The following is a 247,102-nucleotide window of genomic DNA, read 5'->3' as shown; positions in this document are numbered from 1 at the left end:
GGGCTGCTGGGACAGTGTTGCTCAGACCTGAGCTCTGGAAAGAGGGAGAGCAGGGTCCGAAAGGGGGCTAATCCAACACCCCTGGTTAGACTGTATGGTGTTTCCTGGTGTTCTTGGGGCCCTCTTGCACCCACCGCCAGGGGAGTGCGGCCCTGGAGAGGGTCTCAGGAAGGAGCAGCTTGGAGCGTCTTTCATGGTAGGGTGGCCAGCAGGGGGCAGCACTCCACCAGTCCCGGAAGCCGCGCAGGGGGCCAACACTCCGTGACCTCTGCGGGGAGCACTGCGCTGAAGCTGCAGGGACGCCTGTCCTCCAAAAGCTGGACTTCAGGACCACCCAGGGCAGGCAGACCCACCTCAAAGGAACCCTGTCCTGCCTCTGGGGCAGCAGACCCGGCTCAGAGCACAGCCTGCCCTCTCCCCCGAGCTCCTTCCTGCCGGGAGGAACAAAGTTGTCCCTGCAGCTCCGGCTCGCCCGTGGCCTCCTACCTGCACCGGAGCCTCAGGTGATCTTAAGAGGGTCGGGGGCACCCGCAGCATGGCACCGTTCAGGTCCCTGACGTCGGCGGGGACCGAGAGCTGCAGGGAGCGCGTGGCCGCAAGGCGGCGCCCGAGCCTGGGAGACCCGAGTGCTTGGGGCTCAGGGAGGTCATGGTGACAGCTGTGAACAATGAAATTATTGTATGAGAAAATAATCCATTTTTAATAAAAAAGAAAGAAAAAATTAAAATACTACAATTATTGATAAAATCATTAATAAGAATGGCCAAAGTTATTGTAGGTAAGAGCAGGAGAAAGTTTTCTCTAACAGAATTGTTATTCAAATAAAATGTTTTTACACTAATATTTATAGAAAAAAGACTGGAAAAGTATTAAAAAATGAGATTATTACACTCGCAGGAAGATGGGTGTAACTAGAGACTATCATGTTAAGCGAAACAAGCCAGGCTGCAGAAAGACAGATGCCCAGTGCTTTCTTTCATGTGAGGAATCTACATTTAAATTTATATAAACATATAGTTCATAGAAATCGTAGCAGGTCTAGCAGTAATAGTGAAGGGAGAGACCTGGGGGCCGAGGATGACACTAGAGAGGGTAAGGGGACCTATGTGGCCTTGGCATACCATGTGCGCAGGGATACACCCCTTCCTCCACCTCCAGCATCAAGCAGAACTCATTTGTGCCCACAACATCTACATCCAAGGTCCATGTGACTTCACAGGGTCTTGCAGGGGACCCAAGGTGGGCTTTGCTTCTATGCAAGATGGTTTCCCAGGAAAAGGCAAATCTTTTTCTGAGTTAGAATTAAGTTATAAACACAGACTACCTGGAGCCTTGACAGTCAATGTATGTAGTTTAAAAAAAAAAAAGCAGAAGGAATATTTAGGGGGGAGGGGGGAGTCAGTGGAGGAGGAGGATGATAAAAACAATGTATAACTACAGATGTATAAAAATGTCACAATGAAGCTCATTACTTTGTAGGCTAATCATACTAATTTTAAAAGATACATATATATATGGCCCCAGCAGCAGAACAGACCAGCTTGTCCTTGGAAGGCCCCATCCTTGGCTCGGAGCATTCCCAGTTCTCAGAGCACAGAGACCCTGCAGTCTGCGGGTCCTGCCATCTCCACCCAGAAACCGCACCTGGACCAAGGCTCTTCCCTTCCTGCTCTGTAGGTTTCTTTCTGCCTCCTTAACTGGAGCAGGAAGTGACCATTCCCTGGGAGAGTCTGGCTTCCTGGGAAGAGGAGCAGCAGGAAGCTGGCTCCTGGCTGGGTCCTGAAGTCCTAGGTATTGGGAGCTCTTTTAGAGCAGCAGCTCAGACCTTCCACTTCCCTGCTTTGTGGGGGACACTTGCATGCTCTCCTTGGACTGACGTTTAGGACAGCCCAGGACACTGGCTGCTGTGTCCTCCAGCTCGGGGGCATCTGACATCTGATTGCAACTTTGCATCTTCCTAAGGCTTTGGAGATCAAGGGCTGCAGGTAGGACTGTGAGCCTCTCAGCACACATCTTTCTCATGAGGTCTTTGTTCTTACACCGCTTTCTTTTTGACTTCTTTCTATTCCTTATAACACCAGGAGACTAGATGAAGTCAGGGAGGCTGGGACAGTTCCCAGTCCACAGTCCATTAGGGACCCATAAAGATTGGTGACTGAGGTAAGCAGGCTGCCTGCCCTAGAGCTCTGGAGTGAGGGGTAGGGGTGACAAGTACCTGCTTCTCCATGAATGATGGTGATGGAGAGAAGGGCCAGGTTCCAGTCTTCACCTCCTGTGTGGAGATCTGCCTCTGCTGGGATTCTTGGCAGGGGGATTAGTCACCCACTGCCTGGGGACAACAGCCTTTGGCTCAGATGCAGCCCTGGCCCTGGCCCTGCAGGCTGGGTGCTGTGAAGCCACAGTGGACCATCTGCATGGGGATGGAGGTACCTGCTCCTTTGCCTCCAGCATCAGGCAGAGATCATGTGTGCATACAACATCCACATTCAGGGTCCATGTTTTTTACATGGTTTTACAGTATCCTGCAGGGATCCCAAGGTGAGGCTTTGCTGCATGCTAGAAGGTTTCCCCAGGGAAAGGCAAATATGACAATATGACTCTGGGGTAGGTTTAAGTTATGGACACAGACTACCTGGGCCTTGACATTCAGTATATGTAGTTCCAAAAGTTCTCTGGACTCAGGTTCCAGCCACAGCATGATTTCACATGAGCTTCCCTAGTCACACCCATCTTCCTCCTCCATACCTGGGGTTGTAAAGCCCAGCCTTCTCCGAAAGCCCCCCAATCACACCATCTGTACATGCCCCCATCTTTCCCTGGCATGCTGGAGAAGGCCCATGCCCCAAACCTGTCTCTCACATTCTGGAGGATGTCTGCATAGGCAGCCTCTGGAAAGCCTCTGGCCCCATCTCCATTCTCACCTGTGGCTTGCTTTGCAGGAAGCTGCCCTTCTGGGAGCTCAGAAGCCTGCAAAGCCGGGCTGGGACAGTGCTCAGTGACAAGTACTTGCCCAGGATCCCCAGTGATGCCAAAAACAAAGCAGGAAAAGCTTCCAAAGCCTGTGAATATTGAGTACTCTTCACCCACGTGGGTGTGTTCGGAAATGAGCCTTCCTCTCACGCTGCCCCAGCTTACACACTGACTCCAGCATCACTGGAGACCCCGAGAGTGCACCCATACACACCAGTGCAGCGTCTCAGCCTACTGGAGCTGAGAAAAGATAAATACTGGTTTTCAGTTTCCAGACTTGGGAATAGTTCTCACACAAATCAATAAATCACTCACATGACAGCTGTCATATTGGTTAATTCCTCACTCCTAAACTTTTTGGAAAAAAACTGGTGATTTCCCTAAGAAACTGTCATCTTTTTAAAAGGTGAGTTAAAAGTATTTTTATTTACTTATTTATCTATTTATTTGTTTGTGTGTGTGTGTGTGTGTACGTGTGTGTGTGTGTGTGTGTGTGTGTGTGTGTGTGTGTGTATGCACATGTGCATGTGTATGTGCACATGGGAGTACAGTAAGCATGGAGACCAGAAGGTTTCAGAAACCCCGGATCTAGAGTTGCAGGCAGTCGTGAGCCACCTGATCTGGGAAAACACCTTATTGTCAGGATGTTTAACTACCCCGGGGCACGTTGACACTCAGGAGACACAGGCACCAGGATGCAGCTGTAGCTTGCTTGGTCATCTCATATCAAACTCCCTGAAACTCTTCATGGTTCAATGATTTCGCGACTGTCTATTAAGACATTTTGTCATCTTTTAAAATGAAGCTTTGTGGCACAAATTGGGGTAAGGGCTTTACTATACCTTGTCGGGCTGTTTAATCAGGAATGGGGCTTGGGGTTGTCCTTTAGGACCTCCGTGCTGGCCACTTTCTATGTCAGCTTGACACAGGCTAGAGTCATTTTGGAAGAGGGAACCTCAGTTGAGAAAATGTCCCACCAGACTGGCCTGTGGACAAGGCTCTGGCGCATTTTCTTGATGGATGACTAATGTGGGTGGGGCCACCCTGACAGGTGGTTCCGGATGGAATAAGAAAGCAGACTGAGCAAGCCAGGAGGAGAAAGCCAGTAAGCAACGATCCTCCATAGCCTCTGCATCGGGTCCTGCCTCCAGGTTCCTGCCCTGACTTCCCCGGATGATGGACTACAGGTTGTAAGATGACCCCCTTCTCTCAGCTGCACCCCTTGTCTGTCTTCTAACAGGGAGGGTGGTCTGCTGGCAAGGCTATTCCCGTAGTGCTAACAGCAGAGAAGATGCTGCCTTCTTGCAGCCAAGGCACTAGGACTTCCTCAGTCCCCCACTTCCTGCTGCTTCTCCTCCTTGAGATGAACCATCCTTGTTCTGCCCAGGCTCTGCTGCGTCTCAGTCACGGGCAGTTCCGCAACAGCGCCACAGTGTTTCTTCCAGGAGCCTCAGCCTGAGGTTCCAGGGTCACTCGCTGGGGTTTTTGGAAGGACCATTGTGTATCTGTCCTTGTTGCTTTCATTGGCCTGTCATTTTGCTCCTGTGCTTGGTGATGTCAACAATGACATCACTGAGGCTGTAGACTTGGGCTCTCTCTCCGGGCTTCTTGTGACAGTGGGTGGTGACACTGTGGTGTTGGAGGCTGTGCTGCTGCTGTGGCTGGGACCCCAACTGAAGAGTTGGGAGTACGTGCCTTTCCAGGGAGACTGGCTACTCAAGGCGGTGGACAGCCACCTGTCCCCTCCTGCTCGGGAGATAGCTGTTTAGGTTCCCATTTGTTTCCCTGAACTTCCCTCACAGAACAGTCTTCTAAATCTATGGCAGGTTCACTCTGGAGTGCGTGATTGGGGAACCCCCTAGTCTTGCCCTTCAGTTTAACTTCCATGGGACAATGTAATGGTTTTGTAGTGTGGAATAATCTTTTTGTATGCTGTGAAGATTGGTTTAATAAAAAGCTGAATGGCCAATAGCTAGGCAGGATTTCCTGGCAGAGAGGACACTGGGAAGAAGAAAGTGGAGACGCTAAGTGATGCAGAGCAAGCAGGATAGGCAGTATGGAGATGAGGTAATAAATCCATGAGGCAGAAAGTAAATTAATAGAAATGGTTTGATTTAAGTGATAAGAGCTAGTTAGAAATAAGCCTAAGCTAAGGTCAAGCTGTCATAATTAATATAAGTCTCTGTGTCATTTTTTTTGTGAGCTGGCAGCCTGATTACATATGGCACCCAACATCCAGCCATACATATCCACATAGGTCTAAGAAAGCTTACAAAAAAAAAGTTCGAAACACGGAGTCAAATACAGCTTCCTGGTGACTTCGGTCTCTTGGGTAGGCTTAGTGGCATATAGAGACTCGGCTACTGGCTGTTGCCTGCGAGTTGGAGCCAGCCACCAGTGCTCTGCACTCAGCTGAGCTGCATGGCGGCTGACATAACAGTTTAAGATTTGTCTCGTGTGATCAGAGAATACTACAGATGCACAGTAAAGACAGATTCAGATGGAAAAAACGTCTAAACAGGTTAGTGTGTTTTTTTTTTTTTTTTTTTTTTTTTGGTTTTTCGAGACAGGGTTTCTCTGTGCAGCTTTGCGCCTTTCCTGGGACTCACTTGGTAGCCCAGGCTGGCCTCGAACTCACAGAGATCCGCCTGGCTCTGCCTCCCGAGTGCTGGGATTAAAGGCGTGCGCCACCACCGCCCGGCTAGTGTGTTTAAAAAATGTGCATAGGCTTAAAAAAGAAAAGGAAATGGTATAGACAGTCATAGAAAAATTAGTTTATAAATAATAAGATAAAGTCTTTAAAGAGAGAATAAAATAATATAAAAAGGATAAGCCACATAAGCTAGAAAATACACAAAGAGTCTGGATCCTATATGGAGTCTTACTGATTTTAAACTTTTGAATGCTATTGAACAAAGAAAGATACAGCTGCTGAGAGACACTGGATAGTGGAAGGGACTGCTGAATTAAACCAGCCTTGATACATATGTTAGGAATGCCTTAACTTTAAAATGGAAGTCAAAAAATGTATTGCTATGGGGAAGAGGTTATGCTTTTCTTTCCACAGAAAATGAAAGGTTGAATTTATTCATGGTTAAAGAGGACCAGGTTTGAATGGGGGAGACCCCGTAAAAGTCCTGGCTACAGACATAAACAAGTAAACCTAGAAAAACTACAAGACAGGTGATGTATATTTTACCTGCTTAAACATAAAACAAAATAAATCATCTTTGACTTGCTTGTGTACAACTCACAGTCCATACTTACGTTAATATAGATATGTATGTTACCTTTGAAAGTCTGTGTGTTTTCAGAGCAAGGGGACAAGATACCAATGAAAATCGGTGGCCTAGGTGATCCAGCCTTTCAGAGTGCCTCTGTTGTAGTTTCCTCAGAGTTCTGCATCTAGAACAGCTTCAAGGCTGCTGGCTGCGATAGTCCAGCCTCACAGACTATTCTAGCCAGGACTATAGATAAGCCTTGCACATTCCCATTGCAAAGAGACTGAACAACAAATATTATGACTAGTTTTCCCAGGACTTGACCATTATTTCAATTTTCTCAGGTTCCCTAAAGATGCTATCACCCACAGACAGACAACAGGAAGCAGTCTAGAGAACATGACACCCACATTCCCAAGAGGTGGGATGGGTGGTTTTTAGTTGTCTAGTGGGTTATGGATGTTTGTCATCATTTAAAGGGATTGGTTACAAATTGTTATTGGTCGTGGTCAGGGAGAAAGCTAAACAAAGGAGGTTAAATTCAAGGATCTCTTTCTGAAGGGAAAATGAGGAGATATAGTATAGAATGATGGGATAAAGGGTGGATAAAGGGAAATTGGTATGGATTTTTGTACTGACACAAATTTAAGGTTATTTTTGTTATATTGTATTATATGTTTCTATTTCTTGTTTAAGGCATTGTACCTATGCTCATTAAAAAATGTAATGTAAAGTTCTAGTCCTTGAAAGCTATTTAATATAATAAAGAAATACAGGTTAGTAGTTAGTCATCTATAACAATCAAATTTATAGTCCTGTTAGGTATACTTTCAAGGCCAATCAGAGACATATTTTAAATAGATAAATAGTCTTTAAATACTTCAGAGACCTACAGAATATGACATTTTAATGTTTTAATAACATAGGGCTTTTCATGACAGTGAGACATGTCTGCTCCTAGAAGCACCAATTTATTCCAAAAGAGGATGATGGGCATTGAAGAACCTCCATACAGAGTTTGCTTTTGTTTGTGGCAAAGTTAGCCACTGGGCAAGCAGACTACCCTTGTCTCAATTGCTGTCCAAATTGGACAAGCAGGACACAAAAGAAGGGAACTACTGAACTTTGCCAAGACAAGCTAGGGCAGTCCTTCAAAATTCCTGCTTCACAGAAGAGTCTGTCAGATATTCTAGGCCTGTAGGCTGAAGATGAATGCCAATATTACAGAGGAAACTGGGGTGACTGTTCAGACAGCTGTTTCTGTCATTTCTTTTAGTTTTGGAAGATGCTTACTCTGCACTTTCTGTTTACTCAGGTAATATTATATCCTTCTTGGGTCTTTGATGGGTTGAAGACTAGATAGTCATAGTTTTCCTTAGTCATGATAGAAAGTAAATTAGGTACAATTTGGACTCATTAAGAGAGGATAGATAATGGAGTATTTTCTCTAAATTTGCCAATTGTAAATGGACTAGATATTGTAAATTTAATTCTTACCTGATAATTGTTCTTACTGTATATAGTTTTACTGTGTTAGAGTTAAAACCTTTCCTTTTTGTTTAGAAAAATGGGGGAAATGATGTCCAGTCTTGGTGTGAGGGAAGATGCTAAAACATTTCTTTTTTTTTTTTAGACAAAAAGGGGGAAATGTGAAATAATCTTTTTGTACACTGAAGATGTGTCACTCTGATTGATTTAATCAAAAGCTGAACAGCCAATAGCTAGGCAGGATTTCTGGACAGAGAGGACGCTGGGAAGAAGAAGGTAGAGACACAGAGCAAGCAGAGTGGGCAGTATGAAGATGGAGTTTAAAAATCCATGAGGCAGAAAGTAAATTAATATAAATGGGTTAATTTAAGTTATAAGAGCTAGTTAGAAACAAGCCTGAGCTAAGCCTGTGTTTTCATAATTAGTATGTCTCCATGTCATGTGTGTGTGTGTGTGTGTGTGTGTGTGTGTGTGTGTGTGTGTGTGTGAGAATTGGTGGCCCAAAGAAAAGCCTTATTACAGTCTTGCTCTTTCTTCATAACCCTTCTTAAGCTCACCTCCCCTTGTCCTGCACTGCCCCAGGTTGGCCGCTGGCTGATGTGTCTCCCAGTTTCACTGATTTGTTTTGGGACAGGGTGTCAAACACATGCCCCTCTCCTGGGCTCATTTCTAGTGAGCCATCTGCCACAATAAGCCATAACCAGAATCATATGTGAAGAGTCTCTTCCTTAGAGATTCTGCCATGACCTTACTGCTTCTGTCCAGGCCCCTGCCCCACAGACCCCTCCTATCTGTCTGCCTGTCCTCCCAGCCTCTCCTTTTCTGAGCTTTCCTGACCTTCTGACCACACAGCTCTGCTCCTTTATTCTCTGAGGTTTTGAACTAGGCGGTATCTGTGTGAGCAGTCTGGTCCAAGTCTGTGCCTCCAGCAGGTTCTAGGTACTCTGGGCAAGAACTGCTTCCCTCTGAGAAAGAGTCTACATAACCCAGAGTGGCCTTGTACTCACTATGTAGACCAGGCCAGTACTGAACTTCTGATCCTGAGATCTGGGATTAGAGATGTGCACAGATATGCACTACCATGTTCAGTTTATGTGGTGCTGTGGGTAGAGCTGGGGGTTTGTGCATGCTAGGTGAGCACTCTACCAAATGATCTATGTTCCTGGCCCAAGAACTGCTGTCTTATTCCTTCAGACCCCCTCACACACAGCCCCAGGGAGTGTATAGACACTGGAGGGCAGAAGCCGTGTGGGCCTGAGGTCTTGAGCTTCCCTCCGGCCCTCTCCAAGCTACTTACATCATGTCTGACTATGGCAAGCCATCCCCAAATAACTGTAAATTTGATACTTTCAGGGTTGGGCTGGTGGAACAGAACACAACCCTGTCCCTGCAGACAGCCATGGTATAGATTCTCAAGCTGTGGGTCATAACCCCTTTGGGATCAAACAACCCTTTCACACCTAAGAACACTGGAAAACACAGATATTTACATTATGATTCATCACAATAGCAAAATTGCAGTTATGAAGTAGCAATGAAAATAATCTTATGATTGGGGTCAGCACACCATACGGGACTGTGTATTAAAGAATCACAGCATTAGGAAGGTTGAGAACCACTGGTATAAACAGAGCTACCCCCACATTGGCCTTCTGCTCACTTGCCACTTTGTCTTTATATATGGGAACACAATGATGCCAGCACTTTCCAGGCACCCTTTCTGGAAAATCTGGGCAGCCACCTAGCTATGTTCCCAGCCTGGGAAAAGGGCAAGAAACCCCACCTGGCTCATCTTACGCTCCTGCCATTTGGAAAGGATGGCTGCCTCTGCTTTGAAGGAAAGAGAGGGGTGTGTGTTGCGAGCAGCAGGGTAGGGCCTGAGTATTGCAGAATGAAGGTCTGGATAGGGTGCTCTGGGTAGGTGTGGGACTTCCAGGACTGCCCACAGTCAGTACCACACATATTTCCACAGGAAAAGTCCGAGTGCCCTAAAAGTCACACAAAATGCAACACCTTCTTGTCTGCTCTCGTCACCAGCACTTTTGGGGAATATTGTTTTCAGGTGTGTTACTTTTGTTTACATTGCATTTGTTTAACTCTGTGAAGCTGTGTTACTCTGCCTGTCTAAAATACCTGATGGGCTAATAAAGATCTGAACAGCCAATAGCGAGGCAGGAGAAAGGATGGGTGGGGCTGGCAGGCAGAGAGAATAAACAGAAGGAGAAATCTGGGAGAGGCGAGATCTAGGAGTGAGAGAAGGAGGGCATCAGGGGACAGCCACCCAGCTACACAGCCAGCAATGGAGTAAGAAAGAAAGGTATACAGAAATAGAGAAAGGGAAAAGCCCAGAGGCAAAAGACAGACAGGTTAATTTAAAGTTAAGAAAAGTTGGCAAGAAACAAGCCAAGCTAAGGCTGGGCATTTATAATTAAGACTAAGTCTCCATGTGTGATTTGTTTGGGAGCAGAGTGGCGGGCCCCCCAAAAGAACAAAACCAAACAACAAAGTACACGGGACACACCTTTACATCTTTCAGTCTGTTACCCAAAGGATGGTGGTCCAAGTCCTACAAGGTGGATGTCCTACTGGGGTTAAGGTGTGAGGGCTTGAAGGCAGAGAATGACTGTAAGCACAGTACTTGGGAGGTAAAAGCAGGAGGATCAGAAGTTCAAGGTCATCCCTGGCTACACAGTGAGTTTCTTGCTTCGCTTCAATTAGCTTTCTTTCTTTCTTTCTTTCTTTCTTTCTTTCTTTCTTTCTTTCTTTCTTTCTTTCTTTCTTTCTTTCTTTCTTTCTTTTTTTTTGTTTTTTGTTTTTTGAGATAGGGTTTCTCTGTGTAGCGTTGCACCTTTCCTGGAACTCACTTCGTAGCCCAGGCTGGCCTTAAACTCACAGAAATCCGCCTGGCTCTGCCTCCAGAGTGCTGGGATTAAAGGCGTGTGCCACCACCGCCCGGCTCAATTAACTTTCTTATACAGCCCAAACCCACCTGCCTGGGGATGCCACCACCCACAGTGGTCTGGACCTGCCTACACCAATTAGTAGTTTTGTTATTGTTGTTTTTAATGCCTTATAGACAAGGCCATGGGTCAATCTTTATTTATTTATTACAATTTTTAATTCATTTTAAATACCAACCACAGATCTCCCTCTCATTCCTCTCCAGCAGGTTAAGTTCTCCCATGTGGGAACAGCTAAGTCTGGTACATTCAGTTGAGGCAAGACCAAGTCCCTCCTCGCTTTATCAGGGGTGAGCAAGTTGTTCGAACATAGATTATGGGATCCAGAAAACTGGCTTATGCACCAGGGATAGACCCTGATCACACTGCCAGGGGCCCCTCAAACAGACCCAGGTACACAACTGTCTTCCATATGTAGAGGGTCTTGTCCGGTCCCATGCATGTTCCACAGCTGTTGGTCTAAAGTTCGTGAGTTCCTTTGAGCTTGGTTCAGTTGTCTCTGTAGATTTCCCCATCACAATCTTGACCCCCCCCTTGCTCATGTAATTCCTCTCTTTGACTGGAGTCCTGGAGCTCCGCCTGGGTGCTTGGTTGTGGATCTCTGCATCTGCTTCCATCAGTTTCTGGATGAAGGCTCTATGATGACAGTTAGGGTATTCACCAATCTGGTTACCAGGGTAGGCCAGTTCAGGCACCCTCACCACTGTTGCTAGTAGTCTAATCTGGGGTTGTCCTTGTGAATTCCTAGGAATTTCCCTAGCACCAGGTTTCTCTCTTACCCCATAATGTCTCCCTCTATCAAGATGTCTCTTTCATTGCTCTCCCACTCCATCCCTCCCCCAGCTCAACCATCCGGTTCCCTCATGTTCGCATCCCCCATCCCCTACTCTCCATTGCCCCACCTCACCTCCAGTTTGCTTGTAGAGATCTCATCTATTTCCCCTTCCCAGGGAGGCCCATGCATCCCTCTTAGGGTTTTCCTTGTTAGCTAGCTTCTCTGGAGTTGTGGGTTGTTGTCTGGTTATCCTTTGCTGTACATCTCGTATCCACGTATGAGTGAGTACATACCATGTTTGTCCTTCTGAGTCTGGGTTACCTCACTCAGGATGATATTTTTCTAGTTCCATTCATTTGCCTGCAAATTTCATGATGTCATTGTTTTTCTCTGCTGAGTAGTACTCCATTGTGTATATGTACCACATTTTCTTTATCCATTCTTCGGTTGAGGGTTGCTTTCAGGTTCCGGCTATTACAAATAATGCTGCTATGAACATAGTTGAGCATGTATCTTTGTGGTATGATTGAGCATTCCTTGGGTATATGCCCACGAGTGGTATCATTGGGTCTTGAGGTAGATCGATTCCCAATTTTCTGAGAAGCCACCATACTAACTTTCAAAGTGGCTCTGCAAGTTTGCACTCCCACCAGCAGGCCATGGGTCAGTCTTGTCTGAGCAATTCTTCCAGGTTTTTTCTTCTCAAGTGACTAAGTTTGTGTCAGGTTGACAGCTGAAGCTAACCATGACAGTGAGTATGAGGTCAACCCGAGATACATGAGCTCCCATTTCCAAAAGGCAAAACAAAAATAGAAAGTCTCCTTGGGATGGGGTACACTCAGCCTTGGGCTGATTGCTGTTCAAGTGCAGCCATGGTGCCTTTAATCTTTCCTCTTATGACACCTACCTATACAGAAAACCACTGACACTCTGACTCTTTGGAAGGGGCTTTAGAATCTGGATTCTTCACAGCTTCTCTTCCCTGGAATACTGACTTTCCTCTTGGCATCACACACTGGAAGGGGCACTTCCAGATGCTGCAAGTTCAGCTGTGACCCTCAAGCCTGCTCAATCCTGACAAGATGTGTGCATGCTGCTTTAAAAAAAAAAGGCAAATAAATAATACAACAAAACAAAAAAACCCTGAGATGTTTCCTTTCCCAAACAGCAGCTGCAGCTGAAGCCTCAGCATGGACACCAACACCACACCACCACCACCAGCAGCTGTAACACCAGCAACAGCTGCAGCATCAGAAACAGGCACAGCAGCAGCAGCAGCAGCAGCAGCAAAGGCCACAGCTCCACTAGCAGCAGCAGCAGCAGCAGCAGCAGCAGCAGCAGCAGCAGCAGCATCCCACCACCACCAGCCATAGCACCAGCAGCAGCAGCAGCAGCAGCTGCTTCAGCAGCTCCATAGGGATGATTTCTCAAGAGTCTACTGCTGTGTCTCTTGAATCTTACAGGCCACATGTACTTACTTCTTTTGTGAAAGATTCCTGCCTGAGCATCTCCCCCAGTGCCCTGTGAGGATGAGCTCATCCTTTGAACTTGGCAGGCAAGAAGCATTCCGATCTGGTTCAGCACAAGCACAGAAAGGTGATTGTTAAGCAGAAGTTATCCAGTCAGCAATCAGACAGAACCAGTCCTTTCTTCCCCAGAAGATCCCGGCCAACTTCGGGAGAAGTTACTGCTGGCAGGGTTTGCCTAGACCCACAGATCCTGGCTGCAATCAGAGGCTATGAGATCTGGTTAGCTTTGAGGGCCTCTATGGAGGAAAGGGGGACCCGGGAGAAGCAGGCTAACAAGAAAACAGAAATGTGGGTCAAAGGAAACCAAATCAGACAAGTTACTGGAACCCAGGGAATGGAAAAGTAGAGTTTGGAGGCGAGCAAGGCGCCCAGCAGCTGAGATGAGGGTGTGCCTGTCCTGATGTTATTAGGTGGGTGTGGGGACCAAGTAGATGACAGTGAAGGCCTTAGGCCAGTTCTACACAGGAACCAGAAGGTGAACAGCTGAGTAATTATGGAGCTGAATGCTCAGTGAAAGGGGCCTAGGGTTAAAAAAAAAAAATCACCCATTGAATTGAGTTGGAAAGCTGTCAAGAAGGCTTTTCCTGTACAGGTTTTGGTTGTTGCTATTGTTATTGTTTATTTGTTTTCCCAGTGGGGAAAATTCTTTTTTTTTTTTAAAGATTGCTTTATTTTTATGTGTATGAGTGTTTTGCCTGCATGTAATGTAAGTGCACTGCATGCATGCCTAGTTCCTGCAGAGGCCAGAAGAGGGCATCAGATCCCCAGAGCTGGAGGTACAGATGTTTGTGAGACACTACATGGGTGCTGGGAACAGAACCCAGGTCCTCCAGAAGAGCAAGAAGTGCTCTTAGTGGTGGAGCCTTCTCTCCATCACCCCAAATAAGTCTTCTGTAGGAAAGTAAAATCCTAACTTGCTTATTAAGAGATAATAAAAATAAATTTTAAAGTTTATTTTTATTTTAAATTATGTGTATGTCCACATTAGTGCAGTGCCTGTGGAGGCCAGAGGCATTGGTACCTGGGGCTGAAATTACCGGCAGTTCTGAGTCACCTAATATGGGTGCTGGGAGCCGAACTCAGGTCCTCTGCAAGAGCAGTATATGCCCTTAACCACTGATCCGTCTCTCCAGTCCCTCTCTGAGAGATTTTGAAGCCTGAGTGCATACCATGGATGACCCCCTTTAAACATGTCAAGATGATATGCATGATATACATGTAGACATTGACTGGAAATCACTGGTCTCGAGAGATTTCTGCGAGAAAATAAAGGCTCAGTTGAAGATGAGTTTTTACAAAAAGCCAGTGGGAAAACCCAGGGGTTTGTAGACACACTGAGCAGAAGTAGGAGCAGCTCCAAACATGAGATCAGAAAATCAGTCCACAAGAAACGGCAGCAGATTGCAGCATGCAAGAGTGCTGGGATTACTAAAGAGAAATGGCAACACAGAGAACCCACATCAGAAAAAAAACGAGAGAAACACCCACGACAAAACACACACATGTTCAAGCTCAACTGTAGCAACAACCAAGCTAAAAACAAGGACAGCAGATGCCACCCACCCCTGAAAACAAACTCAAGACCCAAACATACAAACATACATACTAAAAAAAGAAAAGCAAACTAAACTCATAATCTAGGCTTTTTAGTGCATACTTTTGCACCTGTGTTCCTCACCCACAGGAGCCCATTATGGTATGTACACCCCCTGTAGCATCTACCAACTAACTCCAGGTTTATCATGAGGGAGAGACAATGTCTAGAAGACCAAGGGATCTTTCTGTTATAATGATGCGGTACATGGAGGGATGGGGGATGTTAGAGCAGTAGGGTTTCTGGGTCAGCTGTCCCATGAGATCATAGGGTGGGAGGCAATCAGAATCAAAGTGGAAGAAAGACATGGAAAAGTATGTGTGTGTATGTTGGAGAGGTATGGGTGCACACATGTATGGCATGTGTGTGGAGATTAGCGGTCAGTCTCTGGTGTCGATCCTCAGATGTCTTCCACCTTTTGTTTGAGACTGGGTCTTCTATTGCCCAGCTGGTTTTTGGTCTTGGTTTGGTCCAGTATTTCCTCACTGTGCTCCCTTCCCTACATTTTGGAATGGTAATGTATATCATGGGCCATTATGTGTTGGAAGTATGTGATCTGCTTTTTGGTTTTGATTTTACAGGGGATTACAGTTGAGAGACTGCATGAATCTCAGAAGAGACTTTGAACTTTAGACTTTTAAACAAGTTCGTGACTGTTATAGATGATGGGGATTTTTGAAGTTGTCTTGAATGCATTTTTTTTTTGCATTGTGATTTGGCTACAAGCCTTTGGGGACCAGGGAGTGGAATGTGGTGTCTTGGAAGAAAATGGCCCCCAAAGGGAGTGGCATTATTGGGTGTTGTCCTTTATTTAAATTGTTGCTGCCTTTTAAGTCACGGCTGTCCAAGTCAGCAACTACAACTCTGCTGCTCCCACAGCGGTTAGGCCAGCTGCAGCCTGAGGGAGTTCAAAATCACTCAACGTGTTATCTCATCAACCCTGCTTTAAAAAAAATTTAAAAATGAATTTATTTTGTGACCCATTGAGTTTAATTAGTGCTGCTTCCCTGAGCACCAGTGGGTGATTTACTGGAGTGTGGAGAACTTGCCAGTGGCTGTGAAAATGACTCCCCTCCCCCAAGAGTCAGCTGCAGATTTCTTTGCATATATATATCTTTTATATACATATTTAAATTTCAAATAAGATGGTTATTAGTAAATGAAGTGAAATAAATTAAAGGAAAAATGAACTACATTGCCTTACTTATCTCTTATTTATTACATCCTGTGTGGTGGTATTGTGTTCCCCAAAATATTGTGTACCCTAATAAACTTATCTGGGGTCAGAGAACAGAACAGCCACTAGATACAGAGGCCAGAAAATGGTGGCACTCACGCCTTTAATCCTATCACTTGGAGGGCAGAGATCCATTCGGATCTCTGTGAGTTTAAAGCCACACTGGAAACAGCCAGGCATGGTGACTCATGCCTTTAATCCCAGGAAGTGAGCCTTTAATCCCAGGAAGTGATGACAGAAAGCAGAAAGGTATATAAGGCGTGAGGACCAGAAACTAGAAGGTTTTGGCAGGTTAAGCTTTTAGGCTTTTGAGCAACAGTTCAGCTGAGATCCATTTGGATGAGGACTCAGAAGCTTCCAGTCTGAGGAAACAGGATCAGCTGAGGAACTGGCAAGGTGAGGTGGCTGTGGCTTGTTCTGCTTCTCTGATCTTCTGGCATTCACCCCAATAACTGGCACTGGGTTTGTTTTTACTAATAAGAACTTTTAAGATTCGTGCTACAATCCTGTCTCCGGTACTCTGTTTCCCGTTCTGTGTATGCACATGCACGCACGCATTGTTGTGTGGTTCAAGTGTGTATAGTTGGAGGCCAACCTTAGGTATTCTCTTCCCCTTCCATCTTGCCCCACTGTTCAGCATCTCTTGCTCTCCACTGTGTAGCTGGTATGAGCTGCCAGGGATTTTCCTGTGTGTCTGTGTCCGCCCGGACAGCTACTTCTGTAGTCTAGCTGGAGAAGGCCTTGGCCGACTGGACAACATATTTGGGATTCACAAAGGGATGTCTTCCTGTAAATCTGGATGCCATCAAGTGTTGGGGGAATTAAATCTCGACTCTCCCCCAACCCCAGTGTGGTTTCTTGAGGAGCTTAATTCTCACTGGTTATGCTGAGCCAGGATTTGTCAGGATTTGGGCTGAAATCTCACATTTTCCATTCCTCCTTTCCCAGAGACCTGGGACTGGCATTACTTCTCCTGGGAGCGAGAAGAGAAGCAGATTCTTGGGAACACAAAAAAGAAAGAAAAGGAAAAGGAAAGAAAAAGGAAGTCCAACTTGGGGCCATTTTTCTAGTAGCTGTAGGAAAATGGAATATTTAAAAGAACACCGTTGGACGTGTTGGCCCATGCTTGCATACCTGCCATCCCAGCACTTGGAAGCACCTGCCTGTGACTGTGAACACATACGGGTGTGTATCGGGGTGCTTTTCCTTCATCCCCACCAAAGCCTGGAGCACTGTCCCTGAGCACCCCAGAAGTACCTCAACAACGCTTTGTGTAGGCCACCCGTCCATTGGGCACCCACACCTCCTGAAGATGTCACGCTGCAGTTATTGACTCTGAACTGTCCTTTCCCACCCAACTCTGTCCAAAGCCGAATCATTCTTCAAATCTGTAGGGCACCTTGGACTTCCAACATGCTTCTGCAAAGGATGCCAAAAGTGTAAGCTTAAATTTTTTGTTAGATTTTTGTTCAAGGAATTACAACCTTTAAAGAAAATTATAAAATTAAAAGTATGTAAATATATATGTATATACTTATGTATATACAGTCTAATATATGTATTTATAAATATCTACAAAATATATATATTTTAGACTACATTTGTATATAGTCTAAAAAGGAATGAACAAGCAGAAAATGTGACATCTCTCATACCATCATCTCCCTCCCCCAAAACTTCTTCCTTGGGGGAACCATTTTTTGGGATTTATTTATCATTTTATTTTTATTGATTTGTATTAGTTAGCATAGAACATAATCCCTTTTTATTTCTTGCTTTTATTATGGCTATAGCTAGGACTTCTGCCATTAATCTGAATAAAAGAGAGAATGGGGACTCTTGTCTTAGTCCAGATTTTTGAGGAGATGCTTTTAGTTTTTCTCTGTCACTTAGTGAAACGTTAGTGTCTTAGTCATTTCTCCGGTTGCTGTGGTAAAGTACCCTAACAAAAGCAATGTAAGGAAGGAGAGTTTATTTTGGGTGACAGTTAGAGGGTACCCACAGTCAGGAAGCAAAGAGCGGAGGTGGCTGGTGAGTCATTTTCTCATTATGTAGCGGAGGACCTAGTCCAGGGACTGCACTGCCCTCCTTTGTGACGGACCCTCCCCCCTCAATTAACCTGATCAAGATAATCCCTTACAGATGTGCCCAGAGGCTTGCCTCCTCAGTGACTGATACCAGATCCTGTGACAGCACACCCATGCCAGTTGCTATAGGCTTGTTGTATAGAGCCTTTGGAACGTTCAGGAATCCTAGGAACTTTTGCCATACAGGGGTGTTCAACCTTGTTGAAGGCATTTTGTGCATCTATTGAGATGATTGTGATTTCTGCCTGTGGGCTGTATTGCATTTATTAATTTGCATGTGTTGGACTATCCTTGCATCCCTGGAATGAGACCATGGTGTATGATCTTCGCAGTGTATTCTTGAATTCAGTTTGCAAGCATTTGTTGCAGATTTTGGCATCTGCATCCAGGGTCATGGTTTAATTTATTTTTTATTATGTTTTTAGACAGGGTCTCAATATGTAGCCCTGGTTGGCCTGGAACTTTTGTAGCCCAGGCTAGCCTTGAACTCACAGAGCTCTGCCTGCCTGTGCTGAGATTAAAGGTGTACAACACCACTCCTGGTCTCACAATTTTGTAAATGAAGGCTTTTCTCTGTCCTGCCCCATCCTGCAGCCGCTTCCAAATAATCACTCAGAGGCTTATATTAATTATAAATGCTTGACTGATAGCTCAGGCTTATTATTAACTATCTCTTACATTTAAATCAACCCATTCCTATTAATCTACTTATTACCACATGGTCCATGGCTTACCAGTCCTCCAGCATCCTGCTTCTTGGGTAGCTCTCAGCATCTATCCCGACCCCTCCCCTCTTCCTCTGAGTCCTAGTTTGATTCTTCCACCTAACCTTATCCTGTCTTGCCATAGGCCAAACATTTTTATTATCAACCAATGAGAGAAATACATATTCATAGGCTACAGAAAGACCATTCTGCAGCACAGTTTTATTAATTTTTGTTGTGTCTTTTTCTGGTTTGGGTGTTAAGATAATATTCACTTCACAGAATATCAGCTATGTTCCTTCCCCTTCCATCTTGTGGAGCAGTTGGAGGAGCATGGGTGTTATTAGCTCTATTTTCAAAGACGTGGTAGAATCCAGCAATGACTTCTTTAGGATTTTTGTTTTGAGTAGATGATTACTGCTTCTATCTTGTTGCTTTTTATGGGTCTGTTTAAGTTGCTTTTACCCTCTTGATTTACTTTTGCTGAGTTCCAGGTTAACTCAAGCCACTGTCCTTCAGACAGTCTGGGATTTTTCTGTAATTAACTTTTAGAGCTGTCTCCAACAGCTCTCCGCATTTCACTGGTATCTGTTGTAATGGCCTCTCTCTTGGTCTACTTTTTACTAATGGGTTCTCTCTCTCTCTCTCTCTCTCTCTCTCTCTCTCTCTCTCTCTCTCTCTCTCTGTTTGGCTAAGGTTTGTTCATCGTTTGGCTTTCTCAAAGGTTTGTTCATCTCTTTGTTCATTGACTCCTATCATCCTTTTAGTACCCTTTTAATTATTTGCTGCCCTGATTTTAATTATTTCTTCCTACTAGCTGCTCTGGGATTGTTATTGTCTCCTAAGACTTTGGGATGCATCATTAAGTTAGTTCTTTGAGCTCTCTGATCTTTTAATGTAAACACTTCAGAGCTATAATTTTTTTGACCATGTTTGCTGTGTCCTAGAAGTTGTGACAGGTTGTGCTTTCTATCATGATTTTGTCAGTGACTCACTGGTCATTCAGAGGGCACTGTTCAGTCTCGAGTGCTCATGCAGTTTCTGTGGTTTCTCTTGCTGTTTATTTTCTAGTTTTATGCCACTGTGATCTGATACAAGAACGCATTTTAGTTCTTTTGCATTTGTTAAGACTTCCTTCAGGTTCTAAAACATGACCCAGTTAGGGAAAATTCCACGGAGAATGTGTGTTCTGCAGCTATTGGGTGGCATGTTCTATAGCTGTCTGTTCAGCCTGTGTGATGCATGGTACTGTTTAACTCTGAAGTTTCCTCTTTTAAAGATTCATTTTCATTATTTTAAGTTATGAGTATGTGTGCTTGTATCTCTGTGGTTATGTGCACCTAAGTGCGGTTGCTCTCAGAGGCTAGCAGAGGGCGCACACTGAGGTAGAGGCCAGTGTGAGCCTCCTCACCTGGGTAGTAAATTGAACTTGGGTTCTCTGCAAGAGCCGAATGTGCTCTTGACCAGCAGTGCATCTCCTCAGCCCTACAGCTGAGGCTTCTTTGTTGATTTTTAGTTTGGGTGAACTATCTATGCTGGGAGTATGGGAGGCTCCATAGTTATGGGATTAGGAATTATCCCACATTTCTGTTCATTAGTGTTTGTTTTATGAAATGGGGAGCCTCAGGCTTCAGTATATATATGCCTATAATACTTTTATGTATGTATTTGGTGTATTGTTCTCTTTATTGAGATGTAGTGCTCTTCTTTACCTCTTCTGACTTGTTTTGGCTTGAAATCCTCTTTATCAGATATCCAAGGATGGTAGCATTCCAGAGAAGTTCTGAGGTGGAGAGAGGCCCTTCGATTGACTAGAAGGCGGGTGAGACAGGGTCTCACCCAGCCACAAGTCTATTCAGACGTGAAAGGCACAGCTCATCAGGGTGGACCCTGAGTCCTGAAGTGCTCCTGTTCACAGCATGTATGTATCTTGCCCTTCTGACCTGTGGACGGAGGTGGAAATAGCAAGCCTGACCAGAAAGGTGAGGTAAGCAGCAGCCTCCAGTGTACCCCTTCCTTCTGTTCCAGCTGGAATGCCAGGACCAGCTCCACTCCTCCAGCTGTTCTGATCTAAGGGAAGTGGGCTGCTGCTGGATCTTATCTGGGGCAACGCATAATGACTGTACCATGTATCCAGTTTTCCAGGCCACTACACACGCACCTGCTGCCACAGCCATGCTGGCGGCCTCACCTCAGTGGGGTAAGTCTGAGAGGGTGTCTGGCTGGCTTCCAGGCATCTTTTGTGTGTGTGTCACACCTTTCCTGAAGATGCTCTGACAACTTGTCCAGTAGGCAGTGTATTTTTCTGGCTTGAAACTAGAAAAAAGAGGAGGCTCAGGTCACACAGATACTAAGTGGGGAGGTGGGCATTTCCTTTTGTGGGAGTCGGACGTAGCTCAGTTGGTAGTGTTTGCCTAGCACTCATAAAGCCTTCAGTTTGATCCCCAGTACATGAACTGGGCGTGACAGTACAGGCTTGTAATCCTAGCATGGGGAGGTGGAAGCCAAAGAATAAGAAGTTCAAGGTCATCCTGGGCTGCACAGAGAGTCAAGGACAGCATGGACCACAAAACAAATGAAGCAAATAAAACCTAAAACAAGAGCCTTTTTCTTTTAAGTATTTTAAAGATTAAAAAAGTCAATTATGTGCGTATGTGGGTTTCTATGTGTGAGTTTGTATCTGTGAGTGCAGTATCCACAGAGGCCAGAAGAGGGCATCTGATCTCCGGGAGCTGGAGTTGGTTGTGAGTTACCAGACATGGGTGCTGGGATCGGAACTCTGGTCCTCTGCAAGAGCAGTGCACAATGTTCTTAACCACTGAGCCTTTTCTCCAGCCCCTGTTAGGAAATATTTTAAACAAATATTCAATGACTGTGGTACTGGATGCCTCTTTACCTAAAGAGCTCTATAAGACTCCAACATGAAGCCATTTTTGCATCAGATTTTCTTAAGGGAGAGTGAAATTCTAGCATGTGTAGCGGAGGCTCTGTCTTAGTTAGGGTTTCTATCCCTGTGATGAAACACTGTAACCAAGTGAGCTGGGGAGGAAAGGGTTTATTTGGCTTATACTTCTTTCTACAGCACTATTCACCATCAAAGGAAGTCAGGGAAAGAACTCAAGCAGGCCAGGAGCTGATGCAGAGGTCATGGAGGGGTGCTGCTTACTGGCTTGCTTCTCTTGACTTGCTCAGTCTGATTTCTTTTCTTTTTTTTTTGTTTTTTTGAGACAAGTTTTCTCTGTGTAGTTTTGGTGCCTGTCCTAGAGCTCGCTCTGTAGACCAGGCTGGCCTTGAACTCACAGAGATTCACCTGGCTCTACCTCCCCAGTGCTGGGATTAAAGGCGTGTGCCATCACCACCTGGCCAGTCTGGTTTCTTATAAGACTCTGGACCACTTGCCCAAAGAATGGCACCACCCACAATGGCCTGGGCCTTCCCCCATCAATCACCAATTAATAAATGCCTTATAGACCTGCCTAAAACCTGATCTTATGGAGGTTTATTCTTGGTTGAGCTTCCCTCCTCTCAGCTAACTTTAGCTTATGTCAAGTTGACATAAAAATATCCAGCTCAGGCTCTGAATCTCTTTCCTGAGGTCTCCTCCTCTTGAGGAGTGGCAACTATTTAATGATGGCGTTTATTTTTTCCATGCATGTGTCAACATCTATGTATGTGTATGTGTGTGTACATGTTTGTGTGTGTATGTATGACCATATGCATGGAGGTCAGAGGTCAGTGTCAGGTGTATATCTTGATTGCCCTAGACCATTGGTTCTCAACTTTCTAGTGCCATAACCCTTTAATACTGTGCTGTGCTGACCCCAACCATAAAATTATTTTTGTTGCTGCTTCATAACTGTAATTTTGCTACTGTTATGAATCATAATATAAATATTTTTGGACATAGAGGTTTGCCAAAGGGGTTGTGACCCACAGGTTGAGAATTACCTGCTAGATGGTCTCTCACTGAACTTGAGCTTACTGATTCAGGTGGGCTGGCTGGCTAGGGAATTCTAGGGACCTGCTTATATTCACCCCTACAGTGCTGGGATGCCAGACCTGTGTTAGCATATCCTGCTTTTCACTTCAGTGCTGGGGATCTCAACGCAAGGCCTCATTCTTAGATGGCAAGCACTTTACGGACTGAGCCATATTCCCGGCTCCAAGTGTTTGCATGTCTATTAAATATACGACTACACATGAAAAGCAGCACATGGGTTATTTTCCATGTCTCCAAATATTGAATAAATAGCATCAAACTTTGTGTTTATTCTGGTCTCTGCCCCAGTGATGTAGGTGGTGTCACCTTCAGCTTGCACCGAGCCACCAGCCTTTGACATGACTTGTCAGCTCTGACACGAGGTGGTCACCGGCTCGGGAAGGCTCCGTGTCTCACAGTTCTCTCTGTCTGCATGAGTCAACGCTCCAACTTTTTAGTTCTGAGTGTGGATGTTTAGGTCAATTTCCTCACTTCCGTGGATAATATTACAGGCTTTATTATTGGAAGCTGTCTTGGTCAAGAGTTGTTCCTGCCAAACCATTCTGTGTAATGGATAAACAGTGAGCACTATTTTCCATAGTGCAGAGGTGGGGTGGCTGGAGGGGGTGAAGCACACAGCTCCACCAGAAGTCCCATAGGACTCCACCGCTTGCCTTGCTCCCGAGGCTCTCTCTACCCGGCTTTCTCCTCGATGAAAGCACTCCCATTTGGCACAAAGAACTTTCCTGGTACTGAACCCAACAGGAAGTGGGTGTTTGGGCTTGGTGGAAGGCTGCTTCTCATGTTTGCCTGATATTTTCCACGAATCAAGGACTATGAAATAAAAACCTACAGCCATCTTTATCAGCAATGAGTTCTTTGGCTTCTGGTACAGCATTGATGTTCAGTCTCTCCACACCTCTGCCCCCTTTCTCTTCAAGTTTTTTTTTCCTGTCTTGTTTTTTTGAGACACAGTCTCACTAAATCAGCCCTGGCTGCCTTGGAACTCATTGTGTAGACCAGATTGGCCTTGAACTCACAGAGCTCCTTCTGCCTCTGCCTCCCGAGTGCTAGGATGCAAGGTGGGTGCCACCACACGCAGCTAAATTGTTTTTTTTTTCAAGGTCAACAAACCTTTAGTTAGACCAACTAAGAAACAAAGAAGTCTCAGGAGCAAAAAAGGATAACATTAATTATCATGGATGAATTATGAATAATTATACCCCAATAAACTGGATAACCTCAAAGACAAGGGCGGTTTTCTGACTTGGATCTTATCAAAATGGAATAAGGAGAAAGTCTTAACAGGTCAATGATTGTGAAAGAAGAGATTCAATCGCTAACAACAACACATCTTTCTTCAATGAAAACCCAAGGAGCTGATCAGTCAACTGGCCAGTTCTCCTGAACACTGAGAAGATAACAGCAGCTCTGTGAGTGGCTTCTCTCATGAGAAGCCCATACTCAACTCTGATGTGTTTGCTTCTTCCCCCAAGAGCTTCCCCCTCTGGTGGCACCCTTATTGAGTCGCTGTTAAAGTATCTTCTTAGTAAACCCCAACGGGGCTCCACACTGACGCAGATACCCAGGGACCTGACTTCACCTACACAGAGGTCTCAGCCACATGGGGCTGATTGATTTCTTTGGAATTTATCTAGATGACTCTGAGCCTTCAAGGACCCTCTGAGGATAACGTGGTTTACATCTGCAAATTGTTAAGATAGTTACATGTCCTTTTCAAACATGATGTCCAGTGTTTTCTGTAGAATTGTGGAAAGTCTGGAATTTTTGGCAGTGATAGAAATTTCTGTCTGTAGTATGAGCACAGTCATTGATGGTCATTTGCTATGTGTGTGGCAACTGGAGAGACTGATTTTAAATTTTACACATTTAAATGAGAAGAGACACATGCAGCCAGTGAGGTTGTATTGGGTAGTGTGGGTCTGAAGGTATTATGCCAGTACCTGCTGCCAGAACCTCCAGTCTTACATCAGATGAGTCCCCATTTAACGGTCTGCTCTGTTGTTCCAAGTGCAGTGTCGATGTTGCAAACTGAAGAGTTAGGTCCCTGCCTGTCCCAGACGCCGTTACATGAAGACTGTTTCCCAGTCGTCTGCTGGTCTGTTGCCTGCAGTCAGCAAAGCTTCGTGATTTGGTAGGTGTTGAAAATTAGGCATTGTTGGCCCAGCTGTCTATACCCTATTACTTACTGCCTAGCGCCCCCACCTCTGTTTGCTTGGTTCACAGCTCAAGCCCACAGTTCTAATTCTTCAACCCCGCTGCTCTGGGCAAGCTACACACGTGGCTGCTCCACTCTTTCCCCATCCCGTTAGCATCTGCATCCTCCTACATCTCTACACCCCAGCTTCATCCATACATGTCTACAGCTCTCTCTAAGAATGTGTGTGGATTCTCCCACATAACTACGCAACAGCGATGAAGACCATTAAATAGATGTTGAATCTCCAGACCTCATCTTAGCTTTGCCAATTGCTCCATTACGTTCCTTGAAAGACCCCCGAAGAGAGTCTTCCCTCTGGAGAGACCCTCGCCCAGAGATCACACCGAGACCACAAGTCAGATGCAAACAGCAAGAGGCTTTATTCCGGAACACGGGTACCCGGGGCGACACAGTCCCTCCAGAGACTGAAGAGACTGGCGCGCCGACGGGCTGGAGTGGAGGGTTTTTATAGGGTCGGGCAGCGGAAGGGCGGGTACAGAAGCAAGAAGCATGTTTTACAGGGTTCTGATTGGACGACTCATATGAGGCCATGTTTTACAGGGTTCTGATTGGACGACTCATATGAGGCCATGGTTTACAGGGTTCTGATTGGACGACTCATATGAGGCCATGGTTTACAGGGTTCTGATTGGACGACTCATATGAGGCCATGGTTTACAGGGTTCTGATTGGGCGATTCATATGAGGCCAGGTTCAAACTCAGGACAGCTCATGGTTTTTCCCTGAGCTCGACACGCCTGCTGACCTGGCTCCCATCCAGGGTACAAACTGTCCCTCCGACCCTCCAGTTCCCTGTTCTGGGGCCAGGTGGCCGACCGCAGACACCCCGCTCGTTCCTGCGCCCATGTCCTCCAACTGAACCCTCCCCGTACTCCTCAGGCCCTGCTCAAAATGGCGTCAGGCCAAGCAAGCATGCTGGGGCCCCTCAGCACCACCCCAGAAGAGTCCCGGGGTCCCGGCCTGCACCTCCCTGCAGGGCTCCCCAGTCCTCAGGCCGCGCCACCCCCACAGGGTCCCCAAGTCCCCAAGCTGCGCCACCCCGGGGTACCCGGGCCCCAGTCTGCACCGCCTGGAGGGTCCCCGGCCCTTGGCCTGCTCCACCACGCAGGGTCCCCGGCTCTCGGCCTGCTCCATCCCGCAGGGCCCCGGGCGCCCGGGTCGCGGCCCGCACCACCCTCGCCGGCGGCGGCACCGGGCGCTGGCGCCGGGCAGCGATGCCGATCGGGCTCGAGGACACAGCGGGCCCAGGCTGGGAGCCTGCGGTCTCCGCCCGCCGCGCTACGACGCGGGGCCCGGGCGCGCGGGCCGCTGCGGGGCGAGCATGGCGGGCGCGGGCGGCTGGCGCGGGGACGGGGATGCGGCCCGGCCTGCGCTGCCCGCGGCTCCGCTCCTGGCGGCCTTTCACCTTACAGTGTCACAGTCTTCCCTCTTTCCCACCACAGCACCTATGATCTTCCATAGCACCTATGATCTTCCATAGCACCTATGATCTTCCACAGCACCTATGATCTTTTTCTTTAATTTATTTAATTTTATTTTATATACATTGGCGTGAAGATGTCAGATCCCTTGGAACTGGAGTTACAGACAGTTGTGAGCTACCATGTAGTTGCTAGGAATTGAACCCAGGTCCTCTGGAAGAGCAGTCAGTGCTCTTAACCACTGAGCCACCTCTCCAGTCCCCAGCTCTTATGATCTTCACCGAGTGTTTGAAATCACAGGCTACTTTTCTCAGACAATCATATTTGTGATGACAATGTTCATAAGTGTAGAAATTGTTATACTGGATAGTTTTATGTTGACTTGACACAAGCTAAAGTCATCTGAGAAGAGGAAACCTCAAATAAGAAATGTCTCAAAAGGATTGGGCTGTTAGGGCATTTTTTAAATTATCGATTGATAGTGGTGTGCTCAACTCCATGTGGGTGGTGTCATCCTTGGGCAGGTGGTCCTGGGTTCTATAAGAAATCAGGCTGAACAAGCCATGAGGAGCAAGCCAGTAAGCAGCACTCCTCCGTGGTCTCTGTATCAGCTCCTGCCTCCAAGTTCCTGCCCTGCTTGAGTTCCTGTTCTGACTTCCTTTAATAGTAAACAGTGCTGTGGAAGTGTAAGCCAAATAAGCCCTTTTCTCCCCAACTTGCTTTGGTTACAGTGTTTCATTACAGCAGTAGTAACCCTAAATAGGGCAACCCACAAGGTATTTGACACAGTCAAGATAATGAGAGAAGTCCTTACAAGTTTGGTTGAAATGCAGGCTGTCCCAATGTTGTTTACTCTTTCAACCATTTTTCAGTCATTTGGCTTCTGCAATATTTTCTAGATGTTTTTCTTTCTGCCTTTGCTTCCCTCCCACCCCTACCCAGAGCTCAAAGGTTCTGAGTGAAGCCACGTTTTGTCTAGGGTGTGGATAACAGTATTCTCAAAGGCTTCCACCAAAGTGTAAATTAGTACAAAATCTGGAAAAAAATAGTCAACATTGATTGATGTTGAAAAGTGTGTGTCTTATGACACTGTGTTGTGTAATGTGGTAGCTGCTGGCCACATGTGGTTCTGGAGTCTGTGAAATGCATCTAGCAGGCACTGAAACACTGTAAATATAAAATACCCAGTGGACTGTGAGGATTTAATAGAAAATAATTAGACTGTCTCTTTTAAATTTGTTTTAAAATATTGAGTATATACTGAAATGATAAAGACTTGGCATATTCACTCAAATAAACAATTGTATTATATTTTCAGTTTTTAAAATATGGCTGGTATGTAATTTGTTAGGTTGTTGGTATAAACAAGCAGTGGGCAGTAGATGTACAATATAGGTACAAGAGGCCTTGGCTGATGCAGGGGAATTCCAGGGCTGGGAATCTTTCAGAACATTCTGAGGTTGAGGCAAGGGGGAGGTCTTTGTGGCACTCTACCGGCCAGTCTGTGGTTTTTGTCTGTCTTCCTGGATGGGAATGTCACTAAGGAATTCTCTGTGGTGGGGAGGGAGTTGTCTCAGAAGGGACTCAGCTAGGAGCCATTAGCCCTGATATTCCCCGCAGCTTGGGAACAAGGTGCTGACCTTGCAGAGGGGTCCTGAGCAGAGCACCCACCCTGCCACAGCTGCCTTTGGTGTCACACCTTCGAATCTGAGTATTCTATTTCTAGGTTCTAATTTGTCTCACTTCTTGCGAACGAATGTGAGAAATAATTGGTGGGATGCACTCAACCATTGTTGCCAAAGCCGAAGTGGAAGCTGGTGTGGATCTTGGTCATCCTCGTCTTCGGCTAGCTTCTCACTTGAAGCTGGCATCCTTGACTTGTCTAACAGCCTGATGGAGTGCTCAGATCCTTACCCCTGTAGGATCTGAGCTTTGTTCCTCAAGCCAGGGTGGCCTTTCTTGTCCATTTGCTATAGACCTGGAGCCACGAGGCTCCCTGTGTTGAAAGTGCCCCCTTCCCCCCTGGTACTCAGCAGGAGTACCCCACACTGCTCAGCAGCAGTACCCCACAGGTGCCCCAGTGTTTGGACTCCAGGTCTTACCAGAGCCTCTCCAGGTTCTCAACTTTTGACCTTGAACTCAGAGCTCTACCTCTGTCTTCCCTGGTTCTGAGGCCTCCACTGTGTCAGGCTCCAAGCCTTCATGCTGACGGTGTGGTAGTTTGAATACAACTGGCCCTCAAAAGCGCACAGGAAGTGTCACTATTAGGAGGTGTGGCTTTGTTGAAGTAGATATGGCCTTGTTGGAGGAAGTGTGTGAGGCGGTTTTAAGGTTTCCTATGCTCAAGATACCGTCCAGTGTCACGGTCCATTTCCTGTTGCTTGCCTATCAACATGTAGCAGCTCCTTCTCCAGCATTATGTCTGCCTGCATGCCATCATGCTCCCCACCATGATAATGAGTGAACCTCTGAAACTGTAAGCTGCCACCACAATGAAATGTTTCCTTTATAAGAGTTTCCCTGCTCATGGTGTCTCTGCACAGCAATAGAAACCCTAAGACAGACGGATTTCTCAGTCATCATAGATCACGCGAATGCAGTTCTTAAACTTCTGTCCAGAGGGAAGAAGACAATCCAGGATTTGGCATTAGGAAGGACTGTTTGTAGCAAACACATGCTTGTGGTGATATTTTATCTGTGCTGAAATGTGGTGATATTTTATTTGTATGTTAATAAATAAAGTTTGCCTGGAGATCGGAGGTCATAGCCAGCCATAAACAGAAGTCAGGCAGTGGTAGAACATGCCCTTAATCCAATCACAAGGCAGGCAGAGTCTCTGTGTGTTCAAGGACACAGCCAAACACGGTGACACACGCCTTTAATCCCAGTACCAACCACAGAGACCTGGAGGTCTGTATACACAGGCAGTGATGAGGAAGTGAGGTGGCTAGGCTAAGAGCCAATGAGAAGACAGAACAGCAAGGCAATAAAGGTGCAGGTTAGACAGGAAGAAGCTGGTTTGATTCTCTTGGGAAGCTATGGCAAGGTGGTGAGCTAAGGTTAGTTGGTGGCTATCACTCTGATCTTTACAGCTTTCACTCCTGTATTTGGCTGTGTGTTTCTTATTTAATAAAACTGTTTTGAAATTTGTCTACAATTGGCGCCCAACATGGGGCTTGAACAAATTTGTCTACACATGTCTGTTTGAAATTTATCCTTGTCTGATCTCTATATAGATGCAGATTTGCATGCATATAGATTCTGTCCCTTTGGAGAATTCTTGTACACAGGGATGAGGTTTGGAGAAGTAAAAACAGGTGAAGCATGGGTGCTGCTTAGGGTAATGCAACTATTCTACCTACCATCATATGGCTTCTGGTGGATGTGTATGCATCCCAGAGCACTCACGTGTTCCACAGAGCTGTAGAAAGCAGGGCAAACTCTAACTGTGGACATTAGTATACAATAAGGCAGCGACACCAAGTCAAGGATAATAAACATGCTAGGCTCGTGAAGGCTGTTGACAGCAGGGACAGTTGGGGTGATTGATGTCAGGTTCTCTCTACCTTATCTTAATTTTCTGTTTATCAGGAAATATTCAAAACTAAGTTTGGCTAATTCAAAGAGAAACAGAGCAAGTGAGGATTAATGTCTGTAAGCAGTCATGTGACTTAATTTGAGAGCAGCAGAAGAGAGGGGTCCTTTCTGGCAGTTGTGGACAAGCAGAGTGTGAACACACCAACATGCTTGTCAATGCAACAGTTTGACTCATGACTGACACAGACATGCAGCTTGCTCCACACTGTTATGGGATAATAGGGGTCCAGTCCTGTGATAGGATGCTCAGTAAACAGATGATTCTTCTAGTGAAGGCCAGGGATGGCATTCTCTGCTGCCATCCACCCTTTGGAATATTTGTTTATTTGCTTGAAGGGAATGGGGAAGTGGGAACTGAGATCTTATTTGCTGCCCGTGTTCTCTCTCTCTCTCTCTCTCTCTCTCTCTCTCTCTCTCTCTCTCTCTCTCCAATTGTGCACCATGTGGAGAGGCCAGAGGTCAACATAGGTGTCCTCTTTGATGACTCTCCGTCTTATTTTTAGAATTACATTATTACCTTTACAGGTGCATGTGTGCGCTTGACGGAGCCTGTGTGTGAAAACTGGAAGACAACTTTTGGGAGTCATTTCCTTTCCTCCACCCTGTGGGTCCTAGGAATCAAACCCAGACTGTCTGGTTTGGTGGCAAGTACCTTAATCCACTGAGCAGTCTCACTGGCTCATCCATGTTATTCTTTGGGACACGATCCCCTATTGAACTCAGCATTCACCAATTCAGCTAGGTAGGCTGGCCAGTGAGCTTCTAAATCTGTTTCTCCAGTACCTGGATTACAGACACATGCTGTGTCCAGATCTTATGTGGGTGCTGGGAATCCAAACCCAGGTCCATACTTGCATGAAGTACTTTGTGACCTCCCCCCCCCCCTTCTCCTGAGACAGAGTCTCACTATGTTGCCCTGGCTAGCCTGGAACTTACCTTGTAGACCAGGCTGGCCTAGAACTGGCAGAGATTCCCCCGTCTCCGCTGAGACTCAAGGCATACGCCACCACACCTGGTGGCCCCTAGTTCTTGAAAGGAAATCCTATCCTAGACATAGCCTTCATATTTATTGCCAGTTTCCTTGAACATTTGGAAATGAGATTCCTCATTTATGTCTAATTGCTCAACTGACATTGACTGAGCAGTAACTGTGATGGAATTTCTGGTGACTGGGCTGCACTGACGTCCTGCCAGATGTGCGACAGATAGCAGCGTCGGGCCCCAGCCTCCTCTGAATTCCCACTTCAGCACAAACAAGGCAACTCCTCTCTACCCTTTTCTTGCTCCTTCCTGGGAGGCAAGATGATGAGACCGCATCCACAGGATGGTTTGCTAATGGACACAGTTATTGCTAATTAGAAGAAATCTTCTTTTGCAGCAGCTTGAATGCATCCGGAGCTTTCGATGCAGCAGAGAGAGGGCTTCTACCTTATCTCTGATCCCCATGTGATCACAGCACTGAGCCAGACGAGACGCTAGACATGGCCGAGGACTGTTCCTTGTACCAGCTCTTGTCTGGAGGGAAGAAGACAGTCCAGGGTTTGACATTAGGAGGATTGTTTGCAGCAAACACGCCAGTTTGAAGTGAGAAAGAAAAACTTCTCTTGCTGGAGAGAGAACTGCAGCCTGCGCTACTCCCCTGCAAGGCGATTTGTCCCCTGGATGTTTGAGATCTGCAGTCTTTGCAGTCATCGGCAACCTGGGGAATGGAACACAGTGGAGCCCAGGCAGAAGCCAGTCTCCAAGATGATGGATCATGGAGTGGTTTAGCTCTGTCTTCTAGATGGACCACTCAGGATTTGCTTGAAATCCTTATCTACATGAAAGCATGGCTGGAAACATAAGACTATCATTAATTCCTGTTCATCTTTTTTAAAAAAGGGATTTTATTTCCAGTATATCTTTGTGTGTTTGACATGTGCCTGTGTGTGTGTGTGTGTGTGTGTGTGTGTGTGTGTGTGTGTGTGTGTGTGATATGTACACGTGCATACACATGCCCAAGGAGTCCAGAAGTGGGCGTCAGATCCCCTGGCAGTTGTGAACTGCCTGACATGGATGCTGAGAACTAAACTCTGGTCCTCTGCAAGAGCAGGAAGCCATCATTCTAGCCCCCAATCTTTTATAGCATTGATTGGTATCCTGTAAATAACATCAAGAATAAAGCTAAGCAAAAGCCCATAAACTGAGTCCTACAGAGTTGGGGTGGCAGCCACAGATGGGGGTGTCAATATGTTTGCATCTAAAAGACTGTGAAGGGGGGCAGAACAGACTGTGGTTCTCCCAGGGTGAAAATTTTGGGCAGGACTGAAGCATGAGTAATTGACAAGTCCCTCGTTTTATGACTTTCTCTATTAGAAGAAAGCACGTTTTCTGCCCTGTGGCACACACAGCTAACAATTCCCATGCTTTTAAAATCTTTTGCAAAGATGCAGATGGGTATGTGAGGGAAAACACCTTTTATGAGTTCCTCCTATTTTAATGTTTACAGTAAATTCCCCACTAAAGATGTGTTGGAAGTCCTGACTGCCTAGTTAATTGGGCAGCTTTCAAAGGAGCTTTGTTTGGCATTCTCTACTGACTAGCAAAGCCATGTGGACTGCTGCCATCACTCTACCAGAAGGCCATGAAGTGGCACTTGAGAAATGATGAAAAATGTTGCAATTTTGACTTCCAAATATTAAAATAACATGTCCCACCAAGCAGAGAAGATAGCACCCCTAATTCTGTGGCCATATGAATGTTGAGGGGACAAGAGAGGAGTCAGGTCACATGGGATGGAAGCACAAGGCTTCTTAGATGTGGTTAGCTTTGGCATGAGCTGTGGTGGTTTCAATGATCACGGTGCAATCGTCAAAATAAAAACCACATGTTTGGTGTATGCCAACCCTGCCTGTATATCGCATGTGGTGGTTTGAGGGAGAAATGTCCCTCATGGGCTCAGGGTTTGAACACTTGTCCCTAGCTGGTGGTGCTGTTTGGGGGAGTTTTGGAACCTTTGGGAAGTGGAGCCTTGCTAGAGGAAGTGCACCACTGGGGGCAGGCTTTGAGGTTTTGTAGCCTGGCCCCCACTTCCTGTTCCGGTGTGCAGAGGAAGTGTGATCTCTCTGCTTCCTCACTTTTAGCTAGCCCATGCTCCTGCGGCCTTCCCCACAGTGATGAACTGCACGGCCTCTGGAACTACAAGCCAAAATCAATTCTTTCTCTCCTATGCTGCTTTTTTATCTGGGTATTCTATCACAACAACAGAAAGTTTAGTGTATATTTTATTTATATGTATTATAGTATTCTCATTGTTTTATACCTGAGCACAAATACTTCAAAAGAGTGTGCTGGCTAATTTTTTGTCAACTTGACACAAGCTAGAGGCAATCTCAACTGAGCGCATGCTTCCATAGATTTGCCTGTAACAAGTCTATAGTGCATTTTCTTGATTAATGATTGATGTGAGAGGGCCCAGCATATAGGGTGCAGTGTCACCTCCGGGCAAGTATAAGGAAGCACTCTGAGCAAGCCAACTTCAGCAAGCCAGTAAGCAGCACTCCCCATGGCTTCTGCTTCAGTTCCTGCTCCCAGGTTCCTGTCCTGACTTCTTTTGATGATGGACTCTGATGAGGAAGGGTAAAATGAAATAAACCCTTTCCTCCCCAAGATGCTTTTGGCCATGGTGTTTTATCACAGCAAACTAAACCTTAACTAAGACAGGTTGAGATGGGATCTAGTGGTGAGCACCCATGGGACTCAGGCTCCTATTCAGTCAGCAGCTGGTCCACAGTCTCACTCCTGTCTTGATTCTTTGCTTGTTCAACTCGATGCATGGTGACACCACTCAGAGATTTAGAAGCGGTTTCAGGAGAAAGTTGAGAGGTCATACAAGCGGAATGTAAAATTTTAAAATTCTTTCTACCATACAGAAGACATTTTTTTCCATTTAAAAAAGATTTACTTCATTGCCTTTATGTTTATGCATATGTGTGTGTGTGTGTGTGTGTGTGTGTGTGTGTGTGTGTGTGTGTGTGTATGTGTGTGTGTATGAGTATGTGAGTGCAGTTCTCTCAGAGGACAGAAGAGGGCATTAGATCCCAGTAGAGCTGGAGTCATAGGGGCTTGTGGATCCCCTGACATGGGTGCTAAAAACTGAACTCAGATCCTCTGGAAGAGCAGCAGGAGATCTTAACTGCTGACCATCTCTCCTACCCCATTTTCCCAGTATAAGACAATTAGAATCAATGTTCGTGTAAGGAGTAAGATAGGATTCCAGCTTTTCTTTTTTTCCTTTCAAATTGCTAGTTAATTATCTCAGATTTTGTATTAAGGATGCAATTAAAAATGCATACATAACCCAAAGCTTTAAAGTGAATATTAATGAAAACCTGGAAAATATGGTGGCTTGGTTATGCTTACAGATGTTCTTATTCTGATTGCGATGAATTTAGGCCTACTGAAGTCATAAGAAATAAACCAAGGAGCTAGGAAAGACTGTCTCCCTCAATGCAAGCAGCTACATTGGGAGGGTTGGGGGAACAGCACCACTGGGACCGTGAGCAGAGAGAGGGTAACAACCGTGACATATTCTGTGATGGACATGGAGTCATGGCAGTGTTTCCTGGCCAGCTGCTCTGAGAGAACTCACTTCCTCTCTACCTCAGCAAGCAAACCAGTCTCACTGGTTATATTAGTTACTTTCCCTCTGAGGCCAAGTGTCTGGCAGGAGAAAGGTGAGGGAGAGTGGGTGCAGTCACAGCGGGAGCAATCCAGCATGGCGAGGAAGGCGTGCCCAGTGAACCCACAGTGCTAGGAATGTGGTGGCTACTGCCTGAACCCTCATCTCTGCCATTAGGCCCCGCCTTCTGAAGGTCTGGGAACCCTCCCAAACCTTGGAGTACCAGGTATTCAAATACAGAAGCCCAAGGGGATTATTTCAGACTCAAATCACAACACCAACACAGTATTTCTGTTCGTTTATTTTAGACAGGCGTTGACTATATAGCCCAGGCTAGTCATCAACTCACAGCAATCCTCCTGTCTGCCTCAGTATGTGTTTTTTGTCTGCATTTCTCTGTCTTCACTTTTTATTTTTCATTTACCAAGAATTCATTTTTAAATTTGGAAATTATTGCTAGAAATGAAGACCACTTTGAATCTTAGAGCTAAAGAAAGCTGATGTGGGATGGTCTATATGTCAAATGTGTTGCTGATTGGTCAATGAATAAATCACTGATTGGCAGTGGCTAGGCAGGAAGTATAGGCGGGACTAAGAGAGGAGAAGAGAGAGGACAAGAAGCTGGGTGAGGGAGACACTGCCAGCCGCCATCAGGACAAGGAAGATGTAAAGTACCGGTAAGCCACAAGCCATGTGGCAAGGTATAGATTAATAGAAATGGATTAATTTAAGCTGTAAGAACAGTTAGCAAGAAGCCTGCCATGGCCATACAGTTTGTAACCAATATAAGTCTCTGTGTTTACTTGATCGGGTTTGAGCGGCTTGGGACTGGCGGGTGAGAGAGATTTGCCCTGACTGTGGGCCAGGCAGAAAAACTCCAGCAACAGAAAGCAGTAAAGATTTTAGTGGATAGAAAATAATTTGAAGAAAAATGTATTTCAGTGTACAGAATGATAAGCTATTTTGTTTAAAGTATTTTACATTTATTTTGTGTTTGTGTGTGCATGTATGTGGGTGACTGTGTGCTTTAGTGTGCGTGTGGAGGTCAGAGGACAACTTTTAGGAGTGAGTTCTCTCCTTTTACTATGTGGGTTCCGGGACTTGAACTCATGTTGTCAGGCTTGGCAGCAAGCCCCTTTACCAGCAGAGCTATCTCGCAAGCCTGCTAGCTATTTTCTTATGACCCCAGGGTAAGTACTTGAAAAACGTGTACTTTCTTTTTATGACAAGCACACAAACAACAAGTCTGATAGCCGATTTTAGGTATTTATTATCATTATTTAAAAAAAAAAAAGCAACTTCCAGGGTATACCATTGTACAGGTTCAGCCCAGTCTCCTACAGCATGGTACAGTGATGGCAGATCTGTCATAACAACGACTCAGAGACGCTGAACATCCATAACTAAATTATCATAGAGAAAGAGAAGAGTTTAATGTTACGTGCATTCAGAAATCATATTCTAATTCTTTTAAACTGGTTCTCCAAGCATGATAATGTAGCCAGACTCAGATAACTAAGACGACAGCTGACCAGAACGCTCCCTTCCTCCTGGTGAGTATGGGCAAGCTTTCTATGGCTTGCAGACAAATTCCACCCATTTTACACAGCATTAATTCCTTCTGCTCCTGAACTGTCGGTCAGTATCTTACGGTTATTCTTTGATGGATCTTCCACCATTGTGTGCAGGTGGCAAGTGCAGATCATTTCTGCTCCTCCTAAGGGTTCTAGTGAGACCCCCACCCCCGGCTAGAGAGCCAAGACTTTCCATTAGTTTATGGGTAGCTTTGTCCCTGGTGCTGGGGAAAGACAGCTCTTCTGTCTCACAGAAGTGCGCGCCAAGCTCCAGGTAGGACCTTGTTGCGAGAGAGCGAACGAGCGAGCGTCAGCAGAGGGACTGACTGCAGTTCTCAGCAAGGCTGTCACTGATGTGTAAACAGGGCGTCGTCAGTTCAGTAACTATTTGTACAGTAAAGCAGTATGGTCATGGGGAACGAACAAGCACAGCTTGGTAGAGTGACCTGCCGTGAAATATCACTGGCTTTAATAATTTACTACAACTGTCCTTTTTATTCACACCTATAGGACGTGCTTCCATCTGTCACGTGGAATATGAATATATACAACAAAATTTGGCTTTTATATAAAAAAAAACTTCATAAGGACAATAACAAGGGGCCAAACAAATAACATGTGCAGTTTCCTAATTACAACCACCATCTCCTGTCTTGCAGGGAATGACACAGGACTGATGGACTTTGGAAACCAGGTAGACTTCTCCTGCCCAGAGTAGCCTACTATGAAAGGTAGTAACCTTGTTCAGTTTCTAGAAACTTCTAACCATAATTCTGAATGACCAGGGAAGACACACTGGGCCAAGTTCTAAGGTCAAACCTTGCAAATTCTTCTCAGAATCACCATGCATCAACATTCCTTATTCCTCAGACACTTCGCCACGGCCTCTTGGAAAACTGCCCAGGGCACAGGGTGGCCTGCTCTTGGGAGCCTGCCGCCTTCCCCGGAGCCCACTTTTGTTGAACAGCAACGCCAGCAGCTTGGTTCGGGCTTTCTTACGGTCACACAACTGTGTAGCCGTGGTGTGGGGTGGCCTGTTTTGCACCGCCAGCAGTCAAAACAGTGGCCTTGGGGGCTCATCGTCTGCAGCTGTGAGCCTCGGGAGCCCACTCTCCTAGGAATGGTCTTCTGAGGCCCAGCAATGTCACCACAGGTGGCTGAGACATTCTGGCCCTTGTTTAATGAGGGACTACACTAAAGAAGATTTGTTCTAAAAGTGAACAGCGCAGGGCACAGTAGGAGGGAGGGAGGGAGGTCGCTTTCCTAAGGCCTGAAAAGCAGGGAATGGCAACCACAGGGAGGAGGGTGAGGTCTGGGTACACTTGGAAAAGTGTCACTTCGGTGTTGGCACCGTAGATGGGACATCATGATCATGGACTTGGGCACTCCTAGGTCGATTTTCCCCAGACAGTACCTTTTATGCTGGTGGCTCCCCCATTCTCCTCTGCTTTTCTAAGGTATTGCAAATAGTGTTTCTATCATCTGTCAATTCTAACTGATGACTGACAGGTCATTAGAGCTGTGGTTGGAAGCACTGTGGGAAAATATCATTGGGCTAAACTGAGAAGTGGTGCTGAGACTGATTAATAATGTCTGCCTTGGGAACAAGAATTGGTGCCTATGGAATGCACCACACCCGATGCCTCTGTACTAAAGAAGCCGAAAGAATGAGGCTAACTTGAGTTCTTAAGGGATCTTTGTAGATCACAGCCCAATGCCCAAAAGCTTGTATTTATTTTATATCTTTTGTTCCAGGGAAGAGTTTAGAGTTTTAGGAGCCTGAGACAGGAATTTCAAGGCCCATGGAAAACTGAGGGAGGAAGCATGATTTTGGATGGGCTGTACACTGCCTTTGACAATGACCTCTGCTTTCACGGTTGGGTGACAATGTCCAGGGTTCATTTGAGGTTGTTAAAGACAGCTTCAGAATGATGTGGAGGAATGGGGTGGGAGTTTCAGGTAGAGCTTTTCTCTGTTACACACAGGGTGTATTTCCCCTTGCTTAACAACTGGTAATATTTGTGAGTAGATTGAAGGGCCACGGAGAAATACCTGCCTTTGGACACAATGGCCTGTTTCAGAGGGAATCAACTGGGGATAGTTTTCCTATCAAGTCAGGACTACTGTCTCTCAAATGGACTTGGAAATCTCTGGTGTACTGATGATGAAGGACCTTGTGATCTCATGTGGAAGGGACCATGTGATCAGCTCTGATCTATGCCAAAGCCAAACCTTGATGTTCAAGGTGAATCATTAGCAGGCTGCCTTTGACATGATAAGGTTTGGTGGTTTAGGGACTGTGCCTGGCTGAAGGCAGCCACCTCTAGAGTAACAGTTGGATGCTCCCATTGACACTCTCCATCAGTGCTAAGGACCGACTCCCCTAACTTCTCAGCATAGTAACACACCTTTCCTGTTGCAAACGCTGCTTCCCTCCTTCCTAGGTAATGGGGAGGTTTGGGAAGGAGAATAGAGCATGCATTCTTATATAAGACAACCTGCAGATCCCACTGGATACCTGCTTGATGTACCCTAGGGACACCACACCTTTCAGAGTTGCTGGGCAGTGCCCAGGTATAAGGATGGCCTGGTTCCCAGTTCAAGGGTCAGGAGTCAAGTCATGGAGGAAGGTGGCATTCAGAATCTCAGCCAGGTTAGTTCTTATCCAATGCTGCATTCCATTCTCAGAAATTACTTTCTTCCTGGTCTCCATGGGGCATGATCTGGTTGAGAGCATCTTGGCAGTGTAGCCATCTCTGGAACCTTCTTCTAGAGGTGAGAGGTCACAGGCTAGAAACGTGACTGCAATTGTCTCATTGTTTGCCTTCAGGCAGTCCAAATTTCCATTTCATTCTGCCCACCACGATTTGCTTTTAAATCGTGCCAAGTCAGTCACCGCTCACCACCTTGGGCTGGGAAGATCTTTCTGAGAGCAGAGGAGCCTCCTCCTGGAGTTTCTCAGGCAGCCCAGAGCACAGACTTTGGGTTCTAGACAGAAGGCCTTGGAGGAGGTCGGGAGGGAGGTGGTGCCCTGTTAGGGGGTGGGGCCTGAGGAGGAGGGGGGAGAGTGGATGGTGGGGAGGGGATTGGAGGAGTGGGGGCATTGGGGGCTGGGGGAGGGCAGTGGGGAGCAGGGGGTGGGGGCGTGTAGATAGGAGCAGGAGGTGGGGAGCTGGGGTGGTAGGTGTTGTTAAGGGGGTACTTGGCTGCCTGAGTATTCTTCACTCTGGTGAAGTTGATGCAGCGCCCCTGGAAGAGAATCAGAAGAGGACCATGAATGAACACCTTAAGACAGCAGGTGCTTGCCCGGAGGGCGGTGGTGGTGCAGCCGGGCGATGATGGCGCAGGCCTTTAATCCCAGCTCTGGGGGCGGGGGCAGAGGCAGGCGGATCTCTGTGAGTTCGAGGCCAGCCTGGGCTACAGAGTGAGTTCCAGGACAGGCTCCAAAGCTACACAGAGAAACCCTGTCTCGAAAAAACAAAACCAAACAAAACAAAAATCAGCAGGTGCTGAGCACAGTGGCCCTAGAAAGAATCTGTGAGGGACAAAAGACACACTGACGGGCTGCTGGGGACCTGGTGACCTGAATCCACATTGGCCACTGGTCTCTTTGAATCCATTTCCCTTCCTGGGATGGCTGGGTCAGATTGTCACAGTTTCCCTTACACAATCCATTTCACCTTCTTGGGTGGGGAGGGGGAAGATGGCTGACGCTAGCTGGACCATAACATTATGAAGGGCGTCATATTTACTCTTAGCCTGGCCAGTAGAGTGTGACCAGCATTCCCTTCCCTGGAAAGCAGTAGAGGTTGAGAAACAAGTCCCTTTCCCGGGCCCTTCACACCAGGCTGCTTCTTTCTTTTTTTTTCCTGGTCTGGTCACAGGACTCTCTACACCTGTGCTTGTAAGGAATTCAACAGAGATATTTCATTGCTAAGCGGGTATGTCTCTCAAATTTGGCTTTTTTTTTTTTTTTTTTTTTTTTTTTTTTTAATGTGTGTGGCTTCCTAGGGACTTAATAGGACAATGCTGAGAGACCCCTGTGTCCTCTCCCCAGACTCTGGAGAGTACAGAGCCTGAAGCCAGCCTCAAGTAGCTCTGCTATGCCCTCTCTCTTCTTTCACCAGGCGACAGGCCCCACACTTGCCCTGAGGCAGTCTCTTATGCACGTCAGGTCACCCGCTGTGTGGACTACCTTCTGTTCCTGATGAGCTCCTCCCATGCCCCCAGCCAGGCCAGGCCATGGCTCCCCTGTGTGCTCCTGGCCTCCCTTAGCTTCTCAGGCCATGGAGCCTCTGTGGCTGTCTACCACGTGTCACAGAATCTTCTTTTTCTCCTCCTGTTCATTCATTACTGGTACAGAGCACAGCCTAGATGCCTCTCCACACTGAGACAGAGCCTGTAATTCTAGCTCCGTGGAGGCATGTCTAGGGAGGCCCCGGCTTCCCACGTCAGACCCAAGGAAGGGCCAGAAGGGGCCTACAGAGGGTCAGGCTGTAGAATTTAAGGAACAAGGTGTGTGTGTGTGTGTGTGTGTGTGTGTGTGTGTGTGTGTGTGTGTGTGTGTGAGAGAGAGAGAGAGAGAGAGAGAGAGAGAGAGAGAGAGAGAGAGAGAATCCCAAGACTTGGCCTGTGATGATCCAGCAAGCCGCAAACTTGTGGGGGATGGGAGATGAAGCCAAGAGAAGCTCTTCTCTCCTGTGTGCCCCATCTTTCAGGTCATACGTCCATCTTCCCAGGTGACTCTGGCCTCCACTCTTTATGTGCTTTCTTGGGTATTTTTCTAGTTACTGTCTTTAGCACACACACATCATAGCCTACACACTGCAGTTGTTTTCTCTGTAAATGCTTAGCCTCTCATGGCAAGAGGAGACATTGCTTGTCGGGCGGCGGTGGTGGCGCACGCCTTTAATCCCAGCACTCGGGAGACAGAGGCAGGTGGATCTCTGTGAGTTCGAGGCCAGCCTGGACTACAGAGTGAGATCCAGGAAAGGCGCAAAGCTACACAGAGAAACTCTGTCTCGAAAAACCAATATATATATATAATAAAAAAAAGAGGAGACACTGCTTTTCTACAAGAAGAAACCTCCCAGAATGCTTTGCGTGGAAGATCAGGAGAGTCACAGTCAGATGGAGTTGTCTGAAGCCACTTGGGAAAAGCAGAGGCTTTGGGAGCATTAGCAATGGTCTGGAAATTCCTTTCCAAGACATCGTGTTTGCCAGAGTGTCTGGGTCAGAAAGGACCAGACCTGGCCAGACTGTATCTGTTTAGGAACTGTGACGTCCCACACAGGTGCCAGCACTGGAGTCCTTGGTGTGGCCAAGCTTTGCTGGGTCTATTTTGGGGCTCCACTAACTACAGCAACCACCTGGCTTTCTCACTTTCCCTCCCAGAGCTCCCAGCTCTGGCCAGCTTTAAGGATGGACACCACAATTATAAAGTCTTCACTGGCCAGGTAGCTCTCTTCTACAGTTGAGTGGAGCGAAGCCCTGTTACAATTTTCTAATGACATTGTATAGGGCTCTTTCCTTCAAGATATTATGGCTGTCTGTGATAAATTCCCACAATGACAACTCAGAGTCGGATCTCCTGAGCTATCTACTCTGCCTTCCTTCCTGGACACCTAATGGGCACTAACGGCTTCGGGAACCTTGGTCCCTTTAAAGATGGAGATTCTGGACTGCTGGAGTGAGGTCCCCTCTGTCTTCAGCTCTGAGAGTTGCCTCTGGACCAATTATGAAACTGACACACAGCTTTCCCTAGAGCTTCTCCTGGCCACAGGCTCAGAAGCTCCTGGAGAGCCCATGCTGGGGATGCAAATCTGTGATGTGGACTGGGGCTCTTGAGAACACCGGCCGCTTACAGGCACTGTGAGAGTCCTTTTGTCACCCTCAGGGAAGGGTCTAGAACAGTGGTGATCTATCTACCACATTTGGGAAACAGCTGAATTTAGTGCTGCCCTCTACTGATGGGAAAACAGATGTTGGAGGCAAAATGGCCTCGCCTGTGCTAGATATGCAGCTGGAGGGAGGTAGCATCAGGTCTGACTCCAATAATTAGTAAACAGAATAAGTGAAGAACAGGAGGTGATAGAAACAGCCAGCATGGCTCCTCCTGCCTTCCTGTTGCTACGTAACCGCCGCCACTCATTTCTTACAGGACCTCCCACAGTGCTTTGCACATGCAGCTGACAGATGATGTATTTGTACTTATCTTACTGAGGAAATGTGCAGATGCAGCACAAACATACCCTCGGGCAATTTGCAGTAAGATTGGCTCTTCAAAGAGTGGCGTGGCTCCTGAGCGTTCTAAAAACCTGGGCCAGGGGCGCCAGCACAAACATGAGACACTTGGGCGCATAGTTGGCCTAAAGATTAGTTCACAGGGCATTTTCTTTCCCATTTCACTCTTATTTTTTGCTTGTGAGGGGATAATAGAAAGGCCAGATGTCGTTAGTGTTGTACACGCCAGCAGATCTCCAGTGTTTGGTTAAAAAGGTTGCTATGGTGACCAAAGCTTTCTCTCATGATACTGGCCCTTGCAGTTCAGTTTAATTCTCCGCAGCACTGTTTCTGGGTGGTTTGAGTCATATCCAAGGCTGGCCTTGACCTTAGTTTACCTTGCCTTCTTCATTAACAAAAGAAGAATGTCATTTTTTTTTCTACACACTAGTAGCGCATGCTCTGATAGAATTTTATTTTTTAAGTTTATTTGTGTGCACGGGTGTTTAGCCTGCACACATGTCTGTGCACCATGTGTGTGCTTGGAGGTTAGAAGTTGTTAGATCTCCTAGAATTGGAGTCACAGATGGTTGTGAGCTACCATATGAGTCCTAGGAATTAAACTGAGGTCCTCTGCAAGAGCACCCATTGCTCTTAACCACTGAGCCACCTCTCCAGCCCCTTTGGTAGAATTTTAAGAAGGCCTGGGAATATACCTGAGTGGTAGAGCACTTGCCTAGCATGCATGAGATCTTGGGTTCAATCCTCAGTACCACACACACAAAAAAGTCCAAGAGGGAGTATCTTGTAATACAATGGGATAGTTATCAGAAATACCCCTCCCCTCCATCATCATCTTCATCTATGAAGCATCCGTGAGCACTTTAAAACGCTGTGAGCTAGGCATTATTACATCCATTGTAGAGAAATGAAAGGGAGGACTGAGGCCTATTCAAATAACTTGTTCAAAACCACCCAGGCAGCAAGGCCAGGTGGGAAGACAGCCTAGTTCTGCGTGGCTCAGGAATGCATTCTTTTTACTATTATCCTGAATACGAATAATAAGTACAAAAAGATTCCCGAAGGACCAATGGCTAGCTTTACACAGCGTAGCACTTGGACGCAATCCATTAACTCGCTACACAGATGTGCGAGGTTGAGTCGGAATGTAAGTCTGTCTGCTCAGTTCACTCTCTAGTGCACAGTTCTTCAATGGCTCTATTTACAGTAGAATCCACAGCCTCCGATGTCATGAGGTCCTGTGATGCTGGCTTCACTCATCTGCAGGACGTCCACCCAGTCCTGTCCTAAGCTCTGTGGATACGTTTCAACGAAACGAACAGCACAGTACTTGGTGCTGTTTTCAAACAGCTCCCAGGCAGCCTCAGGGTCTCTCCTTGAAGCCCGGGCTCCTACTAAGATCTCAAGGTCCAAGTTGTCACTTGACAATCCTTATATAGCTGTGGGTCTTTGAGCAGGACATCCTTAAAAGCTCATAGAGTCCTCCTAAGTTCGCTTTTTAGAAGTTCAGGGTATGCTAACAGGGCTGCCTAGCCATCCTTAAGTTATCTTGCTGTGGCTCTTCCCAGTTCCTGGGGAGACATCCTATGAGGATCCTGTGTGTTCTCTTTGGTCTTTCCCAGCCTCTTTCGGCATGGTTTCATGTAGCTCAGGCTAGCCTTGATCTTGCTATATTGCCAAGGATGACTCTGTTTCTATTCCCAACTGTTGGGCTTACAAGCACAGACAGCCACATGTAGTTTTTATGTCATTCTGGGGATGGAACCCAGGCCTTTAAAGATAATTGTCCTTCCAGTAAATGCCTTTGCCCAATTATGGGATAGTTGGGATACAAGGTCTTGTTGACCACATTCAGGTTTTCCCTGGGATTGTAGAGGGTATAGGGAGCTAGCAGTGTAGGACTGTGGTTTTCCAGGGGCTTCGTTTGGTTCCTAACACACTCTTGCTGTGAAAGCTGGGGAAAGTCACCATCTCTGAGACCCTCACTTCCTTGGTCTTCTGTACTGGCTAGATGTGTCCAAGGGCCCTTAGCCCTGAGCTCTATGATCCACCAGATCTGAGTGGCTGCAGAACCCTCTGCCTGCAATGTAATTGGATTCTTTCGGGCTGCCAGTTTGCACATCTTTGCATGTTGCTTAGTTTGGCTAGCTCCAGTCCTTTGTACTGCATATCTTCCAGCTGTTTGTTAGGTTTCTGAAATAGTAGGAAACTGGAAATTTCAGCACTGGAAATGGCTTCACCTTCTGTTCTTAGGCAACTCTGTTGAGGATTCAAGCTGCCCCCCTGAGTTCTGAGTTTGAGCTGTGGGATGTCGGGGAGATGGGAGAAGAGCTTTGGGGTGACTGTGTGCAAAGAATGTGCCAGGAGTGAGCTCATGTATGCTGAGTGTTAGGAAACATCTGGCTATCAGGCACGCTCAGCAGAGATGGAGTTGGCCTTCGGAGATGGTTAAAAATATGCCATGGCTCCCACAAATTAAACCAAATAGTTTCCTATGAACAGAGGTCATTCAAGGAAATTGGATTTCACAGAGAGAATACTAAAGTAATCATGGAAAAAGTGTAACATACAAGCCAAGTTTCTACAAATACCTTTTCTCTGGCCTAGTTCTCACATGCACTGTCTTGTTGGGAGGGCTATAGGTATTCCTCAAGTTACAAAAGGATTAACCTTCCAAAGTTTGGAGCTGGCTGTTTGGGATGGGGGTTGGGAAAACCAGTCTTGTAAGGAAAGTCTGGTTCTCAGGCTAGATCACAAAGCTCATTGGCTCACTGATGTCCGCTGATGTAACTGTTGAAGTTGGTGCTCTAGTGATGCCTCAGGAGAGATGACATCAGAGCGACATCTTCCCACCTATGCCTCTCTTCACTCTCTGTCACCACATCCTTTCCCAAGTGGTCATATCATCTATCAATCAAAGGGGGCTTCAGAAAGCACTGAGCAAACATCAAGATCTGGCCCTCATGAGGATATAGTCTAGAGGTGGAAACAGAGTCAATGACTCACAGAGGACCCTTGCAGCCATGTCTGCGATCTATAATGTTACCACCTTTGATTGGACCAGAGGTAGGCACCTAACCTGGGCTGTGTCGGTAAGATTCTCTCTCCTGGTAATCAGAATATCCAAGTAGTGAAAGGCAGGCAGATAGAACCAACCCTGAGATTAGAGGGGGTGGAAGTGAGAACTGGGGTAAGAAGGGCACCATTTTCTGTGTGTCACAGAGAAGCAGAGAGGACATTTGAAACCCCCGACTCTCCCCCATTCTCAGTACTGCCCATCTAAAGCTGGGGTCAGGTAGTAGATAGGTCTCCCAGCCCCACTTTTCCTTTGATATACTGGTTTCCACATAAATCTCCATATAGAAATATACATACATATACGTATGTAGAAGGATATAAACTGTGCATGTAACAAGTGTACACACTCGTTCAGTTTTCTTCCTGCTTAAACCCTTTAGTGTCTTCTACCCACAGGATACCCAGGCTCTTAGCACGAGCTATGGCTGGCTCCTCTGAAGCTCTCTGGCCTACTTTCTTTTCTCTCTTTGAACCCTACACTTCAGTGTTGATCCACCATTTCACAAGAAGACACTCTGGCTTTTCTCGTGACAACATTCACATCACAGGTCCAGTTCCCTGACAGAGATAAACAGTACAGGTTTTGCGTCAGCCCTGGGCAAGAGAAAGCATGCTGTCGGGGGCAGGTGGGGTGGGGTGGTGGGGAGCAGGCATTCAGCGCCCCCCTCCTCCTCAAGCTGGGCTAGTCTGTGATACATTTCCTCTCCTAGCCTGCTTTTTATGTGCTGTCCGGGAAAAGCATCCAAGGTCAACTCTCTTGGTTATTTGATTCATTCTGCTGACACACGAGCTGGCGTGCTCTCTGTAATCAGGTCTTTTGATGCCAAAACTAAGGGTGAGATGAAAGCATGAAGGAAATATTTGGTAACACGAGGAAGCTAGAAAAATGAAGGGAAGGGTGGAAATAAAATGGCACGTCTTTAGCAAGACACATATGCTTTGTCAGTAATTCCTACCGAGACAGGATTTATTTCATATGAATCCCGCTTTCACCCGACCACCAAGTTCTGTATGTGTTCTATATTTGTTGAGAACTTGGAAAATACATGCAGGAAAGAGGAAAAAGAGGAAGGGAAAAGAAACACAGGTAACAGGATTCAAAATCATCTCTGTGCTTTTCCTTTCTAGAAAGCACCAACACCCATAGAGTGCACGTATTGACGACAGTCGAATCAGGCTGTGTAAAAAAAAGTATGCTATGGTTCTCTCTCCCTTTATTCTGTCTCTTGCACCCAGGGCCTTGTGCATGCTTGGCAAGGGCTCCACCACTGAACTAGGTGCCAAGTTCTTCACTTCCCTCCTATTTTCTTGCTTTATTATCGGAAACGTTCATAGATGCCTACCACTTACCTTAACCATATCTGCCCCTTCCTCCCCTTCTCTCCTCATCTTTCCCCAATGTCTCTCCTTTCTTGCTTTAGGTACCCCGCCCCATCCATTGAGTCCAATTACTACTGCCCGTGTGCCTGTGGCTGTGGGGTATCCACTGGGGTGTGGGGAATCATCCAGTGGTCACCTCTCCCTCCATAGCCAATAGCTCCTCAGTGGTGGGCGTGGCTCCGGAGTCTCCACCCCCACGCTGGGATTTCTTACTCATCTTGCACAGGTCCTGTGCTTCTCTGACATCTTCAACCTTCTCTCACACAGAAGCAACAGGTGCAGCTGTTGATGTCTTTACTGTGAGGCAGTAGGACTCCAACTCTCAGTACTACAAACGACACTGTGTTTAAATGACAGATGTGTTTGCATTTACCCATCAGTCAGGAAAGCAGAGTCACCGGGTTAGCTAATGCGCATTAGAACAGGTTTTGATGCTATTATTGTCAACTTTCCGTCTAGAAACACCGATAATAACTGTAGCCTCAGTGCTATTTTATGATGAGTTCAATTACAGTTTTATGAGGGGAAGATTTTCAGTGTAGTTGTCAGAGGGGACAGAATTGTTTCTCTGGTGGTTGTTCCATACATGCGAGGTTATGTTCACATCCATCCTTAGTGACTAGCCTGTTCATGGGCTCTGCTCACTTCTCTCCTGGGCTGTTGTTCCCTCACAATTTTGTAAATAATTCACTGAATCCAGCTAGTGCTGCCCACACGTGCACAGGCGTATGGTCATCTGCTGGAGCCTGGCCAGCCCAGCAGGGTTGAAGAAGACAACGCTCCTCCCCAGGAGCCCTGGACACCAGTACTGCCGAGCTGGGGGTATAGGCTATGTGCCCCTCTCCACCTGTACTGGAATACTCACTGGCCTGATCATATGCAGGCAGCCACAGCTGCTGTGAGTTTATGAAAAGTGTCTTTTAAATCCTAGTTTGCTGAGTCTAAAAGTATAAAAATAAAGTTTTTTATATACATCAAGATAATCATATTTATAAGTATTTTTAGTCACATTAAATAATTTTCTATTCAATTGATGGTTTTAAAAGGAATCTTTAGGCCTGGTATACTGGCACATGCCTTTAATCCCAGCACTTGGCAGTCAGAGGCAGACAGATCTCTGGAGGACTTCAAACCATGAAGGTTTTCTCTGTGGTGCTCTGGTATCACTACTTTCTAGATGCCTGCTAACAGTAGCTTGGACTTTCTTGTAGGTCCAACGGTAATTTGTGAGTGTTTTAAACTTGTAAGTATTTTCTACCAAGTAGAGTTTACTCCATCACTACTAAATTTCAGTGTGTGTGTGTGTGTGTGTGTGTGTGTGTGTGTGTGTGTGTGTGTGTTATGGTGGGAAAACATGGCTTATAAAATTCTATTTTTCAGATTTTTTGTGTGGCTTATGCTATAGTTGATTTTAAACAATAATGTGGATTCTCTACGTGAGGGGCACTGGCAAATGGTTCTCCCCTGGGAAACCCTCTCCACTGTCAGCTTGGTCTTGGTAGCCCAGGGGTGAGGAGGGCTCAGTAACTTTCTCCCCTAATATTTTACACAATTACACTTGCTCAAACTTGACTTTGTCATTCCAGTCACTGGGCCACCCAAGAGCAGCAGGGAGGGACCCCTCTTAGAGCCAACTGAGCAGAGAATTCCTTTTGCTCTCTGTGGGTTCAGCTTGGCCGAGAAGACACTACCCTGAGTTTTCCCTTTCTATATCCTGCCACTCCCTCAAGGCCAGATGTCACCTCCACCTCTGTCCCTCAGATCCTGATGGCCTTGGCAAACCTGAACAACAGCATGGAATGGAAAGGGTGTGCTAGCCTTGAGTCTGGAACTTTCTTTTCCTGGTTTCAACACCCTGGGCTTTAGCTCTGGGCTATTACATTTCAAGGAGCCATATGAGGCCCACGGAGGCACAGAAAGGTGAAGGAAGAAACCCTGTGGGATTCCTAGAACAGGTAGTCCTGAGAACTTCAGCCCCAGCCACTGTCTGGCCACAGCTTCACAAGAAATCTCAGATGACAGCTATCTAATGTTGGAACTGCTCACACCAGAGAACTGGAAGACAAAGTTGTAAGCTTCAGTTATGTCAGTACATTTTAGAATAATGAATCATGGAGCAGTACTGAAGGGACAGACCTTCATCTTTGCCTAGCAGGTGCAGGCACAGCTAGGGGAAGCTGGTGTCAGAGCTGTGGTTGGCTTCTCCTTTCCGTTGGAGTCTGAACTCAACACTTCTCAAGGCGCCGCTGCCTGACTGGGTAGGACTTACACCCCTGACCACTGGGAGGAAGGCAAGGTTGTCAAACGACAGAAGGACGCAACCTCGATGGTAACCAGAAGAGGGGACTCCAATGGTAACCAGAAAACACAATCCCAACAGTACCAGAAAATACAATGCCAGTGGTAACCATGAAGTACAACCCTGACAGAAAACAGAGCATGCAAACCTGACAGCCGCAGAAGATGGGACACTGACAATACCCAGAAGGTGTGAACCGACAGCAGCTGAGACGCAACATTGACAGTACCCAGAAGATGTGACCCGGACAGCAACACTGACAGTCTCCAGAAGACGAAAATCTGATGATTAACAGAGATACAATCCTGACCATACTTGGAAGCCCCAACCAGACAGTGATCATGTTAAATTCCTCCTTTTCCCTTGATACCACCTTGTAGTACATATTTGGAAACTGAGGCTGCTGTGGCACAGAGAACGCTGAGCCCAGAGCGGGCTGGGAAAGAGGCTGTAATGCTGAAATCTGCCAGTGGAAGGTCACTCTTCTAACCTGGGCCTGTGATACTCATCCACTTACTTCTGTGTCTCCAGTACGGCAGCTCAGGGTCAGGCTCTCGATACTTTAGTCATGCAAGCTCAGGGGCTCAAAGTGCCAGTGTGACTGAAGTGGTCTTTAACTACAGTTTAATAAGTACTACGGCAGAAGGGAAGGGCAGTAAGACAGGGTCATCTGCACCTCAAAGATGTGAGTGAGCTGTCTCATGGATCTATGAAAAGCTGGCCTATCCATGTCTGACCTACGCATAAGTTACACTAAATCACTTCTCATGTAAATCAAAGTTTTTATATGCCCAAGTTGAGAAGGACTTCGATGGACAGTCAGAATACCATTGTAAACAACAAAGAGAAAATGTATCAGGTGACATACAGTGGTTTTACACTCTCCAAATCTCATCAATACGCAAAACCGTGACATGTTCTGTTGTATTCTGCCCCTGCCACCGTGTGTGTGTGTGTGTGTGTGTGTGTGTGTGTGTGTGTGTGTGTATGTGTTTGTGTGTGTGTGTGTGTGTGTGTGTGTGTATGTGTTTGTGTGTGTGTGTGTGTGTGTGTGTGTGTGTGTGTGTGTGTGTGTTGTGGAGGTTAAAGGATGACCTTGGGTGTCATTCCCGGAGCCATGCACCATTTTTAAAAAATTCATTTATTTTACATCTGGACTGCAGCCTCCCCTCCCTCCTCTTCTCCCTCTCCTGTGATCCCCTTCACCACCCAGTCCATCCCTTCTCCATATCCACCCAGGCAGGCCTCCTGTGGTCATCAGCAAAGCATAGCCTATCAAGCTGCCATAAGACCAAGCACCTCCCCCTGTATTCAGGCCGGGCAAGGCAATCCAGCATGAGGACTGGGTTCTCCAGAGCCAGCCAAAGCACCAGGGACAGCCCTGCTCCCATTGCCAGGAATCTCACATATGGACCAAGCAACACACTGTCACATATATGCAGAGGGCCTAGGTCGGTCCCATGCAGGCTCCCTGGTTGTTGGGTTCAGACTCTGTGAGTTCCCATGAGCCAGGCCGTGTACATTTTTACGTATTTATTTATTGGAGAACTGGTCCAGAACTCGACTTGTAGGCTGACTGACTGACTAGTGAGCCTCAAGGATCTACTTGTCTCTACACCCCTAGCCCTGGGACTTCAAGTATGCACCATCAGGTCTGTTGAAAATGTTATTTATTTTGTGTGTATAGGTATTTTACCTACATGGATTTCTGTGTACCGCTTGTGGGATTGGGTGCAGAGGTCAGAAGAGGGAACTAGATCTCCTGGAACTGGACTTACAGACAGTTGTGAGCCACGCATGTGGGCTTGGGGATTTGAATCCAGGTCCACTGGAAGAGCAGCCAGTGCTCTTAACCAATGAGTCGTCTCTCCAGCCTCTCAGACTTTTTTTTTTTTTTAATGTGTATTCTGGGAACTGAACTCAAGTCTCATGCTTGCAAGGCAAATGCTCTATTGACTGAGCTATCTCTCCAGCCCTATTTATAGAACTCAGTTCTGAAAAAGTGTGTTGTGTGAGTGCGATCAGAGAGAGGGGATCAAGGGATTGTGACCAAGAGACCAAAGTGAGACCCACTAAATAAGGATTAGGTCTAAAAATTCAGACCTTTCGGGGTGAGAAGACAAGGGCTCAGGCAGATTCATGGGCAGTATTTTGGAGGAGGGTTAAGTTGGCAACATTTGTTGGAGGAAGGAACTTGTAATGAATGGTGACCCAGCATGGTGCACCCTAAACACTGCTTAATTTTGCTCTTGTAAACCCCAGTGGCTGGCACTGAACCATCATCTGTTCATTGGAGACATGAAGTTCAATGTGCACTCCACGGGTCCTGCCAAGTTGCGTAGGGGTTACTTTGCCAAAGAGTCTGGTTTCAATTGTCATTCTGGATGGGTCTCAGCAATGCCATTGCTCTAATGCACTTTTCTATGATTTAAGAAAACACCGTGGCACAGTAGATGGAGGGGAATCTGGGCCAGGACGAATGCACTTTGCTCTGTCTTCCTGCTCTCATTTTCTGTCCTTTGCCGGCAAGTTTCTCCTCTTCCTCTATGGTCCAGTTGAGGGCCTCTAACTACCTAGACCTATCATTAGCGGAGTATTTCTATGTATTATTTTATTTATGTTGCGGTATTTGCCTAAAAATGTTGGTGCCAGAGATAAACTAAGATTGCTCAGCCAAGAGCATTATTTAGCTTGGATATGAAAATGTAAAATTATAAGATTGTGATTCATTGGGTACACAGCTCAGATCGATTCCCACTCTCATGTCGGAAGGGAGTACAGTTCTTCTTTTTCCTCCTCTTTCTTTTTCTCTTTCTTCTTCTTCATCTTCCTCTTCTTCATCATCATGAGTTCTTCCTCCTCCTCCTCTTCCTCCTTTCCCTCCCTCTCCCCATCTTCTCACAGGGTGAGCAATGGCATCTTTAGGATAGCTTCTTTCCCTATGCCTGTAGGTATTTAAAATGCTTCCCCCAAAGCAGAGATAATACTGATTTAAAAAGAAAAAGAACACTTTTGCGTTTGTGGTTGCCATACTGTTACCAGTGAATGGCTTCAGTATAGACTGTGTTTGTTCCCCTCAAATTTGCACAATGAAATCCCTAACAGGATGGCATTTGGAGACAGCGTTCCTGGGAGTCAACTAGAGTTTCATGAAGTCACGAAGGTGGGGCCCCAGGATGGATCAGTGCTCTGATAAGCAGAGGCAACAGGAAGCCTATTCCTTCTCCACATGTGACACCGTGGAAAGACCATGCCACAGCCTGCAGGGAAGCCCTCCCCAGAATCTGAGCATGCCAGCATCCTGATTGCCAGCCTCTGGAAATGGGAAGAGATAAGCGTGTGTTGTTTAAGCCACCCAGCTCACAACATTTTGTTATTGTGGACTGAGCAGGTGAGATGGGCACCTTCAGTGACTGTTTACTGGCTAGGGTCTCAGCACGTCACACATGTACCATTGTCCAGGCCCACACAGGGACCAGTTGCCTGGAATGAGATGCAAAGTCACAGTCTCACTGAACCCTCCATTCACTAAGTCCTGACACTGGACCAGGCTTGGTACTCGTTGCTTGGCACCATCTCTCATGATGTCCCTCTGACTGTTGGTAAACACTGCTACCCTGACTTGAAGGGCAGCAAAGTCTCCGAAGGCCTCAATAATGTGTAAGGGAGTCACACCCCGAGGGGAGGAATCCAGCTCTGTCTTTCTTTTGGAACGGAATCAGGGGACAGTGTACTCCAGATACTTTTCCTGGAGCAGAGCCCTGGGCACATTCCCCCATGCCTCTCCCTCACAGTCCTCTGTGCTTCCATCATGACAAGTCTCTAAACTGGTCCCCGAGACTGATGTTGGTGGTTTCTTCATAGGTTTAATCTTTTTTTTTTTAAGGTTTAATTTTCCTATGGACACAAAAGATTACAAGAGCAGAGCTGGACAATAGTCTACTGTTTCTTTTCCCTTCTTTAACAGTAGAGACTGAGTTGCACTGGGCATGGGACCATGTTTCCCAGCGTGCCTTGTACAAGGTGGTTAAGAGGAAGTAAGTGATGCCAGAGAACTGGCCTAGTTGGTAGTGATAGGTGTGGCCTCCTTCACAACAATGTAGATGAAAGCAGCATAGCCTTTCCTTCCATTCTTGGGATAAGGACCACCCCTAGAGGCTGGTGGGATAGCAAGGCAGAAGGCCTCTGGGCCCCTGCCCACATGGAGACACCATATTGACCGTCTTGTTTGGATTTGTTAGTTTGAGCTTTTGCTGGATCAGCTGACTCTCTATCGAAAATGATATAATTCAAGAAAGACACTCCTAAAGAAAATGTTCCATAGCAAATGCAAGGCTAGAGCACTAGGCATCTGGGGGCAATGGCAGTCTCTCACAGTGGCATCCTGGGGCTAGGCGGAGCTTTGGGGTGCTTCCTAATTTTGACGAGGTAGCTGGCTGTCCAGTGGGAGCCCTTGACTAGTCCATGGCTTCATCTGTTCTCAGGTGAGCTTGCTGTGATCCTGCATGCCTCCTACACTGAACGCAAAGACACAAATCTCCGGAGCCCTGTGGGCTCACAGATGACATCTGCAATTGCACGGTCAGGGAAATGGAAAATTTATAGTACCAAGAATCTGGGATTCATCTAAGAGCATTAATTTAAATTATCCAACCTCAAAATTGTTTTCAGGCCTCAGCTAGGTTCCAATATTCTTCTCATTATGAAACCATGTAAAGCTGGGCCTGGAGTGAACCTGCGCCCTGGTACCAACCAGCTTCATTCTGTGGTTTGGGAGACACCTCACCAGTTCAGAATCTGTGATGACCAGGCTGAGCTGATGTTCTCCAGAAATCACTCATTACACTCCCAGTTAGAGTCCACAAAGACTCGTTAAAAGGAAGACCTGCCTTAAACCCGTTAGAAAGGGGCAGGGTGTGAAGGACAGTAAAGTTAGTTTAAACCTGAAAATCAACAGTCTTGAAAATTACTAAACAAAACCAAATGGGCGGTGGTGGCTGAGTGGATGGGTGGCGGAGCTTAGGGCTGCAGGCATGCTAGGTAAGGGCTCTGTTGCTGAGCTGGGTGCCCAGTCCTAATTCATCTCAGGAAGGGACTCTGCTGGTGTTTCCTGTACCACCGAAGTGATGGTTGTCTGTACTACGATACAGGATCACCGCAGGCCCGGCTTTACACAGATTCACAATGAGGGAGAATACTGGAGCCCAGTGGGGGCCTGAAAACAGTTTTGAGGTTGGATAATTTAAATGAATACGCCTAAATGAGTGGAATCGCCTGGTCTCTGCTGGGTGCACAAGGCCTAATGAGGAGGGCAGAAGCCAGTCCAGGTGCCTGTCTGTGCTGGAGCTGCTCCCTCTTACTCCAGTTTACAACATCTTCTGGTCACTGCTTTGGCTCCCACATTCTCCTCTTCCAAGGAGCTGAGACATTTGGGACAAGCGTGACCTGTGTGTCCTCCCTGTCTTTATATCCAGTTCCATAGCCTTCTTCAAATGACTGGCCATGCACTGGGCTCTGACTCACAAAGGACAGAGAGGGAGCTGGGCCTCGCAAGGCCTTCTCAGAAACTAGCCCGGGAGTGAATTCAGCCAGTGAACCCAAATAACCCCGAGACTCCTGGGAGAGGAACGGTGACCTCATGCTTAGTAAGACCAAGGCTGCTCAGCCTCTGGAGACCCCACTGCGAGTGGGAGTGGTTTGGCCCACTGTCCCTGCTGAGGTTGTGGGCACTGATCACCTCCCATCTAACTAAGAAAGAGGTTCCTGAGGCTGACAGATGTGGCTGGGAAGGAGGCAGAGGAATGAACGCAGCTGGGGGACAGTGTGGGAAGGGCATGATGGTCCTGAACTGCTCACTGGTTCTCTGGAAGCTTTTGCTGTGAAGTAGTGAAATTCTGAATGAACGAAACAGCAAAAGGGACGCCTTGTCTCCTTGTGGGCCATAGCCATTTCCACCTGGTGCCTCTGTGTTTTCTAGCCTTTAGTTTTGAAGCTCGGCACCTCATCGTGATATCTGGTGTTAAGCCTCAAGAGCAGCACCAGGCACCTCTCGGTGTTCAGTTAGTAGGCTGTCTGAGGGAGTTGAACGATGCTGTGGAGCTGCAGAGGGACCTCAGGGGTTCCCATCCTGTTCCGTCTCTTCATGTCTCCATGTTTAGGAGCTGTACAGCCACCCCTGTCACATGCCCCAAAGGCCATAGTGTTCTACCCAGGCAACGGAGCCAGCCAAATTGAGACGGAAACTTCTGAAACAGCGAGCCAACACAAATGCTTCCTCCTGAAGGTATTTTTCTCAGGTATTTTGTTGTGACAACAAAAGCAGACATAGACTCAGGTCTCTTGTCCTGAGACATCCTCTTCCCATCCCTACACGTAAGATGAATTCAGAACACCCCCAGGTTTGATAATTACAAAGTGAGGAGTCCTTTGGGGACATCTAATGGAGATGCCTCTTAAGACGCCAGATGTGAGCAAGAGAAAGTCCCTAGATATAGGCATTGGCCAGTGAGGGGATTATCAGAGTAAAATTATCTACACCTTTGAGGCCATGCTATGGGCTTCAAGGACTATCAAATCTAGTGATGGTAGAGGTCTGTGAAAAGGGACAGTGGGGATGGGACAGGCAAAGAGATCAAAGCATACAGAGAGCTGAAGCCTGGCTCAGTGGTTAGCACAGGGGCTGAGCCATCTTGCTGGCCTGAAAAGTGATGTTTTTAAAGGTGCCAGAAGCCCCAGGCAGATGCTTTGGAGGAGGGAGAAGCAGTGTGCAGGATCTGAACTAGGTACTGCATGAGTCTAAGCACTGCCCCGTAACTGTCCAGCACATCCTGTAATCCCGCATGCTTGTGCAGAGCGCCTGAGCGAGTGGTGGGGCCGGGGGTACCCGGATGCAGAACAAGCCAGGTTTGCAGTTCCAGAGTCCAGCTGTCAGGGGGGAGAGTCATCAACTGTGCTTCCTTGGTAGTCAGACACAGCCTGACTCCTGACGGGGCAATATCTGTATGCACACGGGGGGTGGGGGTGGGGGGCAGAGGTCAGGCTTCTGACTTCCCTTGTTCTCTACCTTGCTTTTTGAGACAGCTTCTCGCGGAACCTGGAGTGTGCCGACTCAGCAAGGCTGACTGGCCAGTTAGCCTCAGGCATCTGCCCGTTTCCACATCCCCAGTGCTGGGATTACAGGTGTGCACTGCTGTGCTTGGTAAGCAAGCAACAGACAAAAACAGCAAAGCTCCCTATTCTGGAAATCCAACTCCAGGCTCTATCCTTGCATGGCAAGTACTTCACCCAGCCCTCTCCCCAGCCCAGGCGTGGTATTTTTTTTTATGGGAGGAAAAGGGCAATCTCCGAAGTCTGCAGGCATTGACATGCCTTCTGAGGAGATCCTGAGTCATTTGGGCATAGTTTATTGTATTTATTTTTGGCTTGTTAATGCAGAGATAACCTAGAGTCTGTACTGACACAGGTCATCTGTGAAAGATTGCTGACACAGTGGCCTGGCTTTATTGTCACTGTAGAGACGGAGACAGAGACCCCGGCCATACTGTCACAGTGGACTGCAGCCACAGTGACTGGACGCAGTCCAGTGAGTGGAGCAGCCTAACAGGAGACGATCTTGAGTTATGACTGGTGTCTTCCCTGTGTGGCTTTGCTGGCGTCTCTGTCTGTGTCGTGGTGAAGTGGCAAAAGGCAGAACTTTTGTCTCTCCAGGTTGGTAAATTATTAGGAAGGAAACTTCCCAGATGAAAGAGGAAAGATGTAGGGGTGGGGGGGGGGGCGGGCAGAAAGGGGAGCAGCACCTTCCCCAGAGGAATCTAATGTTACTTAAATAAGAGGACCTGGCCCTGAGGAAGACATGGCGTCTCCTCTGGTCTGTTAATGTCCACATTGTTGGTCACATAATACTGTGAACGTCTTTCTCTGATATCCTTGCACCCTTGAAGTGACTCAGTCCTGGACCATGTCCTACTCAAGCTCTACAGGGACCAAGTGCCAGTTCACAGTGACCCTAAGTGGAAGACAGCTTTCCTCTTCTCTCTCCTGCCCCTCTCCCTCCCAGACATGCTCTTCTGTAGCTGGCCTTGAACTCATTATGTAGCTGAGGATGACCTTGAACCTCAGAACCTCCTGCCTCTACCTCTTGAGTGCTGAGATCACAGGTGTGTGCTATGAACTTTGCTTTCTGCAGGGCTGGAGATGGAATCAGGGCCTCATGAATACTAGGCACGCACTTTAGCAACCGAGTGTGTCCATCCCCTGGAGAGCCCCTTCCTCCGTTCTCCACAGGGTCTCCAGGCTGTGGAGCACGCTAACAGAACCAGGCTCCTTCTAAAGGTTAGTCACAATGGCTTTCTTAGAATACACAAGTGGACCCCCTTTCCCCTCATGTCTTAGTATGAGAATGGAACCAGACACTGCGCAGCCTTAGTGCAGGGAGGAGGGGCTTGGACCTGACTCAACTGAATGTACCAGGCTCTGCTGACTCCCCATGGGAGACCTTGCCTTGGAGGAGGTGGGAATGGGGGGTGGGTTGGGGGGGAAGGCTGGGGGGCGGGAGGAGGGAGGACAGGAGAATCTGTGGTTGGTATGTAAAATGAATAGAAAATTTCTTAATAACAAATTTTTTTTTTAAAAAGTGACTATAACATTGTAAGTTAAACAAAATACAACCTTATGGAAGGTACCAGACCATGCAAAAGTAGTCCATGTCCCACTATTCTGGAGCTCAGTCTGTCCTCCTGAACAAGGATCCTGTGTCTGTGCGGGACACTCACCCTGTTGTGAGCCTGGGGCCTGTTTCTTTTTACCCCATGCCTCACTGCAGTTAATGCCAAGGTTATTCATCACCCCTCCTGCTTTTGGGCATTCTGCTTGATCCAATAGTCTCTGGGGAAAAAATGTGTCCTAGGGTCGTCTCTTTGTAACTAAAAGACTGTCACCATTCTTTTAGAGAACAAGAAGCTATAAACCTTGCAGTAGGGACACTTGAGGACAGTGATGGCCTGTCACACAGGAGCTAGCATCTGGGAAAACATCACCATCTATTCAAGACCACTGAAGGAACAGTGAACATGGAATCCTGGCCCATCTGCCAAAAGCATTATGTCATGATGCTCTGTCAATGGGTGAGAGCAAGATCATAAACCAAATGAAGATTGAGCATCACACCAAACCTCTGAGTCCCACTCCTGGGAAGCCCATTCAGCAAGGAGAGTAGCCAGAGCCCAAAGAAGATGTGAGTGTGTCTATGAGACCTAGCTGCAGAAGCAAGGACAAAGGCAGATGTGGTCACTACAGAGAACCCTGTGTATCCCCATGTGACCAGTGCCCCACATCTCCTCATTTGGTCTGGATTCTTCCATCCACCAGGGTCTAACTGAGATATCAGCTCATGGATCTAAAGCCACATCTCTAAGCCTGTATCTTCTCTCTTTGTCTCTTTAAATTACTTCCTCAAAGAAAAGCAATTAAGGCATCAGACATTTATGGAAGAAAGAAAAAAGAAAGCCCCGTGTTCACTACTCAGCCGTGAATAAAGCTTAGAAACCCCGTATCTTTCCTTACGTTTCTCTGGGTCCCTCATTTCCAGGGGATGGACTGGAAATTGGGATTTTTACCCCGGGAAGAATTTCATTGCCTGAGGATGTCTCTCTTTGGTGAGTTGATGTATAATCAGAAGCAAGCACTCACTTTTATTTTAGCTGTAGATTCTTCTTTTGCTCTTACATTAAAAGTTGAATTGTGGGGCTGGAGAGATGGCTCAGAGGTTAAGAGCACTGACTGCTCTTCCAGAGGTCCTGAGTTCAATTCCCAGCAACCACATGGTGGCTCACAACCATCTGTAACGAGATCTGGTGCCCTCTTCTGGCCTGCAGGCACACATGCTGTATACATAATAAATAAATCTTAAAAAAAAAAAAAAAAGTTGAATTGTGAGGGCTGGAGAGATGGCTCAGTTAAGATCACTGGCTGCTCTTCCAGAGGACGCAAGGTTGATTCTCAACACCCATGTGGTTGCTCACAACTGTCTGTAATTTCATTTTCAGGGCATCCAATGCCCTCTTTTGGCCTCTGTGGGCACCAGGCATGTACATGGTACACAGACATTCATGCAGGCAATATATATATATATATATATATATATATATATATATATATATATATATATATATATATATAAAATCATCTGTCATACAGATATGTGGTGTTGCTTTATGTGACATTTGACTATATTTCAGATGCATAAATTGCACAGCTGCTTTTGAAAGACATGTGTGTCTCAGTAGGAGGTGACTGCTTTCACTTAGCTCTGGTCCTCTACTCAGAGGGACCCTGAATAGCCCTTGGTCCACAGGCTGCTGTTATGAGCAGGTCTAAGAGCCCATACTCCTGCAAAGCATGTCTTCCCACATGTTCCCATTTTTTGGTGATTACATATTGCCCAAGTCTTTTCTATGACATTCATTTATTTCAGCTCTTTCTGTGGGAACATGTTAAGTACACATGCATACGTGTGCATGTGGGGGCCAGAGATCAATGTGAGGTACCTTCCCCTTTTCCTGTCCACCTTAGTTTTTGAGACAGGGTCTCTCACTGTATCTGGAGCTTGCCAATGCAGCTAGATTGTCTGGCCCCAAAGCCCCAGATCCTCTTGCTGCCTCCACAGCACTGTGTTCACACTGCGGCCATGCTATGACATGGGTTCTGGGGTTCAGGGCCTCACGTTTGTGCAGCAGGCACTTTGCTGACCAGGCACCTCACAGCCTCATTTCAGTTCTTTAGGTGACACTTTATTTACCAGGCTTTCCTTTTATCAAGACTGTGCTTATGAACTGTGCTTAGCGTACATCAAATAAAATCACACTCTACATTTGCAGGTACAGAGGTCTCCCTGTGTGGATTCCAGTGGAGGAATCATTGGTACACAGGGATCCTCAGCGGTCAACTGCTTCTTTCTTTAGTCTCACAGTTAGCTGAGGCTCTCCCAATAATCCTGTTTGGAAGACAATAGAACAATGCGCTCTGACACTACCACACACCAGGAGAGTGACTGTGTTGCACACATTCATTCTAAGGTGTACATTTAACTTAAACCAAGGCGTGGAATGCACATTCTGAAAAATCATTTTAAAGAGGTAAAGAATAAAGCATCCATGCTTGTTTCAAGAACAATGACTGGGCCTTTGAGATGTCTCAGTGGGTGAAGGCCCTTGCTACCAAGGCTGGTGACTAGAACCCCATCCCTGGAATCTCTGTAGTGGATGAGAAGAACTAACTTCTGCAAGCTGTCCTCTGACTTCCACAGGCTGTTATGTATTACATGTGTGCTAGTGAACACACACACACTAATACATGAGTGTTGGAAAAGAACAATGACCCCAATATGTCATTAGCATGTACTACAAAGTGGCCTTTCATGTTCTATTTACAGCCTGCCATTTTGCTAGCGCCAGAGATTTCAAAGCAATAGTTTTCACTGAACTCACCACTCACAGGAAGACTGTTTTGTCTGTCTACACCCTGCTAATTGATCACTCCACCAGGTACTGGTGGTAGTGTCTGGTTGATGAGAAAAGACTTCCATAGGATGATGATGTTCCAGGAGCAACTGCTTTTTTTTCCCCTGAGAAACTTGAGGTCCGGCATAGACTTGTCTCGAGACCCTCCTGTATCTATGAGTTGAGCCGCTAAGAAGATAGTTTAGGCACAGCATGCAGTTTCTCTAAGGCTATAACACTACTGGGGGTTCCTGTATGAATATCTGTTAAATTTGGATGCTTGTTTAATAGGCAAAACAAGAGCACACACATGAACCAAGAGATCTCGCATTAGTTGGCTGCACACATTTATGAGCCAAAGCTGTAACTCTAGGTTTAATAAAAAGCAAACAGATACTTTCTATAGTTTGAGGCAACTTATCAATAAAAATTTCCTTCTAGTGCTTGGCTTTTGTTTTCCACAAAAAGCCTATTAAGAAAAACACTCAGGGTTGGGCTGGTGAGATGGCTCAGTGGGTCAGGGCACTGGCTATAGAACACGGTGACCTGAGTTGGATCTCCACGGTGGAAGCAGAGAACCAAATCCCGCAAGTTATCCTCCGGCCTCCACGCTTGCTCTGTGGCATGTGCACACCCTACCCCCAAATAATTAACGCACACACCAGGATGCTTGTTGAGGGTCTCAAGATACTAACACCACGAAAGCCTGTGGTGGAGTCTGTGCTGAGCTTCTCTGCCTGGCTTGGCAGCTCTGCCTCTGCTGGACTGTAGGGCTAGCTTTAAATTCCCACGCTCATGACGTTTAGCTAGAGGCGCCTGCCACATGGGAGCATGGGCGAGGGCGGAACAAGAGGCTTCATTAACACAACCGTAGTTATGAATAAAAGCCAAGTCTGGCATGTAAGTAGAGAGAATCAGTTGAAGAAGTACCTGAGCCAACATGGGGAGCCCACGTCCTGGCACGGCCTGTACTAAGAGCAGCTGTGTGATGTGAATACCCACAGAGACTCAGTGCCTTCTCAGGACACCCTGGGGGGAATCAGTGCCTCTCCCCAAGGTGGGTACCGCAGTCAGGAGAGCTTTGTACAGGCTATGAAGTCTCTCAGAACAGTGACATGAACACAAGTGACCTGGACTGCTTGCTAAAGGCACGTGCCAAAGCACCTTGGTCAGGGTGAGCAAGAGAACCTCACTCTTAGGATTAGGATTAGGAAAGCTGTCGAACAAGAGGCTGTCACTACGATGGGCTCATAGTGAAGGGCCAGTGACCACACCAGAATGCTGGGACAGAAAGCCCTGCTGAGGAAAGATTTACTCTCAGTCAGTTGGGTAAGGGAACGAGATGTTTTAGTTTCTTTCCTGTGTGGGTGTTTGTGAATGAGTGTGCACACACTATGTGAATGTGTGCATATGCTTGTACGGATATGTGTTATTTTCTTTAAAAAATGTACCTCTGTGTGTCTGGGTTTTGTATGTGCACCATGTGCGTGCAGTGCCATCAGAGTTCAGAAGAGTGCTGTGGTCCCCTGGAACTGGAGTTACAGGCAGTTGTGAGCCACCAAGCAGGTGCCGGGAACCGAATCTGGATCTTCTGCAAGAACAGCAAGCGCTTTTAACTGCTGAGCCATCTTGGAGAGTGCATCTTAATTCCTGAGCCATCTCCCCAGCCCCTTGTCATTTTCTTTCTGGTAGATAATGGGTAGTAATGGTAGCCATCTAGGTCCAGGGCCTATTTTCCCTCTTAAGAGGCTACATATGTACAAAGAAGTCCTAGTCATGACAAGAGCTCATGACCCATCATTATTCATGCATGTTCTGAATGAACACAGAATCGATGAGAGGATCATCAGGACCTGGTAAGAATTGGGTTTCTTCCCACTAAAGGCTGGTGGGGGAAGGTACCTGCCGTGGCCAGTGAGGAGGCTGTGCTGTTGGGTCTTACTGTGTTCTGAGTGCATGCAATATGAGTGTATTTGTATTTATGTGTACAATCTCTGTACCACAGCATGAGCAGACCTAAGAACAGCTTTCTGATGTCAAAACAGAGTGGCTATTAAGACTCCTGGCTTGTTTTAACTGGACTGGGGCCTTCCAGCCCCTGGCACCATTTATTACACACTCCTGCCTTGAGGGCCCCCGCCCCAATTAGAAGTTGAGTGTAGGTGGGGTGGGAGAGTTAACAGGCTGTGGTTTCTGTAAGTCTTTATTAACACTGTGCGTTATAGAGGCCAGATGCGTCGGGTGGATTTCACCTCTGAGCTGGCTTCCTGGATGTTGGGGTTTCGTTCTCAGTGTGACTCCAGACTCCTGCTGGAAGTCAGTCAGGGTTAGAGGAGGGAGTGGCGCCTTTTCTGGGTCAGGCCAGGTCATCCAGCCAGGAGTAGGTACTTTAGGAAAAAGCAACCTAGTCACACCCACCCAGGTCACTGCCCAGCATTCAGCCAGGAGAGCTGAATTCTCCAGAGTTCTCTGATGGTCTGAACCCATGGCACTCTGGGATGGTTGCTTCCAGATGACAGTGGCATTTCCCTGCTGACAAATATTTAACATGAGAATATGAGGATTCCCAACTTCCGTATATATATATTAGAACTGAAAAATAAAAGAACTCCCAGGCATTCCCTTGTTCAAGAACTTTAAAAACAAATTGGTTCTAGAAATTGGCCTAGAATACTTAAAGCCCACTGCAGCTGAAATGCCTGGGATGATATTTCTGCACTTTTCACACAAGGACTGTCTTTTCCACAGTGTCCTCACACCTGTTCCTGTCTCTCTGAGATAAGAGACCTCAGGGAATATCAGACTCTCCTGGAAGCCTCTGCCCATGAGACACCGGGGTGTACCTCTAGGAACCAGCAGGGGCTGCCCTCTATGACTTGTAATTGACCTGGGGCTGCAGATTCACAGTCCTGGAGGCTAAAGGAGGCAGATAACCTCTCAGGATTTCTCTTCCATGAGAACAGAAGCTGTCTAAGGAAGAGTCTTTTCTGCATGCTTCCCAGGCCTAAGAAAAGCAACCCAGTTGTGTACCCACAAATGTCCCCCATACACGTGGGCCTCCATGCCTCCTCTGCCTTCCCCAGCTCGGCTTATAGGAGTGGATGGATGAGGTCACTTCCTTACAGTAACAGCCATGCGGATATGCGCTAGCCACCACGTGAGCGCTTCCTGTACAGAACTGTGTCAACTCCTTGAAGTTTTCCCGTGAGCTCATCTCCCAGGATCAGAGAGGTAATTGGGGAATGGTACACAGTGAGGGGGTCGGCTTGATTGTGAGGTCTGTTCTTACACTCTTGGCTGAGCCATCCTGAGCTCTGATTGGGTGTGGCTGATACAGAAATAACTACATGGAAATGGACTCTCTAGGGGGGACTATCCCATCCCTCCGACAAAATCTAGAGGGACAGAGATGAAGAAGCCATGTCTGGGACCTGGACACGGCCCAGCAGCAAGAGCAAGAGGTCCTGAAACCTTAAGCAATTTTGGTGGGAACTGCTGATGCAAGGCCTTGGCAAGAGCCTAGACACATTATTAAACAGATGGCTCCTAAGTCCCAAAGACAGGAAGCAGTGGTCACCCTGCGAGCAAAGGTTTGCAGAAGACGAACTGTGCCAAACCTCATTTTTTTCTTGCAGATCTTACTGGATTCCCAGACTGGCTGACAGATGTAGTTTATCTGTACCTCAGCAAATCATTTCATACTGTTGCAAAGCACGCAGAGGAAGGACCATGATGGGGACTGGGGGCTGCACAATTAGTTACAACTTACAGGGCCCTGAGGAGGTCAAAGAGACGCACTGCCTGAGTGCTGGCTAATGTAAGAGTGGCTGATGACAACGGACATTTGTTCTGTGAGCTGGGTAAATAGTTGTTGGTGGCATTAAATCTCCAGGGAAGTACTTAGTGGCCCTGTGAAAGGGCTCTTTCTTTGATTCAGCAAATGCTTATAGAGTAGATGACCTTTGGGAAGGGGAAGGCCCATCTACTCTGTGATCAAGGGGGAAGTTGCCTTTACTGCTCTTTCTCTCCTGACCTCTTGATATCCCTGGGTCATGGGGATGGTTGAGGACACTCGAGACCTTCTACTTACTGTGTCTGGACAGAATATTTCCTGAGCACTCAGGGACCCTGTGAGAAAACTGTGTGTCTATATTTGTTGGTATGTACATTTGTATGTGTGGATACGTATATATGAATGTTTGTATGTATGTCTGTATAAACATATGTGCCTAAGTGTGTAGGTATGCATTTGCATAGATGATATGTATATGTGTGTTTGTGTGTGTTTATTATCTGCTTAGAACCAGATCAACATCATTTATCTGCTTTTCTTACTAGCTGCCTGGTAAAGATTCATTTAAATAAGCATCTTCCTCTTTGGCTCAGATCTGTTTGAAAACCACAGAATCTGATAATATTTATGATTCCTTCTAGCTCTAAAAATCAACTGATTCTTCACAGTCATGTGTGAGGATGAAGTGCTAGCATGAAGCTCTTAAAACATATTGACTTTACCTTGCATTTCTCTTTACCTTCTGGCCAACCTCTCAGAGTACCCACTCTCTGCCCACTGCCTCCTTGCTTGGACCTTGCAGACCCTTAATGCCAGCCTTCTTGTCCTTTTCTTGTGTCCAGGGCAGTGGCTGATGGGTGCCTTGTATGGAGTGGAGAGAACTCATTGTCAAGAAAAACTCATCTAGCAGAGAGGATCTGTGATTGGCAGTTTGAAACAATGTGGCCATTGAAGGTCCAGAGGAAGGACAGGAGAGATACTACCGTGTTATGGATCCTGCCTAGACTTGGGCTGGAGGTGTGGCTCGTTTGGTAGAGTGCTTGCTTAGCATGCACAAAGCCTGGGGTTCATTCTCCAGCCTCTCATAAAACAGATGTAGTGGCTCTGGAGGCAGAGAATCAGAAGGCCATTCTGGGTTACATGAGATCACACACACACACACACACACACACACACACACACACACACAGGCCCTTGCCTAGCCTCATTATTTTATTTACAGCCATTTTGAAAAGTACTTATTATGGCCAGTACTCTAACACATTCCAGAGGTGCAGCAAATGTTGAATAAGAATTGTTTTGGAGGTGGGAGATTCAGCTCAGGGGTAGAGTGCTAGCCTAGCAGTGCAAGGCTCGGGGTTCCTTTCTCAGCTCTAGGGGCGGGGCTAGGGTTCATTTCCATTCCCATGTCTAATACTTGTAGGTTGAGGACACGGGGACTTCTCTAGTTACTGTTGATTTACTAATTCAGTGATTATGCAGTGAGTGCCTACTGTATGCTGGAACGTGGAATAAATAGGTTGAAGCTAAGGCCCCCACGGAGCTTATATAAATGTGAATAACTAAAATCTGCAATGGGTGTCATGAATGCTAAAATGGACACTTTGACTTATGTAAGAGGCATTAGTGAGATGCTGAACCAAGCAACTGGCCCCATAATGCACGGCCTCTCAGGCTGGGTGAAGGCTAGAAAAGTGGGCAGGGAAGGTCTGCAGGGGCAGCAACACCAGGTTGTGCATCTCCAAGGGTTCTTCCTTCAGGGGTTCAGAGGAGAGCTCTCCATGGCTTCACCTGAGCTCCTGGACCCAGAGGCTATGGAAGTGGTCACAAGCAACACTAGGGGGAGCCTGCGCATGCCCAGGGAACTACATGCAGAAGGATCTCAAAGCTCTACAGAGCACAGGAAAAGAGGCAGTGTGAACTGTGGCCGGCCCACAGTTCTGCTAGCTGGCAAGGGCCTTCCACCTACCTGCCTGTCTGGAAGCAGGAGGAGCTGGGCTCACAGATCAGACAGTGTTGAGGCCGAGGACAGCACAGACAGGACAGGAGAGCCAGCCTGCCTTCCTTCATGTGGGTGTCTGGCCCGGCTAGCAGAGGAGTGAAGATTTAACACTGGGTCAAGGTTGAGGTTTTGTTTTTCTAGCGACCGAATACAGACTGTTTTTAACAGTGATCCTCCAAGTAGGCGGTGTCTCGTCTGAGCTGATCCTGCTTATAACTGGGAGAAAAGTCTGTCTCAGTGAATTAAGTGTATAAGGCACAAACAAAACTAAGTTTATATTTTTGTCTGTCCCACAAATTAACATTTTGTGTGTGTGTGTGTGTGCGCACATGGCTGTAAGTGTACATGTGTGTGCACATGACTGTAAGTGTTCATGTGTGTGCATATGGCTGTAAGTGTACATGTGTGTATATGGTTGTAAGTGTACATGTGTGTGCACATGGCTGTAAGTGTACGTGTGTGCACATGGCTGTAAGTGTACATATGTGCATATAGTTGTAAGTGTATGCACATAGCTGTAAGTGTACGTGTGTGCACATGGCTGTAAGTGTATGTGTGTGCACATGGCTGTAAATATACATATATGTGCACACCTGTGAAGACAGGAGATCCTCTATGCTTTTCACCTTATTTTTTGAGACAGAGTTTTTCACCCATTTGGCTACCCTGGCTGGCTAGTGGGTTCTGGGGAACCCCCAATCTCCATGCCCTCCAGTGCTACAGTTACAGACATGTGTCACCTGATGTGGCTTCTTCTGTGAGTGCTGGGGATATAGACTCAGGTCCCCGTGCTTGCATAGGAGGCCCTTTACCCATCCAGCCATCTCCCCAGGCTCTAGCTAAGTGCATATGGTTGCGGGCCACTCTAGAGATGAGCAAGGAGAGTTGGAATTGAGTTGGCCTTTCTTCATGCCCTGGCCCAGCATTCAGTGCTGCTGTTCACTGCTGGCACCTGAGCTGTGGCCACTGGAGTGTTGCTTGTAAAAGTTATAGGGGATGTGGAACCAGCCCTTGACACCCAGGCCCTAGCTCTTTCCATGAACCAAATTTGGAAGACTGACTTAGGTGTTGCTCTGACACCCTGAAATGGAATTTATGCATATGCATGAAAGAAATACATCTGGGCACTTAAGGGACTGCTGGAGAAAGGAGTCAGGGGCCCGCCCAGCGTGTGCTTCCATAGGACCAGCTTTTCCAGGGTGGAACCCTGGCAGGGGTCCTGGCCTGTGCAGAAGGTAACCACGTCAACAGAAGTCAACTGACCTTCTACAGAGAAGAGTTCCTCTAGGGATGTCTGTTTAGTCTTGTTGACAACATGCTTTTCATTTGTATTTTTAAAAATAAATAAACAGGAATAAAAGTCTGGCCCCTTGAGGAAACCAGGTTTGTTAGAAGGGATGGCCATTTGTGTGTGCCTTAGAAGCATGAAGCTGGTGTGGGAACACTTCTTGTGTCTCCATCTCTGGCGGCAGCTAGCCATCTGGCTGAGAAGGAGGCTGTGGACTGCCCAGCCAGCTCCGAGCAGCAGAGATCCAGGCAGCCACGTAGGCGCACTCTGGCCCAAATTGCTTTGGGCCTCAGCTCTGAGAAAGGCAGACCCAGGCTTTAGCCTTTTGTAGCAGCAGCTCTTAGTTGATTTCTTTGTATTCCTTAGGTAATTATTTTTCACATTTAGTACCACTGTAAACTGTAGTATTATACTGCTTATAAACCCACAGAAAGCCATACTTGGGCTACCCTCCTACTACTATAAACATACACATACTTATTTAAAAGCTCTGATTATCATAAGGGTCATGGTCTCAGCATACCCAGCCCTTGGAGCTGGTGCCCTGCAAATGTGCCTGGCCCATGAGCAGAGCATGGCACAAGGCCAGCTCCACTCTGGGCAGTGGAACTGGCTGGTTCTATGAGGAGAACCTCCTGGGCCTTTTCTCTCACAAAGCAGTGGAGCCGGCTTTCCCTGGGCTCTGCCTCCCAGCTACACTCGGCAGAAGTCTGCTGTCTAAGATGCTGGCAATTCTCTTTCCTCTTGTCACACTCGTTTCTTCTCCTCTCCCTCCTTCCTACCTCTCCCAGCTCCTTCCTTCTTCACGGCCCTCCTGCTTCTCTGCCTCACCAAAAACTTCCGGGATGATGCCATATTCCAGGTGTCAGAGACAGAAAGGGTAGAAGCCTCATCCCACCCTGGACAAGTGTGAGCATCCTCGTGCTTCAGCACCATGAGGATGGTTTGGAGGCACAAACATCTCCGGCTCCTGGACCAGGCCAGCGAAGCTTTGGAGGGCAGAGGGGACACCAGCCAGTGTCAGCAGTAACGGCAGCAGTCCAGAGTCGGGAGTACACAGGTCTGTCGGCTGAAGCAGGGCCACCGGGGACAGTCTCCCCAGAGCCAAGCTGACAGACTACCTATGGAGCCCAGCGACTGTCAGAGTGCCTTCCACAGAGCATCAGTCCCAAGTGATGCTCTGTGAGAACAGAGATGTTCCTGCTTAGGAAACACTGCATAACTGATTTTCCTTGAAGATTCCAATGCCACATCAGCTTATTAAAGTATTTTGGAAGGAAAGAGGGGGGAGGAAAGAGGGATAGAGAGAGAAACTATTATTCTATTAAGTGCGGCATTCCTCAAATTTATTTGACACCTGTGAGCAACTGTAAAGCAGGTGTTCAAGAAAAGACCTTGCGTGGGCAGTCAATGGGAGCCAGAGATAGACTCAGAGGGAGCAAATGAAGATCGCTAATTTGAGGAGTAGAGGCTCCCTAGGGTCCAAGAGAGGAGGGTGTGGAGTGGACGCAGATGTGCCTCGCACCTGCAGTCACGGCTCATCCCTTTCTTTCTTCCGGGAAGGAACGGGCTGTGTTGGCTGCATGCAGAAGGGTGAGTCCTCATTCCTTAACCCTGAGCACATCGACAGCCCATGGGTATTACCGAAGCTTAGCGCACATGCCAAGGAGCTGTTTGAGCTGGCTCAAGGAGGGCTGCAAATGCATACACAGCACACACAGCCCGCGCCGCCTGCCTGGCAGCCTTGCGAGTGGACCCTCCCTGCGCCCTTTGTTTAGCCAAAGCCTGAGCACACGCCTGCAAGGGCAAGTTTGAGCCACACCTCCCTTGAGGAACTCCTCCAGCTAGGCCTTGAGCTGACCTTAGTTCTTCCTCCACCCATGGGCTATCTCTGTCCTCATCTTTCTGAAAAAATGATTTATCTAATGTGTATGGGTGTTTGCCTGCGTGTATGTATGTGCACCATGTCTAGTGCCCGTGGAGGCCAGAAGACAGCATCAGATCCCCTCGAACTGGAGTGATAGATGGCCATGAGCTGCCAGGTGGCTGCGGGGAACCGATCCAGGGAACTAGGCAAGAGCATCAAGTATTTTTAACCACTCAGCCATCTCTCCAGCCCCTCTCTCCTCATCTTACTGTCAGAGCTAAGCAACCACTTTATGATACAACATCTGGTTCTTAAATACAATTCTCCTCCATGTCCTCTGCTCAAGAGTCATTCCTCAGGGTGCACTGTGCACTCTGATAACCACCCTGTGTGACACCATATTTTTTGGTTTTCAAACGGGAGCTGGGTAAGTGGGCAACTGGACATACAAACAGCCCAGCTTCCTGCAGCAAAACTGAGGACCGAAGAACAGAACCCCTTTGTTTTGACCTCTATGAAGATCATTTTGGGTACTAGAGTGCCAGGGTTCATCACAGACATCTTTCTCAAGGTCGATTAAGAAGTCATCGGCTTAGCCGGGCGGTGGTGGCGCACGCCTTTAATCCCAGCACTCGGGAGGCAGAGCCAGGCGGATCTCTGTGAGTTCGAGGCCAGCCTGGTCTCCAAAGCGAGTTCCAGGAAAGGCGCAAAGCTACACAGAGAAACCCTGTCTCGAAAAACCAAAAAAAAAAAAAAAAAGAAGTCATCGGCTCCAGGACAATGAGTTAACAAAGTACCAATCTTCAGCCTGGCCCCAGGCTCCCGCTTTTCAGGTGTTACTATGGTGGGCTGACTAGATGACCCAGGACTGAATGTCTGGGCAAAGACATTGCACGGAAAGAAGGGACTGAAGAGACATTCAGGTGTCAAGAGGGGCGAGCCTTCCATCAGTCGGTCTCCCCCCAGTACTTCTAGAATCCACCCATTTCTGCCCATTTTTTCTGGGTGTATTGCTGGCCCTTACCTAGCCTTTGTGGTGGTCTCTTCTCTTGACTCCTAGTTTCCATGTAATTGATTTTTTCCCTTTGTCAACATTCAGGGAAGTCTGCAGAACTAGAGTTAAATCACATTTCCGCTAGCCTTCCACTCCAGACGCCTTCATGTGCCGTAGAGGAAAAGCCACACAGCCATCCCTGCCCTGCCCACCCTGGCCCCTGCCCTGCCCACCCTGGCCCCTGCCCTGCCTACCCTGGCCCCTGCCCTGCCTACCCTGGCCCCTGCCTTCACCTCTCTGCCCCTGGCTACCTTCTCCACCACCCTTGCATTCCCTGGCAAGCAATGCTCTTTCCAGACGTGCAAGCTTTACCCAGCCATCCTGCTCTTGACATGGTCAGTGCCTTTCTGTCACCCAGGGCTCATCCTCAATGTTCCCTCTTTAGTGAAGTTTTCTTTGACCGCATGGCTTAGACATCCACTCTCTTCCCATCACACTATTCCAATTCTTAGTGTAGCACTTAGCAGTTGGGGGCTGTGAACCTAGGGGTTGAACTTCATGGAAGAATCACACGGCTCACTAATGCTGAGCGCTATCATAAATGCACAGTGAATGAGTAAACTCTAGCTCTCCTTTTTATTCTTTTTGGTTTTCAGAGACAGGGTTTCTCTGTGTAGCCCTAGCTGTCCTGGAACTCACTCTGTAGACTACGCTGGCCTTGAACTCAGAGATCCATCTGCCTCTGCTTCCTGAGTGCTGGGATTAAAGGTGTGCACCACCACCTCCTGGCTAATTCTTCCTTTGATTAGCCATAGGCAAAAGTTTTGGAACCTTCTATAGAGTGAGTTCCCCTCCCTGTAAGATGGGAATGAGAATACCTACATCACAGAGAAAGAGGAACCGAGTTCCTGGAGAACCGCAGTCTATGGCCCCCTACGAACCCAACTTTCCTGACTACTCAAGTCACGTGGATTTCCTTTTGGTGAACTGGAGATACTTTTCTTTCTAGGAAAAAATCTGAAGGCAAACTAGAGCACAGGCCCTAGGAGCCGTGCAGAAGGGTAAAGGACAATTTTAGCATGCTACAGGCGCTTCCTGCTCTGTGAGGGCGGTGCAGAAGGGCTTCTGGCTGGGACTAAGGGTCAGGCAGGAACTGACCCAGAAAAGCAAAGTCACAGCTGACTCAGCAGAAATCTGGGAAGGGAAGATGGAACTTCTGGGATTCTCATTGTGTCCGCAGAGCATGAACAGTGGAGAATTAAAATCCTGCCATGTCACCTAGGCTGTCTGGACCCGTGTCACCCAACGGAGACATAACGTGGGCCACTGGGTTGGCTTCCAGTATGGTAGTAGGTAACATTTGTAGAACATACAGAGAACAGGCAAAATTTGTTTAAACAATATTGCACCAAACCTAATACACCCGCCCAACATATCTACCGTTGACGATCCAGAGCACATTTGCATCCACAGCGCGTGCTACCTCTGACCCAACAGCCATGTTTAGGTGCTCCTAAGTGATAGGACAGTTTGACTGTTCTTTCGATGTATTCAGCCATCTCTTGTAATTTTTATATTTAAAAAACTCTGAATATGTGTACATGTGTGTATGTTTGTATGTGTTTGTGTATGTATACATGTATACATGTGTACATGTGTGTATGTTTGTATGTGTTTGTGTATGTATACATGTGCAGGTGTCTGTGAGCAACCTACCATGGATTCTGGGAACTGGACTCTGGTCCTCTGCACGAGCAGCCATGCTCTTAGCTGCTGAGCCAATGCTCTAGCCCCACAAGCAATGGTTCAAACATGAATCTATCTGCTTACCTACCTATGTGCCCATCTTCTGGAAGTGATGACTAGAAAGGTTATTCACTTAAACCCAAACACTGTTTTCTTCCTGCAGCCTCAGTATTTCTGGAGAGATTTATTAGAAGTTGTTTCTCCACGGAGAAACAATTTTCTTGCCAATGGTCTACAAAGCTCAAGGATTTTAACAGTCAAACTGTTACCATTGAAACAAAATCAGACTTGGAAGTGGAGGAGAAGGGAACATGCTGTCAAAGGCATGGGCTGCAGAGAGCAGGAGAATTGTTACAGAATCAGGTCCGAAGACGCTGGTCCTCCTTTGACTCAGAAATCTATTGGCAGGCTATCCTGGACACAGACTGGGCGAGCTTTCTGAGGACAGCGCTCTCAGCCTGGTGGTGGCAACACTCCGACGGACAAAGCCTTTGCTTCATCTCTGGTGTCTAGGAAATCTGAGCCTGGAGGCCATGTTTCTGGTGGAACCACACAGCCAGTCTAGCTTATTAATGGCCCATATGGGATGCTGGTGTGGTGCGAATCACATGCAAGGCCCTGTTTTTGCCAGGAGGTTGTTTGGAGCCGTTAGCAAACTCATTTGCCACACAACCCCACCCCCAGCGGAGGGTGGGGTTCAGATCAGGTGAGGCAGCCTATGGCACAGAGAGGGCCACGGGTTCTGGGGGCTTCTGTGTTTGCGTGTGTGTGTGTGTGTGTGTGTGTGTGTGTGTGTGTGTGTGTGTGTGTGTGTGTGTGCTGGTTTTGGGAGTGTTCTGCTTTTGTCTGAAAGCATCGAAGGTGGCCTTGGTCTTGGTTCTGAAGTTGCCTTGGGCTGGGTAAGGCCCACAGCATGATGGGTATTGGGCTGCTAGATCCCTAAGCCCTGGGATCAGTTGTTCCTTTCCATTTCTCCCCACTCCCACACCTGAGAACCCCAACCTAGGTTGGCCAGAACTGCTTCCCAGACGGGAGGAGAAAAGAGAGCCATAAGCCCCCTGTGGACTGTGGACTTGCTGTGTGGCCCATGTGCTTGGGGACACCGCTGAGATTGTTTTTTCAGACTGACATTTAGAATTTCCCAGTGGGATTATGGCATATGGCAACGTACACACAAGAGTCATCAAGCTGCGTGCAGGTTGGAGCCCAGAGTCAGGGGTTAAAAACAGTGGCTGATGCAGCTGCTACAGCCACAGCACCCGGGGGTGGGGTAGGGGTGGGGGTGGGGGTGGGGGGCAGCCCAGCCCAGATGCTGGGTAAAACTCGGATGAAGTGCTGAGGTCTGGAGGGGTGGGTGAGCACTCCCAAGGCTCACTCTCATCACTGGTGGGCTCTGGATGTGACTTTGTTCTTCGAAGTATGGGCCAAAAAAGGAAGAACACGAGATATTACAAATTCATTCTTATGATTTAAAGTGAGAACAAACTTAAATAAGCCATGTTAATAATGGACACTAACAAAAACGTCAGTAGTGGTTATAATGAACATTCTGTGTTTTAATAGCCTCATACCCAGACCTAGCTGCCCCAGGGGACCTTGTGTCTTGCTACAAAAAAGCAGGGTCTTATAAAAGGGGGTGTTACAAAAGCCTTCCTCGGAACAGGAAACAGTGTGAGCTGTTTCCTCAGGGTCGTGTGGGGGAAGTGAAAAGGAAAAATGGGTTGCCATCTTTTCCTTCAATAGGCGTTCAGCTATTTCAGGGAAGGACAAGTTGAGAAAACAGGCCTCTGGCCTAAGCTGGAAGTACAGAAGGCAAGAAGAGCCATCCAGGAGCAGAGAGCAGGATGGATGGGATTCTAGAGGTGGGAATTCTATGGAGTGCCGGGAAGATCTCATGGAATGAAGGGCAGAGAGCAGAGCTGGAGTGGACTGTGGCTCCTCTCCCTTCCCCCTGAGTGCTGCCTCCTCCAACTCCACTCCAACTCCCCCCCCCCCCCCCCCCCCGTTCTCTCTAGACAGAAGGCCATCCCCTCCCTCACTGTAAGTTCATCCTTTATGTCCCAGCCAGAAGGCCCTTCTCTTTGAAACTCTTCCCTGAGCCCCTGGATTGGGTTAAATCTCCTTATTCTATGGTCTCAGAGAACCCCAAACTCCCGCTTACACTATTTGCCATTTGGAACTGTGATTCTGTGAGCTTCTCCAACTATTCCATTGCACGCTGCTACTGCATCTGCTTTGGCCTGATGCCTGCCAGAGAGGAGGGACCTGTGAGTTGTTTGTTATATGAGTGGATATGCTCTGTCCTAGACAGTGCTGGTGGTAAGTAGAGAGGCCGGGAGGAGTGGGAACCAGGGAGAGAAAGAAAAAGATGGAGGGTAGCCTAGAAGCATAGCAAATGAGAACAGGCCCAAGTCTGGGGCATCAGCAGCAAGGAAGCATTAGACAGGGTATAAAGATAAGAAGGTACCAGGAGGAAGGAGGATAGGAAGGTCTTCCCTCTGTCTTCCAAAACTGGTCCAGGTTTTTTCTTCTCAACATATGAACACTGATCTCCAAGCCCTTTCTTTCCCTCAGTCTGAGGGGAAGATTCCAGAAAGACTGGGCAGTGTAGGGTGGTTGGGTTCTGCTTATGCCACTTTTACTACAGCCCTCAGTGATTTGAACAGTCGTAGGGGCCTTAAGCCCCATCTTATCTGCAAGAGGCCTGAGTAAGGCCGTGCTGGGGACTGTGTGAGAGGCTGTACCTGAGTGACTGGGAGTCTCCCAGCACCTATCTAGCTCTCATCTTCCTCACTCCAAAATGAAGGGACTGGGATACAAGGCTTGACAGCCAGCCCCTCCTTGAGACTGTGAGGATCAGGTTGAGGTGACACATGGTCTTGGAGACACAAGACAAAATGGGCTGTGTGAGCCATCCACAGCAGCCTGGCTTGCTCCATAGGGAGTTCTGGAAATTCAACTCCCAAGTTAGGGGTTGCCATCTATGATCCAACCTTTAGGCTGGAGCAGAGCTTCCTGACAGTGATTCCTGACTGAGACCCAATCACAAAGGCCAGCATGTCCCTAGACAGGACTTTCAGTGACATCAGCTAAAGGATACCATGAGAGCTAAGTTGCTAGAAACAAGTATGTTTGGACCAAGCATCGAACTTCCAGAATGACTCTGCACTGGGGTGAAATTCTGACCCTGGAGTCAAGGCCCATTTCCCTCAAGCATGATTTGGATTGGAAGGAAAACAAACAAACAGAAAACACATGAGGTCAGAGAATTTGAAGGTGTTTTCTGACTCAGTCTCCCGTTCTCCTCTACCATTTGCTTCCGCCTCTGTTTGCTATTTGCATCCTGAAGCTAGACATCGACCTTGTGGCTGCGGCTGCTGGGAAGATTAAGTCCTGGGAGGAGGACCAGGAGGAAGAGGGTGTGAGCATCCATGTACATGCTTGTGGGAGAGGGGAGTAAGAGGGCTGGAAGAGAAGGAGAAAAGGAGGGCCACAGAGAGCTCTCTGTGTAGTAGCCCTCACATTCAGAGGTACTCGCTACTGTGGAAGGAAGCTGGCACAGAAAAATCCGAAGATGGAACACGTTACAGTCAACTCTGGGCTTGACTTCTCTGAAGAAAGTTAACTGCGCAGGTTTTGTGTGCAGTCTGGGTTTTGCTGTAGGGAGAGAATGTTTTGATCTTGTTCTTTCTAAACTCAGGAAAGCAAGCCAAGAATTCCAAGTACTCATCTCCCCCTCCAGTGAGACAGAAGGAAAGATTTCCAAGGTTGAGAACCCAAGCCATCCTCCTGAGAATTCAGCTTCCAGAGGACATCCCACGCCAAAGTAAATCACACCCTCTAGGAACAGTTCCCATAATTTGCATTTTTTTTCTTTTTTTCCTAAATGACCTACTTCTCACAAAAGTTTGTAAGAGTCAAGAGCCAGCCACCAACAAATTGGATTTTTTTTTCAGATCCTTGGACACCCAAGTCTCAAGACGCCTGTTTAGTCACAAGCCAGTGTACACACGTTGTCTGTTGTGCAAGAAAAACTTGACTTTGACATAGATAACAGATTCTTTTTGCTGTTGTTGTTTTTTGAGACAGGGTGTCACCATGTAACCCTGGCTGTCTTGGAACTCGCTATGAAGACCAGGCTGGCCTCAAACTCACAGAGATCCTCCTGTCTCTGTTTCCCGAGTGCTGGGATTAAAGGTGTGTGCCACGACACCTAATTTAGACAACACAATTCTTCTCATCATTATTGATTTGAAAGCAGAAAAATAAGTCTCAGGAAAAGTTTTTAAATTAATTATTTGAGAGAGAGAGAGAGGGAGAGAGAGAGAGAGAGACAGAGAGAGAGAGAGAGAGAGAGAGAGACAGACAGAGAGACAGAGAGACAGAGAGACAGAGAGAGAGATAGAGAGAGAGAGACAGAGAAGGAGTTACATCATGCCCCACTTCTCCTCTGGTTCTCCCTCCGTGTTAGTTTCCACGATCCCTTCTCTTTCCTCTCTCCACCACACTTAAAGGATATGTGACTGGCCCTGGGGATTCCAGCTTTAACCTGTTTCTCCCTGAATCTCCCTGACTTACCCAGTCCCCGCCCCACCCCCTACCCAGACACTAGCACCCACCTCTGCCCTCCCAACTTCCTGTCACTGGCAGCAGAGGCAGCTCTGCCGCGTGGGCCAGCACCTGGAGTCCTGGCACTGGTCCTCTGTTTCCCACACAGGGTTGGTACCACACCAGTAACTCCGCCTTGGTGTCTCCTGCATCCAGAATCGGTCCTCCTCACTGTCACCCTTCTCTGCCACTGCATACATACCACAGCAGTGTGCCCTTCCTTAAATACAGTTATGAGCATAACTTGCTTACATTGGCAGGGAATCGCCACTGTCCCTGGCCGGGGTCCTGTGACCATCACCCCACATGCCTCACTGTCCTCCACGCCCCCTGGCATCTCCTTGAAGTCCTACTTGAAGCTCTTTGCCTAAGTATCTCTCCCACAGCCCTTCTGAGCTCAGATGTCACTTTAAGCAGCCATGTTTGACTCCACAGCAGCCAACAGGCTTTCCTGGGAGTTTCAGCCACATCCCAGAGCCATTCACACCAGGCTGTGCTTGGGGACCTGCCTGTTTGTTCCCACTCCCCTACTCAGTGCTTGTCACGGAACACCCAGCACTACCCAGGGCTCCAGTCACGGAAGGGAGGGGCTTAAATGCTGAATGATGGGAGGAACGCAGAGGGCCGAGTGTGTGGTTAAATGTAGAAGCCCTCAACTCATTCTTCCGATCCTCTTTCCAGCTGTACCTGCCGAGAGACGAACTCCCGTCCTGAGCTTTAGCTTCTGCCTGGTGAATGGCTGTCACAGGTGCTCCATAGCACCATGAATGGCTTTGTGCCCCTGTGACCATTTACAGATAGAGCAGTGACCGTACACTGAACTCCAATGCCAGAATGAAGTGATACTCCACAGGGCATCACCACTGCCCATCCCAGCAGTGGATCCTTTGTGGGAGTACAGCAGATGTTTGATTGAGGGCAAGGAGCCATGGAAGCATTAGTAAGTGGAAGTTAAAGAAATAATATTAAAAAGAACATGGCAAGATGAAAAAGAGGGAATGCAGGCCTCATGAAGAATCAAGAAGATGGAGGCAGGTGAGCTTGCCCAATGTCCGTGCACGATACTGGAGGCTTGCCTGTTTTGAAGGTAGCAGGCTGAGGACACCCTGGGAGATAACCTACTCAGCCCATTCTGTTCCCTGTGACAGCGCAGACACAGTGCCCACATGACCAACCTTGGTCTCTTGTCAAAAAACAGCTGTGCAGAAGCCAGCCCTGGGGCTGGAGTTCAGATTGCTCAACCTCTAGGGCTGGCTGTGCTTCGGATGAGCAGCAGACATTGTTTACAAATGCATTTACGTGTGTATTTCCTCGGATCTATTCTGATTGCGCGGAGTTCCCAGTCTTCAAAACAAGCTCAGAGCGTGTTGTGTGCAGGGAGCAATGGAATGTACCAGTCCCCCCAGCCCCATGCCAGATCTGAGAGCAACCAAGGAGCTAAAAACAAAACAAAGGTCTCGTTCCATGGGTCATCCAGGAGCACGTGAGGAACTGGAGTTCATGCTGGGGCAGAAGGGCTGTGGAAAGATGCACTGACTTCCATCCAGAGAGACTTAAGGTGGGGTTATCCTCCTTACCCAAACAACCACGACATCAGCAGCCAGAAGCTAGACTTGCCATCCCTTCCTGGGAGGAAAGGGGCTGTGAGATGGACGGAAATTGTGACTCGTCCACTTCCTGGATACCTATGGCACTCTTAGAATTTCAGAATGTAGAGACTTGCCTTAGAAAAGGATGGCACCTCTGTGGAACCAGTTCACTTGTTCTCAGCCCTGGTGTCTGTTAGAGCCGCCCAGAGAGCCCAAACCACAGCCAGAGCAAGTCAACGGATCACTGGGGTGGGACCCATGTGCCTGGACCAGCCTGGAAATTCCCAGAACCAGAAACCCTGATCTACATGTCACCCAACCTTTCTTACCTGATGATGTGTTTGAAATTAGTGATCTAGGCACAGGACTCCCAGTTGGGGAGACTTCTGGCAGCAGACCAGGGCTTACTATTTCTTTCTCTCTTTCTCTCTTTCTCTCTTTCTCTCTCTCTCTCTCTCTCTCTCTCTCTCTCTCTCTCTCTCTCTCTCTCTCTCTCTCTCTCTCTCTCTTTTCAAGACAGGGTTTCTCTGTATAGCTTTGGTGCCTGTCCTGGATCTTACTCTGTAGACCAGGCTGGCCTCAAACTCACAGAGATCCGCCTGCCTCTGCCTCCTGAGTGCTGGGATTAAAGGCATGCACCACCACTGCCCGGCAAGCTTACTGTTTCTTATTAAGCTAGATAAGGTATTTTGCAACTGGGCCAATAGGGGAAATACAGGAAGCAATGACTTGGCAGTCAGGTATGTATAGAAATCTTGTTAAAATACAAGCTCTCAGGGTTGCGGGGCCGGGGGAGGGGTGTCTGATGGTACTGAGTTCAGTTCTCTCTCTGGCTCTAAGTGTGAACCCCAGCCTTGCAGCATTAGTGCCATCCAGAGTCACTTAGAAATGCCAATTCCCAGTCTTGCCAATTCCCAGTGACTGAGTGGGAATCTCGGAGATGGGGCCCAGCAACCTGTTAAGCTTTCAAAGTGATTCTGAAGCCCAGCTTTGAGAACCACTGGTCTGCTATAGAAACCCCTAGTTCTACTATAGGAACCCACAGCCCTGTGCGATCTTGGCCTGCTGATGGACCTACCTTGTCTTATTCCTGTGTGTTAACCTTAGTTAACCTTACTCAAGAAAGTGTCTTTGGAAAAGTCAGCCTTGAAATACAAGGTAGAAAAGTGGGTCAATAGGGCTGAAGAGATGGCTCAATGGGTAAGAACATTTGTGCTTGCTGAGGACCCGGGTTCAGTTCCCAGCATCCATATCAGGCAGCTCACAACTTTCTGTAACTCCAGCTCCCGGAGATCTAATGCTCCTCTGTGGGCCCCCCACCCACATACAGATATCCCCCCCCCACATGCGTTAATTAAAAAATAAAATGAACCTTAAAGGTGGATCAAAAGCACGCACAGATAACCGAGGGAAGAGACAAGTAACATCTGCAAACTGGTCCCACCAAATGAGCTCCTGTCAAAGAGCTGACTTTCCCGAGTCCCACGAATTCGCTGAAGATGCTGACAGGAAGGTAAATTCATGAAAACTTTTGGGGCTGTGACTTGGGAATGCCTATGACAGCTTCAGTACTCTGCATGCGACTGCTCTGGTCCAGAGCTGGACACTTACCCAGAGGAACATTTCCCAGTTTTAGTATAACAATAGTCACCTGGGAATAAATATCCCCCGTGAAAGACGGCACAGTCTCTTTACGATAATCTTAGGACAAACACTTAATGGCATGGAACGCTCACCCCTTGGATCTAGTAAGGGGAATAAAGACGGGTTTATAAAATGGGAGGAAGACAGAATGACTGAGGAAATGGCCACTGAAAAGCTTTCACGAGCCTTCCGAGTTTTTCTTCTGAGGGTAAACCTTCTGAATCCCTTCAGCCATTTGTCCTTGAAAGATGAGTAGAATTCCTGAAGTTCGAGCTGCTCAGGTGTGTAGGAAGCCTTGGGGACAGTCTACAACATGTGTGAAGGATACTTGGTTTCATCATGTGTCACATGGGTTCTGCTTATGTACTGCCATGTTGGAAGCATGGGCCTAGCTTTCTGGGTCGACAGGGTCACCATGGAGATGGTGAGCGGTGATGCCAAGCTAACAGCAGTTTGTTCAGTGGAGGGGAAGGGAAGGTACAGCAGGCAGAGAAACAGGACCACTGGGCAAGGTCCCAGCATGTTCAGGGCTCAGAGTGCCATGTGATGCTGGAGTCTGGAAATGGCTAGGGAATGAGAGTGAACAGCAGATGAATTAGAAAGGGAGGCTTTTCTAGGTCAATCCAAGATGCTGGCGCTCTCTCTCTCTCTCTCTCTCTCTCTCTCTCTCTCTCTCTCTCTCTCTCGTCAGAAGTCAAGAAGGACACACTGAAAGCTTTTGTTTTAGAAAGGGCACCCCAGTGCCTGTTTACTGGAAGCAGGGATCGGTGCAAGCAAGGGACCCCTGCATAGAAAACTTTTAAAATGCTAGGATCCTTTGGGTCACTGGCTTGCTATTAAACAGTCCCATCACTTTCTCTTTTACACTGACCTAGGGATTCCCTGGTGGGATTCAAGGAACCGTGGACTGTGAGCCTCCCCAGGGCTGAAAGAGGGTGTCAGGTGCGGAAGCCCCCACATCTGTCCTGTGGGGCACAGTCAGCTCTGAGGTGATGGGCTCAAGTTTCTAAAGCCCTTGCAGTGGTGGGCTGGGCCTACGCCTGTCTGTCCTTCCAGGTGTGTTGACTGGAGAAGGACCAGACAGGAGCCACGGGGAGGAGCTGCCAGGCTTGGGAGTTTCAACACTCTGAAGCAGCTCAGTGTGGCTGCGACTTTTGTTTTTGTTTTGCTTTAGAGGAAAATTCAGAACCTGTGACTCTTGTTCACAGGCACATGGTTGGTGGGAGTGACTTCGAGTTGATGGAAACTGTGGTCAGCCCCATAAATCTTTGCAGTCATCACCGCAGGTCTGTAGTGAGTGTCCTGAGGTTATGCAAAACAAAGGGAGGGGGGAGGCTGGCCACGCCACAGTGGTCTTTTCCCTTCTAGAACTCTCTTAGGTACACTGTGAGGGGGTCTTAGCCTCAGGCACACCTGTGGGGGGTTCTCAGTCTCAGGCACACCTGTGTGTGTGTGTGTGTGTGTGTGTGTGTGTGTGTGTGTGTGTGTGTGTGTGTGTTTCTTAGCCTCAGGCACACCTGTGGGGGGTTCTCAGCCTCAGGCACACGTGTGTGTGTGTGTGTGTGTGTGTGTGTGTGTGTGTGTGTGTGTGTGATTCTTAGCCTCAGGCACACCTCTGTGTGTGTGTGTGTGTGTGTGTGTGTGTGAGTGTGTGTGTGTGTGTGTGTGTGTGTGTGTGAGTGTGTGTGTGTGTGTGTGTGTGTGTGTGTGTGTGTGTGTGTGTCTTAGCCTCAGGTACACCTGTGGGGGGATTCTTAGCCTCAGGCACACCTGTGTGTGTGTGTGTGTGTGGGGGTTCTTAGCCTCAGGCACACCTGTGGGGGGATTCTTAGCCTCAGGCACACCTGTGTGTGTGTGTGTGGGGGGTTCTTAGCCTCAGGCACACCTGTGGGGGGATTCTTAGCCTCAGGCACACCTGTGTGTGTGTGTGGGGGGGGGGTTCTTAGCCTCAGGCACACCTGTGGGGGGATTCTTAGCCTCAGGCACACGTGTGTGTGTGTGTGTGTGCGTGTGTGTGTGTGTGTAGGTCTTAGCCTCAGGCACACCTGTGTGTGTGTGTGTGGGGGGTCTCAGACTCAGGCACACCTGTGGGCGGGGGTGTCTTAGCCTCGGGCACTGTGAGGACTATGTTGAGTAGGTTAACTGAGGTTGGAGACCCACACTACAGGTGGGCAGCCCAGTTCCCTGGATCCTTCGCAAGAAGGAGAGGTGAGCTGCACACCAGCATTCAGCCCTCCCCGCTTCTGGACTGTGGGTGCCAGGTCACAGGCTGCTGTGATTTCTTCTACCATGATGGACTTTAACCTCAAACTGTGAGTTAGAACACATCCTTTCCCTCCTAAGTTGCTATTCATTTATTTATTTCCGTATGTGTGGGTGTTTTGCCTGCATGTATGTACGTCCACCACATGTGTGCCTGGTGCCCACAAAGGCTGGAAGAGGGCCTCTGTGTGTACAGGTGCTGTGAGCCATGCAGATTCCCTGTAAGAGCAGCCAGGGCTCGAACTGCTGAGCTTTCTCTTCAGCCTCCACACTAAGTTCCTTTTCTCGAGGTATTTTATCACAGCAACAGGAAATGCAACTCAGACAAGGGGTTACCATTACCTGCCAGCTGTACCACGACACGGTTATCATTATCAAATTTATGAAGATGAAACACTGAGGTTGGGGGTCGCCTGACGTTTCTCCCCAGGCAGAAAGTGACTTCAAGCTCAAGTCTGCCTGACTCAAAGAAGTCCTTAATTCGACACCTTTATTTCGTGTTTGGGTAAACGGGCCAGCTTCCAAGGAAGATGCAGGTGGCTGGAAGCTAAGAGAGAATTTTGCTCTGAGCTTGGATGCGAACACCTCTCCTAAGAAGGAGCATTACTCACCTTTTGTCTCCATTTACAAAGAGAAGCCCCTGGCTGCCTGGTTTCTAGGGTGGCTCTACCTGTGAAACTCCCCCTAGGGGAGAGTCTTCATGGCCTCTGGTAGATCCTGGTCAAACCCCAGAGTAGAAGCCCCCTAGAGTCCTGGACAGCTGGCCAACGCCCATGGACAGACGGCTGGAGCTCTCAGCAGCCTTCACGCCCCTCCTGGAGTGCTGGCCGTGTCTCTCGGGCGGCCTGTGTAGATGAGGACCACAGACCTCCCTCTGGAGGCTGCCCACGGCCTGAGCCTGCCTGGAACTGTCACTCACTTCCCTCTAGACTGAAAATCTCAAGTTCTAGGAGGCTGAACCCAGTGAACTGCCGTCAAAGTCCTTTTCAGAAAAGCAAATCCAAACACAAGGTCTGCTAACAACCAGGATTTAAGAAATTAGCATCTGATTTGTCAGCACAGGAAACAATAGCTAGTGATGTACATGAGCCGTTATTCCGGCACTGCTAAAACAGAGGGAAAGAGAAGAAGTGAGTGTGTGTGTGTGTGTGTGTGTGTGTGTGTGTGTGTGTGTGTGTGAGAGAGAGAGAGAGAGAGAGAGAGAGAGAGAGAGAGAGAGAGAGAGAGAGAGAGAGAGACCGTTAGCGCATCTTACCGTGTCTCCTGGCTGTGGCCTCATCACGGACACTCGGTCATATCCCTTCCGTAGCAGAACCCACAAGGCATCGAGTTTTCCCTGAAACAAAACAAATGCAACAATTACACACAATACCAGCCTGGTGGACAGCCGCTGCAGATCCGGAGAACTCTCGGGGTTCTCCCATGGAGTCAGAAGCAGAGCTCAGGTGACCCTGTGAATGGGGGTTAGGGACTCTCCACTCTCAGTGCAAGGATACACTCTAAGGGCTGAGAACAGGGCTGGAAGATGGCTTGGAGGCGACAGTGCCTGCCACGCAAGCCTGAGGACCGAAGTGCAGCTCCCTCCCACAGGTAAGCCATCCCAGTGCACAGGAGGGCAAGCTGGCTAGCCTGACTAGCTGATCGGTGAGTTCTGGGTTCAGCAAGAGACTGCCTTGATAAATAAGGTGGAGAGTGATTGAGGAAGACACTCAGGGTCAACGGCTGCCTACACACACACACACACACACACACACACACACACACGCTCACACACACGCTCACACAGACACACATACATACAGGCTCCTCCCCACCCCCGAGGTGGGGAAAAGGCCAGTTTAGCTCTAAATCTTCCACAGAGAGGCTCACTCCGTCTCTTGGATTTTGCCCTCACACTCTCACTCCTGGGGCCATATCTTCACACCACACCGGAGTCCTCTCAGTTCTCACTAACCACTTGGTGGTCAGTTCAAGACCACGATGGTGACAGCTATAGGGCAATTCCTTGCCCTCCCCACAAGGAAAAACAACAACCAAAGACCCCTGCATGGAGGTCACAGCCAGGCCCTCAGTAGCTACGGAGCGCTCAGTTGATGATAAAAGTGCACCTCAAAAAGAACTCCCTAGAACCTCCGACTGTTACTTTATAGGACAAAAGGGGCTTTATTGACCAACTAAATGATGGGGATGAGAAACCAGCCTGGACCACCCAGGGTGGGCCCAAGGAGGCCGCACAGGTCCTTCACCACGGGAGACAGGAGGGAGGGGTCAGAGCTGTGTCTCAGCGTGACTCACTTAGAGGACTCTAACCAGGGGTACTGGCCTTAGGGAGGGAAGGAGCTCAAGACTATTACGTTCCGGCAGCCTTAGATCTGCACAAGGAAACAGATTTTCTTCTGGAGCCTCCGTAAGGAGAACAGCCTGGCCCCGACTTAGGTTTTTCGCCCGGTAAGACCTGTGGGCTTCTCACCTTCAGAACTGTGAGATAAGAAATCTGTGCTGTTTAACCTCTTGGAGTCTATCATGTATGATAACAGTGGCAGGAAACCAGGCCAGCCCTGGCCACCCACTGCCATATTCTGTGGTCACCAGCTTGCTGTGTACCTCTGCCCACTGGAACACCAACTTTACCGAAGCAGTGTGTGTTTGGTTCTGCCCACGGCTATGTGCCTGTTGCTGGGTGCTGAATCACACCACAGCCTCTCATTTATTTCTCTCAGCAGCCTCCAGAGCAGTCTGGAGAAAGTGGAGACTCCGAGGGATCATATGACTTTCCCACAGAGACCTTGTCACCGGGAGTTGCAAGTGGAGCCCGTGTGTGTCTGACTCCAAAGCTCACACACTGCGGGTCCTGCTCGTGAAGGTCTGGCTGAAGAGCTTTGCCCCACAGCACTGACAGCAGGGTGGCACCCCTTTAGGCTCTCATGGGATCGATTTTAGGTGTTAGGACTAGAAATTTAGAGAAATATAATAGGAAATGTTAGGGCGAAGAGCACGTGATGAGGAGAGTGTTATTTTGTGACGGCTGTGTTTTGGTTGTGTGCATACATATCTTTTTTTTGTGTGTTTGTGTGCATACATATCTTAGACCTCCATGTGAAGGTTACATCATACAGGGCTGTTGGGTATAGTTGATTGCATGGGTGTGTGTAGTGTCCTGGGGGATGACGATAGGAAGGCAGGGGACATCTGCAGAGCTCAGCTTTAATAAACGCTTCATGCTGACAGCACTGATCATCCCGGAGAACGCCAGGTTTTGACGTCACTTCCTGGTGGGTTAGACACACACCTGAAAAACTAAAGTCTTGAACACTGGCCAGCTGTTGCTTAAGCTCCTGCGGGTTCAATGTGATCTCGCCGAGTGTTGAGTTCCTCATCTCCTATTGCAAAGAATCTACAAGTCTTTGAAAATATTCTGAAATGGGTTTAGTGTCACTGCTGGACAGACTGGTTATGTTCACAACAGTTTTCTGTACAAGGCAATGCTAAGTGTCAGCTAAATGTTTCCTTGAAGGTTCTCAGGGACAAGTCCTTACAGCTCAGGGGATTAGGTGGGTGAATGCCTTTGTTTTCTAGGAGGGAGGGGTTCCTAGTATTTGGCTCATGAGTCAGCCCACCCATATCCCCTTATCTGCTAGTCACTCAACCCCTGGACAAACGAGAACCCATGGCATGAGGCTTAAAGAAGAAACTTTGGCTAATGAAGAAAGGAATTAATTAGCTCAGCAGACACGGAAAGCTGCACACACAGCTTAGCTATGCAGTCCCAGGAGAAAGTGAATTATGCTCCTTGGTGGAGCAGGTGGCCACACAGAGCCTAAGCATAGAGTACCCGAGTACCCCGGGAAGCTGCAGCTGGGCCTTCTCTTCTCTAGCCTGCAATGCAGAGCTGTCCCAACTTCCCGGGGCGTGCTCTTCTTAAAGTGTGTGTGTGTGTGTGTGTGTGTGTGGAGGGGGGGGCAGTTAGCAATACTGTCTCCTCTATAAATTAAATTATAAATTAAACACTGAAGTCTTTCCCTCATCTCAGAAAAAGTATTCACAACATGCTATCTGTGATCAAGGTAAAGTCATTAAAAGGACAACTGGGGAAGTAGAACAAAGACGGAAGAGTGTAAGGCAGAGCGGATCCAGTACGCGGACATCCGTAAGCACATACACATCTTCCACTGTGTTCTCCCACCACCCCTTCTCAAGTGGGAATGACATTCCTCTTCATCACACCCCAGCTCTGCTCTGGCTCCAGTCACCTCCTCAGGACGGCTCTTCCTGGGGCCGTCTAGGACATCATGATGGTCAACCCTCCATATTCTGGAGGTCCACTGGGCTGTCCTCCCAGGAGTCTTCCTCCCCTTGGCCTTGCTCCGGTAGGGTTGGCCTGTCTTCTCCCTGTCCCCGCTTTGTCCCTTCAGCTTCCTTGCCCCTTCCCTCTGCCTGTGCTTGCCTTGGGCACGGCGCTCCCATGGGCCCCATCTGTGCTAGCGCCTGGTCTGACTCTCCCATCTAGTCTACGCTTCATGCATTCTGTCTTCATCTTGGGCCTCTCTTGAGGTCCAGATCTGGGTACAGTGTGACCTGTTTAGGTCCAGATCAAGACATGGAATGACCTGCCAAACTTTAATTAATAAGGAGATGTGCAGATGTACAACAGGAGACAAAAGCAGGCGGGGGAGTCCAATGAGCTCCCTTTCACCCCCATGAACCCCTCTTCACAGCCTGTCTTGGTTCATAGAGGTGTCAGCTATATGGCATAGGGTTGCCCTCTTTCCACACTGCTTCATGTCCAACATCAGCCATGTTTTGGGAGTGGCCTCATGCCCCAGCTCACCTGTCGCCTCTTCCCATCCCACTATTTCCACCGCCCCTGAGGGAGCCAGAGCCCTTATCACATGCCACTTAGTCAGTGAAACATTCCCTGCCTGGCCTTTACCTCAGGCTCCTGCCCTCATTCTCTGTGTGTGCTGATGGAGGATTTCCCTACTAGTCAAATGGATGCATAACAGTTATAAAAAAAAGTAGAATAAATCTCAGACCATCTTACCAGCAGTATTCACTTGAGCAAATCACCTAGTCTCTTGGTACCTAGTTTTTATGTTTGTAAGTGGTGTGTGTGTCCGTGTGTGTGTGTGTGTGTGTGTGTGTGTGTGTGTGTGTGTGTGTGTGCACCTGAGTGTGTGTGTACACATGAGTGTGTGTTTCTACTTCTGAGAGTTATGCTTAGAACTCAGCCTGACCTGTGTCATGTGTATCGAGAACAATATGGGTCTAGCCGTATGTGTTGATGGTTTCTTCTAGCAGAACCCTTAGCTCTGATAGGTTGACCTTCTGAACTCTAGTTGTCACCTGCTGTATACTCCCATGGTCTTTTGCTACCAGCAGCTCTCAGTACATGTGCTTCACTTGGGTGAGCTGCTCTCTCTGGCTTAGACCACCTCACTCCACTGTCTCTTCAGTGTCCTGAATTCTGACTGCCCCACAAGCAAACCCAAAGCCCTCCATTTGTGGCGCAGAAAGGAAGGCAGATAACCGCACAGCCTCCACCTCTTTCTGTGTCTACAGCAGATGGCTTCCAAGGCAAGAGTCGAAGGAAGTGTTGGGAAGAGAGTGGGCCGGTCACAACAGGCCAAGAACAAAACTGAGCTCTAGGGGCCAATGAAATAACTCAGCAGGTAACAGTGCTTGCCAGGCTAACTGGTCACTTGAGTTTGATTCCCAGAACCCACGTAAAGGTGGAAGGAGAGAGCAGACTGACTCCACAAAGTTGTCCTGACCTCCACATGTGAGCTGTGGCACAAGCTCCTCTCCCATCATGCACTCTCTCACACACAACAATAAATTTTTAAAATTAAGTTAAAAAAAAAAAAAGCTTTAAAGTCAGCCAAGTTTCTGACAAAGGTTTTCGGAGCCCAGACTTTCTGATCATGGCAGAAACGGCCACTTGAAAGCCATAGTGTCAGGCTTATTCATGACTCCCTTTTGAAGCCACAAGTGTCCCAAAGGACCAGAGGATCACTTCCCTAAGGCCCAAGGCAGGTGGGATGGGCACTCTCTGTCACATTTGGGTGTCCATCAGGCTCAGCTTGTACACACCGTATACTTCAGACTCTGGTCTTCATTCCCTGGGCAGAATGGCAGCTGCTTCTGTGAAACTATTACAAAGACTCCACCAAAAACCTCAGAGTCCCAGCCAGGGTTTAGCTGACATTTAAAATAGCTTCTTCCATAGGAGGCTGACACAGCTTAACTATAAAATGGGAAATTTACCAGTACCAGGCTCCACAACCACACCTCACTCTGCCTCAGAGGATAACTTAAATGCATGGAGAGAGGCGAAGGCCTGCGCAGCTTGGCCTGGGCGATGGTGAGACCCAGCGGACCACCATCTAAGCACCTTGGTGCATTACTGTTTTCTTTTTTAGTTTGTTGTCCTTTAGGGCTGTCTTAGCTAGTGGATTCGGCTGAGATGGAAACTTGAACAATAGCTCCGTTTATAGCGCTGCTCTGAATAGAAAGCTAAATTTCTATGCTTTGAAATACACAATAGTTTAATCCACAACCCTGTCACTCACAGTCTGCCTGTCCTGTGGGGAGCAGCCCGTCTGTCTTTCAAGGCAGGCTCTGGCTTGGCCCTTATCTGTCATTTCTCTCACTCCCTGACATGTGGAGAAGCTACTGGAAAAAGAGATGGATAGTTCCTCTGAAGTCTGCAGTCAGTCCTCGTTCTCATCCAGCTGGTGGCCATGTATCTGGGCATGACTTAACTTGTCTGAAATGACCAGCTCTGTTTAATGAGAAGCACGGGGTGCTGTAAACCAAGGAAGCAGAAACCAAGCAAAGGAAAATGCAGCTAAATACCAGGGGAAATTGCCCCATCCTGAGCCTGGAACCAGGATGGGGAGAGTGTGGTTGGTGTGGTCAGTGTCTTAACGTAGCACGGGGTACGGTGCGGGGACAAGAGGAGGAGCCCACTGTAACCCTTTCCCCTCAGCTCCTGTGGGCTGCTTAGCAAGCAGGCCCACCTGCTTCTCAATGCAGGAACGAAGGAAGGAGGTGGGTCCGTGGTGACCCATTTTACCCAGCAGATGATTCCAGCCACTTTTGCTGGAGAGCTAGACGTGGTCCCAGGATCTGACGAGAGTTTTGTGCTGGGCTCAGGGTTCTCCCTGTTCACGGTGGGAATGGAAGGTGGACGTGGGGGGAAGGTGGACTCGGGGGTGGGGGTGGGGGTGGACTGGCCATTCTGCAGGAGCTGCCTGTCCTCACCTACTGTCTGCATGTCTTCGCATGCTGCCTCTGCCCCAGCTGGCTTCTTACGCCTCATGGACTTGCAAGAGGGAGCTGAGGGTGAGTGGGGGTGTTTGTTTCTTCTGCCCCTGTCCACTTCCCTGTCTCCCTGTGGTAACTGTATTCTTATAGGGCACAGGTCTACACACACCTTCTAGAAGGGGCCAAAGAACAAAGACTAGGGGCTTCAGGAAGGGCAAAACTGAGGAGGGTGTGTAAGGACTTATATAATCAGTTAAAGCCGTCAGAACCGCAGTCTCTGGGAGCTCATATGTGTGCACCAGACACAACAGGGCTACGACTCATATGTGCTGGCCGCACCGTGACAGCACACAGAGGGCCTGTGCAAGTTCAAGCCAGACAAAACTCCAGCATGGAGGACGGGAAGTGGGCACAAAGTCCCACCCCTAGCCAAGACGCTATTTGCAGTTGATAGCCACTGGGAAAGAGAAAATCAGGAAATTTCTCCAGCGGAATGCCACTGGTCTATCAACCACACTCCAGGGCAGGCCCCGTGTCCAGGAGTTGGCCAACACAAAACACACTGCATGCTTCTGGTGTGCCTTTTTTTTTTTTTTTGTCTTTTTTTTTTTTTTGCTTATTGTTTGTTTTTAATTGAGAGAGAGAGAGAGAGAGAGAGAGAGAGAGAGAGAGAGAGAGAGAGAGAGAATGAAGTTGGGTGGAGAGAAGGGAAAATTATGATCAAAATAGACCTTATAATGCTTTTAAAATAAAACAAATGTCGAAGTCATCTTTTGCTCGTGGGCCATGAGAAAACAGGTGGTGGGGTAGATGAAGGCTGCTGATCTCTGGCCCTCAGTCACAGCTACCGATGTCTGTACTCTCCTCACTGGGCCCCCCAGGCCTAGGGGTGTAATGATTCCTCTTGCTCCTGGTGGCCTCACTGTGGGGCCTCTGAGCCTAGTTCATCTTCTCTCAGGCCTGCCATTTGCAGTGTGCCTTCTGTGTCAGGGCAGAACCACGAGAGGGTCCCGCACGGGACTTTCTAGCTGAGGAGGGCCTGTTGGTGCCCACAGGCATCTTCACTAGAAAAGGCTCAGCACCAAGTGTGCGTGTTAAACACATGAGGTCTGGACCGTTGGTAGAAAACCTGCTCATCCTCTGGACTTCCCAGGTCCTTCCTGCACTTCTGCCCCCCTTCGCAAATCTTTCACTAAATGTCCTCTTCCTGGACAGAGCATGCCGATGGAACTGTGCAGTCGAATGGTATGCTAGGGAGTGATTTCTTGGCCATGCCCCATGCTTCAGCTGGTGGGAGCTGGTGGAATGCCCGCTCTGTGTCGGGTTCCACGCTGTTTACTGGGGCTTCAAAGCAGAATTGGTGCCCGCAGGGGGTGAGATCCAGTGAGAAGGCTCATAAAACCTGAGATAATCTCCTTAATTGTGACCCACCCACCTCCTACCTAGCAGAGAGCATTAATGTGACTGCTGGCATTAGCTGTTTCGCCAGGCAGGAGGAGCCTGTAAGCTTGCTCGTGAGCAGAATCATGCCCAGACTTCGTCCATCTGTCCTGTGAGGTGTCTCCACGACTTGCATTCCAAGTCACTTAACACCAATGTGTTAAAATGGCCCTGATGTGAAATGGAGCCTGGGTTTCCTTGCTGAGGCTCCTGACATATCACAGAGAAATGGCCAAGCTCTTTGCTCATGGCAATAACCCGGGCGCCCAGTTCCTGTCCTCTGAGATCCAGCCCTGCCTCAGGCAATGCTGTCCCTGACCTCTGGTGACAACTTGTCTACTGAGCTTATTAAAACCCAGATTCTGGGCCCTTCGTTGGAGTTTCTGATGCAGCCCGTCTTATATGGGACCCCTCAATGTGTTTTCTAACAAGTTCATGGGCTGACGGTTTGGGGACCACACTGTGAGAATGTGTGGTTTATTATAATGACCAAGGAAGGTCAGGAGCCAAGATCCTAGCGTAGTGACACACGCCTGTGATTCTTCTGCCATGAGTTCGAGGGCATCCTGTGTAACTTAGGAAGACTTTTTCTCAAAGAGGAAGGGGGGGGGAGCACCAGCCAGCCAGAAGTCCTTGGGACAACAGAAGAGTGTTGGATTGGGAGTTTGGGTGTGGAATCTTAAGACCTGGCAGGCGGAGTAGTTTTGAGCTGGCAGCTGAAATAGGCAAGGCTTGAGGGCATCTTGGTGTGAGATTGGACCTCCAAGCCCGGGATCCTCATTCTGGCTTCCTCTCCCCACCATTACCTAGCTCAAACAGGGCTGAGAAGCCCCTCCACTCAGTACTAGTGCCCAGCACAGTAGGGACTTGACAGGACTCACTGAGCAGATGCGGACTGCAGGAGGGTGCTGGCAACGTTTTCAGATTTCTAAATGTATTTGTCCACATCCTGATTCATTTAGCAAAACTCAGTCTGAGGCCACCGGTTAAGAAAGGAACAACATGCCCTTCTAACCTCGAAGATTCCAGAAGTGAAAATTCAGCTCTAACCAAGGATGCGGTGTTAGTCACAAGGTGGATTCCTGAAAACAGCAGGACAGAAAATCCCCTCCTTTCTTCTCATCTCTGAGGATCCTCTCGGCTCCTTCCTGTCTGCACATGTCTGCACGCCACTGCACGTTCCTCACTGAGAAGAAATAGCAGCAACAGCAGCTCCTCTTCTAGGCAGCCGGGCTTCAACAGCTCAGAGTTCAACCCTTTGCCTCGGGGAGTTATCCTAAAAAAGAATCTGAAGGCTTTAAACAAGCCCGAATGGAACCTGCACTGAAGTTCCCGGGAGCCTGAGCTCACTCTGCTGAGAAACAGCGGCTTCCAGTCCAGTCACATTCTACCCAGAGGCGTGCACATGTGCGTGTGGAGGCCAGAGTCTGACGTGTGTGGCCATTTCAGTCACCCTCTGCTTTACTTTTTGAGACGCAGTCTCTGAACCCGGAGTGCACTGATTTGGCTAGACTCCCTATCCACTGAGCTCCAGGGATCTTTGTTTACTGTTTACACAGCAATCACCTTACAGACTCAACCATCTCCCCAACCCTGGCATTTCTTTTGATTTGTGTAAGGGCTGTTCTAAAGCTAAGAAATACTCAGAGAAGGGCAAAAAAAATTGTCCGTGCAGCTCCCAGAAGAGGGGCAAGGCTGTGGGTGGGCATGTGTGTAGGTGGGAAAAGGGACTAACTGGTTCTCACACGTTCACTAGAGGCTCAGGAGTGGGTCCAGCTGAAACCTTGGGTTGCAAACCTTGGAGAAAAGGTTTGTGGGAGTTGGGGTGGATTTTGTCCAGAGTCCTCAGCTCTAAGTTCCTAGGGTTCTGATGGCTGTCATAGTGCAGGTGTGCAGGGGGCAAGGACGCAGAGCAGAGTGCTGACCCCACCCACAGATTTAAAGCCATGTGTACCCATGGTGACAAAAGGCCCTTGGAAGCATTCCTCACCTCCCAGGACTTAATGTCTCAAGAAGCCAGAGTCAGGGCCTGGAGCTGATGGCAGAAGGCGGGGAGAGAGGTAATAGAGAAGAAAAGACTGGCTGACAGCTGGGAAGAAGGAATACTGAAAGGACTCTGGGCAGAGACATACCTTGATGGGCGAGTACCACTTCCGGGGGGAAGAAGGCCGGCGCATGTTGTTGTTGAGATTTCGGGGCTCCGGGAACTCATACTCTTGCTCTGGCATCTTGACTCTCGCATTCTTGGCCTTTTCCAACTTAGCACCTTCTTCTGTGGAGCCCTTTTCTCCCCAGCGAACCTAACGGAAGTGGAATCCCATAAAACAAAGTCACAGGATTGCAGTTTGCCCCTCGAGAACCAGAGGGACGGGGTGATGTGCACGTCACCGGGTCCTCTATTCCTTTAGGATCATGAGCCAGAGAAGTAGGGTGTGTGGAAAAAGGAGAAGGGGAGAGCATGAAGGTTGGCAAAAGTGGGGAGCCATGGGCTGGAAGAAGTGGGGATTTAGTCCAATGCAAACAGAAACCACTGTGGGGGGGGGGTTTGGCAAACGAGTGACCTCTGCTGACTCATGACGGGCAAGATGCAGGCATGCAGTTGAAAGGCTGTACCATTCCACCTCCTCATCTTTGTGTCTCATAAGTCACCTCTCCCCAACCCCAAGGATGGACTACCGGATTTGCTCTGGGTTTCTATCACCGGGCGGTTGGCACACAGACAGTTGTGTGGCGGCTGAGTTCTTACCTCCATCCTTTTAATGCCTCCAACGCCTCGTCCACCGTAGTAAGAGGCGTCTACCGTGGGCCATTTCTTCTTTGGCAGACCGTCATCGTCTTCTTCCTGCCGAGAGATTGTGATACATAAAGACCAAGTCCCCTAAGGCTGTGTGTGTCTACCATGGTGAGGTGGACAGGAACAAGCTGGTACAGTCAAGCCACCCAGTTTCAGAGCACAGGTAAGTCCCCATGCTCACTGACTCTGGAGGTCATGCAGCCTCTCGAAGTACACTGTCCTGATCCATGAACTGGGTGTTAAACAGTCTGTGGACAGCCCCAGGAGCAGGGTGCTGTTTGACTGTGCCACGGAACTTCATGCGGGGGGAGGGTAATCCCTAATAAAACAGTTAGGAGATGATGCCTGACAAGAACTGAGCAGGTCTGAGGGCTGTGTCTTGTCGAAAGTGAGCAGCAATGGCAGAGCCATGGCTCGGTTGCTCTCTTTAGCTAAACTTTCTTGCCCTTTTACTTCTGCTCTGGATGATGCATAAGAAAGGTCTCATTGGATGCAGGCCCCTTGCCCCTGAACTTCCTGGAACTGTAAGAAATTAGTTTCTTTTCTTGATAAATCATCCAGCCGTGGGCACTGTGTTACAGAAAGTCGGCATTAGGAGGAGGTGGTTTTATGAGTGTCATCATTTGTTAATTACAGAAGTGTAAACATTGGACATCATCTACCCCAGCTGTCCCGTGAGACACAAGTGGCTGTCACATCCAGAGCAGTGGAGGTGAAGTTCTGATTTGGTGTCGTGATACCCTGTCCAGTGGATGCCCCACCCCTGAGTGGATGCCCCACCCCTGAGTGGATGCCCCACCCCTGAGTGGATGCCCCACCCCTGAGTGGATGCCCCACCCCTTAGTGAAAGAACTTGCTTCACATCTGTGTTTGTTTTTTTCTCCCCAGATTTGGAGACACTATGAATGCTTATGTATAGAAAACACAAAAATCCATCTTTATCCTCTTCTTGATTCCTGGCACACTCCAGGCACCCCTTTTTCGACTTCTCCACTCTCATGTGGGGGACCCTGGGAAAGGAGGGCGGGTCATCCAGAGACAGGCACACTCCCCCCGCGGACCCCCCCCTCACATGTAGATTCACAACAGGAAATACTTAGACATATGCTCAGCTCCACCAAGATTCTCTTTAGTCCCTGACCTGAGCTTCCCCTCCAAACTCAAACAACAGCCACAAAAGTCAACACGGAGCCCAAGGTCTGTGCAAAGGGAGAGTCAGCGTTTCCCTGCAGTTAGCACAGCTCTGTTTATGCACCAGAGCCTGCAGAGTTGCGCAATCCAGGGAGCCGGAGAACCTTTGATGTGTCTTTTCACTTGGCTAAACGTTGATGGAGTAAACTCCCGGGGCTCAGCGCATACCCTCTGACAGTATTGGAGGGTGCAGAGGGTGCAGTTCTACATCTAGTTAAAGATTAAAGGCTTCTGGAAAGTGTCTTCCCCCAGTCACCTTCAGGGATATATCCAGGAGAAGGAACCATTAGCACAGATTTTCTTTCTTTCCTTTTTTTTTTTTTTTTTTTTTTTGGTAAATAAACTTTGGTGACCTCTATAGTTCCTGGAGGTAAGGATGGGCTGAGCCAAACTGTTTCACAGCATCAAGTAACAGGAGGCAGGGCCTTGCGGGGGGAAATCAGCAGGGCTGGTCAGAAAAGGATGGCCGGAGCCACCATAATCTGTGAGGGTACCCACAGGAGACGGCAGGGAGAATGGATGTCAGGGTGGGAGAGGAGAGCCAGCTACACCCACAGCCGCAGGGCTGCCCTCCAGTCCCTTACACGGGCGGAACCTTCAAGGAGGAAGCCTTGCCCGGGAGACGGGTGGGAGTGGAGACACAGAGGTACCCAGCAAATCCAGGGGACGAAATGACACGGAAACAATGAGAGCTGTCAGCCGTGTGAGGAGGGGACAGCCGGGGCTGGAGTCCGGTCTCTCCTCAGGGGAAGTCATGTTTAAATCTTAGAGGATGTGGTGGCCCCAGACGTCACTAGACTGACATCTGGGCAACATCACGGTAGCACATCCCTCAGATGGCAGAGGCCCATTCTGACGTGTTTGTCTCTAGGAAGACCAAGCTGAGCTTTCTCAGGAGACCTGAGACCCTGTGCTGTTTTAATTCTCCCTGCTGTGCCAGGCTTTGGTACAATCCCACAATGCAATGTGCAGGGGTCTGTGTGCCGCCCCCATGTCTCCTACCCATTCTTCCAGACATTTCATAAATTACCTAACCTGTGTAGAATCCCAGTTCCCCAGAGAATTCAAAGCTCCTTATGCTAACCTCTATTGACTCAACAAATATTTAATTATTAGTTATTAAGCAAAGCTGTGGGTAGGAGGGTTGAGGTTTCGGATTTTGGGGCTCCCTATGTCCTGAACATATGCAGGGCACCACTACTGGTTCAGGATGAAGGATGCCCCTGGGGCTGGGCATCGGCTGGTCCTCAAAGCTCTGTGCTGTTCTTGCTTTACTGACATCCACACACTGGAAGAGCCAGATGAACAGTGTGGACCAAGGGGAACTTCGTCCCCTAGCTCACTGTGAGGACCCCTGGGAAACCATGGTGGAAGCAGAGTCCAGCCCATGCTTTCCAACTAACTTTAAGTATCGTGGAACCCTAACACATCTTGAACCCATATGATAAACCCTGTGTGACCCCGAACAAGAACCACTTGAACGTCCTTTCCTTCATTCCTCCAGCAACCGTAGCGGAGCCCCCATGCCAGACACAGAGTAGGCAGCTGTTCGTATTTATAGAGGAAGAAGCTTTGTGAATCTGACAAGAAGGAAGCCCAACGCAGCAGAAATGCCCAGGCTGGAGGGCTGAGGAAGGCAGACCAGACTGCCATGTCTCCTGTGGCCTTTGGGGTAAGCAACGAAGACCCTCTCATCTGTTTGGGAGGTGAATTCATAGGCCCGAACAGTTCAGCAAGACTTCCGTTTGTAAATACAAAAGAAAAAAAACAACAAACAAAAGAATTAAAACTTCTGCTTTTCTGAGTTGCATTTAGCATGCCATGGCAAGATCACCTGTCTACACACTGATGAAGGTCAGTCAACACGATTCTCTGTGTTCTTCAATAATCAACAGTGTGTTTATTTTCTCAGGAGTTCCTTTTTAAAACGGTATTGAAATGTAGAGTACTGCACTCTGGTCCGTGCCGGAACTTCCGTCTGGGGTGCACATGTGTGTGAACACGGACACGAGGCCACTAGTAAGAAGTTTCCTGGTGGGAGGTTGGCCCTGACTCTGCATGTGGTGAGGTGCAGCTGGAGATGCTGCCTGCTGCAGTGGGCATCTGACTTGCCCAGTCTCCTGACAAGTTCTACCACTTTTCACGGCTTGGTTTTCCTATCTAACAAGTTCTCGCATGGTAGTAAACCTGGAAACACACTCACCATCGAAAGCCGCATGCTGTTCACAGAGCTTGCCCACTACTGATGCCTTTGGCAGGCTACTCTGCCTTTGGATAAGAACCACCAGCCCATAGACAGCTCCGTTCTCAGTCCTCTCGGCTCTTGCTTCCCACACACATCCTAATGAGACTGTAGGTTCTAAGGTTTCAGGGTGGGATGTGATATTGTGGAAGTAGGAAAGAAGGGAGGCCAGTAGACATGGGGCTGGAGACAGCAAAGGAGAACAGATAAACAAGGGGACCCAGGACAGGGCAGAGCTAGGTGGCCATCTTCATGCCTGTCTTAAGAGAGCCTGTTGTGCTGATTTCCCATGGGAGGCCTTACCTTATCAGAGGAGGGAATGGGGGGGATGAGTTGCGAGGTGGGGGGAAGGCTGGGGGGCGGGAGGAGGGAAGAGAGGGGGATCTATGGTTGGTATGTAAAATGAATAAAAAATTCTTAAAAAAAGAGAGGGGGGCTGTTGTGGGCCTTGTTGAAGCTTCCTGGGTCTGGGTGGGGTGACCCAGCCATTCAATCCCCAAGGACTGGAGGATCCAGTGTTACCAAGGGGTCACCAAACTCCACAGGATTGGTCAAGAAAGGACTGCACTATGCATCCCTCTCAGCTTCAAGCTCAGACCTTTGTCCTATCTTGGGTGAAATACTGCTAATAATTTGATTTGGTAAGTGCCCAAAGGCCCATGTGTTAAAGCTGTGGTTTCCAGTCCACGGCATGGCTATGTGGAGGCAAATCTTTAAGACGTGAAGCCTACTGGGAGGAAGTTAGGTCACTTAGGGTGTATCCATGGAGGAATATTGTGACCCTGATCCTTCCCTATCACTCTGCTTCCTGGCTACCTCCTTTGCCATGAGCTTCCAGTGTGGTGTGCCGTTAACTCCACAGCGAAGAGTCATGGAACCATGGACCGAAACCTCGGACGCTAAACACACTTTTCTTTTTAGAGTGCTTGTCTCGGGTGTTTAGTTACAGAGATGGAAATTTGGTTGACATAGCTATCTTTCCCTTATTATACCTCAGTTTTTCACTTATAAAATGGGGTAATAACAGTGCAGCTTTATTCTCAGGCTGTTGAATGACTAAATGAAACAGTACAGAAAAGGTTATTTCTGTGTACAGTTGCCTGGATAGTCCTAAAACTAGCAAATATTCTCTCTACATAACTACTCTTCTTACAAATTTCAATGGGCTCAGATACACGATCTGCTCGGAGCCTCTTCCTTTTTTTCTTGACGGGGGCCAACCTCAGGCTGCCTATCACAGCACACCACAGTGCTTATTATGGAGTTGTTGAATGAGTAAACATGTAAAAAGAAATTATTATTATTGTGTGTGTGTGAGCAGTGAGCACACATGTGATGTGTGTGTGTGTGGGTGTCCAGCTGGTATACAAAGGTCAGAGGACAATTTTGTGGAGTCACTTCTCTCCTTCAACCTTTACATGGGTTCCTGGGGTCAAACTCAGGTCACCAGGCTTGCAGGGCAAATGTCTTTACCTGCTTAGCCATCTTCCTGATCCAGAGTTTTTTTTATAAGCTTCTTAATTAACTAATTAATTCATTAACTTATTTGTTTTATGTGTATAACTGTTTGCATGTATATACACCACATGTATGCCTGGTACAGAGACCAGAAGAGGGTGTTGGATCTCCTGGAACTAGAGTTACAGGTGGTTGTGAGCTACCATGTGAGTACTGGGAATCGAACTCGAGTCCTCTGCAAGAGCAGCCTGTGCTCTTAACCACTGAACCATTTCTCCAGGCCCTCACAGAGTTTTAAGAACCTAGAAAGCATGGTGGCTATTCCCAGGTAGTTTTCCTCTATCTTTTTTGGCCTTTACAATGTCCTCAAATCAGAGCCCAATGTTTTAATTAGTTGCATGCTAAAAAAGTGCAACATTTAACCTTTCATTAGTCAAAGTGTTTGGGTAGCTCCTTGGCTTACTTCTGATAGGGCTTTTGATTGATGAAGCCAGATGTTACCCACGAAACAGGGCGAGGAGCTCCAGGCTTCAGGAGTGATTTCTTGATCTTCCGTTGGCAAATTAAATGGACTGCTACCCTGGGCTCTAGTCAAAGCAGCATTGAGTAGGAAAACTTCATGTGCTCGGTGATGAGCAAGAGATTCATAAACTAGGAGTCTGCCTTTTTTCCTGACTAGGGCAGATCTTGGGAGGAATGCCCGAATTTCCAGAATATTAACATGCTTCTATATCTGCATGTATCTAAGATGCGATTTCTTCCAGCTAAGCCACATCCAACTTTCCTCTCAGTCATAGGCTTTCTTGATATGGGCTGCCTTTCAAATGTGGCAGGGTCTTTGGGAACCTATATAAAAGGCAGGTGGGAAAAGAATATGATGTGTATTCCTGGTTTTGGCTTATACTTAGATACTCAATTAGACTGAAGTATAGTTTATTATAGCACACTGTGGTGTCTCCATTAGATCTACTTCTTCAAGAGAAATCATCATCTCCATGCTCAAGGGTGCTAATTTGTTAGAGAGACAGTGCTGATTGGACCAGGAAGGGGCACTTGACCCAAGTTCATCCAGGCCATTGGCTGGCTGTGACCTGTGATTTATGATCAAGAGATGCATGCACTGGGTTAAGGACCGTCCCCTGCTGGGGACTGAGAGCTAGAGACCAAAGGACTGAGGTGGTATTTACTGGGGCAGAAGCTGAAATGAAGGCCCAGGCCATGCCATCAGCTGGGGTCAAAGCAGAAAGGGTCCGCACAGACTAGAGTTATGAGATCATGGAGGAGGCCAGTGAGGAGAGGGCAGAGGGGAGTAGAGTCCTGGAGAGAAGCGAGATGCAAGGGGAGAGAGTCCAGAAAGGAGGTGGATGCCTGGGGCTGCTTGCCTTGTGTATTTTGCCAACCACACTCTCCCTGGGTCCACCCATCTCCGTCTAAACAGTCAATAGTGATATGAAGTCAAACCCTCTCTCTGCCACATATATACGATCTAGGTAAGCATTAGTTACTGAATCCTTCATGGTTGAATAACATCGTGTCTAGAGGGAGCCATGTCTCCACAAGTGAATGGCATGACTCTAACTCAAATGTAGTCATGGTATCATGGAGGTGATTATATCCAGATGAGCCTCCAGACAGAGAGCACTGCTAACACACTCCCAGAAACTGCCAACTCTTTGGGACAGAGTCAATGAAGATCAAGTCTCACTGTGGTGTTAGTGGGAGAAGACCTCACCCCGGTTCCCTCTTAGGTGTTACCCCGGGCTTCCTTCCTTTTGCTGAGGTCTGAGAAGCTCGGGTGACCTTTCTTTATGCTGGCTTAGTGATTTCACTTCCAGTGACAGGGAACCCCAGAAAGGCATACCCTTTGCCCTCTGCATTTTGTGCTTCCTATTAAAGAGGATTCTACACAAAAGAGGATCACTGTACAGAGTCATTAGGCTGCCTTCCTCCTAAGTTTAGTTGTTTTACACAGTGATGCTCTTTGTGCTGGATGCTTTTATGTCAACTTGACACAAGCTGGAGTCATCAGAGAGGAGGGAGCCTCAAGTGAGACAATGTCTCCATAAGATCGGGCTGTGGGCAGGCCTGTAGGGTATTTTCTTAATTAGTGATTGATGGGGGAGGGCCCAGTCCATTGCGGGTGATGCCACCCCGGGTTGGCGGTCCTGGGTCCTATAAGAAAGCAGGCTGAGCAAGCCATGGGGAGGAAGTCAATGAGCAGCACTCTGTATCAGCTCCTGCCCCCAGGTTCCTGCCCTCACTGCATTTAATGATGAACTGCTAAATAGAACTGTAAATGAAATCAACCCTTTCTATCTGAAGTTGTTTTTGGTCATGGTGTTTCATCACAGCAGTAGGAACCTTGACTACGACAGCCTTAGAATGTGATGGTTATAGACCTAATGAAGGTCCATTAGTGTTTAGCTTGTCCATATATACAGCAGACAAGGGGTTGCCTCCCCCCTCTCCGCCTCCCCCCCTGACCCCCTCTCTCTACTCTCTCCTTCTCTCTCCTCCGCCCAGGCTCACCTCAAGCTCGAGGTCCTCCTGCTTCAGCCCCCCAGTTCTGGGATTGCTAGCATGCTCCATTACTCCCAGCTTGTGTTAAGATTAACTAGAAAGTTTCTGACCTTTGAGTATCTAATGGTCTTGAGCTTTGATGCAGAGGGAGGATTTAATGGAATACCCAGAGGCCACCAAGAAGGAGACAGGAGGCATCTACTTGAGGGCATCCAAGGAGGACGTTCAGGGCACTCTCTGAAGACAGGGCACACAAGCTGTGCCTGAGGCCACGGTGGGATCTTCACATGGGGTTGGACTGGAGAAGCAGTCTAGACTCCAACTGTGATTTTTCAGAGCATTGGATAAAATATTTAATATGGTCTAAGTTACGTTATTTCTTTCTGTGGGATTTCTCTCTTTCCTTTCTTCCTGCTAGAGCACATTAGGAAGGGGGCTAGGGCCCCAAGGAGCCCCAGGGCCAATACACATGCTGAAGTAATCTTCGTTGCAGAAGGAAGTTGCCTTAAGCCTCCCACAAGCCTTCAGGTCCTAAGTGTCCCTGGTCATCATTGTGTTTCAGGAATTATGTTTGCCTTTTTCAGTCCAAGTGCGGTCTCCACAAAAAATATGAATGAAGCTGAAAAACTCAGTTTCTTCCCTTCCCTTGCTTTTATCTATTCTTTCTTGTTTGGGCTCCAGCCTTGCATCCAACTCATGTCTGTGCACCCACAGTGTCTGTGGACCCTTGTACTGGGTGCTACATGTAGAGTACATCAGACCCCGCAGTACCCCTGTACCCAAATCTCCAGAATTTCACCTTCTAAAGGCCAATCCAGAGCAAGCACTCAGAAAGAACAATACTGAAGGAGGGAGCATTCTCACCCCAGAGTGGACATAGTGGCCCACCAGGGAGCATCACTCTCTTTGTTCTGGGATTCCCAGACACAGATGTACACGACACAGGCAAAGCCAGACAGAACTGTGGGACTAGCTGTGGTTCCTGCTCTTGGAGGGTTAAGAACAGACTTGACATGGAGAGAGGAGGGTTCTCTTCTCTCTCCTCTTTGCACAGCAATGCAATTTCCTCCCTTGATTTCTGGGCAGAGAGTTAACATTCCTGCAAGATGTGCTTTAATTGATGGCAGCTATTAACTCTCTTGGCGTTCACGCAGCATTCAGCACACGAAAGACACATGGAATTTTTAAACTTAGTCATCTTTCTTTCTGTGCAGGGAGGCTGAGCTGGGACAGGGAGGCTGAGCTGGGACAGAAGCTGAGCTGGGACAGGGAGGCTGAGCTGGGACAGAGGCTGAGCTGGGACAGAAGCTGAGCTGGGACAGAGGCTGAGCTGGGACAGGGAGGCTGAGCTGGGACAGAGGCTGAGCTGGGACCGAGGCTGAGCTGGGACAGGGACAGCTAAGAGGTGGTGTCTGAGGTGCGTAACCAAACCAAACCAAACCCTCCAGGGACCCAGTTAAGAACTTGAAACCTCATCTTGGTACCTCTTGGTCCCACTAAGTTTTCAGATCTAGGGCTTCTATACTGGTAGTATTACTCCTAAGGATCAGGGCTGCCCCAGGTTGGGAAAGCCACTTGCCATGAACTCCGCCCACCAGCAGCTGTTGACACCTCTGCTAGTTTATTAGAGCCCCCCTGCACCACAGCGGCTTCCTGGCCCATTGCATGGAAGAGTCTGGGAGTTTGTCTATAGACCGTGAGGATTTGAGAGCGAGGCCAGGATATTAGTGTATCCTGCTTCAGCCTGGATTCATGACCACCTGGCAGGTTTGATGTAATACTGGTTTAAATTAAAGGAAAACAGGATACTTGGCTTCAGTCTTAGAGGCACTGATTATTTGCAGAGCATGGCAAATTTGCCATAACCTGTACATGTGAAGTGTATATCTGCAGTGAGACCAGAATCCTAGTACGCTTCAGAGGAAAAATTAGACTCTTAAAACTCCAAATTATTCATTATACTGATGAAAACATCTCTACTGAGTGTGGTGAGACATCTCTGTGTTCCCAGCACTGGGGAGGTTGAGGCAGGCACAACATGAGTTCAAGCCCAACCTGTGCTACGTGAGACCCTGTCTCAAAATAAAAAGGGGATGGGGTGGGGCTAGGGCTGTCGCTCAGATGGAGAGCTTGGTAGCATGTGTGACAGACATCCTGGATCCAAGCACAGAAAAAAAACCAACAACCAAAACACATCCCCTCAACAGAAAATCTTCCAAAATCTTCCTTGAAAACAAAAACAAGAGGCAAATGTATGCACTTTAAAATGTGTCTTTGTGGAGAGAAACCAGCTGGCTTCTGGCTGCCTGTGGGGCTCACTTCTTGTTCACCCTGGGTAGGAAAGGCCCAGAGGCTCCCCTTCACATGCAGTGGGGCCCAGCCCTGCTCGGCCAGGGGCTGTATACCCAGCCAACGCCGCCTCACCCTGCCACCTTCCCACCCCGTGGCCACCTTCCCACCCCGTGCACCCTACTGTGGCCACCTTCCCACCCCGTGGCCACCTTCCCACCCCGTGCACCCTACTGTGGCCACTCACCTCACTCTCCTCAACAGGGGGTGGGGGGACCTCCTTGATGATCTGTAAACGAAAAGGAGAACAGGTCAGTCAGCGGAGACCTCTAGCTTCCTGCTTCCTAAGATGTCTGTCACAATCACCATAGGGACAGTCCCAAGCATGGGGACTTTCGTCTGTGCCATGACCTGGCTGGACAGAGTAGCCCGGTGTGCAGGAACTGGGATGAGGCTCCATCCTCATGTTGTAGTCCTGGGGAAAGGAACGTGCTCCACAGCTGTTTTGTCTCACCGGGGCGGCTAGTCTCATCACATCTGTTCACGTGATCGCTCACCACTGAAGCCACCCCTCCTTCCAACCATCTGTCTACACATGAACAGAGGATGGTGATACGGGTGAGTTAACGGGTACTGCAGATACCAGCTAGGTTCAGACCAGGCGTGTGTGGCTGGAGGTCCTCCATCACTGGCCTCAGTGGGGCCATGTAGAGGGAGGACGTGAGTCGGGCTGAGCAGCCCCTGAAAGAAGGCAGCAGAGGAGGAGGGCCCAGGAATCTCTCCCAGGTACAGACAATTCAGAAGCAAACCTATTTCAGTAACTATTTATAAGACTATTCTTCAACTGTCCTGTCCACTGTGTGGAGACAGACAAACAGACACAGTTCCAGTAAGTGGCTGGAAGTCGCTTCCCCAACATGGTGGTTGGCCCAATAACTACTCATGAAAGAGCAGTCTGGCAAATTAACTGGACTTGAGGTACTTTCCATGGCACTTTGGCTATGAATTACTGTGATCCCTTATATTGCGTAGGAAACTGCTACCCTCACCCAAGCTTACTGTTAGAATTTTGGGACCCCACATGGAACACTTCTTTTAAGTGACTTCTGGCAAATACAAAGCTTTATCCTGTAATCCTTGCTGTCTCAGCACCAGGGCTGCTCAGCACCAGGGCTGCAGGTGGGTGTTCAGGCATCTTTCAATCTCCCCTAGGAGCACTGAGCATCCCTCGCCCTCTCCTAAGTGCATGTCCCCTCTAATGTAATAATAGTGCCAAACGCTCACTAGGACTCTGGTCCTACCTCTGCCTCCACCCTACCATAATCTGTAGACAGGCTACCAGCAGCAGCCAGGGCATCAAGGAGACTCCAGGCATCCAAAGACAGTATTCATTAACTGAAGAGGCTGAGATGAAGGCCCCCTGGGGCTTAGAACTACTACTTCATCTGCTTTTACTTCCTGTTGCTGTGGGAAGCTGTACTTTTGCTCACCCACTCAACTCCCTTCCGAGAGTCCCTCAGAGGATCCTCTTGGGAAGACTGTTACTGCCTGATGCTGACTTGCTGTCATCCCAGAGGCAGCGAATTATTTTAAAACAGGAAATGGCTGGAAGCTGGAGGAAGGGATGAGGTGGTGGGGCCAACGACCTGAACGGGAGAATTCGGGGGATGGCAGGATGTTTGCAAAATTGGCAGATGCAGGGGATAAGGGACAACATCCTCAGCTCTGAAGAGGCTCAAGGCTGCTCCTTGACTGCAGGGAAGCTTAGCACAGTCGTCAGATGTAAATCCCAGACCTGCCTTGTCATAACTGCGAGGATTTGAGAAGCCCCTGGGTCTCCTGGAGCCTCATCAATTAAGTAGAGCAAAAACATAAACCTTGTAGGAGGTGAGGCATCCTGAGCAATTGTGTGTGCAGTGCACAGATCAGAGCACCCTCCCCCGTCTGCTTTTTCCTTTATTGCATCTTTAATAACCCCCTGCATAAGCCAGGTGATGTATGGCTGGCTCCACAACACATGTGAGAGAGGAGCCTGGGATCTGGACAGTGGCCATGGGATTCGGGGATGTCTGCGGCCTCATACAAGTTAGTACATGACAAGGCTGAGGAGATGGCTCTGTTGGTAAACTACTTGCTGTGTAAGCACGAGAACGGATGAGTTCAATCTCAACTACCAACGTAAAAGCCAGATGTGGAGTTTCGTGGCTGTAATCCCAGTACTAGGGAGGCAGAGGGAGGACAATCCTTGGAGCTTGCTGGCCAGTCAACCCTGACTAATCCATGAGTTTCAGGTTTGTCTCGAAAATAAAGTGGGAAGCCATTGAGGAAGACACCCAACATGTAACTTTGGTTTACACACACACATACACACACACACACACACACCATTCAACATATGACAATGGCTGGGACACACAGCACAGGTAGCCTACCACTCAGAATGACTCTGATTTAGTTCACTCCACACTTACCAAATATCTACTCCACAGCCACAGTGGGCCAGGTCTGAACGGAGCCCCAGAGACAATGCCATCATACACGATTTACCAATATAAGTTACAAGGAACTAGGCTGTAATCCAGACTCCATATGAATGCACGATACATTTGCACCTCAGTTTCTGAAAACCAAGCCACCGTGTTCAGTTAAACAGAAAGTGGTCCTCTAACCTGGCCTTGCCTGTTGAATGGCTGGCAGGACAATGAAGAGGTCCTCTAGTGACTTTGAGCTGGTGAGCCCAGCCTGGCCTGGGACATGACAGCCAGAGACCATTGTCCCCATGCTAAGAGCAGCTCGTGGGCCACCCTGAGCCCTGCTCTGAGCACAGGGAAATACCCATTCTTTTTAGTCCCCACAGTGGGGGCCTCTATTCCCTGAGAAGCTGCTACTCATGGCCTTCATGAAAACACAACCCTTACTGCACAATGAAATTTTATTCAACTTTAGAGAAAAATGAAGTAATAAAATCTGGAGAAAAGTAGATGGATCTTGAAAGAATTATATTATACGAGGTGATCCAGACTCAGAAAGACAAGTAGCACATGTTCCATCTCAGGGTGGCTCGTAGCTTTTCATGTTTTTATATCCATATTAACATATATATGTAAGTGAGGGTGAGTGTGGGTATTGGTTATGAAACTAAAAAGGGTCTGTTAGAGGGGACAGAGGTTGAGGAAGGGGGCAACAGGGCTTATGTGACATAAAATCAGAAGGAGGTCACTGAGGGTGGAGAGCACAGGGCGGGATGGAGATGGGAGAGACGCAGGGAAGAGAATCCATGGAAACCAACTTTGTACTGCTGGGGAAATCAAACCCAGGCACAGCATGCGTAGGTAGGTGCTCTACCTGTGACTTACACTCAAGCCAAGTTTGGGTTCTTGTGAGCACCCAAGGTTGTTGCTAGAGATACAGTGAAGGTAGGTCGGACGAGACATGGTGTGTGACAAGTTTGGGCTGGTTTGACACCATTGTGGTTTACAGTCGCGTTCGACTGCTAGGTCTCCGGAAAGCCCTCTTCCCAACGGTCAAGTGAGGTGGTGGGCTGCTGTCTCTACTCTGTGTGTTTGCTCTCTTCTGCTGAAGCGCTCGTGTGAAGTTTTATCTCTCGCAGCTCTGCTTGGTCTTGCTGACCCAGCTGCTGTGATCCTGTGCTTTGGAACCGACACATGTGCTCGGGCCACGTGTGAATGCTGGAGCCACCTTTCCTGACCTGAGAGTGTCCCCACTCACAGGACAGTGCATTTAAAGTGGAAGTCAGGTCTCCAGGAAGTCAGGTCACAGGACTGGCTGTCACCCACTGACGGACGCTCCACTACAACTTCCCACATGTTTTTAAAGCTGCATTTTATTTTTATATTTTATGTGTATAAATGTTTTGACTACACATATGTTAAGTAACGGAAATGCCTGGTATCCTTGGAGGCCAGAAGAGGATGTCTGGTCCCCTGGAACTGGGCTTACAGAGATTGTAAGCCTTTGTGAGTTCTAGGAATCCCTATCCTCTGCAAGAACAGACAGTGCTCTTAACTTCTGAGCCATCTCCCCAGACTCATGACTTTACATCTCCCTCCTTGACTGTCTTCTCTCCATGACAGGAGTTGGCTGTCAGCTAAATCCCACAAGCTCCTGGGAGCCAGAAGCTTATCTCATGGTACAGGACATGGTACTAAGAGAAATACTTTTCTGGCCCTTTCTCCAGTCTGTGTTTACATCCCGACGTTGTTTGTGTATGAGCTGCCCTCCTAGCGCTCTGCCTGCCCTCCTCTGCATCACACACCTGGCCTCTCACTGCTGAGGAATGCTTTGCCAACACATGGGCCTCTCTACACAGGTCCAGGGGAACAGCTGAAGCTAGTGAGTTTGTTAAAATTATGAACCTGCCCTCTAATTTTAATGAGCTCAGCAGTTGCCAGTATTTTCCAGTATTAGAGTCATATAGAGGGCTTCTTGCTACACAGAACTCCGGGTGCACTGTGTCCTCAGCAGACTGGGGTCAGACACTTGCATTTCTAGCAGGCTCCCAAATAATACTGATCCTGGAGGTCTGTAGACCACGTTCTGAGAACCATGAATTAGATGATTTCTAACCAGTCTGTCTGTATCAATCCGCTCTGGGCAGAGGTATGTTTTGTCTTAGGTCAGACACTCCCACAGCTGGGCTGTGGATTTCTATGGCTGAACAGAAACACCAGTTCTAAGTCCTGTGTGGCACGGGTTTGTAATTCCAGTGCTTGGAAGACAAGGGAAGGAGATTTCAAGTTTGAGGCCAGCATGCGTTACACTGTGACACCCAATCTCAAAAACAACTGTAATTGTTTCCTTTCTGGTGCTATAATAAAACACTCTGACCAAAAGCAACTTAGAGGAAAGAGTGGATTTGGCTTGTACTGTCAAGTCCCAGTCCATCACCAAGGGAAGTTAGGGCAGAAACTCAATCAGGAACTTTGGAGCAGAAACTGTGGACAAGCTTTGCTGGCTGGCTGTGCTCCCAGGTTTAGTGAGCATTCTTAAACAATACAGGATCACCTGTCCAAGGACTGGTGACATCCACATCGGGCTGGGCCCTCCCACGTCAACTAACCATCAAGACAAACCCACAGGCCATCTGATCTGGGCACTCCCTCAGTCGAGGCTTTCCTCTCAGAGGACCCTAGGCTGTGTCAAGTTGACAACCAAAGCTAACTAGGAGCAGGAACTAACAAATACATAAACCCAAACCCAGCAGCCTTGAAACACTTGTTTTTAACAATGACAGTGTCCTTGCCCTGCTCTCTGGTCTCTTAAGTGCCTCTACTGGCCAGGGGTGAGGACACAAGACCCTTGGCTCTGTTTGAAGGCATGCCTTTGCCTCCTCTCTTGGGCTCATCTGCATAGTGAACCGTCTTAGCCCGAGACAAGCCAGCTACGTGACTTCCTGGGACTCAAGCACAGATCTTATCGTTTGTGGTCCACACTGTTGGCAGTGAACTCTGAGCTGCATTCACAACTCTTTTGGACACAGTGGACTCTGATCTTAGGAGACACAAGCACACATGGGCAGCTTTTGTCTCTGACCCACAGCTTGGAGCATGTTGCTCAATCGCTATTTCTGGAAAGCGCGAGAGTGGGCTCCCCTAAAGGAGAAGGTTCAGGAAGCATTTCCTCTTGCTCTCAACATTCCTGCTCTCAAGTAAACACTTGACACTTAATACTGCAAGACTTACTTCTGGCCTCTCAATCCTCCGGCGTAATTTTTTTGGGGTGTGTGTGTGATAAAGACATTTGAAGTCTCTCCTTATACCGGAGCAACTGGGACATTGATGTGTGGTGGGAAATCTCCTAGCATCTGGGGTGGACTGAGGGCTATCTCATCTTTTTCTAGACACCACTGAGACCCATTCTGTTTCTATACTCCAGCTTCCAAGTCCATTCACTGTCCTGTGGGTTGGTATTTTGATTCTCAGCTCTGGGTCCCAAACTGATTTCCTGGACAGTGATCTGACAAACTGAACATTGCATATACAATCTGTGTTGTGACAACACATGTCCATCACGTGTGTGTTTGTTCATGTATGGTAGGCATAACAGTTCTTTTTTAAAAAAACATATATCTCAAAACTGAGAAATTGTACTAGCTTGAAAGAGATGATTTCCAGAAGCCAAAGAGAAAGGAACAATTATTGTCATTGTGTGTGTGTTAGTGGTGGCAGAACTCAGGGACTGTTCACCATCAGATGCAGAGAGATGTGTGACAATTCTCTTTAGTGTCACTGAGGGGATGTGATTGACTGGCCGGTGGTGGGCTGGGCAGGCAACACAAAATGCACACAGGAACGCACTCCTCATCTGCTTCCTGCTTCCATCTACACGTGTGCAGCCAAGCAGGGACAGCGGTCCTAAGCATGCGCTCTTTCCTTTATGGGGAATCGCATACAACACCGTGGGATGGGGGCATGTTCTGACTATACGAACCAGACAGGGACTGAATGAAGAAGGAAACCTTCAGCATGTGAGAAAGGAGCTTAGACAGAGGCGAAAGAAGTGGGATGCTGGGAGAGACACAGGTGCAAAGAAGCCCCATGGGGCTTCATGGGAGACTTTGCCAGGGAGAGGACAGTGTGGCTCCAGGGAGAGGACAGTGGGGCTCCAGGGAGAGGACAGTGGGGCTCCAGGGAGAGGACAGTTGTGCTCTGGAGCTCTTTTTGCTCTCCATGGGCCACGGGCATGAGAGGGTACAATGCCAAGAGCAGCGTGGCTCCTGGGTCTCATGGGAATCACGAAGATTTCCCCCCCCCCTCCCCGAGAGAGAGTTTCTCTGTGTAGACCTGGCTATCCTGGAACTCATTCTGTAGCCCAGGCTGGCCTTGAACTCACAGAGATCTGCCTGCCTCTGCCTCCTGAGTGCTGGGATTAAAGGTATGCACTACCACACCTGGTGATTTACTTATTTATTTATTTTTAATAGAGAGTGCAGCCAGGCAATATAACAGCAGATTTTCCATCTCAGACAGTGCTGAGGCAATACCAAACAGTGAGCCGCAGCCACTAGGTCCTTCTTCCTGCCCAGTCTCTGTCTAAGGAGCCTTGCTGTGTCACCTTCATGCTCACAGCCACAACATGTGTGCCCACTCTTTATACACCAGATCGAAGATATGTATTTTCTGCAGTATTTTTATTAATGATTTGTGGTATCAGGGGCCAGCAAGATGGCTCAGTGGGTAAAGGTGCTTGTTGCCAAGCCTGATGGACTTGAATTTGGTCTCCAGGACCCACATAGTGGAAAGAGAACAGACTCTTGCAAGTTGTTAGTTAACTTACACACACACACACACACACACAAAAAAAAAAAATGTAATAAAAAATTAAAGAGTTCAAGGTATTGAAAATAATGAAAATAATATTGAGTGTAGCTTTGTTTCAGTGCATTGTTTCTCTAAGATTGTGTTTAATTTTTAAGATTTATGTGTATGTACGTGTGCCTGCTTGTCTGTACATACATTACATGTGTGCAGTACCTGAAGAGACCAGAAGAGGGTGTCAGCTCTCTTTGAATTGGCACTAGAAACGCACCCCTAAGGACTTTAACACTACAGAGGGGAGGGGTACTTGCTTGCCTTTTACATTCTAGGCTTCTATATTTATCCCTAAGCCTTAAGATAAGTATTCCCACAAAAGTCAGGAACCACAGGAAGATGGGGAACGCCATATGAAAGACCTAGACAGACAGATCAACGATCCTTCCCACAATACAGACTGGCTGAGGTTAATACAAACCTCACATCTGTGGAGTGATTACTGCTGGCCCAGCACAGCCTCGGTCTACAACTTTCACATTACACAAGTTGAGCAAAGGCAGTGCTGAGGCATTTGGAAGGAAGTACAATACATTTTCAAAGAGATGAGATCTTCCTAAGAAATGAGACCTTCTGTGTTTCCTTCTCCATTTGGAACTCCAACCGGAAGCAGTTTTGTGCCTCTTACCTGCCTGAGGCCGGGATTGTTTAAGAGGCCACATTTATCAATATCTAAAGTGACAGCCCCGGTAGGGATGCTAAAGTGAGTGGATAAGGCCTAAGTGACTTACGTGGTGACTTAACAGAGTGTTTGGGCACAGTGGCCACAGCATGATGTCAGGGTCACTGCAGAACTCTGGGAAGTGGCACAGTAAAATGACCCTGTGAACTCCAAAGCCCTGACTTGGAGGAGGAGCGTCTCTGGCCTCTGCCTGGGCTATGGGCCAGCTGTTTCCAGCTGCCAGCAGGGTCAGTGGAGTCTGAGCAAGGCTGCAGAGGTCAGCGTGTTGATGCTGCTGCGGTATTCTTAAGCTGGGAGACCCTGAGGCAGCCTCCAAGAGGGAGGGCAGAGGCCACCCTCACAGTCCTGGATTCTGCATTTTGAGCTGCTTCAGCCTTCTCTGGGACTGTATTTCCTCATTATTTCTGGTAGAATACCAGTGTCCTTGGTGTGAGCATGCCAAGGTATTGGAGACTGTGGACAAAAGGGCCAAAGGAGAGTTCCAGGGTTGGCATGTGTGGGGATTCACTTCACACATCATTATAATAAGACCCTGAGGGACCCGCCATGAAGACGTTCTTCAGCCTAGTTGGATGGCATCTTTCAAGCTATTGCCTCAACTCCCCCTGTTTTGAGGTGTGTGTTTTCACCCGGAGGGGTATTGCTGTGCAGTGGATGCAGTTTAGAAGAGCTGTCCCTGATCACCTAATCCTCAGGTAGTTTCAGTAATGCAGCCTGATCTGAGAGCCACAAACCAGGGACTCTCCAGAGGGACTCAGAGGAGGCAGGATGTGAGCAGGTCAGCAGGGGACAGCACAGTTCCCCGTTCCTGGTTATTTACGTGGGGATCTGGGGTTGAAGGCTTTCCCCATTCCTTCAACGGACAGGGGGAGACGAGGCTTCGGCAGTGGGTCAGGACAGGGGCAGACGAGGCTTCGGCAGTGGGTCATCTCCAGTGATGGCCAGTCTCTGTCCACTTACCTGTGGCACAGGAGAAGGGTGCGTGGGTGGATTTCAAGGTGAGCAATGGGGTTGGCTCAGGTGAAGGGAAGCTGGCAGAAGGTGGAGATGCAGAGAGGAGGGCAGGGGTGCAGAGGGAGGGCAGGGGTGCAGAGGGGAGGGCAGGGATACACAGGGGAGGGCAGGGATGCAGAGGGATGGCAGGGATGCATAGGGGAGGGCAGGGATGCAGAAGGGAGGGCAGGGATGCAGAAGGGAGGGCAGGGATGCAGAGGGGAGGGCAGGGATGCAGAGGGGAGGGCAGGGGTGCAGAGGGGAGGGCAGGGGTGCAGAGGGGAGGGCAGGCCCCTGCATAGTGAAAACTACTTTCCTAAGTGGCCGAGTGGGAAGACCCACATGGGAGGTGTAGGCTGGAGAGTGATCAGAACACACCTGCCTGAGCCCACGATGCTGGATGAGTCGCTGTCTGTCTGCACTAGGTTGTAATCACACAGACCACTAGCAAGGTCCTTGGTGATGCTGGAGCTGGTGTTTGGCCCTACAATTCAGTATTATGAGAGGGATGGAGAGCAGTATCTGAAGACTTTATTCTTGTTTCAATTCAATGTATATCAAGCTCTAATTGGCCAGAGATGTCCAACAGGCTAATTTGTTAAATTGTCCCTGAGATTCAAGAAAATGAATTAAATGTGACCTTTTACAAAACTGCTAGAAAACTGCTCACAGGGTCACTTGGGAACCAAGAGAACAGAGTTTTCACAGAGCACGTGATGAATGAACATGCCTAACCCTGTTCTAAAAAACCACATACCGTCTTTATTCTTACCTGGACTCAAAAGTAACGATTTGCTTTGACCTAAAGGGCATGCTGGTGTAATTAGTGGGACAGCATAAGAGCTGCAACTGTACAGAGGGATTGTTTGTCTCTTTAAACGTGGTAAGTACCACAAGACATAAGATTCTTGGTTTCCCTACTTTTATGAGCGCAGTTCAGTGATTTATCTACTCGCACCATTGTGCAACTCATTTCAGAATTTCTTTTTTTAAAAACTCGTGTGTGTGTGTGTGTGTGTGTGTGTGTGTGTGTGTGTGTGTGTGTGTGTGTGTGTGTAGAGGTCAGAGGATAACTTGTCGGGTCAGTTCCTTCCTTTGACCACATGGGATGGGTCCTGGGGGTGGAACCCGGGTAGTCAGGCTTGGTAGTAAGTTCCTGATACACCACTGACCCACCGTGATGGGTCACAGTCGCTGTCTATTGAGTGGATTTAGAGTCACCTAGGAGACACACTTCTGGGTGTGTTTCCAAGGAGTTTAACTTAGGAGGGAAGATCTACGTGGATGTGGGCAACACTGTCCCGGGCTGGGGCCTCAAACTGAGTTGAGTGGGGAAAGGGAGAAGCTGAGTTGAGCGCTAGTATTCATCTCTCTCTGCTTCCTGACAGGGAACGCCATGTGACAGCTACCTCATGTCAGGCAGCCAAGGGCCGTGGTGGTCTGAGTCCTTGCACTATGAGCCAAGATAAACCTGATAAACCTTTCCTCCCATAAGCTGCTTCCTGTCGGATATTTTATTACAATATCAGGAAAGTTACTATAAAAGGAACTCGCCATAAAATGAAAATTATGTCTAGGGTTTAAAGAAATGGATGCATCTTTTGTTATGACATTTGGTGTGTGTGTGTGTGTGTGTGTATAAATTGCCTATTACATATAGGTAAGTTATGATAATACAAACACTCAAGAAGTCACCATCCAATACAGTTCCTTTGGACGTGGGTGGGCTCCTTCCCCCAAGATGAGTCAGCTTTTTATAGTGCAGTTTTGAAAATAGACTAATTATGTCCTGGGCACTGCTCTCCAGTTTGGAGTTGCTCTTTGTGGCTGCTTTTCTCTTTGCCCTGGTTGGATTCGGTGGGAGAGATGTGCTGAGTAAACACTGGAGGGACAGACAATGTAGCCCTGAGATGAGAGAAGAACGGAGGAGATGTCGCTGCAGGAACTGAGGTGCAGCAGGAAATGGGTGCTTGTGACGGAGCGCACATCACTGCCCTGTGTTTCGAAGACAGAGGAGCTGATGACAGCAGAGAAAGAAAATCTAAAGCCCAAACCAAAAATCTCAAAAAAAGGCAACAGGATGGTCATAGTGGTTGTGGTAGGGGGGAACACAGGGGCTGGACAATGGCTCAGTCTGTAAAGCACCGGCCTTGAGAGCACAAGGACTTGAGTTCAATCCCCAGAGCCTCTGTTTTAAAAAAAAAAAAAGAGGTGTTTACTTATGATTCCAGTGCTGGGGAGGCAGGGACAGGAGGAACTCACTGGCCGCCAGCCTAGCCTAATCACGGAGTTCTGGGCCAATGAGAGACCCTGTCTCAAAGGAGAGATGATGTCACTGAATGATGACACCCGAGGTTGACTTTGGTCTCCACATGCACGAGTACACACATGCACAAGTACCTGCGCACTCATGTGCACGTGTACTCATACAAACACAGTAGGTAGACAATACATCCAGATATTCTTAGGCTAGGGTGTGCCTGGAGATGGCCCTCTATCCACTTGGATGCTCCAGGAATTTTGAGGTTTAGCTGAGTAATATGTTATGCTCTGGAGACCCACAGGCTTAGCTTTCAACAGTTGCAGCTTAACAGGCAAAGGCAAATAAAAAGACAATCATAACGGCGGCAGTATTAGTTCCCTGAGGAAGCTGTGCTACCTCCATACCCGGGAGGCGAGGGTAGGAGTTGAGGCTGGAGGAGGGCTGGCTTAGGAAAGGCCTATGCAAGCCACCTTGGGGAAGGGACGGAATAGCCATGAGAATCTGGGGTGGCCTGGTTATGGTGATGATCTGGATGCTTTTTGGAGACAGGCTGTATTAGTTACTTTTCTTATTACTGTGACCAAATACTTGACAAGTGGTGACGTGTGTGTATGCGTACACGCACACATGTATATGCGTGTGTGTGTGTGTGTGTGTGTGTGTGTGTGTGTGTGTGTGTGTGTGTGTTTATTTTGGCTCACAGAAGGAATACAGTCCACTATAGTGAGGAAGACTTGGCAGCAGGAATGTGGGGCTGCTGGTCACATTGAGTTGGCAGTCAGTAATCAGGAAGCAGAAAGTGGAAAGGGGGATGAGCCAGATTAGCAAACTTCAAAGCGCATTCCCAGGACCCACTTCCTCCAGCAAGGCTCCACCTCCTAAAGATTCCACAACTTTTCAAAACCAGGGCCACCAGCTGGAGACCAAATGTTCAGACACATGAGCCTGGGAGGGGGACATGAGGGGCCCGTGCAGGCTTCAGTTTGGGCAGTTGGAGGTCACGGGCACAGCTGCTGGGGACAAGCAGGTCCAAAGATAATGTGATGAGTTTAGTTTGGACATTCTGAGCGAGAGGCCTGCGAATGTGACGCCCAGAGGTTCCCTGTATCGGGGCCTGGCCTGGTCTTTTGCAGTCACACCAGGAATGGGTGATCACATGAAGTAGTCAGTCACTAAATTTAGTGACATCGTAGTGACATCATAGTGGATAAGATGTGGAGAGGAGGGTTGGAGGTAACTTGGAGAAAATGACACAGGATACAGGTGAGAGTGAGCAGAGACACTGGAGGAGTGAACAGAAACCCGGGAACACAGCACTGACTCAGCAAGGTACATGCGGGAGCTGTGGGCAGGGGCTGGGACATTAAATTCACTGGACACTGGCCAGCAGGGATGGAGGTCAGGTATGGATGGGTGTATTATTTGTGTTTTCAGAGAGAGAATTTAAGGGTCTGATGTTGGTCCCACCTTGTATCCCTCCCTTGGGTATGCAGTGATTAAAAGGTTAAGATTGGCCTGTCTGGGGTGGAGACCTTGCAGGCTGTTGGGCACTGTGAATCTGACTCCTAGACAGAGTGCTGCCATGTGCCCACACTTTGTAAGTCCTCTGTGGCTCTAGCTGTTTCCTTAACATGGACATGCCACAGCTCAGGAACTGAGTCAAGTGACATTTCTCACACTTGGGAGGAGGGCCAGGGAGAATGATGGAGGGAGGTTTGGGGACCATGGCTCACAAAGACAGCTTCTGTTAGTTAGAGTACTCTGGGGTGCAGACTCTCAGGCTGGAGGAACTTTCCAGAATCCTCTGAATGGGTTTCTGTGGGAGGCCCTCTTTCCTGTACACCACACTCCCATTCCGGAAACACATGACCTCATCCAGCCCTAGTTAGGATCCCTGAAGTGAGTGGTCAACACAGAGTTTGGAGGGCTCTTGAACGTTCAGGTCAACGTTCAGTAACAAGGGGCGAGGCAGCCAACAGCATCGCAAACAGGAGATGCTGTCTGTCTCCAGGATCTTCCCTCACACAGGAATCCTCAGACTTACAAAGCGAGACCGCATGAAGACACTCTGGCTGCCTTCCCAGGCAACAGGGACTTAAACCAGATAAATTCATTTAAAATTATTTTGAAGATTACAAAACAATCCTGCCTTGGGTGATGCTGCTTCCTGTCATGAAAAAGTTTATTTTGGGAAACATTTCCCACCGATATAAACCTAGCATTGTATGATGTATCAATAGATCCCAACTCTAGCAAAGTGCTTTTGGATAATGATAATCACCCAGCGCTGTCTGTGTGATTTTCAAATATCAAATACACGTGCTTTAATCTCTGCCTTGTACATGGTTGGACCCAAAGGCTTTGCCATTGGTGGTCTTGCCGTAGCCCATGCTGACTTCTCATGCTCTTAGGTCCAAGTGACCAAGCCTGGTTTATGCTGATTTTGTATAATTTGTAAAAATAAAAAAATAAAAAAATAAAAAAAATGCAAGATTGATCTACTGTTACAGTTCCTGATCCCCACCTCCCCCCAACACTGATGTACCTGGGGTCTTCATGTGACCCTTGCCTGTTGTGGCCTGAGGCTGGCCCACTTACCACTGTGCAGCAGAGGGGCCAGAACCACCAGAGCAGGGCCAGGGCCAGCAGCAGGAACAGGATCAGCAGGGCGATTGCCAGGATGGAGCCGTCTGACTGTGGGCGAAGAGAGGGTGGTCAGTGACAGGTGGAATGCTTGAGGGCATCCCCCCAACAACGGCAGATTTGAGGCCTAGATAAGATCACAGTGCAATACACACTCGAGTCAGACTCTGCCCATCATTCAGGGTCAAGGCCCCGTAACATACTCTCTTTGGCTGCTTTTCAAGAGAAATGGATTTAATGTTTCAGGGATCTTTATTTCGGGATCATTCTAAATGATCCATCTTACAGGTGTAAAGGCGGCTAAAGACTGCCCCTTGTCTCTGAGCTCTGTCTCCGCCTTGGGGACAGATTTCAGCCCCCAAGGCCTGGGGTTCGGGCCACCACCTAGGATGATTCAGAGCAATCGTACTTAGGATTCAGCCCCACATCCTACACAGAAGTGTGTGGGACAGCCTCCTAGGCTGTGGGGGGAAAGTCTAGAACCACTGATGAGAGGCCACAGAGGAAGGGGACAGGGCCACTCTGCAAATCTGCAGCTGAGGGTGGCTGAGAGACAGGCAGTCAGCATGTGGGGCTGTGTGTGGTGAGGGAGCCATGCAGCGGAGGTCAGGTTTAACCCCTTCTACAGGTTCCCAGACCAGTCCTGCTGATGAGCATGGCTGCACGGCCTGGGTGAGCAAACCTAAGTCCCACTTGTCCTCAGCTGTCATGTTCTGGTCAGCTGATTCAGGAAGCACCTGGGATTATGAGTCTAAGTCCTTCCCTACCAGCTACACAGTGCCATAGCTTCCTGGGGACGTGGGACACTGCTGTGCACATCAGAAGCCACCTCAGTGATAGCCCCAGCTTTGGTCTAAGAAAACTATCTGGGATATTTGCTTAGATAATAATACAATTAAAAAGGACAGCCAGGCGATGGTGGCACATGCCTTTAATCCCAGCACTTGGGAGGCAGAGGCAGGCGGATCTCTGTGAGTTCGAGGCCAGCCTGGTCTACAGAGCGAGATCCAGGACAGGCACCAAAACTACACATAGAAACCCTGTCTTGGAAAAAAAAGGACAGCTACTGGTGAAATTGTTAGTAAATAGCCGAGACAATCTTTCTGCTGCTCACTCTTGACTCAGTGTACAGTAATCTCTCTGCACCAGGAATTGTTTCTCTTGTTTAAATGTTACTTGATAGCCCATTCCAGCATTAGTAGCCGATAGCTTGATAATTGTACATTAAGACTTTGTGCAGCTGTCCCTTTTTTTTTTTTCTCCAAGACAGGGTCTCATGTGGCTCAGGCTGGCCTTGAACTCAGTATTGGGCTGAGGCTGGTCTTGAACTCCTGCTCCTTTCATCTCCATCTCCCAAATGGTAGAGCGCTAAGGTTATAGGTGTCTGCCCCACACTGGGCATTTTCACTGACAATTTATTGGTATGTATTGAAATGGTAAAGTGCCACCACTGGCAGGGCAATTGGCTTCTTTTTAAGATCTGTATTTTCTCTTTCCTTTAAAATTTTTTCATACTGAGAAATATCCCAAGAGGCTTCTTTAGAATATCCGTGTGGGGGTCTCCTCTGGGACATGAGAGTGTGAGCATATGGAAGGTTATTCAGTCAGTGATCTGTGGGATGCACAGATGGGCTCAGGAGGATGGAGGCTTGCATCCCAGCTCTATCACCACCATGATCTTTAGGGAGATTGTTTACAGCTCTACCAGGCTCTCAAGGCTGTCCCCCCCCCCCCCCCCCCGCACAGCTACACAGGAGGGAGGCTGGGTGGCCTGTCCAGGGCGACCCCACAAGCTAATGGCAGAGCCAGGATATGAGTCACTCCCACTTTGAGAGCTCAGTAGGGCTCTGGAAGAGGTTTAAAGCAACTCTCAGTCCCTGGAACTCTCTGGAATGTCTTTGACCAGAAAGCCAGGGAACTAAACACCCTTGGCTTCAGCCAAGAAGCCAAGGTTTGGGAATGTGGGATTGCCCTCAAGGGAGCCAGGCCTCAGACTCAGGTGCAGGGCTGGGCAGCCAGAGTGTGGGGTGGGGGAAAGCGAGGGTCCAACAGCAGACAAGGCCATGGCAGGAGGGCCCATTGGACCTGCATACGGAAGTCTGGGACAGAACATACAGTTAGTGGTGTCTGCGAGAAGTCACGTGTTAGTGAAGGGCGAGTCTCGTGGCCTGTCTGTCTCTGTATTCTAGGCGGCAGAGAGAGTAAGAAAGCCTCTGTGTCACCAGACCACAGAAGGACATGGGATGGGAGTGGAGAGGAGAGAGCCAGGTTATCCCATATGAGATCCCTTTTAACTCAGAGCTGGAACCTTCCTCTGTTTCCCCATAGCAACCAACACAGTGAACATTTCAGATCGTAAACCTGTCTGCACTTGGAATAATAAGTGCTTTGGTCACCAAGAGGCTTACAAAGCTGCAGCCTTCCGTAAAGACTGCAGGCTACAGCTATTCCCATTATACACGACAGCCTCCTCCGTTATTGTTTGTGCCTCAGATCAACTGAAGCAGAGGCTGAGATTCTGAAGCATGCTTCTACATTCCCACGGAAGATGGGGGCAGTTTCTGTGGGCAGCAAGGGTGAAGGACTGGCTTATGGTGGGGGAGAATCTTCTAAGACATCAGAGTGGACACTGATGGCTGGTTCTGTCATACCTAGCTGTAGTGGAGGAGGAAGAGGAGGTTTAGCAAGGTGCCCTCTCCACATGCCAAGGCGCAGGGTGGAGTGTTAAAACATTTTCTTGTGCCTTGGAGAAAGCTGCTGCCTGGGTCTCAAGTGCTTCCTGAAATCATCGATGTCACATTCATAAATGTCACTATCAAATAAGAAAGTACTCACTTGGTTTTCTAGAAACAGACGTGGAGCCAATAGTTCATCAGGAACTAACACGCACAGCAAGTGTGCATTGTGTCTCTACTTAATGCTGAGTAGGCGGAGCTGAGGGGCACGGGACCAACTAACTAGTCGGGCCCAAAGAACTTACAGTGTGTGGAGAGATCTAAACCACAGTCAGGAGGACACGGCTACTCGGTGCCTGCACACCCGGCACTGAACAAAACATTCTCTCTTTTTACATTCTGATGGGAGGATGAGGACGATAACGGTGATAAAATAATTACTAACATAGCTAGTATTTATTGAGCACTTATGTGCAGGGATTATCTTTATTCTTTCCATGTACGAGGCTACCACATTTCATTCTTATCAATAATTTGATGAACTCTAAACTTTGTTTTTTATTTCCCCCGCCTTATAGTTAAACATTCTGAGGCAAGGGGATCCAGAGAAACTTTGAAGGCTTACAGAAAGGCCAGGGTTTTGCTTGTTTTATTTTGTTTTTACACAGAGTCTCCGAGTCTCTCTGTAGCTCAGGCTGACCTAGACATCCAATCCTCTTCACACCTCAGCCTCATGAGTGCTAGAGCCGTCAGAATTCAAGTGTGGGCAACCTGGCACCCAGCTGGAAGCAGCAGGCTCTTGCCCTTAGCAAGCTGCCCTGTGCTGGGGAAGAGTGCCTGGGAACCAGCACTTCACACAGGAGGTGACTTTTGGGTGGGTAGCCACCCTGCAGGGGCAAGGAGAGACCGGCACTCCTGTTCAGCGGCAAACACAAAGTTTGGCTCATGAAGGTGTGAGTGGGGATCCACACAGCGGAAACTCAGTGTGCGTGGAGTCAGGTGGAAGGCAGCTGGATTGGCTGTGAGAGGCCACTCAGGGCAAATGGAGGCCTGTGGCTTCTAGCCACACCCAAGGGGAACGCTGGGTAGCTTTAACTTGGGGGTTCTGTGACTTCATGGTCAAGTTTATTTTCTGGGAAATCAACATCGTTTATACAGTAGAGTTACAGAGGACGGGGAGAAGTTTAGGGGTCAGAGACCAAAGGGCAGGCTATGGCTCCCAACCTGTCCGGTTCTTCCTCGGTGACTTTGGACAGGTCACTCCCAAGGTGCCTGCCTTTTAATAAAAGTGCTCAGTGCTCGTCTTACTGGCCATGGCTGGCGAGTGCCTTGTGCTTCCTAGATTCTCGCCATGGGGCTCGGTGCTTCAGGCTCAGAACTAGCTTGGTTGCTCTAACTCTGCCATCCCTTCTCCCTCTTCAGCAAGTTCCTAGAGGAAGATCCTCACATCTCCACTCTTCTCCATATGCCAAGGGGCAGGCTCTGTCTGTGGCCAAGCACTACCTAGAATGTTCCAGAATACACACCAACCTGGGGCCTAGCACTATAGAAGGTACTCTGTCTTGTGCTCTGAGCCTTGCTATGGGACAGATTACCCTGCTTCCTTTAGAGCTGACTTCCAATAGCCCTCAGTGTTCCTGGCTCAGTCTTGGCCCATTCTGTTTTAAATGACACCTGCTCTGCAAGGCCTCTTCATAGGTGACCATCCAGAAGGCTCTGGGCTGCCATGACACACAACCTGACTTTGGACCAGCGTGTTCTGGGCCTCTTCCCTGCCTGTCCACCAGGCCTATGAGGATACAGCCTGGGGTCCAGCGGGGCCATCGTTAACTGTGTCTGCCAGGTCCCATCCTGGCTGGCTGTGTTAAGTCAGGTTATGCCTTACTGTAAGTTCTCATATATTGCATGTAACTGTACTTGTCAAAAGGCTGTGCACTACTCTAGAAGATTCCATTTTACAAGTATCTTCTGACATCATTTTGAGGAAGAAGGGGGAATGCACCCCCCTAGGTGGACCAGGAGCTGCACCATCAGTCAGGCACCACTACCCCACCCAGCACAAACTGGTGCATGACCTCTTCCCGGGATGGAGCCACCCTGTAAGCTCACAGGGAGTGAATTGCAACTGTAGGGGCACATGGATGTGTTAAAATCATATCACAGAAACCAGGCCCAAGAAGTTGTTAGATACATCAGACCCAGGAAAGGGTGTAACTCCTTCATTTGGACCCATAAAGTGATGCACACATAATACTTCGATGGTACATCAGACCCAGAAAAGGGTGTAACTCCTTCATTTGGACCCATAAAGTGATGCACACACAATACTTTGATGGTACATCAGACCAAGGAAAGGGTGCAACTCCTTCATCTGGACCCCATAAAGTGACATAATACTTGGATGGTACGGCTCCACACCAACCTATTATCTAATACCTGTTGAGTGCATCACAGGCCGGCAAGTGAAGAGCCCCCTGACTGTCCCTGGAGGTCAGCTTGTTTGGGTTCCCTGTTGTTGACATGTCTACGTGACTGCCTGTCCATCCACCTGTCCACCCATCTGGTCCTGGACCTAAACCCACCATTTCCAGCTCTGGACGCTTACTCAGTCTTCCACTCACAACGGCAACACTGTTGCACCCATGCCCTGATGCCAGCAGCAACCCCTTCCTGGCTGGCACTAACCCAGTTCTTTAACAGACTCTCTTGGCCCACTCCTGACACCTCCTAAACTCTGCGCAGGCTCTTCAACTTGTATTTATTCTGTAAACCACATATATGCATGGAGATATATGGATTGTGTGCTGTGTGATACGAGAGTTAATATTAATCATTAAAATTGGCATGAAAGAACCCACATTTATCTCAGCCAGGCTACCGGGGTAGGCGGGTGAGAAGACATTGTGAAACCGCTAAAGCGTGTGAATTATTGTTATTCAACCAACGCTGACATTGTGGGAAGACACAAAGCTGTTTGCCCATGTTTCTGGCACAGTGTGCTCAGGACGCCAGTGCCAAAGCGCAGCAGGTGTGAAGGCACCAGCCCGTGGGGGGGATACCTCCAGCTGGGGAGTGCTGAGGTTTTCAGTGAGCAACTTCAAGCCTGTCCCCACCTTACACTCACACAGAGCTGCCACTGAACATGCAGACAGGTGGCATTAAATCGGAAGGGGAGAGGTGCTCGACCCTGCTCCCTTCTCTGAGGAGCTCAGTGACTGAGGTGGCATTCTCTGAACGTCAGACTCACCTGGCTTCTCCAGGCTCACAAACACAATAAGGGCATCCTCTCTCTTTAAGACAAGGGGGGGCTTTGTACTCAAAGGTAAAGATTTGCAAACACAAAAAAAAAAAACCCGAAACCTTGTCTTGGTGGATGGAGTCTAGGTGTTTTCGGATTTCTTATACACAGCGTGGCGTGGGGGAGGGGTGTGGGATCATGCTTGGGCTTGTTTGCTGTAGGAGACGGAGGCCTCTGGATGATACAAAGCCCAACACCACGGCCAGGCCTTTACTGTTTTGTTTTGGGGGTTGCATAGTGAAGGGAGGAGGAATTGGCAGGAGGCTGGGTTTGTTCAATGTAAAGAAAGCTGGGCTTGTGCCGGGAATCTGTCTGGTCTGGGGTGCAGCCCAGAAAGCATCTTCTTGCAGGGCCTGGGGACTAAGCCAGCTAAGGCGGGACCTGTTCCTTCCCTGCTCCTGACGGTTCCTCCTGTGTTGGGGCGGAAAGTGTGAGCGACTCCAGGTCCTCCGCTTCCTCTCACTCACTCAGCAATTAGGGCAAGAGCACAGGGCACACCCGGACCTGCCCTGCCTTGTCTCTTGGGTGTGTGCTGCCCCCGGGGTGGATTGCCCTGACTGTCCTATTCCAGCAGGTTTGGTGAGGCCCCATGCTTCCACGATTGAGGAGGGACTCTCTAGAATAAGGGAAGGAAAGTCTTCCCGGGCCTTAGAAAGCAAAGCAAGGGGCTCCCAATTCTAACCAAGCAGTTTCGGGTAACTCACCCCCTGATTAATGTCTTCTCTGGCCAGGCCCATGTCCAGCAAAGGTGGATAAACCTGCTCAGCACAGTTCCAGCTCATTTTTGGCCACATTCAGCTAGGTTTTGCCCCATAGCCCTAAAGACAACATTGAGATTCTCCTATGTCAGTTCACTCACAATTGAGGCAGGGGAAGGCATGCTTTATTGTCCCAACTACGCAGCCCCTAACATCTTTTTCAAAATAGTTTTTTTTTTAGTGAGTCTTAATTTTTATTTATTTATTTTATGTGCATTGGTGTTTTGCCTGCATGTATGTCTGCGTGAGGGTGTCAGATCTTGGAGTTACAGGCAGTTGTGAGCTGCCATGTGGGTGCTGGGAATTGAACCGGGGTTACCTGGGTCCTCTGGAAGAGCAGCCATTACCTTTAACCCCTGAGCCATCTCTCCAGCTCCTGACCCCTAATATCTTTAACCCTAGCATCAGTCCTGGGGATTGCAGCAGTGGTGTCTGGAGAAGCAAGCGTGTGCTCTAGGAGAGGTGGGGTAACAGGAGCCGCTCCTTGCCGGGTCTCTGCTAAGTCGGGCAGACTCGATGCTCAGAATTACGGAAGCCACTTGTGTTTTCAGAGGGCTGGGCTGTCTGGCAGACACTTAACATTTAACAATCGATAAGATTCTTATCAGTCTCTGCTGGTGACCCCAGAGTGTTTGACTGATTAAAGGATATTCAGCCCGTCTCCGGGCTCTCCACAGGGCACCTGGGGACAGGCTGACAACATGGGGCCCCAGTGTTCCCCTCTTCTCTTCCTTCCCATAGCCCCCCTTTCTCTGCTACAAAGCTGGTTGTCTCTGAAACACACTGGCAGGGAAAGAGACCCCCGCCCCAGCCAAGGGCAACTCTGGCCACCCACCTGTGATGTCACAGCTGGTGAGAGGAGCATGCTCAGTCAGGGACTATGGGCATGTCAGCTTATCCCTGCTTCAAGCGGAGGGCCGCTGCAGGGTAGAGGGGTGCAGGAGGGCCCTATCCTGATCTCCTCTCCCTCTGGCTAGGGCCTTGCTCTGGCAGTCACATTCCAGGGCTCTGAGGAATGCAGATCCTTTCTAGCTGGCTGCTCAGAGCCCATTTCCTGCCCAGACAGAACCAGTGAAGCATGGGCAAGTTTGATTTTGAAAGATGGAATTTAAGTCATTTTATTGCTGCTGAGAAGTTCTGGATGGGCAAGGCTGGAGAACAAAATCCTCTCTCCTAGAGTTGGTGTCTTCTCATGTTATTTCTGGCTTATCTGCCATACCTGTCTCCTCACTTCACTGAAACGCTATTCCCCTGCACCTGTGTTGGTTGGCCCCGCCCCTTCTCCCATCTCTGATCATTCCTTCCCAGCTTCTTCACAGGCTTCTGCTGGCATGTCGCTTTGGAAAAGCCAGAATGCCCTATGGAGCCATCCTTCCCTACCCTCCCCACCATTAAAAAAAAAACAAAAAACTCTTTAATTTCCTTAACTATTAGCTTAACCATTCTTACGTCTTCATTTGGTGGCATTAGGTTGACATGAAGTCTGGTTATAGTGTTGTGTGACTCACGGACCCATCCTTGGTCTGTTGCTTTCTTTCTAGCCCTCTCCAGAAGTGGCTCATTTTATTTCATGGTTCAAACTCTCACCTACATCTAGACACACAAGTCTTTATCTTGAGCCTGGAATGGTCCCCTGTTCTTCCCACTGAGCTTGTCCCAGGCTGAGCTTGCATTTCCCCTTGAACTTGCTTGCTCTCCTCCTGTCAAGCCAGCTGGGAACCTGAAGTTGAGTGAATTTTCTTTTTCTACCCTTTTCTCTTCCCACGATCATAGCCTCTGCCAGTGTATCCTGTCTCTCTGCCCCACGCCCTACCTAGTTCAATCTGCCTCTTCTCTTTCCACCGCCAGGTGAGGTTTAGAATCTCCAAGTGCCCTTCCTTACAGGCACAGCATCCACCCCAGGTTCTCGGCATTCTGCTCTTTACTCAGCACCCTGACACGTGACCTGTCCTCCTCAGGCTCTTGTCAATGCTGACAAATGTTCCTAACGTTGGAGAATTTAGAGAAAATGGTGCGCCCCTTTCTTCAGAAAAGGACAGCCACATGTACGTACAAGCTCACAAGTTTCTTATTGAAGTTTCAGGGAATCCATCAAATCCTTAGGAACCACGTCTGGACATTCTGGGTGCATGGTTCTGACTACTCGTCACCAGCCCTTTGTCATTTCTCTGCTGTCCCCCAGCTCCCTCACTTGGTGCTTTGACAATGCTCAGGGGCACGTGGTACTGTGTCCACTTTGCTTTTCACCCAGTTTCTTCCTGAAATACCCTTTCTAACCTTCATTGCTTGGGCAACTGATTTCCGGTGCCAGCTGAGACATGAATCTTTTATACCCAACACGTATGAAGCACCTACTGTGTGCCTGACTTTCTCCAGGCACTCTAAAGACACAAAGGTGGATATCGTTGCAACCACAAACCATTAGCTGGGCGGGGGAGACAGAGCTGTGGGAGTCAACGCTAAACTGTAGGTGTCTGTGCTTACCTTAACACTATGTGAGCATTTCCTGTGTCTCACAGCGATTCTCTTCACGGTCTTCCCTCACCCACTGACTTTAAGCTCCCAGAGCACACATCTGATTTAGTCTCTTTTCTACTTTGAAGCATAGTACAGTGTTTCAAATGGAAGGACTCGTCAAAAGGAAAGACTCAAGATGGTCACTTAACTATTGATTAGCTAGGTGAAAATGAGAACTCAGCAGGTGAATGTCTGTTACAGCATCTCCTGAAGGCGTGCCCCTGCCGCAGACCCTCTTGGGGAACAGCTGTACCAGCCTCACCATCCTGCTATCCCCTCATATGAATCTGGGGGATTTGGCAGGCCACCCAGCCCCTGCTACCTTCTCTGCAAACATAAAACCGAGACAACCACTCCTTCCCAGGCCTGACTGATGACCTGAGACAAGTCTGTAAGTGCCCACAGCTGACCTTTAGGCCCCTTGACTCGCCTTCCTGTTCTCTCCTCGCTTCCACGTCCCAGTGCGTTTCCAGTGCTGTGCCCGGGCTTGGCTCAGAAGGATGAGTTTGATTCCTGTGAACAACCTTATGCTAACTATGACTGGAACTACAATGGGCGTGCACGTGTGTGTGTGTGTGTGTGGGGGGGACGGTCCTCAGTTACAACTTTGAGAAACCCAAATCCCTAGCTTGCCGCCCTAGTGTCCATGAAACCACAACCCAGGGGATTTCTAATGGTAAACCTCAGGGCTCCCACCGAGGCTGACCGAACACCAGTGAGGGCGACGTAACTGAACACGAAGATTCCTTCTTGCCACCTGAGAGGCAATGATGACTGTCAGGTTGACAGCACTGGGGACATTACAGCCCTCAACTGGAAAAGTGGGCAGTATGGAAACCCCCTGGTCGTGAGTCACCTCAGCCTTTGTGGGGTTCCTTCAAAAACAGGTCTGGGAAACAGGAGGCTGATCCTGTGGGGAATATAAGAGAACGCCCACATCTGGATGAATTGAATGCCCTGCAAGCTAGCTGCTCTGGAGCTGAGACTCCCTCTAGGATACAGCCATAGCGTCTCTGAAGTCCACCGACAGGTCTCTCCTCCTGTGCTTTCCACCAGGCAATTCCAGCCTGAAAGCCCACCACCTGCTTCCCCAACTGACAGAGTTTTAAACACTGAACGATGATGACATCTCTGCTGTCCTTACTGAGGATATGCAAATACTGTGCCTTTAAATTCTAGCAGTTTCTAAGCGAAGCACAGGAACCAGTTGGATATATAGTGACAACATTTTGGAGAAGTCTGTGGCTTTCTAAGTACTTAGAAATCGTGCAGATGTGTAAACCCTAGTTTGTGATGTGTGTGTGTAAACCCTAGTTTGTGATGTGTGTGTGTGTGTGTGTGTGTGTGTGTGTGTGTGTGTGTGTGTGTGTGTAGATATTCCAGTCCTGAAATGAATCCTAGCCCCCTAGGAAGGCAGGGCAGAGGCAAAGGGCTGGCTCAGAGAGAAACACAGGTTGCAGGCAGTCCAGTTCTAGAGGATGAGGTAACACACAGAGCCAGAGCTCACAGCACAGTGCGGAAAAGACACTAGCTGAGGCCAGGGCACAGTCTGTGGCACATCCAGACAGCCCTTGGCTGGCCTCGGGGGCACAGTGAAACTGGATGTGTGGACAGAGAGGAGGGCATTGCAGAAGGAAGATGAACCATAATCAAAGGTCCAGGTAGGACAGTGTGGGAGTGGGGATGCAGGAGCTCACCACACACAGTATCCATGGGAAATAGCACTCACTGTAAAGTTTTAAGGGCCACCAGGTCTTCTACTTGAGGACACACTGATGTGTGCTTAGGCTGGGCTTGGACCTTCCATGATGATCTTAAGAACTTTAAGGGTTACAGGTGCCTTTTCTAAGTCCATGAATTTGGGCGGTACAGGTAAAACGACACTGCTTTCATGCTTTCCTGGTGTTGGGTGGTGTTTAAAAGAATCCTAGGAAATATTTTGGTTGTCACTCACTCAAGTACTTTTTAATCTTGGCAGAAACTGAACAGAGCATTAAGCTCACTGCTCTGGGCACTGAGTAAATGAACATCTGCTTTAGCAGCCACGGGGTAGGCAAAGGAATGCTGGCTGGGTCCTGCCACTGTGGCACTGGGTTTAGGGAGAAATAAACTCTCAGCTTCTGAGTTTCCTTGGTGTTAGAGTAAAGATGGTGAGACAATTGTTCCTTGAATGGTGTTTATTTACCCTCGTGAGACCTGGCTACTCTATAGAGTTTACTTGCTTTGGAGGAATAGGATGATATGATTAGTGTCAGTCCCAAATAAGATCTTTTTTACAATAAAAAAAAATTGCACTCATTTGTGTGTGTGTGTGTGTGTGTTTTTGTGTAGTGTGGGTGTGGTGTGTATAGCATGGTGTGTGTATAGTGTGATGTGTGTAGTGTGGTGTGTGTGTGTGGTGTGTGTGTGGTATATGTTTGTGGTGTGTATAGTGTAGTGTGTGTGTGTATGTGGTGTGTATAGTGTGGTGTGTGTATGTGTGGTGTGTGTGTGGTATGTATAATGTAGTGTGTGTGTGTGTGTGTGTGTGTGTGTGTGTGTGTGTGTGTGTGTGTGTGTGTAGTGTGTGGTATGCAGCGAGCAGTGTGGTGTGCATGTGTTTATGTGTATAGAGGTCAAGGGCAACTTTGAGGAGCTGGATCTTCCCTTCTACCGTGATGGCTCTTGAGATGGAACTCTGGCCATCAGGCTCGGTGGCAAGTACTTTACCCACTGAGTCACCTCACCAGCCTCTGAATAAGATCATTTTTACTGCCGTGTGACTGTAAATTGCCAACATGGTCTGAGTTGGGCTTGGCTCCTTCCATTCTGTCATGGCCTAGTCTCCTGACTGTGTGTTTAAATGCTAGTCAGTTACTTAGTGTTGGGGGAGGAGATCTCGGGCTCCCTCCACTTTTGATCCCATTTCCCACACTGTTAATCTCTCCTCTCTCCCCTTCTCCTGCTTTCTTTTGATGTTTCTTCCCACTGATCCAGCTTTTGAACCCTCTATAAATTGTACATCCCATGTAATCAACTCTCTTTCACAGCTGGCCACTAACCCAGCATGCTCAGCCTAAGACTCAATCCTCTGGCTTAGCCTGGGCCACCCAGGAGCAGGTATGAATGGACACACTGGTCACTCACTAAGGCCTGTGTACTTGCAGCATGCACACCTCCCCCCAGGCTCTTACTCAGAGACTGGGCTTATCAAACACACAACTTAGACAAGCTTGGTTATCTGATATTGGGACACCTGAAAGCTTATATGTCAAAGTAGAAAGGGGAAGAGACCAAGAAACAAAACACTAGGAAAAGTGAAGCTAAAGTAGCGCAGAGGCTGAGGCTTAGCAGGAGAGCCCAGGCCTAGCATGCAGAAGGCCCTGGCTTGGGACCCTCCAACGCTTTAGGGTTCTACAGCCTCACCACTCCAGGGACTCAGAGCAATTTGACAAATTATAGCTGGGGATAAAAACAGGAGATGAAATGTAAACTACGACATTTCATAATGTACCCTGTGAGAAAGGAGGAAACTGAGAGGGGGAGGGGTGATCCCAGTGTGCATTGCTCTCTCAAGTCTGCTGTGTTAGTGACCTCATCCCAGCCCAGCCTGTGACAGCCCTAGGTTTGGCTCATCTTCCCACTGAACCTCTGCAGCAAGAACACAGTTCTGAGGACACATGCCTGTTTCTCTTTTCATATCTGCTATGTTCAGCTAATAGCTACCTTGTTTTCTCCACCATTCTTGTCTTATTTTTGTCTTGCTTCTTTTAAAGACTTATTTTGTTATTTGTTTATATGCATACATGCTTTTGGGTGCCCATGGAGGACAGAAGAGGGTATCAGATTTCCTGGTGCTGGAGTTATAAGTGGTTGTGAGCTGCCTGACATGGGTGATGGGAACTGAACTCTGGCCTCTGAAAGAGCAATAACTGCTCTCAACAGCTGAGCCATCTTCCTAGCTCCTGCCCCTTAAAAAATATTATTTCTAGGTTTTTACTGTTTTGTTCTTTGATCTCTCAAGTTCTATGAGGAGATGATCTATAACTACTTTTTGTTTCTTATACAAACACTTAAGACTATGAATTTCCCTCTGAGAGCCTCTTTGGCTACACTGTAAGTTTTGGTATGTGGTGTCTCTGTAATTGTTCAGTTCCAAGTTTCTTAACTCACACTGGCTCATAAATTACTTAGATGTGGGTTTTGAATTTTGAAGCACACAAGATTTAAAAAATTTGTTGGTAACTTCATTAGCTATTGATATTTCATTTTTTAAACTTTTGCTTTTACAATACAGATGAATGGAAAATATTCTACCAGATTCCAGTCACTCACCCTAGGATGCCTCATTACTTTATGGACCACTAAAGAAAACATTTGCCCATTAATTAATGATGCTTTATTGATTAACAGAATCATCTTAATTTCAGAGATGTTAAAATATGGGGAAAACAGTGTGTGTGGATATCCTAACCAAAGCAAGACATTTCTAACTATTTAACTTTTCATTTTATACAGCCCTAAAATTCTAATAATTGTTTAGGACTTTGTTCTGGATCCATAATCTGTCCAGCAGCTATTTTTTACTGCATTATTTAAATCATTTATATTTTATTAATTTTTTGATGGTTGACCCATTAATTACTGAGAGATGCATATAAATCTCCTATGAATAGAAGGTGGTGGGTCCATAAACTTCTCTTTGCCATTTTCTCAGATTTGCTTTCTATGTGGCATGGGTGTGTCATTATATGAAGGCCAGAATCATGGGAACTTCTGGGTGAACCGCTACATTATGCTTGGTCATCATAACAGTAATACGTTATCACTGTCTTCTCCTTCTTTTTGCTATACAGTATAATCTGCCATTCATTAGATAGCCACACTAGTTTTCTTTTTCTTTTTGCTTAATATGACTGTTCTCATATTTTCATTTCAACCTTTATCTTTATGTTTTATGGAATGTGGTCTTATTGCAAACAGCAGAGAGCTGGGTGGTTTGACCATACAAGCCACCATTTTGTGTTTACTAATGGCTGAGTCTGTCCCACCACATCCATTTTATTTATAGACTATTGGATTTAACTTGTATTTCTACCATTCACTCTGTGGGTATCTCAGAGTTTTCCAAAGCATAGTTTCAGAAAGACATTTTTTTCTCTCTTATCAACTCTCAAAACAAGGAAATTTCAAACTCGAGGCAAACATTCTTTAAAATACATAGAGATAAAATATTGAAGAGTCAATCACTCAAGTGTCCAAGAAAAATAAATCAGCTTGAGTCCTCCCAAACATCTTAATATATTTTTATGCATCTGAGGGTTATCAAAACAGAGGTGCTGGCAGACTCCTTCTATTTCAGTTTGTAAGCAGTATTTGAGATCCGAGCTCTGCACTCTTGTATTCCTGCGGTCCTCTGCCCTCTCTTGGTGATGATGCAGCAGACCACAGGTATATTATTAAAGAAGCTTAAAAAAACAGGACATCGCTTAACCAAACAAAGCCTTGAGTTTTGGGTGGCTCTCAGGGGACTGCTGAGTAAACAGGAGCGCTGCCTTGCGGGTGGCATACCTTGGAAACAAGAAGGTGTGCTTTGAGCACTGTGGCTGAAACATGACCTCACGCGTGCGAGGTGCAGGCTGGCTGACCTGCATCTCACAGGGGAAGCCTCTCCAACAGCAACAGCAAAGGTCTCTCAAATTTATTTCCTAAACGTAAAAGCCAGGCTCATCGGTTACGCTCTGGAGGGCTGTGTTTACCCTTCTCGGCTCACGTGCGCTTAGATCCACAATCGCAGACTCGCGGCAGGCATCTGTTGGTTTTGCCAGGCTAGTCACTGATCTGATGCCAAATGGCCTTTACAGAACTCTGCCAAGCTGCCAGTTACCTGCGCTTGCATAGAACCATGACAGAGAGCTCACTCCCACCTGAGACAGACATCTCCACACCTGCTTTAGAATGGTCTTTTCTCTCTGTGGCAGATGAGTTTCCAGACCAAGCTCCAATTCCATAGTCTGCACAATACAGTAGATTCTGTGATGTTTCTCTCCCATCCAGCTTCTCTGGGCTCATTCTGAAGAGCACTCTTGACACTGAACACTAAACTCAAACTTTTGTCAGGTTCTAAAGGCCCATCACCTCCTTCATTTTAGGAATCACACTTTATTACTGTGTCCAGAAGTCAGAATGTCTTCAGAAACCGCATCACTAGGCCAGTTACGCAGAGACCACAGCCCAAGTGCAAGAGCACATTATCCCAAGTCTAACATCGCACGGCCAGTATCAGGATGGCAACAGATTCATCTGGTCCAAGGCTGCTCTTACTTTTATTGTCCTCTCCAAGCAAGTCTTTCCCCTGTTTTCTCAACTCACACCACCTATAATAGAGTGATCCAAGGTGTGTAACTGGCCATCCTTTGTCAAGGCTGAGGATGAAGGTCTAGGATCCACCCATCTGTGCCTCAGGGCTGCAGACTGGCCACCCTTGGAACTGAGCTCCTTTGGCTAAATAATGGAAAGTAAATGAGGGCTTGTCCTTTCTTTGGCTGACCAAGTGCACAAAGCGTGGTCTCCACATTAACACCCCCCTGGTTACAGTCTGCACGTCTGCAGCATGCAAGGTTGGGGCAAGCTTCCACAGCAATGCCTTGGGCTCCTTTTCTATGGCTTCACTTTGCCTAAACTCTACATTCTGTCACAGAGTCCCTCTCAAGGCCCCTTTCTACCTCTCCTCCTGTGCAGAATTCCCTTACTCTTCCAGCTGATGTGAAGTTTAAGGAGAGGGGTGGGTGTGGGAGAGAGCTGGGCACAAGGTGGGATGCTGGTGGTCTGTAAAAACCTGTAGAGGAAGTCGGAGCTTGAGTCCTGGTCCTGCCTTTCTTTGGCATTTAGAAGGGCCTCCATCCTCCAGAGGTATCGATTTGGGGGAACCTCTTATTGAGGTGAAAGGCACTCGTAGGCAAGCTGCATGCATGTTCTGGCACATTCTCAGTGTTTCTGGAAGGAGCTGTTGGCTTTGCTTTGCAGGAAGGCCACTGAGTGGCTGGTTGGAAAGTAACCCCAGATGTGGTGTGTCTGTGCCAATTAATATTCATCTAAAGATGCACAGACGTGGAAGTGTCTAGTCTTTAGAACTAGTGGGAGAATTTTGCAGGCCCTATGTCTTACTGCACCCCAGACTGTACAATGTTTACCTCTAGGGTGTCTTCCCACCAGAGCATTTGTGTCCTAGCTTCTGGAGGTCAGGGGCTGGCTGCTGTTCCCAGACTCTCTGACCCTCTGTCCACAGTACTGGTTGTACACACACTGGTCCTAATAGGCTATCTCTGTTTTCGTTTGCCACGGTGGCCTCTTCCCTGGACTCTGTTCCTTCACGGGAAGGTCCCTGTGCTGCTAGCTGCAGTGTGGATGATCCATCACAAAGGCAGACTTTGATGGATGTTTTGATGGATGGACTGTTTACTTGACCTTGGAAAACAGAAGGGAAAATGTCTGCTCTCATTTATTCTCTAAAGAGTGCACAGTCTTTTTTTTTATTATGTTGGAAGATGAGCTTGCCACTCAGTCCAGGCTACTGGACTCCATCCCTACCCGGCTGGTGAAACTGAAGAAGCTTTGGAATGGTGGCTATGCCAGGCATCTGTTTACCTAGAGAGCTGACCATAAAACCAAGCTGAATCTGTGTGTGCCCAAGTTTTTTTAAAGCTATTGGTCACAGATCTGAATTGACATAGGAAATGGGCCTGCCTGGTTGCCTTGGACGGAACTCTTCAGACAGTGCTGGGTGGTGGTCCCTGTCCTTGCTGTCGTCACACCCGCAGCCACGGTGGCCTGTCTGGTGGTGAACCCTGTCCTTTCTGTAGTCACACCTGCAGCCACGGTGGTCTCTGTCTGGCACATCCCTTTCTGATCAGCCTCAGCAAGGCAGATTGTCCACTTGGGCAAATACCTATATTTATATCAGATAGAGGACTCTAAAAGGAACGTACAGAATAGGCTTTGAATGGAAGGCCGTGGGACTCGTACATGAATGGAAGGCCGTAGGACTCATACATGAATGGAAGGCCGTGGGACTCATGCATGAATGGAAGGCCATGGGACTCTTACATGAATTAACTAGGCTTGAGTCAAGAGAAGAGCTCCTATTTCTTAAATGGATTTTAGTGGCTTTTCTTTTTTTAAACTTTGGATGACAAAGTAAGAATTAGGTGGATATGAAGGTAGAGTCTTGTTGACTGGCTTGTTAAAAATGTAGACTCCTGGGCTAATTCTGATTCTTAGAGTTTTCCAACCATTGTACTATGGACACTTTGAGCCAGACAATTCTTTATAGTGGAGGAGGCATTGAAGATCTCTTTCTCAGTCTCTGTTGTACACACACACACACACACACACACACACACACACACACACACACACATACACACACATACACACTCGGATATATATTTATAGAAAAATACCACCTGTTGTAAAGAATCAGATCCTGTTATAGGTGGTTGTGAGCCACCATGTGGGTGCTGGGAATTGAACTCAGGACCTCTGCAAGAGCAGTCAGTATTCTTAACCACTGAGCCATCTCTCCAGCTCCAGCCATGTTATTTATTTATTTATTTATTTATTTATTTATTTATTTATTTATTTATTTATTTATTTATTTATTTTTTTGAGACTGGGTTACTCACTGGGCCTGGAGTTGGTTGTGAAGATCTTCACAGTCTGGATTCAGGATAAAATGATTAAAATTGGGGTGGGGGTGGGGGTGCCAGCAGAATGTCTCTGCTGCTTAAGGCTCTTGTCACCAAGCCTGGATGCGTAAGTTATACATGGTGGAAGGAGAGAAGCATCTCTTAAAAGCCATCATCATATGCCCCTCACATTAATAAGTGACTGTAATAAACATTAATGAATAAGTCTCTTAGGGAAGAAGCTGGAAGCTGGAGCGTATCCACAGAAAGGGAAGAGTGGCAGGGATTTCAGAGGTGACAGAAGCAGGGCTGCCCTAGTGAACACGGCTTCTCCTGCTTCCAGAGGCTTGACCGCTGCCCTAAGGCTACTGTTTACTTTATTCCTGCACTGAGGAAACATTTTTAGACCAAAGTAGCAAAGGAAGACTGCAGCCCTGCCTTGTTTGACTTATCAGTAAACCGGATTTATTGGTTTCCTGCTTCTAGTTATCTTGTAAACAACATCTTCAAAGGTTTTTCCTCCTGATCCTAAAATCCAGGTTCATTATACCCTAAGGGAGGGAGCGTGCCTCTTTATCAGGGAGAGAAAAGGCTGCCATGGGGCACGTGCAGCAGATCTTGCAAGGGGGTAGGGAGATGTGTCAATGAACTAATGAAGCCATCATTCTTTCCAGTCCCTTAAACATGTTGCCATTATCCCAATTACAGCCATGCAATATGGGGTCTGAGAACAGTTAGATCGCCTGCCATGATCACGCTCCAGAGTGGTGGGGCTGAGTTTTTTGTTTGTTTTGTTTTACTTTAAACACGTTCTCATATAGCTCAGAATGGTCTTGAATGCACTATGTAGCTGAGGATGATCTTGAACTCCTGATCCTCCTGCCTCAGTCTCATCAGGGGTGGGCTGACAGGTGTGTATTACCATGCCCGACTTTGGAGATGGTGGGGGGAGCTTCTGATCAATAGTGTGAATGAATCCCTTCCTTATTCTGTAACCACACTACATCATGCCGTACCCACAACACCCAGGGTTTCTTGCTTTGATGTCTGAAGCTGGAGATCATTGTATTTTTATCTTCATTTGAAAAAAAAAAAAGGATTTATCTGACCAGTGACACCACGTGGGTTTTCCTGAATTATTAATTACTGTTTTTAGCTAGGCTCTTTTTCATATAAACTAGGGAGAGAATGGAAGAGTATTCTCCGTTTATTTAGTGGTTAATCAGACTTAGAGCCTTAGGTATAGTTTTATGTTTCCCACATTTCCTTGGAGATTGTGACTTTTACAACCCTGGCAAGAAATGCAAAGAAACCTCACAGTGAGGCAGCAGTGAGTCTGACCTTGTGTCACTTACTAGGTGACAAGACCAAGGGTGGGCACCTGTCCTGGAAAGGAGCAGTTGTAAAGCTGAGAAATGGCCCCAGTGAAAAGGCAGCAGTCATGGAAACAAGCCGAGGGGAACAAACACAGTCACAGGTCTGCCAGGGGCCCGAGCCCTTGCAAAGGCTGTCTCTCCTCGGGGCAGAGCCTCTGCCCAGGCACTCACCTGCAGGCACTCCCCTGTAATTATCATTCCCAAGATCACCACTTGGCATCACCTCCTCCAGGGACATTCCATGGCTCTTTTCGGTCCCCTTCTTTCGTCCTTTCAGAAATCCTACAGCATTTACACCTGACTCATGCAACCCTGTTCTCTCTGTGTATGCGTATGTGTGCGGGTATGTACACACACATGTGTGGGTATGTACAGAGCCCAGAGGACACCCCCTGGGGCCGTTTCTCAGGTGCTGTCCACTGCATTCTTTTTGAAAGTGCCTCTCATTGACCTGGAACTTGCAAAGGAGGCCAAGCTGACTGGTGTGTAATCCTGAGGGGTCTGCCTGTGTCCACTGCCCCAAGCTGGGATCACAAGTGTGCACTATCACACCTAGCTTTTTAAAGGTGGATGTAGGGATCAGACTCAAGCACTGACCGACTGAGCTGTCTTCCAGTCCCCCCACCCCCTTTCTTCATTACACACAAGTCTGGCGGACTCCTTCCTCCCACAGCAACTTCGTGGACTGTTCATGTGATACCGGATATTCAGTAGCCATTTAAGAGATGTTGGTTGAACAGCATCCTGAATTCTGTCCTCTTTGGGTAAAACATGATGGACTTGTAAAATATTTATTTAAAAGGAGATAATCTTCAAGGAAAGCTCCTCCAAGTCCCAAAACTTGCTTTATATTGTACCAAATCAGTGATTTTTTTTCTCAGCCTCAGGCTACAGTTTGGGGAGGAAAGAGTGTCTGGCTAGACAACCCAACTGAGGTGTGCTGGAAATGTGGGGAAGGGGACTGAATGCTGACGCTTTCAATAGTTGGGCAACTCTGCCAAGTTTACCCTGAGTGTAGAATCTTTTAGTGCTTGAGTGGAAAAAAATCTCTAGCCTGTAAAACTGCATGGAATTTCTGCTTCTAGCCAGGGCACTAGTTATTCACGGTGGCTCTTGAAATGCTGGGACACACTTGTCCAAATGGGCACCAAATAAAGCGAGACAAATCTTAGCTTCATATTTTAAAATGAATTTTGCCTCCAGGTGATGGGCTGGGCAGGCTGTGACGGTCATGGGCAGGGCTAACCGTTTGCTCAGGCCCCAGGGATCATTCTGATCTAAAAACCACGTCCTGTAGACAAACACTAGCCTGAGACTTGGTCACCCCTGGATGACCATGTCTTCCACCTTGGGCAGTTTTAGTGTTTACTCTGAGCTTCTGCTTGGGCCTCGTGGGGACTGGAGCTCCATGTTTGAACTGGGAGAGTTCTGCCATCTTGTCTGTCTCCTTCACATCACTTTAGTGTGGGTGAGTGACAACTGTGTACACCACCGTGGACATGTCTCTTCTCCAAAGAGTCCCTCTGTTACCATGGGACCCAGGATAGGGGACCCATTTCTCTAGAGAGAATCAGTTAGTTCAAACTGTATGTGTGGCTTCGGCTGACTCTGAACTCAAGATCCTCCTGCCTAAGTCTCCGGAGAGCTGGGGTTACAGGCATGCACCACCCCACCCAGCTGGCTCAGAAGTTTTGTTTAAGCTTCCATGACAAAATACTGAGTGCTGACTAACTGGCAGCCCCTTGCACGCTACACAGACCTTTTATGTAACACTAGCAACAGTGTCAGTGTGTAAACTCTTACCATCTTCTTTCTCTTGGTTAGGAAACAGAAGTATAAGAGGGATAAACAACCTAGTCAAGGCTATACAATGAGTCACCAGCAAAAATGGATGTCCCAATTTCCCCTCACCCTCAGGTCTCCTGCTCTGCTTTCTGCCTGCCTGCCAGTGGTCATGCCATCCTTTTAGATACAAGGTCTGGCTCTTGGGGACATCCTGGTCCTTCTTTTCTAAAGTTCCATATTTCAGGAAACCCATCACCTTCCCTCCCATGCCACTGACTCAGTACAGAACTGTCCTCAACAGCCATGCTGCTCCTACCGTTCCCAGTCTGCCCGCGGGCTCGCTCCACAGAGTGAGCTTTCAAATGCAAGTCATTTCTGGCAGCTCCTCTCCTCCAAAGCCCAAGTTCTCACAAGGCCCCACATCCTCTGTCCCTGGTCACCTCACTGGCTGTTGCTGTCTTCATCTAATCCCTTGCAGAGACCTACTGCTTCCCTTCTCACTTGGCCTCAGGGTCTTGACATTAGGCCTCTTGGTTTGAAGCTTTGCACCCTCCCGAAGCCTCCTGTGGCCTCGTAGTTAACTTCCTCACTAGCCGGGGCTCTACTGAAGTGCCACCTTCTCAGTGTGTCCCCTTTAGTGTTTGCATTGGAGCCCATTCAACGAGGCAGTACCCAGCTCTCTTATTTAGTTTTTCCCTGCCACGTATATTACGTTTTAATGTAGCATGGGATCATTTCTTCTCTTTACTGTTCATTGTGTATCTCCCACTCTCTGTCTACTGATGTATTCTAAGTACCTAGGAGGGAACATCTTATAACCAATGACTGTTTGTTGAGTAGGTCAACGAATGGACTTGTATCTCAAATATTAGGGTGGTGATAATTTTCTTATAGGCTAACAGAACAATCTCAAGGAGAAGGAAATGATGCAGAATATATTGGAGAGTGATTTTTTAAATCAAGAGTCCATTGAACAGGAAACTTGGTGATGTAATGGAGAAAGGCATTTGAGATGTAGACGGAGGTTGGAGTGAATTGAGAAGATGCAGTGAACCTTTCCTGGGAGTTATCTAAACTTTGCAACCCACTGGTGAGGCCGTCCTTTCTTCTTCAGAGACTCAAATTTAAATTAGCAGTCTTGTATTTTCATACCACAAGCTAGGCCAGGCCTAAGACTTTTGCTTTCCAATTTCCCTTGTCCTTGTGGTCTCAAGGGCAATAACTATCTGTCTGTGGTGTGGTCAGACATAATAAATAATTATTAGCTCCACAGGGTGGAGAATGCTTCTAAGCAGGAATTAGGAAGGACAGTCATGTCCATCCTGAAACTTGGCTTCCTGTGCATTTACAAGGTAAATCATTTTTGCCTCATTTGGCTTCATGGCTCAACTGTCACTACTAAGGACACAACACCAATTACTAAAGAGTTCTATCAACATGTTTTCCAATGGTTAACCAGGCTTGACCTTTGTAAATATACTCACTGACTTCCTTCATTGCTAGAAAGATCAAATGGCGAGCATGCACTTAGTTAAAGAATGAATATTTAGATGAAAGTGGTGCTAGAAACATTCCCATTAGGAGATGGCTTCTTAAGATGAGTGAACTGAGCCCCAACTGCCCAGATAGGCTGAGCTTTGAGACAGTGACTCTGGTCAGAAGGGACTTCATAGGCCCAAGTGTTCTCTGTCAAGCGCCCCCTCCCCACATTACCTCCTCAGAGGACCTTGGGATCACCAACACCAGGGTGCATGCTCAGTCAGTGTAGCATGAGGTGAAGGTGTCGCACACACACTCCCTCTCTCTTAAACATATATTTTTGATTTATTGGGTATCACATTTAAAAAAAAACAGCTCCTCAGGTGATTTTAGGAGTAGTCAGAATGAAAACTGCCAGACAGGAGGGATCCGTGTTGTAGGAGCCAGCAGCGAATACTTTGTGTCCCTAATGCAAGGCCCCGTCCATCTCGCTCCCTGGCTTCATCACTTTTCCATTTTCCCCTAGATTATCCCCACAATCACATAAACAAGTTTCCGTTTTTCCCATCCTTAAATAATAGGTCCTCTATAAATTCTATACTTTTCTTTAGTTGGTACCCATTTCCTGCTCCTTAAAATGAAAGAAAACAAAACACCCAAACTCTTTAAGACACATTTTCTGTGTTGCCCAGTTCCTTCCTGTCTCCCCGGTCACAAGTGTGTCTGACCCAGGGGCCCACCCTCACTACTGCCAATCCTATCGCCTGTGCAGGCCGGTACAACCAGGGCTCCTCCTCAGTCCCAGAGACAGAGAACCCGAGGGCCGGACACTTGCATCACTGATCCACCGTAAACCACACCCTGACCCAGCTGGCATCAGGGCTCGGTGGACAGAACAAGAATCAGAAAACGTTTCATGTTTGATGTTGGGGAAGGCTGGGCTTTGGGAAGAGCAGCTGGAAAAGATAATGGCGATGAGGTGGGAGGTTCTGACTTACGCAGTGTGTGGTGGTGATGATGACGGAACTGGAGATGAAGGACAGGCCGTCGTTCATGCTGACCTGCAGGGCCGCTTTCCTGCAAGGATGAGAGAACCAGATGCACTTAGGACGGCATGCTGCGAGCAGCAACTTCAGAGCCAGACGGCTCGATTCCTTCCCTGTGGGGCCTGAGAGTCTTCCTTGTAGCATGCAGAGGACAGTCTCTCAGGGCCACACACCTGTGACATCCAAGGGATGCTGGGATGGGCTCAGCTGATGTGTCAAAGCAGGATGGTAACTTTGTGTTGCAGTAAACTGCAACGGACAAGGATAGCCTATCTATTCGATCTGTTTGCTATAGTTCTTCCTCCCTTCCTCCCTCCTCCCTCCCTCCTTCCCTCTCTCACTCCTTCCCTCCCCTCCCTCCCTTCTTTTCTTTCTTTCTCTGAGATGAGGTTCCTCCATGAAGCCCTGGTTGTCCTGGAACGCAGCACTGGAGACCAGGCTAACCTTGAACTTAGAGATCCACTTGCCTCTGCCTCCTGAGTGCTGGTATTAAAATTGTGTGCTACCACATCCTGTTAGATAAAGCATTCTTAAGAGCCATCCAGGTCAATAGGGATAATCGGACAAACTGTAGGCTGCATGCTCAGCTCTTGTTAATGTGGACTCAGTGGTCTTATGGGGCAGTTTTGTGGATCCCTGTAAGACTCATGGAAATACAGCTGTGGACAGATTGGTTTGTCTTTTCCAGGCTTCCGTCCATAAAGTCTCACTGAGATAAGAACTCAGGTCACGCTATATGATTGCAGGCTGGCCCCAGTGTCACAGGCTACTGCAGACACTCAGTCGGAGGTCTCAGTTGGAACAAATAATGAAAGGAGAATTTAATGTTTTCCTTGGAAGCCATCTCCAGACTGGTAGGCATGGTTTGGAGAGGCTCTTTTCTGGTCTCTGAAATCGTCTGGGCTCTCTGCTGGGCCCCATAGTCCTATTCTAGCTCAGGGTGTTGAGTCTCTTGTATGGACATCTCGCCAGTACTTGTTTTAATGGCACCATGAGATGTTCGCTGCATGTGAGTTCAGGGAGTGTGGGTGAACACCCGAGGCTCTGTGGAGGACTGAGAACGGTGATCATGAACCAGCCATGGCACTTATTCGCCTTTCTGAGCTTCCTTGTCTTGAGGGGACAGAAAACAGACACTTTTCAGGGCACACGTGATGACAGAGTGAGGTAATGCATGTGAGAACTTTCTAGAAATGTGGTTGGGCTTGAGTCAGCAGCCCAGACTCTTCCACCGGTTGCTGTGGAACCCTTCTAGCTAGCCTGAATGGGAGTGTCTCATTGTTGTGAACTACAGAGGATGAAGGAGACACTCAATCACCCTCCTGGTGGCTGGTTTGCCATAGCTTTGGCACCATCCTCATTGGAAGAATCTAGAGAAAGATTCCACTATGAGAGTGACAAAAGAGATCGCTGTCCCTCTATCCCCTCTGCCTCCTCTCCCCTGGCTGTAGAACTCTGTGGTCGATGGAAACTTACATGCCAACTTCTTTTAAGATGGGTGCTGGGCACAGCAAGTAAGTGTCTTCCACAGCAAAGGGCTTCTCATCTGCAAAAAAGGAAATCGCAAGGTCATGTTTTCCAACTCAGTGTCTTTGGAGGTCACCAACCAAGTCCAGAGGGACCTGGTGAAAACAGAGAACTGTGTGAAATAAAAACTCCTCTTGCACTGAGTTATGGTTGGAATATAGAATGTCCCCAGAGGGCTTACTGTTGAAACCAAGTACCATGCTGGTGGGGGTGGGGCCTGGCTGGGGGAGGTAATCACTGAGGGGTTGTCTCTAAGGCTTGATATTGCCCTAGCCCTTCTGATAGCACTCTCTCTTTCTTCTCTTTCTGGTAGTGTACTCTCTGTCTGTATCTCTGTCTCTGTCTCTGTCCGTCTCTCTCTATATATCTATATATCTGTGTGGGACCCTGAGCAAGTTATTCAAGTCCTTGGATATAGATGCCATGAGGTGAGGAACCTTTTCCTTCACTCCCTTCCAACTCGATGGACTGAAACTTCTAAGAATCGATCTCTCTTCTTGTTTACCTTGTGTATTTGTCAGAGCAGCAGAAAGCTGACATATGTGCTAGACCCCCCCCCCACACACAGTAGCACCCCAACATGTGTGGTAGCATCCACTAGACGAGAACTCAAGGCCTCCTTCCTGATGCTGGTCTCCTGGCTCCACGTCCAGCTGAGATAGCCCTCTTACAACACAGTTTGAGTTCCCTTTTCTCTTAGGGATAGCTGAGGGGTTCTAAGGAGATTCACATCTCCGACCAGTTTGAGGGAGGCCATCTTCATGGAGAAGATGCGCTGGCAAACACAAGCGCGTACACCAAAGTATCCCTGAGTTTTAGAAGACGGGCAGCTTCCATGACCCTATGGTCAGGTTTCAGGAAAACCCAAATAGGAGTTGTGTTTAACTGGGGAACTGGGAAGAGATGGGGCTTGGCATGAGCTAGGGCTCAGCCCTAGGGTAGTGTGTCCTCAGGTAGAAGGTCTGTGTGAATTGCAGAGTCTGTAGGAGAAAGTCATTCAATACACTCATCTTTAGTACAAAGTATAGCCTTTGCGGAGACAGCTAGCTGATAAAGTACTTTTGTGCATGAGATCCCAAGTTCAGATCCTGAGCATCCATATAAAAGTCAGGCAGGGTGGCAGGCACTTGAAATCCCAGCACTGAGGAGGCAGAGACAGGCAGATCCCTGGAGCCTGCTGACTCACCCGGCTAGCTGAATCACTGCTTCCTTCTTAGATGGCTTGCGGGCAGATGGCTGCAGGGTCTGGATGCCTAGCCAATAAGCTGCTTGCCGCCTTGATAGCACTCAGCTAGTAACAGCCTTGGGAGCTAAGGCAGGAAGGTGTCTTAGGTTTTCTCCCCACCTCGAGTGTGTGTGTGTGTGTGTGTGTGTGTGTGTGTGTGTGTGTGTGTGTGTGTGTGGTGGTGGTGGTGGGGGTCGTCCCCTATGGCTCTCCATCTTAGTTTTTGAGACGGGTTTTCTCAGTGAACCTGGGCCTTCCTGATTCAGTAAGGCCATCTGGTCAGCAAGCCCTGGTTATCCTCCTGGCTCTACCTTCCTAGTGTTGGGATTGATGATAGGCACACATTGCTGTGCCCGGCTATTTATTTCTTTTTTCATATGTAGGTGTTTAGGGATTCAAACTCAGGTCCTTGTGCTTCTGCGGAGCACCGTACCAATTGAGCCACCTCCCCATCCCAGGATCATTTTTCAGATGCAAAAATGGAGGTTCAGAAAGACAGGGTACCATCTTGAGCCAAGCTCATACCCAAACTCTGCAGCACCCCGTCCTCACGGGGAGACTTCCGGCTCCAAGGAAGTCTGTACGAGGGACTGAGCCAAACTACCAGACATGGCTGGCTAGAACTTGTCCTTACTTCCCTGGGGCTGTGGTTTATCCACAGCTTTTTCACACAGTACCTGTGGTGCAGCCCCCCCCCCCCCCCACACACACACTAGAGCCACAGGCAGCCACAAGGGAGCCCCAGAAGGCCTTGTGACTCTAGGCTGCATGCTGTGGTTAGAGCTGGAGGGCTTCTGAGGTGCCATAGCAGTGAGGCAGTCAGGGCCCTGCAAGGGCTACATGCACCGGTCCTGTGAGCTCCTGTCCTAGCTCATAAGGGGCGGGAGGCTGACAGTGGCCGTGGCAGCCGGACGTTTCTAATTCCCCTCCTCTTTTCATCTTCCTTTCCTGTTTGGGAGACCAAATATGTCTGGGGCTAAGCAGACAGGAGGATGGAGGGCTGTGGCTGCTTGGGGTACAGCTCTGATGTCCCTGAGGTTGAACCCAGGCTGGGAGGCTTGTGGGCTAGCTCCGTAGAGCTGGCATTTTCTGCTCTGAGAGGGACTGTTTGGTTTGGAGCCTGTTTTCACTTTACCACAAAAATGAGTGGCTTTTTTCCCTCTCTCTCTAAACAAAGGAGGGCCATTTGGTTTCCATAACTGAAGTCATCTGACTCCTTCCTGGAACGGCCACTTGGGAAGCAGGGCATAGACTTCCTCCTCTGCCACAGAGGGGCCCGTGCCTGGTTTGGGGGCAGTGCCAGCCCCACGGCAGCCTCTGCCAACGCCAGTGTGTTGTGCTGTTTATGGGGCCGTAATCCATTCCGAGGACAATGTGGGCCCTGCTTCTCTGCACACTGGGTGGCCATCTCATTTCACCGCTCACTGGCACCGAGTAAAAAACAGTAATGGAGACCAGGAGCTTGGGGCACTCTGCATGGTTTTGTTTGCAACCAGGGAGAAAATTAGAGAGGGGTGGGAGTTGGAGACTAGAAGTTTTATTTGATGAATTTGAAATACAGGTATTTCAGAATTCTAAACACACCTGTGACATATTAGCCTAAATCTTTGGTTGCAGGAGTCTTATAATCAGGCAGAAGTTTAACTTAAATCAGGATTTAAGAATCAATGAATGTCATTACATTGAACTGCTGAATGCAATCTGGGAGGCGTGCATCCGAGAAGCTGGGTATAGGTGTGAGGAGAACAGAGGAGATGCTGGCCTGACAGATTCAGGTTCAAAGCCCAGGTTTTCCTTTGGTTAGTGTGTAACTAGGGTCAGGTTCATCTACAGATGGTGACTATGACATCATCGTGCTGTTGTGTGCAAATAAATAAGAATGAATTAAAGCACAAAGCATGGTACTTGAGACTCAATAAGGACTCAAGAAGCTTCCCTCCACTTTATTACATGGTACCCTAGCCTTGAAAATCCACTGCAAATGTGAAAACCACAACTTTCAAAATGCCCAACTGCTTATTCACATTGTCCAACCATACTAACATCATTTAGATGCTAGCTAGAGTTTTGGAGAAATTGTGTGTGTGTGTGTGTGTGTGTGTGTGTGTGTGTGTGTGTGTGTGTGTGTGTGTGTGTCTGTGTAGCTAAATAAACATGCATGAGGGTTCACCCATCCTTTGTATACACACAAACCAATTTATGATGATTTTGCTCAACACTGAACAGCTGAAGTCTTAGGTTTCCACACTCATCCAGAAGGCAGATACTAGTACTACAGTTTGGGGCTCACAAATGCTAACTATCCCAAATGCTAGTTAATTGAGTTAGTGTTACAATACTAGAAGGGTCAGAGCTGGAATTCAAATTTCTGTTTTGTTGAAATGATTAAGACCTTGAATAGGCAGAGCTGGCCCCCAGCAGTGAGCACACTTTTCAGGGCAGAGGATGAGGAGTCTCAGAGCCACAGGGAGCCTCAGAAGTCTCCCTGGAGGTCCCACTTTAACAGAAGTGAACTAAGAATCTGGACCTAGAAATGAGCCTAGTTCCAGGGTCTCATTTAACAATATAACATTCTTCAGATTGGGGGAGAAGGTCTTAGAATTCTTCCCTACAATTTGGTGACTATGGATTTGGGATAAAACCAAGATTAAAATTCATTAGCCAATCCAAACACCAATCAGTGGGTTCTTTTTAAAGTTGATAAAATAATTCAAATACTTTCCAAGTCCTGGCAACCCTTTCTTGCTATAAATATGTATTCTGGCAAAAATAAACAGAAAAATAGTCCCTAGTCTTACCTAACCCTCTGAGAATTGATGTAAGCCCCCCAAAGGAGTCTGCATTCCCGCTGTGCTATTTGCATGAGGTAGGAGGGCTGAAGAGCTAGGCTGGGCTGCCAGCTGTTGCTGCCAGGGCCCCCTGGGTCTAGGGTGCATTTTCACAGTTTATCGGAGCCAATGTAAAGGTTCAGGACCAAATTATCAGCTGGTTTGTCAACACAGGTTCAAATGAAGGGAGAGCAGAAGCTAGAGTCTGGTTGAACACCCCCCTTGCTCCCCGCCTTCATGAGCTAACAGCTTTGAGGAAAAGTACAGTCAGGGGCGCCCTAAGTTGGTGAAATTCAAAGCATCTGGGTGGAGCTTTATGGAGCCACAGGCTGAAAGGAGGTGGCTAAGTGTCTTGCTACCTCAGTTGTCATTTATGAACTCAATGGGACCCACTACTGAGAAGAGAGAGAGGTCCACTACTGGGCAGTGTTGAGTGTGGGGCCCTATGCTGAAAGGTTTTCATAGATGGGGGGATGACAGCTCAGGATTCCAACAGAAGACATCAGTCCTGCTTTATGGGACAAAGCAGAGACTGTGAAAGCAGAACGTGACTTCCACTAAGAAAGGCTGAACAGTAGTGGTGAGGTCAAGGGGAAGAGGAAGGGGAGCCAAAACCCAATGTGGAGAGACAGTAACTGCATGTCGGTGAAGACCTCGGAACCTGCTGCGTGCGTCTCAATGTCCTGTGCTCAGCAGGAACGGCGAGATGCCTTCTAAGTGGTAGAACTGGGGGCCAACCTGGTGCTTACACATGACCCAGAGCTATCTAATCCTCCTGGCCTGCAGCTGGAGGGTTTCATGGAGCCCTCAATAGCCAGAAGCTGTAAGACCAGAAGATGAGTTTGGCCACAGGTTTGAGGCAAGTGTCCTGGGTCAGTGCACTAGTAAGCCAGTAGTCCTGGCACACGGGTCTCCAGGGTACGGCTGTGCTCTCTTTCTCCCCATCCTGTTCCGTGGGGCAGGCTGGAGCAGGATAGAGTCATAAGCACATGAAGAGCTGAGTTGCAGAGGTCTATCACAGCTCTGCCACTCATGGGGATATAACCCCGAGCAATGCCTTTTACTCTGCTCACAACTTAGAGTTCTCATCTAGAAGATGGCAACAATACTCAGCTCTTGTTTTATAAATCTGAATGAGAATCATTATTAAAAGTTTAGCATTTGATAAACATTCAACACATTATCTGCAGTAATAAGGTGGACTGCTGCCAGGTCCACCATCTGTGAAGCACAGGGTGAGAGTGCTTCGAAACTGAGGGGCTCTTGCAACTTGCCCACCAAGTTCTATCAGGATTATAGTGTGTGTGTGTGTGTGTGTGTGTGTGTGTGTGTGTGTGTGTACATATATGAGACCCACATATCCAAATAGGATAATTAGAACACGCACATATGATACAGTAGTTCTCAAATGTGTGTGTGTGTGGGGGGGGTTGCCCCATAAGGGGACAGTTGACAACATCCGAGACAAGATGAGAAATGGCATGGACATCTCCACAAGAATTATCAGCTTCAAACCTCAGTACTGCCCTTAAACTCAGACTGGCCTTCCTGTGTTAGCCTCCTGAGTGCTAGGATTATTAAGGTTGTGAACCACCACACCCAGCTGATAAACATCATGGAGGCCTTTGGGCACAATATTTCATTCTTTATGTAGTATTTTTATAGAATTAAGATCATACTACACATAACTTTACGGCATTTGGCACACACCTCTCTCTGAAGTTATTAGAGCAGCTTTGGGTATTGCAAGAAAACTAAATGAAGGAATGGACTCAGTGTTCTCACAAAGCATTTTCTCCTCTCTATAAATCCACACCAAAAAATTCTTGACTGTTGACATTTGTAAAACATACAAATTATCTTCTCAGTGAAGAATCAGCCTTTTAAAATGTTGTAATCCCGAGGTCAGGATCATTGCTGCACTCCCGACAGCTGTAATTTGCTAAGAATAAATATACTTTAAAAACCTTGTTTTTCCCCCATAAAGGACAACTGAGGATTCACACACAAGGCATGTGCCTTGTGACACAAAAACTCTTCTGGCTGTGCACAATTAGATTTGGAAAATGTTTACCTTTGGAGATTAAGAGGCAAGCCCACCCCAAAAGCCTGAAGCCACAGGTCACAGCAAGCTCTTGAAGGATGAAATCTTCACCGAAACCCAGGGCAGAGGAGGGAAGGAGGGCCCTAGCCCACACCTGAGCTGTGTGGCATGTGCATGGCACATGCTGTCGTGGTGTGCAAGTTGTTGCCAAAACTGAAATGCACAGGGAGTGAGCCATGAGCATACTTGACGCCTTCTCCTCAGCAGAGCCAACCCAACCTCTCCAAATGAATGCTGAATAAAAACTTAAACAACACAGACTAACAGCCTGCCTGGGCTTCCAGGATCTAGCTGTTTCTGTGCTCAGGATCTTCTCATGGATCATTCTATGGAAATGACAAAGGAGCAGGGCTGCACCGAGTCCCTATCCATCACTGTGACATATGGGCAGTGTCCATGAAGGTTCAGCCACCTGGTGCAGAAGTGCAGGAGGATGCCAACTTCTCACATAAAGCAGGAGGGTAAGGGTGAAGGCAGGTTTCAAGGGAACTCATAAACAAAGTTTGCCTCAACAATGCCTACAAATAGTGTTTTGTGCCTGAGTCCACACAGGGCTTACCATTTTCTATTGCGGCCACTGAGCACTTGGTAGCCCTACATCAAGTCTGACTGCAGGAAGGCACTTGCAGGCATCTCTGTCACCCTGTCTCTGTGAAAGTCTCTGTGGTGGCAAACCTCACAGATCCGCATTCCCATGGTAGATTCCAACCTGTCTGCTGTGTGTCTGGGTTTGAATGATGTGAACATGTAGTGACACACTCTCTCCGGAGCCACTTCAAACCTAGGACAAAAGCCAAGCTCCATCTGAAAGCAGGGGTGATGGAGATGAACAAGCCATGAAGGGGAGGCTTCTGGGGCTGAAGCAACAGGGAAGCAGTGTGACCGTGCCATGGTCACACTGCCAGCTACTGAAAACGGTGCTCTGCACCCCGGGATCTGCCTTCCCTGGATTGAGGTTCAAATCTCAGCTCTCCTATGTGTGATAATGGATAAACAATCTAATCCCTCTGAGGCACCTGAGCACTGGAGTTGGGGCTTTGGGATCTGGGGGAATCCGTGTTTTGTGACAAAGCAGAGAAGTGGTCCAGAGCCTTGAAGTGAGATGGCCCATGTTCAAGTTGTTAGCCTGGCCATCTAGTGGCCTCTGGCACTTCATTTATCTGACATTGTTTCCTCAGCAGCAAACATGAGGCCCCAGATAACTCTTTCCTCCCAGCGTGGCTGTGATATTGAAAATGAGATGACGTGGGGAAGAGAGTCACAGAAGGGCACGTGGACAGCACAGAGACCAGCTAGGCGCTCAGCAGTCAGTAGCTGCTACTTTTTAGACGAAGCTTCCTGAGGGGAAGAATCAAGACCCCAGAGGGTCCTTATGTCTCTGAATATAAGGCCCACAGAGGGACGTTCTCATGGGACATCAGCTCCTCAGGAACTCACCCAAATTGCATTTAGTGCCTTTGACTGGCACATGCAATGCTCTGACACACAGCAAAGGCTTTTGTTGGGAAGTTTAAAGTTTCTTCTTCCTCTGCCTTTCCCTCTATCTGCTGTCACAGAAACACTGATGATTGCCTCTGAGTGCCTGCAACAGCCCTGCCTCCCAGATGTCTTCTGAGATGAAATATAGTTTCTGGATAGTAAGACAAAGTTTAAAAAGCATCTACATTCAAATAAGGGTCTTTTCTTTGGGGGAGCTGAGCCTCTTTAGAGGAACTTACAAATTACCTTCTTGAAAAAGTATCTTCAAAGGGACACAGTAAGCCACGGCTAGGCCTGTTAAATAAAATATCAAGCTGAGAAGTAACATTTTTTATATAAAAAATAAATCATGGCTGTGAAGCCATACAGCGAGCTTTGTAAACTGCAGCGAGTCTGTAAAACGCCGACGTCTTTGTTTCTAGCTGCCACCACCCAGCACAAGCACAGGCTAGCAGGCGTTTTATTATTGCATTGGTAAACTGTCCATTTTTTATTTACCATGCATAAAATGGGTCGTTTCTCAGCTCATACCCCAGTGTCTCCATTTCAGCATTTTAATCTCTAGGCAAGTGGGTTTCCAATTGGAAGCAGAACTTCTCTGGGCACAGCACACTGAATACTCAAGTAGAAGAATGTGCAGCCAGGGTAAACTGATAACATTTGTGGTCTTTCCAAGGTATGTTCTTGGCCAGGAGGGACTTCAGCCTGGTGACTAGAAAGCCAACGAAATGCTAAGTTTAACATGTATGCTATGCCTAAATAATTATTAAAAAAATTTAAATTAGGCTTAAAAATAACCTTAATGAGTTCTTTTCAAATTGCAGAGGAAGTGTGGTTGTGTAGCAATCTTAGAAAACAGACAGGGGGAAGAAAATATAAATTTACTATAGTCCTATTCAGGGGTGGCTGCTGCTAACATTCCAAGGTGTATCTTCCAAGTTTGCATGTGAATGTGTGTGAAGAAAACCAGATCCAAACCCAGCTTCTATGCATCGCTTGTAACTTTGTTTTAACACAGGACGTAATATTCCAACCCCCCCCCCTCCCCCCCGCCCCATAGTCACTCTCCTACAGTATTAGCTAATTAGGGAGGGTGATTTGTAATTTACAGGCAGCTCATCTACCACGAAACATTTATGCTGTTATTTAAGTGTTCCCTTCCCGGTCTCCTCTTTTCCTTTGCTCTCGTGAACAGGAGCATGACAAACAGCCACGTCACCCACGTCTCTGTAGACCAGTGCTTTTCAACCTTTCTAACGCTCTGACCCTTTGACCCAGTTCCTCATGGTGTGGTGACCCCACACAACACTCTTTGTTTGCTACTTCATTGTCATTGCTACTTCATAACTGTAATTTTGCTACTGTTGTGAATTGTAATGTAAATATCTGTGATTTCCAATGGTCTTAGGCGACCCCTGTGAAAGGGTCGTTAGACCCTAAAGGGGTTGTGACTCATAGGTGGGGGGGGGACTGCTGCAAAAGGCATTCCCAACCATTTTCTTTGAAGGATGTGGAGATTAAAAGGTGGGTCAAGAATGTATAGAAGGCAACTCTCTCATAAGGAGGAGCCCATCCACACCCACGCTTGGGTGGGTCTCACTTTCTGAGACTCTCCTTTGAGAAGCCCACCTCCACACTTGCGGGTGCAGCTTACTTTCCTCCTAGCACCCCTCTTTCTCTTAACCCTCCTGCTTATGTATGTATGAAAATGTTTTTATTAAATCTCAACTCTGCTTCATAAAAATAACTGTGTAAAAATTCTCATTTTAAGAATTGCCTTCTAAGATTTCTGTTGGTGTTTCACTGACCATGTGTGAAAGCCTCATTCATTTGCATCCTGGCCAGTTCTGGGCACTGAGTTTTGTTACTCTTCTGGGTTCACTAGAGCAGCATCAGCGATTGAAGCTGGATGTGGTGGCACGTGCCTGTAATCCCAGTACTTGGGAGGCTGAAGGATTAGGAGTTCAAGGCACTCCTCGGCTACATGGTATGCGGAAGGCCAGCTTGAGCTTCATGGGAACTTGTGTCAAGAACAAAACCAAAGGAAAACCCACGATAGCCTCCTCTTGCACACCCATGCTCACACTGAGCACTCTCCATGTGGTTATGGACCACTGCTTTTCATATATTTCACCTGTTTTTGTTTTTTTTCTTTGATTTTTGTAAACAATTTTATTATTTGTGTGCGCATGTGTGGAAGTCAGAGGAGATCTCCGAGGAGCAGTTTCCGGTCTCTCCATGTGGGATCCAGGGATTGAACTTGGGTATCAGGCTTGCAGTTTGACCTGCTGAACCGTCACAGCGGCCCCATCTACATGCCTGACTTCAGTAGATATCTTTATACTAAGCTTTTTGACCCTGTATTATATGTATTATAAATAATTTTCCTTTATTTCCCTTTCCTTTTGATTTCTGTTGGCGCTGGTAACAGAATTTAAAAACATGTGCTTACGCTATCAAATTTTCCCTTTGAGCTCAGTCCCTTTTTGCTCAACATCTTTATACCCTGGGTAATTATGTAAACATTTACTTTTCTAGAAATTTTATATTTTCATGTTCACATTAAGGTTTTCAGGTCATCTGGAATTTGTTTAACTGTAAAGTACAAGATAAAAATCAAGCTCAACCGTGCCTCAACTGGCAGTTAGCCAGTTTTCCCAGCACCACGATCTGCACGGTCATTTGACTTAACACTAAGTTCATACCGGAGTCTGGCTCTGTTCGCGGCTCCATTTCATTACTGTTTGCCGGTCACACACTGTTTGAATGATCATGGCGTTTTTGTTCATCCCAGAGTCAGCTCAGGCAGTTTCTGCATTTTACTTGGCTAGTCTTATAGTTTATTCTTCCACATAAAGTTTAAAATTATTTTGTTAACTTCAAAAGCTCCATGGGAATTTTCACTGGGATTGTACTAAAAGTAAATGTTAAATTTAAATTGAGTGATATCTTTACAGTGCTCATTTACTTCTCTGTTTAGTAGCAGTGACAAGGTCACTGGTAATAATGAAGGAACACCAGTAGCCGAGACTGGGCAGCTGTCCATGACCATGCCTGTTATGAGTCCCACCTGCCACACGAAGCCTCTTAACAACCTGTGACATAGGTGCTATTGTCACAAGCATTTCACAGAGGAAACCAAGGCACAGAGTGTTGAATAACTGGTTACAGTAACAGCTGGAGGTGACTGAGGCACGACTCTCCCCTGGTGTCTGCCTCCAGATACCGCACTATGCTTGGAGTCTAGACCACATCTTTATTCTCATTTTCTTTATATTCCTCACAAAGTTTTCTTACATGTCTCTCATATGTCATTGTGTATGTCTGTACAAATTGCTCTCAATAGATTCTGTCTTTTACCTTTTCCCTGAATATTTTTATTTTAAAAAGGGTTTTATTTACTTATTTTTACATGTATATGTGCCTGTGTATGTGGAATGGGGTGGGGGTTGGTGTCCTGGAGCTGGAGTTACAGATGGTTGTGAGCCACCTGGTATGGCTGCTGGGGACTACACTCAGGTCCTCTGAAGAGCAGACAGTGCTCTTAACTGCTGAGCCATCCCCCAACTCCCTGGGATAGTTTCTAATGGCTGCCCTTGGACTCTGGGCAGAGGTATCAGTAAAAGTTGAGGTGTTTTTAGCTGGGGACAGTGGTAGGGGTGAACACAAGCAGTGAACAATGATAAACAGGTATGAAAATGTCACAAAAACTCATTATTTTGTATGTTAACTAACAAAACTCATTGAAAATTAGAAAAAAAAAGGGAGGTGCTAATTCCGAAACATTCAGTTTAATAACCCCCTTATTGCCTAGCAATACTGTCTAGCAATGAACTAACACTCTCGTTTCTTAGGAATGCAAGACCATTCCAAAGTATGATGCTGTCTTTAGTTCTCTTGAGTCTTTAATGACGTCATGGCATTGTCTAATGTGGCAGAGACTGGCCACGTGCAGCTATGAACACTTAAACAAAACCAAGTGAAATTAAAATCAAATTTCTCAACCACACTAGCCAGGATTCAAGTACCAACAGCCACCTTCTGCATGTGGGAACCGCATGGGCTAGCTCTCTAGAACATTCCCATTACAGAGGAGAGAGATGGGATGGCTTGCTATTTCCTTTCCAACTTTACAATGAATACCTCTTCATAGTGATTTAGTATTACAATGATGTCACTGTGTCATGGAGATGTGTGCCATTGTGTCAAAGAAGTCCTATCCGGCTTTTTGCTTTCTAAGTAAATTTAAAATTTTGAATTGAGAGTGAATTCAACACCTTCTGCATCCAGTGTTGCTATGCAATAGGCAAAGTCTCTCCAGGATCAATTCTCTGCCTTCCGCAGCCCCCAAGGCTGTGCTGGAGTGGGATAAAGTTTGCAGTTCAAGCTGCTTCCCGACTCCAATGGCCTGTATTTGTCTGTGAGCGAGTAGACGGCAGAACGCAGGTGGTGAGTGCTTACCAGGAAAGGAGAGAATAAAGGGATGAGAAACCAGAGGTCAGGGATCAACTGGCAAGTGTTGGCTACAGGGTGGGTCTGACCCATGTGTTGTCTACCCCCCCCCCCCTGCCAGTTTGCCCCCATAGAGTCCAGTTCAAAACCTCCGAAAGCCAAATCCTCAGGGCTTTTGACTTTGTGGGGGTTGGGGCTCCGGAGGGAAAGTGGGGATTTATGGCAGCTTGGGAAGCAGCTTCCACATTGTGCCTGCTCAGGGACACTGAAAAATGGTTTCAAACAGCACACACAGTTTAGACCTACGAGAGCATTCCAAAATTTTTAATAAAACTAACTGAATGTTTTCAATGTTTGATATTATCCCAAGCCAGAAATTCCAGATGTCTGTACGGAAGCCACCACTTGTGTTTAAACTATCAGGAGGGCTTTAAGGTGTCAAGGAGAGAAAAAGAGGTGTGTTCTTCAGTTTTCCTAATTTAAAAAGAGGTTCAGATCCCCTCTCTTCTGGGGCTATAAGGAGAAAACCCAGAGTGAGGAGTGAGTGGGTGGGGGGTCTGTCTGCCTTCCTTATCTCCTAACCCTCTGGGCTTCAGAGCAGAAAGGATGAAGCCTGGGATCGCACAGCGTGATGGAAAATGTAGCACAGTGTGGCTGTTGTTTATCACTGCAGACAAGGAGCCAGTAATTGTCCGTGTGATGGACGCCAGATGCAAATAATAACGAGACTCCCGGCATCTGCCTTTCTGGAACCAGACCTCCCATCTCTCCTGGACAGCCACTGAGTCACACGTCTTTAAATTCAGATCTTGCCTGCTGCAAATGTCTCCCGGAGGCTCCACTGTTATGACAGTTCATTTTCCCTCATGAAACGCACTTAGTTTTTACTTCCACTGCCCTGATTTCATGTAAAGTATTCATCACAATGAGAGTTTCTTGGCTACTCTAATCAAGAACCTTCCAGACCGAAAGAAGTCCCAGAATCCACACATGCAAGTCCAGGATTCTGGTTTTTGCTTTATTCAGGATTAATCAATTTAGACCATCTTGTTTTCATTCTTACTCTAGAATCTCCAGTGCTTTGCTGCGAAGTCTCAAGTTCCACAGGCCCTCACTAAGCAGGGCCTGGACGGCCAATGGGGAGTGAGGGGCTTGGAAGACCATAGGAAACAGGCACTCCTCTCTGCCTCCTTAGGGCTGCTTCTCTTCTGTGGGGGACACAGAAAGCTCTTGTCCAGCTTTGTCCTGATTCCCAAGCTGGGTACCCCTGGGCTGTTCCTACCTAGTGGGGTCTAGACTCTGGTCAGAACCAAGAGTATCAAGGGGACCAATTGTTCCTCACTGGAGGCCGCATTAGCACTGAACAGTTCTCTGAAGGCCACTTTGAGTGGCTGTGCTGGCAATGCCCCCCCACCCCCAATGTCACCAGGACTTACTGAGTGTGACCGAGTCGTTGATCTTGAAGCTGCAGAGGACCCTGTCCACATTGCGGGCATGTCGGAAGCCATTTCCTCTTACAACCACTTGAAAGGACTCTGAAATGAGGAACCACAGCACTCATTACTTGACCATCTCCTGTCCACCACAGAGCCTCTGGCTGCCATTCCCACAGGCTTCAGAACCCCAGGGATCAGGTCAGGTAGGGGAATAAGAGCAACAGGAGGGCTCCTTTCCACTCACTGATCCCTTCTCTCCCATGTTTTCAAGGAAGACGAGGCTTCCTGCTCAGAAGGGCCAGTCCGTACATCAGCTCCTGCCTGCAATGCCTTCCTGCCCCCTTCCTGCCCCCTCTATTCAAACCCACTTTTCAAGTCTAGACAATTCCAAAACAGACAGAGGGGACCCAGGGAAGGGTCCTCCATTTCCTCCCAACATCCCTCCTTGAGTCTGATTTACATTTTGAAATCTCCTTAAAGATTTCTTCAGAGCCAAGATGCCTCATAAGCTTTAGGAACCCTGGTCCAAGCCTACGGTAGGGCATTGCTGGGCATGCAGCTGTGTAGTGTGTGGTAGTGTCCTTCTGTCTCTTCCTCCCCCACATAGGAAAGTATTCCTGTAGTTCAGCAGCAGTGTGACATTTTTGCAGCTTCCTCTCTCCCGGGTGCAAGGCTGTAACGTGGCGCACGCATCACTGTACTCAGCTACGAACTTTGGAGGTCAGATGTCAAGCATGACCTGCTTGAACTGACCCTGGGCCTCCAGTGAAGGGCCATTTCTCTGTGACTAGAAGAGACCTCATGGGCTTGCATATCAGTTGCACACCGGTAGAATGTATGTTCAATTATAAGTATGTATGACTGACATTGTTATAGGTTTAAAAACTCTATAACGTTGTCCCACCAAGGAAAAAAGTCAGTTAGTGAAATGTGTAAGAACACCTGCTTGTGTCTGATATCAAGTGATCCATTCTGTTTCTTCATTTACTTATTTATTTCTGCGAGCCTGTGCACCTGAAGGTAGTGGCCAGAGGACAGCCTTAGCGGCTGGTCCTCAGGAGCTGTCTACCTTGATTTTCAAAGCAGGGTCTCCTCTGACTTTAGACTTGCTGAATAGGCTAGGCTGGATGGCCAGCGAGCCCCACCTGCCTTTGCCTTCCTAATGCCGAAATTAAAAGCATCTGCCACCATACTGGCTTGAAAGGTTCTTCTTTTCTTTAACCTGTGTCCTGGGGACTGAACTCTAATCCAGAAGAAAAACGGCAGAGTTTGTGAAAGTGGATCTAAAGTAAATTGCTCCCCAAATAAGAGACTTTGTTTGAGGAAGAATGGAATCAAGGAGCCAGCATATGGGACTCTTTCAAAGTTAAATAAATGTCATGAGTTTATGTCACTTTCATTCCCATGGAATTCAGAGATCTTGTTTGCCAAGGCAATAACTGATAGTTAACGGCCTCTCGCTGTGCCAGCCCAGTGGTGCGCCTTGTGTGGATCTGATGTAATTTCCATCTCTCTGCAGGCCAGGGAGTATGGCTGAGAAAGTGATCTCAGAGAGGTTATGTAATTGCTCAAGATCACACTGATAAAAACCCTCCGACACGATCTGGAACCCAGGGAAGTCAGGGCCAAGGACCACTAGCTTAGCGGCTGCCCACTGTCCTCTTCTGACCAGCTGGCTGAAAGGGAAATCGGACGCTCACTGTGTCGGGACCTTGGAGTAATTTAGGAGTTGGGCTATGATTTCTTTAAAGCTCATCGTATCCTAATTTTGGACAGGTGTGCTCACTTGTCAGTCGTGTTGGGCTGAACTACACGTGAAACAAAACCTAGCTGTGAAACCACAGCGGCCCTCTGGGTTGAGAGTACAATAAGAAGGAAGGCTTTCAGAAGAACTGGGACCAGAAGAGAAAGGGAATCAAGATTCTGACCTTCTGATGACTTGCCCAGAACCAGCAAAGCTGGACTCATATCCTCAGAGTCAGAACCTTGGTTGGGAACTTTATTAATCAATGCGGTTTTTCAGGGCTGCAGTCACGAGCGGTGAGGGTTTATATATGCTTGCTGATACTTACACACAATTGCTAAGTTTAGAAACGTGGATTAAAAACTTAGCTGCTTCCCACCCTGGCACATCTCCGATCACCAGCTGGTTCAATGGATGGGAGGCTCTAACTGCACTGTCTTTCCTCAATGAAGCTTGGGGAAACCTATCTTGTGTTTCTAGTTTGAATGCCAGACATACAGACATCTGGTTGATGCTTCTGCCGATTCCACGTGTTTTCTGCCTTGCCTTTGGCCTCCCTCTTGTTTCCTCACAGATCAGCAAAGGGAGAGGAGATGCTGGAAATAGGCTGCACTCCAAGCTCTCTTCACTAACACCATGTTCAGCACTGGCAGTTCAGCTGTTGAACCCTCTATAAAAGCAGCACCCCACATGTCTGGTTGGCCCAGCCTCAGGGCGTTGAGGAAGGAAGACAGCAGGAACCCATGATGGGAACCAAACCATGCAACCACTTAGGCCTGGGGAGAAGATGCTGGAGTGAGAGGCAGGCTCCTACCCTGCCTGGCACGATTTCCGTGTCAGCACACGCATTTGGTTTCCAGAACAGCTCAAACATCTGACCCAGCAGCCTCACTGGAATGCCAGAGCCTTGTACAAAGAAGTTATGTAACAGTTCTATGTAATGAATCTGTAGCAAGGAGGAACCAGGCGACACCCCATTCAGTACACCCCACTCTAATGTTCTTTATCCCCAGAGCCGAACAATCTACCCTTCACAGTCTACACAGTTCAGTGCTTACAGAAAATGTGAGCACAGGATCCTCTGCAGGATCCCAGCTCCTTTGGGAAGGTTTGGGATGGACTGTGAGCCTTCAGGGAAAACTGTCTATGTGCAGTGGTCTTTGATTTAATCTTTTGTGATATTTATCTTTTAAGGTGTGTATCCTCAAGACATAATGAGTTCATTAGGACCCTTGTGTGATTCTTGTCCCTGATGATAATCTTGGTGGCAGGAGTTAGCGTTTCTATTTCTTCTAAATGCTTGCCTGTGCTAACTGAGGTAGGCCTATCTCCATGGAAGCTCACTGGATGGATGAAAGAACAAAATGGGGAAAGGCAAGGTGTTCAAGTGTTCAGGTCCCAGCCAGTTTAATCTGGGGGCCTTCTGAGGTCAACAAATGAAAATATGTTCAGTATCATTAGTCACTACGGAAATGCAAATAAAAACTGCAATGCTATTTCATAGCTGATATGACAGCTGTACTGAAAGAGACGGGCAGTAAGGAATTGGTGAAGACACGAAAATCCATGTGCATTGTTAGTGGGATTGTAAAAAGGTGCAACCTCTTTGGCAATAGTCTGGCAGTTCCTGAAATTTTAAACATAATCAATTCATGAACCAAACTTTCTGCTCCTAGATATATGTCCAAGAGAAATGAATACTGCCTGTCCACACGAAAACTTGCACAAGAACTCCCAATAGCACTGTTCTAAGAGCCTACAATAGGAACAAGTGATGCCCATTAACTGACGAATAAGATTTCCCTCCGTCACAGAATATTACCTAAGCATAAACAGAGACCCCGTTCTGATGCATGCTGTGACACAGGAGTCTTAGAAACACCACGCTAAATGAAAGAAGTCAGACGAAAAGGCTGCTCAGGGCAGGATTCCATTCCTGTGAACCACCCAAGTTAGCAAAGCCGGAGACAGGAAGCAGATTAGCGGCTGCTGTTGTGGGGATGGGAGTGCCTGCTCACTAGGTAGTGTTTCTTTCTGGATGAGGAAGCATTGTGGAATTAGGTGGCTGCTGTGATCACACAACACTGAGATAAATAAATAAATTGTATGCTTTACAAGGGCGAATTCTATAGTTTGTGAATTAAAAAGCAAAAAATAAGGGGGTTGGCAAACCTACTTTGTTCTCTACTCTTTCCTTTTCTTCAGTTTTCTTTCTTTCTTTCTTCCTTTCTCTCTCTCTCTCTCTCTCTCTCTCTCTCTCTCTCTCTCTCTCTCTCTCTTAAAACACATAGTTTTGGGATGATTTCCTATCATTTATTGGACTGGAAATAGAGACATTTGCATGTTTTTCCCTTGCTCTGCTGTCAGTTTGGGTTTTTCTTCCTAATAAACGCTTATTGCTCCATCTAAGAGACTTCAGACCATTCTGATTTTGTAACAAGGTCTGCGAGACAGACGTAACTGGTGTACCCTAGCGTGCAGCGCGGGAAGGGTGGGGTTGAATGTGAGATTCACACTTGAGAGCAGACAGGATGGCAACCTCTTTTACCACCATCAACATTCTGCTCTGTCGCCCATAACATCTCTTCCTGTTCCTCCTTCTGTCTCAGGAACCACTGCTCTGCTTTCTAAGAAAGCAGCAGTTCGAATTTTCTGGAAATTCATGCGAATGGAGTCACACAACAAGCTGTTTTGCTTGGTTCTTCCATCAGTGTGATTAAGACTCGCCTGTTATTACTTTGAGGTTTACACAGGGTTTGTTTCAGGGATGAGTAATATTCCAACATAAAGAAAAATTAAATTTTGTCCATTCACTTGCTCTTGAATATGTGAGTGGCTTACAACGCTGGGTCTATTAAAAATAGAGCTAGTATGAGCAACAGTCTATTAATTTTGTCTGGTCATAGATTTCATTTTCCCTTTTATTTTGGGCAAATGTCTAGGGATGGCAAGGTCATTCAGTCAGTGTACGTTTAATTTTTTAAGAAACTGTTTTTCACTGTGGCTTCCCGCTTTGCATTTTCTATGACAGATATGAGAGTTCTTCTTCCAATCAGAAATACCTTAAATTAAGGTGTGTGTGTGTGTGTGTATCTAGAAGACCAGGAACCATTCCATTCAGAAGAGGGTCTAGCATCAAGCACGAGTGCTTTGCAAAACAACTGAGAAGATCAAGAAATGAAAACACCGTCTGACTTTGCCTGAATGAGTCTATTTTAAGCACCTGAATTTCAACAGTGAATGTGAAGGTGAAATGATTTGCTTTTGTATGAACCTTCCCTGACTCATCAGAAGCAGTGGTAAACAGTGGGCTACCTCAACTGCCTCTGAAATGTCGGGTGAGGGACTGAGTCTTGTAAGTGCTTGTAAGGACTTTAAATGCAGACTAGATTTGATCCCAGTCGGTACTTGCCTGGAGTCCTTGCTTATGGAGTATATGGTGAACTCTGAGCCTGAGGCCCACTGATTTCAGCACAGTGTGTGTTTCCTAAACAGGAGTTCAGTTAGGTGGAGCCAGCCTATGGATGGGCCAACTTTCCTAATGAGACAGAGCCTGGCACGCAAGAATGTTTAGTAAGAACGTTTAAAGGCATCTGTGTTGGAAGGGAGCAAAGTTATTTAAGTGAAGGTGGCATCAGAGCTGCCACACAGCAGGTGACTACTGTGTGCCTTGGAACAGGGACTGAGTCAGGACAAAGCAGCATGCTGAATGGCCACCGTATATCGGTCTGAGTGGGGGTGATCACAGAGAATGAAAAAGGACTACTGAATGGGAAGGAATGCGTGCATCTCTTACGGAAGTCACTCATTCCCAACCACGGTTATCCTGAGCAAATACAGCTCCACTGTCACTAGATGTGATTTTCCAAGATAGTATGAACACTGGAATCTTTAAGTGTTTTAGCATATTAACAATGACAGTATTTTAAAAAAACTGCAGTGTGGATAAAAAAGAATGCATGTGACTGTCACTCCAAGCCTGCAGACTGGCAGCTTTCATCCTCAGAGCCTGGAGGCATTCTGCAAAGGCTCTGCTCCCTAGGTGCTTTGACTAGTGACACATCCTTTAGTGACATGTCCTTTTATTCCCCTGCATCAATGAAATCAGGTTTTCCCTAACTCTGCTTGTATATGAAGCTGGCTATTTGAGCCCACATTCTACCATTAATACTTATCCTGTAAGGGCCTTCTTCTCTGTACCCTGCTGTCTCACACAGTACCTGACACTGGACAACCCACCTAGAGAATCTGGCAGATCTCGTGGGCCCTACTACTTCTGGGCCATATGCATTAAGTTTATGTATACAATTTCTAAAATTGTCTCGAACACCTTGACAGTATGTGAGGGAGACTTGGAATAATTTGTGGAGTCTAGAATTATTGAGGAGGGCTTTTTTCTATTGTCTAAATGGCTATTGCTTTTTAATTGTGTTTCATTCTAACTAGACAGTTATAAAGAACTTCTTATGGTTGTATGGAAGGAGTTAAAAAGGATCAAATAGAGAAAAGTCAATGGTATTGTGTTTTGAAGGAACACTTAAATGAAGATACTCATCAAATTCTACTGATGGCCTATTTAGTGCCAGGTACTTTGCTAGGCAGGGGACCATGGAGAGAAATAAGACGCTTAGGGGAAGGAGCTAATGATTCTTGAGAATTAGAAACTGCCATCTGATGTACCACAAGGCTGTTACACGTCCAAGATTGCAAAGCTAATGCCTGGGTTTTCCTCATGCAGGAGATAATTGCACAATCAAGGGACTTCCTTGTCTTCTAATTCCTTAAGTTCAGAATTATAAAAAACATATTGTATTCACACACAATGCCCGAAGTTCAAGTACTCTGAATAGCCCACTCCTTTATGGGAAGCTCACGAAGTCCAGCGGTGACTGGCCTTGAAGTCAATGCAGTCTGATCCAGTTCAGGCTCTGCCCTGCACAGGCCCTTTACAAGGCCCCGGCATGAGTTCGTGTGGTCATACCTTGACAAATTTCCTTCCCCTGTGCTTTTGATTTATGTGTGTGTGTCTTGCTTGCATGTATGTGTGTGCACCATCTGTGTGTTTGATATCCTTGGACTTTCATCAGAAGAGGGCACCAGATCCCCTGGGACTGGAGTTACAGATGGTTGTGAACCACCATGTGGGTGTTGGGAATCGAGCCTGGGTCCTCTGCGAGAGCAGCAAGTGCTCCTAACCCCTGAGTTGTCTCTCCAGGCCACACACTTCTTTCTTATAAGGTGTACTATGGAGCTCAGGCTGGCCTTGAACTGGCCATCTTCCTGCCTCAGCCTCCCAAGTGATGGGATTGTACATGTAAATCACCACAACAGGCTTTCTTTGAAGACATTCTCCTGGGGTGAACCCTGTGCTGAACACATTCCTCTGCCATTTGTGTTGCCAAACAGCAATTTATTTGAATGTAGGAAAGAAATCTTTTCAAATTGCTTTTCTTCAGGAAATTAACACATATCTCTGAAAGCCACCATGTATTTTGCTAACATACATATAACAACACATGTGTATGTATATACCTGTATGTATGTATTCATGTATGCACATATGCATTCATATATGTATGGAGCTCATACATATGTGTGCACATATGCATTCACATAAGCATTGATTCTTGCTAACATGTATGTTTGTATGTATTTAATGTGAGGTTGACACAGATTTAGTGTCTACCGCCTTGGCCATTTTCAATTGCTCTAAAATGCAATCAAGAATTGAGAAGGAAATCCTTAAGCAAGCCCCTCGATTATGCCAGTAAAATATGCCACACGCAAGCTCTTCCTGCAGGATCTGCTGTTTCATCTGGGTTGGGTGACATATTTTCTGTTGATAATTAATGACTGGCATTTGGTGTTCAGAGAGGCTAGAGACGGAACATCAACAGAGACTCACAGTAGTGAATGACAAAAGATTCAGGGGGACAGCGACCCAAAGAGTCTGTCCTTGGATCTCTAGCACCCAGCAATGTGCCTGGTCCGAAGCACGTTAAAATGACTATTAATGAATGAAACAAGACTGACGCCTATGTATGTGAGGAGTGCATGCTCGAAGCTGTAGGCAGCCCATTATACAATACAAAGCTGGGCAAAGCCCCGGTTTTCATCACGGCTCTCTAGAGATTTCCTCCACTGATGATAAACTGTAACAGACCTTACAGTGATGCCTGGAGTTCTAGACCACCATTTTATAAGTCCTGGTAGATGAAACAATTAAGACAAATAAATATAGCAAGTACAAAATACTTAAGAGCAACATGTCAGGGGAGGCCCAGGGTTCACTGCGGCCCTCTGGTATGATCTGTAGGGCTGTCACAGGCAGAGTGACACTGGGATCAGCCTTGCGTCAAGGTGAGAATCCAGCATCTCTATACTTTCCTTGTGCTCATGTCCCAAGAGAAGGGGATTCTGACAGCTGATCTCAGGCTTTCCAGCAACTGACATGCTTCTCCTTTCTTTTCCTTCCCCCACAGCAGATTTAATTAGCAATTTCTGATTGTTTTAAACACACCTGCACTTGCCCCACTTCTACCCCCTTACCCACGAAGCCAGTATAGATTGGAGCTCAAAATACCACCAACTCAATGAAAGCGATTAGCACTTAATTTCAATTTACCTCCTGCGCATATGGTAGACGGTTCAGCTGCTAGAATTTCGATGCAGGATTTCTTTAAAATCTAGGTGGAGAGGAAATAAAACAATCAATGACGGGCTTGTTCTACTAAAAGAATTAAGACAGTGCTCTCAGGTACGAGAAAGAGAAGTTCAAGGGCATTGGCGTGCAGGAGAAACCGTGGGTGGCACACCATTGTCAATGCCACACGTTGATGAGCCCAGCTGTGCCAGGTGCTGGTGAGTGTCCAAACCGACACAAGACCCCTTCATTCACTTGGTCCTTCAGGATTTATTTTAGGTTTTTTATTGAACCTATTAGACAGGAGTCCTGTTTTGAATCAAGAGATTCAACGTGGCATTACAAATGCTATCTCTACAATTCCTTCCCTGGGGGAGGTGTGACCATGTCAACAGTTGGTAGGCCCCCCGCAAGAGGAAATCTCAAAGGAGGCCTAGCTGACCTTGGGAAGATGGCAGCAGTTTGGCTTGCAGGACAGTGCCTCACGACAAAATGTGACTTTTATGTGACATGGCCAGTCCTAGGTCGGAGGAAAGCTGAAGGGGCAGCTGGTGGGGGCTAAGCCAGAGGGTTTATGGGGAGACAGTTGTGGGGAGCTATGCTAAGGGCTCCCTAGAAAAGGCAGCTGCGAATGGGACTGTAACAGAGCAGTGGGGTCAGCTGGGGTAGAGCTGGGAAAGGAGCGAGCACAGTGACATGCAGGGCACATAAAGAGTGAACGGCAGAGGGGAGGTTCGAGCACAGATATGGCTGGAGAGAGATGGAGTGGCCCCCTCACCACAGGCGTGGTGGCCACACTGCTCAGAGTCCTTTCATAGACAAAGTCTAGAAAGTTGCCCTGGCGTGCTTCGCAGGTTACACGCTTGCCTTATTCTTCAGGCAGACTCCCTGCCCTTGCTCAGGTGGAGGGAACGTGTCGTCTAGCTGAGGTATGCTTCTCTCCACCATCTATGCATTCTACCCCCTGTCGAGTACTGACTAACATTTCAACCAAGCATTTTAAACAAGTAGGGGGCACTGAACTAATCTGCTAACCACATGTGGTTGGGGCTTACTTACTATGAAATTTGAGAAGGCTCAGAGAGCCGAAATGTACCATTTCTGAACTTGTCAAAGGGTATTGGTTAAATCAGCTAATGATGTAATTAATAGGATTCAGTTTGTAAAAGATGGAAGTGTCTTTTAGAACTGGGAAATGCCCATTCATCTGCATGGATGTTTACTTAGGCAAACTTCTTGTTCCAGCTCACACTTAGACAATCTACCATCCCAATGTATGATCAAACGAAAAGGGCCACAAATTACAGTTCAGAGAACGGATGCAGGGGTAAATGGGAATGGATGCAAGGGTAAATGGAAGAAAGACGGTGTGAGGAGTGAGTCAGGAAAGATGGGCAGGGAGGGGCTTATCTCCTGTGAGCAGTGGAGTTGAATCCGAGCCTTCCAGTAGTTAAGTGCAGAAGAAGTGCTAAAGAACATCTCAATCCATGGAATGAAAACACACCAGTTTCTCAAGAAAGACAATATTTACCCATTCCAGGGAGAAATCTGGGCGTCCTCAGAGAGCAGCAGGGTAAAAGGAAATGAACAGACAAGCTTAAGAAAAAAATCTTTATCTGGAGAGCAGATGATGAAACAGCCTAAGTTACTTAGTGTGTTAGTAGTTACCAGTGTGACTTTTAACAGTAAAAGTTACTTAGATCCGTTAGTAGTTACCAGTGTGACTTTTAGGAAACCCTAAAAGTTATGAAAAGCAGCATTCTTTCTTTGTCACTTTTATTTTCAATCATTCATTCATTCTCTTGTGTGTGTGTTCATGTGTGCACACGGGAACTGTGAAGGCCACGGGAACCACTGGGGATTGATCCTCGGGCTCTGTCCACCTTCCTTTTGAGAGTCTCTCCTTTAGGCTGGCTAGCCAGTGGCCTGCTTGTCTCTGCCCCCCTAGGGCTGAGATTATTTACTTTTTTTTTTAAACTTGTGTTCTCAGGCTGGAACATAGGTCTTCAGGATGCAGAGCTAGCAAGCACTTTACCAAATGAGCCCTCTCCCAGCCCCTCAGTTTTAAAAATGCACACTTTCTAGGCTCTTCTCATAGTGCACCTTCATGGAATTTTTGTAATTTGTCTTCCCATGACCCTATTTGTTTTCAGCTTCCTCTTGATTCTGCACCTGGGGGGTGGTCCCCTCAGCTTTAGCTTAATCAGATACCTTCCCACCCCACACTGGTGTGGCCTCAGTGTCTCCCTCCTGCTAACCTGTCCCCACTGCAACAACCATGGAATATTCTGGATGTCACATCTCTCTCTTGGGCATCTCTGTTGGAGTTCAAAGTCCCTACGGACATGGCTCTGGACACTTTGTCTCAAAGATGAGTTCTTAATTTCCCTTTGTCCTCAGTCTGACTTGACATCAGGGACAACCCCAACGATACATCCGGGGAACAGGCATGTGGCTTCTCCATGCTTCCCCATCCTATGGTCCCTCTATCTTAGGCCTTTAGTAGTATCCTAGAACAAAATACTGTCTTCCTCAGGTGACACCCTACCTGAATGTGATGACTACCCCACTGTAGACTGCTGGTTGGCTCTCCTGCCTCCTGGGTCACTTTACAAGTCCTCAGGGACAGATCTCCAAACAGACCACATTTAAGGAAATGGAACAAACTCATAGGGAGTGCCTCAGTAAACAGTGGCATCAGAACAGCAGAGCTGTGTTTTGATGTTTTGCAAAAATTCCTCAGATTTCCTCTAGAAAGTCAAATAAATCATTTAATCATTCACAACTGAAGATTTCAAAACAGTGTAAGAATAAAGCCGAGCTATTGGGTCTGTCTTTTTTCCATTTCCCAAAACAAGTACATGTCTGCTCATGTAAGTTCCTGAGTTTCCATTGATATTTCTGAATCAATCCTAACATGTGACCAGGATTTGGTAAAAGAAATTTCCATGAATCTTTGACTGTAGACACACTAACAGGGTCTGTCATAATATACACATGCTGTGTTATTTTCTCGAAGTGTCTGCAATTAGTTGATAACTCTGAGGAGCGTATAAAAGGCCAAAAAATGTCAGCCAAGTGCTGTGATTCAATCAAGTAAAAACACAGCTTTCCCAACCTTAATTTAAAACATCTGGAAGGGACCATAACAGCCAGCAGAGTAAAATTCATCAGTGGGGATGGGCAGGGTTTGTCCAGGACCATGGCTCCTGCTAGCTCGAAATCTCTGGCTTCAAAAGGTAGGAAAATCTTAATGGTACCGGTGGGTCTTGGGGGTGGGGTGGCCCCTTGATTACAAGCAGACCAGACTATATTGTCATCAGTCTGCCTGAACTGAAGCCAGCCTCAGTTGAGTTCAGAGACTGGCGACTCTGAAGGTGAGCAGCTAGAGGGCTCCTCTCCTGCACAGGCAGTGGTAGCCATGAAGGATGTAAGGATATGTGGTTAGGTCGAAACTCCTCCAAATGGCAGTGTCACTAACTATGACCATCTGGGCTCAGCTCAGGCTGGACACAGGGGGATTGTTGGATGATAGATAAAAGTTCACAGGCAGCATTCTTCAGAAACCAGTCAAACGGTTTGTGCCAAGAAGACCCACTTCCTTTATCCCTTCTGACCTGGACAAATGGGGCATCTGGGCCCCTATTTACATGTACCCATTATGCATACCAAAGGCCCTGAGCTAGCTTCCTGGCTCCTCCTTCCTCCCCCACTCCTCCACTATGCTAGCTAGCTCCCAGGCTGTTGCGGTTTATGGGCTTCCCAAATGCTTTCCTTTATAACCTGCAAGGCTTTTCCCTGATTTGTTTTTCTCTCTGTTCCTGGGAGACAGCCACGGCAGCTATAGGCTCCTCTAGATGCTTCTGGCTACTCTCTTTCTACTGCCAGACAGATAGCCGTGCAGCTATTATATTTATAATAAACCTTTCTTTTCTCCCATGGAGCCGTCCAGTTCGGTAGATCTGCAGCAGGATAACTTCCCATTGGCTAGCTGAATCTGTCCAGTTCTCTAACATAAAGACTTAGCAATTTTCCTTAAGCTGTTTGCCTGGCTACTCTCCAGAAACAGTAGAATCCCTGCCAGCGAGTCCGGGTGACCCGAGCATGAAGAAATCTGTGTCTACCCACAATTCAGATCAGCTGCCCTCCTTCAAGGACCTATCACATTTTATAAGTATGCTTGTTTCTAACAGGCGGCTGCCCTTCAGACTGTACGCACTACATGGGTTAAGACTGGATCTGTTCTTACCCACCCTTGTATTCACAAAGACTAACCTGGCACACAGTAGGGACTAAATATTCATTAGACTGAAAAAGTGAATTCAAGGAACACTTTCTGTGTGCCCTTAATATAGCACCCTACTCCCGTGCTCTGCTTTCTTTATCTGTATAATTCCTGGGCCTTCTGAATACAAGGCCGTTGTCTCCACCAAGGCTTACTGAGCACCTCCCAGTCTGGGACTACCTTCCTAGGAGGACTGCTTTGCCATCTCCATCTCTTTAGTGGATAATCTTCGAATCATAATGCTGTAGGTGGTTCGATCTAGGGTAGCTTGCTTTTAAAAGACCTTGCCGTCTTTGCTCCGGAAAACCCACAGAGGTCTATGTTTAGAGGGTTCCCCAGAAGGGCCATACAATGTCACAGCTGATGGCAGAAGACATGTTGGATAAGCCTGGGACCTTTTGCTTTTAGAAAGATCCCGACAGCCTGGGCCAGGCAACTGGTTCACTCATGTTTTCTAGGTCATCCTGTGAGCTCAGACAATTCAATCTGTAATTTACAGTTAAATAGTAACAAAGTCAGACACTATTCCTTGCCAAATTCTGCCCCACACTTTAAACCAATGGCCACACATCTGTTAACAGCAGAAATGGGCCGGGCGGTGGTGGCTCACGCCTTTAATCCCAGCACTCGGGAGGCAGAACCAGGTGGATCTCTGTGAGTTCCAGGCCAGCCTGGTCTCCAGGAAAGGCGCAAAGCTACACAGAGAAACCCTGTCTCGAAAAAAGAAAAACAAAACAAAACAAAACAAAAACAACAAACAAACAAAAAATAAAAAAAAAAAACGGAAATGGGCCAAGGTTCATGTCAGTCTTTAAAATAAATGCTGAGTATTTCACATGGATCTTTCTGGGACACAGTGATTTTATGTGCTCTGATACAATATTCCAAATAAAGAAAGCATAAACTTAAGACATGTGAAAGTTTTGGGACCTATCTCCAGCCTGCATAAGTATGTCATTCTTTATAATTTGCATGCCCGATGGGTGTCTGGTCTGAAGGCAGACAGGGCAAGCTTGGGAAACTGAGGACACTGTTTGCTTTCCCACTAAACCACGTTCCCACCATGTTTTCAGAAGGAAAGCTCAGATAGCCGTGACCACTGGATTCTGGTTTGCTCGGTAGGAGAACATTTTTACCCCCCACCCCCGCCCATTGGAGCACCACACTAGCATAACAAGCTTGCTTTTCAGAAGCCATTTTTCTATGAAATCACAGCTGCTGTTTCCTAGAGAGAGGGAACTGCAGGGCCAGGGAGGGAGCTGCAACTTTCTGAGAAGGCTCTGGTAGCCTCTGCAGCTGTGGGAATCTGTGTGACTTGGGGCTTTTTTTTTTTTTTTTTTTTTTTTGGTTTTTTGAGACAGGGTTTCTCTGTGTAGCTTTGCGCCTTTCCTGGGACTCACTTGGTAGCCCAGGCTGGCCTCGAACTCACAGAGATCCGCCTGCCTCCTGAGTGCTGGGATTAAAGGCGTGTGCCACCACCGGACTTGGGGCTTTTTAATAAGCAGACTAAGAACAATAGCAGGAGAAATGCCTGGCCCCAAAGTCGCAGAGCCTCACTGTAATTAGTGACTGCTGAGGCAAGCGATTTTTTTTTTTTTTAAAGACTTTCTGCTCTACTCCAGCAACTACAGTTTGACTCTATTTTTACTCCGTATTCCAGCCTGCCAGTATGAACAGAGCCGAGAATGCCATCTCTTGTCTCTTATAGCTGCAGTATTGGAAGTGAGGGTAGGGGAAGGGCTGAGGGCATTCTGCTCAGCTACAAAATGCCCATCTGTGGGTCAGTGTGGGTCTTCCATGGGTCACGAATGCCTTTGCAGTCCTCTGGGCAGCTTTATAACGGGTAAATATGTAAGACCAGAAAGAGGACAGATGGGCAGCCCCTGGGGCCCCACAGTTCAGCATCTGTGGAGGGAGGGGCTGCTTTACGGTAGGGAAGAGATCCAAGAGAGGTTCCCAGAAAGGCTGCTACTGGGGTTCCGGGAGGGGAGAGCTCAGGCTGCAGGAGACACCCGGACAGTCTCCAGGAAGGGACTCCACAGTGCCTTGGGGTTGAGACAGGAGCTGGATGGGGCCCCAAAAGGGAGGTGGCTCTGAAGATGAGAAATGAGCTGGCTTAAGGAAAGGGCTATTGCTGTGGAGATGTTTGCTCTGGGAAGAGGTTTTAGCTCCGTGAAGCAGGCCATGGGGACTGCAGGGCTGCACTGTGGACTCTGACTGAGAGAAACCCTTAGTTCCTGGTCAGGGCTTGGCAGGCAAACTCTTCCTCTTGTCATGGTTTGCCAGGCACCAGGCCAGATTTTGGGGGGGCGGGGGTTTACATCTCTTCTGCCTTCCTATGAACAGAAGGGATAAATCAGCACAGGATCTGGTTGCCATAAATGAAAATAAATTTAAATATACTTATGGGGCAGATGTGTCCCCAGTTTGCTGATCCTACAGATTTCCCAAGAGGAGGTTCCTGCCAACGTTTGCTCAACACTCGTTTATTGTTGATCAAACACACACAGGCCGTATGCGCTGACTCAAGTGCCCATTAATAGGAAGTCAGGCACACTCTTAAACAGCTATTGGAGGGGAACCTCTGGGGTGCAGATGGCAAGGAACCAGTGGCTGGGCTCGCATTCCCATAACCAGACACTGTCCTCAACTGCAGTAAGTGGGGACAGCTGGGGACAAGACAGCATGGTAATTGGGCCAAGCGTCAGGAATCAAAGCTGCCAGCCCATTTCAGTGTTATCTGAATCCAGCCCTCACACACCTTCTGGCGTCACTGCCCACAGAATTTTTGAAAAGGCAAACTAAGGCCCAGGAGCATGGTCAGATCATTGCATCACGGTTTCCCTGGAAAGTCAGGGGTAAATTCAAGTGGTGCTCAGTGGAAATTCCCCAATGAACCACAATGAGAGAAGACAAAGGAGGGGGCTCTTCCTTTAAAATGTACTGTCATTCTGAAATAGCAAGTGGGAATACGGTGAAGGTGAGTCTTGCCTAGGTGTGAGGCTTCCTTTCCACCTGACTGACCCCGCTCTGCAGTCTTCAGGACATGGGAATTTAATTACTTTGGGACTTTTAAACACACTGAATAGAAGTAATAGCTCATGTCTTCAGCCATATCATCCAAATGTGCCTGACCTCAGAAGCTACGCAGAGTTGTGGCTGTCTAAAACTCAACGGAAGGAATAACAGCTTCGGAGGAATGCCTGCCTGAAGGACCGCAAAGTCTAATTGTCAAATTGTCCGCTTCTCATGAGCCACTGAACACCAGTTGACCCTATGGAGGTACTTCTAACCCAGTGGTAGAAGACAAAGGACTCCCCACCCAACCAGTGTGCTCCAAGATCAGGACACGTGGATTGTTACCTTTGTGTAACCATGTGAGTTGTGTTGAGACATTTCCTGTGTTTGGTCTTCAAAGTCTCCCTCTCTGAAATGGAGCTGTTTCTGGCTTACACTGCTCAGCAGAGCTGGGGGATCATTCTCCTGAGTAGACACCAGCAGCATCTCCTGAATTGCTGCTCACTTGCTGATATGTATGGTCCTGGTCAATTTACCAAACCTTTCCAACTACATAACATCCAGTTTATTGAATGGTTCCAGAGAGGGTTGAATGACATGATCAGCCCGGTGACTGCACAGAGTGGCTTTTATTTTTACTTTCTTAAAGGCACAGAGAGAGGAAGAACTGTGTGCTCCCCCTGCCCACGAGCTCTGTAACCATGGGAATATTACCTGGGCGTCAGCTTCCTCATCTGCAAATGGCAACAAAGTATGTTCTGTATGGCAATGATAGGGTTTTAAAATGGAGTAATATTAAGTGGGGAAAAGAGGCGTTTGTTAAAGTATGTTTACTCCAACTGCTGACCTCCATCTGCCCTTTCTCTTCTGCAGATGGACACAACGGACTCTGTAAATCGGGCAGGCAAGTACTTCCTGTAAGTATTAGGAAGCCTGAAGGGTGTTGAAATGACCAAATCAGGCATCAGAGGACCTGGGGATGACTGTCCCCTGGGCAAAGAGCTCCTGGGCATCCAGTGTCTACTCTACTTCCCTAGATGGGGAAGGTGGGGCTTCTGGAGACACGACTGGGTTCAAGCTCCCTGGGCTACTGTATGAGCACCAGGTATGGCAGTTTATCCAATCTGCCTGTGGATCCCCGGCCTGGCCTGGAACTCAGGATAAGAGGTGGTTCTCCAGAGAGCAGTTATAAAGGGCCCCTGGGGAGTTCAACAGCCAGTGACATCTCTTCTTCCTCATCCAGGCACAGACCTTGTCATCTGAGTAGTCATCTCCCAGGCGATTGTGGGTAAGATGCCACCATGACCTCCTTTCCTGAGCCTTGGGAAATGGCTGCTCTATTCCCAGCCTCTGCACACGGCTATCTTAGAGCAAGCATCACAGCCTTCAAGGCTGCCTGCTGCTTCATCTCATCTGCCAACCTCTACCTTACACATCGCCCGGGCGCCATCTCAGGACCATGCGCTCGGCAGTTCCAAGCCTGCACTTCAAGGACAGCTACATTTCACCTTCCAGGCTACCTTTTCAAGGAGCCTGGCTCACTGCCACCCACTTCAATATTCACCTGAGGCATATACTATTTCTTCATACCATTTGTTACAATTTAGCTTCATATATTATTTGTTTTCTATGGGTCTCTCCCATCAATTTCCTGCCTTGCTGGGACAGGGTCACTTTCTGCTTCATGTATAACTAAATGGTCAATATCTACAATAAGAGGTTTCCAATCAGCATTTTCTTTTCTTTTTTTGGTAGGGGACAATGCTCCAGGGCTTCACAGATGCCAGGCTGGCAATTGTGAGCCCCCTCTCTGGCCTCTCAGTGAGCATTTAATTGATGAATCAGTATTAGCCCTTGCACCTTTATTTGGGGCTCAAAAATGCAGAAACCTTTGTGACCTGTTTGAGCTATCAGAAGCTGCTCTGCAATCTTATTTTAGATAATTAAGTCCAGTCCTATTTTATTACAAGAAGAGATCCAGCCACAGGCTGGCAATGGGAATGAGCGGGAGTGGATGCCTCGGGTCGGGGAAATGATGGCTTTTGTTTCTGATACTGGCAAAGGAACAGAACCCACCTCTTAAAAGCAGGCAGCCGGCTCTTAGGCTATAATTATTTCTGTCTGACTTGAGAAGGATGAGCCCTGCCATACTTGTCTCTTTCTCTGTCTAAGCAAACCAGTTCACAACAGCCATAAACATGGGTTTCTAGTCCTGGGAAGATCAAAACCGACGTAACTCCCAGATAAAAGCTCCTAAGAATGCCGCCATGCAGTTCAAGTTTGGAGACTGAGGTCTGCAATGGGGACACTGTCCTGCTAGAACTTGTAACACACCCTTGGAACTATGTCAGTTTGGGGCTGGGGGCAGTTTTACAAACACCCTGGCTCACATTGAGTTCGGGTGAGCTGTTAATGCTGAAATATTCAAGGACAAGACTGATTCACACAGATAGAAGTACCAATTATTTGTGTAAGAACTGACTCTTGAAGGACCCTGGGCATGGGTCTTTCTCAAGGACCTCCTGAGAGCTTTAACAGGGAAAAGAATTCTGCCCTGTCCAGAAGCTGTCCTGGTGTGGGTCTCTGATTGGGCCACTGTCTCTGGTGTCTCTATGCTCCTACGTACATGCATGGACAGAGAGGAGCTGAAAGACCCCAACACGAAGAACTGATGTGGCAATGGAGATGCTAATTACCCTGGTTTGATCAGTGCACATTGTGTGTCTGTACTGAGACATCACGTGTCTACAGTTGTGTGTCTGTATTGAGACATCACATGTCTACAGTTGTGTGTCTGTACTGAGACATCACATGTCCACAGTTGTGTGTCTGTATTGAGACATCACATGTGTCTGTACTGAGACATCACATGTCTACAGTTGTGTGTCTGTATTGAGATACCACATGTCTGTGGCCATCCCACACTGAGTGTGCCTGGTCTCCTGTGATATCAGAAGCCAAGCAGGGCTGGGCTTGGTTAGAACTCAGAAAATAGATCGGGCCATCTTACCTTAGACCCCAAAAATGTACAATTATTACATGCTAATTTAAACTAAAATAAAAACAAGTGTTTCGGTGACCCCACCCACTACCTACAAGTGCAGTTAAAACCCTTTGAAGCTTTTGCAGATTTGGTCCAGGCCAATGTGCTGACATATCGTCCATCACCCTGGAAGCCACCCACAGTCAGCTCTGTCATCAACACCCCCTGCATATCTCCCCTCTTCTCCAGCCTCTGGGAAGGAGGTTGAAATCAAGCTACTTCTCTTCTGTGTCACCCACCTCCTTCAGGGTTTTTCAGCAATCCAGGCCAACCCACCTTCTCAAGAACCGCCCCCTCCCGCACAGCTCCCACAGCATCCAGCTCAGCCCGAATCCTGCTGCTAATGTCTCGTGGTGCTAGGCTGCTGTTTGATGTGGTGCTTTAGCTCTGGTCTTATATTACCAAGTGCGCCACAGTGACCCCAGAAATGTTTACACACATGTACAGAGTTGACAGGACAGTTAGAAGGAGCTGGATCTGCTTCCACCATGTTAGTTCTCTGGGGATTGAACTCAGGTAGTCAGGTTTGGCAGCAACCACCTTTACCTACGGAGCCATCCTGCTGGCCCATCCAAACATGCAGGAAGTCCCTCCCTTGTGGATTAATAACTGTGTCCGACACCCTCCATTTTCCTAATTTCTTCCTACTTTTTCAGTAGAGTAGATCTGCACATATTTAAGACAGGCATTTCCAGCCTGTTTTTATAATTTTTTATAATTCTCAAAACTTCTGCTTATAGACATCAATGTTCTAAAAGCATTCCTGGTGCACAGGCTTTGGGATCCACCTTGGCTGACTGTACTGGAGTGTTTGGGAATGATCTCAGAGCTGACTGGAACCTCAAGTGGAACTCTTACCTGATTTTTGCTTTGTAAGTGTTTAATCTGTAATTTATGAGTTAGATGCTTTTTACAAAACAAGGTGTCATGTCTCTGGGAGCAGTTCTGTTTAGTCATGGCTGGGTAGGCTGGGAATCAGCCAAGTGCAGACTCTGAGAGCAGGGACTGCCTGTGGTTTGGCTTGCTACCAGGGCAGGGTCCTCTTCAACTTGTAGGATGGAGTTGGCAGAAGAGAAAGAAAAGAAATGTATTTGAAAGGCTGCAGGCAGTCCTAGGACATAGTAGACAAAAAGATATGTGAAGGAATGTTCTCTCAAGCAGAGAAACAACAGAGCGTGCATGGCGGGGGAGGGTGGAGGGTTGAGAGAGAGAGAGAGAGAGAGAGAGAGAGAGAGAGAGAGAGAGAGAGAGAGAGAGAGAGAGAGAGAGATCATTCTTAACTGCAGCAGATTGGCCTTTCAGAAGAAGCCTGTACTCACTGAGTGGATGATGCCTTGAAGAGCCTGGAAGCCATCATTCACAGGAAACACATGGTCCTTACTGTCTGCAATCCGAGCCAGCTGAGAACAGACAGACACACAAACACGAACAGAGACGTGTCAGGCGTGGACGTGGGAGACTCAGGGAAGTTACTATTGTACTGCACGGGGTTGGGGCATCTATGTCAGAACCCAGAGGAATCTGGAGCCTTCACCAGGCTCAGGGCCTCCTCACTGATGGCCCTGGGCAGTAACGGGCTGACCAGGGACCCCTGCAGCAGGCTGAGGGTGGCAGCAGCTCCAGCATTTATTTATTTGAATCTTTTCATTCTTGGGAGCAGAGGTAAGACTGCTCAGCTGGGTGAACACACCGCTTGGGGGTGATGTATTTGTAGATTTGGGGGCCACCGGCTTGTTTCCCACCCAAATATCTGCTGGTGATTTTTATCTAAATCAAACAGACTTGAATCCTCTCAAAGCAACTTCAGAACCAAATTCAGGCATTCTTGTGGCAGCAGGCTGGTGAAAGGGGCCCCACCTTTCACCCCAAATGCCACGAGGGACGGTCCCGTTGCTTTCTCTGCTTCATGAAGCAGGAGACAGAAGACAAGGAGCAGCTGACCAGGGACCCTCAACATTCATAGTTCTGGGACTGCCACAGAGGCCATGCCAGTGTTAAAATAGTTTTTCATTGTTTTTACTGACTGCAAAAGTAACATAGTCATTATAAAAAACTTAGGAAAAATATAAACGTTAAAATGAAAGAAAAACAAGGTCTGTTCATAACAGATCTCCACCTATATATCTGCAGTTTGTTCTTATTGGCAATTGGGTATGTATAGACTGTTGGGTGTATATAGACTGTTGGGTATGTATAGACGGTTGTATTTGTTCAATGCAAATACTTGTGCATTTGTTCTAAAAGTGGGCAGGTACTGTTCTCACTGCTTTGCAATCCTATTTTATTCACTCAGTAGCTTACTGAGAATACTGTACCACTGTATCAAAAGCAACAGTGAGCCACATGGATGAAGTCTTATTTAGGATGTTAACAGGTGTCTACTTCTGGGCACACTTCTCCAACTATTCCTACATTTTTATATTGAAAAAATGCATTACATTTTTAATAAGCAAAAAAGAACATCTGTCACTTGAAAAAGAAGATTGTACTTGTCAAATTAAAAATTTTAGAAAGTTTTCTAAATGAATTTAGACCCGTATTGACACCTTGGTGACTTAATGTTACTAGAAAGTTAAACAAAAGAGATGTGTCCTGGGTGGTCAGAAACCTCAAAAGATGATGTCAAATTCTCCATACAGCTCAGTTTCTTCTTGCTTAGCTTCCCAGAGAAACATCCTATTGAAGAGTATGTATTCTACAGATGCCCCTCTATGCTGAATGAACTTGTGTCCATCACTCCTGAGCTCAGCACATTTCCAAACAGGAAGAGATCCAGGCTCATACCTGAGTTTCATTGAAATCCTTCACACCAACACAGTAAACGATGGCACCAAGGTCTCGGGATCTGTTAGCCTGTGTGAGGAGACAAAGGAGATTAAAGAGAGATGGAGAAGCAAGCATCTCCCTCTTGATTTCAAGACTGCTGTCAACCATGAAGTGTTTCCTGAGCACCTGCTCTGTGGCAGGTGACACAGTGAAGGAGCAGTCTAGATCCCAAACTCTAGTGACCATCAAAGGCTTATGTAAAGCGTGTGGACCAGAGGGCAGTGGTTAGCTTAGGGGACACCCACCAAAGCAGACTTCAGTGACAGACAGCTCTAGAAGGATGTGGGAGGAAGGAGAATGACAGGGGCAGATAAACCTCATGACACACCCAGAAAAGACGTCCACCTTTGCTCTAAGTAGGATTTATTGGCATACTTTCTTTTGGGGGTGGGATGACAACACAGCATGACAAAAGCATGTGGCCTTTGGCACCAGATATCCCTGGGTGGATGCTTGGCTTCACTCTGTAAAGTGTCTGGGGAATTAACTGTGGTCATCTGTGCAGAGCTCACTGGTACTGTGATGCTCCTATACTCAGGATCTTTATGAACCAGACCTTCTACTGCCATGGAGCAAAGAGGCTTGATGGTAGGTAAGTCCATATTTGAACAGGCAGCCAGGATCTTTTCTACACTGAGAAGGCAGCATACAGAAAAATATCCAGGTTTTGGCTTAATGTTACATTTGACTTATTAAAGGGGTTTTGATTTGCTTTGGTATTTGTTTTCCAGATTTCCTGTGTTTCAGGCTAGAACACAGGAACTCCTCGGCACATGGAGCAGGCACTCAACAAATAACGAACAATACGCACGAAGTGCCCAATATAGGCATACTGATTTGAGTTGTAATTTCTCCCTTTAGGAGAAGTCAAACCCACTTGTTTCCCACACTGACTTCGAGAAGGGACAGAACAGGTCTTTTCTTCTTTATGTTGGAAATATTTCCTGCTGTGTTCAGAATGCGATGAACCTAGAGACACAGTCTAGCCCTCACCTCGTCTCCATCACCTCCAGAACGCCTCTCCTCTAGCTGGGCTTTCTGGGGAGTCACGGAGAAGGGAGGGTTCATGGTCTTTGTATCTTCTCTGGGAACGCTTTCTTCTGTTGGCATCAGGGCACTGAGCGCTTTCCAAGTCTGTATGTGCCATACCTAAAATTGCTTCCAGCTAACGTCTACTTTAAGCCGCTCATGCTCATCATTCGTTTTATTTCAATTCTTTCCTTATTAGGGCTTTTACTTTATTTGACAGTTATTCAGTGCCTAAATAAGCCGCTTCACATTCCATCACATAGTGTTAAGTTTAGATACAGAAGCGTATTATTCCCCAGATTCTCAGGGCCTCTGTCATGTTAGCTTGCGTTTCCCATGCCAGGCCTGTGCTCATGGGAGAAGCAAGAAAGGAAAGCGTTTCATGGAAGAGCCCAGCAACTGTGCCTCGTCTCTCGTGTGTCTCTAGAGCGTAGCCAAGTCCAAGCTCAGAATGAGCAAACACACTACTTCACACTTGTGGATGGAGTTCAATTTAAACTAAACAGTGGTCAAAAGACCCAGGGAATTGCAATGCTGCCATTTATGTCTCCCGCTTCTGCCCCACCCCCACTTTGTATCTTTGTCCTTCTTTGTGAATTTCTGCCTTGGCCTGAGCGAGCCTGTGTCTGTAATAAGACTTCAGTCTATCTGTGGGCTCATCCACCAGGACCTAGGCCACCTACCAGTGACCACACTTCTGAAGAAAAATAACATCCTCTCCAAACAGCCATCAACTGCCAATGGCTTCTCAGCTAGAGGGTGAGGCCTTGGGAGTCCCTCCCCTTGGGGAATAATTTTTGAAAGCATAAAGAAATGGAAAGGAGGTTTGGAAAGACAACTCACCAGTTAAGAGTGTGCAATGCTCTTCCAGAGGACCCCGATCTGATTCCCAACACCCACATCAGGCAGCTCACAACCAGCTGGGACTCCAGCTCCAAGGGCACTCAATGTCTTTGGCCTCTGAGGGCACTCACACTCACATGGTGGTTCACAACCATCCTTAACTCCAGATCCAGGGGATCTAGCATCCTGTTTGGACTTCCACAGGCACCAGGCACGAACACAGTGCATATACATACATGCAGACAAAGTGCTCATACACAGAAAATAAATGTTTTTTAAAACCCTTTTAAAGATACAGTAAAGACAAGCCTTAGAAAAGGAGAGGAGGAGAAATACAGGAGACTAGAAAGAAAGAGTGCTCCGCCACCTCTGCACAGCTCGGTTTCCGGGACGGAGAATCTGTTTTGTGTTGGTTTTGTTGTTGCTTGTTTGTTTGTTTGTTTTTCAAGACAGGGTTTCTCTTTGTAGCCCTGGCTGTCCAGGATCTCACTCTGTAGACCAGGCTGGCCTCGAACTCACAGAGAACTGCCTGCCTCTGCCTCCTGAGTGCTAGGATTAAAGGCGTGCGCCACCACTGCCCGGCTGGACTGAGACTCTGAATGTCACCCTGGCTGGCGGGTTCTTATGTACCTCAAGAAGCCCTTTCTCCTCTACTGTTTTAGTAGAAAATATGAGGGAAAAAGGAAGAAAACTGGTACCAACATTTTTTGTTTAAAACTGATATATGACACTTTTTAAGCTGCTAAAGTAATACAGTACCTTCAGTAAAGGCATAGTAGATTTCTTTCGAAAGGAGGAAAAAACATTTACCATGTGTGAGACATGAAAATTCACTTTAAAATGAATTATTATGATTATTTTTACATATGAAACACTCCCATTCAGGTTTTACCAAGAATGACTCTTGTTTTGCCTGAATACAGAGCGGGGTCAGGTCAGAGAAAGGCCCTGGTCTCCTCGCACATGTCAGGTACACACTACACACTCTAGCTCTGAGCTGCGTGCCCGGTTCCCTTTCCACACTGAGACACAGTGGCTGCTGCTCACCTCCCTCTCTGAGTAGAAGAAGAGATCTTCATGCAGTTCTCCATCCGTCAGTGCGATGATGACACTCGCTGTCCTGTATCCTGTTCAAAAACAGCAGACACCCCTCACTTGTCCTGTACCCCAGGACTTCCCCACAGAGACCCCCTCACTTGTCCTGTACCCCAGAACACCCCCACTGAGACCCTCTCACGTGTCTTGTACCCCAGGACACCCCCACAGAGACTCCCTCACTTGTCCCGTACCCCAGGACACCCCCACTCATCCCTGAGATTTTATTTTTTATAAGTTCAATCACTGAAAATGAACACGGTGAAAACCGCCGATCCTGTTTTGGGGTGCGGAAGTGACTCCAGCATGAGTTTTGTGGGGTCAGACTTCTGGATTTCTCAGCCTCATCTCAACATATAGACCGACCTAGTGCCATGGCTGCTGAACCAGTCAGTCACGGCAAACAGCTCCAATGACCAACGGTCACCAGGCCGGGGGCGAATTCCGCACTTGGACTGCATTGGTCCTTCTTGAATGCCATAGCTGACCACATACACCACACTTGGAAGACAGTTTGCCAAAACATAATATTTATCAGAATTTACTAGCTGCCCAGAAGTGTTACAGCTGTTGGCAAAATCGTCTGGAATTCTTCCAATGTTATTTAGATTTCCAGTAATAGCACTTATAATTGATTTTGCTCGGCAAGTTTGGGGCCTACCCTATTTGTAGCGGTTTAATTACAATCAAACAGGAAGTGGCTATTAGGAGGAAAGTCCCTACAGTTATAGGGAATCTCGTCGAAGAGACAAGTGTGACATACTGGAATGTTCTCCATGAGGGAGACGAAGAGTAACCAGAATATGATGATTATTATATTTCTCTTTCTGAGGACTTTATTAAGCATACTTCATGCATTTATAGTTAAGTGAAGGGACATTTAAGTCACACTTGATCTAAATATCAGATTCAACCACAGGAGCTCAGAGAGAGACAAGACAAAAAAATCCAAGACCTTACTAGTCCATCCAAGTACTTATTAATTTAATGAATTCATCATGCAAAACTATTCATGTAAATTACAGACTGTAGCCATAATGGGCTCTTAATTGTTTTTATATAATGTGTCCTGGCACAGCATGGTAGAATTTGACTTGATATAAGCCACCTTTCTAGGCTTTCCTTCATATTTCTTCTTTGTGATAAAATGAATGTACAGGGTTTATGGACCATGTCACACATGTACTTTGAAGTGTAAAAAGCCTCTTTCAGAAACAAACATGGAGAGATGAGACACTTCATAGTGTGGCTTTATGTGACAATCTTACCTTGACTGTTTTCATAGTAAATCTGCTCACTGGCCTGAAAAACACACGGAGACGTCATTAGACCGTTAGCCACACAGCACCGCTTGCCAGTCTAGTAGCATGCACGGAGGTCTGAGGAGCTGCTGCTCGTCTGCAGCCAGGGCTGTCTCTATTCTTCATGTGACTTGCCCAGGTCTCACTCAAAATGCCAGTGCTGATATTCAGGTAAAGTGATTCTCACGCTTGAGTCAGCTAACTGTTGACACGGGTGGAGATCTTCTCAGAGTCTTGGAAAGATTTCCCTTAAAGCCAAAGGTACTGAAATTCCATCTCGGCCATTGTGGCTGCCAGCTACGAAGGACATTTTGGGAATTGAGGGGACTTGTGTGTGGCACAGTTCCTGAGTGACATCTAAGTACCGGCTAACAAACCCTTTGTGAGTATCAGTTAAGGAGGAAAATGCATTCCCTTAGTGCATTTGAAGGTAGTTGTCAGTGACCTTATGGGGGGAAAACTGTGCTTTCTTATTACTGGGTGTTATTAGTCCCCTTAACACACATGCTTCATCTCACCAGCCAGCTCTACGCTGATATTCCAATGTGATGCTTTATACTAGAGAGTTTGAAACTGTCTTGAAATTACCCTTTCAAATCCTTCATGCATGTAAGTGTCTCCTCCTGGCAGAACTTTCTGGAGTTCTTCTAGGCCTTGTCGGATCTGTTCCCTGAAACACAAAAGTATCTTGTTAGCCTTATGAGAATATTTTCACCTTGCAGGTGACAGTTATATGCACCCGTTTGCTTTCCATGTGTGTGCTGTATTGCTCCAATCGCTCCCCAAACCCACCAGCGGGCAAGTCTTTGTGTTACATTATCCACCCGGGGTCAGCCACAGCCAGAGCAGGGTGAGTTAGATTCCAACAATGTGAGGAACCTATCACAAGGATCTCCACTTGCTTTTAAGATTTCCCTCTTTGGCAACGTGGACAAAGCTTTCTATCTACACTGGAAACGAGCCTTAAAATGTTCCTGCTCCTGATGGGACACCCAGCCACACAGGGGAAGACGCAAATGGCTTATGTGAGCCAGAGAGTGATGAGCACCAAGGAACCAGTAGAAAGCAGGGAAAGGCCACCCTAGGGATGAAGCTGGGAGGAATCCAAGCAAACGATGCCAAAGGAAACCGTGCCACAGGAAACAGCACAGTCAGCTTCGAAAGCCAAAAAGCACCTGGGATCCATACTTCTCATACAAGCAGGAGCGGTTGGGGGCTGATGCCTGTGTGCTGTTCTTCTGTGCTGTTCCTGTTTGGGCAAGGTGACAGCGGGAGCAGGAAGAGGAAGTGGGACAGAGGATGGGAGAGAGCTAGAGTGGCATCTGGAGCCATGTGGAGTCTTGCAGACTACTCTCTCCGGAGGGTAAGATGCCCACATTGATGTTCCTAGCTCTGCAGTAGCACTGTGCTATGCCGGAGAAAGAGCCTTCAAGTCGGAAGAGACTAACATTCCTGGGGAACATGATATACCAAGCCCATCTCAAAGATGCTGATTTTGCCTCCCGATAACCTCTCAATGTGGGTGCTATTGTCCCTGTATCAAAGAGATAAAACTTGGGCTCAAAGAGGGCAGAGAGAGAGAGAGAGAGAGAGAGAGAGAGAGAGAGAGAGAGAGAGAGAGAGAGAGCAGAGACTGGAAGTCAAAGGTGCTGCCTCTGCATACACCGGCTAGGAAATCTCCACAGACAGGCTCTGCTGAGTATCGACGATATGATGTTCCCAGGCACTCAAGCCTTGTGACGACCCTTCAATTCCACAGCTAAGGACAATGAATCCACAAAAGCCCCAGGAACCTGTCCAAGATCTCATAACTAGCCAGTGGCAGGGATGAGACTGGATCCTAGAGGTCCTATTGTTAGCTGCGCTGACAAGCTGTTTCTTGAAGGGCTGAGCCAATGAATGAAACACTACCTGTTTATCCCAGCAGATGTTTGGGTTGAAATTCTAATGAAAAACACTAATCCTGCATGAAAATTGGTGTGATAGGAGGCCTGGTTGGGGTTGGGGGCAGGGGATCGCCAGGCTGTTGGAACATTTTAATGGCAAAGGTCCCTGCTGTTGCTGCTTTCAAGTGGACTACTCAACACCATGTCACTTAAACATTGGGAAAGATGCAGACTGTTATCTGGCTGCCCCATCAGAACCCAGCTGCCCATGGTGGCCTCAAGAACTGGAGGCCTACCTGGATCACTGCCTGACTCATCAGCCAACTGTGCTGGTTTACCTCCAAAAATATCTGGAAACGGATCCACACCCAACCCAGACAGCAGCATGGGCTGCACCACCATCTGACCTCGCAAAGGCCTCTGGGATAGCACCTGCCCCTCAACCTCCACTTCCACTCACTCTGGGTGAGGCTGCCAGAGTCTTAAATGAAGATCAAACCATACCATTCTTGCCTCTGCTCAAAATCCTGCCATAACAAGTCACTGTACACGAGGTACCTCCCCATGGCTTTGAGATAGCTTCAGGTGTGGCCACTGCCTCCCTGGCCAACCTCACCTTTCACTGTCTGCCCCCACTGCCCCAGCCTTAGCTGCACTGGTCTTCTTGAGCTCCTGGCTTTGAGAGGCCCTCAGCGTCAGCAGCCCCTGTAGCCTGACTTTCTGTGGGCCAGGCCTCTTTGAGTCCCTGCTATGTCTTCTAGGTCTTGTGACTGGAACTGAACAGACTTTCAAGAGACTCTTGTGAAGTGGGTGAGGAACAGGCACCACCACCATCAGTCGTCCCAGGAAGACAGGAGCCTCACTTGGCCATGTGGAGGAAGGCCAGGCTGAAGTGGGCCCAGTCACTGGCCCTAGGACAGGTCTGGGCCCTTGTAGTGGATGGAAGCCATTCTGTGTACTGCGGTTCTTCCACCACCTCCAATATGTCAACATTCTATCAAAAGGCACAATTCCAACTGTGTTGTTTGATGAGAAAGAAAAAAATAATACATACTTTAGTAAAAGAGATAAAGACAGGAATGGTATGCCCCAACAAGGCCACAGGAGGTGCAGGGATGGGGCAGGTACCAGTCACCACCTGGCAGAACTCTGTCCTTTGGATTAACAATTCATGAGTTCCCAGGAGTAGAGGTGGGGATGGGAAATCAGAGTTTGTTCCTGAGCATACAGAGATAGCAGCCCCAGGGTCCTTTAAAATAGCTGGGAGGAGGGACACCCATGGGGACGAAGACTATTCTCTGAAAATTAGATTGGGTGTTGAAATCTAAATAAAATCTAAATATACAATCCTAAAATACACAAACAGAAAATATCCTGGGAGTCTAAAGCAACATTGAGCAAAAAAAGCAATGCTGGAGGACTACAATACTTGACCTCAAACTATACTACAGAGCCATAGGGACACTTACAGACACATAGGCCAGTAGAAAACAACAGAAGATTCATAAACAAACCCTCATAGCGACAGCCACCTGATTATTGACTGTGTTAAAATAAACAAACAAATAACAACAACAACAAACCCCATACAATGGAAGGCAGAGAAATGGCTCACTGGTTAAGAGTTCGGTTTCTTAGTGCTGACATCAGGTAGCTCACAATAACCTATAACTTCAGCTCACAGGAATCTAATGTCCCATTCTAGGACATCTGCATTCATGTGTACACACCTCCCACATATATAATTAAAAAGAAAATAAAACTTAAATATACATTGGAGATAGAAGACAGCCTCTCCACAAATGATGTTGGGAAATGGGTTATCCACATACAGAAGGATGTCATTTGACTCCCACCTCTTGCCTGATACATAAATCAACCCCAAATGACTTCATTGACTCACTGACTTGATTGTAATACCCCAAATTCTGAAATTTCTAAAGGAAGAGGCAAAACACTTCAGCATAAGCAAGACAGAGACCTTCTGAAATGGGCTTCGACATCTCAGGAAATAACAACGAGAACTGGCTAACGGGGTTGTATCAAACTAAAAATCTTCACAGCAAAGGAAACGACCGAACAAAAAGAAAGCCTAAGAGTGGAGAAGAGATTAATATCTAGAATGTGTAAAGAACAGCAACAACAAGACAACAAAGAACGAATAATTCAATCAACAAACAGGCAAACGACCTTTACAAATGAAGAAATACGGAAGACCAAGACATACTCAAAAAAATGTCCAACATCCCCAGCCACTGGGAAAATACAAATGACATTATATTGAGATTCCATCTCACCACAGCTAGAATAGTTATTTCCCAAGAAAATCACCAATGCCAGTGAGGATGCGGGGAAAGAGGAGCCGTTCTCCACCACAGTGGGACTTTAACTGCTGAAGTCACCATGGAAATCAGTACGAAGTTCCCCCAAAACCTGAAAAGAACTGCCAGTGACAAAGCTATCCCACTCCTGGGTAACACCTGAAGGAATCCAGTCAGCCTGCAACAGGGATACGTGCACAGCCACACGTATGGCTACCCCATTCATGATATCCAGGAGAGGGAACCAGTCCAGATGTCCACCAAGAGATGGATGTGCATAGAAGATGTGATACATATATGCAAATACGTAAAGAACAGCTATCATGACCAAGAAAATGAACAGAAATAGACGTTATAATGGTAAGTGAAATAAGCTAGGTTCAGAAAGATAAATATTGCATGTGTTCGCTCCTATGTGGAAGCTGGAGGAGAAAAAAGTTGGACACAGTACAATGTGGGGTGTTAGGGTTATGGAAGGGGGTAAAGAGGGTAGGAAAATCAGAAAGCACAATGAAGGAAACATATGACTAAGGCGTGTTATTGCAAGTAAGAAAATGTCCTGGCAAAACTCGTTACTTTAAACTTAAAATTAAACGTGATCTTGTTCTTTGGTCATGGACTAGTAAAGCCTGGAATATTCTTGGTAGCACTAAAACTGGAATATTATGTTAACACGGAGCTTTAAAAAGAAAGCTTAAAAAATAGCATGTTGGGGGTGTGGAGAAGGTTCCTTGGCTTTACCGTGTTTCTCTTCTGCCAAATAAAGTATGGGAACGGGGGAATTTTTCTTCTAAGCCCATTTCTTTTCCTTTACAAAGATGATTTTCTCGAGCTAGTGCTCTCAGCACCCCCCCCCTCCTTCCCTCCCTTTGTCTTGACCTGATTTTTAACTGGTCACCTGTTTTGCTACCTACCTCACCGCTCGGTGGCCTTCTCTAAGTACCCACAACATCTAGAAATCTGAAAAGAGACAGTGGCCTGGGAATGGTGGGCCTGTTCTGACACTGGGAGGGCTGGCACTAAGGGGCCGAGTCCTTATGTCTTCTGGGAAACCCGAGGAGTAGGGAGCCAGACCTTTATAGGATGATGAGCTCTCTGGAAATTCAATTATCAGTGCAACATTAACTTCCTGGGAAACGAGAGGCTGCGACTCCTACATAAGAGGCTGTTATTAAAATGTCCTGTTTCCCTTGGTGGTTTCTCTGTCTGCCAGTGTTCCCACTTAGAAGCTGGGGATTTTCAAGCCACACATCTCGTGTTCCTTTTGCAACACATAACACTTGATGATGGGTGTAGCACAGACAGCTGTGAGATGAGTGAGTCCAACTTCCGTGCATCACCCATTCACACATTGATGTGTTGGTGCCTAGCAAATCCATGCATGCAGCAGAACGGTGATCTGCACGGTGGTGCTGGGAAGAATCAGTCACAGGGCCCTGTGGACTTGAGGATGACTTTCTGGGGTCGTGGTCATGCTGCGGCGTTTTGATAATGTTTGCTGACGAAAGCATTGAAGGAACAACACACATATGCACATCAGGATGCACTTCCCATGTCTCCCCTGGGAAATCCTCCTCAGGGTTATGCTATGTCCATTATATTTTTTTGTTCTGTAAAAATAACCTCCACCACACAGATACAACCCAACATGAGGTCTGCACTGTCAATGTCATGGCTCCCTATGAAGGAGCGTCTGTAGAACCGGACTTTTCCCAAATGCTCCATAACTGGTGGTTCTGGGACCTCACTTACCCAGCAATGCTCTCAACATTTCCGGTGGCCTGTGGCTGCAGCACAGCAAACAGACCCTCACAGGTCAGGACATTCTGCAGTTACTCTGCACCATCGAGTTTTAAGTGAACGGTAATAATTTGCTTATAATGCACAAGATCACGGCTTCTTCAGGCATCTATGGAGGGTTGGTCAAGATGATGAGTGATGAAGAGCTTGCTCAAGAAAGGCTTTTCCAGTCTATTACTGAGCTCATTTCTAGAAAGGGCAGTATCCCCTTGTATCTTATCTCCAAAGCAAGATCCTCTTTTCATTACTGATAATAACTGTAAGTTATATTTTCTCTCCACTCTCATCAAATGTTTATCAGTTCATTCTTTTAAAATTCTCAACTCAGAATGTTTACTTTTTTTTCCTATTTACTTTGAGTTTGGCAAGTATTTGCTTTTTAGCTTCATAAAACAGAAGGGGTAGTTTACTGTTGTTAACCCTTTATACTTCTCTTCTAACAGACACCTTTGCTGTTTCCCATCTCCTCCCACACTGACCTTGCCTGTCTCCCAGCTGCTGATTCCTGGGTATCACTGTGGTTCAGCTGGCAACACAGTCTAACTTCCTCTCTGCTTTCTTCTTCATTGGTAGGTTGCCTTTGAAATCATGGTCTTCAGACTTTGCCTAGTAAACAGTTTTTGTTTGGGAGTCTACTTTGTGTAATATTAATATTGCTATCCCAAGTTTTATGATTAATGTTTATACAATGCACATTTTCTATTCTTTCCCTTAGCTCGTTGCTATTATTTATTCCATGCATTTCTTGTGAGTCATATGGACTTGTGTGTAGATGGCTGCTCTAACAATGTCCTCAACCTCCGGGTACCCCTGCTCTCGTGTCCCTCACCACACTGCTTCGCACTTGGCTCTGAGACTCGCTTTACCCTGGGAGACATCAGCAAACACAATACCCAGGCTCTGTTCTCTAGGTTTGCCATCTTCAGATGCTGCAGCCTCGGAGGACAGCATGCCGTTTCCCAGCCTTCGGAGAATGTCTCAGATCCTGGTTGGTTTTTCATTTTTATTTTTATACATCGAGTTATTTGGGAAGCGTAGCCTCAATGCCTCAATTGAGAAAAATGCCTCCACCCTGGAGGCAAGTATGTAGGGCATTTTCTTGATTAAAGTCAGAAGGCCCAGTCCACTGGGGACAGTGCCACCCCTGAGCAGGTGGTCCTGAGGCTGAAAGTCATCAGAAGCTTTCTTCCATAGCCTCTGCTTCAGTTCCTGCCTCCAGCCTCCTCCTTGAGTTCCTGCTGTGAGGAATCACAGCAATCCCGCAAGACCTGAGAGTGCTCAGAGGAAATTAACCCTTTCCTCCCCAAGGTGCTTTTGTGTCATGGTGTTTTAGCACCACAATGGAAACCCTAACTAAAACACAGATGTACTACCCTGTGCAACTGAGGCCATTCCTCAGTTCATCCTCTAGAGAAATGCAGCTGCATGAATAGTCAGGGAAACTCAGCATGGTTATTAATAGGCTGGCTCTTGCTGCTTTTTCTAGTGTGGCATTCTCGGGCTTGTGGTTGAAATACGCTGGTCACTTCCTGTTTAATGTAAATATCGGCACAGTTTGGATGAAGTCTGTTGTCTCGTTATTTTTCTGCAATGTCCAGTTCTTTTGTTTCTCTTCTTCATTCTTTTGTTTGATCAAGCACCTCCTGATACTTCACCGAACACCATTCACCTTTAGAAACACAGCTATCTGTTGTCGGTGTCTCTTTCTCCATCATCTGCCTTTTTTCCCCCCAGCTGATGATCATTGGATTTCAATACACATCCTTTTTATTAATCTTATGTCTTTTCCCATATAATGAAATCAGTATCATTCATCTCATCTTTTGCTACTATTGTAATATATTTCATTTATATATTTATGAAATTCCAAAATACAGCAGACGCCTTACTTCTGTTGAGAAACGTCACAACCCCCAGGAGATGCCTGAAACCTCAGACAGCTCCGAGCCCTCTGTGCATGCTGTTTCCTATGTGTGCAGGCCCAGCCCAGCCAGTGGTGTTCACAGTTGCAGTCCAGCCTCTGACGTCATCCTTACTTTCAGTGAGGTGTGGTGGCTCTGGCCCCAGGAGATCTCTTGATAAAGTCATCATAGAGGCTTCGTGCTTTCTGGCATAGCATCCTTATGGCTTGGAGCATCTTTTCAGTTCCAGTTGGCCACCCTCAAAGTCTTCGCCCTCCCATATCAGTGCACGGTGAGCAGGACTGTAACTTTTAAAGTCTAGGGTGTGATAAAAAAAAACTAGCAACATTTTCTTTTTGTCTTCACAACTCACTGATGAATTTGTTCTTGTCTTGGATCTTCTCTTTGGAATATTCAGATAGCCAGCACCACCATTCCAGTCCATTGGGGCCACAGTAAAGAAAACAAGAACTAGTTTAACAAAAGCGAGATGGTCCCACTCCAGCCGTCTCATGACAGAGACAGCTGCTAGTTAGGTGGCCAACGGAGGGGTAACGTACACAGCACGGACGCACTGGGTAAACAGTGACTCACGGGGACAAGAGACAGGGCTCCTGTCAGACTTCATCACAGTGCTGAGAAATGAGCACAACTTAAAACCTACACATTGTTTCTAGAATTTTCACCTCGACAGTTAGGGCTATAGTTCTTGACCACACATAGTACCTTTCTGTCCACATTCGGTAGCAAGGCTGAGCTGGAGGGAGTGTGGGGAGAAGTATGCTAGATCTGTACTGGATAATCCAACACACAAGGCACGTGTGGGCAGGAAGGATTTGCGAAGACAGAATTAGAGGGATGTGGGGCACTGAGAACTCAAATCGCAGTGGGCGTTAAACTTACACACCACACTGCCTCTGAAGATCAACTAGTAAGGCCAAAGATACGCCCTGGCTGAGCAACCCACTCACTCACCCCTCCCCCATTACAGAGCATAAAAAGTCCCTGCTTCTGTCCAGCCCAGCCCTCACAGGAGAAAAGCATGGCAGTTAATTAAGGGCTTGCTACACAGGCAAGGACCCTGAGTTTGATCCCCAGAACACAAGGAAAAAGTCAGGCATGGCAGCATGTGTGTGTAATCCTAATGTTGGGGATGTGGAAACAGATGGATCCTTGGGGCGCACTGGCTAGAGTTCCAGATAGCAGTGAGAACACCCCCCGACCAAGGTTGACCTCTGGCGTGGACCCACATACACGTGTATCCTGCTTGCCACCCCCACAACATACAACACACACACACACACACAAACACACATTTATTATTAAATAAGTAGTCAATATGGAAGTATAGTTTATGGGGATATAAAAGTACACACATTCATGGAGATGATAAACTCTAAATTCAAGGCAGCAATTCTTCCTGTGGAAGGAGACAGAGACTGTGTCCCCAGGAACTGCCCCCTGCGACATTCTATTTTACAAGCCTAGAGGTATGACATGGGAATGAGCAGCAGAAGAGGAACCTGGGGTTGTGTTCAGGGCCCGTCAGAGGTTCAGCAGGTCCCCACCGCAGCAAGATTGACAGCTCAGATGACAGTGTCACCGCCTGGTGTAACCAGGATTTTGTGGGGTGTGGGGTGGTGTGGGGCAGAGAAATTCCTTGATTCAGCCCCTGTCCCTAGATATGAGAATACAACCACAGCTGGGGCCAGTGGCACATGGATAGCGCATCTGGCGACGGAAGAGTTGGGACGCAGTCATTCGCAGGTTCCTCTGACTATGCGGACGCTGTCTTCCTGCCTTCAGCCAGATGTCAGAAATGTTCCTGTCCTCCTTTGTCCTTTATGCATTTACAGCATGAGGGACAAGTGGCATTTCCTGAGTACCTGTCATGTGTTAGAATCTCTGATGGGCATTTTCCACACACCAATTCACAGTAGCTTCAGAGCTGCATCCTATGGTGGGCACAGGAGAAAGCAGACACCGGCAAGTCCACATTAGAGCCTGGAAAGGAGGCTCGGGGCAGAGTCGTTCTTCCGATTTCATTTGCAGTGCCAAATTTGGCGCACACCAGAGCATTGCAGCCAAGACATGGGGGCCATACTACAGCCCCCGCCCCAAAGTATGGTTTGCCAAATTTTGAAAAACCACCCACTACAACTTTTATATAAATGCAAACACTGGCATATTACATTTTTTTTAGGTGAAAAACTTGAAAGAAATGTCTTGCTTTTGGCGATGTCTTGCTATATCAATGACAACTTGGGGTTCAAGAGGGCGATTTTACTTTCTCCTATTGACACGATTCCAGAAGGAGAGCGGGAAACACTGGCCCACAAAGGCATGTGTGAGGATCTGTCTCATGGCTCCAAGGTGGACTCTGTCCACTCAGCATTACTGTGACTCAGGTGGGAGATTGTAGACAAACCTGTTGTGAAGACAAGGCCTGTGCATACTTCTCAGGAAGAACTCTTGCTAAACCATTAGGCAAGGAAACAATGGTGTTTATCTTGCCTTACACTGAAGAAGTATTTCTCACCTATATCCCTTTATGCAGGGATAGAACTGCCAATGTTCAATGCTTCAGAAAAGGATGAGTCAGAGAGATCCGGGACTCACTGTGAACTTGCTGTTGGACACACTGTGATGATGTGAGGTGGGGTTTGCCGGGGAGGATTTGAGAGGACCCTTAGCTGTTGATCAAAACTCCTAGCAACAACCACAATAGTTCGCCACTGTTCACTGAGCACTCATGATAGTAACCACAGTTCACTGAGCAGTGGTGATGGTAACCACAGTTCACTGAGCACTCACAATAGTAACCACTGTTCAGTGAGCACTCTCGATAGTAACCACAGTTCAGTGAGCATCGATGGCATGTCTGCATCATAAATCCTCCCAGCATTTTATAGACAGAGAAAAAGAGGCATATTCAAGTTCTTCCAAACACTAAATTCCCAAGACTCCCCTCCCCTCTTATTTTAAAATTTAAAAAGAGATTTAGAGCCCGGTCTCTCAGGAATAGCAACATGGAATCATTCTGCTCCAGAACCAAGAGGTGTTTGCAGAGCACGGCAGAGTTAGGTGCTACAGCAAGCTGAAGTACCGGAGAGGGACACAGGAAGGGTCTCGATTTCCACTCACACTGCACGCTGCATGTTCTTGGCATCCCTTCTGTTTGCTCTTGCTGAAGCAACAGCAAGACCTTCAGCCTACCCTCCTCACACCCCCACTGACTCTTCCCTTTCGGGATCACTCAGCTCTCAGGACCATGAGGAAATGTGTGCACAGGCTTCAGGGAACTGTTTCCCTGGAGGAAGATGGGGATGGGGTGGTGAACCGTGTAAGCCTCTTTCCTTGAATTTCAAACTGTACATAACAGTAAAATTGTGGGGCATTCTCAAGTATGGCCGTCAAACACAAGACACAGGGGCCATGGTTCCTGGGCTCCAATCCAGGTTCTACAGTTACATAGCAGAGTGGCTGTGAGTCTTTTCCGCCTGGGTATCCCCACTTATAACATGACATAATAAAGAATGCAGTTCTAAAGAAAGCCCCACAGGTAGTCATTATTTTCCCTTGTAATAGCTGAAGAAAGTCTATTTACTGGCATACGGTAAGCCCTTATTAGAGAATATATGTAGGCACCCCCTACACATTTGTATGTATACACATATGTGGTTCCATGTGAGCGTCTCACAGACAACAGACCAGAAGGCAGCACACAGTAGATACAGGTAGACTGAGAAGGCTATATGCAGCAGGGAAAAAATAACTGAGTTCAAATCTTAAATTTGTGAATAAAGTTTGATGTCGAGTAAATGGACGGATCAGCACAAACAACCAAGTCCTTCTGGGACTCCTTTTCCTCGCTAGTAAAACAAGGCCAGTGGGTTGAATAAGATACGATGGTCCTTTGCTTTGACCCACAGCTACTCTGTTGGCTCTGTGTTTGAATCTTGTGAAGTCTGGAAGAAAGGTGAAATTTCCAGTACAAACCAGTCCTTTGCGAGTACGCATCTAACCCTCACTGCCCTTCCCAAACCATCACAGATGCAGCTAAACTACCAGGATCGAGCAAATGGGCTTCACTGCCTGAAGGTAAGTGAGCAGGGTGGCAAGCCCCAGTCTTGGAATCCCTGCAGGAAACAGAGCTGCTGAGACAGCAGAAGGCACATCCCGTCACTCCAGGTCACAAGGAGAATGGCCTGAGCTTCAACGGGAGGGATTCAGTGAGGGGCCAGGAGAGGGCTCCGAACCCAACTACCCTGTGGTGGGCCACAGGATAGGTTCAACTCAGTCACCCAGTAGTGGGTGGGGCAGGGGACCCTACCCAGCCGCCCTACAGTGTGTGGCAGGGAAAGCTAACTCAGTGATCTGCCACTTGCACCAGACCCTCTGCTTCTGGCATCTGCTTCTTCCTTCTTCAGAATGACTGTGGAGTCTCTACTCAAGGGGGAGGGTGTGTGGATTTAAAAACATTACTTCTCTATTCACAGATTTCTTTATCTTGTGATCTTAACATGTTCAGTGATGAAAACTCAGTTGATTCCAATCCCTTCTCTCCCTCTCTGGGCTCAGAGGAAATCTCAGCAGTCAGGAAGATAAGAGCCAATTTTAGGGATCCGTGAAATAAACTCACAGGAAAAAACGGAGGTACACATGGGAAATATCCCAGTCCCTACTGATGATGAAGGTACCATGTCTCTAAAATGGAAGGTTTAGGGATAGAAAAGCATTCACAGAGATGAAAAAATGCAAAGGAAAAAGTGCACACAAAGCTGAGTGCTGTAGACAGCCATAAAAAATCAAACAATGATGTGGTGACTGCAGGACCAGGCTGAAACGTGCTCAGAGAGCATCAATAAAACCATAGACTGGGACTGGAGTGACTACTCAGGTGGGAAAGTGCCCGCCATGTAAGCATCAGGGCCCAAGTTCAAACCCCGGCAAGCACAAAGCCAGGCATGTTGCCACACATCTGTAATCCCAGTGCTGTGAAAGCAGAGACAGATGGGGTTGCTTGGGGCTCTTCGGCTAGTCAGACTAGCTGAAGCAACCAGTTCCAGGTTTAATGAAAGGGCCTGTCTCAAACCCATACACATAAAAACAAAAAGAATCTCAACAAATTTAAATAAAAAGTGCTGGAGCAAAATGGACAAAGACACCCAATGTCCTTCTATGATCTTTACATGCATGTGCACACACACAAACGCACACATACACACAATGAAAAAAAAGACAGATTAAACACATACTTAATCATAAAAGAGAGCTTGAGCAGGTCAGAATGCTGATTACTAAATCAAAGGAGTGTAATGATAAATAATAGGAGAAAAAGGTGTTAACTTGGAGAAGTTTAAGTTTCAGATAGAATGGCTTAGATACTATACAAAGTCACTTACAGAATCAATGAGATGACTCATACTCAGATATATCACGTTAACAACTTTTTGAAAATATTTGAGATAAAGAAAAATGTCCCCAAAGCTTCTGGGAAAGAACATCCAGGGGTTTTGGGGGAGGAGGGTATAGTACACGGATTGCAGGGTAGTCCATCAGCAAGACTAATAAAACCAGAAACTAACACCCCAAAGTAAATTAGCCTAATTGTTTTCTTTGAAAAAAATTGATTCTGAAAACTAAGGGAAGGGTAAACAACAGTCACGTGGGAAACACCTTCCCGAATCATTGCCTAGCAAGAGTAAAGTTACGCCTACAAGTGAGTCAGACGTTAGCCTTGAGAACGAGACACATCAGCGAGAAGGAGCATCAACCTCAACAGATCTGAAGTTCGATTTATATCAACAACAGCTTTATTATTAAGAAAAGGCAAGATACCAAAAAAAACCAACTCCTTCATCTCAAGATGACAGGAAAGGGTGAAAGAGAGGGAATGAGAATTCATAATGGTAATATAAAATAATGAATCATAAAATTTTAAAAACGTATAAAACAGAAGTATTTATAAATTTAAGAAATAAACCACTAGGTAACTGGGAAAGTTAGAACTAATAAAATATTTCTTTAAAATGATGTGTGTGTGTGTGTGTGTGTGTGTGTGTGTGTGTGTGTGTGTGTGTGTGTGTGTGTGTGAACAACTGCACAGGGCTGGGCATGTGGCTCAGTGATAGAACAGTTAGCTAGCATGTCCAAGCCCTGGGTTCCATCCCCAATACCTAAGAGAAGGAAAGAGTCAGAGTGGGGGTGGGGAGGGGGCAGACAGAGACTGAGACAGAGACAGAGACAGAGAAGAAGACAGAAGAAAAATTCTGTAAAAACTAGTAATTCTCCCCCCACCCCACTGCCCCCAAACGTTATTTCTTAAGCTACTTCTGGAGTCATGGGCTGAACTACTGATTGTCCATGTTGAAGTCCCATGGATGCCCCTACAAGCATTTTACATGAACACTAACAACCGAAGTGATGTAAGAGGAGATGTTCCGCTCACAGTGGGAAAGGCATTAACACTGAATACAACTTAGGAAAAGAACAAAACCTTCCTAGAGGACACAACACAGAAGTGATAAGCACCAGTAAATAACACTGAGTGCTGCTGGAGTAAGAAAGAAGCACCGTCGGTGCCAGGGCCAGGCCTTTCAGAGGACTCAAACGAAAACCCCAAGGATACTTGGAACACTAGAAAAAAAAATCTAAAAGCACATGGTTGGAAAAATCCACCAAAGACCAAGGAGATTTTTGCTCAATATTAGAAATGAGGAAAGACCAGTCCTCCAGATGTTGAAGCTAATTAAAACAATGTGGTTTGAGCATAGAACTGGAGGAAAACAAAATGGAACCATAGCAGAGCAGAAAGCAGTGCCCAAGTCCACGCAGGCCACTTTTACGTGGCTGGTTAAAAGGCTGGAAAAAGCAGTTCCCAGCACAGGGGAAATGTCAGATGTTGGCCCCATACCTTACACAGTAATAACTTGTGGAAAACTTAAAGTAAAACATGCAAGTTGCCATAAGCAAAAGTAGTAATAACGGAACAATTGTGAATAAGAATGCTAACTTTCTGAATAATATACAGAAAACAGAATTCCCTTTCACATGAAAAGAACACACCATAACCAAATACAACCAGAAATATGAACATCAGCCAGCATTTTAAAATCTTTTTAATGGCTTCTACTCCCATGGTATGTAAAGACAAAGAAAACATATACGACCATGTTAACAGACCTGGTTAAACCCATCAGCTCTCTGGATTTCTGTTAAAGTGCTAGTTAGACTCCTCGGACAGGAGCTCATAGATAGACAATAAAACATTTGGAGTGTTTCAAGTCATGTCATGATTAAGGCTGGGAGTTTCCAGGGACCCATCTGCAGTAGTTCACACAGCACTGCTGTGCTATAACAATGCTTTGGCCGGCATTATACACTCTGCCATGCTAATGAAGTAGCCCGCAGATCTGGCTTGTTTAAACTGGGGAAGCCGAGAAACCATGGAAGGGGACATGATCTGACACGAGCTCTGACTCACCCAGGTTCAGAATCCAGAGGTCAGAAACGCGTTCTGCCATTGGCCTGTTACTGGACCTCAGGGAACTTCCGGAACCTCAGTGTCCTCATTTGTGAAAGGGAAGAAAAGCCCAAGCCTTCTGCAGCATGCCACGGCCTGCCACAGCCTGCCACGGCCCGCCACGGCCTGCCACAGCCTGCCACGGCCTGCCACGGCCTGCCACAGAACAGCATATGGGAAGGCCTAGAAAGTGAACAAAGCTGTGGGGAGTCGAAACCCCAAGGTGGCCCACACAAGTGAGTTCCATATTTTCACTTCCTCTTTTCTCTTAACCTGAGGACAAGTTTCATGGTGTGGTAGTGCCTGAGTTGTCTGGGAATCCTGGGGAGAGGGTCCCCTCCTACTCTGGCTTTGCCTCAGAAGAGGGCTGCCTCTTGGCATTCTATCTGACCCAAATGCCAACAGACACCCCCTTTTTGGCTAGATTCTTGGGGTGATTTTGGAGAGGCTGCAGAAGGAGGCTCCCAATTGTGTGCCCAAAGCTGGAGGTCTCAGATCACTTCTGTGCTGCACAGGGGTAGATCCAAAACAGCCTGAGTAAGTGTTCATTAACTGAGAGGACACTGAAATCGTCCACACTAGAGATACAGGAGTGGCCTGAACCCGGATTACAGCGAACTGAAGCAAAGAAAACAACCAAAAAACCCCAAGGTTTAAGCAACATAAAAGTAAAGCTACACTCTAAAAATTTACTTAACTAATAAATGCATCTAATGTGTGCTCAGCTCTCGTGGGGAGCGGTGATAGTGACACCAATCCCAAGAGTCTAGAACCGTGACAGACCTGACAGCAGTTACAGTGACCACCCTGTGACGTCACCCAGACACTGGGGATGAAGATGAAACAGTACTTGACAGAGTCATGAAAGTTTCTAGGGGAACCAAATGGAAATTTTAGAACGGAGAAAGTATCTGTAATTACGAATCAAGCAGGAAAGCTCAATGGTTGAAGGAGGATGATCGAGGGAGGGACCACTGACCCAGGAGATGGAACAGCGGAAATCGTCCACTGAGACCAGAGAGAAGGACTGGGACAGATCTGAGCCAACTTCAGCGCCATGTGGAGTGACATGGAGATGTCTTCACCTGCACCGTGGGATTCCCGGAAAGAGGAGAAAGTGGATGTTACAGACAACTTGTACAGCCGTGGTTGTAAACTTGCCAATTCTAGTGAAAGACAAGAATTTACAGACTCACACACATCGTAACGAACTGCTGAGAACTGAAGATGAGAAACCTTAGCAGTGGTTAGAAGAGTAGGAACTTAAATGACACACCATGAGGAACCAGAGAAGAACATGTCATCGTTCTCGTTCTGGCTCCTCTACTGTACCTCAGCACACTGTACTTTATTTTTATGTCTTCAATCTCACCATAGTTTTCCCTGTATGCATTTTGGATCCCGAGAACATATCAGAATACATTGCAAATATTTCTTCAATATTATGTTTTTCAATGAACACATTTTTTTTTATCTTGTTAAAATGAGAATCTTTTCTGACTGATGCCCTGTTATTTTGTGTGGGAGTGTGTGTGTTCAAGTGTAGGCATGGGTGTGCATGTACACAGTGTGTGTGGGAGTGTGTGTTTGCCCTCAGGTGCCTTCCTGAGCACAGATCTCACAGGTTTATAACTTTGCTGAGCTGGCTTGCTAGCTGGGTGCTGAACTTCCAGGTAATCTGCCTGTTCCCTCATCCCACCCCACCATGGCTGGGATAAGAGGCACATTCAGCCAGTCTGCCTTGTTAACGTGCATTTGGAGCTCCACTCAGGTCCTCACATCTGCAAATCGAGCATTTTACATCTCTCCAGCCTGGTGCCCTTTTATTTTAACAAGTTTCTTTTAAAACTCTATAAACTTCCTCAGATACACATAGGATATAACAATGCATCCTTTACTGTTTCAGAGGGATATTGTAAAGAAGAAAAAGATGGAGATTCCCGTATCCAACAAATCACTGTAAGACAAGTCGGAAATGGGTCAAAAAACCCGATTTGCAGCCAGCCTCTCTAGGGCTTCTGAGAGTGATCACTTGTCTCCTCTGTACATGGTAAGACTGGGTGAGTATTGGACCCATGCTTAGCCAGGCAATGCAGTCACCACAGGAGACTCACAGCCTTCAGCATTAAGGGTTGACTGGAGCAGAGTAGGGGTGCTAAAGAAACAAAGTTAAGGCACAATTAGAATCCAAGTAGACTGAGAGGAACACTGTCAGCTTGGCGCTCTGATGGTGTTTATCCGCCTCTCACCTGCCCTGGCCAGCTGCCCAGCAGCTGTGGTAATAGCTTACAGCATCTATAGGAGCTGCGTGCACTTGACCTCTTGGTCACACTGACACATCCAAAGGGTAGGTGGCGTGAAGCGACACCAGGATGCCATAGTTCCCACAGAATGTGAAGGACAGGTGAGATCTGGTTCTCATTTGGGACTGATGATGCAGGCACCCCCTACAAGGATGCTTAACACCCACAGGCTTGGATTAGCTCGAGAGTTTCTTCTTATCCATGTAGGAGCCGAGCCAGTGACCAAAGAAACCACGTCTGACTCTATGAGGCACGTCACTGTCTTAGCCCTGTGCCTCGGATGCACCTGGCCTAGTGTTGAGGACAAGGGTGTGGCAGGATCAGCTAGACTTTTTGTTCATGGCCCCTTCTCTGAGCAGAAGCCAGACCCACTGAAGGATGGCATATAAAGACCAAGCAAGGTCACAACTCACACAAGGCCAGGTCCTTCCTCAGAGCTTCTCAAAGTGCCTGGTCAACCCTGAAGGAGGCTTCTTGGACTTCAGGGTTCTCTCTTTAGAGAGAAGATACAAGGAGAAGGGGAACAATGGAGCCTGGGCCTAGTCTGGGTTCTGTTTGGTGTCCATGGGAAGGAGGCGTGGTCTTCCTTCTTCTATGAAGGAATGACACCCACTTTTAAAATGGGGTTTCTGGGCATCTCAGCAGCATGCATGCTGAGAGAGGAAGACTTGAAAGTGGAGTTATAGAAGGGAAACACAAGTATGGAGAGTCATGGGCACTGGCTTAGACTTGCTGGTCTGAACTAGAAAGCTTGTTAATTCTAATTTCTATAAAAGGGTGTTACCAGCTGAAGTCTTCCAGCCCTTCCTACACTTGCTATGGTCTGGCTTGAGGAACTGGACACATGGTCCTCAGTGTGGTGCCACTGAGAGTCAGCAGCTAGGAGGTAGGGCCTGGGGGAAGTAGCTGTGTCACTGGAGGATGGCCCTTGAGATTACAGTAGCTGTTGCAGGGCCCAGACTCTTTACCAACTGAACTGTATGAAGAGTGGGCCTAGCCCTTGACTCTCTGGGTCCCATCTCACCACGTGGTCTCTGCTGCTGTGATGCCATGTGTCACATCTGATGTCTAGACGCTGGCATATACTCCTGACTCTCCAGAAATGTGAGCTAAATAAACCTCTTCTCTTTATAAAGAACCAAGTCTGTGGTATTTTGTTAGAGCAACACAAAGATGGCTCAACCCTTGTGTCCCCCCCCTCCATTTCTTTTCCCAATAAACCTGTATTAAGTCATCAGGAATCACATGTCCCTACAGTGCTTCCCTCGCGTGGACCATGCCACAATTTTCAGAAAAAGTACTCAGTGATATGAAGGCAAGAAGTTATCCTTTGCCCTTCCCATGCCTCATGATAACTATGAATAAATGGCATGTGTCCGTCACCAATGGTCTTCATGTGTGGAGTGGAATATGGTTAAATCCCAGAGAATATTTGTAAAAACTGACATTTTCCCATGCTTGATTAAAATTTATTTGGTGCCACAACTTTCCTTTACTATTCCCATCCCTGGTAATCACACAGGGATACATTCCAGGCTCTTACCTCCCCGGTGGAGGGTTTACTGCATTTCTGAAACTCTAGTGTACAAAATAAATCCAATTCAAATGGGGAAAAACACAATCCCCTTAGAACCTCATTTGCCAACATTCTGTTCCAACTCAGCAGATGGAGTTAACGTTCAAAGGCAAGGTTCATCTCAACATGGTCTAGTCATTTAAAACATTTCCCCAGTGTCAGGAAATGTCATCAGAAGTCACTGCAGAGTGAGCCCGCAGAACGTCCAGATGCAAAGGTCAAGGCTTGAATTAAGAGAGCATCTGTTAGAGTGATGGCCTGCTGAGACACCAGGCGGCACAAGACTCAGGGTTATTCGGGAAGACAGACTTTGAAACGACAGAAGTGAGGTCTCCTTACCTGTCCTCGGTTAGCTTCATTAAGGTCGTCCCTCGAGTGGAGAAGACGATGAAGGACATCCTTAGCTGCGGGCTGGAAAGGAGAGAAACTGTCAGGTCAGACAGAGCACCTGGGGCATGCTGGTCCCTTCCTGGCTTCCTTCCTGTTTTTATCTTTGTGTCATTGCTCCCAGAGCTGAGGAACCACCTAAATGGGAGTCCCAGAGGATGCGGCAAGAGTTTAGCCAATGGCCAACTTGAAGCTCTGAACTGAAGGTGTCTGCTGTGTCTCCCTTCTGACAGGACACTGTCACAGAGTGGATACGTTACAGTAAGAAAGATGAACTCCATCCCAATCCAGGACTTCCCAAAAGGGGGCTTGTCTACAGCATGTCTTGAAATGGGGGAATCCTGTGACCTAAGTCTGACAGGATCTCAGAAAGAAGGGAGTATCTCAAAAAGATCACTGTTCACTTAGTTCCTTCTTGAGGGAGGAGGGTCTGCTGGGCCACAGAGAGTCTCTTCTGCTCAGTGGCTATATGACTTATTCAGCACTCAAAAGCTTTCAGTGTAAAATTCACTCTCTGGGTAACAGGCAGTCTTACCTGAGGAATGGCAAGAAGCACTGGCAATCTGCACAGGGCTTGGCAACTAGCTGCTGCCCTGCAGGGCCCTCATGGGAAGGCCAACTGGTCAACCAGTGGGGCACCAACTTGTGTCTTCACAAACTGAGCTGGCTCTGATCCTTGCATACACAGACCTCTTTTCATTGCTCAGCTTTGGGCCTGAGCATCACCTCTGTCTCCTAGCATCACCCCTGACTCTGCTGCATTCTCCATGCTGCTCCCCAAACTATTTATCATGAAATATAAATGAGGTCTTGTCATTTATCTGCTACAAAAGCTTTGGCTACTCCTAGGATGAACCTTCCATTATTTCTATGTGACTGACATATCTTTGATTGGGGTTTTGGCTGTGACTGTTTTAGCAGAGTGGAGAAGCAGTGGAGATTGGACAGGGATGAGCGAGTCAGCAAGAAAGCCAAAGTTAGAGGAAGAACAAAGACACCCAAGAGACCAGAGTCAATGGCATGGGATGGACAAAGTGGGAGAGTGGCCTTAAAGGGGGACAGCTGGCCCTCGTGGATGGCAGAAGGACATGCATGCAACTCTTGGGAGCAGGATTGTGTGCTGAGGGAACATCTGCCTGCTTCCCTCAAGGCTCTCAGTGACCAGGAAATGGGGCTATTTTCTGAGAGTGATGGATATGAAGGTCTGGAGTTCAAGGAAAGAGTGAAGAGTAAGAACTGTGGGAGTCAGAATAAAGGGAGATGAAAGGATTTCAACTCAGAAGGATCCTCTTCAGTCAGCAGTGACATATTTATGCCAGTATCAACCACCATTGTTGCATGGGTTCCCTCTATCCCACAGTATTCTATTTAAGGAATAAATAAAATCACCCGTTCAGCTTTTTGAGAAACTCCCACTGATTTCCACACTAGCTGCATCAGTTTACACTCCCCCAACAGTATATGAGGATTCTCCCTTCCACACATCCTCACCAGCATTTGTTTTCTTGGTAATGGCCACTCCAACTAGAATGACATGGAGTTTCAAAGTAGTTTTGATTTGTATTTCCCTGACGTCATTTTTTTTTTGAGAACTCTTTTTCTTGTTGATTAAAATTTGAGTTATTCCTAGGCTTTGGATGCTACTCCTCCTTCAGACCTGTAGCTGGCAAAGGCTTTATCTGATTCTACTGATTGCTTCTTAACTTGATTGACAGTTTCCTTTGCTGTTCAAAAGCTTTTAAATTTCACAAGGCCCCATTGGTTAATTATTTGTCTTATCTCCCGAGTAACTAGAGTCTTGTGCAGAAAGTCCTTGCCTATGCCTGTATCTTGCAGTGGTTTCAGAGTTTCAAGTCTTCAGTTGAGGTCCTTGATCCATTTGGAGTTTATTTTTATTCAGGGTGAGAGATATGGATCTAGTTTCATTTTTCAACATGTAGCTATCCAGTTTCCCAGCACCATTGGTTGTCAATACTATTTTTTTCCTCCACTTATTCAAGAGTGCACCTGGCACTGCCAACAGCCCTTGGGCTATTGCAGAAACAAAACTCAGTGACAACTTGGCCCCTGCACGTGAGGAGTCTGCTATGGTCTGGATATGAAGCATCTCCCTGAAAAGCTTATGTTTTGAAGCTGATGCAAGGAATGTTCTGAGGTGGGGCTTCAGAGAAGTGATTAGATTGGATCATGAGACTCTGCCTTCATTGATGGCTCAAGAGAGTAATGGATTCAACATTTGGACAGTCTGTTAAGAGATAGGTAAACTGTAGAAGGTGGAACCTAGGTAGAGGAAGAGGGTAACTGGGGGTGTTCCCTTGAAGTTCTACCAGCTCTCCAGTCCTTGCCTGATGCTTCCTGTCCACGATGAGGCAAGCAGTGTTGCTACACCACACACTTGGGCCAAGAAGTTCTACCTCACCATGTTGCACAAATCCTAATTGGTCTTACAATAAAAACCTGGAGCCAGATATTGGGGTAAACGCTGAAAGATCAGAGAGACAAAGGAACAAGCCACTAGAGAAACTTCTCACCACTACCGAATCCTCAAGCTGAATGGAAGGCCAGATCCTAGCTCCATGAATCCTCTGACTGAAAGCCTCTGAGTCCTCAGTTGAAAAGGGCTCTTGTTCCTGTCTCCTCATGCCTTATATGCCTTTCTCCACCCAGCCATTTCACTTCCTTCCTAGTGCTGTGACTAAAGGCATGTGTGTTTCCCAAATACTGGCAGCAAAGGCATGAGATCTCAAGTGCTAGGATTAAAGGTGTGTAACTCTCCAGTAATGGGATTAAAGGTGTGTGCCACCACTGCCTGGCTCTGTTTTCTCTCCTAGACTGAATCAATCTCATGTAGTCCAGGGTGGCTTTGAACTCACAGAGATCCAGATGGATCTCTGCCTCCCAGGTGCTAGGATTAAAGGTGTGTGCCACCACTGTCTGTCCTCTATGTTTAATCTAATGACTGGCTCCATCCTCTGATCCTCAGGCAAGCTTTATGTGATACACAATATATCACCACGTCACCACAGTCTGGGGACAGTGGAGGTAGCATGGCACGAGACCGCTGCAACTGTGAGCCCGAGTAAACTTCCCTCCTTCTAGGTTGTTCTCCAAGGGGTTTGTCACAAGTAGACAAGAAGTGTGACACAAAGTCCACAGGAAGGAATCCAGAGGAACGAGGCCATAGGAAAGCACCTTGAGGTCTAAGGGTAAGCCAAGGAGATGGCCCTGGTTGTTTTCTTTCTTCATCTGTGAAGCAGGAGACTGGCATAAGTGTTTGCTCAGTGGCCCCACCCATGTCTTTGAGTCTAATATAGTGAAGAGTATTGAACTGCTGATGGGCCTGGCAGACAGTGCTGGAGGCCCACTTCTACGCAGATGCTGGGTGATCGAGCACACACACACACACACACACACACACACACACACACACACACACACATTCTCTTTGTATGTTCCTTTTCTGGACCTCAGGTTCAGCCAAGGTTAAGCCAATTGCTAGGGTTGCACGGGGAGCTTGGATTCAAAACTCATCCAGCCCAGCTGGATCCTTTTCCACTGGGCTCCTGTGCTCAGAGGGAGAGATGAGGACAGCAAGGAGAGACAGAGCAGAAGCTGTCAAGGACTTGGACGTAGATGTGCTTTATGTCACTTGAAAGGGTCACTGGGTGAGAGTGCAGGAGAGGATGCCTGGCTCCATAACAGAAAAGACTTTAAACTGAAATGATCCAAGAGGCAGAAGTTTCTCACCAAAGCTTTTCAACATGAGGCTCCCAAACAGCTCTCAGGCTAGACTGGGAAGTCTCTCCTATCACTCTGAAGTTCAATGATTTGTCTAAATGTTTTTTAACATCACACACACACACACACACACACACACACACACACACACACACACACACATACACGGTCTCTCTCCCTGTCTGTACTTCTTCTCCATGCTGTCCTCTCAGCACCTACTTTCCTAAGTCACCTGGGTTTAGGTGATTCCTGCTGCAGATTCAAGGCCACCTGCTGCCCTTCCTTTCCTGTTAGGGAGGTAAGAGCATGTTGCTCGGTAACTAGGTATGGGAGGGGACTGTGCCATCGCCCTGGCCTCAGAGGATCCTGTGCTATCAAAATGGACTGAAGAGTTTTGTGCTCACTCACATTGGTCTCCATGGAGACCATCTACCACCAGGGGTATTGCATCATCGCTCACGATGCTCACATCAGCTGCACCAAAGACCTTGACAACGTGATGCAGTTACATCCATGAAAGCTGTGTGAGCCCACAGAGGGTGATGTCCCCTCCTTTACTAGTGGATGTCCTTAAGTAGCACCTCCACAGTTCATAGTGACTATGTTCAAACCTGTCTGGGAAGATGAGGTCAAGCCCACAGAGAGGATGGAGGGGTCATGTGACCAGTCGTGACTTGCTTGGGGCTGTGGTGTGTTCATATTAAAATCAGAAGGGGTGTAAGCAAACTGACATGAGCTGGTCACCTAGCACTTGGTGACACCTTACCCACAAGTCCACTCAGTGTACATTCCCACAGTGTCTGGGAGCTACTGGAGCAGGAAGTGGGCTGGACTCGCCATCAGCTACGAGAGATGTGACTGGAGCGACACTCACCTGATGAATCTGTGAGCCAGCTGCTCCACGAAGTAGTAGATTTCATTCCAATGGTGCAGCACGCTTCCTGACCTACGGGACAGAGCGACATGCCATTAGCACTTTGTGCCATGTTCTCCATCTACTATTCTATGCAGATCCAGCCCATTAACTGGGTTCACCCATTACCTGAAATTGGTGTAAATTTGGAAATTATCTATAAGGCTGTTTTAAAATATTTGAAGAATTCCTCCAACTCCATCTCCCCTTGCCACCCTGCCCTCCACTCCAAACTCTTACAAGGAAGTAAGCAGACAAACAAAAAACCCAGGGCTCAGATCACAAGCTGGCTCTGGATCTCGATGACACTGTTATTTATGCGCTCCTGTAAGAGACTCTATTCCAATTCTGTCAAATAAAATCAGCAAACTGACTGTGGTGGATTAAATGAAATTGGTCCCTGTGAGGCACTATTAGGAGCTGTGGCTTGTTGGAGGAATTGTGTCACTGGAGGTGGGCTTTGAGGTTTCAGATGCTCAAGCCAGGCTAAATGTCACACTCTCTTTCTGCTGCCTTTGGATCCAGATGTAGAACTCTCAGCTCCTTCTCCAGCACCATGTCTGCCCATGTACTGCCATGCTTCCTGCTGTGACAATAATGACTAAATCTCTGAAACTGTAACCCAGCCCCATTAGATGTCTTCTTCTATAAGAGTTGCCATGGTCACCGTGTCTCTTCACAACAATAGAAACCCTGACTACGACATTGGCTAGACAAATGATACACCAAGTCTTAGATTTATGAAACAGATATCTGCAGAATTTTTAAGTAAATTATTAGAGAAATGAATTCAGCAGGTTTCCTAAATAATAATCAATCAATTGGTGGAATTTATTTTAAGAAAGCACTGGGAGTTAGACATGCAGGAAAATCTACTGTGGTTATTCAGAATAACGAGCAAGAGAAGAAAATGGCTCAACCTCTCACTATCAAAAGGGATGAGCTTCTAGAAGAGAGGGAAATCAGTTCTCTGAAAATACGCAATTGTGGGATTTTAGACTCGGAAAGTTTTTTTTTTTTAATCTACCGAATCTGATACTGTTTTATGATCTTCACCATATGTTCCCATCACCTTGATTCGGCCTGTTTTCCCCACAGTGCTCATGCGCAGGCTCTCACAGTGGGACTATCTTGGCCCTTGTCTACTCAAATCTGTTACGCCTTTCCCTTTCACAAGCAGATCTGCCCAGCAGAGCCCCAGCCTGCCTGCCCCTCTGATAAACGAGGCTGTAGTTTGCTTCTGTTCTGACACTTTGTATTGCAAACGTTTTTCCACTGGTGTCTGATTACATTTATTTATTTATTCCTGTGTGTTATGTGGGTACATATGTGTGCAGACATGTTTATACATATTTGTGTGCGTGTGTGTGTGTGTGTATGTGTGTGTGTGTGTATGTGTGTGTGTGTATACACATGCATGCAGGGCAATCTGAGACCAAGAGAGGGCATCAGATCCCCTGGAGCTGAGCTGGACTTACAGGAGGTGGTGACTTCATTGAAGTGGGTGCTGGGAGCTGACCCCAGGTCCTCTAGAAGAATGCTGAGCACCTTTAACCCCTGAGCTGAGCCATCTCTCCAGCCCCCTCGTTACAGAAGATTCTTTTTAAAAAAGAATTATTTGTTTTTATTTTATGTGTATAAGTGTTTGCCTGCATGTATGTAAGTTCACCACATGTATGCTAGAAGCCAGAAGAGGGCAGCAGATCCCCTGGAGCTGGAGTTGTGAGCCATCATGTGGGTGATGGGAACTGAGCCCTGGTCCTCTACAAGAGCAGCCCGTTCTCTTGACTAAGGATTCTCATTTCAGTTGGTGTGTTCTATCTCCTTAAAGAGAAGTTTTTCTGCTTCATTTCATTGCACTCAGAAATGCTCAGTTTGTCCCACTTAAATGAAAGTGATACAGTACACCACAGATCTGTACTTAAAGACCACATACCGGTAAAAAAGTGTCCCAAAGGACATAGGTGTATACTGTACACAAGACACAAAAGCAGCAAAAAGGGGTACCACTATTCTTAGGGTCTGGGCTGTCCCCACAGTCAGGAGTTAAAAGCTGTGCTCAGCTAGGCACTGTGGGAGGAATGGATCCTGTCTAACAGGCTTAGTCACTGAGGACAGGGCTTTAAAAGGGACCTTGGAATGCTGGTCTCGTCCTCGAACTGTGTGTGTACCAACCCTATGCTATGAAGTGGAGTGTTTTCTTTCCCTTTCTTTTTCTTGGTTTTGGTGGTTATTATTCTAGGCCTTTTATTTTTTTAATTTAGTTCCTTAATTATTTGAAAATTTCATACACCTACATATTTTTGTTCATTTTTCACACCAACTGCCCTCTTCTATCCCCCCTCCACTGAGTCAGTCTTCTAGACAAAACACTTTCTCCACCACTTCTCAAGCCCCCTGACAGGAATGACCACTAAACCATGGACCCCAGGGCGTCTTTCCAGTGCGTCACCTTAAAACAAACCTCTGTGAGGAACTCGACCACAGTGAGAGTGGAGATTCAGGCCCCAGAGAGAGGAGCCCTTCAGTGCACTGTGTAACAACGGGGTTTCACACCTGATAACCCTAGCTGAACCCAGACTCCCATTCAGGAGGCTGGCCTGCCCGGTGCCACAGCCTCCCTACCTCGCCACCCACCCAAGTGCTCACAGCTTAGCATTCTGTCCTTCCACCTCCCTTCTTCTGGAAAATACCCAAGAGGACCCAGGAGTGGGAGGGAGGTGGGATGGGGGTGGGGTGACCACCACACGGACTCCTGCCTCTCCAGTAGTGGAAAATGCAGATTCTTTGACTTAAGGCTGCCTGCTGTACATCTGTCCTTGGCCGTTTGACTGATTTTCCAGTTTGAAACTGCCACAGAGGCTGACCACTTCCAACATAACTGACCCCTGGTAGCGCAGACGTGGCCACTCTAACTCTGAGCTCAGAAGCAGATGCCTGATCCCAACAAGGAGAAGCCAAGTGTTTGCCAGGAAAATGGCAGCATGTATTCAAGTTCAGCTTTTCTCCACCCATCTGGGTGTTGTTAATCTTATATGATATCTCAGGTCACGTTTGTCTGTTTAAGAGTTAGTACCTGAACTCAGCTGTGCTGGAGTAACCTAGCCATTGCTACCCATGCTGCAAGGCAGAAACAAAACCTTCCACCTAAATCCAAATGCAAACAGTACCAAAAGATGTTTTTCCACCAGACTTGGTGGGTTTGAGTGGTATCAGGACTGGCAAAGGGTCTCTTCTGGGTATTTGGTGTCTTTTTATTCTACAAGTACAAATTTCATCAAAATTTGGAATGAAAATAACCACCCAGGAGTTCTGCCTGGAGTCAGAACTACAGAACGAACTCTCTCTGTTTGAAGATTCCCTTGGTACACTTGGGATCCAATCAGAGCTAAGATCAGTGCCCTCCCTCTTCCAGTATCTACTGTACTGGGGTGGGTTTCTCAGGGAGGGAACGCCACTGATGTCCACTCTTAAGTCCCTAACAGTGATCACTGCTGAGGGCAGTTCCAAGGCTCCTTACTTATTTTTGTTTCTAGTTTGTCTCCAGCATTTGAAATCTGATCAGAAGTCAAGAAATATTTGACATCACTCTGTGAGGGATTCTGTATGGAACAACGTGGTATTGCCCTCAGGTGACAGTCAGTCACTTCCAAGGCTTAATATGCAGGGGGCGGGGGGCAAAAGCAGAGTCCCAAATTTTATCCACTTGTGTTCTGAACAACTGCATTCTTTTCTGTTTCTGAGAGTGTCTAAGCCCCCAGTGGTTAAATGCCTTAGAAAACACATTTGCTATACAAGCAACCAGAGTATAATGAAAAAAGCAGGCAAGCAAGCATGTGGCTGGATCCACCACCAGCGACCTCTGACTCTGGGAGGGCAGAGCAGCTAAGATAGAGATTACAAGATGGTCAGGCCCCGTCTGGCTTGAGTCATTGATGCCAGTGACCCTCTTGGGTCCCCAGACAGTCCTGGGCGGGTATGGATATGTTCAGGAGCTTCAGGGACATTGGGTGGACCCAAAATTAGTGCCAAAGCCCACTTGCCACTGTGTGCTCTCTCCCAACATCTCTCCACCCTCTTCTCTCTCCTCTTTGCAAACCCTAGGATGCTGGAGCCCGTTGCGGCCCAGGCCTTCTCAGTTGTTTTTTGAGGCCACAGCCAAGTCTCCTCCTGGACCTTGCTGACTCTCGCCTCTACTCCAACTTCTGCAGACACCAGTTCAGATCCAAACCACGCCACTGAGCACCTGCCTTTGTCCTTTGTCTTGGGACGCCCATCCTGCTCCATCTGGTGCTGCTACCAGCCATGATGCTCAGCTTCTCCCTACTGCCACGTGACTTCCCCTCAATCCAGCTGGCTTTGAAAACAGTGACGCTAACCCTGCTGAATGCAGTTAGGGAGTTGGGAAATCAGCTATTGGGACACTGCCTACCTTTTTTTTTTTTCCCCTCAAAGAAATGAAACAAAATAAGAAATCAGAATGTGCTGTTGAAGGCAACCAAAAGCAGTATTGTAGGGAACTCCTGGTCAACGGCAAGTACCGTACAGGCGCTGCGTCAGGATATCAGGATTTTTCTGTGGATCATGATTCAGAAGACATCTTAACCAGAGAGGTACTTCCCTCTCCTCCACTTTGCCTTTCCAACACACACACACATGCACATTCACAGGCACACACACACATATACACACCACACATGAACACTCACATCACACATGTACTCACACATGCATGCACACATAAGCACACTCACATACATAACACACATGCATGCAATCACACACCACACACTCACAACAGACACCACACACAGACACACCACACACTCACACAAACCACACACATATACCACACACTTACACAGACCACATACACACATGCCACACACTCACATACACCACACGAATACATGCACACACAACACACAGCACACAAATACATGCACTCACAACACATACACTAAAGTGATGGGTGATATCATTCTGTATGCTGTGAAAATATGTTGCTCTGATTGGTTGATAAATAAAGCTGTTTGGCCAATGGTGAGGCAGAATAAGGTTAGGCGAACATTCTAAAGAAGAGAGAGGAAGGAAGAAGACAGAGCAGGGGAGATGCTGCTAGCTGCTGCCAGAAGAAGCAAGATGTAAAGATACCGGTAAGCCACAAACCATGTGGCAAAGTACAGAGTTAATTTAAGATATAAGAACTATGGCCATGGTCATAGTTTAAAATAATATTAGCCTGTGTGTGTTTATTTGGGTCTGAGAAACAAACAGTTATTTGCGGGACCAGGGGGTGAGGGAGATTTGTCCTGACACAGGCCAGGTGAGACACAGGAAAACTTCTGACTACAAATGGCGCCCAACGTGGCACAGGAGTTTCCACCTAAAACCTGAGAGAGCTTGAGAAGAGATTATAAATGTAGCTAAGAGCACCTTCCTAGTTCATGTCGCTCATGGTGGGCCTTGGTACAATGATGTGTTCCCTGGCTGTGGCGGGTTCATGGCATGCAGAGCTACAGGATGGTGGATACCCGCTGAGTTACACAGAGGTTTCTGCAAGCTGTGCAACATGGTACATGATGGGCATAGCTTTTGCTACATAAAAAAAGAGGTTTCTGGGCTATATGCTGCTGGATGGAAGCACTGCTTCCCAGAGTCCACAGTGAGCACGGTTCCCAGACCTGGCTGTAAACGTAGTTTCTCCATGTTGGGAAGCTGAGGTGGGCAGAGCCAGCAGCCAAAGCTGCTGCTTCAGTCCTAGTCATTCTACAGTTTGAAGCAATAGATTCACAGTAAGTCAGATTCAGACTAAATAAACCTCTAAGTGGTTTATGATGTGTGTAAAAATGTATGTAGGCTTGGAAGAGAGAGGAAAAGAAACAAACAGTTATATAAAGAAATAGTTTTTAAAAAATAAAGTCTTTAAAAAGACAATAAAGGGAGGCAGAGCCAGGCAGATCTCTGTGAGTTCTAGGCCAGCCTATTCTACAGAGCAAGATCCTGGACAAACACCAAAACTACACAGAGAAACCCTGTCTTGGAAACAAACAAACAAACAAATAAGCCACATAAAGATGGATATTACACAGAGAATCTAGATTATGTTGTCTTTGGGATTTTTAACTGCAGAGAGACATTTGATTTTAAAAGCTGCTGAGTTAAATCAATATGTAATATTTTAAAGATATCTTGATTTCAAAATCTATGTCTAAGGATATGTTGTTTTGGAAAAGAGGTTTTGTTTTTGTTTCCACAGAAGATGAGAACCTATGGATTGATTCCAGGAGAATATAGTTTGACCAGCCAAGACCCCCTGAAAGGTCTCCAATGACACCATGGATCAGATCATCCAACATCCCAAATCAACTTCAAGGCAACTGGCTCAAAAAATACAGCCTCACAGACTACTCCGGTCAGGACTTGACTGTAATCCTAAAATTTTCTTTGTGTTCCCATAATATTAACAGTGCCCCCATTCAGCAGGAAGTAGCCTAGAAAACTATGCCCACATTTCCCCCAAAAATGCATTATGGATGTTTGTCTTTGTTTAGGTTGTTTGTTACAAATTGTTATTATTCATAGTGAATATCTTTCTAAAAGAAGAAAAGGGGTATGATATGGAAATATAGGATATAGATAGGATAAAAGGGTGGATTGTTGAACTTACATTTAAAAAACAACTTGCTTAAAATGTTTTACATTGGTATAGGTTTTAGTTTATTGATACAAATTTAAAGTTAATTTTGTTATGCTGTATGTATATTTCTACTCTTGTTTAAGGTACTATGTTTTTGTAACTCATTTAAATTGTAATGAATAATTTAAAAATACAGATTAATAATTAGTCTTCTATGACAGTCAAACTTACAGTCATGTTAAGTTTTCTAGTTATACATAGATATAATTCAGTTAGGTAGGTAATCTTCAAACACTTCAAAGACCTACAAAATATGACACTTAAAATGTTTTAAAAACTTAGACTTTCCTGGACATTGAGACACATCTGCTCCTGGCAGCACCGATTTACTTCAGAGAGGAAGATGGGCATCAAAGACACTCCATATGGAGTTTATCTTCTTCATGACAAAAGTTAGCCATTTGGGCAAGAAACTGTTCTTGTCTGGACTGTTTGATAAAATGTTGTATAAACTGGACATACAGGACCCATAGGAAGGTTACCACTGAACTTTATAAGGCAAAATGGTCTTTCAGGTTCCTGCTTCACAGAAAAAACTGCCAGACATTCTACAGGACACAGAGAAAAGTGACTGAGAGACTTTAGGCCTATGAGCTAAATATGGATGCTCCAATGTTGCAGAGAAACTGTTTAGGCAGACAGTTGTCTCTGTCATTCTAGATTTTTTGGAAGTTGCTTATAATGTTCTTCCTGTTTACTTAGATAATATTCTATCCTTCTGGGGTCTTTGATGTAGTTGAAGACTAGATAGTTATAATTATGGCTTTCCTTGGTTATGATAAGAGATAAGGTAGATATGAAACCTTAGACTCACAAATATAGGATGGATGTGATATCTTCTTTAATTTTGACAAATACAAATAGACTAGATATTATAACTATAATTTTTGCTTGATAACTGTTTTGTTGTATGTAATTTTGCTATATTAAAGTTAAAACCTTCCTTTTAAATAGAAAGAAAATGGGAAATGATGGGTGATATCATTCTGTATGCTGTGAAAAATGAGTTGCTCTGATTGGTTGATAAATAAAGCTGTTCGGCCAATGGTGAGGCAGAATAAGGTTAGGCAGGGCATTCTAACTGGAGAGATAGGAGGGGAGAGACTGCCAGCCACCGCCAAAAGAAGCAAGATGTAAAGGTACCAGTAAGCCATGAGCCATGTGGCAAAGTATAGATTTATAAAAATGGGTTAATTTAAGATATAAAAACTAGATAACAAGAAGCCTGCCATGGCCATAGTTTAAAAATAATATAAGCCTCTGTGTATTTACTTGGGTCTGAGCAGCTGTGGGGCTGGTGGATGAGAGAGATTTATTCTGGCTGCCAGGTGGAACACAGGAAAACTTCCAGCTACACTAAAGTGCATGTACACACACTCACACATGTATGCACACACACTCTGACACACATGAGCATACACCACATCACATGCACCCACACATGAATGTACACACACATGCACACAACCAAAAAAAGCTTACACACAGTTTTTTATATGAACTACTGGTAGTTTGAGCACAAATTCAACACAAAAGTCACATTCTTAGACAGAAAATCTTAAATTGTGTTAAAAGGTGCTTCATTGGCTCAACTTCATGGCCTTGGATCCATTTCTCATGCTATCCAGGTTCAGAGATGATTCCATGAGAGCAGCAATGCATTCCCTAGAAGGCTAAAAAGGGATGGACCCATGTCACCCAAAAGATTTCTGCTATGGACTGTTGTCACTTGGAGGGAAGTGACATACACTGAGGGTCCACAGACAGGATTTTAAAATACAGCATCATCAAAGCAACTTGTTCATTGTCAGAAATGCAGGCATGGAAGATAAGCAAAATGTAGACCGTCACGAGGCTCACCTCCCCCCACAGCCAGACACGGGCACTGCCCACCATACATCTCCCCCAACAGTCAGACACGGGAACTGCCCACTATACATCTCCCCCAACAGTCAGACACGGGCACTACCCACCACACATCTTACCCCCACAGTCAGACATAGGCAATGCCTGCCATACATTTCCCTCACAGTCAGACATAGGTAATGCCTGCCATACATTTCCCTCACAGTCAGACATAGGCAATGCCTGCCATACATTTCCCTCACAGTCAGACATAGGCACCGCCCACTATACATCTTACCCCCACAGTCAAACATGGGCACTGCCCACCATAATCTCCCCCCACAGTCAGATATGGGCACTGCCCACCATAATCTCCCCCCACAGTCAGACATGGGCACTGCCCACCATACATCTCCCCCCACAGTCAGACACGGGCACTGCCCACCATACATCTCCCTCACAGTCAGACATGGGCACTGCCCACCATAATCTCCCCCGACAGTCAGACACGGGCACTGCCCACCATACATCTCCCCCCACAGTCAGACACGGGCACTGCCCACCATAATCTCCCCCCACAGTCAAACACGGGCACTGCCCACCATACACCTCCCTCACAGTCAGACATGGGCACTGCCCACCATACATCTCCCTCACAGTCAGACATGGGCACTGCCCACCATAATCTCCCCCCACAGTCAGACACGGGCACTGCCCACCATACACCTCCCTCACAGTCAGACATGGGCACTGCCCACCATACATCTTACCCCCACAGTCAGACACGGGCACTGCCCACCATACACCTCCCTCACAGTCAGACATGGGCACTGCCCACCATACACCTCCCTCACAGTCAGACATGGGCACTGCCCACCATACACCTCCCTCACAGTCAGACATGGGCACTGCCCACCATACACCTCCCTCACAGACACGGGCACTGCCCACCATACATCTTACCCCCACAGTCAGACATGGGCACTGCCCACCATACACCTCCCTCACAGTCAGACATGGGCACTGCCAACCATACATCTCCCTCACAGTCAGACATGGGCACTGCCCACCATAATCTCCCCCCACAGTCAGACACGGGCACTGCCCACCATACACCTCCCTCACAGTCAGACATGGGCACTGCCCACCATACATCTTACCCCCACAGTCAGACACGGGCACTGCCCACCATACACCTCCCTCACAGTCAGACATGGGCACTGCCCACCATACACCTCCCTCACAGTCAGACATGGGCACTGCCCACCATACACCTCCCTCACAGTCAGACACGGGCACTGCCCACCATACACCTCCCTCACAGTCAGACATGGGCACTGCCCACCATACACCTCCCTCACAGACACGGGCACTGCCCACCATACATCTTACCCCCACAGTCAGACATGGGCACTGCCCACCATACACCTCCCTCACAGTCAGACATGGGCACTGCCCACCATACACCTCCCTCACAGTCAGACATGGGCACTGCCCACCGCCCAGCAAACTGCTTCCAGGCATGAATGCTAAGGCCAAGGACCCTGCTCTCTTTGCTTATGACCACATTTTCATTTCCTTAAATAACATTGTCCACACCATCTGTCATGTCTGCTTCTTCTCCATGCTCCAGAAGCATCAGACAGTAGTAGGATGTCGTCGCTTTGCACACCAGCTGGTTTCTATTCCTTTTCATTTTTATAGAACCAGTAAGTCGAGCACTTTTGTACAGTGTCTTTTACACATAGTAGAGAAGAAGTTGTGAATTTCCGCAGTGCATTTCTTTCTGGCAATTGCACAGAAAGTGGTCTTCTCTGCATCACTTGCTTAAGAAATGGGCACCCGAGAGAGGCAGTTAGATGGAGCCTCCCCCTTGCTCCTTGAGAACCTCAGAATAAAGGAGAGCAGATGCTAAGAAGGAGGAGTCCTATCGGGTCTAAAGGGGGCAAGTGCCCCACCCCTTACCGGGCACCCACCTCACAGAACTGTGTCAGGCAGACAGTGGGACATGGGAGTACCAAAGATTTCATTACAGTTTTATGTATTTAGTAATAAACCACAGAACTCAGAAATACTTATTGTTCCTTTGGTTTCCTTTGTTAGCAGTTAGGACTAGTGCAGAACGAAAACTCAGGGCCCTTGTGGGAAAGTTATTAAGAATTTCAAGATGGTAATAGCAGACAGAGCATGTGGTCAAATGCCAGCCCTTCTCACCGAGGGCACGGGTCCCAACCGCACAGGCAAACACCCAGAAAGCCACCTCAGTAATGATACTCTTTGCACATTCCTGCTGGGTTTCAAATGTTTCTTAGTTCAAGGGTCAGTTAACCTCTTCTGCGAAGAGCCAGACAGTAACTATTTTAGGCCCCCTGGGGGGTGACATATGGTCTCCATGTCAACAACTCATTTTTTTTAGCATAAACGTAACCATTGAGTCCTAACAAATGAATGTGATTGTGCTACAACAAAATTTTATTTAGAAAAACAGGGACTGGGCCATCAATTGCCAACTTCTGCTCCAGACAACCACTTTCTTCCATTCTGGATCTTTCTTTTCTTTTCTGTTTTTTTTACTTATTCTCTTGTCTTCCTCACGACATGATGATATAAAAACATAAATATCTTCCTTACAGCTGAAGTTCTGAGGTGCTTTGCTGCTCATTTCCTGTTCTTTGTTTCTGAGAATGTGGATGGGAAACCTTGTGCCTTGGGATCCGTGAGGCAATCGCTGCGACCTAATACATATTTCATGGGCATTTGAAAGGAAAGTGTATTCTCTGTGGGGTATAGGGTTTAGAATACATTTATTAAATCAACCTCATTAATTATTATTCATATCCTGTCTTCAGGATGTGTAAGTATTCAGAGACATCTTTCAGATTCAGACAAGAAGATGCCATGGTTTCCATCTTCACACAAGCGGGAGCCATCTTGGCACATTCTGTCAACGCACTGTGATTTCATCAGCGTTCAGGGTCCTATTGTTAGACTAACTACACTGTTATCTCGTTGATATTTTAAATTTAGGATTCAAGGTTTTTATTCAGAATTGGTAGGAAGTGTTGTCCCTGATCACGCTATCTTCGGTAGATGCCAGCTTCCTAAACAAACTGAAAAGACACCCATCCTTGCCTGTGCCATCCGTGAGAGTTCCACACAGAAATCTCTTAGTCCTTGAGGCCATGACAAACTTTGTACGAGCCAATGTGTCCAAAACGAAAGGACCCTACTCGCCTGGTCTCCCTCGAGGAAATGCACGTATGAAAGGCAGAGCATCTCAGTTGAAAGGGTCTTGGGGGGGGGGGGGGGGGGGGGGGAACCAACCTATAACACGGGGCAATTATCCTCAAAACATAGGGTGTTCTAGCTCTCTCTGACCCAAGCAGGTGGTGGAGGATGGGAGCAGGAAGCCAACAACACTTCTTAGCTTATGTAAATGCAGTAAGAGAAATTCTGGTTATTTTAGATAAAAAATGTGTATTTTCTCCTTTGAAAATCAACCAAGTCTTGCATTTTGCTCCATAATCTCATTGATAACATTGTTAGGACCAGTATATACTTCTGTTACTTTGGATTGTGTCTTTTTTTACATCTTATTTTAAATATGAAAATATATTTTCATTTTGATACCAATTTCTTCAAGTAATTTTTTCAGTAGAGACCCATGCACGGCACGTATTTTGAAAACTACATGTCTGAGAAGGCTAGCTGAGGAATTTAAAAACCACATTCACTCAAGAGCTGTAATTACTGAGATTTTTAGAGCAATTGATGTTGTAGAGCAAAAAAATATGTCAATCTAAGTCTTACTTTTTTGGAGGAGTAGGGAAATCTGTTGTCTTCTCTTTTCATAAGTTGTAGACTTTTTCTACTTATTTATATGCTTTAAGAATCTGTCTAAGATCAAATAATCTGAGGACCATTTAAAAATTAATTTGGCAGAGTGCTTGGTGAGTCATACACAGAAGAAACCAATCTCTCTCTCAGGAAAATTGTCTTCTATTATGTTTATTGAGTTATTTGTTGTACTATTCACAAACATGTTCTCTTCCTAGGAATTAGTGTCAGATATACATGTGCTGTCTTCATCTTCTTGAGGCTCTTTACAGAGAATACGTTCATTCATTCAGCGAGCCACACATGCCTTATATGTTCTTTGGAATCAACAGAGGTAAATAACTAAGACTCCTTGTGTTCTGAGGACTTACAAACAGCAGGCACTGTGCTGAGCACTTGGCATTCATTGTCATTTAGTAATGGCACTTGGCACTTTGGGTGTGGCCAGCTCTGCTCTCTTCTCTACTCTGTGATCCGTACATTTCCCTGATTACAGGTCAGGTATCTGGGTTCACAGAGAAGCCAAGTAACTTCTTCAAGGATACACAGCCAGTAAGTGGTAGACTTGGGATTTGATCAAATTAGTCTAGCCTTACAATCCGTAATTTTGATTCAAACCCTAAGTCTTCAGCATTTAACCCTGTGCTCATGACCACTATGCGATACTGCCTCCCCATGGTGAGGTTAGGAAATGTGCAATTGCAGTTCACGGTGAAGATAGAGTATTTCCATACATTGATATGGGACTGTGGGAGCGGGGTTTAAAACTGTGGGGGAAAGGCTTAAAACTGGGGCCTTTAAATGGCTGACTGTTGCCCACATTAACAGAAGAAAAGTGGAGGACTAATTACAGGTTTGCCTTCAATTGATGACCAATCACCATATAATTGAAAACCCAAATGGAGCCAGTTTTGAGAGACAAAGAGGAAGCTATTAATTACACCAGGTCAACAAAAACACACCAGGCCTCTCCTGGGCAAGTCAGGATGTTTGGTCACCTAGGTAACACGGATTCCTCACATCCCAGATGTACTCAATGGTGTCCTTGTATCTCACTCTGCCCTGCTGGTTATTGGGCTGTTGGAGTGTTAGAGGTCTAAGTGGGATGCCTTACTCTTTTCTCACGTACTTTACAGCTTCTGCAGCCCTGCACTTGTTTTTTATGGGCAGGATGACAACAGCAAGCTGATCAGGACGCTGCTTATAAATTTTGGCCATCCCCAGAAGTCCTTTGTACACTAATGGAGGTTCTACATCAACGAACAGAGGACAGTGGAAAAGATAAGGTCTGGATGAGATGTTTCCTGACAAACCTTAAGTATTTTTCCTCTCCTCAGTTTGGACCACCTCACTGTTGTCATTGGGTATGAGTTATTTGGGGTTGGGAGATTCTGAACAAGAGAAGAATTTTAAGTAAAGATGCAATACAGAGGGGTGATTGTTGTTATTTATTTGGGGGCCATAAGAAGCCCACAGTTCATGTGTCTTAAAGACAAGTGGGCATCACTTAGGTGGAGATGGGGTGGGGAGGACTGAGCTGCAGCTAAAGGTGTGGCCTAGTTATAGCGCTCACACAGTAGCTTCACTGTAAGTTTAAACCGTGTGGGATGTGGTAAGAGATGACACTTGGGAACTACATGGTGAGCACAGCAATAAAAGCCCTGAGTATTTTACCATGGTTTCACACTTGGTCCTGAAATAGCTTTAACTGTGTTCAGAGTATGTGTGAGGGGTGGAAGTTGGTGTCAAGATTAGATTTGTGGGTTTTGTTGTTGTTGTTTTGTTTTGTTTTTCACTGATTTGGTACTAGAGTTCCAGAAGACAAGATGGATGAGGTATAAAAAGAGATCAATTTGGGGAGTTCACTGAACTGGTAAACACGGTGGAGACCTGAGCTAAAGTGATGGCGGCCAGGAGAAAGGGGCAGACCCATCACAGACACGGGTGCGTACACACAAGGTGTTGCAGTGTGAGGAAGGATTACTACCAGGTCTTTAGCTGAAGAGGGTGGCTTACCGAAGCATCATCCTTTGAGATCAGAACCACAGGAGGAGATGACTTCAGAGGCAAATTTCCAGATAATCATCCTTCCCCTGGCTTGCTCCACCTCCTTCCCCAGTGCTACAGCCCTGCACTGCCCCTCTCCCCACCGCCCTGCTCCGCTCTGCTGAGCGCAGTTTCTTCTTTGCTGACAACTCCTATCGGCAATTCCTCTGGGTTGGACCTTGGCCATCTTCCTCTTCAAACCCCACCTCTTCATGACATTTTAAAATCCTTATATCATTATCTTTATATTCACTATTAGCCATGCCTTCATTCTCAACTGCTGCCCTGGGGCTAACAATAGTCAAGGCTTTGTTTTCAGTTCCAAGGCTCTAATGAAGCCGCCTACTCAGTGTTTCCACCCAAATGCCCTACATGCTCAGACTCTCCCCAATCCTGACAAGGTTCTCTAGCGTTCGGAAACCTGCTTCCTCCTGAGGCAGCTTCCCTCCCACACACTCAGCCTCCTGCTCAGTTCTTGCGCTCACTTACTCTTTTGTCTCCATCTCCACCACAAGAACAGGTGATCAATATCCAGCCACTAGACATAAGCTCACCACCACTGCTCTCAGAAATTCCTAATCTTAAAAAAACGTAAGAAATTACTGATCTCCAAACCTATTGGAGGGATAAAATTCAAATTCTTCCTAAGGTCACACTCACATGGCAGATAATGTCACTCGGCTTTCCTGTACATTGCTTCTTTATCATTTGACAAAATGTCGCTCAATTTCCACGTTCCTGGTCCAGAGTCACCTCCTCTTCAAAGCCTGCAAAAGTCCCTCTTCTATCAACCCAAACTATTTCACCAGCATTGTCTTGTTTTGTCTCTTCCACTGAACCTTGAGTTCCTTGGGAAGTGGACATGATCTTTATAATTCCTAAATCTTAGCATAGCTTCATGAATACTGAATCGAGCCAGGCATCATGGCACACGCCTGCAATCCCAGTACTTGAGTGACAGAAGTAGGCATGCCAGGAGGAGTTGAAGGCCAGCTTGGTTTGCATGAGATCCTGTCAATACACACACACACACACACACACACACACACACACACACACACACACAGGGGTGGGAGGAGGAGGAGGAGGAGGAGGAGGAGGAGGAGGAGGAGGAGGAGGAGGAGAAATAGACAGATATGATATGTGCCCTATCCTGGCCAGATCATTGCTTTGAAGACAGGGAGGCATCACTTGTTAGAGGAGCACAGCACTTTTCGAGGGGTAGTTATCACCACCAGCACCATGACCACTGATGTTATCATCACTGCTATGTCCACCATGACCATCATCTTTGTTACCATCATCACTATTATTATCACCCATCACTGTCAGCATCAGGACCATCATCATCTCTTTCACCATCACCACTATTATGATCATCCCTGCCACCACCAAGCACCATGACAATTATCCCTGTCATCATCATCACCATCTCTATAACCATCCCTCTGTCATGAACTCTCTCTGTCACAACCACTATCCCCATCATCCTTGTCATTATTATTACCATCCTCATCTCTATCACCATCACCCCTGTCACTATCACTATATCACCACCACCATCCTTATTATCATCATCAGTATCAGCACCACCATCTTTAATACTACCACCACTCGTTGTCTGGTATGCATTTGCCAAATGTTGGTTAAAGATTTTAATCTTTAGAACATTTCTGTGAGCATAAACTTTAATGCCTATTTTGTTAACAAGAAGGGACCAAGCATCAGAGAAGTTAACGGTTTAAAAAAAATTATTTCCCCAAGTTCATAGTGCTTGGTCAAGGATTGAGTTGAAGTTTCAAACTAGAGCTGTTTAAGCCCAAAGTTGGCATTCATAGCTCCTATGATTGAGGCTTGGTTCATCCCTACGCAGCAGTGAAGCACAGTTCATTCTGGAGTCAAGATGGAAATGGAGCCAAGATCTGTTCTAGTTAGTGCACATCATGGCTTGTATGTGTGTGTTCAAAATAGGATTTGTCATCACCGGTGGACAAGTAACAAAAGCCTTTAAGGAGCCAGCCTCAAAAGCTTTCTCCAAGAGTTTGAAGAAGACTCTACAACCAGCTACGGATCTAATCTGAGGGATGAGGAATGAGTCTATGCACCGTGCTCTTTCAGTCCATGTCTCTTTATTGTTCTAAGTTAGCTTCTCTAAATTTACAGCTTCTTTTCAGCTCTTATTCTTAGCTCCTCTCTTGCCTGACTATCCAAACATTTCTAACAGGACACTCCTTGCAATCCTGAGGAAAGTTTCAAAACCCTCAAGGTCATAGCACATTCCTAGAATAGACGATAAGGAGCAGAGCCGTTAGCATGGTAATGCAAGGTTCCAAGGTCTCAGGACCAGAGGGAGGGGGCACAGTGCCCAGTGAGACAAACTCTGAGACATAGCTTTTTATCAGCAGACTTGGCAAGTGAAGAATTGACAGGCTTTTCTTAGGGTGTTTTGTGTTAGTAACCTTGGTAGACACCTGCGACTCTGACCTCGTGCGTAACTGTAGAGTTTTAAACTTGTGATCTATTTACAAAGGCCTTTAGTCTAGTTTGAACTTGCTCTGAAGCAAATATGAGCTAAATGTGTGCAGTTTGTGTTAGAGTGAGGAGAGATTATTATTTTCTGTGTCAGTCTGAGCAAAAGGCACAAAGCAGGCTTTGAGTGTCTACAGACTCATGGGACACTGGATCTGTCTGTGAAGCATATCCCAATATACTTTCTATATATCAAAATTACACAGCTAAGTGAAAAGCCATCTTCCTGACCACCCACAGATACATGTGCCCATAAGATTGAGATGTAATCATGAGATTACATACACACATTTTATGAAAATGCATGGTCATGGGGAGATATCATAGCTGTAATTGCACAAGAAATCTACATCAAGAAACAGTCAATTCATTCAAAAGGCAATAATTCCAAAATGCCCTGCATTTTGGTTTAAACCTTCACCAGGATCCTTGACTCTGGTGGGTTGACCTTTTGGACACTAGTTGTCACCTGCTGTATACTCCCATGGCCTTTTGCTACCAGCAGCTCTCAATAGACAAGTAGCAGCCTGCCTGCTCTGCCAGCTCTCCATCCTCCATAGCATGCTGGCTTCCTCATCATCAAACAAGGACTCTCCCTGGAGTTCAGTTTTTCAGGAGCATGCTGCCTCAGCTACCGTTTGCTCTCCCAGGAGGGGGAAGGCCATCGTCTTGGAGTGGCAGCTGTTCTTATCTTTCCGCTCGGTCTCACAGCTTACTGTGAGAGTGAGGGACCTACATCACAATCATCTGAGGAGAGTTTGTAAAATGTAAGGGCCTGTTCCAGTGAAGCCTGGACCCAGCCTCTGCAGACATATTCACTTCCAAGGTCAGCACTTCTCACTGGTTCTCTATCACTCCCACCTCCACCCATGACCACTTTTGCTGGGATGGATCCTTGGGTAGTGGGAGTAAACAAACCTTTTTAAAATGTTTAATGAATTTGTCTTGTTGGGGGTGTGCTTCTGCATGGATTATCTGGCCTCATGTGTAGTGCCTGCAGAAGCCAGAAGAGGGCATCAGAAGCTCTGGGATTTGAGTTGGAAATGACTGTAAGCCACCATGTGGGTGCTGGAAGTGAAACCCAGATCCCCTGGAAAAGCAGCAAGTGCTCTTAACCACTAGGCTATCTCTCCAGCCCTGGAAGAAACAAGCTTAGCATGTGCTGCTCTACTCCACCACCTTTATCGGGGATTTTCAACAAAGTGGAACCAACCCTAGGTGGCTCTTAAAAATAAATGTAAGGGCATCTATTAATTTTTGGTTATCACAATGATCAGGAAGAATCATGATATTTAGATATTAAGAATTAGGAATGCTAAGTACCTCTCACTCCTTCATAATGAAAAACTGTCTCACTGGATATGGCAATCTCCTCTCCATCAAGAAACACCAGTAGGAGTCTAAAACCCCAAAGTCACACTCTGAATCCACCTCTGTGTGGGAACTCCTAACTCAGCTGCCTCAGTGTCCTAGGGCTGTATTTGTTGTCCAGCCTGTCAAATTCCCTTTGATCCCACCAACTACACAAAGAGAAATTCTTGTCTTTCAAATATATTCCTGTAACACTTTGGTGGCAGAGAATCATGTCTGATGTCTCGCTTCTCTTCCCACACTATCAAGTTTATTCCTACCCATGGCATTGAAGGTTTCCTCTGAAGTATGGAGGGAATGGGGAAGGGAAGAAAGGAGATGTAACCCCACCTCCCAGGTTGATCTGAAATGCTATGCCTCGTAGTAATTTCTGATTGATTAACATGCCCCAGGTCAGCTCCAAACTGACCCCTTCTAGACGTGTTGGCTTCTTATCCTACTCAGCCGCTGTTCTTGCTTACGCAGGCCAGTGGAGCATATAATTATGTTTGCAGTAGAGGTAGTAAGTACCCACTCATATCTGGTGTTTTTCTTTCCTCTGGCATACATTTCTTCAGTCCCTTTCCACAAGGTGAGGGCACATGACCAGTATGGGCCAGTGGGCTGTGGGTGGCAAGATCTCAGTCAGTTCCCTTCTCCAGCATTGGCTTCCTCGGGGGCTGTGACAGAGAAGGGACTCTCCAGCAGCCCTAGCTCATAGGACAGCCCTGAGTGTCACCTGTCACTGAGACCTGAAGGTTGCTTATCATCACAGCACTATGTAGCTCACCCTGACTGACTGAATGTTCTCTTGACTGCTCAGTCTTGCATCTTTCCAGTAAATCGTGGGTTTGAGGTTGGCTTTACTGCTTAAAGTGGTCTCGGCCAGCCTCTCTCCACTTCAGTTTCCCCACTCGTGAAGTGGTGATGGTGACTGTACAGATGTTACGGGGACTGCAAAGGCTAAGCAGGCTTGGACAGGCACCATTTATACCACAGTGCCTGGCAGGCAGCCAGGGCTGTGACAGCCACTTGGTATTTTTCCTGCTGATCTAAACTTGACTTTGCCCGCCCTGCCCCAAACCCTCACTGGAGCTTTCAGCTTTGGCTTTCCAGAGGCCTTCTAATGTCCTCTGCCTAAAAGGCCACCAGTCCAGACGGCTTCCGGCTTCGGCCTTCTTTGCACCTCCTGGGACAGGACATGGCTTGCTGTAGGCACTGTGCTATCCGGGTTTTCATTGTGGGGCCAAGTGCCTCAGTCACTTTCATCACTGTTGAGAACATATCTACGCCAAGTACAGGAAAAGAGTAAGCCAAGTGTGATGGGGGAAACTGAATGACTTTTTCAATGAGAACTTGGCACGTCTGAAAAACATGTCAAAATGTCCAAATATCCGTTGTCTTGTGTTAGGGAATAATTAAATTAGTACAAGTGCTAGATCTGGTCTCTTGTTCTGACACCCAAAACAGACACCCATTTAAATTAGCATAAAGTGAGTCTAATTTGCATTTATGTGTCAGCTCTCTCTGTTCAAGGGCTGCCAGAGTTTGTTCCTAGACATTGGGAGATAATTACAGGTTATAATTATAGGACAGATGCCTTCCTCCAGCACCCCCCCTGCCGACTCTATTCTCAGGGAAACACCGACTTTTCCCAGGTCTCCAGAGTTAGGAAAAGTAGAGGTCATTTACTTGGTAAAAGTAGAGGTAGATTACTCACCCAGAGAGAAACACACAACAAACGCTTGCGTCTTACTTAGTTCCTGTCTACTACACACCAAGTCTTTCTGTTTGTAGACAGTCCTACCTACTATCGCCTGGCCCAGCAGGCTCTCTTCAAACCTGGAAGCAAACTGCTGGAACATTTGAACAAAATAAAGTCCTGGCCCCGGAGAAGTGTTTGTCCTGGTGTATTTTATGGTTACTATTGCAGCTTGTTGGAGGGATGCTCTAACACTCTGCTTCCCTCGATCGGTGCCAACTTAGCATTCTCCTTACCCTAAACGACTTTCCAAGGCATTGCGGAAAACAGGCTCCATCCGTGCGCCTTGACACATCTGCACGCCTGAATTCCCCCTTTCCATCAGATTCAATCTGAACAAACCACTGACTTATTGGACCTCCAAGTGCAGAACACTCCGAGGCACTGATCACACCCCAGAGTGTGAATCACTAGCCCCAGATCTCTGGGAGGTGAGAGGGGTGGAGGCAGGAGCATGCGAATTTCCCACTAGTGGCAGCTGATGCACAGTGGTCCAGCAGCTGCTCCGTAATTAAGCAAGTCTTAACGGCTTGGGCTCCATGATTTACTGAATCATGGTGCAGGGATTTTCAGTCTCTGGAGCCTACTGGATCTTGCTGGCTATACCGCCATGTGCTTCTCATTACAGCCCAAGGGCACAGAGTAGAGACAGCAGAAAGGGCCAGGCTGGGAGGCCGGAACAGACAAGATGCTGCTCTGCTGCTCTGTCAAGATCTAGTCCTGATTGTAGACAGTTCTAATCCGGGGGCGGGAGTGGTGAACTAAAGTTTCTCCCATCTACAATATAGGGACCCTCCTGTCTACCTCCTAGACAAGGCTGTCTCCGACCCTGGTGAGAGCACATGAGGCTGGGAAGCTCACCTGAATTTGGACTTTCAAAATTTCCTTTGTAAGTTAATCGTTGGGAGCCCAGGTTGTTTCCCAGAAAAACAATACTCTACCTAGGGAGGTTCCAGCCTAGGATGACAAATATCTGTCCGTATCCATTACTTGCGTGCCCATGTCCCTGGGGTGCCACACTCCCTCACAGCCCTGCAGATCAGCACATCTCAGAACACCCAATGGAAGTCTGAGAAAGTGGCAAGATGGGCTTCCTTTGTTTGGGGAAAGGAGATAGAAACATCGGTGGGGTGAAAAGTAAGTCCCCCCTATAGACCCACCCTCACCCCTGCTCTCTTCTGGAGTGTTCTATTTTTGAAGTCTTTATGGCACACGTATCATGGCCAGCACTTCCCCGAGACTGGAGATGGAAAAAATCAGCCTTCTCCCTCTACATGAAGAAGATGACTACGTGGCATAGAAATGCACATTGCAGTTACAAAGGCCCCCGCCAGAAGGAAAAGTCCATCCGCGTCCACGGTGGGTCCTGAAGACTTCAAAGAAGCTCTGTTGGCCTCTGAGCAGTGGCCTTCCAAATCGGACTTTTCGAATCCCTGATTGAATTCCCAGCAAATTACTCTTCCCAACTCTAACCAGAAAAGCATGTTTATATAAACATGAAATTCCATCAGTGTAAAGCCTTGTGCAGCCCCGCTGCCAGAGCCCCTAATAACGCCCTATTGGGTTACTGTGGTGTTCTGGGTTATCATTATACAGTCTTTGCTCCTGGTTGCGAAAACATGACGTTCCATTAACTATATAATCTGGGCTCCCTCCAGGCCAGAGATGCATCCTGCTCAAAGCTGAAATGAGCCAAGCTGTAATGCCACAGAAAAGCGAACTGACTGCAGGAGGGAAGGCAATTGCAGGGGGTGGGGGGTGGGGTCGGGGAGAGTGGCCGCAGACTCCGTTCCCTGGGACCCACGGTCCTGCCTGTAGCTAGCACCCCAGCAGCCAAGGGGCTCAGAAGCCCGAGCACAAACCCAGTCAGCATTCTTTCCCTTCCCACTCTGCTGCGGTCTGGTGATGCACAGAAGTGTCTGGGGAGTTCCTTTCCAGGACACAGGACTTGGTCTGCAGGGACTACCCTGTGGCCAGTCTGCCATGCCTGCCTGGTGGCCCATCCTCCAGCTCTGGGCTTAAAAATCACATCAATTCCCCTGGTTGCAGGTGACAAGCTGGAGGTGTATATACAATGTAGAAGTTCTAGCAAGCTTTTCATTCAGCACAAAAATACCCCAGAAAGACAATGATGGGAAGCCAGAGGCCTAGAATTAAATGTGAAAGGGATGGCTTTCTTCTTAATAGTGAGGGGCTGGGAACTCAGTTCACTGGCCAGAGCCCCTCTCCATACATTCCTTAAGAATTCACAGCTGCCAGGTGTGGTGGTGCACACCTTTAATCCCAGCACTCAGGAGGCAGAGGCAGGCAGATCTCTGCAAGTTCCAGGCCAGCCTGGTCTACAAAGCAAGTTCCACAACAACCAAGGCTACACAGAAAAACCTTACCTCGAAAAACAAACAGAAACAGACAGAAACAGGATTCAAAATTGCATTTTGTTTAATATAAAATTGGTATATTTATTATAGAGAAATTTGAAAATTCAGAAGTTGAAACTCTTATCTTCTAGAGAAGAACTCTATCATAATAGTAAGTCCAGACATGCACATGCAGGGGGTAGCTTTATTTTGCTCTGTTCTGAGGTGGGAATCTAGTTACTTAGCCTAGGTTAGCCTTGGTCTCCCAAGTGTTGGCATCAAGCCTGGGCTCACTTCTTACAAAGGTGGAATGCATAGAATGTTTGGAAACATAATAGTATAAGTATTACATATTTCTCCTAAAATATCTTGCAAACACAATCTGCAATGGATATACAGTACTCTGCATATTTCATATCTTACTTAAGTCTCATTGTTAGACATTTAGGTAATTCTCAGCTTTTTACTATAAACCGCACTATCATAGACACACAGTAAGGGCTCCTTTTTTGCAGGGTTTCTTTTCTTTCTTTTTTTTTTTGGAAGATAAGGACTTGGATGGAAAAGAAGATCTTTAGCTGTGTTAAAAGCATGCAATACTTCCTGCCAAAGCATCATCTCACCACTCACATGGCAGCCACATGTGACTATTTAATTTAAACAAAATTAAAAGTTCACGTCCTCATTTGCATGGCGAACACATATGGCAAGTAGCTACTGTTTTGGACAGCAGGAACACAGAACACTCCTGACCTTCTAGAAAATTCTATCACGCAGTTCAAATCCACAAAGATCATCAGTTTACACCGTCCCTAGCAAGACAAGACATAGGTGGCCAATACTGGACACTATAATGCTTTAAAAACCTCTGCCAACCTAGCAAGCACAGTATCTTGTTTGATCTTTTCATTTCTTTAATTACTAGGGAAACAGAATGTTTTTGTTCGTGTATTAACTTTCACATATATTTTTCTTGAGAAATTATGACATAAGGCTATTTTCTAATTAGCTTTTGCATACTAAGATCAGATTTCAGAGAGTAAATTAGATTGCAAAAACCTTTTTAGCTTATTATGCTTCACTTATGCTATTTTTCACCCCCTGAAGAGCACAGTGCTTATATATTCAAATCTCCTTCTATTCTTCTTCATGGCTTCTGTATTCCTGTCATTCTCTATAAGATGCAAGCCTGAGGTTACACAGATATTCGTCACCATTTTCCAAAGAATATTTTTTAAAAATAATGAACTTATTCCCCACTTATTTGAAATGTCACTAAGAATTCATAGGTAATTATATATTTTTCTATTTTTGTCCACGTATGCTTTGAACTTTACCAAACTGTTTTCATTAATTTTCCTGCTAATACATTTCAATGTTTGCTGAGAAATTATGTCTTCATTATTATTTTCCAAAAATGTTTTATACCTTTTGACTTGGTTGTCACCTCTCAGAAATAATTTTAAGATGATTTTGCTATTTTTTTATCATCTCAATAAAATAATTTATAAATCGGATCAAAAGCTCAGTTCAAATTATAGACTTAGGAACACCTGATTATGTTCACAGCATCCAGGCAGTCCTCTGTGGAAATGGTGATTTTGATGTGGATGTTGTTATTCAAGTTTCAAGTTTCCCCATGAGTTCCTTGGAACCTGTGATGCGATGGTTTTTATTGTTATTGTTTGCTTGTTTGTCTTTTGAGAGAGAGTCTTAGGTAACCTGGGTTGGCCTCAAACTCACTATGTAGCCCAGGAGTCCAGGATCACTGTGAACTCCTGGTCCCTCTTGTCTCTGCCTCCCTACTGCAAGTATTATAGGCATGCGCCGCGGCCACTGCCACCACCACCGGCGCCACCACCGCCACCACCAACCACCACCACCACCACCACCACCACCACCACCACCACCACCACCACCACCTTGAGTTTATTGGTTTCTGTGGTGCTGGGGAACAAACGCAGGGCTTGGACATTCTAGGCAAGCATCCTACTGAGATGCATCCCCAGCCCCGAAATCTTCTTAAAAGAGCACAATGCGAGCACCTTTGGTTTCAGACAAAGTCCCAGAGTTTCTCTGACCCAGGAGCTCCAGCTCCCACCTGCTAAAAGCAACAAAAGATTTTCCATTTCTTAGCCTGGGCCTGAATTTTAAGTATCCACCTTCACTCGTAAATCTGTAAGGAAGAGATCTCACTTTTTATCCAAAGAATCTGGAGTTGAAAACAGCCTCTACGGAAAAACCAAACCCCAGCAACTGCGAAGCACATTTGGTGTCCAGCGGCCAGCTTATTTTTCAGGACTCTTGTTCCAACTCCCAAATACTTTCCAGTCTGTGAAACTCATCTCCCCACCACTGCACTGCAAGCGCCTCTCCTGGCATTGGCGCAGATCTGAGGAGCCCGGATCTTGAGGGACCTTTTATTGTTGTAGCTGCTTTTCAGCAGAGCGCATGAAGCAGACTTGAGTGACTGCGGCTTGGCAACCCTGTGGGGATCTGGAAAGTGTTGAACTGGTCGTAACTCAGTTCTCCCTTAAGCAAAGTCCATTTTAGTCAGGAGGCCAATCATGCTGGCTTCCCTGGCAGCCCATCAGTCAAAAAGCCAACAGCCCAAATTTACCTATATCTCAGCTCTGAAGGCAAAGGGCGCTGAGGACATTTGCCAGTATCTGAAAGCATTTTAGGTTGACTCCACGCAGGCGGAAGAGTGGCAGAGTGCCTGGCATCTGTCTATAGGGTAGGGGGCAGGGATGGTACTCAGCCCCCTACAAGGCTGAGGTCCCCACGAAGGACCAGTTGGAATCCCAGAGGTAGAGAATACGTGACTTGGACTTCCACTGAGTACCCAGGGTCATCAGGCATCAAGCCAGGAGAACAAAGACTGTATTTTGTGGTCGGACATTTGTAAAAGGAGATGGCTGGCTTTGAAGAGTACCCTTGCCTCTTACTTAGGAAGTATCTGCAAGTTCTACTTCTGGTTGCAATCCCTTATCACCAAGGTGAGAAGCCAGACAAACAGAGTCAACTGCATCCTTCTTGGGGCCAGGGACGGCAAGAAAAGTAGGCAAAGCAGACCGGACAGCCCGCAGTTGGGGACCAGAGTCCAGCAGTGGCGCGCCCTGGGGACTACCCCCTGGAGAGCAGCATCCTCCAGGCACTTACTTGTCCAGGATGAAGTAGAGGTCGAATCCCCCATAGCAAGCTGGTCCCCCGTCCTCGCGGCGTCCCCCGTGTCCGGCGCACACGAGCACGAGCGCAGCCACGCAGAGTCCCCGCAGGCCCGCGCCCAGGCGCCCAGAGCGGTCCATGCTACAGCTGGAGCGCTGGCCTCTCTTGCGTCCGCGAGACCTCAGGGGTTCGCCATACGCGGCCCGGGGCTCCCGTCGAGTCCCTTGGCTCCTTGGAAACGCCCGGAAGCAATTGTCCAGAAAAGTTCAAGGGTTTCGCTCTGGTTTCCGCCGGTTCTGCGCCGGGGTTTCGGGTTTCAGGGACCCCAGGGCGCTCTGCTCAGTGGAGCTGCTGGGTTCGGGCCCTCAGGCCGCTCCCAGGCTAAGCTTGAAGCTTTGCAGTCGAAGCAGTTCCGTCCCGACGGCTCTTTGTCCTAGATTTTAAGTATGATGGGGTGGGTTTTCAAATTGTTCTTGGTTGGGGCAGTGCGGTGTCTTCGCTCCCTCCCTTCTCCCCTCCTTCTTAGTGGTTTTTGTTTTTTTTTTTTTTTTGGGTGGGGGAAGAAAGTCCAAAGAGTGCCACCTTGTGGCTAAGGGCGGCGAAAGTGTTGTTGGGGTCTGCTAGACCATCATTGGGCAGGAATGGATGGGGGCTTTTGGTGATCACGGATGATAAACCTCAGAGTTTTCAGGTGATCTGTAAGCCTTTAATTAATCCTTCCTTTCTGTCTTGCTGCTTGTCTTTCCCACAGCCTCCTTTCCATTCTCTCTAGCCTTTCCAAGCTTGCTTTCTTTTTTTCCTGTCCTGCATCTGCAGATACAGTCACTGTAAACATTTGATGAAAACTCATTTCCTTCCAGCAGGGTGGCTCCAACCCCAGGCCAGGATTTTTCAAACAGGAGCCTTTGTGCAAACGAAGCAGGGAAGAACACGGCCTTTGTGATCTGAGCCATCGAGTGACCTCACCTAGTTTTATTTCAGATCATGAAGGGCCCTGGGTGAACTTGGCACACACAATGCCCCCAAATGTGAGGCTTGCCTTGAGGCTGCTGCCTCTAGATCGAGGCCCTCTGCCTCCACATTTCAGGGAGTCTGTGATAACAGGTCTTCCTTTCTGCCTGTGAGCTTCGTCATCCCTCCCCATCTTTGATGACGGAACAAGGAAATACACAGCTTTCAAGGCTGTCTACGGTGCAAGCCATTAGGCACTGTCCAGCAAGGCATGTGCTTGCCTCTCTACACTGGTGGGCCTTCCTTAGTTTGAGTCCCAGTTCCCACAGGACACATGGTCTAGCTTCCCCACCACTCTGGAAGTCACCAGTCAATGCACACTCTTGTCCCAGTTTCAAGGCTTTTCTACATAGGCACACTTCTTGCCCTCCACTCCAGAGCCTCTGAGACCTTTGCTGCCCACCACGGCCGTTCTGGTAGTTTTCCTCCAAAGCATATTTCAGTATCTTGGAATGATTTAGTAGTCACTGATTGGTTTTTTGTATAAGCACATTATTAGCGAATCACACTAGCTCCCCTCTGAGGTGATCTCCAGAGCGGCCCAGCCTCAGTTCACACACCTCCCGCATAGAGGAACGTGTAAGTGACTTATTTGATAGGGCAGATTTGATGGTGTCTGGTTTTTAAGGCACATGTATGAGATATTGTGGCTTCCCCTCTTCTTGGTTCACTTACCCGGGGGAGGCTCAGTGGCTGTGATGGCTATTCTTGGTTGTCAAGAACAAATTACAATCCAGAAGTGGAGGGCACACCTGTGGTCCAGATCTTGAGGCAGGAAGACAACAAGCCTTAATTCCAGACCTTGAGGCTGATGACACCTTCAATCTGGGCCACCCCCTCTGCTGGAAGCCTAGATAAGGACAATGGAAGGAGGAAGGGTTTGTTCTTGCCCCCACCTGTCAGCACATCCATTCCTTCACTGGCATTGGAGCCTACTTCTTCAGGATCCACCATATACAGAAGATCAGCTAAGACATCCAGCCTCATGGGACTGAGCAGCTACTAGATTCTTGGACTTTCCATTTACAGCTAGCCATTGTTGGATTAGTCAGACTGCAGCCTGTAAGTCATTCCAATAAGTTCCATATATATGTATATGTGTGTGAATGAATCTCTCTCTTCATATATATATATATATATATATATATATATATATATATGCATATACATATACATATTCCACAAGTTCTCTGTGACTCTAGAGAACCTGCCTAATACAGTGGTGTATTATGAGAAACCCCAGCCCCCAGCACCTCCACCTGATGTGGCTGGACACTGCCATCCCCACTGACAACCAATATCAGTCACCAGCCTGGTGACTTGAGAGCTGATTCTCCGGGGCCTGCCTAGCTTGCGGGTGACTGCAGCCTCTGAGACCCAAGCAAGCACCTGAACTGGCCCTCCCCGACCCCTGACCCCTGGAAGCAGGAGACAGTGTTGGCTGCATTCTCAGCAGCTGACTTTGGGGGACAGCTTGTTATGCAATACCAGGTAACTGACAAATGCCTGTTATCACTTTAACCCTTGGAGAATTTCTGTAGGACAAAAGTGATTTGACAGTTTCCCAGACTTGATTGTCTATGAAGCTGTTTTCAGGTAACACCTACTGGCACCCACATTTTGGGAATTACTATTTGTAAGAAAAAAATAATTAGGGGAAGTGAAAATACTCTAATTGGTCCAAGTTTGCTTTTTCCATACTTTCTCCTGCCTCAAAAGAAAAAAAAAAATCTTGACCTCATCAAGCTCTGTGATAAGAGATGAGAAGTCTACAGAAACCAGTTGGACTAATGCAGGCTGGAAAACCAGGGAGTACTGGTCCAGGAAGAGAAGGACTTTAAGGACAGAGTAATAAAGAACATGTTTGTGAGACTGTCAGGGAAAGAGCTTGACTGTCCCTGCAGGGAACTGAGGGACATGAGGAACCAGGGAGGTTTTAGGAACATCTTCTCTCATCTGCATGCCCTCAGGATCCTCTGAGCTATTTAAGCATTTGGGTGGCCAAGGAATGCCTTGAGAATATTATAGGGAGAGTGGTTCAGAGAGTCAGCCTAGGAGAGAGCACTGGGTCACTGACAGAGCCCCGTAAAGCCAAAGACCATTATGGAGGGCAGGCAGAGGCATAGAACCAGGGCAGGAGGAGGCCATAGAACCAGGGCAGGAGGAGGGCCTATTCAAAATAAGCTAAGAGAGGAGCGTGGAGGGTAGAAGATAGAAGATTTATCCCATCCCCAGGATAAATATGGCCCTCAAGAGCGCAGGGTAGTAGCTGGAGGAACTCAGGCGTTGCAGTGTACCGGCTGCCCTGCCTTTCTTCCAGGATTTTGCAGAGACCTTTTGATACAAGCTGGCCATCTCCAGCTTGCTGCTGCCTCAGCCACTGCAGCTGCCTCCCCTTCCTCCTCCTCCTCGTCTCCTTCCTCCTCCTCCCCCCCCCCCCCCCAGGTATGCAGGTGGAAGCCAGGGTGTGAAGGGATCTAACCGGCACCACATGCTGTGGAGGTCAGGAGAATAAGCCCTGGGAACCCCTGGACAACTGGACAAGTGTCAGTTTCACTAAGGAGTGTTCTAGTGGAGAAGAGCAGATGGATGCGATCCTGGCCTCTGTCACTAGGAAGGGAACATCTTCCTTTCCAGGAGACAAAAGAATAAGGAGGCAGTTTGTGACAATTCAGATGTTTTATCTGCAATAGGAAAAGCACCAAGATATTTAAGGATTCAATAAACCTCAAACGCTTTGTCTTCCAAGAGGTTAGAGAATTTGCCACCAGACTGAGGTGTCATGGCTTCAGTCTGGCACAGCACTTGCCATACCAGAGGGGGCTGAATTTCCCCCACTGAGACAGTAGTTATTAAATATGACATGCCTACCTGTCAGCTTCTTACTGACTCACTCACTTGTTGATACCTCCCTCCCATGATCCAGGTCCTTCAGTCAAGCTTCAGACACTTGATATCACACTATCTATCACACTACTACCTAATCTTCCCAGAATCTCATTGGGCACCAAAGTGCTCCTTGGGCTATTGACAAAGGCTTGGAAAAAGGCTCCAGACAATGCAGACTGAATAACATTTAAGTTGTTTCCCTAATAAATAGTTGCCACCAATATGGACAAATCTGGTTCATTCTAGTACATTTTGGGTCAATCTGGTAAATACACTATTTGTAGGCTCTTGGATGTCTCACTGGTCGCTGGGACCACACACCATGTGCAAAAAGGTCAGGGGAGTATTTACTAGAAGCAGTTTATCTTGAACAATAGAATTTCTGAGGAATCTGAGCCATATTGACTTTGGTGATGGGATAAACAAAAGTGCCAGTAATCAAGTAAAGCCCAGTCTGCAGGAAGATGTCGTGAGGGTATTCCAGAGGCCAGGCCATCGGCAACTTCAGCCCAGAAGTGGCCAGAGCTGTTCAACTCAGGAGCATTAATATTCCCACCAAGGCCAAACTGCATCTAGCTTCAAGTAGGCTCAGTACAAAAGCCTTGACTCATTCCAAAGCACCAGCCCAAAGCCCTGCTAACAACCCTTGCCATGAAGGGATGAAACCCACTCAAGATGGAATGTAACCCAACACTGGCTGATCCAGAGCCCTCCGAAAAATTAGCCCCTGCTGCAGATGGGTCAATTATCAGCCCACGACAGATCCTATTTAATCTTGTTCACAAGCCAGCTCTGCTAGGGCCACACATCATCTGTATTAGCCACGTTTCTCACCATTGGGACAAAAAAGCAACAAGGGGGACTTTAAATAGGAAGGGATACAGTCTCCGATGGGGACAAGAACTTGAGACGGCAGGTCACATTGCATCTAAGGTCTGGAAGCAGAAAGCAGTGAATGCCAGGGCTCAGCTGGGGCCCCAGCCTGTGGAATGGACTTACCCACAGTCGGGGTGCGTCTTCCTACTTCAAATGACCCAATACAAAAGCTCCCTCACAGATATGCTGGAAGGCTTAGCTCCCAGGTAATTCTGTAATGTTGACAGTCATTACTAACCCAGCTTTCTGAAGAACTCATTCTCCTACCCTTGCTGAACAAACAGTTCATTTCATGGAGAGCAAAGACTAGGCCAGCTAAACTCAAAACTCAAAAGCTGAAGTGGGTCAGTACAGTCCAGGGTCCTGACGAGCCTGGAATGATGGAAAGCTATCTTAGATAAGCTGAACAAAGCTAATCACAAACCAGGTCAGTTCAGTGCCAATTCTGCTCAACTCGGTCATATTTGAGGGTCTTACTTGCAGATCCCAGACCAATTCACACCGATGAGAGAGCAGGGAAAAATCTCTCGAGGCCTGTCAAGCCGGTAATCATTTTGATCCTTCTAACGGCCATTGTTGTGAGGTCTCCACCAGAGAAGACTACTTGGACATGGGTTCAAGTCAATAGAAAGTCTTTATTAGCCAACCAGTGACTACACTGGGTGCTCAGGACCCCAGTGTAGCCCAGAGCCTTTCTCGGGGTGAGCTTTTAAGCACAGAAGCCACATCCTGGGTTGACATACCTCAGTTAGCAAGAACAGTTAGCCGGAATTAGAACTACAGAAGCCAGAGAGCAAGGGTGGTGTCTTTAGAGACTTTTCCAGAACTGTGGACTTGGATCGATTAGGTCTTTGCTCTTACTTTAGCAGGTGTTGCTGCCTATGTGCTGGGTTTCAAGGCCTTAATGGTACTTCCACCATGGGGTCAGTTGTGCTAAGGTCTGGAGGGCTTGTTACACTACCTTCTAAACTGTGTGCATGTGACCCTCAGAGTGTATGGGCACGTGGTCCATATGTGGACGGCATGTGTGGATGGGTGCTGTGATGGAGCCTTGCTCATTGTGGAACAATCCCATGGAGCCCTTCAAGGTATAAATATCTGTAGAACACCAGAAATGGGTTTAGTGGTTTGAGGAACACAAACAGTGGTGGCCCGTTTGTTTCCTTCCTTGTCTGATATCGCCTTCTTCCCCGATGAAAGCTATCAAAACATGCAGACTTAATGGCCGTTCTCCAGAACTAGTTGGGATGACCCACAAGTGAAGAGCAGAGTCTCAAACTAAGCTGTTCAGGAGAAGCGATTCTGCCCATGCTGGCTGTGCAAGTTCCTTGGCCTGCCCTCAGCTCAATTCCCAACTGCATAATAGAGAATAATATTGCCTACCTCGCTGGGTTGTTCAGCAGTTCAACAAGACAATATATCATCCACAGCTTCAGGAAGAACTCAATAGATTTTGGGTTTTATTGCTATTGGGAGACTCTGAAAAAATGCACTTGCACTTCTGGAACCACTTGCAGATCATGTGATTTTTCTAACAATGAATCAAAGCTCATTTTGTATGTAGGATTTTCATATTATCAACTTGTGAAAATGCAAAGATGAAGACTTTAGCTCATCTAGCAACAACTGGGAATTGGTGGTTTCCTAGGATACATGTAAGAAACAAATGGAAAACAGACTTAGGCTATCAATAATAACCCAATGGCTGACGTCCTATTTCCACCAGCCAAGAATGTTCAATAGCTAAGCTCCAGTGAGATGTCTGAGTGCAATTAACAACCAGTGATGTTTCTGTCACTTTTTTATTATTACTGTGTGTGGGGTGCCTGCATGCGTGTGTGTGTGTGTGTGTGTGTGTGTGTGTGTGTGTGTGTGTGTGTGTGGTGATGTGTGATGTGTGATGCGTGTATTGTTAAATGTATGTGGTATGTGTGCTGTGTGTGGGGTGTATGTGGGATTGAGGGTGTGGGGGTGTTTGTGTGTGGTGTGTGTGGTATGTGTAGGTGTGTGTGTGAAATGTGTGAAGTGCGTGTGTGTGTGTGTGTGTGTGTGTGTGGTGTGTATGTGTGGTGGCTGTGTGGTGTGTGTGTGTGTGGTATATGTGTGGTGTATGTATGGTGTGTGGGGATTGTGGTGTGTTGTGAATAGTGTATTGTGTGGTGTATGTATGTATGGTGTGTGTGTGATGTGTGTGTTTGGTGGTGTGTGTGTGTGTGTGTGTGGTGTGGTGTGTGTGATATGGGTGTATGGTATGTGATGCGTGTGTTTGGTGTGGTGTGGTGTGATGTGTGGTGTGGTGTGTATGGTGTGGTGTGGTGTGATGTGTAGTGTGATGTATTGTGATGTGTGGTATGGTGTGGTGTATTGTGATGTGTGGTGTGGTGTGTGTGTGTGTGTGTGTGTGTGTGTGTGTGTGTGTGTGTGCGCGTGCGCACACGGGGTAGGGGACATGCATGCTATAACATGTGCATTGAAGATCAGAGGACAGTCTTGTAGAGTCTGCTCTCTTTTTTCACTTTTTGAGAGTTCTGGGAGCCAGTTCAGGTCTTCAAGCCTGCTTGGCAAGTGCCTTTATTCACTGAGCCATCTCGGCCCTTGTTCTAGTTTTTGAGATGTATAGACCCATTTAAAAAGCACAGATTGGGGGTGGATCTGGGTGGAGTTGGGGGAGGAGTGGAAGGTGAATATGATCAAAATATATTGTATGTATATATGAAATTCCCAAATACTCAATAAAATGTATTAATAATAAGTACACTTACTATTCATTCTTATTAACTTGCTTGTTGATTCAAATACTTTGCAGATATCTACTTTGATGGCTCATCTTCATGGTCAGCTTGACTAGATTTGGAAACCCCTGGGAGGTACATTTGGAGGTGACTATGAGGGTTTCTAGAGAGTTAACTGAGGAGAGAAGACCAACCCTAAACATGGGCTGGGTGCCAAGACTGAATAAAACAGGGAGAAAGGAGCTGGAAAGCCTGATGAGTACCAGCATTTGTAGTGGGTAGCTGTTCTGGCTATGACCTTGAAGCACTGCCCCTAGTGAGGTAGCAAGTAACTGTTATGACTGCCTATGACCTTCAAGTACATGCCCCTAGGGTGTGGCTGCTTGGGACCCTTAAGACCTGGGATGCATGTACATGGCTCTCTCTTCTCTTCCTTGTGGTATTGGCTACTGAGATCTTGGACCAGGCAAATCAGCATGGGACATAGCTCAACTTTCCTGGACCTTATGATAAATCTCCCATGGTAGTGAGTTAACCCCCAAATAAATTCCTTTGCTCATCATTAAATGAGCTCCATGGATTTCTCCCATTAAGCATTCATCTCTTTGCCTCCTGATTGGGTGCAATGTAACCAGCAGCCTCACATTTGTGCCTTCATCTTTTCTCCGCCAGATGACTTGTATCCTCAAACCGTGAGCCACAGGAGATACTTTCCTTTCTCAGGTTGCTTTTTCGGTATTTTTTGTAATGAGAAATGAGAAGAAGTAATATACTTATGTGTGAGTCCCTGTGCTTTGAATGAGGGATACATTACAATAGCTTGGACTTTCACAGAGATTATCGGGTAGGTAGAAATGTAGAACCAGTATTGACACAAATGATTTTTATTCTCTCTTTGAGAGGAAACTCAACATGTTCCTTCCACTCCATCATGACAAGTCCAAGAGAATAATAGCATCCCTGGTGATACATTCATGAGGACAACTTGTTCCAGAGGTGAATTGAACTAGGAGAACACAAATATTTCTATTCTAATGAGCTCCCTTTAACGAAGAGACCTAAGAGTGATCATGGAAAAGCCCATGGCATTAAGACTTAACTCTGGGCTACACAAACTGCCTCCAGCTTATATGAGAGATCCAGGATACTCATGCTCACTCCTAACCCATCAGAACTCACCAGAGCACAGGGGTGTGCGAACAGAGATGTAGCTAATGGAATGTACACTTATCTGATGTGTTTGCTCTGAGCGTTGAGCCCCTTGCAAATTGCTTGAAAGCTGTAAGAACTGGGGCAGATTTTCAGAGATAAGTAAATGTGTGTCCAACCAAGATGTGTATCTAAGAGGTCATCCTGGATCCTCATATTTGAAAGCATCTGCTCTTTCGAGTGGCCAAAGTAAAGACCGAGAAATCACATGTCACCTATTATGCATGAGGGGCAGCAAGTTTCCAGAGTAGGGACCAAATTTGAAGCCAGAGCACACGTCAAAATTGAGAACTCAAGGCATGGAGGGTGCTGTGATTCCAGCCTGTTTTCTCATCATGGACAATTGCTGTGCAATCTTGATCGTTTTTATAAATTTAGGCATTTAACTTGTGTCTTAAATCCAAAGAAAACAGTGGAGTCAATGAATAAACATATAAAGAAGGCCAAGGGGAATTATTATCTTTGGGTTGAAATAGACAAAACACTCAATGGAATTATTACAAATCTGAGAGCCAAGAAGGAAGAAATAAAGACCCATAGTCAGAAAACTGTCCCTTAGCAGTCAGGTCTGCCCAGAGGCAGAAGGAAAACCTTGGGTGGTAGATAAGGAGGGGCCATGATTTAATGTTGGAACAGAAACTTACAAAGCAAAAACAGCATGGGAATTCATTACATACTTCCTAAGTAATGGGGTCAGTTTAAAACACAATTCTAGATCGTGCATTCAATTGAGGAACTGTGGGAAAGAGGAGGGAAGGAATAACATCGAATTCAGCAAGGGAGCAGCGCTTTAGGCACACGCAGTAGATATTTTTGAGTGATTTCCCCACATGTTGATAGTTCCCCATAAATCAGGTTTCCTATTGTAGAACTATTACAATTCCATTTTCTATTCTTCATTGCTCTTGAATCTAGTTACATGATCTGCCGTACAGCTATGCCTCCCCGGTTGGATTGACTCGGTCTTGCTCTGAGATGTCCCTCCGTATATCTTCTTTTCAAAGTTTCCAACACATTCTCCATCCTTCTTAATTAGTACCACTGCTTTATATTTAGTTACAAAATTATAATTCAGAAAGTAGCTCTGTGCCTTTTACATTCAGGAGCGTGGAAGAGCTTTGGAATTCGTGACTTATGGGAGCTGGAGCCATGTGTGTGCTTAAATACTACCCGGGGTGATGAAGAGGGGTAGGAAATGAGGGGCTGGGGGAGGAACCCCGGAGAACACCAATGTTTTTAAAGAGCTTGGCATGGAAAGAAAAGGAATACCTAGGAGAAAACAGTCATGTATGTCAGCTGGAGCACAGAGGCAGAGCGTTCTGAGGTCTTCATTAGACTTAGCAACTGGAAGCTCTTTGGTGATTTTTATGAATAAAAATGTAATGAGAAAAACCCACGGTGCATCGGATGTAAACCAACATGCAGCATCAGGTAAAGGTGGTGTGATGGTTGGTTTTAAATATCATCTTGCCACAGGTCAGAATTACCTGCGCAGGGATCCTCAGCTGAAGGATGTCCATATCAGGGTGGTCTGTGGCAGGGTCTGGGGGGAATTGTCTTGATTGTTAATGGATGTGGGAAGATTCAGCCCACTGTGGGCAGCATTAGTCTTTGGGCAGGTGCTTCTGAGCTGCATAAGAAAGCTAGCTAATCATGAACCTGAGCAATTCAGCAAGCAGTGTTCTTTCAGGGTTTCTGCTTGAGATCCTGCCCTGATGTCCCCCAATGTTAACCAGTGGCCTGGAAGTAGAAGCCAAACAGACCCATTCCTCTCACGTTATTTTTGTGAATTTTATTGTTTTTACTGTCCTCTCTTGGATTTTAGTGAGATTCTGAGAACGAAGTTATAGGAGTTCTCACCATCTGTTCCAGTGAACTCCGACCATGTTGTTCAGTGCCTCTCACCTGAGAAGGGCACAGAGAGTCACTTCCCTTGTCTTTACTTTAGCTGGATCACATGGCTTCAGTCTGCAGCTCCTGGCTAGCTGACCACAGGCGGGTAGAAAATGCTTGCTCATGAATGCTGCTGAGATTCCATGATGGCTTCAGTAGTTGACTGATACTGTTGGTTGATACTGTTCTGCTCCTGAGCAGTTAGTGAACCAGTTTTTGACTCCAGCTTGGCTTAATGCTCCAGGTGACACCATCTGCAGGAGGTACTATAAGAGATGGGCTAACGCCAGCTGTGCCTAAGCTCTGAAAGACCCCTTCTCTGTATTTCTTCTCTAGGAGATTCTCAGCAAATTGCTGGAGGGATGTCTGTGCTGAATTTCACTGTTTGAGCAATTTCCATGGAATGAATTAATGGAGGAGGGAGGAGCCATTTGCTTCCTGGAGTGTGAAAGGCAGTATTGTGAATTTGACTTCCCTGTGTGGCTAGGGATTCAGAGGCTCTGGGGCAGGCATAGATCTTAATGAGATCGTGTGTGTGTGTGTGTGTGTGTGTGTGTGTGTGTCCTAAGACTCTGGCCTCTGATGAACCTCACAATAAGCATAAACAACATAGCCCTCATCTAAGGCTTAGTTTGTGAAACTGATGCAGGTCACAGCACTGTCTTCCAAAAGCTATGCACGCTCTGTCAATGAATGGTATTAAATACATTTGTGTGGGAAGAAACCCTGGACTCATATTAACTAGGCTAACTAACTAAAGTGGAACTAAACAAGGCTCTGTCTGACCCCTCAGTATTGTATATTTATTTCCTATTTTAGTGATTTGTGATATTAGTGAATATCTTTATTTCTACATTCATAAAAGAAACACTACTAAAGCTTAAAACGCACATCAAACCCCACACATTAGTAGTGGGAGATTTCAACACACCACTCTCACCAAAAGACAGATCTACCAGACTGAAACTTAACAAAGAAATAAAGGACCTAACATGTTATGACTCAAATTGACTTAATAGATATCTACAGAACATTCCATCCTAACACAAAAGAATATACCTTCTTCTCAGCACCCCATGGAACCTTCTCAAAAATTGACCACATGCTTGGTCACAAAACAAATCTCAACAGATACAAAAACACTGGAATAACCTCCTGTATCTTATGAGACCACCATGCATTAAAGTTAGACTTCAACAACAACAAAAATTATAGAAAGCCTACAATCTCACGGAAACTGAATAATGCCCACCTGAAACATTAATGGGTCAAGGAAGAAGTAAAGAAAGAAATTAAAGATTTCCTAGAATTCAGTGAAAATGAAAGTATAACATACCCAAACTTATGGGACACTATGAAAGCAGTGCTAGAGGAAAATTCATGGCTCTAAATGCACACATAAAGAAGATGGAGAAATCTCATACCAATGAATTAAAAGCACAACTGAAAGCTCTATAACAAAAAGAAACAAACTCACCCAGGAGAAATAGACACTAGGAAATAATCAAATTGAGGGCTGAAATCTACTTTAGATATAGTATATTTTCCCTCATTAAAATTATTATTTATTTTTAGTGTGCATGGGTATTTTGCCTGTATGAATGTCATGAACCACATGTATGTCTAGTGTATGCAGATGCCAGAAGAAGATGTGGAATCTCTTGGAACCTGGGCTATGGATGCTGTGAGCTGCCACATAGGCACTGGGATTGGGCCTGGATACTTAGGAAGAGCAGCAAGTGCTCTTACCTGCCTCCCTTTTCTCTCATTTTTAAGGTGGAGGCCTAGCTCTATGTTCAACCTTCTCTCTTGTACAAAATGAAGATTCAAGGCTCTAGATTTCCTCTTTACATGGCTATGGACTCTACTCACATGGTTTTCTGTGCAGGGCTTTCTTTATTTCATGTTATAATGTATGTTCTACTTGTAATCATTCACTTTTCTTCAGTTCTTGTCTTATTTAGAAACATACCACCTAATTTCAGGACAAGTGAAATTATTTTGTTTCATTTGGGGAGGGACTTGTTGTCTCAACTAAATGAAGACTAGAAAAAATGTGTCACATATGATGCTAATGATTTGAGTAAATCAGTCTGATTTATGTCTTAGCACATAGTATTTACATAACTTCTATATGTACTTACAGGAAGTATGTATTTTGTGGTATTCTGTATATGCTTATTAAAATATTTTATCTAAATATTGATGCCTTTACTTCTTCATACATCAGCAATTAAGATAAGTATATAAAATTTTCAACTAGGAGAGTAAAATTGTTTTTCTTTGAAGTTCTTAAACTTTTCCTTTGTATATTTTGATAAGTTTATATAATCTAGAATTTTTATCTTCCCAGTAGGTCTTGTTTTTAATCCTAAGATAGATACTAGATAATCCTCCTATATAACATTGACTTCACCACTTCCCAAAGTCAGGTATATGACACTGAACACACTTCCTGGGACTTAGTTTTCTTTCTTTGTTGCCTTCATCAAGGCAACATTTACAACTGTGGTCTTTCCAAAAATCAGATTTACTTTATTTATTTTATGTGTATGGATTTTTGCCTGCATGTATGTCTGCATACCGTGTGTGTGCCTGGTGCACACAGAAGTCATAGGAGGGCATTGGGTCCCCAGGAGCCTGAGTTACAGCTGACTGTGAGCTGCCATGTGGGTACTGAGAATTGGGCCTGGGTTATCTGGGAGAGCAACAAGTGCTCTTAACCACTGAAGCCATCTCTCCAGTCTGCTCGATACAACTGTGATAGTTGACCCTTTTTTTTGCCTTTATGGGCTTCAGAATATTTCAGAAGTAACACTGATTTGCAAAAAGTGATGAAATTGCAGCATAATGAAGATATTACTATAACTTCCTCCCGCTAAGCACTGACCAATATAGATCATTTTTAAGTGGTGGGAATCAATGTCTTGCTTAGTTTTGTTAGGTTTATATAGGGATAGCTCATGCAAAGATAAAGGAATAGAGTAAGAAATCTCTAATGACTTCCAGGAACTAAACAAAAGTACATGGGAGCAACTTTTAAAATGAAGTGCAGGTTCCTATTATGATACACAATGCTGGGAGATTATTTTCTTCCAGATCTTTCTCCTTTGATGGAGACCCTAGTGCTTGTGTACCATGTGATCTCACTTCTGGCCTGTCAAAGAATGGAGGTTGCAGACCATTGAATCAAATATGGTCAAGGGAATATGGAAGTGGGATTCAACATTAGGTAATGTTTCTTGAACTGGGAAGGCAAATGAACATGAAGAATGAGGCTGACTTTCTGGTCTAGCTATCCTGTCTTATGAGAAAAGCAAGGGCCATTTTCAGATGAAAGAAGGGGGCAGAGTTTACAGAGGTGGAGTGTGCCATTCTGGTGAGAGAGGCGATCTGAGGTTCTCAGTATTGGCAGGAATATGCTTCTGGTCAGCCATTCCCAGTGTCTCTTTGGGTTATTACAGATACTCCTGGGCCCTTGAAGGAGACTCCCCTTTCTGATTATGGTCACTTTGAATAGGTTTTTGTCCTTACTGGTCTAAAATGCCATTTCATACTTCAGCAAGATAGCAGTGGCATAGTCCATCCCTAGGCTGTGGTTTGTAGTATCTGAAGCCTTTGAAGGGGTCCTTTCTAGGGGAGAGGCCTTAAATACAGGCTGACAGGTGGGTTTAACATATACCATGTTGTATTCCCATAGAAATCATGAGGAATGTCAGTTCAAATTGTATGGGGTGCTGGACGGGTTTATTGAGCCTTCAGGAAGCTAATCAACTCTCAGAGAACATTCTCATAGTTAGGTATAGCAATGGTCGGAGCCCACATTTTATTTATATGATGATCAAATCCACAGTGACTTCTAATATGTTTCCTCTGATGTTCCACAGAAGGATAGCTGTATAATCCAGAGTATGCTAGCATTGTAGCACTTCCGTGAGTAGAAAGGCTGGCTTGGTCCTGGTGTAAACAAAAGTCTGGATCAGTGGCTATCCTGGGACTCTTCGGGGACTATGCGGGAGTGTCACATAATTTCCAAGGTACATACTAACTTCAAGATCTCTCTCTCTTTTTCTCCGCTCTCCTCTTTCTGTCTCTTTGTTTGTGTCTGTCTGTCTGTCTGTCTGTCTGTCTCTGTCTCTCTCTCTTTCCCCACTTCGGAGATCTGGAAACTTACGGTTACATTAGGTTCTTACCTTGTGGATACTGTTCTTTGAATGCTAAGAAGTAAGTATTGGAGTGACAGGGAGTCAATAGGTGTTATTGGCAGTCTCCTTTCATTTAGCCGTCCATGTTTTTTGTGCTTTCTTTTGAACATGTGGAGTTTATTCTACACCCAACCCGCCCAAGAAAGACAGGATTCTGTGTTTAAACATAGAACCTGAGCCAAATGCTTGGATTAACCTTAACAAAGGCTTTGTGACATTTCTCTGTGTCTCAGTTTCCATTAAGTAGGACTCAGAGTAGAGCCTGGAGATTCTACTAAGATTGCTTCCGGGAACTTATGAACTAATACATCTGAAACATTCACTATCAAGTGTCCGCTGTGATGATCAACCCACCAGGATTACTACCATCTGTGGTCACACTTTAGAGAGCCTGGCAGACTCCTTCCTCAGCACTGACTTGGGGTGA

At 47.0% G+C, this 247,102-nt stretch overlaps 2 protein-coding genes across 2 annotated transcripts in view; both read right to left on the bottom strand.

Moving 5' to 3' along the window:
• Window positions 1-35,709: 35,709 nt before the first annotated feature.
• On the bottom strand, window positions 35,710-232,382 carry Antxr1 (ANTXR cell adhesion molecule 1). Its single transcript, XM_052720148.1, has 18 exons — window positions 231,855-232,382; window positions 206,228-206,299; window positions 201,568-201,639; window positions 182,505-182,586; window positions 181,884-181,917; window positions 180,568-180,647; window positions 177,607-177,675; window positions 176,142-176,222; window positions 164,459-164,519; window positions 156,090-156,188; window positions 142,515-142,584; window positions 140,991-141,069; window positions 117,394-117,489; window positions 103,774-103,815; window positions 93,779-93,874; window positions 93,165-93,332; window positions 83,582-83,662; window positions 35,710-39,287 (listed from the first exon to the last, which is right to left on the bottom strand). The coding sequence occupies exons 1-18, from the start codon at window positions 231,998-232,000 to the stop codon at window positions 39,027-39,029; spliced, it is 1,689 nt and encodes a 562-aa protein (XP_052576108.1). The 5' UTR covers window positions 232,001-232,382; the 3' UTR covers window positions 35,710-39,026.
• A 13,947-nt stretch (window positions 232,383-246,329) lies between these two features.
• The window catches only part of Gkn1 (gastrokine 1), a 5,222-nt gene continuing 4,449 nt past the window's right edge, over window positions 246,330-247,102 (bottom strand). Inside the window, exon 6 of the mRNA XM_052721547.1 lies at window positions 246,330-246,427. Coding sequence (XP_052577507.1) covers window positions 246,330-246,427 — 98 coding nt within the window. The remainder of the gene's footprint in view (window positions 246,428-247,102) is intronic.

The sequence above is a fragment of the Peromyscus californicus genome, unplaced genomic scaffold, assembly GCF_007827085.1.
Source record: "Peromyscus californicus insignis strain IS unplaced genomic scaffold, ASM782708v3 Scaffold_6__1_contigs__length_162567912, whole genome shotgun sequence".
Taxonomy (NCBI): domain Eukaryota; kingdom Metazoa; phylum Chordata; class Mammalia; order Rodentia; family Cricetidae; genus Peromyscus; species Peromyscus californicus.
The sequence above is the reverse complement of the archived record's forward strand: the minus strand, read 5'-3'. Positions and strand labels throughout refer to the sequence as shown.

Excerpts from the sequence above, each read along its gene's own strand:
- Antxr1 (XM_052720148.1), bottom strand. The coding sequence starts at position 232,000 with ATGGACCGCTCTGGGCGCCTGGGCGCGGGCCTGCGGGGACTCTGCGTG. Across the intron at positions 164,520-176,141 it reads TTCAAGGCATCATCCACTCA|ATTTTAAAGAAATCCTGCAT; the intron begins GTGAGTACAGGC and ends CTCTCCACCTAG. Across the intron at positions 117,490-140,990 it reads TCATCACCACCACACACTGC|TCAGACGGCTCCATCCTGGC; the intron begins GTAAGTCAGAAC and ends CTTCGCCCACAG.